This window comes from Podarcis vaucheri (genome assembly GCF_965113315.1).
Source record: "Podarcis vaucheri genome assembly, chromosome: 5".
In the NCBI taxonomy this organism is placed as follows: Eukaryota; Metazoa; Chordata; class Lepidosauria; order Squamata; family Lacertidae; genus Podarcis; species Podarcis vaucheri.
Window position 1 is genome coordinate 82,594,941 of NC_138763.1, and position 236,263 is coordinate 82,831,203.

General features: G+C 44.1%; 8 protein-coding genes and 6 long non-coding RNA genes across 26 annotated transcripts; 5 read left to right on the plus strand and 9 right to left on the minus strand.

Annotated features, from left to right (window-relative positions):
* Positions 1-4,885: 4,885 nt before the first annotated feature.
* On the plus strand, positions 4,886-41,184 carry LOC309532259 (rap1 GTPase-GDP dissociation stimulator 1-like). 2 transcript variants are annotated; one of them, XM_082222447.1, is made up of 14 exons: positions 4,886-5,014; positions 9,186-9,296; positions 17,325-17,447; positions 19,917-20,042; positions 20,807-20,935; positions 21,388-21,513; positions 25,980-26,123; positions 28,260-28,391; positions 29,146-29,280; positions 32,444-32,569; positions 37,580-37,719; positions 38,443-38,569; positions 39,263-39,391; positions 40,706-41,184. In XM_082222447.1, the coding sequence occupies exons 1-14, from the start codon at positions 5,011-5,013 to the stop codon at positions 40,846-40,848; spliced, it is 1,695 nt and encodes a 564-aa protein (XP_082078573.1). In that variant the 5' UTR covers positions 4,886-5,010; the 3' UTR covers positions 40,849-41,184. The 2 variants fall into 2 exon arrangements, with proteins under 2 accessions (XP_082078573.1, XP_082078574.1); XM_082222448.1 differs by lacking the exons at positions 4,886-5,014; positions 9,186-9,296 and adding an exon at positions 15,910-16,129.
* LOC309532329 lies at positions 6,141-14,961 on the minus strand. Of its 2 annotated transcripts, XR_014219759.1 has the most exons (5): positions 14,491-14,961; positions 13,483-13,594; positions 10,191-10,354; positions 9,175-9,287; positions 6,141-6,233 (listed from the first exon to the last, which is right to left on the minus strand). It is a non-coding gene; the product is annotated as an uncharacterized lncRNA (long non-coding RNA). The 2 variants fall into 2 exon arrangements; XR_014219760.1 differs by lacking the exons at positions 13,483-13,594; positions 14,491-14,961 and having other exon boundaries at positions 10,191-10,524.
* LOC309532304 lies at positions 36,913-38,468 on the minus strand. Its single transcript, XR_014219721.1, has 2 exons — positions 38,201-38,468; positions 36,913-37,186 (listed from the first exon to the last, which is right to left on the minus strand). It is a non-coding gene; the product is annotated as an uncharacterized lncRNA (long non-coding RNA).
* Positions 41,185-45,351: 4,167 nt separating the features above from the next.
* TSPAN14 (tetraspanin 14) lies at positions 45,352-88,961 on the minus strand. Its single transcript, XM_082222497.1, has 9 exons — positions 88,771-88,961; positions 71,104-71,201; positions 57,910-57,960; positions 53,784-53,930; positions 50,638-50,808; positions 49,394-49,519; positions 49,135-49,179; positions 46,879-46,998; positions 45,352-46,045 (listed from the first exon to the last, which is right to left on the minus strand). The coding sequence occupies exons 2-9, from the start codon at positions 71,182-71,184 to the stop codon at positions 45,974-45,976; spliced, it is 813 nt and encodes a 270-aa protein (XP_082078623.1). The 5' UTR covers positions 71,185-71,201; positions 88,771-88,961; the 3' UTR covers positions 45,352-45,973.
* Positions 88,962-93,954: 4,993 nt separating this feature from the next.
* On the plus strand, positions 93,955-99,819 carry LOC309532348. Its single transcript, XR_014219792.1, has 3 exons — positions 93,955-95,710; positions 96,652-96,884; positions 98,316-99,819. It is a non-coding gene; the product is annotated as an uncharacterized lncRNA (long non-coding RNA).
* A 137-nt stretch (positions 99,820-99,956) lies between these two features.
* PRXL2A (peroxiredoxin like 2A) lies at positions 99,957-124,047 on the minus strand. Of its 6 annotated transcripts, none has more exons than XM_082222513.1 (6): positions 123,936-124,047; positions 106,647-106,826; positions 105,380-105,474; positions 104,012-104,152; positions 101,064-101,228; positions 99,957-100,366 (listed from the first exon to the last, which is right to left on the minus strand). In XM_082222513.1, the coding sequence occupies exons 2-6, from the start codon at positions 106,822-106,824 to the stop codon at positions 100,259-100,261; spliced, it is 687 nt and encodes a 228-aa protein (XP_082078639.1). In that variant the 5' UTR covers positions 106,825-106,826; positions 123,936-124,047; the 3' UTR covers positions 99,957-100,258. The 6 variants fall into 6 exon arrangements, with proteins under 6 accessions (XP_082078639.1, XP_082078636.1, XP_082078638.1 ...); XM_082222510.1 differs by lacking the exon at positions 123,936-124,047 and adding an exon at positions 121,322-121,346; XM_082222512.1 differs by lacking the exon at positions 123,936-124,047 and adding an exon at positions 111,795-111,939.
* A 10,725-nt stretch (positions 124,048-134,772) lies between these two features.
* Positions 134,773-138,410, minus strand: EXOSC3 (exosome component 3). Its single transcript, XM_082225005.1, has 4 exons — positions 138,117-138,410; positions 136,639-136,788; positions 135,793-135,944; positions 134,773-135,079 (listed from the first exon to the last, which is right to left on the minus strand). The coding sequence occupies exons 1-4, from the start codon at positions 138,372-138,374 to the stop codon at positions 134,878-134,880; spliced, it is 762 nt and encodes a 253-aa protein (XP_082081131.1). The 5' UTR covers positions 138,375-138,410; the 3' UTR covers positions 134,773-134,877.
* A 1,136-nt stretch (positions 138,411-139,546) lies between these two features.
* On the minus strand, positions 139,547-146,011 carry LOC309533553 (uncharacterized protein). Of its 4 annotated transcripts, XM_082225006.1 has the most exons (7): positions 145,430-146,011; positions 144,603-144,674; positions 144,316-144,481; positions 144,080-144,202; positions 143,646-143,753; positions 140,803-141,203; positions 139,547-139,796 (listed from the first exon to the last, which is right to left on the minus strand). In XM_082225006.1, exons 3-6 carry the CDS (start codon positions 144,466-144,468, stop codon positions 140,838-140,840), a joined length of 750 nt encoding a protein of 249 aa, XP_082081132.1. In that variant the 5' UTR covers positions 144,469-144,481; positions 144,603-144,674; positions 145,430-146,011; the 3' UTR covers positions 139,547-139,796; positions 140,803-140,837. The 4 variants fall into 4 exon arrangements, with proteins under 4 accessions (XP_082081132.1, XP_082081135.1, XP_082081134.1 ...); XM_082225009.1 differs by lacking the exon at positions 144,603-144,674; XM_082225008.1 differs by lacking the exon at positions 144,603-144,674 and having other exon boundaries at positions 144,316-144,531; positions 145,430-146,010.
* A 1,956-nt stretch (positions 146,012-147,967) lies between these two features.
* On the plus strand, positions 147,968-152,819 carry DYDC1 (DPY30 domain containing 1). 2 transcript variants are annotated; one of them, XM_082225010.1, is made up of 6 exons: positions 147,968-148,126; positions 148,628-148,819; positions 149,439-149,561; positions 150,417-150,509; positions 151,207-151,323; positions 152,599-152,819. In XM_082225010.1, exons 2-6 carry the CDS (start codon positions 148,673-148,675, stop codon positions 152,650-152,652), a joined length of 534 nt encoding a protein of 177 aa, XP_082081136.1. In that variant the 5' UTR covers positions 147,968-148,126; positions 148,628-148,672; the 3' UTR covers positions 152,653-152,819. The 2 variants fall into 2 exon arrangements, with proteins under 2 accessions (XP_082081136.1, XP_082081137.1); XM_082225011.1 differs by having other exon boundaries at positions 147,982-148,141.
* Positions 152,820-158,254: 5,435 nt separating this feature from the next.
* Positions 158,255-160,250, plus strand: LOC309532380. The gene is made up of 2 exons (XR_014219833.1): positions 158,255-158,792; positions 160,090-160,250. It is a non-coding gene; the product is annotated as an uncharacterized lncRNA (long non-coding RNA).
* Positions 160,251-164,080: 3,830 nt separating this feature from the next.
* Positions 164,081-188,372, plus strand: MAT1A (methionine adenosyltransferase 1A). The gene is made up of 9 exons (XM_082222486.1): positions 164,081-164,450; positions 174,679-174,756; positions 176,024-176,146; positions 180,288-180,400; positions 181,175-181,318; positions 181,795-182,013; positions 182,718-182,900; positions 184,497-184,630; positions 186,555-188,372. The coding sequence occupies exons 1-9, from the start codon at positions 164,351-164,353 to the stop codon at positions 186,655-186,657; spliced, it is 1,197 nt and encodes a 398-aa protein (XP_082078612.1). The 5' UTR covers positions 164,081-164,350; the 3' UTR covers positions 186,658-188,372.
* Positions 177,150-179,455, minus strand: LOC309532381. Its single transcript, XR_014219834.1, has 2 exons — positions 179,233-179,455; positions 177,150-179,105 (listed from the first exon to the last, which is right to left on the minus strand). It is a non-coding gene; the product is annotated as an uncharacterized lncRNA (long non-coding RNA).
* On the minus strand, positions 187,809-202,263 carry LOC309532303. Of its 2 annotated transcripts, XR_014219719.1 has the most exons (4): positions 202,249-202,263; positions 201,993-202,133; positions 189,612-193,037; positions 187,809-189,252 (listed from the first exon to the last, which is right to left on the minus strand). It is a non-coding gene; the product is annotated as an uncharacterized lncRNA (long non-coding RNA). The 2 variants fall into 2 exon arrangements; XR_014219720.1 differs by lacking the exon at positions 202,249-202,263 and having other exon boundaries at positions 201,993-202,173.
* A 5,257-nt stretch (positions 202,264-207,520) lies between these two features.
* LOC309532981 (uncharacterized protein) lies at positions 207,521-227,995 on the minus strand. Its single transcript, XM_082223763.1, has 10 exons — positions 227,890-227,995; positions 227,373-227,563; positions 225,618-225,728; positions 223,909-223,986; positions 221,786-222,161; positions 219,135-219,195; positions 215,654-215,753; positions 214,881-214,964; positions 208,730-208,807; positions 207,521-208,187 (listed from the first exon to the last, which is right to left on the minus strand). The coding sequence occupies exons 2-10, from the start codon at positions 227,551-227,553 to the stop codon at positions 207,811-207,813; spliced, it is 1,446 nt and encodes a 481-aa protein (XP_082079889.1). The 5' UTR covers positions 227,554-227,563; positions 227,890-227,995; the 3' UTR covers positions 207,521-207,810.
* Positions 227,996-236,263: the final 8,268 nt, after the last annotated feature.

The window sequence follows — 236,263 nt, forward strand, 5'->3', positions numbered from 1 at the left end:
GTGGGACTGTGCTACCGGTTGGGCTTTGGAGATGTGGATTGACCCTGGACTGGGGACTTGACATACTGACTTGCTGCCAGGTAGGCCAGGGGTTCAGGACAATAGATGACTTGATTTCTCTAACCTTCATGAATAGCAGCAGAAGGTATGGCAGATGCACGGGCACAAACAAAAGTACAGGCAGAAGTGCTGGTCCATCGGGGGGGGGATCCAAGCACCCTTACCTCCCCCCCCACAATACATTGAGAAGAACTATCTAAAAGTCACAATGTGTTGAGCTAGTTTTTGAGTTTCACAGAACTCTTCCTCAGGCTGGGTATAGGTAAAGGACATGATACAAGCACCATCTAAAGATTCAGAAAGGAAAAGATCTCAAGCTTTGTCAAAGCATGCTGAGATAAAGAAGCAGTGACCCCTTTCCCTTTAAAAATCTTAAAAAAAACCAGAGTGAATTGTTTCTCACACAAAAAAGACATGTTGGAGGTGGCGTGAGATGGCATGAAAGGTCTACATGGGATGCTTTATCTGTGAAGACCTATTGATACAGGTGATTTGCAGCATGTTACTGCCACCTTGTGGTGAAAATGCAAGTGTGAACTAGCCCAGAAGTCATTGGGGGAAAGCTGGTTGTCCAGGCCATTAATGGTGACAACTCCCTGTCTCATTTTCCCTTCCCCAGTTTCCTTCCAAGACGACAGTATGTCCCTTTCCATTCTTCTGGATAACAATTTTCTGTGAAACTTGGGGTAGGTGGGCAGTCCTATGCACCACTGCTCTAAGAAATAAGATCGGGCACCATTTTGCAACATGACCCAGAACATGGCGTTGTGGTGCTGTTGCGCCATAATGACCACTCCCCACATTAAATGGGGGGCGCCCTTTGCGGGGTCGCACGAAGCCCCCTGGACCCTATGCGTCACCATTAGCTTGGCTTTGCCTTCCCCAGGTAGGATACCTGGAGGTCTCCGCCTACCTCAGCCAGTTGCCCAATCCCGTCTAGGGAGGTGTTGCCAAGGTGATCAGGCCAGGTAGGGGGAGGGACTACCTGCCCACACAATAGGGGGAGGATCTCACCTGGGAATCGTCAGCTGGCTCCAGAGCTTCTCCCACCCTGCCCTCCCTCAGTTAAGTCTTCTTTTGCAGGTTAACCTCTTCTCCACAGGTACGCGGGCGCTGCTATGTCAAGGTCGCTGTTGAAGGGCTTGAAAAGAATTCTCCTGCATTAGCAGGTTTGCCTTTCCCGTAGCAAAACATCACAACTTTGGCGGTATCAGGCCTTGGGCAGAATCCTTTAGTCTATCTTCCCTAAAGGGGGGTCGTGCAGTGATGACCCACGCCCCCTCCTCTTTGCGGCAGCGATACCAGGGTTCCCCGTTAAAGGGGTTGTTTGAGGGGAGGCTTTGGCCGTACGCCTAGAGGTTGTCATTGCTCTCCCCTGCGACGGCGGCGTAATGGGGGCGGGCTCTCTCTGCTTGAACATATGTTCTCCAGAGCCAGCCCATCCCACACACACACTGGATAACCCTGATGTTCCCCAGATCCCCGGTGGAGGACTGGGAGGAATAAACGCCCAATGCCTGAGCCAAGGTCTACCCACATCTGAAACATAATAAAGTTGTGGCCAATTTTAATCCCATAGCGCTTTGTCTTGAGTCGTTATTCCACACGCGGTTTGGGGGACTCCGCCTGTCCACGCAAAGTGCAAGTGTGTACCGTGAGGAATGGGGATTCGGTTTTAGCCCCACACCTGATGTGACATCTTTTCCTTTCAGTAACACATGTAGCAAATAGTTGTGTGAGAAGAAAGCTCAACATGCCGCTACTGAAAGGAAAAGGCTTGGGGACGGGGTGAAGAACCCTCCTCAACTTAGATATGAGCAAGACATTAATAGGACTGTCATATGAAGGTATGGACACACGCCTCCTAAAATGCATTGCATTTGATGTGATATGAGTCCATATAAAATTTCTACCAGAAGTGAACCACTTGCTCATGTGGCTCATCATCTGATGCCACAGTCATTGCTCAGTACCTGCATGTATAAACCAGCCCTCATAGGAGGGCTGCTTGTCTCTGAGCAGCTGTGGCAATGATCTTCACAACTGATTTTTGACAGTGTGTAATATTTTTATGGAGATTGTTTGCCTACCACGGCTTCGCAAAGCATCTTGAGTTTCCCATTGGTATTCACAACACTTGTCCAATGATGTATAGTACGGAAGATGAGTTTATCGCATGCACTTTACTCTGTCTTTACTCATAAACTCTGTATTTCATTCTGTTGCTTCTGCAGTCTTTTGCAAAGAGCAAATTGTTCTGTTTATACAGATTGCTTTGTACCTAACCCAGTCCTGTGTTGTCAATTCACCATAGTCAAGGGACTGTTATATTGCGTCCCCCCCCCATATGTAAGTGGTGTGCCTCTTAACACCAACTATTACTTGTTTTATGAGTACTTAGTAACTTATACAACTATAACTTGTTTATGAGTACTTAGACTTCTTTATATTGTTTTCTTATAATCTTATAAACTGATCATATAGTTTTATTATGCCTGTTGGTGTTTACACTTTATTGTGCCTAGAAGTGCTTTCATTTGGGAAGGTTTTTCTAGGGCAAGGCATAGTGATGGATTATTTTGATCTGGGCAAAGTTTTGAAGGGCAGAGAAATCAGCAAACTAACATGTAGATTATTTTTTTCAAGAGCTAGTAATCATGGTAGTTTCATGTCATTATGATTAGCTTTCCAAGAATCATCAGGCTGGCATCTATTGGAAACAAAATACTACATTAGATAGACATTTGGTTATTGACGTCATTAGTGCAGGACCTTAGATGGATGTAAAGGCACCACTCAGAAGAATGCGCAGCTCCATGGGGTTTTTACATTAGCCACCTTTTTGAAAATATTTTTTTCAAGCAATCACCCCTCCTGTTTTCTTTATATGGTGTTGTAATTAATAATTTTAAGAGTTTGAAGACTTGCCTGTCTGGCTTTCTGTTCTGAGATACAGATCAGTACAATTACCTACAAATCGATTTAGGACAATCCAATCTCCTCTCTAGTTCTTTGTAGCAGCTCCCATCTGATCTGGACAGGGCCCAATTTGGCCCAAATCAGCCTGATTCCATTTGGGATTTGGCTAAATCTGGTGGACAGCCCTAATAAACAGTAAGTCACATTATACCAGGTCAGATTATTTGTCCAAGTAACCTACTATTATCTGTCTGACAGCAGCACCCAAGGCTTTCAAGCAGAGAGAGATCTCCCACCTCCAGCTGCCCACTCCTTTTTCTAATCTGGAGATGCCAAAAATGGCCCTTGGGATTGTCTTCAGAAGAGATGACCAAGCAGATCTCCTTTAGCATAGAGTTAAACTGCTTCAGCATGGCCAGAGATGCCATCTCCCACATAATGATAAACCATGACTCCAACACTGTCTGAAAAACATTCTTTGAGTAACATAGTGAGTAGTGGCCTGGAAATTAGTTCTTCAATCAGCAGGTGGACAGCACCTCAGTGATGTTCTGCTCAGTCTGACTGAACAGCCCAGTCAGAACCAGCAGCTTTTAAGATCATATGGGATCCTTCTGTTTCCTTGTTTCATCTGAATTGTGTTGTACTGGTAGTAGCAATACTACCTTCTGGCTATCTGCAGGGCCCTGCTGCCAAATGGTAGAGCTTTGAGTCAGTAGTTCACCTGCAAGCTATCATAGTAGCACATGGGGCAAAATGGCCAAACTCACTACTAAAGTCCTCAGATCAAGACTCTGGCCACCTTTCATTCATGGACACAAACAAACCATGTAGATCATCATAAATCCTAATCATTACTGAGTGTCAAAAGTCTGTAAGGGGCTTGAATTTTCCATTCCCACTGACCTGTACCCAGTGCTATTCTCTTTAAAAAAATGTTTAGGGGTGCTCTCATTTTGACTCAAGAAAATCACCATTTTATAGTTCAAATAGGGGGAAATAATTGCAGTAAATGGACAAAAGTACAAAGAACATGCATTATACCGGGAAAGGAAATGAAGCCGCCATTGAAGGTGGTAACAGTGAAACTGACCAAACACTGTGCTAGAGTCCAACTCCTACTTCACACATTAAATGCTCGCTTCCATCTGAGACTCAGGAAACACCGTGACAGGAAGTGAGGTCGCCATCAGGGGTAGCAACGGAACTGACGATTTACCGTGCCATTCAACGGAGCTGACGATTCACTGTGCTAGAGAAGAAACTTAATTTTTTTAAAAAAAATGTTTCTTCTCCCATTAGAGTCACAAAATGTTTAGGGGTATGCGTACCCCTGCGTACCCCCAGAAAAAAGCACTGCCTGTACCTATTCCAGTGCTGTATTTTGCAATGAAGGAGGTTTACTGAATTCAACAGTTACATCACTCCCTTATGCAATCATTTTTTCATGACTGAGTTCAGCTGATATAGAGTCCTACCTGACATATCAAATGCTAGAGAACAATTCTGAAGGACATACAGCAGTGTGGTGTTTTTAATGGCCAAGCTCGAATCAGGCTGCTCCACTCCAAATGGCTCCCCTGTGCTAAGCCATGTATTAAGTTGAAGCCAAGGTGATTCTGAGCCGAACTTGAGCCACACAGAATTGAATCTGTAGTGACACTCTTAGATGCCTAGAAAACCTTGACAATCCCAGAGATGAGAATTTGACAAAATGGAATCAAAATTGCCATGAAGCCACACATTGTGGCTTTTTGTATGATAATTACTACGATGTTTCCCTTTCTCTTAATGACATCTAAAGAGGAAACAGGCAGTGCTGGAGATTAAGTAATTAAGACGTATTAGGAGCATTTGAAGTACAGGGTCATAAGGGAGAGGGAAGGGTGAGCGAAGAGGGAAGCTGTGGACTGCATGTCTGCTGGAGAGTTATAAAATATTCTCCTTGCTCACAGCTTGATAGCTGTTAAAGGGAGAGCTTCACAGACCGTGTGCTCTTTATTATCTCCAGTCTGGAAAACTGCAGCATCCATGGGTAAGTAAAACTCATGCTAAATTGAGAAAGCAAATTCGTATTTCATATATGGGAGACATATATAGATCTAATGTAGGAACTGCAACAAATGATTGTTAAGTGTGTGCATGTATTTTGAAGAGAACCATTTCTTATACATATCCTCCTATTATATACAAGGACTGCCACATAGTAAATTGTTACTAGGTGATTAATCATCCATCTTTTAATTGCTTTAACTTTTAAAAGTTAGCTTTTACTGGATCTGCTTTGCAGTTTTCTTTTTGAGAAATTGAACAAAATGCAAGATACCTTTCAACAAAAATTGCTGGAAGGAAACGCAATCTGTAACATTTTCTTGTTCATTTCTATCTATAGTAGCACAGTGGAACCAAAATAGTTTCAAGCACGTATGTCCTTAACTTTCAGCCCCACCAATGAATCAATTAAAGCTGTAGCCGATTAATCTACTGATTAAAGTGTGCACCTGTACTTATCTCTGAAAAACTGTCACCTTCAAAAAGCAGAATGCCTGGTTAAACCCATTGCATTTTACAGAAAATTGTCTGCAAGTCCGGCAAATGTAATAGATTGTGCTATTTATAGAAGGAAAGCAACCTAGATGTTACATGCAGTATGTTGGGGAAATTAAACATAGGAAGCTGTTTTATACCAAGCCAAACTATTGGTTTGTCTAGCTCAGTTATTGTCTATACCATGGGTAGCAAACATGATGTCTCCCAGATGTTGTTGGACTACAAATTCCATCATCCTTCACCTTTGACCATGCTGGCTGTGGCTAATGGGAGTTGGAGTCAAGCACCATGTTGGCTACACTGGAAACAGGTCTCCAGGATTTCAGACAGTGGGTTTCTCTTATACCTGCCTGGAGGTGCCAGGAATCAAATATGGAACCTCCTGCCACTGAGCTACAGCCTTTTATATCCATTTGGAGGAGGGTCACATCAATCACAAAGAAAAAGCTTGACTGATCTGTTGCAAGATATGTAAATACAGATGATCACAATATTCCAGACTTGGAAACCTAATGAAAGCCAACTCTAGAACACTAGATGCAAAACAGAGAGAGAGAAGAGAGCTTGCCCCAATACTCATTGTTTTGGAATGGAAAGAAACTTTATTTTTTGTTCTGCCTTCAGCACTGTTTCATTTTCATAACAGAATTCTCTCCATCGCCAAGTCTTAAAATTAGCTCCTTATTTCAAATCCAACTGTGCCGCTGAAAAAGATATGTGAAAACATTCGTTTCCAGTAATTATAAGTTTCCCTCTGCTTTGTAAGTCAGTTATGGTAGAAAGAAACAGAGAATTGTAGAGTTGGAAGCCATCCTGAAGGTCATCTAGGCCCCTGTGATGAAGGAATATCCCCTGGACACTGGACACCAGCCTTGGTTGCCAACTCCAGTTACACGTGGGTATATATTGTACATTTCCTGCGTGTAGGAGTTTTCAATATGTTGGGTAAGTATGTAAGAGGGGTTTGTGTATGTTTGGAGTTGGTGGCCAGGAATAGATGTGGCCCTTGGGGGTGAGGAAGATTACCTAACCTTGACTTAAAATATCCTGTGAAGGATTGAGCTCAATACTTCACAAGGCTTTCTTCTGAAGAATCTCCAAGCTGATGTCCTACATTGTGCATATTTTCAAGCTACTATTTTTGCACATTCCAGAATGCTTCATCCACTTCTATCAGATGAGAGGTGTGATGCTATACTGCTGAATGACAGATCGGTATGGCATGTAGTGGAGATGCAGAGAGCCAATATGGTGCAGTGGTTCAAGGGCTGAACTTAAATCTGACATTGCAGGCTTCAAATCCACAGACAGTAATGAAGTTCATTGGCTGCACTATTTACCAGCTTAGAGTACCTCATATGGTTGTTGTGAAGATCCAGGCCTTAGCTATCAATGAGCAGTAATAAAATAAACTCCACAGATGTGCTAATAATAGCTATTGATTCCTGTTCAGAAAGATCTGAAAGAGTTGAAAAGGATGCAATTTTCATATGAAGCTGGCCTTGCACTGCTTAATGATACTGTATTTGTAAGAACTGCTTAAACGGGATTCCCTTTCACAAGGGTCACTGCAAAGTCATTATTGCTATAGAAATATATTTTTACCCTCATTATACCAGATACGAGAGTCTTTTTCCCCTTATTCCTCTGTCTGCCCATCTACAGCCTTCTGCTTTCACAGTACTGCAAACTACTTCAAAGTCCCATAGGCGACATCTTCTCATTATATTCTCCCTGTTCAGTCATAGTTTTAAAGGAGGGTCGGCAGTGTGATCATCCTAGGAGAATCCACATTCCAGTTGTCTCTCATGAGCTGTTTGGTTTGCATTGCTCTGAAGACCTGACTATTGAAAGGCATTCCTTGGCTCCAACGCTTGCCCCAGTGCTTCACTTAATCCTAATTTTAGGTTAATGGTCATCCTCCTTTACCCTCTCTCTTGCCTCCAAGTGGATACGTACTGGACCAAAACCCACCTGTGCTAGTCTGAAAGCATTACTTTTGCATTCTACAAGATGCGTATGATTGCTCTTCTCTTCAACCAGGCACACATTGATTCTTTTTCATGATAGTTTCAATGCGGTGCCTGAATAATAATTTTATTATTTGTACCTCTGCCCATCTGACTGGGTAGCCTCCCCTCTATAGCATCTGAAAGCACTCAACACATGTATGGACCTTCAAGTTGCGTTGAAAGCACTCAACACATGGACCTTCAAGTTGAAATAAAATGAAATACTTTATTGTCACTTGTACAACTTGTATACAGTGAGATTACATGAGCACCCCCCTTCAGCTCTCTTAGTCTTAATTCCCCTCGTTTACTGACGCACACCCACCAAAACCAAAAGTCAGCTGACCTGTTGTTATCTTTTCATTCAGCAGCCTAACAGCCCACGGATAGAAGCTGTTCTTTACCCTGTTGGTGTGACTAATCATGCTTCTATATTTTCTGCCTGAGGGCAGGAGATCACACCGGCCAGGGTGTGAATCATCCCTTGGAATTTTCCTCACTCTCCTGAGGCAACGTTTTTCTGCAATGTCATCCAGTGGATTCACGGGACAGCCCATATCTTGTGCAGTATTCACCACCCTCTGTAGGCACTTCCTATCAGTTGATGTCAAATCAGCATACCACACCATGATGCAGTATGAAAGGACACTTTCTATTGTGGACCAGTAGAAGGAGATCATCAAATGTTGACTGACATCGTTCTTTCACAATATATGTGAACAAGAAGCATATATTGTTTGAAGTTTACCCATGGGTGCTCAGCAAATGAGGGTATTCTTAACTTGAGCTTCTTGCTAAATATAGAATTCTTAACAATGTTTTGAAGATGCATCTATATAGCATTGGCTTGAAATGAAAGATTAAACCCTACATCTCATGTAGGAGACAAATAATTTCCTATTTTATTATTGGAAATCCTACTTCCAATTTCCTACTCATAAATGTGAGCTCTGAGGGAGAAAAGTTTAAAATCTTTACATTTGGAGATATCCTCCATCAATCACCCTTCCCACCAACAATTATTATTTTCTCTCCTGTATTTTGGTTTTAAATCATAACAAGATGATCTTACATCTGGCCAACGTCTTTCAAGGACTTCGAAAGTCATTGTGCATATGGTGTTATTCCACTGAACCAATCACTAGGGAAATAACAACACCTGGAATTTTTTTCTTAAGTAAACTGTGTATAAACTGAATGATTAACCAAAGTTTCTTGCTATTATTAAAACTACAACATTTGAATGAAGAGGATGGTTGTCGTTTATTTTCATAAAGAAGAAATGTTATCTGAACCAGGTTTGGATCACAGAAGGAGCAAAAATTATGCATGTTTGCGATATTTGTATAAAGTTATCATTTGCAGAGAATACGAATTTAGTTTAGCAGAAAATTTAGACTTTTTTAAAAAAAATGCTCAACATATGTGTATATATTCATATATTCCATACATCTTTACATTATTTTGTTTATGGTGAATTAGATGTTTCTGGGAAGGAGAGCAAACATATGAGTAAAATTTGTGAGTGGTCTTTAAATGAACCCCCCCCCCAAAAAAAAACCTACACACAGTAACCTCCCATGCTTTAATATATGCATGACATCATAAACAAACAATCATCATTTATTTTTACCTTCTGAACAGAGTCTCTGAATCTACACCTGGAGCATCTCAGATTTGATGGAGGGGACTCCGAAGGTGAAGAACAGATTTTCAAAAGTCTAGATGGAGTTCTTCAAGCTCTGGCTGAAGATAGTTAAGTATAATTGAAATATGTTTTATGCTGATTGAGCCCAATCCTTAGTGCCCCTCAAATTGGGGAGGCAACACAGTAATATTTAATGACAATGTTATTAATATAAGCTTTTTCTTTTCAAATCTGTTTGTCCACACAATCCCCTTTGGTTCTTTTCCATTAAGGCACTAACATAAAGTGTACTATATTCAAATTTATCATTGGACTCTTCTAATGTAGGTTTCGAAAGCATGCATAATTAAAAAACCTATGAGCTCATACCATTCATAGATGGCGGATGGGTGGGTGGGAGCAACTACTGTTCCTGAAGGCCAACTAGATATTGCTGGGGTTCCCTGAGCTGCCCTGTGATTTGATGTCCGCAGCACGCTGCCAAGTTTAGGATAATCATTGGCATTTCTGCTCCATACTGTCTCTTCTCTGCCAGTGTTCTCTCTCATTTCTCCCCATCTCATATTCTGTTGCATCTGTGCCTTGCAGCTACCATTCTCCCCCACCCGCTATTTGCCCCCTGAGACACATGCTGAAAGCTGAAGTCCTGCAGTATCAGACAATGCCTGCCTCTGTTTGCTACTGTTGGCTGCACCTGCTTCCATGTGCACTCTTGTCTGCCTCCTTCCAATTTTCCCTCTGTTGGGCACATGCTGAAAATTTGAGCTCTTCCATCATATATGGGTTTCAGGCCAGGGCCTGCTATTCTTCTGGCCACCATCATCTCTATCAAACTATGCCCAGCTCTGACTCTGCAAGTTGTCTTGCTATTGTATCTGGGTTGCTGCCAGCATTCATCCGCTCACCCCCATCCCTGTACCAATCTTTAAGTTGTTGTGCCAAGCTGCTCTGGGGTGTATCCTTTATGTAGAAGTCATGGAATAATAACCTTGGATGCCCACCTGCCAGCTCCCCATGCCTGCTGCTTCTCTTATTGAATAAGAGAGATCCTGGTGGCCACTGTGCCCACATATGGCTGCCATCCACCACAATGAAGAGAAATAAAGGCTGTGCCCATGGGTTCCTGCTTGCCTTGGTGAGAGAGGTGCCCAAATGCTGTTGCCTGCTTGAGACAGTGAGAGAGAGACTGGTCATTGTGACATTGAGCTGATGTCACTTGCCTGCAGGAGAGGAACTGGCCATTGTGATGACTGTTATCTTCATCACTTTTCTGCCTGCCAGGCATTTCTCTGAGTGGGAGTCACTAAAGAGCTAGCAGTCCTCATTGGAGGATGAGAAAGCATTAGAAAACCAACTTAAGAAAACTTAAGAGTCGTCAACAGGCTCATCTCGGCTATCTGCCAATCTCCCATTCCCACCACCCTTCTGAGTAATACCCCTCCCCACCTTCTCACTATATAGAAGGGTCTGGCAACTTCTGTTTCAGTGCATCTAAAGAAGTGTGCATGCACTCGAAAGCTCATACCAAGAACTAACTTAGTTGGTCTTTAAGGTGCTACTGGAAGGGGGGGGGAATTATTATTTTTTTTATTAAGAAAACTTGCAACTGTTACCACTGAGAGCAAAGGGAAACTAAAATTAAATTAAACATAAAAACATTACCATTTTAATACTCCTATAACAATCTTCTCCGACCTGCCCGCCCCCTTCCAGATGCATTGGACTCTAACTCTCATCAGCCCCAGGCATCATGGCCAATGGTCAGGGATGATGGGCATTGTAGTCCAACAATACCTGGAAGGTACCAGATGGGGAAAGGCCTTGAACATCTCATCCAGAACCTTTTCTGAAATGCAGAAATTATGCAGGCAAACAGGTGTGAGGAAAATCTCCTGAAAGTAAAAAGTTTGAAAAGCACTGGCTTGTAGAAGTGTTGGGCCTTAGCTCAGTTACTTAACTCAAGAAGAAAAAGAGGCGATACAAAGGCTCTCAACTCTACTTTCAGCACACATTAGCCTCAAATAAAGCCCTTAATCATGTCAACTAATCTGAAAGACACAATAACTGAGAATTTCAGCTATCTTTTGGTATTTTGTATTTGTTCCCTGGAAAATGGAATACTATTGTATTGTATTGAATACTTCTTGGTAGTTAGGGAGGCTTAGCTGAGGCAGTTCAATTACTTATTGTTAACTGCTTCTTAACTTATGCTTCACTGAGGTGGCAGCAGCTTATTTTACTTGTCAGCCTTTGCTAAGCAGCTGTCACCTGCTCATCAGAGGAGGGAAGTGTTTTGTGTGGTTGCCATAACGACATAACCTGGACTTAAGGGTGACAAAGTGTGTGCAGCACGAGAGCTTTGACAACTTTCATGTCAGAAAGTACCACTCATAGCAGGCCACAGTGTTAGCTGTACCGCTACCATTGCAAATGTGGTGCACACGCCATTCCTACTTGCAGTGGAGCCACTGTCTCTTCCTAATGTCTAAAAATTCCTGAATGTTTTCCTGCCCCTCCTGTGGTTGGCACATGTTGATGATGCCATTCGTATGCACCCGTACTACCAGCTGGAGGCTGCTGGCAGTGCTGAATTTCGGGCATTTAGGACAGTTCAAAGTTAGTACAAAGTGGTGACATCATCACTCCAGATCAGGCTTCCTCAATCTCGGCCCTCCAGATGTTTTGAGACTACAATTCCCATCATCCCTGACCACTGGTCCTGCTAGCTAGGGATCATGGGAGTTGTAGGCCAAAAACATCTGGAGGGCCGAGGTTGAGGAAGCCTGCTCCAGATTATGTTATGCTTATGGCCTCAGGTTCAAAACCTTACCTAAATCCAGTGCCCAACAGTGGCCAGAAATGAACTATGATGTAATGGTTGAAGAATATAATTGCCACTATAAGGTATTTCTAATGTATTCATACAAATAGCACCTGCATCAGAATATTACCGCGAGGAGTGTTCTGTGTTCCAGCCAGCCAGGTGTGCCTCCTTAAAGGATACTCCATTCCATTCCACCTCCCCCTGGTTTTCCATTCATCACACACAGAGCTGTCAACTTTTCCCTTTTCTTGTGAGGAATCCTATTCGGAATAAGGGAATGTCCCTTAAAAAAGGGAAAAGTTGACAGCTATGGTCACACACCCCACCTCAACAACAGACAGACACTCAGGGTGCTTCTGGAATGTTTTGCAGGAGACTCAAAAGCATACCAGCAAATTAATATTTCCCAATTAAAGTGGATTTGGTGCCCTTTTTCAACAAACCTGCTTTCCCCCCCTCCCCCCAAAAAAATCATGCAAAGTGACGGGAAAATATACTGAAAAGTGTGTGGCAATAACTGCTTGACATTATCTTGTATTAACCACCCAGTAAATGAATCAAAATGAATACTCACTACATAGCTAGCATTGTATAACCTATTACAGTGGTACCTCGGGTTACAAATGCTTCAGGTTACAGATGCTTCAGGTTACAGACTCCGCTAACCCAGAAATAGTGCTTCAGGTTAAGAACTTTGCTTCAGAATGAGAACAGAAATCGTGCTCCGGCGGCGCGGCGGCAGCAGGAGGTCCCATTAGCTAAAGTGGTGCTTCAGGTTAAGAACAGTTTCAGGCTAAGAACAGACCTCTGGAAGGCATTAAGTACTTAACCCAAGGTACCACTGTATTATGGTTTTAGATATGCTGAAAGCCACACAGAGTAGCTAGGGAAACCCAGCGAAATGGGCAGGGTATAAATAATAACATTATTATTATTAATTATTCTCCCCTCAATTTTAGTGTGAACTGAGCATTCAATCTAATAAACAGGTTGTCTGAAATGACCACAACATTCTGTGGCCACTGATCATACTCAGTCCTCCTTGGGCTGCTTGGGGGAGGGGTTTGCCAAATATTATTTATATGTCTGCAAACCTTGGGGTTCCCCCACCAAGGCTGCTGTTTTCAACCTTTTCATCTGCAGCCCCACTTTGACTACAAGCCTAAGCAGCTGAGTTCACTATTAGAAGGGCTGAGACACGTATGTCACAGTGTTTTGGTTTTAGCTGAACACCACCAGCGCCCTAGTCATCTCAATTTACAGTTCCTTTTGAGGCACAGAGCTGCAGTGAAATGGAAAGAAAAGACAACCAGTATCCATCATGTTGATGGCCTCGCTCAATCATGATGTGATGGTTACAGAGCAGTTACCACTTTAGGTGGCATTTCTGGGGATGGATTTTTCTGTGGGATACAGTGGCTGCGGTTGTCACCCAGTTCATCAACTAAGTACACACATGCTTAACTTACATATAATCCGATTGAGTCCTCATTTCTAGCTGAGCAAGCTCATATCTGGTAGAAGCTGTTTACTGCTTAAGCAGCTGAAACTGACTGAAGGAAGCAGACGATGAGAGTAGCCCTAAGAGACAAAGGAGAGGGGAGGTTTGCTTTGTTTTTAAGGGAAAACAAGACAAGCCTTCCCTTCTAAGTCAGCCTATCCAGGTGAGCGTCCAAATTCTCTGGGGATTTCTACCATAACTGAATGCCAATTAGATTTGATGACGCAGCAGGAACCAAGTCCTAATTGGGTATATTACAAACTCTTGCTGCTAACAGCATACACTCCAGCTGTCCCTGTTTACCAAGGACAAACCCTATTTTCTTGTCCATGGTGAATCACTGTCCCTATTCTGAGGTTTAAAAATGCCTTTAAAATATTCTGCTATGGTGGGTTGCTGTTCTTTAAGTTTGCATCCCTTGATGGAGGAAGGCATATCTTGTCTCTAGTGCTTTTGCATGTAAATATACACACATGAACGAATGTTGTGCACTGCTTGTCATTTGACATGTTTCAGCAACAGAGCTGCAGTTGGGATGATTGATAACCTATCACAGAAAAATTATAGAGCTTTTCAGATGATGATGATGGGGAAGAAAGTAGAATTTCAACAGCTGGCTCCCTGATGGTCATGCATTAATATGAATATTCCTAACCCAAATTTATTCATTTGAAGGTCTGGATACAGCCAACACATATACAACTGCATTGTTACCAAGATGTTTGCTTCAGCTGGAGCTATGTGGAATTTGGTAACCAGGGAAAGTCCCTGTGGGGTTAACCAGCATGAATTTCTACACATCTGCAAGCAGCAAGTTGTGATTGCCTAATTGATCCCCTGGAACCCAGTGGTATATCGAATGCAAGCAACATGCCCCTGCGACTTGACTTTAGCCCTGTGTCATGAAACTAAATTGGCATGACTGAATGAAATTTATTATGGTCCCAGACCAGATTGGCATGGCTCAAAAACTCACCATCCATATGTTTGATATATGATACTCATGACCAAACCAGGTTTTTTTGTGGAAAGGTCCTTTCAGATTCAGACTTAGATTGTATGATAGGTGTTTACTATAACCGGGTGTACATTTTCCTCAGTTTCTTCTGCTTCTTGGAACCATTCCAGAAGGCTGTTCTCCACTGCTCTTTTTCAGGAGCTGGCTTCTCTAGATTCCTTCTTTGAGCCATGTTTGATATTTTCTTCAGGATAAGTCAGAAATTTATGTGGAGAGGCACTTTCTAAGAGATTATTTTTCTATGGTTAAACTAAGAGGGCTTGTTGTTGTTGTTTAGTCGTTTAGTCGTGTCTGACTCTTTGTGACCCCATGGACCAGAGCACGCCAGGCACTTCTGTCTTCCACTGCCTCCCGCAGTTTGGTCAAACTCATGCTGGTAGCTTCGAGAACACTATCCAACCATCTCGTCCTCTGTCGTCCCCTTCTTCTTGTGCCCTCCATGTTTCCCAACATCAGGGGCTTTTCCAGGGAGTCTTCTCTTCTCATGAGGTGGCCAAAATATTGGAGCCTCAAGCTTCATAATCTGTCCTTCCAGTGAGCACTCAGGGCTGTCTTCTTTAAGAATGGATAGGTTTGATCTTCTTGCAGTCCATGGGACTCTCAAGAGTCTCCTCCAGCACCATAATTCAAAAGCGTCAATTCTTCGGCGATCAGCCTTCTTTATGGTCCAGCTCTCACTTCCATACATCACAACTGAGAAAACCATGGCTTTAACTATACGGACCTCTGTTGGCAAGGTGATGTCTCTGCTTTTTAAGATGCTGTCTAGGTTTCTCCAAGAGCTCTTGGAAAAACCCAAAATAAAAGGCAACTAATTACAGGAAGGGATATTTGACTAGGCTGCCCAAGGTGCTGGAGGACGATTGGGTCCATAGGTAAGAAGAGACCACTGACAATTGTCTTCATCCGTTTGCAGGGACTCTGCCAGAACCAATAATGTGGCACCTAATGTATTTGTGACAGTACTTCTCTAGGTTACAGAATTACTTTGCTGTCACCAATTCCTTAAAGCAGTGGTGGCCAAACTTGGCCCTCCAGCTGTTTTGGGACTACAGTTTCCATCATCCCTGGCCGCTGGTCCTGTTAGCTAGGGATGATGGGAGTTGTAGTCCAAAAACAGCCGGAGGGCCACGTTTGGCCACCACTGCCTTAAAGCTTCACAATTGCCTATCCTGTCTCCCTCTGTTGATCTACAACTGTCTCCCCCTTACAGTTAACTGTCCAACTGACAGGAACCTCCAGCCAATCCGACTTCAGTTTACCTTGTTCTAAGCCCCACCTACTGAATCTTAAATCAGCCTGTCTGCTACAAGCTGCCACCTAGCAACCACCGCTAAACACATTTATAACATTATAACAATTTAAGGCCTAATGGTCCTGTTTTAAATCACCCCTGCAAAAATATAGTTCCTAATTTGGTCTTGACACAAGCAATAAAATTGTAAAGAGGACTGGAGAGCAGGGGTGGCAGAATTTTTCTGTGATACTTACAAAGAATTTTAAAATGCAATCAGGATAGACTCCTAACCTGACTTGCCTCAGAGGATGCAACAATGATTTCAGTGGGTCTTACTCTAAGTAGGAATGATTACAAATGGTAAGCTACATAAATGGTATTGTTTTTATTATCAGTTGTTAGTGAAAGGAGTGGCACTCCTTTCACTATGGCATTTTATGCTACGTAACAAACTGTGTGTGTGTACAACTTTTACCAAAAACAATTTCCCCAAATTCACCAATTAGTACCATTAAGCACTACTACCTTACCGACATACTGTCATCCACACAATCATAGGAGACAGGAGTACAAACAAAACAATGAATATTATTGGCTACTGTCATCACCTCAGTTCAAGATATGTTCAAGGAAATACACATTTCAGCAGCACAACATATCTGACATTGAAATGGGCTGCTCAGTTATAATGGTCTGGTTTGATAAGTTGCCGGTCAGTCTGCTATTTTTTAATGCCTAAGAAATTTGGACCGCTAAATACTGCTAACACTCACATGAAACCTGATAAGCTCACAAAGATTGTAAAAAGGGTGCAAGCCTTTCCTGTAAAAAAATTAAGGAAGTGTGTGTGGTTCCTTCCTCCATTTTTATCCTCTCGGCAATCCTGTGAGAGGTAGGCCCAAGATCACACCTAGCTGAGTGGGCTTTTGAACCCAGGCTTTCCAAAGCCATTGTTGATCTATCCACAGGTGATGAAGAGGCCAAAAAACCAACAGTATTAGCAACAGATACACACACACACCCCTTACTTACTGCACTGGTTGTGCAAAATTATTTCCTTAAAATCCAAGTCAGAAAGCGTTTTCAGTGGGTGGTGGGAGCAGCGCCAGCTACAGCTTAACCTGAACAGACTCAGGTGGCAAGACTAAATGACCAGGACCAGACAGCAGTGGCGTAGCGTGGGTTGTCAGCACCCGGGGCAAGGCAAGTAATTTGCGCCCCCTAACCTGTGGATTTGCGCCCCCTAACCCATGGATTTGCGCCCCCTAACCCGTGGATTTGCGCCCCCTAACCCTAACCCCCAGATGTTGCACCCGGTGCGGCCGGCCCCCCCTGCACCCCCCACGCTACGCCACTGCCAGACAGGGAGAAAGAGTTCATTAGCACAGATCTCCCTTAGCCAACTTGTTTCAATCCATAATCTATAATTAGATTTGCTGGGTCATAAAGTGGTCATCGTTCCTCCCGGTTATGACCTGGCAGCCCGAGTTTCATATCGTCGAGAATCCCATTTCCCCTGCCCTTTAACCTGGTCATGTTTTTTTTATCACAACAGAGCACAAGACCTCCAGCCTGATTGCTGAAAGCGATGTTTTGCCAGCTTTCGCCAGACTTCTGCAGAGCAACCCTCTTTGTGCAGTAAAGGCAGCTGAGGTGCTGGCAGAGATAGCTAAAAACGGTACATGGCATGATATTTCAGATGGATTTATCTGCTCGGGATTCCTGGACACCTACAATGTCACAGTCTGTCCATTAGCACCACAACAGCGAAACTTACAGATGCCTTTCAGAACTGCTTGCACTCCCTCATAGATGACAGACTGCCATTAAAGGGAATCAAACTGCTTCTGGCATTGTTGTTTTTCCTTTAAAAGTGTAGCTGTTTATTTGCCATTTGCTTCTGGCCAACAGCAGCTCCCAATTTGAGCATGCTTCTGGCAAAGTGCCTTCCAGGGGGAGCCCTGCTATGTGCATGACCCTCTCCAGAGTTCACTGCAGGGAAGGGGCTTATTCTGTAGCACAGAAGAAGAAGAACAGGCTGCTCTCTGCTTTTTCTTCTTTAACTGGAAGCAAAAGCAGCAGAAGCAGAAGAAGCTGCTTTTTCACCCTGAGACATGGGTGTCTGTGTACAAAAACACAGCAGGCATTATTACACCTGTACAACGCTCTGAACTGACACAGCAGCTGCAGCGTTGTGAGAAATCAAATTGAAGGCCACTAACCACTAGCCTAAGGTTACCAGATGTTTTCAATGAATCCGGGGACACTTTAATTAATTAATTAATTAATTAAAACACATTCAGGACGATGCTGCAGCGATGGAAGTGGCCAAGGGGCCGCCGCTGCCTTGACCTCAACCGCCAGGTTTCCCCTTCCTCCGAGGCTTCTATCTCCAATCTCCATGAGCCTGGGCAGCCCCTGAGTTGTTGGTTCTTCAATGGTGGTGGTGGGGAAGCGGTGAGTGGTGCGTCAGGCATGGAAGGCAGAGAAGGAGGGCCAAGAGTGGTGGCAGTGGTGAGGCTCAGGCAGTGCAATGCCTTCTCTTCCCATTGGACCAGCCCCAATCCCATTCCTACTTGCGTTCAAGTAGGAGGGGGTGGGGATCCCTCAGCTGGGAAGCGAGGCTTCACATTGCCTTTCGGAGCGGCCCCATCCCAACTCCTGTGCAAGCAGGAGGGGGCAGGGATCTGTCAGGCAGCGCAATGTCTCCCTTCCCATCGGAGCAGCCCCAATCCCATTCCTACTTGTGTGCAAGCAGGAGGGGGCGGGGATCCCTCATCTGGGAAGGGAGGCTTCCTGTTGCCTGAGAGATCCCTGCCTGCTCCTGCTTGCACGCAAGCTCTGATAGGCAGCGTGAAGCCTCCCTTCACAGCTGAGACATCCCCGCCCCACTCCTGCTTGCATGCAAGAAGGAGTTGGGAGGCTGCTCCGATAGGCAGCATGAAGCCTCCCTTCACAGCTTAGTTGCTGGGGTCAGGGAAGGTGGAGGCAGCCCGGAAGCTGCATCTTAGAGCCCCTGCACCACCATCATATGGGGACTTCCGAGCAACTCCTGAAGCTAGCCAGGGCCAACTGCTCTGGGCTGCTGAGACTGCCGCTGCTGCATTTCCTGGGGGCATTAGATTAAATCCGGGGACATTACAGGGATGGAATTTGTCCAGGGACTTATTCACAAATCCGGGGACTTCCCCAGGAAATGGAGATGTCTGGTAGCCTTACACTAGCCTTGGACTTCAGTCCTCTCTAGAAGAGGTACATGGGTAGGCAGGTATCAGTGTGGAATGCCCTACCAAGGGACTATAACTGGAATGGTGCCTGCTTAATATGGGGTCCATATAGGGCTCTGAACTGTGTCACTTAAAAAGTTGCAACCATGTTGGTTTCTTCTTAGAGATTTCCTGATTTGGAAGATGATGCCCATTTTTTGAGAGGAGGAGAGGAACCCATTTTGAATTGCAGATAAAACAGCCAATCCTTGAGAAGAGCCCCCAAAACATGAAATAGTTCAGCTCTCTTCACAAGCTTAAGAACATCAGTGGACACTCAAAGCATCATAAAGTCTTCTGGACACTCTGTGTCCCATCCCACCAATGCATTGGGTTCTCTCAACCAACTTATCAGTTCACACTATTTGAAGAGGGGGGCAGTTTAAAAAAAGAAAAGCCCAGTTTTACATCGGGGCACATGTACATTTATGCCTCTTTCAGTAGTAATTGAGTATGCTTAGGGGCCTGTCTGCTTTTTAAGTGAGACAAGAAAAAGGAGATTAATGTTAAGATGTCCAAGAAATGTCTGGGTAGTTAATCCAATTCTCTCAGATTAATTAAAAATTGCGTTCAGAGGGACACTTGTCACTTCTTAGCATCTATTAATGAGCATAACACGAGTTTCACCAAATTAATCAAATTCAAAAGTATGGACTGCTTCCCCCCTTAAAACATAATATGCTGATGTGTTAGTGGGTTTGCGTTTATCGTTCTCCAGAATTGCCATGTTAATGAGACCAAAATTAGAACATTTGTCCCAGTTTTAATGGCTTTACTGTCATTATAGTCCTAACTGAAACCTCACTTCTTTCAATTTTACAATGTTTGCTTACAATATCAGAACGCTAGGCGAACATAGCCTCTGTCTTCTGTTTGTGCAGAGGAGATGAAGACCCACTGTATAGATGCTGGCTTGGTGCCAGTCCTGATCCCATTATTGGACAGCACAGACCAAGAGATGTTGCTTCATGTTGGCAGGGCCATTGGTCGTATCTGCTACGATAACAGTAAGTAAAAAGGTGTTGAAGACGTTTATCAATAGAAGAGATGGTGGGGTGCTGTGAGATTTAAGCTCTTTATTCAAAGAAACCAAAGTAGCTCAGGCCTGGTGATCACAGCAACTCTTCCCAATGAGGCAGCTGTGAGGACTGAAGGTTCCAGAAATCTGAGCTACTTTGTCTTGTTTCTCTTTGCTCTGCCCTCTTCATTACTCTCCATGTTCTGAAAGGAGCTGGTCATAGCAGGAGGGGGAAACCCTCTGGCTTCTTCAGCAGCCTGACTCATCTCTGCCTCTTGGACCTGCTCTCCAGCAACCCTGTTGCTTCTTCAGCTTCCGACACCACCTCTTCTCCCTCTGACCACTCATCATCATACCACCACAACTCCCCTGGCTCTGAGCCTTTTTCCCATGGCCATTTGCTTGGGGCTTCCTTTGCTGGTGCCTCCCACCACTCCTTTACCATGACACATAGTCCAGCAACTCTACCTGTTGGAGCCACCTATCTTTGTGTCTTTCAAACTAGCTACATTCAATGGAAATGTTTTTCCCCCTTAAGTGTTGCCTGTTTCGTCCCTTGATTTATTTATTTTAAAATACCTGCCTCTTACTTTTTAGTCGAAAGGCCCTCGAGGCAGCTCACAACATCAGCTCAAACAGTATCATGTACACTCAGTAGTAACGAGAGAAGGTCATAAAGAGAGTGCTCAGAAGGTATTAAGCCCCCCAAAGAGGTCGCTCCTAGTTCCTAATTTTTGCACTTGTCTTTTCCAGATGACCTTCAGGAGCAGCTGGTGGGGGCAGAGGTGATCACGTCACTGGTCAGGATAATGTCAAACTATCCCGATAATGAACCTCTTGTCCGTGTCAACCTGCTGGCCTTATCCAACCTTGCAGATATAGGTGAATCTTGCACTGCAATTTGCTTATGGTTGTATTATGCTTTTGTCTCACCTGAAAAGGGCCTTGGCCTTAAGTCTCACCTAGCTCTATTGCATATGTACTCAGAAGCACAAGGGCATAACAAACAAAAATGTTTGTGGAGCCAAAGAAGGGATTCTGTTGTCAACATGGCAGCACACAATGTGATGTAGTCAGTCACCCACTGCACTCTATACAAAATGTTTTAACAGTAGCTATAGCCTCCATAAAATAACCTTTCTCCCCTTCATCTCTAAAGCTTTAAATGAGGGGTTGACCTTTTTTCTCTTGTTGACCTGGAGTCCACACAACAGGTAACATTTCAAGAAGGCACATTGCAGAATCAACACAGTGATTTCTCATTTCTAATCAGATAGAACTTTATGTTTCATACAGAGATGAAGTGATTCACAGACATTTGATCTTTTATGCAGACACTGCTAAACAGGCCCTCAGCAAGACCAGAGTTGCAGAACATTTGGTGCATCAGCTACGGGCAGCAAACCACCATGAGAAGGTAGAAATCATCCTTGAGGTTCTTCACACACTAGCAGAGAATGGTAAGCTATCTTGATGAGATACCCTGGGGTGGTTTCACATGCATTTATGCAGTTATCTAAGCTAACTGTTTGTTTATGGAATCAGAGAGAGAGGGAAAGCACTTTGATTCAAAGGCATGTTTCAAGCAGAACTGTTCAGAACCCTGTCAACTTGTGCAAAAACTTGAAAACCAACCACCAGACAGTCCAAAATGTACATTTAACTGTTTTAGGGCTAGTTCACACATTGTATCTGGAAAACATGATATGTTGGTTTTAAAACATCAATTTTATTTTACGATTTTAATGTACATAGTATTTATTTTGTGATATTTTTGTAACCTGACCGGGGAGCAGGAGATAGGTGCAGATAATAAATAAAATGATTGTAAGGAACGACTGCCAAGATGGATTTTCCCTGTGACATTTATCTGTGTTGCATACATGCCTAAACGCATGTGTTACATATTTGTACAATGTGATGCCATACTAAAAACGTAATGTGAGGTGAAGCAGCAATGACAGTGAAGATAATGGAGGGATGAAAAAGAAACAGGTACCCAAACCGCAGCGGTCCTGTATCTTTGGAAGTGTAACCCAGTGCAGGTCCTCAGTTACTCGCATTATATTTTAAAAGCTCCCAAAGCCTTTGTTTTGATGAGATCACAGTAGACATTAGCCATTGATTAATGCAGCATGGTCAACTTCAATTAACCAAATTTAGATTAATGAAATAACTTAAGGGAAATGTCACAGTTATTCATATCTGTAATTCCAAATGTTAGCCTGCCCACCAACTCCCTCTGCTTGTTCATTCATAATTAAATGGAAACTCTGTCCTGATTTCAACCAACAGTCTGCTTTTAAGTGTGTCTCCGTATTCAAAACAATCAAGATATTTTGGGGTGTTTAAAAACAAAAACAAAAAACCCAGCTACAGTAATAAGGTTGACAGTTGTCAACACAGTCAACACCTTTAGTCACACACAAGACAAATATGCAGAGGACCAAAAGGGCACTTTAGAATGTAGTCGTCTCAAATCTCAGGGTTGTGGGTTTGAGCCCCATGTTGGGAAAATATTCCTGCAGGGGGTTGGACTAGATGATCCTCGTGGTCCCTTCCCACTCTACAATTCTGTGATTCTATATACCTGCCCAGACATTGATACCACAAGAACTGGCATTCTTGAACCACCAAGATTCTGGCCAAAGGAGAGAATTGCAAGCAGACCAGCTGCACCAGCAAGGAAGCTTTCCGAATAGGTCATAGCGACCCAGGTGATAATCCCTGAAGCTTTTGGGTCAACATTGCTTATTGGTCTGAGCAACTAAGAGAATCTGCTCCTGCTGGTGACAGATCGCCTTTGCTTGTCTTCACCTACCTTTGCTTCACCTCCAGTTGAGTAGGAGCAGGGCCAGGCGGTGCCAAAACTATGCGGGCAGTGTCGGGTACAAACTCGTCATTTAATTGTCACCCAGTGGAAGGAATGGCTAGGAAAGACTCATGTAATTGATCCTGCCCACGTAGTTCCAGTTTGGACACGGGCACTGCATCACAGCACTGTAGATAGATCTGAAGGATATTGCACTGTGGGAAATCCATGCATAATAATAATAATAATAATAATAATAATAATAATAATAATAATAATTAATAATAATTTATGTGTACCCTGCCCATCTGACTGGGTTTCCCCAGTCACTCTGGGTGGCTCCCAACAGAATTAAAAGCACAATAAAACATCAAACATTAAAAACCTCCCTAAACAGGGCTGCCTTCAGGTGTCTGCTAAAAGTCATATAGTTGTTTATTTCCTTGACATCTGAAGGGAGAGGGTTCCACAGGGTGGGCACCACCACCAAGAAGGCCCTCTGCCTGGTTCCCTGCAACCTCACTTCTCACAGGGAGGGAACCGCCAGAAGGCCCTCGGAGCTGGACCTCAGTGTCCTTAGTGTCGTACATTTAAAATGCACCCAGTGAACAGCTAAAGCACATAGCTTCCCCACAAAGGATCCTGGGGGTCGTGGCTTGTTAAGAGTGCTGAGAAGTGTACTTCTGTGAGGAGGGAAGTAAACTTCCCAGGATTCTTTGGGGGAAGTCATTTAAGTGCTTTGAATGTGTGTTGAATGTGCTTTAAATGTATGGTATGGATCTGCCCTTATAAGTTGTTTGATGGTGGAGTGACAACAGGACGCGCAATAAAATTCAATATGACCATGTCTAAACCAGGGGTAGACAACATGGTGTCCTCCATATATTGTTGAGCTTCAACTCGCATTTGCCAGTGGTCAGGGATGATGGAATTCCAACATCAGGAGAGCACCATATTGACTGCCTATGGGCTAAGTGCATGACTTCACAATGCTTATCTGGCTGCTTTATTGCACAGTCTCTACCCAATGTTATTTGACAAGAGAACACAGAGATTCAAAGTTTTTATTACACAAATCACACTTGTCTGAACAGGCCTTTGAGACCACCTACTGCTCTTCTAGGGTTCCCTCTCCCTTGTTTCCACACTTGCTTGGCACATGCATCTCTGGTCTTCTGAAAGTCACGTTCAGCGAATAAGCCTTCCTGGAACATGAATGCTATGGGGAATTCAGATGCACTGTTGGTGGGATCTCTTCCCTCCGTGGCTCTGGCTCTGTTACATTGGAGGACAAGCTGCTGTCACTCAAGTACAACTGACCCCAAAATAGCACTTTCTACCAACATTCACCAGAGCACAGCATTAAACAGTGGAGTGACTGCCTAAGGGAGGGAGCAAGAGAAATGAGGTCTGGGCTTTTCCAGGAAAATGTGTTTGTACTGAGAAAGTAAAACAAAAGGCAATTTCAAGGTAAATTACTGGAGGCTTGTCCCAGAAGGAAGGGGGAGGATGAGAAATATGGAGGAGGGAAGGAGGGAGGGAGAGAAGAGTTGGGCATTGAGCAAAGAGCAACTGCATCCTGATGTTTCAGTGTTCAGAAGGCAAAGGAGGGATGTTGAAGTGGCAGGCGCTGATAAGCTGGAGAGTCGGAGAGGGAAGAAATCAAGGGGACTGTAATTGTATACCATCACTTCCTTATGATCTCTGAGAACTCTTCAAAGAGAGGGGGCGCAAGAGCTTACAACATGAGGGATTCCAAATTAAGCCAAGCTTTTCTGAATAAGGGGTGCTTGACTCAAGATGGCAGCATTTTGATGCTAATTGGAAAGATGGCATAAGAGTCCTGGGCTCTCTTCAGCAAACAAGTGCTAAGCGATGCGAAGTCTTGATTGAATTAGCAGAGAATTTGGCTTTCAAGCACCCCAAGAGCTTCTAGACTAGTTTGCAAACGACTCGGATGCTCTCTTTTCCATTTCAGTAGGTGTTCCTGGGAACTGCAAATGTACTCCTTTCTTAATAGACCTTTGTCAGCAAAGTAGAGGCAGGAGAGGCAAAATTAGTGTGGCAACAGGTTTTTAAGATGTTTATATTGACCCTTCTAACCGAAGAATCTTTTTTGGGTTGAGTAACAGACACACTACAAAAGTTATCCCAGCAGCATGGGTGCAACTTCTCTATGACTTTTTTCCTTACTATACCAGTTAAACAACATATCTATGCTACAGAATTATATTAGTTTAATAGTCATTCCCTCTTGCCAGGGAACCCTGGGTATTGTAGTTTGGGGCAGACATCACTAGGCATCTCTGATAGAGAGCATTCCGCATCCTCACCAAACTTGAGGACATTTGTGGCAGTTCTATAAAATTGATACATGTAGGTATGTCATAAGAGATCGTATGGGAAGTTCCTGTATTGGGGTCTCCTCCACATAGCATGACTTTGTCCTTCTCACACAATCTTACTTCATATTGTTATGAGTTTGTGGGTGCCAGGCCCTGCTAATCCCTGGATCCAACAAATGTTAAAAGCTAATCAAGCCAGGCCAGCTTCCTGAACCCTTGGATTTTGAAAGTCTTAAAATATAAACCAGGCTAGCTTCCTCTTGAGGTGATCACTTGGGGAGGTGAGCCATTAAGGGAAAGAAAGGAAAGGAGCTCTGTGTGAGGGGGGGGGGCCTTCTGCAATTTTATGATTCTATAATTCTTCTGGCCTATGGTTAGTGAGAAGGACAAAAACCAGAGTTTAGAGCAGAGTTTGCAGGGAAGTGACCTAGAAGTAAAGCAGCAAACTGGAAAGAGTTGGAGCACAGTGTTTGATTTCTGTTTGAATTCAAGGATGTCTTTGTGAGAAACAAAACCCTTTTGGGGTGTTAATGCTACGAACCCCTCCATTGTTGTATACATTTGTAAATAAACCATATGCCATAAAGACACCACAGTCTCTGCTGTGCCTCATTTCCAAAAGGAAACACAAACCCTGGGTAAGCTCCTGCACCAGCATGTTATTAGGATGAGATGTAAATCGTAGTGTGAGAATGAGCCCTCATTTGTCTGCGGTTACCAACACTTGGCAAGAAGCTTTAAACATGTTTGTTTATCATGACTTCCGCAGAGGCCCTAAAATCTCAGTTGGTTGAAGCTGGTATTCAGGAAGCCATAGTTGAGATCCTGCAGAGGCTGCAAGACAGTTCCAAGCCAGAAGATGTGTGCAGCTTGAAGGCTGCGTCGGATCTGATTGTGTCATTGCTACTTGGAGGTAAGACTGAGCGAGCCCAGGGAGAGCGAGTCCAGATGCACAAAACAAGAACAGCTGCAGGAGGGCCATCTGCTTCAGTGCTTCCTTTTCCTTGCTACAGACGCAGCTGCGGTCTGCCGTTTCCAGATTCCTGGGGGGAATTTTCCACCACAGATGGCTTTTTAAAAAACGGAAACAAAAAGGAATGATACCCTTGTAGTATGATTGTAATGCTAGTGTTAGCCCCTGCGTATATACAAGTTCGCCTCGGGCATTTAAGGGCTAGTCAGCTAGCTGTTGGCCAAAGGTTGCAGGAGGATGATTGAGTCAGCATCTCCGACATTCTGTGTGGCTGGGTGTAGAACCTGTGGCCCTCAAGATGCTGTTGGACCACAACTCCCATCAACCTCGACCACTGGCCTTGCTGGCTAGGGCTAATGGGAGTCAGAATACAGTAATATCTTGGACGCTGCAGGTTTCCCATCCCTCCAGGGGAGTGAGATGAAATTACTGGGGCCTTTTGTAATACCTGACCTCAAGTCTATATAAGTTTGCTTTTAGCTTATCTGCAGTAGGTTAAACTTAGCTAATCTGACAAGAGTAATTTTATCAGAAGAAGAAATTCATTTCTGCTTCTTATTGTTTCGTCTAACTAGATAAAGAGAGGAGTCTTGGCATCTGTTTCAAATATAAACACTTGGGAATTACAGTTAATTCTTTTTATGGTTACAAAATTGTAGTAATTACTACAGACAGAAAGCAATCTGTGTAAAATAAGCATCCAATTAATTATCCAGTTGTTCACTTAATATTTACTGGTGGGGATAGTGAGGACAACAAGTCCCTTATGTTAATGAATTAGGCAGGTTGGGGTTGTTTTTGTTTTTCTTATTGTTGATTTTTGGTCACTTACATTAACTCGGGAGTGAGCTGTGTCTTACCTTCAGCATATGGAGGAAGTTGAAACCAATTCTGGCTTCTCCACAGTCCACTGTAGTTGTTGTTTTCCCACCACATGTTATATTCAGTTTTATTTCTACAAAATGCCTTGAGTGAAAAGAGAAGAAAACAACTGCGAGCCCAGTCCCTTTTGCCATCTGGAGGCAAGCTGGTGATTTCGCATTCTTAGCATTATTGGCCTGCATTTTCTTCAGCCCTTGTGTTGCTTTGCAAAACGCATATTCCACAGGAACTTGGGATCAACCTTCTTCAGAGATTCATCTCTCTCTTTACTGGGTTTCTTAATGCCATTTCTGTGCCACTTGCAAGACTGGTTGTATGTGGTGTCTTGGCCATGGCTTAAACCTGGCGGAGCCACAGCTCAGACCAAAACTGGAAGAGCCACAGTCCACCGCTGTAACATGCGCAACATTGTGTTAGTCGTCCACCTGGAGAGATTATGGACTATCTTTGCTGCAGCAACTAGTGCTAACAAACACATTTCCATGTGATGAAGGAAAACGTCAGATATCATGCTGAATATTTTGGTGGCAGCATGAAGATACCTCCTCTCACATAAGGGGTGGTGGACCTGTTTTTCTCTTGAGGTCTGCTTTGTCTTGAGAATAATCTCTCAGTGGTTGGGTGGTAGTGGTAGCTGGGCCTAGCAGTGAGCATGGCCAGAGACCAAAATGGGCAGTCCACCTCTTCTCTCTTTTTTCCTCCCTCCTCTTCCTCTTCCCCCAGTGGTCTGCCAAAGAAAGGACAGTGAAGGGATCACTTGCAGAGGGTTTTCCTTCTCCTCCTTCCATCTGTTTTGTTTCTCCTCATTTCTCAGCTCCCATTCTCTCCCCCTGGGCTCCCCACCACACATAAAATTAGGGCAACCGCCACATTGCAGCTCTTAGGTGTCAACTTTCCCACCTCTGCTATGTTGAGAAGCATTGTAATTCTATTTAAATTATGTTTATCATTATTTGAATCCATACATAGAAAACAACATATGCAAATATTTGTTCTCTTTTTATTATTATGCATTTCCTTGTTTGTGGTGATGTGTTAGCCGCCACCCTAACATCACCTGACTTCCAGTAACTATTCACAAGAGACATCAGCTACCAGGCTATACAGAAAAGCCCATAGAGAGGTGCTTCTCTTCACAGCAGTAAACAAAGCTATAATAATCCAATCAGTAACTCTCTGCTTGTTGTACTACAGATGAATCCATGCAGCAGCTGTTTGCAGAAGGGAATGGTGTTATCTACCAGAGTGTTGGAACATGGCTTGCATCCAAGCACACCCAGTTACAGTTGACGGGGGCTCTGGCCATTGCTAACTTTGCCAGGAATGGTAAACATACCTTTATACTTTATTTATTGGACGCATTTTATCCTGCTGCTCAGCCCCAAAAAGTTCCCAGGATGCTTTTCTTAAGATCAATAAAAGCAATAATTCATTCGGCGATATCCACTCGTGGCAGCCTGCTCGCACAACCTTCTGCTAGCAGAAGCTTCCGTTTTTAGCATAGCGCAACAGACAAATCCATTGGGTGTTTTGTGCTTGCAAATGATGGCATGCAACTTCTCTTATTATTATATGCTGACGACATTTAAGCTACCGCTTCTGCAGCCACATCAGCTCTCCAGCTTCTTGCATGAACATTACTGAATTAAAAATCTATTGGTCAAAATTCAGGTTTAACACACACACAGAGAGAGAGAGAGAGAGCGCGCACAATAATAATATCTTCCTCTTTGCTGTTGAAATTTTGCCACAAATCATGCTTTTGGCAAAAGTTCCAGGTACCTCTGGAAGGTTTAAAAAGGAGAAAGGGTTACCAGAACTGATCTGCAGCTTTACTGCTGTCCTATATGAAGTATTGTCATTAAAATCTTATTTTGATGTTTTTGTTTTTATTATGCGTTTTGTGTTTATATATGGGGGGTGTAGTAATTTCACGTTGTGAACTGCCTTAAGATCCATGGGAATAGGGTGGTATACAAATATAATAATAATAATAATAATAATAATAATAATAATAATAATAATAATAATAAAGTCAGAAGTTTATATTATCAGCTTTCTTCCCCTCTGCTTCTTCAAGACAGCAACTGTGTGCGGATGGTGCAGCTGGGAATCGTACATCAACTTCTGGACCTTTTGGAGCAACATGTGGAAAGTGGAGATGTCTCTGTTCAACATGCTGCCCTGAGTGCTCTCCGAAACCTTGCTATACCAGGTACCACAAAAAGCCGCACCACAAATGATCTAACTGAACAACTACAAAATTAAAATTAAAGTCATGCCGTAGGGCAGAAGTGGAAGAGAGAAGTGGAATGTGTGAGAGTGGGACTCCCTATTTCCTGGACTCTGATCCTTGTAAAACTCTGTCTATCTGTTATCTTTGGTGAGAGATGTTGAGGATGCCTTGAAAAGAGTTTTCTCTGTAAACATACGTGCACTGGAGTGCTTCAGATTCAGCCACCCACCACCACCTCACTGGCATGTAGCTGATAAATCTCAGGGGTGGGTGGGTTGGCATATTGATATCAGCACACATACTGTACGTGTAAATGCACATCAATGGACACAAATGCAAATACAATACTTTCTTCCATTGAGAACTCATAACTTGCAAAGGAGGAAGACTGTAGTCCCATAGTCTATCACATATTCAATAAAAATATGGGCATCTCCAGATAAAAGAATCAGGTATCAGGTGGTGGTGGGGGAAATGCTTCCCTAGAACCCTAAAGAAACACAGCCAACTGAGAATAGACAATACCAGGTTAGATGGATGAACGGGCAGCTTCCTGTGTTTCTTTAGCTTAGATAGGGTGCATTAATTGCAGCTATTCTGTAATATATACAATGAGAACCTGAGAATCCTTTACTTTTCAACGGGATGTGATTCCTGTAGTGAAGGCAAACTAAGCAGAGAATAACTCTCAACAGTGTTCAATAGCAGCAAAAGGAGCAAAGGTGGTGATCGCTAGAATACATACAAATGTCCCCTTTAAAATGTTGGAGGGTGTGATATTTTGCTCAAGAAAATATTGGTCTAAAAATAGGCTTTTTGGGGTAACAAACTTATTTGGCACAGTGCCCATCCATTTTTCTTTAGTTACATTTGGTTTTCCTCACTGTCTGGAGGTGGCCACTTCTAAACAACCTGTTTATTGAGCATTCATCCGGAGTTTGCACAGAGTTTCTATGCTCTCCATTGTTTGTTAAGCATTAATTCCATTTTTTATTTTATTTTTTGTACAGAGGTTATACAGCTTCCCATCAATCGTTACCCCACAACTTTTAGTCCATTTCCCCACCAGTTTCCTTACTGCAACATCCTTTTATTTAAAAAATGGTTTGTTGCAGCAGAGAGCTTTTATCCACTTTAGTTGTGCGAACCCAAATTTGCTAGTATACAATTGAATCCCTCCCATAAAATAGTGACAGAGAAGAAAACCCCAACGTACCAGACATGGTTTGCTTTGATGAGAAAAACATATAAGAAAAAGCAACCCTTTTCCCACCCAGTTGGTTTCAACCCCATCCTTCCTTAAAATCATAGAATTGTAGAGTTGGAAGGGTCATCAAGCCCAACCCCTTGCAGTGTAGGAATCCTTTGCCTAATGTGGGGCTTGAACCCTAGAGATTGAGCATCTGAGCCATTCCAGTACCAAAGCAGTCTCTGTTAATACAGCGCACATCATCTGGGTCTTTCACTGAAACTGTATTCCCTGTTGATTTGCTAAAATATCATTATTATTATTATTTTAAAAAAGAAATACGCAAAAACACAGCCACAGATGAAAAAGTCAAGTTGAACATGAAATGAAATCAATTAGAAACAGTATTTTTAAAAATGTATGGGCAGGCGCAAGGGGCCTCATTAATTGATTAAACCCTCAGAGTCCTGCCCAGGGAGCTCTCTTTGAAAATCATTCCACACTCGAGGGCCTACAGTCTGAACTTTCTGCTAACGGAGCCCAAGGAAATTACAAACAAGTTAATTAGCCGTCAGATTCCCAGCACTCTAAAGTTGCCAGCAAGGGATGCCTGCCCGCTGCACTTGCCCTAGGCTAGGAAGGAAGAAAGCACGCAGACTGTCCGGAAATTGCTTGGTAGCTTGGATACTTCTCTTCCCAGGGAGGTTTGCTCTTAATGATTACCCGGAATTGCTTCACTCAAGGAGCCTGGTGTGGGGAGTTGGGGGCAGAAAAACATGTTCAAAAATGGAGGGATATGTAAATATCCTACCAGGTGCAGTGTATTTTGATCTTGAAGTAAAGTTTATGACCACTGGGATATTTCCCAATCTATCTTTCTCAATAGTCTTTAGGTACAAGTTGTCAAACCACCTGTAGGTTCTGTATCGTTAAGAGTAGTTAAACTTTTGACCAGACATCATTGTCTCTATATCTGCAGTGGCAGCTGGCGACTTTTTGCACCCTTCCCTAAACATATCAACATGCACCTGACACTCTTGCACAAGTGTTGGGAAACACATGCAAACCAAAATAATGACTGCAAAGGCTTAAAATATTGGGTTTGTTTGCTTTTTGCTTCAGGTTGCACGGAGAGCATTTGTTGTGGGGGGTTGTTTTTAATTCAAAGTCACTTAATCTATCCAAAACCAAAAACAAGTTTCCTCCTAAAATGGAAATATGTATCAGCAGATATATCTGATTTTCCAAAAGAGACAAATAGCTGCTGGGTGGAGGGTTTTCATCAGGAAAATGACATTGGAAACACAGTCAACCTCCCCTCCTTCTGTTTCATGGTCTTGATCTGAATTGGGCCCACTTGAAGCTGTAATTTGTGGCGCATGCCACAGGTCTGTCATTTGGAGCTTTATTCAGAGAATTAATCAGTTTAATTATAATTAATTGTATTTTTCTGTCCTTGCCCCCTCTTGATTAGGGAGGTCTCTGGACTTGTCCATAATAGCAGAGCTGTCACTGCAGCTCCTCCAAAATGCTGGATTCATGCTGGATTCATGCTGGATTTGTTCATTTGGTATTAGAATACTGAATTCCTATTCCCCTTTAATTTGGGCTAATAAAAAGTCAGTGTGAGGATCAAATGAAACACAATGGGTTGCTGAACAACTGTTTAGAATGTTTTCTGTTTTTGAAGTCACATGTTTTCTAAATGAAGTCCATACTACCTTGTTGATACAAATATTTTGAGATATTGGTGTTAATGTAATCTAGATATAAATAGGATGCTTTAGCAGGCAATCCAAAACATTTTGTTCAAAGAGCTGCTGTACACCTTAATTTTTGTCATGCACTGACTATACATTCTGTGGCCTTTAGTAGCTTAGCGGCAACTTGTCATTCAGATATTGAGATCCAGATCACCAATTGTAATTCTGATCATTTTGACCTATTTCCCAGTGGCTAACAAAGTTCAGATGTTGGATGAAGGGGTTGGCCAACGTATCCAGATGCTTTTGAGGTCGGAGATGCCTCCTGTTCAGTTTAAGCTTCTTGGAACACTACGAATGTTGATGGACGGTCAAGGTAGGAGAATATCAAGGGCTTTCAAGCTAGTCCCTCTTTAGGACTGCATAGCAAACATGGGAACCATTGTTATGCGATAATCAGGAAAGTGTTCTTATTGGTGTGGTTAGATCGAGTTCAGAGCATCAGACCAATGACAGAAGGGCCTTTTTGAATGCAGATTTAAAAATAGTCAATGGATGTGACATCTGTCAAGGTACTAAGTTGTATGATACACAACCAATTCAATGGAAAGGAGAGTGCAGTTTGAGGGCTACATTCTAAGGACAAGTGTTTGGAAGTAGGCTGCAAGGGGGTGGCTCCATAAAGGATCACATCTACATGTTAGTTTCTGTTTGCCACTGTGCAGTGCTTTGGAGTCACAAGACTCTGTTTTGCATTCCACACATTCCATACTGTTGGAAGTCTCACGGGAGATGAGAGACGGACGTGGCGTTATTGGTTTCCTGTTCCTTTGTTTGTTTCAGTTGCTCTCTGCCTTTCACAGAGAGAGGATGTGTTTTCTGTCTGCGTAGCTTAGTAATAAAACTCATAGTGATGTAGCCATAAATCTCATCACTTCCCTGTGTGCTTTGATTCTCTGCTGAATGGGAATGTGCCTGGAGCCTCATCAAAGGCTCAGGTTGTTAATCACGTCAGAGGGCAATTCCGGAAGATGAGCTTTATCAGCTCGGTCGTAATGCAGATTCCGCCACTACATTGTGTGTGTGTGTTCCATTATGAGCAGGCCATTTCCCTTAACCAGATGCCCTCCTACACCTCACACAGGAGAACCCAAGAGCCTATGTTCTCCCCGGATCCCACAAATAGCCCACTCACAGCTGTTGCTTAACTCCCATGAAGAGCTGCCTTCAACCTCCATCAAAACTGTGGCCAAGGACAAGCAAGAATGCTGGGTTATGGAAGTGCTTTGAAGACATCTAGAACAACCAACAGTGGCAGTATTTGGCTCTTGTCCAGGCAGAGGTTCACCCTCACCCAGAAGTATTGGTGTGCTCAGGCCAGGCAGAACCAATGGGATTCCTGAAAGGAAAGTGCTATTCTGGAAACGGAAAGGATAGACAAACCAATGCAGAAATCTTTTGCCCAACATGGGGCTTGAACGCACAACTCTGAGATTAAGAGTCTCGGACTTCCGGGTTGGTGCCTCCAGCAATGGCGGAATTCCTCTGATCGGGAGGATTTGCCCCGTGGGAATTTGGGTCTGTACCACCACGGCGAAGGCGGAGACCCGTAAAAATCACAGGCGGGAGAAGCCTGTGAACGTGGGATTCGGCGGGCACCTTTTGCGCCTCCCCTACTCGCGGGGAAACCCGGTTTCGGGGATCCGGAGCGATGTGGGGTGAGTGGCGCGGTGCTTCAAATTGTCTGCTTCTTCCATGGAGCGAAGCCACATAGCTGTTGTCGGAGAGCACTGACTTTTTCCTGTGGACAATTTGACTCTAAAGTAATTACCCGTGAGTAGAGCTGAATTGGGAAGAATTGGATTTTTAAACGTTTAATCTGGCATCGAAACGGGGAGGTTCAATACAGGAAGTCCGCCTCCCCCTTTTGTAGATAAACTGAAGCAAGGAGGCTGCAAGCTAAAGTCTTGGAAAGCCTTTTGTAAAAGACTAAATTTCCATCGGTAAAGAACTAAACCCCCCCCCCTTTTGGGAGACAGGAGAAGAGGGGGGGAGTGGTGGACTGAATGTGCCTGTAGGAGAGAGTTAAGAGAGTTAAAATACCGCCGCTCTGACCCTGGAAATGGGCTGCTAGCAGGATTGATGTTTTTTGGAACGTCCATTGACAGCATTTAGAACGTTCATTGACAGGTAGCTAAACAAGAGAATACATTGTTTCTACTGTCTCCGGTTGTTTTCAAAAAAAGGAGGAAAGTAACTGAAAATTGAAACTAACTTTGGATTATTGAAACTGTGTTTAAAAGGGGACATACTGGCCGATACAAATAGAAACTGTTTTCCCCTAATGGAAGCTTTTGAAATTGGTTACTTTGCAGGAGCTGGGCTAGGGGAATTTCCAGCTGCAAGATAAAAAAGTGTGAGACTTTGGAATTGACCTTGAATCTCTTAAGTGTTATGGCAAATGGAAAGGAAAAAACAGACAGGATGTCGACAGAAGAGGCCTTAGTGGCTGCATTATTGAAAATAAATGATTCGCTGGAACAACTTCACAAGAAAACAGACGTGATAAATGTGAAAATGGATGCTGCAAATATTGAAATTGACTTAATCGTAGAAAGTTTAAATAACTTGGGACAAAAGGTGAATACCAATTCAGAAACCACCCAGAAACTGACACAGAAATCTACTCTGATACGGCAAACTGCAGATGAAGTCAGGGAAAAAACCGTTGCTGCTGAATCTAAAGCAATACAACTGGAGAGGAGAGTCCCATCCATACAAAGACAACCTGATGAACATAAGCTGACATTCGTTATGATTGAACTTAAAGAACAGATGAATTTGAAGATCAGAGCCCTATCTGAACTGGAAAAGGAAAGCTTGACAGAGTTTCAGGAGGCGACAGGACTAACATTGGTTGAGAAAGAGAGGTATTTGGGGGTTAGTATGACCGCCAAAAATGTGAATCTGTTAAAGGATAACTGTGAAGGATGTTGGATTGAAGAGAAGGGGGATTTGGAAATATGGACAAATCAGAAGTTGTTACTGTTGGGCCGAGTTACTGTGGTGGGGATGAGGGCTGCTGTGTTGCTGGGGATGTTGCTTTTGTTTCAAACATTGCAAGCTTCGGATGGGATGGATTGTTTCAGGAGGTGGCAGAGGGATGTTTCTAGAGTTGTTTGGCAGGGCAGGAAGCCTCGAGTAAAACTTAAGATATTGATGGATGCCAAAGAAGGAGGTGGACCTGCCCTGCCAGACCTTTAAATTTCATTGTGAATCATCTGCTTTTTGCTGGTTGAAAGAATGGCTGCTTCTTGAAAGCACTGAAGTGTTGGACAATGGCAGACGAAGTTGATGGACTATATGGAATTGGCGGAAATGACTGGCAAGACCCGAGACCAGGGAGAAGAGTCGGTGGAAGAAGATTGGAAAAAGTTTAAAGACTATTTATAGAAATATTGTAAAATTAAGGAATGTTAGGAAAATGTTGGAATGAAGTTATATGGCTTTAGTAGAAATGTCATAAGGAATTAAGTATAAATAGATTAATAGAAAATTAAAGGAAAAATAAGGCAAGAATGTGTTAAGATAATTATAGGATAGAAAACAGAGTAAGATGGAAAGGAATTGCTGAAACAATTAATAGAAGTGGAACACAAAAAGGGTGGTGTGAGGAGGTCGCTGGAAATAAGTGAATGAAAGATAAGATATTGAAAATGTTTGAGGTGTTTTTAAATTGTTTTTGTTTGTTTTTGCTTTGTTTTGTTAGTCCATGTAGCGTTTTTGTATTGTATTTGTATTGTTTTTTCTCTTTTCTTATTTATTTGCAGTGTTGTGTTGAAAATGCTGAAAAAGTAATAAATATCATTTTTTAAAAAAGAGAGATTAAGAGTCTCGTGCTCTGCTGACTGTACTGTCCCACTGCAACACAACCTGAGCCTATGAAGGAGGGGTTCCCAGCATTAACACCCCAAAAGGGTCTTGTTTCTTCTTTGGATTCAAACTGAACTCAAACATTGCTCTGACTCTCCGGCTTGCTGCTTTTCTTCCAGGTCACATCACTGCCAAACTTTGCTCTCTAGCTTTCTGTTGAGGGAGGGCCCCCACCCATTTGCTGTCTTCACTGAGCCCCTTAATCCCCCATCACCTCACCAGGAAGTTATCTTGGCTATTAGAATTAGGCGGCTTGATTAGCTTTTAACACTTGCTGGCTCCTGGGATGAGAGAATTTTGGCACACAGACCCTCAAGTTCATATGTTACTGTACCTAGCAAATACAAGAAAACCCCAACTTCCTGCTAAGATGTACCCTTCCATGGCAGAGAGCTCAGAAGCCTCCCACCTTAATTGCCGACTGTTCTATTTACCCATGAGCCAACATTGACCTTAATTAACTCAGCACAATACACTACCGTGAACATGTGTCTTCTAACCAGTCCCTGCTAAATTAGTTGATTGCATTATCTAGTGTAAATTCATTACCGTGACAATCACCGGGTGTGTTGATGCCTGCAGAATTTAGAACGGCAGGTTCCCATTTTTAATTATAGATATCTGAACCCTCGGTGTTAATCGTTTTTCAGCAGCACCAACACAGAAAAGGGGTTGTTTACCAACAGCAGTTCTCATATTCGCACCTCTCCACAACTGAGCCACCCATTACATGTGCACATGAAATTTCTTTTGAGACAATTGTTACCGTATATTTCCTAAAACTAGTGCCAATTTACGCATGCAGATTTATTAGGTTAGGGGGATGTGAATGGGCTGTCAGATACAATTCCACAGACAGAAGTTGCATTTTGTCTCACACAGAATACTTTATCCAATAGAGTATTATTGTTCCTGCATTCAGCTGAGTCTTCAGGGTTTGGGTCACGTGTGTACGTTTATCCCTTAATGACTGCAATGTCAAACAATTTATTTTCATTTGTGAATATCACAGTCCAGAGATGGATCTTTGTCAAACTCCAGCACCTCTCCAACACAATACCTTGAGAAAGACAAGAGACAATTCAAGTGATCAAATTAACCTCTGTTGTATAACTATGATTGGCTTGTTAGGGTCCTAACAAAAAATCCTGCCACATCTTCCTTTCCTGAATGCACATTTCCCCCCATTAAAAAATGTTTTATTTGAGATTATATGCAAGTTCTGCCTGTTGTGCTTGAACTGTGACGGCCCACCCACAAACTCAAAACCATCACATTTGATGATGCTGGCACCAAGTGGTAAATATGTATAACTCAGAAACAAAGAAAGGCTTTATTCAGCCAGGCGTACTCCACCTGCAGTTGACAATTAAAGTAAAAGGGACAGAGGGGAGAATTGCTGGCTGCTTCACTGTAGACTTCGCACAATATTGCTCCAATCTTTGTCTTTCAGCTGAGGCAGCAGAGGAACTGGGCCAGGATCCGGTGTTGCTCAACAGACTGGTGCAATGGTGCGATTCAAACGACCACGCTGGAGTCTGCGGAGAAGCAAACCGACTGCTTGCATCACTTTTGCGTCACAGTTGTTCTCAGGTACGAAAGGCGTTGGGTTTGATCCATTTTCAAGTCTCAACAATTTGTGTTTTGTATTCCTCTTTGAAAGTGAGAGTTGCAGCACAGCTTCTATGCTGCTTTTGATGAAACAGGTTCTGGGAGCATGTTCGCACAACATATTCTCAACAACTGGCAGTGCCCCCAGAAACTCATCTGGACTAACTGCTTTTGACACTCTTCCCCCCCCCCCCCATTTTATAAGAGGACAAATTCAAAAAATTGCTTTGCAGAGTTAACTACCATAGAGTTATCAAAATTTTCAAAAGTAGGGGGTACATAGCTTGGCTTTTGAAAAATGGCGGTCCTCAGTAATTAGCTAATTGGGAACCACTGGCCAATGCTATTTTCATGCCCGCTGTTCTCAGGCAATGAAATAGATTTATATATTGTACACAAGAATCACAGCAATTATTAAGAAGAAATCAGAACAGTGCTCTCCAGTTGCGGCAAATGAACTTACATGATGTTCAGTTGAATATAGCTACTTCAGAAGAGACTTTCATCTCCAAACATTTGGTGGGGAGGGGCAACTGAGCTTCTTTCATGTACAAAGACAAAATTCTCATCAATTTGCGAGCTGCCATGGAGTCTATTATTCAAGTGTTATCCATAACCACTTCTGTTCCTAATTACCCCCCCTCCCCCAAAATAAAATCCTGGATCACCACAGACTTCAGCAATCTCTTCTTGTTTTGTAAGCAGGAAGTTGTCAAAGCCATTCAAGAGGCCCAGGCAATGAAGCACCTGGTTTCTATGGCAACCAGTGAACATGCCATAATGCAGAATGAAGCCCTGATTGCCTTGGCAATAGCTTCTGCGGTCAATTTAGGTATTCAAGCATTTATTTCCTAGATGTTGTTCTTTAAGTGGGCATTCATTCAAAAAAAATGGGCCATTCAAAAGAGCCTGGTTCACTTACCCAGGCTTTAATAGATAAAGCTGTTGGATACTTTATCCACTTCCTTTTGACACTTCTCGGAGGAGCTGATGCCGCCCAGAATTTCTGGGTGGAAATCCGAGCAAGCAGAGGATACTAGGAAGCTGATCTGGCAAGCAAGGCCAAAGAGCAGAGAAAGGCTGCGCAAGATTCAAGTTAGTGAGGTGAGCTACTTACTGTGGCCTGAGCTGTTTACAGGACATGCTTAGCTTCATTGTCAAGGTGTAATGGGAGGAAGAGGAAATTTATATGACGACAGAGAAACACAGAAATGAATCCTATAGAACAGGGGGCTGGTCCCTGTGGAGCTCAAGTGATTCTTGATTTCCCAGGGCTCGAAGAACAAAGCTCCAACAAGCATTAGTCATAAACACCTATGGATGTATCTGATGTGAAAACTTTGAAAAGGAGCAGTCTGTTTTAACAAATACAGGAAATTCAAGACTAGCCTATTTGTATATTAGGGTTTTTTTTGGGGGGGTGAGGGAATCATGTCTACAGGCAGCTAGGGATCTTTATTTGTAGAAATTGTTTGAGGGGGAAAATAATTTCAATTATTAACTTAAACATTTGTCTCCTTTGCAGAAATCATCAAAGACACATTTAAAGAGGCCAAGCTTGTTCAGAACATACATAAACTTCTCCAAGATGAAAGCACAGGCCCAGAGGTGAAATATAATTCAATAGGTCTGTTGTGTAGCCTCCTGAATTCAGGTAATTTCAGCCCAATAAGTATGAATCAGAATTTGTCAATGCATGACGCAAGAGCATTTTATACTGGGAAATTTGCAGCCACAGCACAGCATGGATGTGTGGGGTAACAATCATCTCTCTGCCCCAAGTTGGTTTTCAATATGCTCAAAATCCACACAAAGTAAATTAAGATCGTAAAATGTGTAACGATTCAGCTAAATATGGCTTCCGGTCACGCCTGCCTTAATGGACGCAGCCCCCATGACAGCGGGGAATCATTGGCAAGCAAAGATGACAGAGGGTAAATCATCCTTGCAAATTCCCCCCAGGGACAGGGGCAATGGGCTTCACTCGCAGTTCGCCTTGGTACCTGGTCTTGCTCCAGCATCGCATGCGGGAGGCAGGGAGGCGTGAGTGCAACAGCACTTCCCCTGCCAAAAACCCTCCTACGTCACCATTACGAAGCAGAGGTTCTCCGTTTAATTGCATCTTTAATTGGCTTTGGTGGGAAAGGGTTGCAACAACATACTTCAGCATATATCGACAGTGGAATTTGCTGCCAAGGAGTGTGGTGGAGTCTCCTTCTTTGGAGGTCTTTAAGCAGAGGCTTGACAACCATATGTCAGGAGTGCTCTGATGGTGTTTCCTGCTTGGCAGGGGGTTGGACTCGATGGCCCTTGTGGTCTCTTCCAATTCTATGATTCTATGATACCATCTACACGGATCAGTTTTGAATTGAGATCAGATTTTCTTCGGCGTGAGAGTCGGTTGGGGAGAGAGAAGCCCAGGGTTTGTTTATGATTCGGCAACCCTTTCCGGAATATAAGATAAAAATATACTTACAAGTGGGGAAAGGACGTTGGAGTAACATTGATATTAGCAAGCAAAAATGGAAACTGCGTGTGATCTGAAATGAAGAAAGGAGGGGGGGAGCTAAAGTAGGACTATGTTGGAAAGACAGAGTAATTCCCCTCACCTCCGTTTAAAAATAACAGACAACTGAGACAAAGTCTTAGTTGGGGGAATGCTTTACACTAGCCATGAAATAATGTAGGTATGCCTGAAACTCCCTCCCAAAATAAAGGAAAAACAAAGAACTGGCAAAAAATTGCTGTTCCCCACTAGAAGCAGTTACCTGCATTCTCTCAGAATATTACTTTAAATATTGCCTCACCCCACACAAAGAAACACGGGGAGGGGGGAGGACTGAGCCACTGTCAGGATTGCATCCAGTGCATTAGATTCGCTGTTGTGAAGCTATTATATACTACACTGCTTGCTTGCTTAGCCTTTACTTTTGCAAGCTCTTCCGCTAAAATGTTTGATCTCCTTCAGGCGACCTTCGGAAAGAGGCTGAAGAGGACAAGATGAAAGAAACCCTTGAGAAGCTCTGTGGCCACATCAATGGTAATGTAGCCAAACAGGCGCTAATGGCTGTTCAGATACTGAATGAGGAGCACCGCCTCTTTGAACCATAAATGTGGAAGGATATCTACTTAGCGCACAAAACGTGCTACTGCGGTTTAGTACTGCCTTGGCTAACAAGCAGTACAACAGGTTTGATCTGTTGTGTCCAAGCATCCAAGCAAAATATTGCTAGAGCTGGTGTGTTGTTTTTTTAAAAAAAATTATATTGAAGGGCCTTGGGTGATGGGGTTTTTTGAATAGGATGTTAAGGCAAATGATATTCACACAAGCCTTCTTTCCAAGTCCACAACATCATCACCCCAAAACACTAAATCCTGATTAAATCCTATTCTCCCTTGCATTCCAGCAGAAATGACTCCATTAAACTCACTTGTTTAACTGTGGAATGGTTATCACAGACTGCCCTCTCATCATGTGCAAATACAATATCCATCCATCATGGGGGGAAGCACATGTACAGGGCCCTGGCGAACACTATAGAACTTCAGAATATATTAATGGAGGAATTGCATCTTTGAGCATTTGGAAGTTCGGTTCCTGCCTACTTTCCCCAGACATGCTAGTTTGTAACATATAGGCCATTCTGGTTTTGTGCGTGTTTACTCAAGGAAGCAAACATGGAAACCTTGCCTTCATCAGTAAAATAAAGCCGAAAAATATGATGACAACAGTTAGCTATCATATTGTATCAGCCCTATCATCTCCCTACAGCATTTGATCAGATTCTGTTTTCCTTCCTGTAAGCGGTCTAGGGTTGCTAACTTTGTCAAATCTAATAGCCTTATGGGCAGGGGCAGAACTATGTTTGCTCAGACCTAGGAAGAGCCACTTTGTGCGCAATCATGCACGTGAGCATCGCTGTAAACCCAGAAGTGGCAGGAAATAACAGGGTTCAAAGGGAGAAGGGCAGGCAGGCGTATATGCGCTCTGCTGCCGTGCAAGATGACCCAGAACGCAACCCCTGGACACATTGGGGGTTGCCAGATGTTTCTGCCAGAGGACTATTCCGCTTTAAATGAATGAGTCACACACACACAGTGTTGGCGTTTTGTTGCTGCTGCTTATTCTACATGACGCTGATGGGCAACATCAATGCCCCGATCTCCCATCTCGTGATTCTTCAACTTTAAATTAGACTTCAGCTAGAGAAGGGTCCTTCGTATAGTAGGGCACATGGCCACCCCATTGTCTTCCCACCATGGGGTACGTGCAGACAAATGACTCTGGAAGAGTACAGTGGTACCTTGGCAGTCGAATGGCTTAGCTCCCGAATGCCGGAAGTGAGTGTTCAGGTTTGCAAACGTTTTTCAGAAGCCGAACGTCCACCGTGGCTTCCGATTGAGTGCAGGAAGCCCCTGCAGCCAATCAGAAGCCATGCGCCTTGGTTTTCGAACCGTTTCGGGAGTCAAATGGATTAAATTTGAGAACCAAGGTTACTCCTATACTTGGCTTCTCTGAGCAGATGTAGCTGCAGGATACTTTTAAAAACATTCTTTTTGTTTGAGGTTTGCCTCTAAACTGGGGGGGGGGTGTTCTCCTAATCAGAAATTTGTATAATCGCTACTGTTGCACCTTTGAGATGACAAGCTTGAAAAGAGAGAAAACAGGCCATTTGTGTGCACATGCACAACCCATTAAAAATCTTTCCTGCGCAACTCTCATTCAGCACAATGCAATTTGTTCAGGAAAAGCTTCCTAGGGATTGTGCCTTCCAGCAAGCAAAAAACGTGTCAGGGGGAGGTCTTTTTGGCTGCTAAATCCACAGTGCTACTTGATATTCATCAGTCAAGGAATTTGCCTGCTGGCTCTTTAACTCTCACAGGCTATTATAGCTTCTTCTTTGCTAGCTGGAGACAAGGAGGTTTTCCTCTATATCACTTATAAGCATTATCATTTGCAAGTCTCCTGCATCCTTTGTTCAAACTTCATGCCACCAAATGGATTGCTGTAGGGGTTTAAGTTATGCAGAGTTCACCGGTATGAGTTTATTACCTGGGGCAAACTGAAAAAGAGTCCAGCATAAGAACATAAATCGGAAAGCAGGGATCCTACTGTTTCCTAAAAACAAAATCAGCACGTAGTCATTTTTCCCAGCTACAGGAAGAGAGTATAGTAAACATAAAGCAGAGAGGCTCATCAGCACTCTCTGGAAAGGGTTTGTTATCTGAGCTATCACTGAAAAGCCTTTACACATGCCTGAGGAGGTCCTACTGCTGGATCACAAAGGTAGAAACACCTTCAGTCACCATCTCTCAGAGAACCAAAAATATCCAGGAAGCACAGCTTGTAAGATGGTTTTGCATCCCATCATCTTGTAAAAACAGCTTTTCTCCGTGTTAGCAAATTACAGTGCTACCTTGGTTCTCAAACGCCTCGGTTCCCAAATGCCGAAAACCCAGAAGTGTGTTCCGGTTTTCAAACGATTTTTGGAAGCCGAACGCCTAATGCGGCTGTTGGCTATTGTTTCCAGGGCACCTGCACCAATCAGAAGCTGTGCCTTGGTTTTCAAAAATTTTGGAAATCAAACAGGCTTCTGGGACGGATTAAGTTTAGTGCTTTTGTTTTTGCTATTTATTTTGCATTTTTGTTTTTGAGGCTTTTTCGGTTAATTTGTTTTTGTGAACCCATCTTTTGTGGAGCCCATCTCAGCTACTGATTGATTGATTGATTGATTGATTGATTGATTGATTGTGTGGCTGCGGAAATGGATAAAAGCCCCCAACAGTGAATATTATCAGTGCAGCTAAGAAAAAAAAGTAATTTTAATTTTTATCATCTACAATACTGTCTTGTTTACTTTATAGTACAGTACATTGATTATTGCTTTCATTTTATGGATCAATGGTCTCGATAGATAGCAAAATTCATGTTAAAGTGCTGTTTCAGGGGTTGTTTTAAAAAGTCTGGAACAGATTAATCCATTTTGCATTACTTTCTATGGGAAAGAGTACCTTAGTTTTGGAATGCTTTGGTTTTGGAACAGACTGGCAGACCGGATTAAGTTTGAGAACCAAGTACCATTGTACTAAGGGCAGTTTTAGATCTCTGCACATTAGCTTGGTTAGTCCATGAAAATGGGCTCATATATTTTCAAGATAATGGTTGTTTAAAATTCAGGTCTTTTTAAAAAAACAAATACAGGCCACGACCACTTTGTGTGCGATCATGCACATGAGCATCGCTGTAAAGCCAGAAGTAGCAGGAATAGCAGGTATAATGGGGTGCCAAGGCAGGCTCCGCCATCGTGCAAGATGATCCAGAATGCAACCCCTGCACAAACCAGGTGCTGCCTGATGTTTCTGCCAGAGGAATGTTCCACTTTAAATGAAGGAATCACACACAGAGTTTGCTTTTTGTTGCTGCTGCTTATTCTACATGCAGTAAAAAAAGAGAATCTTACAAAAATTACACAAATACAGACTTTATAAAAGTGTGTTAGGCAGTGTAGACAAGTCTGCAGTCCCTGAAGAAAACAAAGTTCAGTCCTTTGTCAGGAAGAATCCAAACAAGAGTTTTCTAGGGCGTCCCCAAAAAACACATCGCTGACTTCACTGTTCGGAACTGTGTTCTACACAGGCATTTATATGGAATGGCTGTGAAGGATGGTTGAAAACTCTAAAGGCACATGCCATCTATTTCAACGAGGGTCATATTAAAACAGCTTGCATAAAAGAAAGCCCATGAGGCCAAAATCCTGAAAAGAGAAATTAACACTTTTTCATTCTTGGTGACAAACCACCTCTTTATGGCAGGCTCTAGAGTAGGCTTATGCTCCACCAAGCAGAATGCAGCCCATCAGCTGTATAAAGCAACTTACATCAGCCTCTCTAGCAACTCACCTGTTTAAATCAAAGCACTGTGTTATCAGTTCAGCATCCCTATCTGGCTGATGGGCTCTTTTCAGCTTGGTGAGTCACAAGCTGTGTGCAGGCTGGTCGTGGGACCTCGCTCTGATACGGGCCGCAACCTGACAAGCGTAAGAGCATCTATTTGCCGTACATGAAGTGGAAATGACCAGTGCACACTTTTAAACAGCTTTGCATGATTCAAATACCCCTGAACATCCAATACATCCAATTATTTACACATACCTAGGAGACGTTAGCATATGCATTTTTCACTGCCACAAAAAAAGATAGAAATGTGGTCCAAAGAGGTATGGCTCCAGGTATCTAGCAAAACGAGAAACTTCAGTCCAACGGATAAATGGCTTTACGAACTACTACTATATGAAGTAACGTTAGCAAAACTGTATGCGGACACATTTCCTTGTTCAAATGTCTATAAATAACGCCATATTAAGAAGGAGACGTGGCGCGAGAAATCAGCCTTGACCTTTCCAAAGGAGGCCTGTGGTCCGATGCTGTTGAACGTACAATTGACTTTTACTTTACAAATCCTGGTAGGTAAGGAAAGTCCTTTTGAAGTATCTCCAGTGTTCTCTTCAGATCTCTAGCATCAAAAATGGACACATAAGATCTGGCCTGAATAAGAGGAAATCCCTCCCTTCTGTACAGTTGATCCCGGCACACGACAGCCCCCCCTTTTTTAAAAAAACCCCCAGGCAACACTGTACAAACATGGCTCTCATTTAAAACGCTCACACAGTGCATGCTTCAATCTCTCAACAGGCACAACATTCCCTGAACAAGTTTTCCATATTTAAAGGCATTTCATGTATCTGACCCAACCCCGCCCAAAAATGTGATCATTTGGCATCGTGGGGCGTTATTCTAGGCACTGACCAACTTTTGGAATGTAACAATTCTAACCTCTAAGGAACTACTGTAAAAGGAAAACTAAGGCAACAGTCCTTAGACAGTAGCAGCTTTCGGGTAGGAGCATGTAGAACGGTCCACTGGTGCCTGCCGTAATTTCACATCTGTGTACAGAAGGATGAAGATAAATCTTCTTTCCGAGAGATCAGCATTGTAAAACTATTCATTAGCCAGGTGAGAAGAGGAGCAGGTTCTTCAGCTCCAGCCTGAAGTAGGGTAGCATCCAACTATGTTTTTTGTTGTTGTTGTTTAAGTGATATATTATGGCTTTACGCTCTAGTTGTATCAAGACTTTTCTAGATCTCCGGTTTTGTTCCTTTTCTCCTTGTGCTCACAGCAATAGCAGGGGGTGGGGAGAGAACTGATTTGTCTTTACAGATGATCTCTTGTCTTGTCTTCAGAAATGGTAGCCTGCCTTCACAGCTTCAATGTCACAAATCAGTGTCCTGGCCAGGAAAATCCCAAATATCTAACAAAGAAGAAAAGACAGACAAAACAAGCACTATTTATAAGAAAGAAAATGTTTTAGCAGTCTGGTGCTCTTTATGAAAATAACAAAACAGTGCAAATTCTGGCTCTTTTGCTAGCCTGTTTCAAACTAGCCTGGAAATAACTGAAGTCCTCGTCAACAGTGATGGGATATTGCAGAACTATTTAGCCCTGGAAAAATAGATTAGGCCTTTAACTGGTTTGGAACCAATGAGGTTTGTGCTGCTTTCTTCCATTGAAAAGCACTGCCCACATTTCAAGTTGGAAAACTATTACAATTGCTTTGCAAGACTGAGATTTGTGAGCATAACTGCTCAGTCAACACAATACGTTCATTCCTCTATTTTCCTTTAGAAGACCATTAACAGCCGCACAAGGATATGGGGCAGGGAAGAGAACAACACTCAAACCAAACCATATGGCAATTTCCTTGATCTAAGGGGGCGGGCAGGTGGGGATGAGGAACAGAACAACACACTCAGGCTACTAACCAGCCTGGATTTTACTGGTCCAACCAGTAAAACGTTTTCTGTTAGGGAGGAAACAATCAGGCATCTGGAAAGCCAATGAAAATCTAGGTGCTGCTATGGTCTGGTCCCTGACTTGCCAAATTCTACTCAGGTTCCACTCCCAGTGAGGCTATTTTTGAAATCTGAAGCTAGCAACTCTATTCATGGGATCACCAAATGGTATCTTTTGCACAAATATTTGTCTCTAACAATTCTTCATCACCCAAACACTGTAATAGTAGACAGATCTAATCACTGGGTAAGAAATAATATGTGCTGCTTCAACAGGCCAACAGGAACTCACCTGCAATAACGAAATTGCCACAAAAATTCCTGCCACAATGTAAATATTCCGGGGCAACCAAGCTTCCAGAGCAGGGATGCAGCCCCTGGTGTAAATTCGTTCTCCCCAAGCGGATACAGGCTAGAAAGAGAAAATAGGAGGAGTCAGGAGAGAGAGAGAGAGAGAGAGAGAGAGAGAGAATATTTCACGTGCATTTTCTTTTTGTTACTTCCTCTATTTTTACGAAAAGCAAGGACAACAAAACTGGAATCTCCTTGCTATGGGCAGGACTGAACTAAAACCAATTAAAATTCTGCACCTAGAAAAGCTAGGTTCTACAACCAATATCAAATGGCAAAATCTCTTACTTTGCATAATCTATTCTGCTATTTTTGCTCTCTTGCTGTCTTCACTGTAACAGTAAAAGATAACCAATGAAAATCTTATTCAGCCACCTCTTTACCTTTGTGGCTACAGAAAGAATAAAGAAGTATGGCACAGGTAGTTTAAAAATGCTTTCTTTTGATTGTGTTCTAAAAGATATGACCAATGTAAACTCAGGAATTTATCTGTGACTTGGAGAATTGGTTTATCTAAAAGTATCAGTGAATAGAATCCACCTGCTACGATATTCATAAAGAGCTAATATGGGGATGCGTCAAAATTTTGGTAATGTTTATTGGGAGCTGTGGAAGAAATGTTTTCTGACATATGACCTGTGTCTAATGTAACGTGACCAATGTAACATGTGAAAATTAATTGCTAGACACCCACAAATAAATGCCTCCAAACAAGACCTCGTGCATACGACAGTTGACTATGCATTCATAAGTTGCAGCCCACTTCAAGTCTGTGAGGAAAGTTGTACTGCCCACAGAAATTTACACTTAGCTGTGGCATAATCGTAATTGTTTCTTTTCAGCACAACATTTATCATCATTTGCAGGGAAGACAAACATCAAAGGAGTCCCCCCTCCCACAACTTTTTAGGAAAAGGATTTCATACTAATGAATATCATATTGCATTGTCTGGTCAACCAATTTGCTATTCAAACTCAACCATAACAAAGTTTCCAACAGACACCAGTACTTCAATAGTTGTTTCCGCTTCTGCACTTTTTTTTTTTACAGGATAATCACATTTTCCACTGGGAAATTATTCCCTGTGTTTGTAGTATCCGTTGTAAATTACGCTAAAAATCCACTTACACTTTCAGACCCCCTTCAACCTTTGACAGGGTCATGCTGTTCGCTGAAGAAAAGAGACCTTCATCTCTACGGGTGAGCAACCTCTGGCCTGTGGGCCAATCTTGACTCACCAGGCTGATTTGACCTGATATCTTACAGCTAAGGGTGTAATTTGTCCAAGGCTACTTTGTATAGCTCTCAAACACTGTGATATACAGATACACCACAATGTCCGAAATAAGGATGGAGCTTTGTAGAGGCATAAGCTGGCTTCAGTTTTCCCCACATTGCAGTTTCTACAAAGCGTGCGCGCGCGCGCACACACACACACACACACACACGATTCACAATATATTGCCAGGTCAAAAACTATAAAACCAGTATCACGATATGGACTTTAAACTGGATTTGGACGACATATTGATTTATTGTCCAGTCCTAATAGGAGTGAAAGGAATTTGGAGAAGCAGGCGGCCCCTGCTCTCTCATACATTGCAAGAAAGAACTGAACATATTAGTGCACCAAAAAAAACCCCATGTCCTGTTATTTTATTGTCATTTCCAGTTTGGTAACAGCACATTGGGATGGAGACTTGGGAGACCAGAAACTCCTTCAGATTGCAAGTACACGCCAAGGGCATATAACAAAGAAGTACAGTCGTACCTTGGTTCTTGAGCGCCTTGCGATTCAAACGTCTCAAACCCAGAAGTGAGTGTTCTGGTTTGTGAACATTTTTTGGAAGCCGAACATCTGACGCGGCTTCCACAGCTTCCAGGAAGCTCCTGCAGCCAATCGAAAGCCGTGCCTTGGTTTTGGGAAGTCGAACGGACTTCCGTTTGAGAACAAAGGTACAACTGTATTGGGAAGACACTAGCCTTGGCCAACTATGGTTTCCAACATACTTCTGGAAAGGCTACTGATATGGCATGATCCTTCTTGCCTCCTATTCTAGTTTCTTGCATCAAGAATTTACCAAGTTCAATTGCCTGACGCTTCCTTTCACAGTGGCCCTAGCTCCTAATCCCTTGTGGGAAAGCAAAACTGGGGGTGGGAGGTAGGGCAGTGATATATGAAACAAACATACTCACCAGATTTCTTACATCATAGCCACACTGTGTGTTAACAACCTTTTGCTGAAGAGAGAGGAAAAATAGGGGTGTCAATATAGCTTATCAACCATGGCAAGATTTCAATGCATTTCTTATTTTAAATAAGTATGAAGGGTCCTTTGCAAAGCAGCACGCATACGAGACTTTAGACGACATTTTACGCGCTCAGTTCAGGAAACACTTCCTTTTTCCGAGCACCAGTATTAATACAGAACTAAGAAGACAGGAAATATCTCACAGCAGGATCTTGGATGCAGCAGGAAAAAGGAACGCCACATCTCTCACGGCTCTTGCTTGTGCTACTGCAGTTGAAGTATATGTTAAGGTTCCAGTCGTTCGGCTCCTGAGCCCCACAACAGTTATTCTGCAATAGATAAATCACTCTGTTAGACTAGGGATGTACCAAAGGATTTAGTACCTGTATCAGAAAAATCAAGAAAGAGATTACATGCATTGAATCACATGGGTGATGTAGATGATTTTGTTGAAATAGGGCATCCTGTTATAAAATAATTTACTGATAATCATGAAGAATGGCAACTACCAAAATCACAAATTGGACTTTGGCAAACTTAACTAGATTGATCTGCTCTGTTTTTTGTTTTTCTAAAAAATTTAGTACAGCCACTCCCTAGGGTGGCAAACCCAACTATCATACCTGCTTTATGAACAACATACACAGAAGCGTTTGGGGGGAAATTACGTAGCATTCCCATTGTCACTAAACTATGAGCACATTTTATGTTTCTGTTTATTTGATTGGGATGGCACAGCTGCTGGACAGAGAGGTCTTATGTCAAGAGATAAAGCGTACAATCAGTATGTTCATGTGAGATATGTGTTGCTGAATTCAAGACTGCAGAAAGAAGTGGTCAAATATCTGAATACCCCTTTTCCATGTAAACTGGTTTCTGCATATTCAACACATTAGGGCAAATCTTCTAAAACAGGCTTCCTCAACCTCGGCCTTCCAGATGTTTTGAGACTACAATTCCCACCATCCCTGACCACTGGTCCTGCTAGCTAAGAATCATGGTTGTAGGCCAAAAACATCTGGAGGGCCGAGGTTGAGGAAGTCTGTTTTAGAAGATCACAACTTCCATTCACCCTTCATGGTAAAAATTTTCAGGGAATCCAATACAGTAGTACCTCGGGTTAAGAACTTAATTCGTTCTGGAAGGTCTGTTCTTAACCTGAAGCTGTTCTCAACCTGAAGCACCACTTTAGCTAATGGGGCCTCCTGCTGCTGCCGCGACACCGGAGCACGATTTCTGTTCTCATCCTGAAGCAAAGTTCTTAACCTGAGGTAACATTTCTGGGTTAGCGGAGTCTGTAACCTGAAGCGTCTGTAACCCGAGGTACCACTGTACATGGTTCAGGTTAACAAGCAGTTCATTTTCTTTCTCAAGAACTTTTTAAAGACCCTAACTCACTACTGTTTTCCCAATTAGAAGGCCAAGCAGATTTCTCAAAGCAACTTACCATTTTCTGCAACGAATCAATGAGGTTCTGCAGGTCAATGTCATCTCGGTAAGACTTAATGTTGTTCTTGAAAAACGTCTCCACCCGGTCCCTCACCCAGTCTTGGAACAAGAAAGCCAGGACAGCTGCTGCCAACTCCAGAAGAAATATTAGCACAATCGTGCCACAGAACTGCAAAACAAAGAAAGGAGTGGAGGTGGTGGAAGAATGAGATTCTGCTCAAAACAGAAGCAAGCCAGTAGTTCTCCAACAGTGTTCCAGGGGACCTTGAAATCCCTCAAGAAGACAATCGGTGATCATGACCAAAAGACCACTACTGATCTTCCTCTCTAATACACAGGACTTGGGGTGGGGTTGGTTTCAACATTTAGACAGCCTTAATCTAATGTACTGAAAAATCTGCTTGCAAGGCCTTAGATCTGAGCTATCCTATAGCTCAGATTTTGTAAAGTTGTCTTAATTAACCATCTTGGCTGTGAGTCCTGGAAGACCTGCTCCCTACCCTCAGGCCTCACCCTCTCAGGCCATTTCCCACCTGGCCTGAGAGGGTGGGGCTCTGACTGACTCCAGCTACAAAAGCCAAGGCTGCTGAAGGGGCCAGAAACCATCTTGGATGTCTCTTAGTGCAGACCCAGGTCACTGAGCCTGAGCTTTCACAGTCATCATCTGCCATGAACTGCCAGGGGCAGCAACAGCAGCAGACATATTGCTTATGGCAATATTTTATTCTTTTGTTAATTATGCTGTTTTAAAATGACAGTTTATCTACAACTTCTTTTATTTTGAAATCTTTTAAGGTAATATTTTAGTTTCCTGGTTATTGTGTGGCTTTGAATGTATTACTTTATATTTGATTTTCTTCAATAATGTTTTGCTCTGGGTTGTTTTATTTGACGTTTTAATGTATTGTAAACTGCTTTGGGATTTCCCCCCTTAAAAATATAAAGTGGTATAGATATTATTATAATAATAAACTAAATTATATAAATTTATATAATCACACACATATGATTTAGTGTGTATGTATATGTATGTGTGTGTGTATACACACACACACATACACACACATATATATACACACACATATATATCCTAATTCATATAACATCATATAAATTTGGAAAGTTCACCATGTGTATCCTAGAATACACCCCTTAACCCTCTGTAATGCAAAATAGAAAGGGCTCTTGAAAGTTGAGAAATCACTGAAGGAGGCCAACAAATATTACGCCCGATAAAACTCAACTAGAAGAGACACACAAACTTCCCACAAAATAACTGCACATTGTTTGCTTGTAGCAATCTGTGAAAAGTACTAAAACACTGCACTGCAATTCACAATACTTGACAAATAAACAAGGAAAAAACAAGACAGGGAAAACTGGACTGTCCAGAATAGGTGCATTTGAAAACAGAGGTAACCCTTTTTGATAACCCACATATCGGGCTTATTTGAGCTAGGAGAGAATCTGAATATAGGTAACAGTCGCTAGCAAAGCAGAAATTTTAAATTCTTACACCAAAAACTTACTGGCTTCTTAAGCTGCTCTGATAAAAATGATGCTGAAAGTGGCAGTTACAGAATTTTGAGAATGGAATGCTCATTCACGGAAGCTAAGAGACGCTAGTACTCTCCTCTAGGTTTGAGGTCATGTAGTGTTAATGTATCCCAGCAAATACACCCAGAAGTTCTCTTTTTCTTTCTTTTTGCTAACACCTCAACAACAAATACTGGTAAGTCTGACAGGCTGTGGTTCTCAGAATTAGAGTCTGTCTCCCTCGTTGCTAACTTTCAAGAGAAACAATCCCGTTCGCCCAGGCATTTGATGGCTAAAAGACAGTGTTCCTGGCAACCCTGAAATCACCTGCTGACAATGTTTTTAAACTGTTTTTAAGGTTCTTTTAAAATGTTTTATGACTGCTGTGTCTGCCACCCTGGGATGATCCAGGAGGAAGGGCGGGGTGTAAATAAAATAAATAAATGGTAGTTCAACGTGTGTGTGTTTTTAAAAAAATATTGAAATAAAAAATTTAAGGTCATATATATATATATACACACACACACACACACACACACACACATATACATACACACACACACACACACACACACACACACACACACACACACACACATATATATATATATATATATATATATATATATATATATATATAAAATAAATGCTCATAAATGTGCCGGCCAGGCGAGCACATGGGTATGTGGACCACATGTCTGGAGCAGCACAGCAAGACCGCCCCCTGAAACCATTTTCACTCCCAAACTGACCAAATGTTTTCTCTGCAAGGAGGGAGGGGTTGGGGAAACCTCCCCGTTGTCTCAGAAAGTGGGTAATCACCATCTCAAAGGAATGGGCAGACTACCAGGAAAGGCAATCAGATAAGGCATTATCAGATAACCTGGCAGACAGGAAAAACAACAACATTCACATTTCTGTTGTAGACCACCTTTTCTGTGATGTAGGTATGATGTTTGTGGGGGGTGGTCTTGAGCTCCAGGGCAGGGAATTTAAAATGTCTATATAAGGGCAGGCACACCTTTGTTCTGGGTTCTCCTCCTTTCCTGCGTGTGAGGGGAGCACCCTGTTGCAACAGTTCAATAAAGATCAGGCTTACAAGCTACTTTGCTTCTCAATATTCTCTGGTTGGCCTCTTTTATTTTCTCTGACTGATAGAGAACCCACAAAGGACTCTGTAAGGGCTCTTGTGTTCCCCATAAGGGAATAAGGGCAGTTTTTTGTTTATTACAATATGATTGTATCTAATCTTATACAATCCTTGAGATTATAGGAGACAGCTGTTAAAGACTTCTAACAATGTTAGGAAATGTTTTTCACTACGCTACACTAAGACCCCAGAAGCAAAGCAAAGGAAAGCAAAGGAAAGCAAAGCAAAGCAAAACAAAACAAAACAAACATCCCTTAATTTACTGCACACCAAGTAATGCTGTCCTTCACTGACAAATTTTCTAAAATGTGTTGATTAACCTACTGGCTGTAATTAGGATGCTTTCACTTGACCTAGTTCTACAAGAATTGCACAGAGAAATAAACGAACCCCAAATCCTGACTGATGGGGACACATCCTGGCTAACAAAACACACACCCAAAAATCCAATTACTTACGAATTTCAGGAGGCAGATGTTCTCCCGCAGGGCTCCCACACAGCCAGCAAATCCCAGAATGAACATTACTCCGCCAACAAACAGGATAAGGACCACGGGGTCAAAGCCATGGAGGCGGGTCATTTTGGATATGTCAGAGAGCACCCCCTAAAACGAAGCAAAAACGAGAAAGAGTGAGAACCTGCTCCTTGTACTAATCAGTTATGACTTTAATGAATTAAAGCTTCCTGGCATTCTACTGTAAAGATACCATATACCTCAAAACACAATTCAAAAGCAGGCCTGCATCATAGAAGGATATGCATTGCATGCATAAAAGGCTCAGTGCAATTTAATTTCAATTAAATGTTAGGGGTGGGGGTTACGTCAATCTCCTCACAGGGTATTTAATTGCAGTAACCCTGCATACCGCAAGGAAAAATATTTGAATAAGACTTAAGGTCGTTTCACTGACTATATTTTTAATTACCTACTATATTTCACTTACTATATTTTAAAAAGCATCGAATGGCTATGTGCACAAAGGGAGCCTGGGCTGGCCTCACCTCTTTTGTCAGGTACACACTCCTGAATTTGTCATCAGGAAACATCCCTAAATATCAGGTTCTGCCAACTAATCTAAGGACCTTGCAGCCAAGAAGGCTTCCACTAGGTGGCACTAACAGAATGACAAGTTGCAAAATGATTTTTATTTCTGATTTGGACACAGCTCTCAGCCTAAGACCCCCCATGCAGTCATTTCCCTGCACCTGAGACAAAACTGCATCATTTCTGGGTGGATTAAATAACTATCAAAGTAATAACTGTTTGCTGCAACACTGGGGTATTAATTATTATTATTAATTATTATTATCATTTTTCTGACATCTGGATATTTACATTTCAAATAAGCCTTTATTTATAGGTGTTTGTGGTGCTCCCATCAGGTACATGCCCTCAGTAAAGTTTTTGGAAACTTCAGCAGGGGAAGGGGGAACACATCACAATGACTAGGAGTTTCAGAAAGAATTTAAGAAGAAATGTGAGCAGATAGTTCTCTCAAACAGTGATTCATAGCATCATTCAAATATGAGCTGCTTCACGGGAATTCCCCTTGGAATTAGCATTGTGTTTCCTTTTAAAACCAACGTCACCAGCTACCAAAACATTAGAATGGGGGCAGTTGCACGATGAAGCTGGTACCATCGAATAGATTTGGTGGGCAGAGACAGGACAAGTGTTTCATTTGTGCGACACGAAGCACTTTCGTTTTGTTAAAAACACACACACACAGATCCAAATAACAGGAAGTGGCAATGAAAAAGAAACACCCTGGAAAGCCTTGCGCAACCTTTAATACCAGGGTGGCTGCTCCATAGCGGTTTTTGTGATTCTTCTCCTTGCACAAGTGGAAAAGCAACTTTGGGTTGGGGTTCGCCTGTACCACGCCAAACTCTTTGCAATATCCAGGAGTCCTTCGGTGAGCAAAAGGGACCTTTCCCAAGCAGAAAGGCACTTTTTGATCCAGCCCACAGAGTTCTTTGGAACGCATGAGAGCATAAGGAGAGCCCTGTTGGATCAGAGGGCTGACAGCAAATCCCAATCTACCTTCTGCCCACATCTGTTCTCAAGTCTTCTTCTTTGGCGATCACTCGTAGCCAAGTAAGAATGTCTTCCATAAACACGGTTTTAACAATCAGTCCATAAGTGACTGTGGAGGCCAATTGTGGATCTGCATGTCCTTCCACAGTGGGGACATAGGTTTCCAGGTGGGAGTTGATCACAGTGTTGATTTGCCAAGCGTGCTTTCCTCTTAGCATGTTTCTCCCTTGCGTCCTGAGTTCGAGTGTCTTCAAAGCCCACCTTTGGTAAAGGCAGTTCTCCAATTGGAGCGCTCACAGGCATGCGTTTCCCAGTTGTCAGTGTTTATATTGCATTTTTAAAATTTGCCTTGAGACAGTCTTTCATTAACCACCAGCATTACGCTTTCCATTTTTAAGTTCGGAATAGAGTAGTTGCTTTGGAAGACGATAATCAGGCATCCACACAACACGACCAGCCCAATGAAGTTGATGTTGAAGAATCATTGCATACTACCTATCACAATATCACAGGTGAAAATGCCCATATTTTGGATATAGAACACCCCCACTTTCTCATTCAGAATTGCTTCTCTTCCTGTCTTCATCCCTGCCCCACTCGCCTAATCATACATTGATAAACCCACTGCCTGAATAACAGTGGTGCCTCGCAAGACGAAAAGAATCCGTTCTGTGATTCTCTTCGTCTAGCGGTTTTTTTGTCTTGCGAAGCAAGCCCATTGACGGATTAGAGGGTTAGCGCTATTAGCGCTATTAGCGGCTTATCAGCTTATCGGATCAGAAAAAGGGGGAGGGAGGGAAAAAAACCAGCAGGAACTTGCAAGACATTGTCGTCTTGCGAAGCAAGCCCATAGCAGATTTGTTTTGCGAAGCACCTCCAAAACGGTGACGAGTTTTCCGTCTTGCGAGGCATTCGTCTTGCGGGGCACCACTGTACTCCACTGGAATTTCTATGGTTGCAATGGTTCAGAAGGTGCCTTTGGAGTGGCAACGAATCGCAGCAAAGTATCCCAAGAGCAGCAGTATTTTCTCTATGAGACTATTTACCTGGGAACAGTTTGCGGGTGAGAGGAGCATAAAGCAGGCTGACTAATAAAACTTAGCAGCTGAATACAAACAGCAAAACCAGAAAACCCAAAGCCCAAAACATTAACACTCTCATTAAATGCGATAAAACATTGTCATTACTAAGCAGAAGAAAACAATTTCAGGTTCCAGGGCCCTGAAGATCAACAGCCTGCCCAATTAAAATGGCCAAATCTGGGCTGCTGATTTTTGGTGTGAGTAATAGCCATATGATGCTTCCCTCCTACAGAACTTGTGTGTGTGTGTTAAGTCAGTCCTTGGAGGACAAAGGGTACCATAGCAACTATTTTTTTTCTGGAACTCTGCCCATTTTGCGTGAAGCTTCAGAAATAGCCTATCATTTAGAAGTTAAACGTAAATGCGCCAAATATCCCCTTGCCTCCTTTTTCCCCGCCCTGACCTGCAAATCTCATCATCACCCTATGGTTAACTGCAGAACAGCCAGCATGTCTAACAAATTCAGAACCTACAATCATGTAAACGAGGGCCCCATTTAAAAGGGGATTACCTTAGCACAAGGAATTCATAAAGGATGTTGGGCAAAAGGGCTGCACTCTATCATCTTCAAACCAAGCCCCACAGAGGCAGCAGGAGTGAGGAGGGGCAGCAGGAATCTCTGCTTTTTCATTCAAACACAAAACTTGTGGTTTTCCCTTGCTGAAACTAAATTTTCATATAGACTAGCAGTGTTTCCCAACCTTTGGCCTCCAGCTGTTTTTGTACTACAACTCCCATCATCCTTAGCTAGCAAGACCAGTGGTCAGGGATGATGGGAATTGTAGTTCAAAAACAGCTGGAGGCCCAAGGTTGGGAAACACTGGACTAAAGCATTGGCTGAGGAAGAGGAGTGTGTGGGGAGCATAAGGGTGGGGTGGGGTAGAAGAGAAACCGGTGCAGAATTAGGCATGCCAGCTAACAATAAATTTAGGAAGATAGGTATCTACCCTCCCAAGCTTTGATTCAAAGCAACACGGGTGATCTGCCCCAGTAACAGCCATATGGCCAAAGTCACCCAAGAGGGAGGCAGGATATAGATATTACCTCCACCAAAATCAGCAGCCCAGGTTGAGTGTGGAAGTGATGAGATGGCATGGCTTCCCCACTTAAATGCCTAGCTGGGGCCTGACAGCCCCAGGAACTTGCTTCCAGGAATTGTATAGAGGATTCCAAACTAAGGCTTCTTCCCTAGAACCAAGCCCCAGGGAACCCTGTGGACTTTCTGAATAGATATATGCAGGATTCTGCTGCAAGGCTCTTTGCACCCCCTAGATAAGTAGCTGATTTTGCAGAACACTCATGAAAATAAGCCTGGAGGCAGAAAAGCAGTGCTAGTCGGGATTTCTGTCCTTCAACAGAAAGGCCAACGTGTAAAGGATGAGTGTGTGTGCTGTGTGAGACCCCTTGCACCTCCTCAATGAGAGGCAGCTCAATTCTCTATAGCAAAGAGTCATTTTTCTTACCTTTTCGCTCCAGGCCCAAAGACCAGCCCCAAGAAAGGCAACTCCAGCAAGCTAGGGAAGAAAAAGTAACATGCTTATTATATGCTGGAAAGCATTGTTTGGTCACGCACCCCCACCTAGAAACAATCATTATGAGGCAATATGTACATCACATTTTTTCCCCAATGGGATGGAGTGAGGGACAACATCATGAAACACCAGGTACAGGACATCTGCCACACAGGTGTGTTGAAATCTCGCTTCGGGTGAGAGTTTTACAACTGCTGCTGTTTTTCAGGTGTGGAAAGCCTCAAGGCAAGCGTAGAGTCTGGGATGTTGGCCAAGGTACCCTAACCACATAATGAGGTCTGAATTGGCTACGGCTATCTAGGGAAGACAAGCTGAGGTAGACAGTTGATATAAATCTATGGTACGGTTGAATGTGACATACCGTAAATTTCGCTCCATAACACGCAGATTTTTCCTCCTAGAAAGTAAGGGGAAATGTCTGTGCGTGTTATGGAGCGAATGCCTACAGATGGCGGGGGAATCTGCTGCAGTCGTGAGCAGTCCGTGGCTCGCTTTGCAACAGCAAAGCGGGTGTAAGCGGCTCCTGTCAGCTAGCGGAGCTGGGAAGGAGGGAGAGAAGCAGAGCGGGAGTTGGCTGCTTTAAAACAACCCCGTGCTCTCTGTCCCTGCCTGCAGTTTTTTGCTGTCCGATTTTGGATTAGGCACTGTAGGGGCTGTGTGTGTGTGTGTGTGTGTGTTTGTGCGTGTGCTTGAGCTATCGTTCTCCTCCTCCTGCTTCCCCTTCACTCTCCCTGCGCCCCTGCGACGTTAGAATCCACACTGTGTGTGTCTGTGTGTGCGTGAGGGCTGCTTCTCCTCTTGCTTCCCCTTCACTCTCCCGACGTTAGAATCCACACTCTGTGTGTGCGTGAGGGCTGCTTCTCCTCTTGCTTCCCCTTCACTCTCCCCACGTTAGAATCCACACTCTGTGTGTCTGTGTGTGCGTGAGGGCTGCTTCTCCTCTTGCTTCCCCTTCACTCTCCCCACGTTAGAATCCACACTCTGTGTGTCTGTGTGTGCGTGAGGGCTGCTTCTCCTCTTGCTTCCCCTTCACTCTCCCCACGTTAGAATCCACACTCTGTGTGTGCGTGAGGGCTGCTTCTCCTCTTGCTTCCCCTTCACTCTCCCCACGTTAGAATCCACACTCTGTGTGTCTGTGTGTGCGTGAGGGCTGCTTCTCCTCTTGCTTCCCCTTCACTCTCCCCACGTTAGAATCCACACTCTGTGTGTCTGTGTGTGCGTGAGGGCTGCTTCTCCTCTTGCTTCCCCTTCACTCTCCCCACGTTAGAATCCACACTCTGTGTGTCTGTGTGTGCGTGAGGGCTGCTTCTCCTCTTGCTTCCCCTTCACTCTCCCCACGTTAGAATCCACACTCTGTGTGTCTCTCTGTGTGTGATTTGCTTCCCATTCACTCTTCCTGCGACTTTAGAATCCACACTGTGTGTCTCTCTGTGTGTGAGGGCTCCTTTTCCTCTTGCTTCCCATTCACTCCCCTAGCGCCCCTGCGACTTTAGAATTGACACTCTGTGTGTCTGTGTGTGTGTGAGGGATCGTTCTCCTTCTCTTGCTTCCCATTCACTCCCCCAGCGCCCCTGCGACTTTAGAATTGACACTCTGTGTGTCTGTGTGTGTGTGAGGGATCGTTCTCCTTCTCTTGCTTCCCATTCACTCCCCCAGCGCCCCTGCGACTTTAGAATTGACACTCTGTGTGTCTGTGTGTGTGTGAGGGATCGTTCTCCTTCTCTTGCTTCCCATTCACTCCCCCAGCGCCCCTGCGACTTTAGAATTGACACTCTGTGTGTCTGTGTGTGTGTGAGGGATCGTTCTCCTTCTCTTGCTTCCCATTCACTCCCCCAGCGCCCCTGCGACTTCCAGCGCCCTGCAACTTTAGGGCCAGTTCTCTCTCTCTCTCTCTCTCTCTCTCTCTCTCTCTGTGTGTGTGTGTGTGTGTGTTGACCTCACTGTGCTTGTTGGGGGAGAGTGTTGGTCGCACTTTTTCTTGATTTGTCTCAGAGTGGTTACTATCGTGGTTTCCTTGCTGGGGAGGAGGGAGAGATGCAGAGCCTGCTTGTTCTAAAGGAGCAAAGCCGGAGAGGAGCCTCTCCTGCATTATTAGCAGCACCCTTCTCCACCCCCCCCACGTGTGCTCCTTGTCCCTTGAGTGCTTTTCCTTCCCTCCCCACTTAAAACGTGGTTACAAAGCACGGATCCACATGGATCCTAAGGATTTTTGCACTGGGTCACCCCAAATTCACCATCAGATCACATAGCATGTCCATGGCTACAGCCTGCACAAAAAACACACACGCACCCACTGTTTCATGGGGCCGCAATGGGGCAAAAATGTGGTTACAAAGCATGGACCCACATGGATCCTCAGGATTTTTGCATTGGGCTACCCCAAACTCACCGTCAGATCACATGTCTGTGGCCACAGCATGAACCACAAAAATCATACATCCACTGTTTTGTTTAGAATATTTTTTTCTTGTTTTCCTCCTCTAAAAACTACGTGCGTGTTATGGTCAGGTGCGTGTTATAGAGCGAAAAATACGGTATGTTTTGCACTGAGTCTCCCCCAAAATAGAAGGTGCCAAAAAAGAGAGAAAACTATGAAAATTATCAGAGGGGCTGAAGCATCTTCATTCCTGAACAGTGTTGATGTTAGCAGTCTCCCTCTTTTCAAAATGAGTCCCCTACCTGGGGAGTGGAAAAATGAGAGCCAAAATTACCACGTAATGAGATTATGCGGGGGAAACTGTGGCTTTAAAAACTACCACCACCAAACAAACTCAAAATCCTTGTGGAATGAGGGCTCTGTATGTCAGCTGACAACATAGCAGAGGCTGTAAGCATGAACAGAAAGATCCCCAAAGAGGAGGGAATTTGCATAATCTGAGCCCAGTTTCCCCCCTACACATATATGATACGCTGAGGCACAAAGATGGAATTGTGCTAACTGTCCTGCCCCACTTCTCAGTCTAGAGAGGGTAGGGGGAAAATAAATCACCCATCTGTAGTGATATTAAAACCGCAACACACAAAAGAGCACTCTCTGGAACAGATATGCCGAACCGGTCAACAGCCTAAACAGGAGCATTTCAACTAAACAGGAGCATTTCTACAGAGAAGATGAAGCTGAGAAGGTGATGAAACAGGAAGGAAGTCATGAGTGAGCGAGAGGCAACTGTTATCTTTGTAATGAATTTCCGAACTCGTTTACACAGTGTGCTCGGTCTGATCAGTTTTGCTTCCCCTCCGGCAAAAGCAGCTATAGATTTCATCGCAATTTCCGCCACACAACCCCCCCACTGCCCCAAGCAAAGGTTGTTTATTTTTGAGCTCCCAACAAGCAAACCAGCTGGGTGCCAGTTCAGCTTATTTACTGCCGCACAGCATGAGGCCAAAGTGAGAGCCATTCAAACGTTTTTTTTTTTCAGAGGAAAAAATGCTCTCGTGATCTCAAAAGCTCAAGGTGGAAAACCAGGGTGCGATATTCCAGTGCAACTGAAGTCCCATTGTGGAACTGTAATGTACGACTGGGCCCCAAGACTGGGCCATAAGAAAACAAGGCTGTCAATGGCTACTAGTCAGGAGAGCTAAAAGCTACCTCCAGGATCACAGACTGCATGTCTCTGAATACCAGCCTCTGGGGAATAACAGGAGGAGAGGGCTATTGTCTTCATGTCCTGCCTGTGGTCTTCCCATTAATAGACAATCTGGTGGGAAACAGGATGCCATAATAGATGGGTATTTGGTCTGATCCTGCAGGGCTCTTCTTTCCTTCTGAAGTACAGTGCTACCTTGGGTTACGTTACCTTCAGGTAACGTATCTTTCGGGTTGTGAATGCAGGAAACCCAGAAGTGCACATGCGCAGAAGCGGCACCTCTTGTTGCGGACTTTTCGGATTGCAGACAGACCCCCGGAACGAATTAAGTTCATATCTGGAGGGTCCACTGTAGCATTATTCATAGAATCATAGAGTTGGAAGAGACCACAAGGGCCATCGAGTCCAACCCCCTGCCAAGCAGGAAACACCATCAGAGCACTCCTGACATATGGTTGTCAAGCCTCTGCTTAAAGACCTCCAAAGAAGGAGGCTCCACCACACTCCTTGGCAGCAAATTCCACTGTCGAACAGCTCTTACTGTCAGGAAGTTCTTCCTAATGTTTAGGTGGAATCTTCTTTCTTGTAGTTTGGATCCATTCGGGTCACAGAAGATACTTCAAACTGTCCCACAAACTCCAGCGGGTGCAGAATGCTGCAGCGAGGCTCCTCACGGGGTCCCTGCCATGGGAGCATATTCACCCAGTGCTTTACCAGTTGCACTGGCTCCCGATGGAGTATAGGGTCAGGTTCAAGGTGCTGGTCTTGACCTTTAAAGCCCTTTGTGGCTTAAGGCCCTCATTTCTACGGGACCGCCCCTCCTGGTATGCCCCGCAGAGGACCTTAGGGTCCATGAATAAGCATAGTTTAGAGGTCCCGGGCCCTAAGGAAGTCAGACTATCCCACACCAGGGCCAGGGCCTTTTCAGTGATGGCTCCTACCTGGTGGAATGCTCTGTCCAATGAGACTAGGGCCCTTCAGGATTGAACCTCCTTCCATTGGGCCTGTAAGACAGAGCTATTCTGCCTGGCCTTTAATTTGAATTCAGCCTGATCTTTTATTTCCCTTCTCTTCCCTCCCCTTTTATGAAGATCACTTGCTCTGAGACCCCACAGCTAATTCTCCCCTGGCCTCCTCGCTGGCCCAAGTATTTTTTTATATATATAATATTTTATTAGGTTTTTATCAATAAGGAGATTCAAAAGAATACAAAAACAGAAAAATACAAAGTTACAAAATACAAAAATACAAACATTAAACACAAAAAAGACAGGAAAAAAGGAGAAAAAAGAAGCACATAAAAAAGAAAAGAAAACTCCCTCTTTTTAAATTTCTCTTTAGTTAATTTATTTTCCTGACTTCCTCACGCCTCCCTTTTTTGTATCCCTTTTCTTAAAATTTAGTTCAGCAAATTCATATCCAGTTTAACTTATCTATTATCAATCCCATCTTACATTTTACCTTGGTGCTAGAACCCCATCAGTTCATTTCAACGTCATCAGCATTCAAAAATTTTACAATGTTTCTGTAAATAAATTTTAAATTTCCTCCAATCTTCCTCCACGAGCTCTTCTCCCTGATCTCGGATTCTGACAGTCATTTCCCTCGCTGGCCCAAGTAGGACCAATTCAGCCAGCTAGCCCGGGGGATTATCTAATGCTTATTTCCCCTAAATTGATTTTTGATTTTTGAATTTTATTGTTATTCATGTTTTTATACTATATTTTATGCTGCTTTTATAATTAAGTGTTTTAAATTTGTTGTTAGCTGCTCTGAACCCAGTTTTTGAACTGGGAAGGGCAGGGTATAAATAAATCATCATCATCATCATCATCATCATCACCCCCCTAAAGAAACCCATGCACGAATGCATGGAGCTCACACATTAGAGCAGTGGTTCTCAAAGGTTGTGGCACACCACACTGGTGTGGCAGGAGCGGATGGCAAGGGAAGATTCAAGGGCAACTGAGCATTTGAACATTTCGCTGTTGTATTATACAGTATACTATAGTGTATACTATAGTAACAAGTCCAATTTTTTTGTTTGCTGAATAGATACATTTTCAAAATTAGATACTGAGGACAATCTCACCATATAAATGAGATTACCCAGCCAAAGCAAGCTCACGCCTCACTGAGCTTGTATAAATACGTAAGGTACTGTTATAAGAATTTTTAGGTCTTATATATATATAATAAATGTTCATAAATGTACCAAGCAAACACAAATATAAATATATAAACAACATCCAAAGCCCACAGAAAAAGTCCTAAAGCCATTTTGACTCTTTCAGTTACCTCAAATATTTCTCCACAAGGTCGAAGGAAATGCAGAAACCTCCCCATTGTCCCTGTCCTCACAAATCCTACCTTAAGGGCACATTTAAGGTGTGAATAGGGTGAGCCTGTGACCTGGCTCAGGAATTAAGTACAGTGGTGCCCCGCAAGACGAATGCCTCGCAAGACGGAAAACCCGCTAGACGAAAGGGTTTTCCGTTTTTGAGCTGCTTCGCAAGACGATTTTCCCTATGGGCTTGCTTTGCAAGACGAAAACGTCTTGCGAGTGTTCCGATTTTTTTTTGCTCCCCCCCCCTTTATCTAAGCCGCTAATAGCCTTTTAGCTGCTAATCCGCTAAGCCTTTAATAGCCGCTAAACCGCTAATAGCGCTAATCCGCTAATAGGGTTGCTTCGCAAGACGAAAAAACCGCTAGACAAAGAGACTCGCGGAACGGATTAATTTCGTCTTGCGAGGCACCACTGTATTATCATTACAAAAGAATGGCCAGGCTCCCCAGGTAATCCAGTCAAGTGACCATTAACAGGTAACCTGGCAGACAGGGTAAAAACAAGGCACTCAGATTTCTGTTGTAGACCACCTTTTCTGTGATGTAGGTATGATGTTATCTGTGGAGTGGTCTTGGGCTACATCCCTTCTGTGATGTATGTATGATGTATTGGGGGGTGGTCTTGAGCTACAGGGTGGCAATTTCAAAAGTCTATATAAGGACTTGCACCCCATTGTTCTGGGTGCCTCCTCCCTCCTGCATGGCGGGGGAGGGGTGAGCACCCTGTTGCAACAGTTAATAAAGCTTACTAGCTGCTTTGCTTCTCAATATTCTCTGATTGGTCTCTGTTATTTTCTCCTACCAATAGAGAACCTACAAAAGGAATCTACATGGGCTCTTGGATACCCCAAAAGGTCAGTTTTTTTACTTATATCAGTACATATGTAAGAGGCTAGTTTATAATTCTATTTTGGGAACGATTCACATTCCTATGTAGCTTCATTGTTTTACACTTTCTGGATGTCCCGTGATCATAATATAAAGTAGTTGTGTTCCATTTTATAAATCAAGCATGGTGAGGAGGTTTGTTTGTTTTCCCCCAATGTATTTCTTATTAATTAAAAAAAATGGTGTGGCGTGAGCATATTTTTATTCTGAAAGTGTGGCCTGGAGGGAAAAAAAGAGAGAACTACTGCATTAGAACTACGGGCCATGGACACATTATCCTCTCTGCCGCCATAGCACAACAGTCATCTCCATTTACACAGCAGAACGTGCATCTACGATCTAGCTTTAAAAGCACCTGTAAAAACAGAGGGAAGCTTACCAAGATTTAGACAGCTGTTTCAACTTCCGCTCTCTATGGGAATACAGACCCGCTGCTGGATTTTAAAACTGACCCTGGGAGCCAAGGTGAGCACTGACAAACAAGCAGAGAGAATTCTCAGGGATTCCTGTTGCAGCTTCTGAATTCTTGAGAATTCTCTCTGCACCCTTCACCTTCTTAGAACATCACCCGGGGTTGGTTCCATGTTCATGCTGGAATCCAATGGCTTGGTGTTGCCAAGGGGGAAGCCCAAACAGCTACCCAAAACTTCTAAAAGCTGATTACTTTTCTATAATTTTGTGGCAAACTTCTAACACTGCCTGACCCTCGCTGATACGGATCCTGCACCAAGCACAATATGCACACCCAAAACACACACAAAAAAAAAGGAGTGCAGCCCCCAAACCTCACCACTGGAGCATCTTCAGATCTTCTCTGTCCACAGATAACCAACAGGCCTTTGGTGAGAGTTCAGCTGAACACCAACCCCTTCAACCTCCCAAGCCTAACAAAGAGTATATGCAAGCCTCTGTATCCAATCTAGTTACATTTTCCAGGGGTATTCTGTCAGTTCTCTTTAGATTAAAACAGCCAACTATCCTGTGGGGAGAGTCATTTTAGGGGTTAAACCATGGGTAGGCAAGCTAAGGCCCGGGGGCCGGATCTGGCCCAATCGCTTTCTAAATCTGGCCCGCAGATGATCCGGGAATCAGTGTGTTTTTACATGAGTAGAATGTGTCCTTTTATTTAAAATGCATCTCTGGGTTATTTGTGGGGCATAAGAATTCGTTCATATTTTTTTCCAAAATATAGTCCGGTCCCCAACAAGGTCTGAGGGACAGTAGACCGGCCCCCTGCTGAAAAAGTTTGCTGACCCCTGGACTCAATTTTTTGCAATTTCTTCAGTAAGGGGGTCTTTAATTACTTTTGTGACTGGACAACATTTAGCTTGCTAAGTCTGTTTTTAATGAAGAAGCACATAAACTGCTTTCGGGAAATTTTTATTTTTACCTTCTGAAAATGTCAGGTAATGCTAAATAACACTATAAAATATAAATACAAGTACTTGAAAATCATTCTTTCAATTTTACAAACATTTTACTTCCCAGGCAATAATAAGTTATATTGATTTAACCCAAATATATCTTCAATTCCCAAGTCATGTTACAACCCTTTTTAGCGCTCCTCATTTTGGGAATCTGAAAGCTGGAAAATTCAACACGCCCTATGTAACACCTCAGAAAAACACCACATGCATTGTGACATGAATTTTTTAAAGCAAAAGTTAATTTCCTAGCCTGCTTTAGGATTTTTTATTTTCCTTTCCAGATCTTTGATTATTTTTTTATTTTTTTACAAAGGACAATTGACACAACTGTGTCCTAAACCTTTCTGAAAGCCAGAACTATCCATGGTCTCTGCGGACAACGCTACCTTGCTTTATCGCAACCTAAAAACCAGAAGCACAGCAGGAAATGGCTGACAAGTGTGGTATCTTTGATAAGGATGAAAGGGAAAAAGAAAAAGTAAACACAAAACACATCTGTTTGCATTAAGCCAGGAGACCCCATCTCCTGGTGAATGCATGCATTAGAACTTCACAAAGGCTGATGAGTAAGTAGCAAAGGAAGGTGAGGGGAACTCACACAGAGAGGAAACGCTTTTAACTCACACAAACAGCTCAGCTCACAGATTTTCAAATCTGATATAAAAAGACTAGCCAGACGACCGAGCTTTCAGTGTGGGTGGGTGTGCACTTCACAGAAGCTTTTTGTTCTCATTCTTATTTCTCAAACAGTAGTGGCTAACTCCCAGGGCCCAGGGGCCCGATCCAGCCCACCAAGCCATTCTTCTGCCCCCCTCTCCCCCTCTGTAAATCTTCTCCAGTTTTGATGGTGGCAGAAAAATGGGAGGGGGACCATAGACACAGAGCTGGGCAGTGAGGAAAGTTTGTGTATACACACATGTATGGGTGTGTGTGAGAGAGAGACTGTGGGTGGCGACACTCTAGTATAAAACCCCAGGGTGTATATACAGTCCTCAGGTTAATAATAATAATAATCAGTGCTTTTTCTGGAGGGACGCAGGAGTACGCATTCTCCTAAACATTTCGTGTCTCTTTGTACTTTTATCCATTTATTGTATTTATTTTTCCTGATTTGAACTATAAAATGGTGATTTTCTTGAGTCAAAATGAGAATACCCCTAAACTTTTTTTTTTTTAAAAAAGCACTGATGATGATGACTTGCCACTCCTGTTATATAGGCTGGTTTACACATTCATGCACTCCCTAAAATTTCTCTTAATGACTGGAAGCTAATTTCCTAAACAGGTTCTGCTGAAAATCATTTACATCTTTAAACATGGCAAAGGTAGTTTTTCCTCAAATAGGTTGAATCTTAAACAATTGAAAATGCAGTAAAAAAAAAAGAGTTTGCTTGTAATAGATCCAGTGGTTCAGTGCTCATTTCTTCTCTTTCCAAAATAGGTTTTTATCTTGAACAATTGAAAACACAGTAAATACTTGTGATATACCCGTAGTTCAGTGCTCAGCCCCAGAACAGGCTGCTATCCGCAAGCCTTGGGAACCCGGCGGGAACTCCCGCCAGGCTCCCCAGGCTTGCGGATATCTGCCCGAAGCCCGGGGTGCGCTGCGGAGCGTTCCCCAGGTTTTGGGCTGCAGGCTGCTGTCCACAAGCCTGGAGAGCCCGGCGGGAACTCCCGCGGGCTCCCAAGGCTTGTGGATAGCTTCCTGAAGCCTGGAGAGAAAGAAGGGTCGGTGCGAACCGACCCCTCTCGCTCTCCAGGCTTCAGTGAAAGCCTGCATTCGCCCCATAGGACGCACACACATTTCCCCTTCATTTTTGGAGGGGGAAAAGTGTGTCCTATAGGGTGACAAATACGGTACATAGGATAGCATTACAAAGAAGGAAGCAGAACTTATCCAACGCTGTCGCGCTGTCAAGAGAATATTGCAGCCTCACCTACTTCTCCTACCACAAGGATTTCCCTTCCAGGGAGGGGTTCCATTCAGAGTTTTAACTACAGTCAGCCTTGCATGGGCACAGGCACTTTCACTTACTATCTTTGTGCCAAACCAACTGTGTCACAACCCATGTTCAAAGAATCCTAGAGTTGGAAGAGTTCTTGAGGATTATCTAGTCCAACTCCCTGCAATGCAGGAATATGCAGCTTTCCCATAGGGGGATCAAACTTGAAATACCATGGCATTATCGACACCATGTTCTAACCAACTGAGCTATCCTGGCTGTTAGGAGGCTTACAAACTGTGGCATCAGAGAACTATAAATTGTAAGTTACAGCACTGGTTTGGACAATACTCAAGAGGTTTGAAGTTTTTAATGTTTGGTGTTTTATTGTGTTTTTAATATTTTGTTGGAAGTCACCCAGAGTGGCTGGAGAAACCCAGCCAGATGGGTGGGGTATAATTACTTAATTACTTAATTAATTTTTTTTTATTATTATTACTACTACTACTACTATCCAAATGTGGATTTGGTTTGCCAGCCTCACCTCTACCATCCAGGCAAAAGGATATGTCCCAATGTGGCCTACATACATGGAACCATACCATGGAGGCCAACATTATGGGGTTAATTCACCATATAAAAATCTGGGAATCAACCATATGAATTTGGCTACATATAGGGGTTGTACAGGCATAGCTACAACTGCATGGATGGTGGAGGCAGCATCAGGCTTCATTTAAAGAGCAGGATTGGGCCCTTGAAGTATCATATGAACAGGTGCATTGTTTCAGAGTGAACTGAAAGAGGGTCGGGTGAGGGAGAAAACTGCATCTTTCCCCCCAAATTGGAATCTCCACCCCAGCCCCCCTCCTCCAACCCACCTCGCCCCAAATCCCTCAAACAAGAAAAACTCTACTCTCGGCAGTGGACTTTCCCCACATTTATATTACACGCACATACTTGCAGAGGCTTAAACAGCCTTTGTTCGGAAGATTTGTTGCAGTGTTACTTGTTTCTGTTGGTAAACAAAAGGTAGTTACTAGGAAGCTGGGCTTCCGGATTCCATTATTGTACGGTTAAAGGGCAACAGAAAAGATATCCTTTAATGGATCAAAGAACTGGTTACAATGCCATAAATAGTTGAACTGTTATGGGAATCAAGTTAATGTCCACAGGACCAAGTCTTGCTGTGCTCAGAAAATGAAATGGCAAAAAAGCACACACACAACAGAATACATTCACGAAGTTGTACTTGGCTGGGCTTTGCTCAAAGTGATACTTGCAGAGAGTAGAAAGCTGGACTTCTTAAGTCAGATCTGTGCAGCTTGTGACCGGCCATTAGTTGATAAAATTCCCTGGCTTTGCTGCCTGCTTGGGACTGCAAAATCAGAGAGGTTTTCAAGATCGTGGCAAGCCTCATACATGGCTAAAAACTGTGTTTGTATTGCTGGTACTTTTATAGTTACCCACTTTCATTGGGGAGCAATTTGTAAGTGAAATGAAATAAAAAATTAAATCAAATCCCTTTGGTGGTGGAGGGAGGGAGGGAGAAAAAGAAGATCGTGCCACTCCAAAAGGTAAGTTTGGAGGCCAATTTAACCACATCATGCCAACCTCTAGGGAGACAGTGGTTATGTTGTTGTGGCAGAATCACCTTAACTGCATGGAGGAGCTTTCGAACAACATTTCCTTGTGCCCAGAGACTGGATCTGAGCTTCCAGCCCTCATTTCTTTAGGATCAACATGCCAGAATCTGTCTAGGGAATGTGTTAGTAGTTGGTCAACTTCTACCAAGTGGGTTAGAAGCTCCCAACCAAACTCTGTTAGGGTTCAAGCTTCAAGGGAACAGAAATATATCAGTGTAGACAAGATGATGTTCCTGGCAGACAGCAGGATGTTCATAACGAACGAAGGTTTACGGGGTGACCTTTTTTGAAGGAGGAACCAAGAAACTGAAAGATTCCAAGTTACCCACATTTATACGTTGCTAAGAGAGCCACTGTTCAAATGGCATCACAGTGCTGCTCCATACAGCATGTATACTCCAGGTTGCTATTTTGCTGCTGTTCTGTCTCTTCCCCTGTGTTTTGAAAACAACAGCTCAATATAAAAACCAAGCAAGTGAAATGTTTCCAAATCTGGAGATTACCGTATTTTTCGCCCCATAGGACGCACCAGCCCATAGGACGCACCTAGTTTTTTGGGGGGGAAATAAAGAAAAAAAATTTATTTCCCCCCCAGGTGTGGGGCTGGGGCGGGGGAAGACCGAGCTTCCTCCGACCCCAGCCCCCAGAACAGGCTGCTATCCGCAAGCCGTGGGAGAGCTGCGCGAAATCGCGCAGCTCTCCCACGGCTTGCAGAGGACTGCGCGAAGCCCGAAGCTTGGGGCGTGCTAAGCTCAGCGAGCCCCAAGCTTCTGGGTGCCGGGAAGCTCTCTGCTAGCCGTGGGAGAGCTGCGTCTCCCACGGATAGCTTCCTGAAGCCTGGAGAGTGAGAGGGGTTGGTGCGCACCGACCCCCCTTGCTCTCCAGACTTCAGTGAAAGCCTGCATTCGCCCCATAGGACACACACACATTTCCCCTTCATTTTTGGAGGGGAAAAGTGCATCCTATAGGGCGAAAAACATGGTTAATGGTGGAGAAAACCTCCATGATTATGTTTGGATGTGTTAGACTTCAACAAAGTTGCAACACCAGCTATCAGGTTCTAAAAATCCAAAAAACTAAGGCTTGTAGGGAGATGACAGCTGAAGTCACCCATATGCTATTTCACAGTTTGTCATATCTTGCTTCATCCCATGGTCAACGCATTTTATGTCAACATAAAATCTGTCCAATCTGAGGTACACAGCACCTGAGCATTCAAAACATGGCAGATTTGGCAAGATGACCCTTCTCTACAAAAATAGAAAAAAATAGACGACTGGATACTTACCCAGAAGATTATGTTGTAGCTGAAAAGCAGGTATTTGTACCAACAGCTGACTTCAGCAGAAGAATACCGGTAATAGTGCATCTTTTATAGAGCTGTGACTATGTAGAACCAGGAAAAAAAGAAAAGAAAGATCAGTAAGAAGGAGAAATGCAGTGGCATTCAACATACCCAAGCCACGCCAATAGTCCATAATCATTGGTTAAGTAGCGTAATTCCATATTGACTCACATGGCATTTGGGCATGTAATCTTTTTGTGTGAGCTAATATAACCACTGAGCCTCTTGGGCTTGCCAATCAGAAGGTCGGCAGTTCAAATCCCCATACCAGGGTGAGCTCCCGTTGTTCGGTCCCAGCTCCTGCCCACCTAGCAGTTCGAAGGCACGCCAAAAAGTGCAAGTAGATTAAAAGGTACTGCTCCGGCAGGAAGGTACCGTATTTTTCGCTCTATAGGACGCACTGGACCATAGGAGGGTGAGAACAAGAAAAAAAAATCTCCCCCTCTCTGTTCAGCGCCCCTTCAGCGAAGCAGCAGGAGAAACGGAGCCCCCTCCATTTCTCCTCCCGCTTCACTGAAGGGGCGCTGCGCAGAGAGGGAAAACTGTGCAGCGCCTCTCCAGCGAAGCAAAGCTTTCTGGCTTTCTGTCTTACTGCTTATTTCCCATCTCAAAAGAAAAGAAAAGAAAAGAAAAACATAACATAACATAACATAACAACATAACATAACATAACATATAAAATAATATAAAATAAAATACTGCAATGAACCTTGACTTCAGCTCAATGATCCCCAAAAGGTTTCATTCAGGTATAAACAAGTATGACAATACACCTGTAGACAAAGACGTGCAAAAACAACCCAATACTGTATTCGACAAATGATGAGCATGCATTTGTGAACCAGCCCTGAGAATCATGTTCTCCTTTCCACGCCTGCAAATAACTATCCTACATGGCCTTGGCTCTGTCTCAAATAACACAGCTTAACTAACTTTCTTCACTAAACTCAAAACGCTGTGGCTTCCAGGCTGTAAAAATAGTCAAGGAAAAGACTTTCAACTCTCTTCAAAGTTTGCAGATTAGTCAGCCAATTGCCTCATAGTACTTTCATCATGTAAAAAGACAAACGGCTAGCACAGCCTCTCCAACCCACTCCGGACTCAGATTTGTTTACACTACCTGCAACTGTAACGCTGAACAGATCAGCAGTGAGAGCCTCAAAACCAGAGACAAGTCTTCCTTTCCTCTGCCCTGAATGAGGTAGGCAGAGTTGCCACTTTCAGCAACAGCAGAGACGGATAATGGCAAAAGACAAGAGGAATGGTATTAAGACAGTGCGAAAATGTGTTCCGATATTCTCTGCTCATTACAGATTCTCTGAACATCAGCACGAAACTAATCATTTGAACAGCCCTGAATTGATCAACATCCTTGGTGTGGAAACTGGTATTCTACCACCATTTTAAAAGTTACCACCAAAAGGTGGCATATGTGGTTCCTCCGCTCCTGCATTTTATCCTCACAGCAAGATAGGTTGAGCCAAGAGATAATGAATTGTCCCTTCACCCAGTGAGGCTTCAACCCTATATCTCCCTAGTCCTTGTCCGACTCTCTGAAACCATCACACTAGCTGTAACCTTCAAAAATTCAGGCTTTATGTGCTTTCTTTCTATCAGATCCACATCAATTCATTCCTCCCATTCCTTCTAGAATCCATCTTCCATTCAGAGGACCCACACACAGCCCCTTTCTACTTATCCATCAGGTGCTACCAAGTTTCCCTGCTGCCCCATTCACATTGTCAGCAACCGTTCCGCCAACAAAGGTTTCTGCAAGAAATTTGGTTTCTGCAAGAAATTCAAACAACTGCAATTTCTCCCGCTACTGTGTTCTTTTCCGGTTTCTTGTGTCCAGTGATGGACACTGGAGGACCATAAACAAAGTTTTCTCCATCAGCCTAGTTTAAATGTAAATGGAATGAATCCTAGCTCATTAGGTGACCGAGAATTTCTGCAACGGGGTTAATAAACAGAAATTATCCCCTGCCCTTAGTTTCTCAACTGCTGAAGCAACAAAAGCCAGGCCAAAATCAGAACAAACCTTCTACATATTCTAGAAATGCCCTTGGCTGCCAAATGGAAACAACACTCGAGTGATGGATTGCTATGTTCTCTGAAGGCATCTGTGCTATCAGCCACTTGCCTCAAATGTCTGATTTTGTTGATTAAGGTTTCAGGTAGGTTTTATACAACTGCTTCTACAAAGCTGGGGGTTTTTTTCCAGCCTGATGTGAGCAGTATTAATCCAGGCAGTAGAGCTTCCCATCAGAGTTCCCTGCCCACAAAAAGAAGAAGAAAACCTCTACCACAACCACCCCAGCCTTCTACATTTTGTGCACAGTGGTACCTCGGGTTACAAACACCTTGGGTTACAAACACTTCGGGTAACAGACTCCACTAACCCACAAGTAGTACCTCAGGTTAAGAACTTTGCCCCAGGATGAGAACAGAAATCGCGTGGCAGCAGTGGGAGGCCCCATTAGCTAAAGTTGTACCTCAGGTTAAAACGGTTTCAGGTTAAGAACGGACCTCCAGAACAAATTAAGTTCGTAACCAGAGGTACCACTTTATCTGTAAAAGTCATACATGCAGTAATGTTCTGTTTCCAAACCAAGTGGAAATTGATTTCCAGAAAGGGAGTAGGCCATTTTTGTGCTGGATAGAAACTGACACATGATCAGATACCACAGAGGACAACAGAGTTGTGGTTCATGGAGAAAGGAATTGTTCCCTGTAGCCCTTCATTCTCCCTTCTGTCTCACAGAAGGGCAATGAGACATCTGACCTTATCTGCTGAGGGCACATTTGCTTGGCTACTGCTGACTGGAGAATAGCCAGCAAGACAGTCGTGTTTCTCCCCATTCTGAAACTCCCTGACCCCTGCAGTTCTTTTACTCTTCCACTTTCCTCCACCATCTCTAAACGAGTCCTTAGAAACTCAGATATATAAGCTAGGTGCCAAATGGCTCCTTAAACCAAAATTGCAGTCTATGTCTAGTTGCCATTTGGGAGCGAAAGGGCTCCAAAGTCTTATTTTTCAAATGATGGACTGTGATTGATTATCAGTTAAACATCTGGCTAGTTTAGATGACAACCTTGAGCTAGGTTGAGAACTTTGAAAACTTAAAGAAGAAAGGTTACTTGATCCAAGGACAAATTGGCCTATTCATATCTCTTTTTCTTAATGGTGATGGACCATTCATAACATAGGGATATTCTTCAGAACTGTGAGCAGGGAAGTTGGGGTGCGGTAAGTGAAGACAAGCTACAACAATGAACTATAACCATGTTCACCGCTCCTGCTTAGGTAGCACAGAAAAAGCATTTTGGTTCCTGAAATTCATTCCATTTGTACAGATAAAATATAAACCCACAGAATTCTATAGGATGTGGTAATATTGTGTGAAAACAGTCCAGATCCAATGATGCCCTGGCACATACCTCCCGATGGTGGAGATGTCAGGCGCCAGCCTGGCACCAAGGCATCTTCACTTGGTCGCAAGTGGTCGAAAGCCAGGTGCAAAATGCGCCTGGCATCTGGCTAATTTCAAACAGGGAGTCCTTGCCACCTATAGCCTATGACCCCCCATTTAGCCCTCAGATTCTACCCTTAGGAAATTGGAAAGCATACATATCAGACTGGATGATAAATCTCTCGGTTGAACAGATGTCAATTGTGGTTACTTAGTTGTGAAGGATTTGCATGAAGGATTTGCTGTACAGTGGTACCTCGGGTTACATACACTTCAGGTTACATACGCTTCAGGTTACAGACTCTGCTAACCCAGAAACAGTACCTTGGGTTAAGAACTTTGCTTCAGGATGAGAACAGAAATTGTGCTCGGGCGGCGCGGCGGCAGCAGGAGGCCCCATTAGCTAAAGTGGTGCTTCAGGTTAAGAACAGTTTCATGCTAAGAACGGACCTCCGGAACAAATTAAGTACTTAACCTGAGGTACCACTGTATTCATATTTTAAAAGCAATACTGCCTTTCATACTGTTTGGCACCTGCCAAAACACCCCCTTCCACACAACTATCTATGGCACAAGAGTCCTTCTGGACAAAGCACTGGTCAGCCATAGACTCAATATCTAGCCTTGGACAAATCCTTTTCTTTCCGTCTTAATTCCCATCGTATAGAAGGGAGTTCAAAAGTTATGGAGTAAAAGCAGTGAAGGATTCTTCTAGCAGATTAGCTATCTGGCCATGAATGGGCCACTTTTTCACAATCTCTAAGGTAGGAGATGTGTTGGAAGACCTTTGGAAGGTAAGATGTGGGTGTGTGCAAGGAGGAAAAAGAATTGGAGAAGGTGCGACAAGAACTAGATCTGAGGAACATCACATCATAATGTTCAGCTGCTAGGGCTTTACAGGGACATAATTTATGCCCCCCCCCCCAATTTCTTTTTTTGGTATCTTGAACAGTTTAATGGATTTATCCTGAAGAACAAAAAATGCACACTTTAGCAAAATTGCAGAAAATGTGACGCATGACTTGTCCGCTGTACCCGACACATACACTATGTTTACCAAACCCGTATTTCAAACAGGACCTATGTCGTGTTCCAACATTCTCCACCCAGCACCCAACCCACAAAGGCAGAAAAGGAAGCTAACATTAAAAACAGGCAAACTTTGGGCAGGCTGCATGTCAGCCAAAACAATAACAACAATAATTATGGGCTCTAAATCCTGCTTTTAAAAGAATCCAAATCTATATCATATGTAGGCTTGTGTAAAATGTAAAGTGCAACTCTTCTTGCTCCAAGGCAGTTCCTTTTTCCGAGAGATTTGCAGGACACAGTTGAAGAATACGGTCTTCCTGTAACTCGGACACTACAGTGCCTCCCCTACTGAGGAACTGCTTTACAAAAGCACAACGTCAGAAGGAATCAGATGCCAAGTGTGGAAAGTGCACTCCAAGGCAGGGGTTGCCAACCTTTTTTGGACCAGTGGGCACAATTTTAATATTTAGGGAGTGTTGGAAGCGTCAGTCCCAAGCTGGCTGAGTTCAGGGTATGTGGCATAACCATGGGGAGAGTGGCATAACACAACATTAAAGAGACAAATCACCCCCAACGACCTTATGATTACCATGGGAAATCAGTTGGGTCTTGCTGGTCCTAGTTATGGAGATTTCACACAGACAGACACTGGTGCTGTTACTGTCTAGTAACAAGGAGCAATTCTTATTACCAGTAAAAATGTACAAGGCAGCCGCACCACCCTCGTTTCACAGAATTTGTTTCGATTAGAAGTTAACAGCACATTTTGCCCCAAAATGTCTTATTTTCCCCTAGGAGGGCCAGAGACTTACTTTAAAAACGAAACAAAAAACCACAACTGAAATCTCAGAGTCTGGGCCATCTGCGCACTGGCCTTGCTGCAAAGCTTTCATGGATGCCATGAACCTTGCTCCAAAGGATTACTGAGTTAAGATAAGCTTTTCTGGGAGTTGGCGAACCATTAAGGCTCCTTTGCCCCGTTTCAGTGCATTGAAAAGCAAGTGGAGCTGTGATTATTTGAGTATTCTTGTGAGGCCCCAGTATATGGAAGAGGCTGCTTAGTAGGTTATAGCAGCTAACTTCCAGGCCACTCTAGCTTAGCCTTGCCTTCTGTATGCCTGTTAACTTTCTTATTCTACTTGATGTGCCTTCTTCCTACAATCAGACCCTTTCAACACACTTTGTCTTGCTTGCCTGCTATGGCCTTTTTCCTGACACCTCCCCTAAGGGCTTTTCATATCCTGAACCGACCCAAACTTCCTTGTTGGATCCCAAACAGTTAAAATGCTTACACTAGGGTGAATCTGTATTCCTAACAGGAGGACTTCGGAAATCAGTGTTGTTACTCACCATCCCCCACTCCTGCCTTTCTGAACTAAGAGATATATTTGTTTGCACAAAAAATTGCACACATATGTGCTAACTTACGAAGCACTACCTACAACTTTTTGCAAAACAAAAGCAGCTTTGGACATGGCAGATTTGAGGGGAGAAGTGATGGGGGGGGTGAGCTTAAAATCCATTTCCTGGTTGCTGTTCGGCCTCCCCAAATTTTGCTCCCCAAGCTGCTTCCTAACACAACCCAAGAGGCTCCAGACACATGTTTGGGAGAGTACAAGAGTTTAGATCCTGGGAGGAGGACAAATAGTTGGAGGGGTGGGGCACCATTTGAAGTTGAAAACTAAGCTTGCCAGGAAATGCTTAAGCAACCCCTCTAGACCACTTCTCTGTTCACATTCACCCCTTTTCAAAAGCAGCTTGACTCACAGGGGTCAGCAAACTTTTTCAGCAGGGGGCTGGTCCACTGTCCCTCAGACCTTGTGGGGGGCCAGACTATTATGGGGGGCAGGGAATGAGTGAATTTCTATGCCCCACAAATAACCCAGAGATGCATTTTAAATAAAAGCACACATTCTACTCATGTAAAAACATGCTGAGTCCCAGACCGTCTGTGGGTCGGATTTAGAAGGCAACTGGGCCACATCCGGCCCCCAGGCCTTAGTTTGCCTACCCATGAGCTAGAGTTTACCAAAAAAAGAGAAGAGAAATAAGTTGTTGGAAATGTGTTCTAAGCATTTTGGCTAGGGTCTGGGGAGTGGTTGTAGTGTATTCATTTAGGCAGGAAAAGAGCAAATCTTCCCGATTGTCAGGACATTAACATCTCACTTTTTTAAAAAAAAACACCATCACCACTTGGCAGGGTAATGCGGGTGGAACAACTTACCATGTGGTGGAATGCACACTGTAGTTTGGCAATTTGGTAAAAAAAGATAAAAGGGGGGGGTCTGTAATGACCCTCCAACCTTTAGCTTGTTTGTGTCCTGCTTCCCCAGCTACATTCCAGATTTCCAGAAACCAACAGACTATTCAGCGTCCTTTCGAATAAAGACTTACTTTGCATGCACATAACTCATTATTGTTTGCATATTACCATGCATGCTGGTGGCGTTTAGTAGCGTTTCAAAAGCAACCATTTGTTTCATCTATTTGTTCCATGAATGTACATTCCAAATGCCAATTCCAACTCGCACGCTGGTCTAGTTGCGTGGGTGGGTGACATTCATAAAAGGGACACTTCTTTCTTACCAAGCCCATATTTTCTCAGTGTGGCAGTTTCTCCCTTCCTCTCTGGATGAATCACACTATGTTTCTCAAGAATTCACTCCCCAGCCACCTCTAAAGCTTCATTAATAATAATAAAAATGCCTATGAAAAGACCCTGCTTTGCATATGACTGACAAAGATTGGAAGTAATTTACTGGCCAGCAAGGCAGCTTAGGGTTTCTAGATGCCTTTATTCCAACTTAAATCTGAGCTAGTCTCAGAAAACAAGACACACTTTAGAGAAACTTCAATAGTGTGTAGGAACCTACATCGGAACTGAAGAGCAGTGACGACGTGCATACTGCAAATTTCGGCCAAAAATGCAGAAAAGAATTCAAGATGTATGAAAAGTTACTGTTCTTCACTGTGTTATTTAGGGAGGGAAAGGCTTTCCAACAAACACACACACTCTCTCTCTCTCTTTTTCTCTCAACTAGGATGGGGGTCATGAGAAAGTTTCACCCATTGTGAGATGACTCCTTCACTGAGAATGTGGACAACTTCTCTCAAAACGCTTTTGTGTCGCAGGCCTCATCTAAAAAATAACAATGAATTGTTTGGCAGCTCTTGGGAGCCCTTTGAAAGACCTTACAAAAGTTACCCCCGAAATGACACGGCAAGAATGTGCTCAGAACAAAACAAAAAACAAAAAAACCCTTCAAATCTTCAAAGATGCAGCCACTCATCTGAGGCATAAATAAAGCAGCCTCTGGCTTAACCAGGAGATGCCACACCTGTTGAGAGAGGAAGCGAAACTAAGCCTGAGAGAACAGATGTGGCGGAAAGGGAGGTTTGATTCTGACACGTTTCAGTGGCCTAGAATGATACTGCCCATTTTGTTAAGGGCCTAGATGTTACTATGCAGACCTGCAAAAATCTCATTATGAGTTTTAACACCCACTTCACACGGTTAACACATCATAGGGTTTAATGCTGTGGCTGTGGCAAGACATTTTGCTACTCAAAAGCACACCCCACACTGGAAAGACCAAAAATCATATTTGCATCTTCATCTAACCCTTCCTTCCTTCTACTTCAAGGAGCCACAGTCCTATGCATGCTTACCTGCTAGTAAGTCCTGCTGAACTCAGTGGTACTTACACCCTGCATATAACCACACCACATATCCCCACAGCACACACTTTTTTCCTGTGTCCCCACCCCCACCTTGCAAAACCAGGATTGGTCCCCTGAGGCCTACCTCCTCCTTGTGTTGTTGCTATGACAGCTGCTCCTCATCAGCCACATAGTTTTGCAGGTGAGCAGACAGAGCCGCCCAGAAGACATCTTGCACCATCACCCTTCCATGCCCAATAGCCACGAGCGCACACCTTGGCTCCCCTCCAACTGATGTGGAAGGAGAGGCAGCCCAGAGAATTCCACACCTCATATTTAGTTTTGAGTTGGAGAGAAGGAAGAAGAGGAAGAGGAACAAAGCAGAACAGCTGTGATAGTGTGGTGGGGCATCAGCTCACTTTCGTTTGGCACACTATCGTTTGGTTTTTGTATGAGTAAAAAAATAATCTTCCAGTTCTGAAAGATGCCCCAAATCTGCTGCCTGAAGCAGTTCAGCTTTCTGCATAGTCAGCCCGGTCTTGACTCTTAAACCAGTTTTCCCCAACAGGGGTTTGGACTAGATGACCACTGGGTCCCCTTCTGACTCTACAATCCTATGCTCATGCAAAAGCATCCCATAAGAGATTCCACTACAACAAACCATCTGTGTGTTTTTTGATCCTGAATGGCTTCTAGTGGTGCAGCAATCAAAAGCTGCTGTCACATTTGCAAAGCTAAGCAGAGTCTGGGGTGGTTTCAAATTGGATGGGGGACCATGTGTCAAGATTCCTGCATTGCAGAGGGTTGGCTAGAAGACCCTCAGAGTCCCTTCCAATTATGAAATTCTTTATTTAAAAAACCTATACCCTGGGGGCAGTTTCCAGTAATGAAAACCAAAAACAGATACACACACTACTACAGTGCTACCTCAGGTTACATATGCTTCAGGTTACATACGCTTCAGGTTACAGACTCTGCTAACCCAGAAATAGTGCTTCAGGTTAAGAACTTTGCTTCAGGATGAGAACAGAAATCGTGCTCCGGCAGCGCGGCGGCAGCAGGAGGCCCCATTAGCTAAAGTGGTACCTCAGGTTAAGAACAGTTTCAGGTTCAGAACGGACCTCCGGAACGAATTAAATACTTAACCTGAGGTACCACTGTAATTTATCCATCACTTTTACATACTTTCTCCAAGGAGGTTGGGGACTGTGCTATTCTTTCTCACAATTACCTGTAAGAGAGATTAGGCTGAGGAATAGTGAATTGCCCCTGGACCTCCCAGAGAGCTTCAAGGTCAAAACAAAGGTTTGAACCCAGGTCTGCCTGTTCCAAATCCAACCCTCCACCCATTACATCACGTTGTCCATCATGTGACCAACAGGAGCAGCAGTTGAAAGTCAGGGTAGCTGGGAACCTTTTTTTCCCATTGTGCATTTTCCCCCCAGAGGTTCCTTTCATTCGCCTATGTCTCAGCCGTGACCTGTCTGAACTCTATTGTACTGAGTAGAATGCCCAGAGAATGCTTGGGATTATAGCTAGGAGCATTGCTGCGGCAAGGCAATCAGTCATTGATGCTACCACAGAGAAGGCTAAAGTTCAGGATCCCCTAGCACCAAGCACATAAACCAAGACGCTTTCTTATTTACGTTTGCCCTGCTCAGGCGTTTTTCAAACGGCAGATGGGAAGACAGGACCAGTTCCACCACCTCAGGCAGTTTGTTAGAGCCAAAGGACATCACTTTGGTTAAACCTGCTGCAGCCGTCGAAGACAGAAGAAATTTTCTCATTCTAGTTCTGGCTTGACAGGCGCAACATTTCTGCTCACGATCAACTGGGAGCAAAGGAAGGATGGAGGGCTGATTTTACGGAAAAGCAAAGAGTCAGGCAGCAGGGTCTACTCAAGGAAGGGGAGAATATTCCAGTCTCATGCGCCAGACACAGAAACCTGAACAGCAGCTGACTCCAAGTCTGCTACCAACCATCTTCGGCCTCTTGTCTGTCCTGATGCAAAAAACGAGCACAAGTGGTCCTTTTGTAAGCTAAAGAGAGGTGGACAATGGCACTATAGTTACAGAAACCAGTAAAAGCTCATTTCTTCTGCCAGAAATCTGGAAAGTGCTGCTTGCAACCAGCAGCGGCTGGCGTTAACTTTTCCACTTTTAGAAATGCGTTGTTTCGTAAAATTAATTAGTAACATGGTGGATGAACACAGTACAAATAAACTGGGCAACTGGAATGGTGACTAGTCAAAGCTGAAAGCCAAGCTGTACTTAACTATCCCCAGGAAGCAGATACGATATTTACATGTGCAGTTCTTCATGCATGTGAAAATGAATACACTGATAGCTTTAAGAGCTTTTCTTCTTCTTTTGTCTTAGAATCTAAACAATGTAAGAGAAATGTGCATTACTGTGTTTTTAGCAATTCTCTATTTTATATGTAAATCATATAAAAAGTCATGTTAAAGAAAAGGGCGGGGTAATACTACTACTACAAGTTTTATTATTATTATTTTTACTGTACTACTACTATTACTATTATTATATGTCATTTGAAATATTTACAAGTATTGCAATAAAAATATTTTCAAGTAAATTTTGAATTTGTTTAAGGATTCAAACATCACAGCCAGAGTAATTCTTTTTTGTTGTTTGGTGGATGGGTGGGGAGGTGAAAGCCATGGCCAAGCTATCAATGTCCTTCCCACTCACTGCAACCACACTGGAGGTTGGATGCTCCTCTCTTTCTGCCTTCCGCATTTCTTTCTCCTTCCTCTGCAGCAAACAGGAGATCCACTATATCACCTCTGGGGGTGGCGTAGCTTGAGGACTCCTTTTGGGGACATCTGGGGAAATGGGGCGAGTTAAGGTCCTGTGTGGCGCTGTGGGTTAAACCACAGAGCCTAGGACTTGCTGATCAGAAGGTCGGCGGTTCGAATCCCCGCGATGGGGTGAGCTCCCGTTGCTCGGTCCCTGCTCCTGCCAACCTAGCAGTTCGAAAGCACATCAAAGTGCAAGTAGATAAATAGGTACCGCTCCGGCGGGAAGGTAAACGGTGTTTCCGTGCGCTGCTCTGGTTTGCCAGAAGCAGCTTAGTCATGCTGGCCACATGACCCAGAAGCCGTATGCCAACTCCCTCGGCCAATAAAGCGAGATGAGCGTCACAACCCCAGAGTCGGCCACGACTGGACCTAATGGTCAGGGATCCCTTTACCTTTAAGGTCCTGTAGATTCTTGGCTGCCTCTGACACATCCCTCCCCACCCCATATGCTACTGGCAAAATGTACTGGTGGCGGCCTACCTATGCCAACCGAGTGTTCAGGTGGCTTCTGGTGGTATAAGCGCTCTCCAACTGATGGGCTTTCCTGCCTGGTGGTCCCTATATACCTACATTCTATGGCTTCCCACCTGCTCTTAAGTCATCTTTAGGACTGCAGCCAGAGTTAGCAACTCATATATATAATATAATTGCAAAATGGCACCTTAAACCTAGGTTGTGATCGCCACAATGGGATGTCTAGGTGCTTTTGTGTGGCCTTTTTTTGTAACTGAATTTATTATTATTATTATCATCATTATTTTCATTTATATACTGCTTTATATTTTAAAGTACAAATCTCAAAGTCGTTTACAACATATCAAAACATCAAGCAAGCCAATCCAGAATAAAACAGAAGCTTCAGGAAAATATGTCCTATCCTTCTCATTTTGTTTTCCCCAGGCGCTAACCTGGCATCCAGAGATCTCCATGTGGTCACAACTGGACCCGCATTAGTTGCAAAATGTGCCTGGCTAATTTCTAACACTGCCTGTATGCACTTTATTGACTTTCCTCCCCTGCAATCATATACCGGTAATTCATTTCAGCCACTTTTGCCTTCTTGAAAATCATTTCAGAAACTTATACAAATTTTAAATTAAAAAACCTACATAATTATTGTTGTTCATTTTATTTATTAAATGTGATGTCACTTGAATGCGCTAAACCAGATTTCAAGTGATTTAGGGCACTGAGAATTCTTCCAGATTCATTAAGCGATCCAAACTCTTCCAGAAAACCCACATTTCTATTTAGCAGTGTCTTTGCGTGGGATTTTACTTGAGGATTTTAGTTGTTTGTGTCTTTTTAGTACCTTTTCTATTGTCCAGCGCAAAGGACAGGATACAAATGTGACAGATGCTCTGAAGGCTCGACAGAAAAGGAAAGCTTATAAATAGCAGAAAGAAATGAAGTATAAACACAGTTTTTTGAGGTTGCTGAGGGAAAGAGGAGGACATTCTTTGTGGAAGCTATTCTCCTATTTCCTCATTCTTGTATCTTTTCATTATAGCCACAGAAGTATATCCAGCTTCCTCAGTCCCTTCCTTTGCTAGCGTCTCCCAATAAATAAGGAAACCATCTGGCCACCTTCTTTAAACTAAGCTTGCAAATTCATTATTGATCCTTAAAACCCTGAAGAAAAAGGAATATATATATATATGGGAGATTGTTCAAAAAAGAACTCTCAAAAACAGTCATTCTATAATCAAATAAAATATCCATGAAACAGTTGGGCGGGGGGGGGGGGAGTCAGTCCATTACAAACAACTAGATCCAAGCCAAAAATTTCTCAGAAGAGAGATCCCACCCCCTCACTCCAGAAAAAGTCCACTTTGCAGATTTTTTTGCTGAATATTCTCCACCATTTTGGGTGACAGCCCCTATTTTTCCTCTACGATGCCGTACAATGCTGAAGAATGCAAAATGGGGGTCCCGTTGTCCAAACTTGCTGCTAAAGCAGCTCCCCACCTCCCAAAAAATGGAAAAAAAGAAGGAGCTGTACTATTGATACTGCTGAGGAACTGTTGGATTCAACTGCTTCTCCCTGATGAAATTCAGTGTAACAGCGTCCCAAATTCTCTGGCCGCAATAAAAAGGCTAAAGAATTTCAAGAAGTGTTTTACATGCAGAACTGTAACAAAACAAAACAAAACAAAACAAAACAAAACAAAACAAAACAAAAAAAAACCCACCCTGGTTGTTTTCATAAGCATCCCCAAAGACAATGTTTGGCAGACTCCCTTCAGGAAGCTGTTTCACGAGAACGTTGCCGTGACAGAGACAGAGCAGTTCTGGGTCACCATCTTCAGTCCAATTTCCAGAAGTAACTCGTGCTGTAATAAATGTGCCAGTCTTTTAAGGAAGCCGTTAGCCTTTTTGTTTCCTCTGGAAGCAATGGCAAAGCTCCACCAGGAGATCAAGATGTTAACACTTCTTGCAGACATTCAGCAACTTTGGTGGTGGTGGTGGTGTGGTTTTAAAAAGGCTTCTCCCTCCCAACCCGCCATATTTGTTTGAAACTGAACTTCAAAGACTAGGTAGTGGGCAAATGTAAATATATGCAATCTGATCAATAGTTTGCACTGCCTACCGCTCATTCACCTGAAGAAACAAAACAATTTGTAAAGGTGGTTTCCATTTAGACATCTTTTTTGCATCTTACTAGAACTGGTCACCATATCTCTGGCCAGGAAAAGACTTGGTGTTACCAACCTCTTAACACTGGTTATGAAATAGGGGGCAGACACCCCTCCCCACCTCTTCTACAAGGCACAGATCTCCCTCTTTTTGTCCACTATAAGCCACTGTTTAGTGTTACTCTGCATCTGCACTAACCAGGGGGAATCTTGGTTAGCATTAGCCTCTTAACTCATTTAAACTCTTGGTGTTAAATCTGGATTTGCAAACCCAGTTTAGCATGAACCATAGTTAATGTCATTGCAGATCCAATGCTAAGCCACATTTAAAAGCCACTGGTGGAGAAGGTGAGGATTTGGAGAGGAATCGTGAGCAAACAGTTCACTAAGAGATCTTAAGTGGGATCATATTTAAAAGTTCTGAAGAATTATTATTTTAATATCATATGCTTTCAAGTAGCAGCTTCTGTACCAGACCTTTCGATCATACCCTTCCCAACTACACACTGCCTATCAGAAAAATATCCTTCAGTAATGCCAGTAGCTTCTTTTTCTCAAGGCCAGAACCGTAGCTAGGTGATTTTGCACCCATGGCAGAACCATCCAGATTGCACCCCCTAGCCACGGACAAATTAGCTTTTCTTTCCGCCTATCCTCTATCCCCTGCCCTCCATCCATTCGACTCACCCTCTATTTAAAACCATTTCTTATGAGGCAATAATTGATATTTATATTTATGGATATATTTTTAAGCCGATTTTGTGGAAGGCCCCCCCAATCGCCTGCGCCGCTGGTGGGGGCCCATCTCACCACCCCTTAGCTACAGCCCTGCTCAAGACACCAAGTACTTGCCTGCAGTCATTTTTGCAGTGCTGAGAAACACAAAACAAAAGCTGGTGTATCAAATGCTCACTCTGTCTCACACATTTGAATGACCCACACATTTTTATCCCAAAGTCATCAAGAAGCACACTCTCAATAAGAGGAAGCCAATACTCTTTAGCTTGGTTCAGGTGCACATATCTTGGCTGACTAACCCTCTAACTATTTGGAGTTTGTTTAAGATCCTGACTTGTTGTGATCCTAGTAACCACGGTTTCCTGGTTGGGATGTAACAACAAACAATGGTTAATCTAAGAATTCCTAGATTTAGTTGCATCACAATAGCCCCCCCCCTTGGGTGTTCTCCATGTGACACACTCTCAACAAGGCCTCCTCTGATTGTCTTAGAAGCAGAAAGACGTATGAGAGATAAGAAAATCCCAAAGGTATGCAGGTTCCAGACCATATAGACCATAAACATAATAGCCAGCAGGCTAAAAATTGTGCATGATAGCAAAATTTACAAGTACTTTCCACACAATCCCATCGTGCTGTGGAAACAGAGCTAAGAGGCATAGCCTTGAACTTTTGTCACCCAACTGAAAGCCACCATTTGCGGAACAGTGACAGATTATGGAAACCACTCTCTGCCTCTCCCCTATGGCACTATCTGTGAGGAATTGGTTACTGAACAAAAAGCAGTGTTCACTGTGTGACCATCCTATGGCACTGGGACCCCACAAATGTGCAGTCATTCGCTTGACTTCAGGTCTCAGTGTCCTCTCCACATCAACTGCTAAGAGCTTGGCGCATGGATGTAAAGATTCAGTGTAAGCGAGGAAAATGAGGATTGCTGCAGGGAACCCATCTTCAGTGGTGCTCCTGTCATTACACCAATACAGGATTTGGCCCTTGGCTAGCTTCCAGGTCTAGAACTACAACAGGTCCTCCTTCCAAGCCACCACAGATTGAAGGTGTGATCCCTGTATGGGACAGCTGCATATTCAGGTTGGACGAGATGATCCTCAGGCTCTCGTCCAACTCTGTAATTCTATGGCTCTGATAGTACCACTCCACACCTACAATGTTTCACCCCTGTTCAAGGAAATAGGCTCTGTTTTTATTCAGAAATAAATTTAGTCTGCCAACTAACAAGAGGAATTTAAAATCAGAGCTGCTAACTGTGAAGTAACTGGAATGCTTGGTGACTCAATGGGAAGTACAAGGCAGGGAGTGGTTGTGTCTGAAGCATCAGCATATCAGTACCAGATGAGACTTTGCCTTGCCTAGCAAATCCACAGGCAGGGCCACTCCCAAGAGTTGCAAGGTTTTATCATTTTGTGTCCAGGCAAAACTTTTCTGGGCAGTGCCACCTTTCTCACTTTGCACAGAGCACCCAAGAAATTCAGGTGACCAACAGTCCCATTTTCTGGTCTCCCAAGGATACCCTGTCCAGAAAGGGTACCTTTTCCGAGGACCCAGTGTATCCACAGGAACAACCAAACTGAGTGAGCACAATGTGGAAGAAGATAGCTTTCTATGTGCAAGAAGTTATTCCCTGTAAGTCTGCAAGTTTCCCTTTATAAGTCCCTAATCCCCTCAAGAGAGTTACAACTCGAAGAGTGGTTTAACACTGAATCCCTCTTCCCAGGGAGCTCTGCAAATTGTAGCTCTTTAAAGGGAATAGGGGCAACTCTCAGCACCTTTCACAAACTACACTCCCCCATTCATTGGGTGAACCCATGTCTGTTAAAGTGATATGATCCTGCTTTAAATGTAAAGTTCAGACAGGGCCCAAGAAGCTAACCAGCCTAGTAGCCAATTCTTCCTTCACCACGGACAACAGGGCAGCGTCCTCTACTGCACAAGAGGGCAGGCCACATGAAACGCACACCTTTTCTTTCCATCCTGCCAATGTAAACCACCCTGCCTAACAGTAGGGCCGGCATGCAGTTAGCTGAAAGCAGATAATAAATTCAGCAGTGGGAGTTATTCAGCTGGATGGTTTAGTTTTGAGCCTACTAAGTTTCCATCATCCTATGAACAACAACAAAAATGTTAGCACATTTGCAAAGCTAAGCAGTACGGTTTCAAACTGAGTGGAGGACCACATTTTGAGATTCCTGCTTTCTAGGGGGTTAGACTAAATGACCCTTTCCAAGTCTACAATTATATGATTCTATGAACCCCCATTTATTGGATGCAAATTGTCTCACCACTAGTATACTGTTAGTTTACTACTAGTTTTATCAGGAAAAAAATATAGTGTCGCTTATCTAAACTTTTCACCTGAAAACAAGCAACTATAAGTAGTTCAGAAAGCCAAAGGGATGAGACCGGGTGTGGCAAATAAGTCATAATTTTCCTGTCAAATGAGCTACGCAAACACTCAATGGGAAGCCAGGAAATTGCTCTCAGGAAAAGGTTCAGCAGAACTGAATTCAGTTTTCATGGGAGGAGGGGGGAATACCTCTCAAAACAAGTTAAAGCTCCTCTTTCCCTAGTCTGCCGATTTAAATATTTCAAAGGAGGAAAACTTTAAAAAACACACACACACTCATCTGCCTTCCCCAATGGAGAATGAAAGAAACAAACCTCTGATAAATAGGATAGTTTATTAATATGTCAGGGAAAAGATGTGTACGTTCAACAGGAAAAGCACTTTAAGTTCATCAACCCTCGAGTTTCAGTCTTGTTTTTAATAACAGGAGCAGCCATGTGAAACTAAGGGGCCGATTGTTTTTAGATGCTTTCGCCCGAAATCGAGTTAAATAAAGGTGGGGAAGAGAAACAACCCACCTCCCCAAACCGATACAACAATACACAAAATTCTGGTTTTGGTTGCTTTCGGAACTCGAAAGCGGAAAACTCTCTGCCCTAGCTGAACTTGCTATGGGCCTTCTGAAAGCCCTCCCCGTTTCCTGAAAGGCCCTGCAGCTCACCAAAGGGGGGATATATGTAAATATATATATTTGTCCACGTTCTGCGAGCAACTCGATCCCAGTGGGCAAGGCTCGCGCAAGAGGAGGCTTGGAGCGGAGAACAACAAAGCGAAAGACAACAGGGTCGAGAGAGAAAACCAGCAGTTAAAGTTCTAGGAACCACAACCGGGTCGGGCAGCGGAGGCGAGCGCGAAGCTCAGGAGCGCACAGGAAACCAAACTTACCAAGTAGCAGGGAGCCTGGCAAGTTTCCACCAAGTTGTGGGGGGAGAACCCCGAAGTGCCTTCGAGGGAGAGACAAATTCAGCTCCTTTCGTGCTTTAAGCGTTCCATGAGTCCGCCTAAACGCCGCCCAAGGAAAGCGAGCCTGGAGAGGAGCGAGGTGGGCGTCGGGGCTGCCCTCGTTGCGCGCTGCCTCTGTTCTTGGGCAGGACAGGAAATCTCATGCGCAAAGCTCGCCTGGCCACGCCTGTTTGACAACCCGGCGCGCCCTCCCCCACCGGCGTTTCTTTCCTTTCTTTCTCTCTCTGTCGTTCCCTCCCTTGCCTAGTAAAAGGGAAGTGCGAGGCTGGGGACAGCGAGCTCCCTCTCCCTTCCTGCGCGCGGCATAACATCCGTCGAGCCGCGCCGCGTTTCGGAGAGCCTGGTCGCAGCCTTGCGCGGAGAAGGGCCCTGAGAGCAAGGCGTCGCGCGTCCCTCGTTCTGCAGAGATGGGGGGGTCAGGGGTGCCAATTTGAATAAAATATTAAGGGGGCAGGTAAGCCCCGCCCAGCATAATCGATCACATGATGCTGCATATTCATACTATTTGATTGGCAATGTTCGTCAACTGAGGAGGGAGGAACCCCGTTAAATATTTTATGGGGGGGCAAAGACCCCTCGACCCCTAGGAGTTAGTTTCTATGGTGGGGGTGTATAAAAAAAATGCATGGCCAGGCATTATTAGATCAACCTTGGGGGGCTAGGTTTTGTAGGACTACAAGTCCCTTCATCCCTGACCACTAGTCCCCCTGCTTGCTAGGGTTCATGAGAGTTGTAGTCCCATAACATCTGGGGAGCCAAGGTTGACAAAGGTTGAGCTAAGAGTATCATCATTTGGCAGGGTCAGAGATTTCTAAGTCCTCTCTGTGCCCAGTTCATGGTGGCACAATTTAATAAGGATATTGACTAGTTGGGATGTGTGCAGAGGGGAGCGACCAAGATGATCAAGGATCTGGAAACAAAGCCTTATGAGGAATGGTTGAAGGAGCTGGGTAAATCATGCCTGGAAAAGAGTGGCTGAGAGGAGATATGACAGCTATCTTCAAATACAGTGGTACCTCGGGTTACATACACTTCGGGTTACATACACTTCAGGTTACAGACTCCGCTAACCCAGAAATAATACCTCGGGTTAAGAACTTTGCTTCAAGAGGAGAACAGAAATCGCATGGCAGCAGCGGGAGGCCCCATTAGCTAAAGTGGTGCTTCAGGTTAAGAACAGTTTCAGGTTAAGAACGGACCTCCGGAACGAATTAAGTACATAACCAGAGGTACCACTGTATCTAAAGGCCTGTCACATGGAAGATGGCGCAACCATGTTTTCTCCTGCTCTGGAGATTAGCACCCAAACCAATGGATCCAAGTTACAAGAAAGGGGATTCTGACTAAGCTTCAGGAAGAACTTTCTGACTGACTTTGAAGGTGGTGGACTCTGCCTTAATGCATCTCTATCCCACCCTCAGGGACGCGGGTGGCGCTGTGGGTAAAAACCTCAGCGCCTAGGACTTGTCGATCGCATGGTCGGCGGTTTGAATCCCCGCGGCGGGGTGCACTCCCGTCGTTCGGTCCCAGCGCCTGCCAACCTAGCAGTTCGAAAGCACCCTCGGGTGCAAGTAGATAAATAGGGACCGCTTACCAGCGGGAAGGTAAACGGCGTTTCCGTGTGCTGCACTGGCTCGCCAGATGCAGCTTGTCACGCTGGCCACGTGACCCGGAAGTCCCTCGGACAGCGCTGGCCCCCAGCCTCTTAAGTGAGATGGGCGCACAACCCTAGAGTCTGGCAAGACTGGCCCATACGGGAAGGGGGACCTTTACCTTTACCTTTATCCCACCCTCAAAGAACTCATCATTCTCCCCTTCTTTTTATCCTCACAACAACCCAGCGAGGTGGGGTTGCATGCAGAAGGTCCCAGATTCAGTTCCCAGCAACTTTAGGTGAGGCTGGGAATGTCAAGTGAGTATTGCATATGGATGCAATTAAAGACATTCCTATAGAATAACTCAATCCATAACTATGAGCCGTGGGAACTCACAAGCCCAGAGGCAGCATATGACTGAATACCTGCGTTGAGGGCAGAGAACAGGAGATAGAGCTGTCACATTAATTCCCTGTTTGCCCTTCTCAAGGGTCCAGAAGAGCCCAGGCCGCTTCCAGCTTTTGCATGCCCAGCCATGATGTAAATTTAAAAATGACAGCACACTGAAACAAAATAAGGTGCCGAAAAGAGAGCGAGTGGTTTGTTTATGATAAAATCAGCTGATCTGAGAGCATGTCTTCACCATGGTCTAATAGCTATATTTCCTCCTATATACATAAAAAGTTAAGGCTGTCACCATGCATCGGAACATTTGTCTCAGCGCAATCTTGGATTTTCATGAAGTCAGCATGGGCAAGAGAAGCAAAAGAGAAGGCAAGTTTCAAAATGGTGGCTTTAAACAAGAGCAGGGGTTTGAATAAACCAGGGGGTGGGACACAGAAGAGCTGTGAGACTATGGGGAGCTTGAAGGGGCTGTGAGTGGATAGGGATTGGGGGGAGTGGTGTGGCAAGTGGTGAATTGGTGAGCAGCACAAGCAGGGGCGGTGGCCCCTAGTTATTATTAAAGTTTTTAAGTCTGATGTGACAAAATCTATACAGGTTAACAAAAACCATGTCTTTTACCCAGTGCTTTTTTTCCAGGGGAACGCAGGGGTCCGCATACCCCTAAACATTTTGTGAATCTTTGTACTTTTGTCCATTTACTGTATTTATTTCCCCCGATTTGAACTGTAAAATGGTGATTTTCTTGAGTCAAAAGGAGAGTACCCCTAAACATTTTTTTAGAAAAAAGCACTGCTTTTACCAAATCAGTTCCTCATTTGCTTTAACTTGTGCTCTAAGCTGAGAGTATGTCACATTTTGCTCTGATAACCCAGGTGGGGACTTGGGTAATATGGCGCCCCGAGCGAGGACAACCTTTGGTGCCGCACCCCAAATACGTCTTATTTTCGCAATAATTCATTTTGGTACAGTTGCTTTTTTATCAGAAGGCACCTGTATACATATAGGTGTTGTATTATTAATGTTGTTGCTGCTGCTGTTATTTTGTTCCCCCTCAGCTCAGCACGGGGGGGGGGGGTCATTCGCACTGCCCTAAATCTGAATAAGCATAAAAAGAAGTTGTGAGACTTATCAAATGCCAAAAAATTAACAAGTGTCTAAATTCAAAGCCCCATTGGAGTTTGAGGCATCTCACTGGCCTGTCTTTGCAAGCTTTCTGGAGTCATTTATAGCTGGCTGCTGTTGCTGGCAGAATGTGGGCACCTTCGATCTGACTCAGCAGGGCCCTTCCTGTCTTCGTGACTTGCAGCTGGTCCTGACGAGAGAAGCAGGCATGTCTGGACTAGAATGAGGCAATCTTTTCCTGTCTGCTGCACCCTTTTCTGCTTATCACTTGGCTCCCACACAGCTGGTGCTGCCCCAGTTCTTATTTCATTGACCACAGGCTGGAAGCGCAAGGGCATGAACCCTGCGTTGACCTGGTGACAGAGAGCTTGTGGCTGCAGGGTGGGGTCCGCGCATTTATTTCCCCACCTCTCCCCATACTTCTCTCTTCTTTGGTGATCACTCGTAGCTGAGTAAGATTGTCTTCCATAAACACGGTTTTAACAATGAGTCCGTAAGTTACTGTGGGGGGCAATTCTAGATCCACACATCCTTCCACAGTGGGGACATTAGTTTCCGGGCAGGAGTTGATCACGGTGTGGATTTGCCAAGCGTGTCTTCAAAGCCCATGGCACCTTTGGTAAAGGCTGTTCTCCAATTGGAGCGCTCACAGGCAAGTGTTTCCCAGTTGTTGGTGTTTATACTACTTTTTTTTATATAGATCTGCCCTGAGACATTGTTTAAACCTCTTTTGTTGACCACCAGCATTACACTTTCCATTTTTAAGTTCGGAATAGAGTAGTTGCTTTGGAAGACGATAATCAGGCATCCGCACAACATGACCAGTCCAACGAAGCTGATGTTGAACAATCATTGCTTCAACACTGGTGATTTTTGCTTCTTCCAGTACACTGGTATTAGTTCGCCTGTCTTCCCAAGTGAGGTGTAAAAATTATTGGCGACACTGTTGATGGAATCTTTTGAGGAGTTGGAGATGGCATTTTTAAGTGGTCCATGTTGCACAAGCATACAGTAAGGTTGGCGGTTCAATAGCTTTGTAAAAAAGCATTTTGGTTTCCCTGTGAATATTCCGGTCCTCAAACATTCTGCGCTTCATTCATGAGAAAGCCACACTCGCAGAGCTCAAGCGGTGCTGGATTTTGGCATCAATGTCAGCCCTTGTGGAAAGATAACTGCCCAGGCAGAAGAAGTAATCAACATTTTCCAATGTGACACCATTAAGTTGGATTTCTGGCGCTGCAGAGGGGTCATTTTGTACTTGTTGGCAGCAATTTGGTTTTTTGGATATTGAGCGATAGGCCAAGCTTTTCGTGAGCTTCTGCGAAGATATTTAGGATGGTTTGGAGGTCATCCTCTGAGCATGCACACACTACGTTGCCATCAGCATACTGAAGCGCTGTGACGGAAGTTACAGTAACCTTATTCTTTGCTCTCCCCGTACACCCAGGTACTGTAGCACAGACAAATGCCACAAGCCACACTAAGAGGTTAAAACAGCATAGGAAGGTTGGGTGGAAAGGATAAAACATGGCTGTGCTCCAAAGGAAGGGCTGTAGCTCAGCAAAAGAACATTGTCCTGCATGCAGAGTCAATCCTTGGCATCTCCAAGTAGCATAGCTGTCAACTTACAGATTTGAAAATAAGGGACCAGCAGCCTTCAAAATAAGGGACCAGCAGCCAAAATAAGGGACCTGCAGCCTCACCTGTTCCAGGTACTCCAGTCTTCCTGTCCTCCTGCAGTCTGGTCAAACTCATGCTGGTAGCTTCGAGAACACTGTCCAACCAACTTTGTAACCAGAGGTTCAACTGAATAGAATCTGAATCACATGCACCACAAGGCCTATGCAGCCTCAACTTAAGATGGCTCCCCGGCCTGGCTTTGCACTGCAAAGTTTGCAGCAGCACGTGCAACAAAATGGCATCCAGCATTCAAAAACCCCCTCAGCTTGCATTAACTAGCCACACACAAGGCATGCAAGCTCCAACCCCCAGTTGTTCTTAGACTTCTTATTGGGTGAAAAACACAGCCAAGCAACACAATTGGAGCCTCCCTCCTCTGGCAGGGAGGGAGAGAGAGAAGCTGCTTCCTTTGAAATTTAAGGGACATCATTTAAGGGACATCCATCAATAAGGGACAGCAGCGGGACATGGTGCTGGAATAAGGGACTGTCCCTTCAAATAAGGGACACTTGACAGCTACGCCAAGTAGAGAGAGAAAGAGAGAGAGAATATGTATCTGAATTTTTTGAGTGAAAAATCTATATGCAACCATCCTTTCTGGAGTTTGAACATCACAAGATGTACATCTTGCAGGCTAAAAGTTTTTGATCTAAGCCTGTCTGGATATCACACTGATTTGACTCCCCATCCTTCCCCAAGCCTGGCCTGGAAGATACAATCCTTAAATCCAGGCATAACATAGGCCGATTGTGATAATTCACTGGCGCGATGTACTCTACACATGAACAGTGACAATCACGTTTTTTTCAGGACTGACTGAGCCCTGAATTGCAAGCGTGTTCTGCTAGGCTCTGATATACCCTCATTTTTGTCTATTGGTTGGAATACTTTGTGCTTTTAATTGAGAAGGGGAAGGTGTTTTTGGATAATGAAAAGTTAGATTGGTGTTTCGGGGGAGGAAAACCACATGCAACTAGAAGCAAGTGTTCCTCACATTTTATGACCTTTTTGTGTTCAAGGGTGTGTTTTTTTGGCAATTGTTGTTTATGTATAAATAGTATATGAATTCAGAAATGTATGTCATGTGGCATGGCTTAGTTTCTAAAAAGAGATAGAATCAGTCTTGTCTGAAAAGCATTTTCGGACCCTCTTACATGGAAGCTCTTTCCTGCCCATCGATGTGCACATTATAATTGATGTATTTTAGTAAGGAGACCCTGGCACTCTGCACGTGTGGAATGGCACACTTTCTTAATTAAGTGCTGTACAGCGAAGTTACAAATTGCAGCCCTACAAAATCAAAATGTCACCAGCAAGCATTAATTTCACCCTGCAGTAGCAGAAGATTGCAGATAAAAACATGTGTAGGTAGCCAGCAGAGGTCGCTGTTGTAACATAACTGCCATTACTGTAAAATATTAGGCTGCCGGTTGGTTATATTAGTTCAAAGAAGAAACAAAAAAATCGAAATGGGGCTTTTCACAATTTTACTAATCAGATCAATATTTTGACTCTTCCAATAAATGATTCAGGGAAAATAATATGTCTTCAGCTTAATATTTCCCGTCACCACTTTCATGACTTTCAGTCCTTTTTTTCTGGTTTCTTTAGTATAGCTATAGATGATTCACAGCACAATTCTAACCAGGACTACTGAGAAGTGGGGCTTTCTCCCAGGTAAGCAAGGTTAGGATTGCAGCCTTAGACTGCACTCCTATGGCAGCTGCCTGGATTTACCTCCAAGCAACAGGCACACGATTACACTGTGAATCACCGTATCCCAAAATTCCAACCTGCAAAACAGCTAAGATGTTCCCTTAACTGTGTTTATCCAAGGGGAAAAAAGGTTTATCAGATTTTGCCTTCTTGCTAATTCACATTCTTGCAATATAAGAATCAGAAACCGTTTAACACTCTTCACAGGTATTTTTGCACCAGGAGGGAAGCAGGAAAGGGGAATTATACACCTGCAATGGGAGCTTTTCTCTCTCTCTCTCTCTTCTTTTTTTAAATATCACACTAATAGGAAGATGATGCCCCATATGGAGTCTGTGCCTCAGGTAAGTGCTTCCTATTATAGTAGGGACCAGCTGTGTCATAGCAACTGTTGGGTCAGCTTGAAGAGAGTCTCCCTTGACGTCTGATTGCAGCATTTCAGAACCCGGTAATCTTGCATCCTTAGTACCATTTCCTCCTAAGCTTTCTTCCTATTGTTATTTCCTTCCAAAAGTCTCCAACATCCAATGTTGTTCCTTACACTAGTGAAGGAAAGGGGGGCGGGGGGAGCGCATTGCCCCCGGCACCATCGGGGAGGGGGGTACCATCACGGCTGCCCTCTGGACACGCGCCACGCACTCCACCACCACGCCGTGCACGACGCCCCTGCGGGACATGCGCCACACCCCCTGGCGGCATGCCGCACCCCCGTGGGCAGTGTGTCAAGCCCCCTGGGACACACGCATGCCACGCCCCTACCTGCTCTCCTCCCCCAGAGCATGCAGCTTCACCACTGGTTCCTTATAGACAGGGAAGGAATCTTCCCTTCCCTTCCCACCATGCACTTCTGCTTCTGGCAGTATCAGTCATCCTAAGGATTCTACTTTTGTGGCCAAGCGCATAATCTCTGTTCATCACTTAAACCAGACAATCTATAATCCCCTCCTTTTTCCCTGGAAAAGTCCAGAACAAGCATCAATACGCACAGACAGTCTCTAACAGCCAAGGAGGATTGCAGTCTCTGGCTGCATAATAGGCTGTTCAGGGGATACGGTTCTTAACTGAACACTGTTAAAACTATGTTGCTCCCAATAACGCATCCTGCGTGGAGTTCTGGTACTTGAGTACCTACAACAGAGGTGTAGGATCTCAACATGGCTTGGGATGGGGGTGGGGATGCTCCTGTGCTGTTGAACATAAGCACCGCATACTTGTAGCACATTCGAATTGGGAAGTTGTCTAGTTTTTCTAAATCTCGCAATCTCCTCCTCTCTCTTTCCTCCAGTGGCGTACCGTGGGTTGCCAGTGCCCGGGGCCGCTTGAAGCGGGCTGCGGAGGAACACGCACATTAAGCTATCTAATGGCATCTGTGTCACCCAGGAGATTGCTGCCGCAGAGATAAGAAGAGTGGTTCTGTTGTCTGGAGAGGTCTCTTCCTGGTTCGCATGGAGAAGCCGTTTTCAATGGAGCCCATCAACGGAAGTGTGAAACTGTATTGAGGTAGCACCAGGTGTTCAAGTTTTGAGCCCCCTAACGCTTTTGCACCGGGGGCAAATACCCTTGTGTGTCGTCCCCCCCCCCACGTTACACCACTGATTTCCACAATTTGCTGCCTGGAGATGAACAGTGAGGGGGCATGAAATTCGTGGAGGGCGTATACGTAACTCAAGCCTCTCCTCCCAAGGCCTTTTCCAATTGGATCAGTGACCTTTGCCCAAAGAAGAGAGGTTGAACCATGTCACTTCCAGAGCAAATTGTCTACTTAGCTTGAGCAAATCTGAGCTGTGGAACATAGGAAGTTATACTCAGGTCAGCTTGACGATATCTACACTGACTGGCAACAGCTCTCCAGCATTTTAGGCAGGGTCCCCCCCACCCCCAAGCCCTAGCTGGAAAAGCCAGGAATTGGAGATGGGACTTCTTGCACGCTCAGTAGAAAAGGATGCCTGTGGCTTGCCAGCTGATTATGCTGAAGTCTTACATTGGCAGCCATCTCTTGACTAGCTCTGCCCCTGCACCACAATTTTGTGACAGGCGGGCCTCACTGATTTTCAGTCGTCTCACGTGGGCCCCGAGGCTATCACATTTTCAGAACCCCCAGTTCCAAGGGAAAAGCAGGAATGTAAGAAGTTGAACACCACTGTTATGTATTGGGTTTAACACTTTTTATGTTACAAGGCAAGTTCTAACTACCGTATTTTTTGCCCTATAGGACGCACTTTCCCCCCTCCAAAAATGAAGGGGAAATGTGTGTGCGTCCTATGGGGCGAATGCAGGAATGTACGCACCGACCCCTCTCGCTCTCCAGGCTTCGCGCAGCTCTCCGCAAGCCGTGGGAGCCTGCGCCGGGCTCCTGTGGCTTGCGGAGAGTTGCCTGCATGCTGAAGCCTGGGCGAGCTGAGCTCAGCGTGTCCAGGCTTCGTGGACCTCTCCGCAAGCAGCGGGAGCCCGGCGCTGGGCTCCCACGGCTTGCAGAGAGCTGCCTGTTTGGGGGCTGGGGTCGGGGGAAGCTCGGGCTTCCCCCGCCCCAGCCCCGCGCCTGGGGGGGGAATAATTTTTCCCCTTTCTTCCCCCCCCAAAAAAAACTAGGTGCGCCTTATGGGACAGTGCGTCCTATAGGGCGAAAAATATGGTAATCGTATAAGCGTTGGTAGACGAATGTTCTAATGGCAAGTAAGAGCATGCACTTTCAACTGTCAATGTTGGGGCTTTTATTGAATAGTCCCGTGAGTTCGGGTTTTGTTTTCCTATGAGTGAGCCATTGTCACTGACAATGCTGAATAAACGTAGTTGAGGAACATATACTGCCTTGGGCTTCTGACTTTTTCTGAACATTTAATAACCGCCTTGCCAGTTCTGCAGTACAATTCATCCCATCCTAAGACTCCTTGCACCTTCAAAAAAACAGCTACCATTGGAGTCCCATTGCACATATATGCATTAAATAAGTGGACCCGAAGCCTGTTCCCATGTGGAAAGAATGTGTGAGGGGGCTGTAAGGCTGTGAGCATGCGCATCTCCCATTAATGTTTGCAACAGCCATGCCCCCTCCCCCCCCAAAAAAATGAGTATGTGGTTTAATAGATCAGTGCTGGTTTATTTTTGAAAAGGAATGCTATGTGGCAAGGAAGGGAGAAGCAGTCTAAATTATCTAAGACAAACACATCTTTCCTCAGTTGACAAACAGAGAATGTAAGTTCTCCCTGGAATCTGTATTTGTTGTGGTTGGAAGGCAGTGTATTTAATTATCTTTGGGATAAGATGCACTTTCCAACTGGTTATTGAGACTGCTGCAAAATAACAACGGGGAAAGTGACCTATGCGCTGTGGCAGAGTAAACACAAATGAGGTCCGACATGGGGGAGGTGGAGGGATGACACTCGTTTGTGTGTGTAGAGTAAAAAATAAATAGAATTTCAGCACAATTTTATACACTTGCCCTCATGTGCCAAATCCACACAAGTCCTTTTTGCCCCAAAGGTGTTGCACAGGAAATTGGGGCAACCAGTTAGGGTCATGAGGAGCGAAGAAACAAGGCATGTTCTTTTTATTATCTATTTATGGTGCAATCGGCGCAGTTGTACACAACCCGTTTCTACGCTGTTTGTGCCTGAGAACGGGCGTGCTGCTTCGTTCCCAATCGGTGTGTATCTTTTGCCTTCCTGCTGAAATCCAGTAACTGTTCATGCCACAAATAACATTTGGGGGTTGTGTGGTTGGCATCCTGGTTTTGTTGCAAGAGTTGCCCTCCTGAGGGCAATAAAAGCAGCAACACAGGGGAAGCGTGACAGAACAATGAAGCAGAATTATATGTGGACGGTGGTGTAATTCTACTATCATGATATTATTGCACCACTGACATGTTTAAGAACAACACTGCAAGAAGACACTTCTCTGGAAGAGCCCTGAGACTTCAAAAGCAGTTCTTGCTTCAAGCAGGTTTCTAAAGAGATATGCAATTACAAAGCCTGCCTTTGCCAGAATGCTCATTTGGGCATTGCAAATGCTTCACCCCTCTACACTTTATTATAATGAAAACTAAAAATAAGTTACTCTTGTAGAAAACGCCCTTTGCCCAGAGGGCTAATCGAGATGTGAGTAAGGAGATCCATTTTCAGAAGGTGCTGGGGTTTTGCATGTTTTTTTCCAAAGCTGTAGTAGCAGCCAGGGATACCGGCTGTTTTATTATATAACAAAAGTGTCTCTCACTAAATAAATGAACTATGAAAAATACTAGGCGTACCTTTCCCTCTTTGTTTTGTAACACAGAAAAACTCTAATAAAAAACAGCACATTAGGAATTTTAACGCCTCCTTCCCAGCTCTGCTATCCCAACACAATTCCCTCCCACAAGGTTGCAATTAATTTTTTTTTAAAACCCTCCAATGAAATCTTTAATTGAAATCATTTTTTTCAAAAAAAGAAACATTCGAGAAAGCCTGATGACAGATCTCAAAGATCACAGGTAGTATGACACTTGGCCCAGCGAGGGAAAAGTTCTACAGGACTGGGAGCCATGATGAAATAAGGGCTGGTTAGCAAGGTGAATTTAAAAAGCTACAAAACAAAAACCAATTGGGACTTCGGTAATTGTTTCGAATGTAGTTTTTATTAGCTTTCCGTCATCAATCCTGCATTCAGATATCCAGATACACCTAGCAGTTTTGTTCTAACTGGAAACTATCTTGGCTAGATCTTTGGATTTCAGACCAAGCCCGTCATTAATCCAGTAAGAGAAACACAGAAGGAATATCTGGAGCCAACAGTAGTACTAAACAGCTGCTATAATGGAACATTGTGTTTGCTATCTAGGAACAAGTTAGAGATATAGTTAAGAGCTTCCACCCAGACTTTGTAGCTTTTTTGTAAGTAAGAAAGGGCCATCTATATCTCTAGTTATGCTCTGAAGGTGGTGGTTGGATCTTCTCAACAGCTTCAAGGACAGCATTAAGGCTTACTTTGTCTCCAAATTCCTTCTCACGATGCTCCAGGAGAATGCCCTAAAATAAAAGGGAAAATGTGGGTCAGGTACGCAGTTCCTTTGTACAAAACTATGTTTGAGGCACTTAAACTTCTGCAAATCCTCTAAGCTCCCTATTTCTGTGCAAGTGAAGTACCGTTGGAATTGGGCAGCGTAAGCTCTTCCCCCACACGGGTGCAAAATTGAGAAAATCCCTAATTGAGAAGATCCATTTCTGGAACAGGACCAGGGTGGTGGTGGTGTCCTGCCCCCCTTCCCCAATAAATCCTGGCAACGCCCATGCCTCATTTACCGCATCCCTTACTTACTTAATCCTGCCATATCCTTAAAAAAAAGAAATGCAATACCACACCTGATCCCCCCAGTTAGGATTTCAGTATTCTGCATTTCGTTACCTTAGTAAGACTAACTTTTTCGCTCCCTGGCCTTTTGGGAAGGGAGTCAGCTGCCAGAATCAAGGCCTGGGCTTTCAATAAGATGAATACCTCTTTGCATCTTTCCCAGATGAGGATATGAAAAAAGTGGTGCCCTCCTCTGTGAAGGATGCTGACTGTTCAATGGAGCCATAGTTCTGCCTCAACGCAGGAGACCAGACAAGAGAGAGCAGTGGTCTCCAAGACCCTACGAGAGGTTGAAAACTGCAGAACATGGAACTAAAGGATGCATGGGAACAGCTTTGCACTCGCTCATTTACACACAGACATACACACAGATACCTGCTTCCCAGGACCAATAACGAAAACTCCTCCCAGGACAAAGCCTTCTCCTGCCAAGTTCCCAGTATAGCCATGCTTCCAAGCATTGAAGAAATGCCTCCAGACGCTGCAGCGAAACATGCCTAAAAGGGTCATCTTTCTTTTCTTAGGCCCATAGAAACGTCTCTGTAGAAAGGGATTAGAAACAGTGAGTCAAAACAGAGAGAGTGTGTGTTCTTCCTCGAGAAACACAACGTTTCCTGATCCGGAGCAAAACAAAAGGTAAACAAGGTTCAGACTACCACCGATGGGACTTTGTGTACATTCTCATTCTGCAGGAGTGCAGGGAAAGCAGGCTGCTTGCATGCTATAGACATTTAAAGCACATCGCTCCCTACAAAGAATCCTGGGAGCTGTAGTTTAAGGGTGCTGGAGATTGTACCTCTGAGGGGTAAACTACAGTTCCCAGCATTCTTTGGGGGCAAGGTACTTTATATGTACGGTGTGTGCATAGCCACAGAGCGTGGTAAAAAGGTAAAGGTAAAGATAAAGGACCCCTGACAGTTAAGTCCAGTTGTGAACAACTCTGGGGTTGCGGCGCTCATCTCGCTTTACTGGCAGAGGGAGCCGACGTTTGTCCACAGACAGTTTTTCCGGGACATGTGGCCAGCATGACTAAGCTGCTTCTGGCGAAACTAGAGCAGCGCACGGAAACTCTGTTTACCTTCCCACCGGAGCAGTACTTATTTATCTACTTGCACTTTGGCGTGCTTTCAAACTGCTAGATAGGCAGGAGCCGGGACCGAGCAACGGGAGCTCACGCTGTCGCTGGGATTCAAACTGCCAACCTTCCAACCGGCAAGCCCTAGGCTCAGTGGTTTACAGCACAGCGCCACCCGCGTCCCCACAGAGCGTGGTACTGGGTGCAAAAACTAAGCTTCCTCAGAATCTTGGCTCTCATGCCAAAATAACCTTCTAGCCCTTATAGCTACAAATATATGCTTGAAATGCTTTAGCTGAGATTCCTGCGTTGCAGAGGGTTGGACTAGATGACCCTTGGGCCCCTTCCAACTCTATGATTCTTTGAAAGTACTTAGGTTATGGCTGCTGCAATTTCAGGAGCTGGAAGAGCCATAAGGTCTCTAATGGCTGTGGGGAGCAGGGCTGGCCCAAGACATTTTGGCACCTAAGGCAAGCCACAAAATGGCGCCTCCCTACCACTACGGGAGAATGGGTGAGCAGGGATCTACGTCAGGAACAAGATGGGAATTAAGATGTACATCAGGGACAAGGGTGAGAGGAGACCAGCAGCGCCTCCTACTGGCCAAGAGGCCATTGTAGAGGCAGCATTAGGGTGAGGCTGCCTAGGAAATCCAGCCTCCAAGGAGCTGCCACTGCAAAGGCAGCAGGCATCACATTCCTTGGAGGCAGGATCAGCTCCCTCTGTGGACCCTGCTGCCTGAGGCGATCACCTCACCTTGTCTCATGGGTGGGCCAGCCCTGGGGCGAGGGCTTTGAATGATTTAGAGAAGTTGCTGAAACCAGGTTCTCTTGGTTGAGCAGAAATTGGGTTTCCTAGCTGCGGAATTGTAATGTTTTTAGCACCCCCTCCTGAGTAAAGAGTTGCTCCCCCTCCCTACCTTTTCATTCATTTCTTTCTCGCCTGCCTCCCCCCTTCCCTCCTCATCTGCATCCTGATTCATGTGCTGTTTGCAGCGCAGCCTCACCATTAAAAAAGGATGTGCTTTTATTCTGCCCTGAACATTTTTAAAACAGCTTACTCCCCCCTTAGTTTACCATTCGTAAACATAGTCAAATGCCATCACAGTATCTGTTCTTACTGGTGAACCACACACAACTGATTTGTTACCAACTTTCTTTTTATTTTTGGCACCTGCTAAAAGATGGGGTGCCTAATAAGACACACAGCCCAATTATGTGGGGAATAAATAGATGTCCTAATCTTTCCATTTATCTATGCATGCTAATGGGGAAATCATGCAAAGACAGGCCAGTGCTTCAGAGCTAACCTGTTTTCTGCCTATGTATATTTATGATATATAAATAGAAAAGCAAAAGCCAATTAGCCTCTTAAGTAGCAGCTTTGCTAAGATAATCTTCACGCCACTGACTTCCCTCCAGACCCCCTAGTTGCAAGAGAAGAGGCATAGCCACATCTCTTATCACAGTGGCTCTGCTGGAGGGATCTGTGTGCTCCGAAATTTTAGTAAGTGGGATCATGGACCAACATGAGCAGCTTTCATTTCTGAAGTTGGTCAAAAACCTATGTGGGAGTGTATTCTCACTGTGTGCCCCTGCAAAGAAGACAGCAAGAGAGGAATGCCATTGTAGGGGGTGGGGAGCCATCACCCAAGCTATGGGCATTTTTTTTTTTTAAAGCCCAAATCACTATGCAATGCAAAGGGTATTCAGAATGCAAATGTGCATTACAAAAAGTCTTGTGTTTCACATTTGCAAATGATCACACCTTCAGCCAAGCAGCACAGGAGGGGCTCAATGGTGAATTGTGGAGTTTTTCCACACATATATTTGAGCCACCTGTGAACCTTTTGCCAATAAAGGATCATACAGTGGTACCTCGGGTTAAGTACTTAATTCATTCTGGAGGTCCGTTCTTAACCTGAAACTGTTCTTAACCTGAAGCACTTTAGCTAATGGGGCCTCCTGCTGCTGCCGCGCCGCCGGAGCACAATTTCTGTTATCATTCTGAAGCAAGGTTCTTAACCCAAGGTACTATTTCTGAGTTAGCAGAATCTATGTAACCCGAGGTACCACTGTATAAGCTTTTTGGCCAGTGCAAACTTAACGCCTGCTTCACAAACCAGTTTAAGCAAGAATAGCCTTACGCCTCGCACCTGAATGCACATTCAGACAGAGTGGCTCAAAACTTCTAACATAATCTAGGAGACAGATGAACAACCCAAGTACAAGTCACCAATTGGATCTACCTGTGCATCCAGAAATATCTCCCCCTTGAAATACGGCTGAAATTGCTCCACCTCGGTCCCAATGTTCTCCTTCACAACAGCATACAGGGGAATGCCCAGCTGGTCAAGCTGGGGCTTCAGAGAGGACAGCTGGGCAGCTTCCTTATGAATGAGAGAAGAGATAAGTTATGTGGCTGCAGCCTACAAGCCACCCCTATGTAGGGACAACCCTCGCACTGCTCTTATCAAACATGCCCTGAAATGAAGCCTGTGGGAATGCATGTTAAGATGGCATCACATTGGGAGGGGATTTTAGAAGTGCTAATGCTCTGTGGCCTATCTAAGGAACAGGCAGAGCCTGCTGCATGGTGGTGTTGCAACTGTGGACCTCCTAGCAGAACGCCACTGGATTCTTTCCTTTCCATCTTTAGACAGCTAGAACACTTTTAACTGTGTTGTGCGACCGCTTTTCACATTTTAATTCCATCATTTGTTTCAGATTTTAGGACTGTCACCTTCTTTCAATTTCTTGTGGTATTGCAATTTAGGTGGCTGGACATAGTTCGGTTATGCAACCTAAAAATATTTAAAATAAGTAACAGTGCAATCCTAACCATTGGTGAATTCAATGGGGCTTCTTCCTAGATGAGTGGGTTAGGATTGCAGGATTAATTAAAAAAAACATTTTAATTAATACCTTGTTTTAAATTGTTGTCTCTCTCTGTGTATATGCTTTATTATTGTAATCATCTTATTATTGTAATAATCTAGTTAACATAACTGGGAGGAAAATCAGGCTTTCCTTGTGTAAATCTAAAGCCAAGCAAAACGCAAAGGTCGAAACACATGTTGTAACCTAAGGAAACCTAAGCTCAAAATTAATGGTAAGTTTAGCCGCTGAAGGATCTCTCCACCGCATCTCCACACTGCCAGGCGTCCAACACAGAACAATAGGAGGAAGGTAGACATAGGAAGAGGACTTGAGTATGAAAGAGAAAACGCAAACAGGGGTGGACCTGTAATATTCCTACCGCAGCTCATCTGAATGGAAGATTGGGAAAAGGAGATTGACCAAAAAAAAATATAAAAAAATATCAAGAAGTAAATATGATAACTCAGTTGGTACAGCATGAGACTCTTAATCTCTGGGTTGTGAGTTCAAGCCCCACTTGGGCACGAGATTCCTGCACTGCAGGGGGTTGGACTAGATGTCCCTTGTGGGCCCTTTGATTCTGTGAAACTCTTTAACATAGTACCAAAAAATTGGCAACATGGAAAATATACTAGACCCTTATCTCTGTATCCATGCAGCCCACAAGCGTCTTGAAATAGCAAGGTTAAACCCCATCATTTGCCCTTTAGAAAGAAACCACAAGGAAAACACGCTACCTCTCTGCACAAAAATCATCCAGGCCGCCGCACTGCCATGATGACGGCACCATGCTTCCTCCACAGTTCCTCTGCTTTGAATGCTCTTGGCTCTGCTGAGGGACAAACAATAGCACATGTCATTATGGTCCTTGTTGCCTCTTGTTCACTTTGGCAGCCGTGTAAGATGGACTATCTTCTCAGCTTCTTTCGATATTATTTATGAGGTTTTTGAAGACCACTTGAATTTCAAGTGTTACGCTGAATGATATAATCGAAGCCACCATGCCACGGGCTCACAAACTGTGCGTGGCAAGTACAGCCTCACTGAGTTGGGCTGGGGCCTTTCAGTGAACACATTTTCTTTCAGAAACGGGAGCAAGTGGGATCTGTAACCAAGTGTTGCAGAGTGAAGTGCTTCTGTTCAAGATTCCAAATATTCTATCTTCAACTCCTGCCACTCATTTCTGCCAAACAGTCAGCATTCTGCGTGCATTGATCATATTCGGTCCTCCCTGGGTTGTTTCTGCAGTTCCCAGAGGGCCCCCCCCCTCAAAAAAAATATTTTTTGTACTTCTGCAAACAAGCCCATTGATTATGTTCCACTTGTGAACATGTGGTGCCATTTTAACCATATAAGCCAGTGGTTTTGAACCAGTGTGCCGTGGCACCATGGGGTGCCTTGAATGATGGTCAGGGGTGCTGCACTGGCCTCTGTCCCTCTTTCCTTCCCTCCCTCCTCTGATGCCCTCTCGGGTCTGCCTTCCAAAGGCTAGCACAGCTATTTATTGCAGCAGCCCTGGCTATAAGCTCCGTAGGGAAATGTTGTCCAGGGACAGCAGCAGCAGCAGGTCAGAGGATTCCCAAGGAGATGGGAGAGGAGAGGGGGCTGAGGGAACACTCCACAAGGGAGGGTGTTCGAAAATGGGTGAGATGCTACCAGCTCTGCAGGCACGGGGTGACACAACTGGGCTCCTGAGCCTTACAGGGTGCCACAGAAAGAATGTAGTTGGTTAAAGGAGCCATAGACTCAGAAAGGTTGAAAACCTCTGATATAAGCAGTTCAGTGCCTGCTGGAAACAAAGAGAAGTGTGGTAAACTCTATGCCACATATTAGAAAGCTGCAGTTCCGATTCCACAAAGGCAGAAATGCTGCTCATGGGTCTTTTCCCCATGCCTGGAAATAAAGGTTCTTTCCCGCAACAGGCTTTCCAAAGTATTAACCGACTGCTTTTTCAGAACACTGGGTTCTCAGCCCACGGAGGACCCTACCACACATAAGCCTTACCTCCTCCCAGAGTCTTCAGATCTGCTGACCCGAGAAAATCCAAGGAAGCCTTTTCCGCTTTAGTCAGAAACAAATCTGTATTGGCAAGGATTATCCCTGTCACAGCAGCCCCAATGGCTCCGAGGCCAATGGTCCACATCGCCATGGAGAAATAGCCCAGGTCAAGCTCCGAACACATGTCTGAAAAACAAAACAAACAAAGAAAAAGGTCTCCATTACTCCACTAGCTGACAAGGTTTCAAGACAAAACAATCCTACAAAACCAATTTCACCTAGAGACCCGATGGGATTATTTTGTTTACAAGGTACTGGCTTGATGTTCAAAGAGTTCCCAACTTGGACCATTATGAATTCTCCATGAAACCATCACTGAGAGATACAGAATTGAGAGACACTGAGAGACACAGAATTGAACGGCACGTCGGCAGGAGAAGGTTGCGGGGGGCGGTCTGGTTTGTGCATCGATTAGCCAAGAACCCCCAAGTGTAAACTGCAGACTGCTTTTTCTACCGAAACAGGGGAGTCAGCAAGCAATCTTGCTTTTCAGTAGGCAGCGGTTGCCACTTTCAAAGAGTAAAATTCCAATCCTCACGGGCTCCAAGGATACTTCAAAGGGTGTGGGCAATGTCCACTGGAATCTCGGAAGGGAGGCAGAAGAAGATATCCACTAATTGACGGCGTGCCTTACATAGCTCATGCTCGCCACTGTCTGTGATAAGCTAGCTTTTGCAACCTGTCATGCTATAGGCCCTTAATTTGGACTGCCTGGACACCAACTTAACTGCCCCCCCTTTTAAAAAACCAAATATAAGGGCATACATTCACCCCTGCATTCTGGATTTTTAGATTCCATACCATTTAAGTGGATCTCCTTTAGCTATATAACTCCTTGTGAGGGATGTGTTCTAAAAGGGAGCAGATAAATACATTCCCTTTTCCAGGGTTTTTGCAGGGTTTCTCCAAAGAAGAGGGATTCTCAAGGGACTCAGAGGGAGCAGTTGGGGAAAATGGAAGATTCTCAGTTATAGAATCAGAGACTTGGAAGGGATCATCTAGTCCAACATGCAGCTGGCCCATATGGGAATCGAACCTGCAACCCTGGCATTATAAGCACCACACTCTAACCAATTGAGCTATCCAGTTCATGGGCAACATTTTTTTCTTCTTATTTAAAATATTTCTGGGTCACTTTGTTCATGGCACAATGAAAGGCACATTTTTTTATTTAAAAAAACCCACACAGGATCTACAGGCTTTTTCTTTGTTTTACAAAAAATTATATACCACTTGATTGTAACAAAACCTCTAAAGCAGTTTACAAGACTTTTTAAAAATTATCAATCAAAACAGTTTTTAAAAGCAAATACTGTAGTGAAAACTTTTCAAAAGCAAGTAAAACCAGAGGTAATCTAAAAAGAGATTAAAATATGTCAACATCTATATATCTGGGATAGACTTGCCTAAACAAAAATGTTTTATTTGCTTAGTTCACACAAGCGCATTGCATCATGGAGGAGCGAACCATGTGCATAATAAAAAGGCTAGCTGCACACTGATCTTTCCTCAGTCACAGTGATATCATTAGTGCCATCTTGGGAAAACATTTGTGCAATAAATACTGATTCATTACTCACACATTGCATACAACCAGGAATGTGCCAATCTACGTTCCCTCTAACCTAGAACACAGTTTCAAAGAGACAGAACTGAGTCAGAATCCCCCCCACATCCGACCTTGGAGGCTGCGGAGGTCTTATTTGTACAAGATTCCAAACAAGCCATCGCAGCATATGGCAAAATGCATGTTTTGAAGCAGGGATTCTACTTGGACTTAGCCACTGTGAACTCCGAATCTGTTAGCTCTGCCGGCATATGGCTGGAGATGCTACGATTTTGGTTAAAAAATGAAAAGGGGCAAGGCGGTAGGGCTCATTCATAAGCTGGAATGGCAGATGGAAAGGAGAGACCACTGCCATATATTTTTAAGAGGACATTTGATATACGATATAAGCAAATCCATTCCCATCATATAGGACTGCAGCACTCTGGAACAGAACAAGAGCGATGGGATGTGCCAATTCTAGTGTTTTAATTTGTGTGGCATGGACCTGAAGTCCCCCAAGGAAAGAACTGTAAGGAAAGCAAAAAATAAATAAATAAATAAATACCAAGTTGACCACATTGGTTCCCAGGGCAATCAAACAATATTTATTTTATTTCATAAAACGTACACACAACTCGATTGTAAAGGGGGGACGGACCCTCGAAGCAGTTTAGGTTTAGAAAGAAGATAAAACAATAAAATTATCACTAAAAAAATTATCACTGTTATTTAAAACATTCAGAAGGTTAGAACCGCAATGGAATAGACTAAAGCAAATTAAAACTCATACAATAACACAGTGATTGGGACATTGGTGGACATCAAGGCAGGTCAAGACGTGAAACATGGGTCAGCAACTGACAACCTCTGAATCAAAACAGGCCATTTAAGACTTCCCAGTTGGCCCCTTACTAACTGAACCAGAGATGGAGATACAGTGGTGCCCCGCAAGACGAATGCCTCGAAAGACGAAAAACTCGCTAGACGAAAGGGTTTTTCAGTTTTGCGTTGCTTCGCTAGACGAATTTTCCTATGGGCTTGCTTTGCAAGACGAAAACGTCTTGTGTTTTTTTCTTAAAGCCGCTTGAAGAGGCGCAGTTGTGACGGACCATGCTTCGCAAGACAAAAAACATCGTAAGACGAAAAGACTCGCGGAACGAATTATTTTCGTCTTGCGAGGCACCACTGTAGAAGAAAAAGTGGTACTTTGCTGGCAAGACACCTATGGGTGGGATGATGGTGGTAGAGAAGAGGTTTGTCCCACGGCCCACCATTTCCCTCTGTACCTGCACCTCTGCCCCACCAGGATGGTAGAGAGAGAAAAACAGGAGAGCAGATAATGGGGTTTCTGTGGGGTTCAACATATTTAAAGAGCATTGTCTTGGATTATACAAATCACTGTTCAATCCCAGAGTTTTCTCTGAAGACTTTAATCCTAGCAACCAGAACAGATATTCCCAACAGCATTTCAAGTTAACTGGTTGTTTTTTGTTTTCTTCCCTAAAAAAATAAATAAATCATAGTAATCTATTCATCCCACATCAGTGAGTATCAGTGGTGGTGATGGGGTGAGAGCGTAGGAGACCAATACCCAGATGTCATATATCTGCGTATTTACTACTGTTCTGACAGTAGTATTGATTCTAACTTAACTGCTATTATTAAACACCAGCAGCCAATGCTGTGGACAAAGGAGGAGGATTTAAGTGGCTTAACCGCTGTAAAATCTGTAGCTCGGATTGGCACTTGGAAAACATTTCGCAATGTAGGATTTAAGAGCTTGTGCCTGGAGCCAGTTCCTGGAAACCTGTTAAAAGGATGTTGAGAAGCAGAGCTGAGACAGACTTCAGCCAGGTGGCTATGAAGAAAAACCCCTAGCCAAAGAGTAGATGGCAGTGCCCTCCTGCTGTTGTGGAGTACAACTCCTGCAAATCCCAACCAGCATGACCAATGGTTAGGGACAGTGTTCAAAACTTCCACTGTTCTGGGCGCATTTTGCAGCAGGGAATTTCATTAGCAGGAGCAGTTTCTGAGCTCAGGGCACAGTGCTGCGCCTAAGATTTCAGATTGAAACTGCAGAGTGGGAGGAAAGGAGGGTCTGAAGACTGGAGAAGAGACCCTGTTAAGAATATTAGGGGGGCGGGCAGGGAAAGGACCAGACCATGTGAAAAATGAACATAGTATTTTAGCTGCGGTTCATTCATTTTCAGCTTTGTATTCTTCTTATAAAAAAGGGGGCCTAGCCATTCCGTTGTTGCGCCCATAACCTAGGTTTAAGTTGCCACTTAGCTCCTAGCTTTCCTATCTCAGTTTCTAACACTGGTTAGGGATGATAGGAGTTGTAGTCCAACAACAACTATGTCCGCTGATGCAGAGTTTAGTCAGAGCAGTCAGTTGAATAAACCGTCTGACCCTGTATAATATGGCAGCCACACAGTAAATCTGTGATTGGGTGCCACACAAATACTGAAAATAAGATAGCATTATTATTGTTTAAAAATCTGTCTTTCCCATCATGTTCCCAAATTTTAGTGCAATTGCATTCACATTTGCTTCAACTGGAGTCTACTTTTAAACTTGTCCAACTTTTAAGGGCCAAACTAGACGAGATGGCGGAAGTCCTGTAATTGCATCTCCCACTTTAAAACTTTTAAAAAGCAAATGCAACCATGGAAATGCCCTGATTCAGAGTCCGCTTGAATATGTTGCCTTGGGGTATGGGGATTAAGCCTTCCCAATGCCATTTCTCTTATCCAACCCTCGCCCCTCAAGCTTGTGGGGCATAGCATGCAGGTAGTCATAGAACTTCAAACATGAAAATAGGGTTAGGGACCTCCAGATCTGAACTGCTACATCAACATAAAGCAGCTTTTGTGTTCACCCTATTCCCTTTCTTTAAATCCATTTTAGCTGTTTCACATTTGTATTTTTACACTGTTGTAACTCATCTCAGGGTGAAAGATGGATAAGAAATCACAGATTTGGAAGGCTCATCTACTCTAACCCCCTGAAATGAACCCACAACCCTCAGGTTAAAAGTCTCACGCTCTCCTAATTGATTTTATTTCTTTTTTAAAACTTCTCATGAATAAGGCATGAGTGAAGTAAACAAAAGGGCACGAGCAGCTCGAACAACCACACAAATACCACACAACCATAAACCTATAATCCAAGTGACCTCAGGACGCTGCTAAACTAGGACTCCCAGCACCACTGGCCCCTGCAATATATACAATCATATTGTGTTTTTTATCATGTTGGTGCCATTTGGGCTCCTCATACCACAGATACACAATTTTTCATCCTGCCTGGCCACCACGTTCATTATAGCGTGACTGAAACCAATGCCCTACTAAGCCTGGAACAAAACATATATAATATCTGCACACACAACAAGTGGATGTGAGAATTTTGAAACACAACAGAACCATCTACTCCTCCTTGCAGAGAATGCACAAAGCATGAAGCAATGCAGATCTGAATGCAGATATTATATCTGTTTGGACTCTGAAAATGTGCAAGGTTTAAGAAATGAACGCACTTACCAGTGCCCGCAACAGTTAGTAAGCCGGCAGGTACGCACAGACTTGACACCCGGGCGAAAGGAAGCCAAGAGCCATCTAGCCTGGCAGAAGGGCAGATACGATGTGAAAAGGCTCCGGCGGGCAAGATGCTTTTGACTCACCCTCCTCAGTAGTGTGGGCAGGACCAGGCGTGCTGCCAGCCTGAGAAACCTTGGCGTCAGCCTGAGCACATCACTACAGAAGCCATTACACAAGATAGATCATGTCGAAATCTAGGGCTGGCTCATGACAAAGTATTGTGCCAGGGATACGATTCCTTGCAAGTTGTTTGGAAGAAGTGGTCTCGATCGTGTGATCCTGGTGTGGCAAAGAAAAATGCCACACAAATTACAATAAGCCCACAGAAATTACTTGGCAGTGGAAACCACTACTAGCCTGGCCTGACCGCGTGCAGTTCTTTTAGACGTTTGTGGCTTGAAAGGAGAATTAAGAAGGCACTTTCGCGGAGCTTCTCTGCCTCATTGCCCAGAACTGATTCTTAGGCAACCTAGGAACAAACCCTATTTGCTGATTTGCAGGTTTTGTTCGGCAAATTGGGGCGAGTGAGCTCAAGCCGGCTAAAGGTGCAGGGTCACCCCAAGCCTTGTGAAAAATGTAAGTACAAAATCTAACACAGTCATATTAATAAAAGCAATGAAACGGATCCAAGAGAGGGCTTATCCATGCCTTTGTTTGGCCTGCCACCTTCCCCCCAAGAAAACCCAATCTTTAGCTCTGAATTGGAACAAACGGCAATTGGATTTTCCAGAGGGAAGCGGTGGGGCAAAACTGCTTGAACCCGTGCTTAGAAAGCATGGGACATGCGGAAAACGACTCAGCTTTCTAGGCCCAGGACAAGCAGAAGTGTAGATGAGCCCAGAGTATTGAGATCATAGAATTGTAGAGTTGGAAGGGACCACAAGGGTCATCTAGTCCAACCCCCTGTAATGCAGGGATCTTTCACCCAACATGGGGCACAAACCCATGACCCTGAGATTAAGAATCTTGCTCTACCAACTGAGACAACTTCCAGGAACCAGTCAGCCAACAGATCCTTAAATATCAGTTGAATTACCTAAAAATTAGTATATGGACACTTTGAGAGGGAAGAGAAGTGAATTTCCCTCGGAAAGGTACCTCAGTCATTACAGCCGGTGTCAAAAAGTCCCTTTTCTCCTCTCCCACACCAGTTACCAGCGTATTGTACAAACAGTTCACAGATACGTCATAAGAGAACTTGGGCCTGTTGCAGGAAATGCTGGCAGAAGTTGGCAACTCTTATTGCTGAATTTCAGCAAGGTACTTCTTATTTTGCTCATCGTAATGCCCATCTGTCAAGGTGCTTCCCAGCCAAAGGAATGCATACAGCAGATAGTTAAGTATTTATTGTCAAAAAAAATAACACTCACGGTTTGCTTCTACAGCTCTGGGTAGCTATGCGCAGCAATCTAGCGGCTAGGCAGCTATTCCCATCTCTGCGCTTTATGGAGCAGTTGCAGCAACAAGGGACCACTCCCCCTCCACCAGTTGATGCACCTTCCCCCGGTAGCCAGAGACTATGCCTATGTGTGGAAACTGCCTCTGCCCCTCTCTTTTCAATCCCTTCTTGGTTCTGGAGACAGTTGTGCAGGAGAGGTTTGGTAAGCACGTGTCCCTTCACTTGCCTGACCTGCCTCTTAGTCCCCTTCTTCCAACCCACCCTCCAGCTCTGAATCTTCCCCTGCTGCTGCTGCTTCTTTTTAAAAAAAAGAACAAACTTTATTCAAAACATTGAAGTAATACATTAAAAGGCATTAAAAGAGAAAGCTTGTAAAATATGTACAGGATAGCAAGGAAGGAGTTGGGATGCTAATCTGGAAAAGGATTTCTTTCATGTCTATTCATGGTATTTTTCAAGCAGCATTTGCAAACATCTTACACCATAGGATGGAGTAAGACTCCTGGGCAGCTTGTTTGGTTGCTACTTTAATGCTACAGGTTCTCATCGTAAATCTTTGCCCTGAAACCAATTCTCCTTGGCAGTCTGGCTCTTTTGTTCCGAAACCTGACTTAAAGAGAAAATCTGAGAGTCCGAAGCACTTCCATCAACATTCTGCATTTGTACAGGATTTGTAGCTGAATAATTCCCCGTTGCAGACCAGGGAGTGTAAGTGCTTGATGCCATGAAGAAGTTCCCAGCTGATGGTGGAGGCTGCCTCACCATCTCTGCACCATAATATGGAACTGGGCAGTTGCTTGCCTGGGAAGTCTCACAAAGCCCAGTTCCACAAAAAGCAGCTTGCTGGTAATAAGCAGGGTTCAATTCCAGGGAGCTCTGCTGTTGCGGGGCATAGAGATGCTCTCCTGGTTGCGTGTTGTTGAGAGGTGGATCTTCCCCTGCTTCTGATTCTTGCCTCTACCACTGCTCCCCTCTCCAGAGCCAGACTCCAGCCAACCTTTCCCCTCGGTGCACACACATCAGAGACCTGTCAGTCCCTGACACAATTGTGGTGAGGGATAAAGAGCTATGCCATGGCACTCAGTGTGTATCCGCAGAGCACTAAAAAGCCTTATGAATCTACTTGCTTCCCTCTGTTTTCAAATACTTCACACAACTCCCACCATCACGGACCCATTGGCCGTATGATATGGACCTGATAGAAGCAACAGTGCAGTCCACACTTTTCCCGTCCCTGCCTGCTCATCGGGTATTCTGCCAAAACAGTACAGTGGTGCCTCGCAAGACGAAATTAATTCGTTCCGCGAGTTTTGCCGTCTAGCGAGTTTTGCCGTCTAGCGAAGCACGGTTTTAACGGTTTAACAAAGTCGCGAAAAGTTTTTGTCTTGCGAAGCAAGCCCATAGGGGAATTCGTCTTGCGATGCAAATCGAAAACGAAAAAACCTTTCGTCTAGCAAGTTTTTTGTATTGCGAGGCATTCGTCTTGCGAGGTACCACTGTATTTCTGAAATACTGAGATCAACCTTGTGAAACGACACCCACTGAAAAGATACCAGGTCAGTATCGCCACCTTGGAAATGTTTACGCTGGCTGACAAAAGCATTTTGTCCATGTCTGATCAATCACTATCTCAAATCAGCTTGCTTACTGAGCACACTTCCTTCTACCTTCTCTCCTGTGAGCTGAGAGTTCTGAAATATATTGTGGCATAGCCCCCTTAAGAGCCACACTCGATGGGAGAGTCTCTCCCCTCCCACCCTGGCGCCCATTTAAAAAAACAAAAACAACGCAGACCTGGAAGATTAATCAGAAGAAGAGCAGAGGTGGGCTGCTTACCCTTCCCTCCCACCTTTCATAAGCTGTGTTTCTCCCTGTGTGGGGAAATGCAGGCTATCCAAATCTTTTCCTTCAAGGGAAACAGCTATGGGGAGTGATTTTTAGCAGGAAGCTGCCTACCTTATAGTGTCAGACCTTTGACCTATCTTATTAAGTATTGTTATGAATCTGCAAGTGCAAGGCACCCTGGACTCAAGTAGTGTTAGAATTTAATTAAGGTTGGGATGCAAGATCCCATGTGTATTAAAGAACCCTCTGTAATCAGCATGTGTGAGGTGTTAACGAACCTAGGTATCGTAAATTGTATCTCAGACACTCCCTTTAATCTTAGGCAGGCAGGTGTAAAAAGCTATTTCCTCAGAGGTAATAAAACCCTGGGTGTGGATCGGAGCATCAAAAAACAATGTGTAAAAATGCAGATGAGTAGGGCTCCTCTTTCTGTGTTACAAAAGACCAAGGCTTAGATTAGCATGGGTAGAAAAAGAGGGGTTTTACCATTTCTGGGGAAAGGCAAGCTGCAAAACAAGGATGATGCTACGTTTGGAAGAACCTGGTGCCGGTGCCGCTACTGCTACTACTACTACGACCACCATTACCAACAACAACAACAACAACAATAGTATTTATACCCTTCCCCATCTAGACACACACACACACACACAGTGGTACCTTGGTTCTTGAACGTAGTCCATTCCAGAAGTCTGTTCGACTTCCGAAACATTCAAAACCCAAGGCACGGCTTTCCAATTGGTGCAGATGCCCCGGAAACAATAGCCGACAGTTGCATCGGACGCCCGGCTTCCAAAAAACGTTCGAAAACCGGAACACTTACTTCCTGATTTTTGGTGTTTGGGAGCCGAAATGTTCAAGTACCAAAGCATTTGAGAACCAAGATTCCTCCCTCTCTCTCTGTGTGTGTGTATGCATACACACACATAGATATGAGCATCACTTCCCAAGTTTATAAATATATATATATAAAACACAGCTTGAGCTACACAAACACAACCTAAGCTACACAAACACACACAATATATCATAAAGATGCCCCGGTCTCCACTGTGTCCCATTCCCAAAGGAAACACAGAACCTGGGTGAGTGCATGAGTCTAGCGCACTACTTGGTGGGGATTGGGGTGGCATAGTATTACCTACTATGTTGACCAGCAGTAGTTCTCTAAGATTTCAGGCAGAAATTGAACCTGGGACCTTCTGCACTCAAAGCAGATGTTCTACCACCGAGCGACAACCCTTCCCTTTAAGGAGAGAGAGAGAGAGAGAAAGTATAGCGGGGGGGGGGGGACGGACGTTAAGTAGCCCCTCCCTGTCATCACTCCCAGCTGGGAAAAACTAGCCTTCTCCTTAAGCTATTTCCCCATGAAATGCTCGGATCCAGCAAATGCTGCCCCACACAACATATCTGAATGTGTAGTCCAGCTCTCCACTGTGGGATGTGGCAAGTGATCGTGACAGGTTTCGCTGAGATAAAGAACAGAGGCAAAAATAGAACGCTCTCTCCTCAGCTGCAACTTGCTTTCCTCGTTCGAAGTTCCTGCAGGGTCTGTGTCTCCAGAAAATGTGATCCGGCAAGAAAAAGCCATAGCAAGTTTAACCTGTCTAAGCAAGGTCCTTAAATTTCAAGGATGAACACAGCATTTAAAGCAACAGCTTTAGCTGTGGCATAGGGGCGGGAATTTTATCGGGCACATCTTTTTAACACTGTCGCACAACACAAACTTTCCTGCTGAAGTTCTCCGTTCTAAACAACTACCAGAACCCTGTTGCCTCTGGCAGTGTTTATGTCAGCACGTGTTGGGGGGGGGGGAATATGTGCATGGGCACAGGCACAGAAGAATATAGGCAAACCCACCCCACAATTCTGAAATCTATACAGTGGTTACATGGTGAAGGAATTCAGGAAACGGCCAATGGCCCATCTTAGTCCAGTATCCTGTTCTTGCAGTAGCTAACCAGATACCTGTGGGAACTTCCAATGCCCACATTTTCTAGGTGTGCAATGCTGATCTAGAGTTGATTAATGGTAGCTTCAACTGAGCTGAAAGCCAGGGATATTGCAGTAATTATGCAATCCCTTTATAGTGCATGACAATGTGGTCACCACTCATTTGCATGCATTAAATACCTAGGTTTCTGTTTCTGTACTCAACTCAGATAGCATCTGTTTGCTTAATAAAAACAACTGTGTCCCAGTTTTAGGGATGTTTGGACTGTCATCACAAGTGAGGAGGGCCTATCTTAAAAGCCCTATCGGACGCAGGTGGCGCTGTGGTCTAAACCACTGAGCCTAGGGCTTGCTGATCGGAAGGTCGACGGTTCAAATCCCCACAACGGGGTCAGTTGCTCGGTCCCAGCTCCAGCCAACTTAGCAGTTCGAAAGCATGTCAAAGTGCAAGTAGATAAATAGGTATCGCTCCAATGGGAAGGTAAATGGTGTTTCCGTGCACTGCTCTGCTTTTGACAGAAGCGGCTTAGTCATGCTGGCCACATGACCCAGAAGCTGTACGCTGGCTCCCTCGGCCAGTAAAGCGAGATGAGCGCCGCAACCCCAGAGTCGGCCATGACTGGACCTAATGGTCAGGGGTCCTTTACCTTTACATGGCTAGAGATGTAAAATGTCCATAAATTTGGAAGCTAGGGGTGGGGTGACTTCCCCTCCCCCAGGGTTTCCAGGAGAGGAAAATAAAAATATATGCAATACTTTCTTATCAAACCTAAACTTATTTCACTGTTTTTACAACATATAAGGCATCATTATTAACATACAGAATGGTACTATGTTGCATTTTTATGAAATTTGACAGAGCAATTCCATGCATGTTTTACTCACAAGCAAGACGTACTTGGTTTAGTGAACTTTGCTCCCAGATAAATGCATGCAGTTTCAAATGTATTCATGCCTTAGTTCTGTTCAAGCAAAATTGTGAATATACCCAGTGCTAGAGAAAGATCCTCAAACTACTGCACTCCATGCTACCAAAGGGCATGCTATCTTGTTTCTTCCTGTTTCTCAGATGGCAAAATGTAAGAGTTGAAAAGGAAAGCACCATCAACCAGAGGAAGGCAGAAGCAGCAATTCACAAGCATGCTTCTCTCACGACAATGGTAGAACCCCAGATGCAGAAATGCATCTTGCATTTGGGTGTCCACACTATTCGTAAGTCCTATAGAGTTTTATATGAAAGACAATCTGCATACTACACAATCTGGGTGTGTAAAACCCTGTACTAAAAAAGGATTTAACTCATTCTAACAAAGCAAGTATTTCATAGGCGATCCCCCTTCTCCCGTTTCCCCCAAAGTTTCCAAACAAAACATGGGATGGAAGAAGGGGGGGGGGGTAGATCTGGTTTCTCTCCCCACCACCAGGCACAAGTCAGCAAGATGATGTCAGAAGAGGCCAAAACCTTTTGACAAAGGTATTCATTAAGCACTCCTAAGTGTAATAGCCATAGGATAAGAGGAGTAGTCTTGTGGATCAGGAAATGGTTAAGAAACAGGAAGGGAAGTCTAGGAATTAATGCCTCATTCTCCCACTAGAGGTGTGCAGAAAGTGGAGTCCTTTGAGGATCAGTATTTGGACTTTTTAACTTGTGTATGAATTACCGGTACTTAGTTTTAGGGATGAACAGTGGGGTAGCCAAGTTTGCTGAGGATGTTATATTGTTGAAATATACTCGGAGTCGAGAGTGGATTTCATGCTCTTTATCCAGCTCATAGTGGTGAGGAGGAATGAAAGTTTCCCCAAAGTATCTGCTTTATATACATTATTTACACAATGGGCTGCACGTGATTGGCTAATTCCGGAATTCTCCTGTAGGCCAATCAGGTTGTGGATTCATTTCCATCTGGAGCTGGATTGGGTGGCTCCTGCAGACCAATCATACTGCTGCATTGTTCTAGGACCAATCAGACTGCTGCATTTTGGATCCTATTCAACTCAGTACATAACGATTGCTAAAACAAAAATGGTTTCCAAGAGCTCCAAAACGTTCTGTCCAATCTGGGTGAGTGGGCAGTAAAAATGGCAGATGGAATTCAATGTAAACAAGTGTAAAGCGATGCACATCAAGGCAGGGGGGAAATCACCAAGGGCCCCTCAGTATCACCCACACTCTTTTGCTAAACCACTCCCCAAGGTTGCTGGAAGAGTGTGATGTGATAATCTCTGAACTCCTTGGGAGACAAACTGCTTTCACAGATTGCTCTCTTGGAGCTTATGGTAGCCCCAACCAGTCACTAACCAGATCTGTACCTCTTTTGCTTCCACAGTGGTACAGTGGTGGGGTGTATGGGATGTTAGAGAAGGGGGTATTACCTCTGGTGAGGGACACGTCACACTCCTTCTGCAGTAGTTTGTCTACCTTGGTCCACATCCTACATCCAATTCTCACCTGTGGCCCCTAGAAGCTGTCTGCATGTAACAGTGGCGGCACCCTGGGAATGGCTTCGACTGGCTGGCAAAATGAGGGGAGGGTGGTCGGTGGGTCTCAAACCCTCAGGGAGTTAGGGACTTCCTCTGCATGCAGAGACAGGCTGTGGCGGATTGAATGGATGAGACCATTTCTGCACATGCTGTGGAGGGAAGTGAGGGGCAGATGGGACTCGTCCACCTGGGAAGGTGGCCTATCTAGGAGAAGGAAAACTCTGATCCTAAACCTCCACACCCTTGCGGGACACCTTTGGGAGAAGAAAAGGCTAAGGAGTAAACCCTACATCAGGTATGTCCAAAGTCCATTTCGGGGGCCCGCCGGTTGGTTTAATCCAGCCCCTGTGGCAGTTTATTTCCTGGGGTAAAATCCTAAAAAACAACAACTTCAATCCTAAAAGAAGCTCAACAACTTCAATCCAAAAAAAAGGTCAACAACTTTGGCCGGCCCTTTGGTTGGCCCTCATGGCCCTTCACTTCATCAAATCTGGCCCTCTTTGAAAAACATTTGGACACCCCTGCCCTACATAAATCTGGAGTGAAGTCCCTAAGACAGTTGGATACCACTTTGTATGCCTCCTTCTGTCAACTGCTGCAACCAAGCTGGTGCCAAACGTATTCCTCTGCTTTCCTTTGGACCACATCTGTGAGGCCAAGAGGGGGGTCTTGTCATCTGGGCAGCCTAGGAACTCCATACACACTGCCTAGGCTTGCGCCCAGGGAGGTCGATTCCATGTTCCTAATGCAGCGGTTTGACTTCGCTCCCGGAGGCGCACTCTTTTGACTCTTCAGACAAGACAGATGCCAACAAGGGTAGAGGGGTGGGTGTTCCCAGACCATTCACTGCACCCAACAGATGTGGATTACTCAGTTAAGAGAGAACGCAGATGTAAGCTCTTTCACTCCTTTTGCCTTTGATCAGCCTTGCCCAGAACAATTAAGCGGCTCTTTTAATCATTAATATCTCATTTCTCTTGGATGAGTCAGTCCCGTTCGCTATACATTCAAAGGCCACTCCATTCAGCTCAGTCTGTTGCCCCCACATTCCCCGCAGCAACGTCTATGAACTGCGAAGCCAGGAGCAGATCTGGCAAACCCCTGACGATCAAAGGGCAAATCCAAAGGCACTTTTGTGCACACCCACCATTTGGCAGCAAAACAATCCACTTCGGGAGCCCCACCAATGCAGTGGCATTTAAATGTTATATTTATAGCTTATAAAGTGAAGCCCCGCCTGGTTTGCAAATCAACCTGGAGCTACAAGGAGGGGCAGAGCATACAGAAGGCCTCATTAGAGCCAGCAAGGCAGCTGGATTGGGAAAGACTTTACCTGGGGTCTTGAAGAGCAGGTGCCAGGCAGCATCACTGAATACAGTGGACGCTCGGGTTGTGAGTGCGATCCGTGTGGGAGGCACGTTTGCAACCCGCAGCGCCGCGTCTGCGCACGCGTGGGTCACGATTCGGTGCTTCCGCGCAAAGCACGATTTAGCGCTTCTGCGCGTGCGCAAGCACCGAAACCCGTTCCGGTACTTCCAGGTTCGGTGCGGTGCGCAACCCAAAAACGCGCAACCTGAAGTGTCTGTAACCCGAGGTATGGCTGTATATGAATCTGTAATGTGACTCAGTTTAAGGGGGGGGGGGCGACATTTGATCTGGCCTGTGGCCTGGATGCTCATCTCCTCTGCCTCACGAACCATGGACCATGTTTAACAGGTGAGCAGGGCCATGGGAGAGACCTCTAGTGCATAATAATAATAATAATAATAATAATAATAATAATAATAAATACCATCCTTCATCCAAAGATCACGGGGCAGTTTGCAGCATAACGCTACCACATGAAAGCACAAAATACCTATCATAATAAGAACAAAACCAAAAACCAATAACCCCCTCCCACAAACCTCACTAGTGAAGTACTGTGGACCTCATTTTTTCAAAAACGAAGCCATGGACCCCCTACTTTTGAAAATTTGCCATGTTAAATCAAGATGGCAGACTGAAACTTTCAAAACTGCAGTTGTGGGATGTTCCCCCCACTCATTTGACTTCCTGAGCAAAGCCCAGCACTTACTGCGGGCATATATAATAATAATAATATAATAATTTATTATTCGTACCCCACCCATCTGGCTGGGTTTCCCCAGCCATTCTGGGCGGCTTCCAACAAAGATTAAAAATACATTAAAATGTCGCACATTAAAAACTTCCCTAAACATATATATATGCCCCCAATCCTGTGGATTTTGTTTTGAGGAAAAATATTACACAAATAGCAAACCAGTTTCCAGAAGCTTTCAGCTATGCTGGCAGGTCTTAATCCCAGGTAAATGGATGGAGCCCAAAGATGCTATTCTTGATGTACAAGATACGAAGTTAATACTCACTTTAAAGTGAGGATTATTTCAAAACAAAGCACAAGTGTTTGATTAATGTAAAGGGTTATTTCTAAATACGCCATCTGTTACGCAATGGGTTTGCACAGCCTCCCCACAGGATTCAGGTCACAAAAGATTTACTCGATTCCCAGCTCTGTTCTCCTTACGTTCAAAGCGAAATACATACCAACTCAAGCGAACGTGTGTTTAAAACTAGGGAGGCAAGAGTAAATCAACACAGCTATCTAATCATTTCAGCTGCAATATCTGCCTTTTAAATAGGGCTGCCAACCTTTCGATCCACCACTGTAACAGTTTTAATACTGCCTTAATGTGCAGGCATCAGTGTGCTAATGTTTATCTTTGAAGTGGGGGGAAGACACCTGACAATTTATGCACATCAAACTGCTTTGAAAGACAGGAGAGTAAGCCAGGCTAGGTATTTTCTGGTCAGCTGGCAACCTTCTTAAAATAGGCTGCTTCTTTATTGAACCTCACAAATCAAAGGTTGAAATGGTGCCTGAAATCCAAGCCACAAATCCGATAAAATGGAATATTTGGATAAACTCTACTTAACTCCTCATAAGGAACATATTTATTTACATTCATTGAGGAATATTCAAACGACAAATAAAACTGCAAAACAAACAAACAAACAAACAAAACCTAAACTATTTATACATTCTAGGCTATCCAGTGCAGAAATTACCTGTAACAGTAAACAGCGTCTCCTCAGACTTCACAGACAGTAATAATCTTTCAGAATATGTTTTTTTAAAAAATATATCTGAAAGACATGACATTCATTTTCTCAAGAGTCAATACCACTGCAAGATTTCACCTAAACATTTGGGGAAGCTTCTTTAGGTTCAGAAGTGGAACAGAGTTCATCAGGGTGCTTTGCTGGAGATCTTTAAGTGATGACTGGATGGTCATGTTTTAGGGGAAGCTTTTAGTTGCAAGATTCCCAGACTGGCAAGGATCAGAGGGTCTATCTGCCCCCTTCCAGCTCTATAAAGTCTGTTGATTCTAGTACAACTTCCTAGAGCCAATATGGTAAATACTGCTCCTCTTACTTTGCAGTTAGAAATACAGAATCGCAAAGTTGGAAGGCACCCTATGGTCATCTAGCCCAACCCCCTGCAATGCAGGAATTTCAACAGTCCCCCATCCAATTTGAAACCATACTGAACCCCGCTTAGCTTTGCAAATATGCTAGCAGCTTTACTGCTGCACCATAAGCAAAGTGTCATTTTCTTAGGACCCTACCTTTTCATTTTTATGGTTGTAAGTTGCTTTTAATATAGTGCTTTGCTACTGTAAGCCGCTCTGGGTTAAGGATGAAGGATCATCAATCATTTGATAATAATTTCAGCAGAACTTCCAAATTGGGGCACTTAACTTGGGGAGGGGGCAACAAGATTATATCTAACTAGATTAACATATAATTACACTGCAACGAGATGGGGGGCGGAGGCAATTATAAATGCTTTAAAAAGAGAGGGGGGAAAGTTGTGCCTTTAAAAGAGGCGAACCTTTCTTGGTAAATTTCCTGCATCCTCTCCCCTACTCTGAGGCACTCCCAGCGGCTTCATTCAGCCAGATGGGAGGAAACCCTCCACCGACAAGCCACTCGGCTTCCAGGCAGCCCTGACTAGGCTTTTCCAAGGGACACCGCAGAGTGGATCCCGCCTGCCCGCCCCCCGCCCCGACATGGAATATTATTTCTTCTCTGGCTGCGCTTTTTCTAGCGACAACCAAGCGTAGATTTCCCCCTTTCTTTTGGCTGCAGAGAATATTGTTCTTATTCCATCCCTGCCTGCGTTTTTTTCAAGGATCAACCGAGAGTGGATTTCCCTCTTTTTATTCTTTGGCTGCTGGGAATATTGTTAGTATTCCCTGCCTGCCTGCGTTTTTTTTCAAGGATCAACCGAGAGTGGATTTCCCTTGATCTGCAGCAGGGAATATTGCTGTTTTATTCCCTCCCACGGCCGGGCTATTGCAAGGACCGAGGGATACTCACACCACAGCAGCTCCTGCAGAGAGATGCTCCTGCGGGCTCAGCGCCTCCCCTGCTGCAACTGCTGCCGCTGATCAGGCGCCTCCCCGAGCGCTACCTGCAAGCGACGCCAAGGTCTTTGCTTTGTTGCAACCTTCGAGCCTGGGAGCGGGGGGGGGGGGGCTCCTCAACGCGCTCCCAGGCTGACTAATCAATCCCCCGCACGCTGATTGATGGCAGGGGAAAGAGGCGAGCGGGCTGCAGGCTTCCCCGCTCTGCCTATGCTGCGGGCAGCGTTGCCTAAGGCGAGAACGTGCCATTATCAGCTGCTGCTGGCCAGGCCATGGGCGCCTGTGAGGTTGCGGACTCTCTTTCCTTGGAGCTTTTAAAGCAGTGTTTGGATCACAATATGTCATGGGTGCTTTAGCTGAGATTCTGTATCCAGGGCAGCTGTCTACCAGCTCCACCTGGTACGCAGGCTGAGACCCTACCTGCCCACAGACTGTCTCACCTGAGTGGTGCATGCTCTGGTCATCTCCCGCTTGGACTATTGCAATGCGCTCTACGTGGGGCTACCTTTGAAGGTGACCCGGGAACTGCAACTAATCCAGAATGTGGCAGCTAGACTGGTGACTTGGGAGTGGACGGCGAGCCGCATAACACCAGTCCTGAAAGACCTACATTGGCTCCCAGTACGTTGCTGGGCACAATTCAAAGTGCTGGTGCTGACCTTTAAAGCCCTAAACCAGGGGTCAGCAAACTTTTTCAGCAGGGGGCCGTTCCACTGTCCCTCAGACCTTGTGGGGGGCCGCACTATATATTTTTTTGGGGGGGTGGAGGGGAATGAATGAATTCCTATGCCCCACAAATAACCCAGAGATGCATTTTAAATAAAAGCACACATTCTACTCCTGTAAAAACATGCTGATTCCCAGACCATCCACGGGCCGGATTTAGAAGGCAATTGGGCCGGATCCGACCCCTGGGCCTTAGTTTGGTTACCCATGCCCTAAACAGCCTCAGCCCAGTATAGCTGAAGGAGCATCTCCACCCCCATCTTTCTGCCCGGACACTGAGGTCCAGCACTGAGGGCCGTCTGGCGCTTCCCTCACTGCGAAAAGCAAAGTTACAGGGAACCAGGCAGAGGGCCTTCTCGGTAGTGGCACCCGCCCTGTGGAACGCCCTCCCATCAGATGTCAAAGAGATAAACAACTACCTGACATTCAGAAGACATCTGAAGGCAGCCCTGTTTAGGGAAGTTTTTAGTGTTTGAAGTTTTATTCTGTTTTTAATGCTCTGTTGAAAGCGGCCCAGAGTGGCTGGGGAAACCCAGCCAGATGGGTGGGGTATAAATAATAAATTATTATAGTATCATTATTATTATTATTATTCCTGCATTGCAAGATGACCCTTGGTGTCCCTGCCTACTGCACAATCCTATGATTCCATAAATAAACCCATCTACCACTTGAAACCTGTGCTCACCCATGCTGATGCACGGAGTGCTGTGAGAAACAGCTTGACTCCCAGCTGCTTCACATCCAGCTGCACTCCCTCTTTCTAGGCAGTTGGCAACTGGTGTGCTTCGGCCAAATGCACCCTGCAAAAGAAGAGCTCCAAGTATCTCTGGGATCCTCTCAGTAACGGAGCAAAGTGCCACATGACAAGCAGCACAATGTCTGTGGGCTTTACATTCACCACCCATGCACCATTAGCTTCCACTGCGCATGCATGAGCACACAAATGCAACCACCTCCGCACTGTACGTAGAGTCATGCACATGAAGCAAGAGCACCAGAACCAGGAGATTCCTGAAAGTGACCGGCCAGAAGATGATTCTTGGTACCTTGGGAGCAGAAAAGACCATTTATGTATGCGACCACGGCTGCACGGATGTTATTAGCCCAGCGATGGAAAGAAGATAAAGTTCCTACCAGAGAAGAATGGCGGATGAAGTTGATGGACTATGCTGAAATGGCTAAAATGACAGGAAGAATCAGGAAGACCAAAATTTTAATAATGGGGGAAATTTATAACATATCTTAGACCATTGTAAACACTTAAAATCATTAGGATTGGAAGTTAAACTTTAAACTTGTAGTTTAAGGGTGAATTCTGGACACAATGGAGATGTAAAAGATTTTGATCATCAAAAAGGTGCGAGAGGAAATTATTTATAAAGCAGGGGGGGTGGAAGTCCAGGAGATTCCTTGGAATCTTGTTCTTATGATTTGTTTGATAAAGTTCTGTAAAATTTTGATTTGAAAATCCAAATATATATATATATTTAAAAGAAACAAACAGGAATGCACAGAGATGCACAGCTACATCTCTCTGATTCAAGAGGTGCGCCATCTCCAAACAGATTCAGAATGGCTCCATTTGATTTCCTACCCCGAAACTTGTGCCTTCTCCATTTCTGGTCAACGGCCAAGAGGGTAACCTTTTAAGACTTCATAGGAAGGTGTTTTTCATCTGTAGACAGTTTCCAAGATTAAGTGTCCACGGTTCTTATTTTTAACGAGATAACATTTCTCTAATTACCGTACTTCTCCACCCACAGCAGGAATGTCTCCACAACACAAAGGCTGCGCACTGACCCCTCGCGCCCTCCGGAGGTACCAATTAGAAACAGAGAGAAATGAATTATTTTTCCTTACAGCAGTAATCACGATGTGCCATACAGCAAACTTGCTTTGTGTGACTAATAACATTGCCATAAATCTTAGTTGATGCAGGTGTCAACTTTTATTCTTTAGGAACAGGAAAAAGCAAGGAGTATTTATTTATTGATTGATTGGGTTTACATGCCACATTTTCCTCCAAGGAGGTCACGGAAGCATACAAAGTTCTCCCCCTCCTCACTTAATCTCCACAACCCTGTGAGGTAGGTTGGGCTGACAGGCAGCGATTGGCCCAAGGTCACCACCTAGAGTTTCATGGCTAAGAAGGATTCGAACCTTGGTTTCCCAGCTCCTAGTCCGGTGCTCCAATCCCGACACAACACTGGCTTTTTAGAGCATAAAATTGTGATTCTTTGTTCTTGCTGTGCCTTTTTGTAACTGCCCAATCGTGCCAGGAGCCTCCATGAACAGAGCAGGCTCCTCGCTTCCAAACTCATTTGTTGTTTTATTTAGAGACATTTACAGCACACCTTTCACCATGCAGTCCCAGGACCTGTTGAATAAAAGCTCAATACAATCCAACTTTGTAATATGCTCTACCCCTCAAAGAGGCCTGTCTTAGAAGGTACATTGATCTACCTCTAAAACGTATAGTAACAGATTTCAACACCAGGCGTTTGTGGAAGGAGGCGCTTTAGACATCTGGGAGTCAAGTCAGTGATTTCAAAACAGAAGAACGTTGAATTGGGCTCAGAAGCATGCTGGCAACCAGTGCAGGTTTAAGGACCAGTGTAAATGCACCCAGTCACTAGTGCCCATCCGCACCCTGGCTTTCACATCCTGTACCAATTGCAGCTTCCAAACAGTCTCCAAGGGCAGCCTGATGAAGAGTGCATGACAATATAAAAGCTGCGCCTAAGAACTGAGCTAAGTGCATGACCCCACACGACCCTTTTCGCCGCACTTGCCCTCTTTATGTGAGTAATGCCTGAAGAAGGCTAATATGTAAGAATGTCTGGGGTTGAGCTGCTATGGCTTCTTTCTCATGCCCCTTAACAACGACAAATTAAAACAGGCACAAGGGTACAATCTAAAAATAAGTTCTGTCAGCAAGTCTAATCTAAGGTTTCCAGATTTTTTTCCAATGAATCCAGGGACACTTTTCAACTTCAATGGATTTTGTATGGGGACTGATTTGTATATCTGGGGATTGTCCCCGGGAGACGGGGACGTCTGAAAACCTTAGTCTAATCCCTGCTTCTCACTGAAGAAAACCGTAGAACAACATCATCAAGGGAGGTGTTCACAACCACCACCACCTCTAGCCAAGCTTCCTCTGGCTGCTTTTAGGAACCAGGGTGGTCAAGCGTCAACTCAACACATGGATGGCCACGAAACTCCAAGCAAACTGGTCCACAATAGGCTGAGTAACCTGAAAGCCAGCCATCAAAATAGGACAAGCAGTTGGAGAGGACATTCCTATCCATGTTCACACTGTACTGTAATATTTAACCATCTATAGATTTACTTGAAGCCCCTGTCAAACGAGGGGCCTGTCAAACTAGTTTTACAGGTCTCTAAAGCATTTCAGGCAGTACCTGGGTAGAGCCTCAACTGGATGCCAGAATCATCCTCAGCATTTTAAAAGTGTGTTTATTGCAGGCCCAGGTATTTATTGGTCACTCTTCCCCACTTCCCTGTCACAGATTCTTTAAATTCTGGTGATGTCAGTTGATAATATAAACTTACGTTTCGGTGGAGATGCAATCAGGCAACTTTCTGGGAAAATATGTGATTGTTAAATTATAGACTATAGTATTTAGATACCTTACATGCATTATTGGTTATATTAAAGATCAGCTTCAAAACTGTTGAGCAAGGAGTAAGGCAAGGAAAACAGCCTCCTCTTCAGATCAGTTTTAGATGTTCGTAACCAGCAAACCAGATATTGGGGCAAAACAAGAGAGGAGCATTTCCTTCATGCCCACCTTGCATGTTTCCCAGAGGACATCTGGCTGGCCAGCAAGACAGAAGGATGCATTAGATGAGTCTTTCGATTGGATCTAGCAAGGCAAGTCTTATCTGTTGACATACTTCCCCTTCAAGTAATTCACATGAAGCTCCAAGGTTTAACATGAACAGCACAAATAGGATTTCTAAGAGCCCCAAAGGCATTTCCAATAGGCATACATATCCTAGACAGAGCCTATCAAATCAGAAAAGGTACAAGTAGCTAGAGTATCATCAACTCAACATCATCAAGTAACTAGAGTATCAACTCTTTCAGACATTTAAACAAGATAAAAAAACGGTTTCGCCACTGAGTCCTCTAAATTGGAAAGAAAATTATTAAATAATAAAACTAAGATAATTTCAAATATGTACCAACTCCTCCTTAACTGGGAAGTCAAGGAGGAGGAGGTGAAGGGAGTGATGATTAAATGGGCGCAGGACATCGGACATACCATTCCGATGAGTGAGTGGGAAACTCTTTGGAAAACAAATATGAATTTTATAGCATGCTATACCATCAAAGAATACCTAATGCAGTTTAGATGATATCTTACTTCAAAGCTTTCGAAGATGTACAAAAATGTCTCGAACATATGCTGGTGGTGCGGGTAAAGTGAAGGAAATATGTATCATACCTGTATGTGGTGGACATGCAGGAAAATTAAAGAGTTTTGGAATCTCATTTATGGTGAGATGAAAAAGATCTTTAAATTAACATTCTTTTAAAAATCCAGAAGCTTTCCTGCTTGGAATTCTAGGTAGAGATATACTGAAAAATGTAAAAGAAATTTTCTTATATGCAATGGCCGCCGCCCGAATGTTAATTGCAATGAACTGGAAAGGGGAAAAGGTTCCAACCCTATTGGAATGGCAGAATAAATTACTAGAATACGCAGAAATGGCAAAACTGACTAACAGGCTGAGAGGTAATACAAAACAGTTATTTATTCAAAAATGGGATATGTTTAAGAGATACCGTATTTACAAAAACACAATAGCAGTATTGCATCTGTGAAAGCATTTGAATTTACCCCTGTGTAAATTAACTACAAAGAAATAAGGAAAACTGGCACGACACGTTGTAAGAAAGTATTAGAAAATATAGAAAGATTAAGGTAATAATTGTAAGTACATTCGATATTAGAAATGTTAAATACATTGGAAGATGATGGAAAGTCAATCATACTTTTATAAGAATGTAGAGTGAAAGAGACTGTATAAGATTGAATTAATTTATATTTGTAAATTTATATAACATTACTTACACAAGATTGTCTTTTTTGGTTCATTTAAGATTGTTGTTGTTATCTATGAATTTCAATAAAGTATGGGTTTAAAAGAGAGAGAGAGAGGGTACAAGTAGCAGCAACATGCATGGATACCCAAGTTCTAATTCAGGGCTGTTACACCCATTGCATAGCAGCAAATCTGAGTTTGACACACACACCCCTATCTAGTAACTGACTACCTAATTTTACTGGGGCAAGGGGGTAAGGAGCTGCAAAGGCATTTTATTATTCATTAAATTTATACACTGTCCTTCAAAGATCACATAGAATCATAGAATCATAGAGTTGGAAGAGACCACAAGGGCCATCGAGTCCAACCCCCTGCCAAGCAGGAAACACCATCAGAGCACTCCTGACATATGGTTGTCAAGCCTCTGCTTAAAGACCTCCAAAGTAGGAGACTCCACCACACTCCTTGGCAGCAAATTCCACTGTCGAACAGCTCTTACTGTCAGGAAGTTCTTCCTAATGTTTAGGTGGAATCTTCTTTCTTGTAGTTTGGATCCATTGCTCCGTGTCCGCTTCTCTGGAGCAGCAGAAAACAACCTTTCTCCCTCCTCTATGTGACATCCTTTTATATATTTGAACATGGCTATCATATCACCCCTTTACCTCCTCTTCTCCAGGCTGAACATGCCCAGCTCCCTTAGCCGTTCCTCATAAGGCATCGTTTCCAGGCCTTTGATCATTTTGGTTGCCCTCCTCTGGACACGTTCCAGTTTGTCAGTGTCCTTCTTGAACTGTGGTGCCCAGAACTGGACACAGTACTCCAGGCGAGGTCTGACCAGAGCAGAATACAGTGGCACTATTACTTCCCTTGATCTAGATGCTATACTCCTATTCATGCAGCCCAGAATTGCATTGGCTTTTTTAGCTGCCGCGTCACACTGTTGGCTCATGTCAAGTTTGTGGTCAACCAAGACTCCTAGATCCTTTTCACATCCTTTTCACAAGGCAATTCAAAACATAAAACCACAAAATACATAATTAAAAAGACAATAACAACTCCTAACACATTTAAAAGGTCATAGTTTAATGATCAACCAAAGAACTAATGTGAGTGTAATGTTTTTGCCTGGTGCCTAAAGATATGTAATGAAGGCACTGGGCAAGCCTCCCAAGGGAAAGCATGCCACAAATGGGGAGCCACCACAAAAAAGGCCTGTTATTGTGTTGCCACCCTCCAGACCACTTGCTGAGGAGGCACATGACGAAAGGCCTCAGATGATCGCAGGGTCCTGGTTGCTTCATATGGAGAAACAAGGTCTTTGAGAGTAAATCTAGTTCTTCGCACAGCACCATATCCAGTGCTATTTTTCTAGAAAAAGAGGTGCCAGAACTCACCATGAACGTCTCCCTTGTTCTCTTATAATGGCAATGGCGCCCACCTGAGAGGCGGCGGAACTGAGTTCCTGCGAGTTACAGCTGAAAAAAAGCCTGATCATGTATCAATTACAACCTAGTGCAGCACAGAAAAGCTGAATATAGAGCTATAAAGGGGTGGAGACAGATTGGAAGAAATGGGGGGTGGGGAGAGCCATCGCAAACGCTTGAGAATCCGTCTCCTCCAATGAAGTATTTTAAGTGAGATTCCAATTCCTCTAAAGGAAAAAGCACAGTGCTTTTCCTACATGATCTGAAATCTGAAAAATTACAGGGGAACATTAAATGCGCAGTCCCAGCCTTCTGATGCAGGACAATCCAGCAAGAAAGGCATCAGCAAGATTGTGCACTTCAGAAGGGAGTAATGTATTTTCGTTGCAAGAGGAAGTTGAATAGTTCTTACAACACTATAAGAAACAATTATGGGAGCCAACTTCAACATCTGATAGCTGGCAGGCAATTTCATTGTATTCTTTTCCGTGCATGCTAAATACGGCACATTCTTATTTAGATAAGCCTACCCAAACGTTTAGAAAGTTTTAATAAGTTTTAATTTGTTTTAGTCTAGTCTCTTGTGGTTTTAGGACACGGGTGGCACTGTGGGTTAAAACACTGAGCCTAGGACTTGCCGATCAGAAGGTTCGAATCCCCGCGACGGGGTGAACTCCCGTTGCTCAGTCCCTGCTCCTGCAAACCTAGAAGTTCGAAAGCACGTCAAAGTGCAAGTAGATAAATAGGTACCACTCCGGTGGGAAGGTAAACAGCGTTTCCGTACGCTGCTCTGGTTCGCCAGAAGCGGCTTAGTCATGCTGGCCACATGACCCGGAAGCTGTACGCCGGCTCCCTCGGCCAATAAAGCGAGATGAACGCCGCAACCCCAGAGTCGGTTACGACTGGACCTTTATTGTGGTTTTAACTTTCTATATGTTTTAAATTATGGTTGTATTTTTGTGTGTGTGATAATCATATTGTTTTATCTTTTTTGTAAACGCTTTGAAGGCTTTTCCTGCAATCAAACAGTATATAAAACAGTATATTTCTTCGCTGCCTCTATTGCATCTGCAGAAAACAGCAGCAGGAGACTTTTTCAGGTGGTTCACAATTTAGCAGAACCACCTGTGACATCGGGGCCCAGTATGGGCCACATGATCTCCTGCAATGATTTTGCAAAGTTTTTTGCATATAAAATCGCTCAGATTCAGGAAGTAGACTCCACCGTGGGAGCAGGGCCAGGGCGGGAGAGTGTTAAGTGTCCTGTCTAGTCAAGTTGTGTGGGATCAATTCCAATCTGTTACCTTCGAGGATGTGGACAGGCTGCTTGGACGAGTGAAGCCAACCACCTGTCTCCTGGATCCTTGCCCATCCTGGCTTATAAAAGCTAGCCGGGAAGGACTGGGCGATGGGCTTCGTGGGGTGGTGAATGCTTCCCTCCGTGAGGGAGCCTTCCCAGACCCGCTGAAAGAGGCGGTTATTAAACCGCTTCTTAAAAAACCATCCTTAGATGCGGCCACGATGGCCAATTATCGCCCAGTCTCAAATCTTCCATTCTTGGGCAAGGTGATTGAGCGAGTGGTTGCTGAACAACTCCAGGCACGCCTGGAAGAAGCGGACCATTTGGATCCCTTCCAGTCGGGATTCAGGCCTCATCATGGGACTGAAACTGCCTTGGTCGCAACTGGTTGATGATCTCCGGCGGGCTAGGGACAAAGGTGAGAGCTGTTTCCTAGTTCTGCTGGATCTCTCAGCGGCGTTTGATACCATCGACCATAACATCCTTCTGGACCGTCTTGAGGGGCTGGGAGCTGGGGGCACTGTCATACAGTGGTTCTGCTCCTTCCTCCTGGGCTGTGTTCAGAAAGTGGTGGGGAGGGGATGAGTGTTCAGACCCCTGGGCTCTCACTTGTGGGGTGCCTCAGGGTTCTGTCCTCTCCCCCATGCTTTTCAACATTTACATGCAGCCACTGGGAGAGATCATCAGGAGGTTTGGGCTGGGTGTTCATCAGTATGCGGATGATACCCAGCTCTACCTCTCTTTTAAATCAGAACCAGTGAAGGCGGTGAAGGTCCTGTGTGAGTGTCTGGAAGCGGTTGGAGGATGGATGGCGGCTAAAAGATTGAGGTTGAATCCTGACAAAACAGAAGTACTGTTTTTGGGGGACAGGAGGCGAGCAGGTGTGGAGGATCCCTGGTCCTGAATGGGGTAACTGTGCCCATGAAGGACCAGGTACGCAGCCTGGGAGTCATTTTGGACTCACAGCTGTCCATGGAGGCACAGGTCAAATCTGTATCCAGGGCAGCTGTTTACCAGCTCCATCTGGTACGTAGGCTGAGACCCTATCTGCCTGCAGACTGTCTCGCCAGAGTAGTACATGCTCTGGTTGTCTCCCGCTTGGACTACTGCAATGCACTCTACGTGGGGCTACCTTTGAAGGTGACCCGGAAACTACAACTAATCCAGAATGCGGCAGCTAGACTGGTGACTGGGAGTGGCCGCCAAGACCATATAACACCGGTCTTGAAAGACCTACATTGGCTCCCAGTAAGTTTCTGAGCACAATTCAAAGTGTTGGTGCTGACCTTTAAAGCCCTAAATGGCCTTGGTCCAGTATATCTGAAGGAACGTCTCCTCCCCCATCGCTCTGCCCGGACACTGAGGTCCAGCTCTGAGGGCCTTCTGGCGGTTCCCTCACTGCGAGAGGCCAAGTTACAGGGAACCAGGCAGAGGGCCTTCTCGGTAGTGGTGCCCGCCCTGTGGAACGCCCTCCCATCAGATGTTCAGGGAAGTTTTTAATATGTGACATTTCAGTGTATCTTTCATCTTTGTTGGAAGCTGCCCAGAGTGGCTGGGGAAACCCAGCCAGATGGGCGGGGTACAAATAATAAATTATTATTATTGTTATTGTTGTTATTATTATTACTATTATTATTATTATTATTATTATTATTATGTCCAACAGATAGATCGTGATCTACAGATAGATCACTGGACGCCTGCAGCAGATCACTGGTAGATCATTGGCTTCCCCCAAAGAAGCTGAACAACTGTGGCTCCCCTAAAAAAAAAGCTCAACAATTTTCCTCCCCCCTAAAACCCCAACATCTTTGACCTGAACCCCCAGGTTTTAATTCTGCCAGTTTTTAACTCTGTGAGTAGATCGCAGTCTCTTGGGAGTTGGCCACCCCTGGTATATAAAATTTAAAAAACGCACACATTTCTCATGGAAAGTGCAACAAAATCAGCTCTTTCTGGAAAAAGCAATCAAGGCATAAGCCACTTCTTTCATTGATACAAACCTTTTTCTTTATTTTTCACAGCTTCATCAAGTAGAGCTGGCAAAAAGTAATTCACAACTCAATCAAGCTGCAAGTCACTAAAAATACAGTGAGACTAAAATAACAGACCAAAGGGAGGCTGCCTTTGTTTTGCAAATACTACTGACTTAGTTATAAAAGTCTGAAGTATGCATACTTTTACAAAAAGTGGACTACAAGTCACAGTCTGCCACAAGCAGACATAGACTCAAGAGCAAAAGATGCAGAATAAAAAAATAAAAGTATTTGAACTGTAACATTTATTGCCTTAAATATAAAAAATATTTAAAAATGCATTTCTGGGTCATCATTTCCACATAAGAATATCTATATAAAATTCCTTCCCATCAGTTGTCTAACAACTTGGAAACGGCTTGTTTCCTCTGTTCTGCAGTCATGTGTTCACAGGCTTCTAAGACATTTGCCACAATTAAAGTCTGTTGAATTGTTTTGGCTTTCACCCAAATTCTCCCATTCATTCCTAAAACCAGTTCAAATGGATAAAGTTGTCCCAAATCTTGGATTATTTCACACTCCGGAGCTAAGAGTCTGCAATCAAAATAAAATGTGAAGGGAAGAAAAATCAATATATGGCTCTGGTAAACTGTTCATACTTCTAACGATTAAGACCTCAATTCTTACAAAGCTACATTTTTTTCTTTAGGTCCTACCCAAATCAGAGAAGGTGTTGGGATGCTTTTTTTAAAAAAGGATTTTTTAAAAAGTAACCTGCAATTTCACAGCCCCACTCATTTTGGGACTTGGAAGATGCCCATTATCAGGTTATATCTCACCAAGATGAGGTGGTATAAAACATTTTCATGGGACTGTCACTCTTTAGATTTCTGGTCAAGAGGGCTAGGGGCAGAGTGAGAAACTGCATGACTGATAAATTAACATACTATTTGTGCAACAAAAACATGCCAGGGAGAAAAGTTCTTCCTTGGCTTTCTTCCCAAACATTTTAGTTTTGTATATGCAAAGAATCTTCAAGAAAAACATAACCTCTCACATCTAAAGCACTAAAGTCCTGGAAGAGTTTGTGTCAGTTACCCTGATAGAAGTCTGTACTGATTAGTAGTATTCAGTTACTACATCCTTTTTTTTAGTTACGTCAATTTTGGCATGCAATTAAAATGCCAAAGTGATATTAATCCTAGTTCGCATATAACAGTTGCACTGCCAAGCATGTAATGTGCTTTTGCAATCTAAGCTAGAACTTCCAAGCTCAAAATACTTGGTTAGAAATCTGTCACACTTACTTTCTTATTAAGCCTAATGACACCTTGAATAAGAAACCATCTTGTCCAATGATTCCCATTCCATTTGCTCGGCCACTGCTGTCAATACAGACCATCTCAGGTTCCATATCTTTATTGGCAACAATGAACTGTCCATAAATAAGGTCTCCCACCTAAGGAAAAAAAGATACATAAATAGATGAAATGGTTCTGAATGTGTATCGTGTCCAACTTTAATACATTTATATCCAATTAGCTTCGTCACACAAGAATGTTTCTATATTAAGAAATCATTTTGCCAGGGATGTAGTTGCTTGCTGCTCTCATTAAACAGGGCAACAAAAGTCTGTGAGATGTAGTGTTGGCACGTCGGTCAACTGACATAAAATATTGTCGAACAACAAAAGACATCCAAGCTTAAGTGTCAATAGTCCAGCACTAAAAGGAAGATGTAACATCAGACTCTTAACTGTCCAACACTGATTTTAAAAGGAACCCAAAGCCTCTTCCTGTTATTCTTGGCTATCTAAGCATGACAATGAGTAATTTGTTACCACATGCATATTCCAATGATCAGTAGCTCTTGTCATAAATTGACAGATGGAGGAGCAACATGCAAAGGAATTTAAACTCTTTGCTCATGGTGTACGTGATCTCCTTCAACATGTTCACACAAGAGATGTACTGATAAAACATTGTGACTAAAGGAGAGGTACTGACTCAATATTACCATTGTGAATTAGTACAAGCTTAACAACATAATCCTGTTGCCGTAAATCACACTGAACTCAACGAGGCTCTCACGAAATTGTGTATAGAATGTAGCTTTAGGGAATCAAAGCTGTCAGTCATGTTCAGACTCCTCACCTGCACGTTTGGCCTGTTTCTTTTGGTTGCGCCTTCAAATGCCAAGTAGGATAGAGATGCTTGCTCACTTCCCCCAACATCCACTTTGAATATGTCCCCAGCTTTGGTGGTCACTATGCCAATCACATGGTCTCCCTTGACTGGAACATACTGGTCATGAAAAGAATTTGGGAGCAAGGGAGGAAAGTAATTTTAAATATGCAGATTGCTTTAGCCTTCAAAACAAGCAAAATGCTGATATTACACAGTATGCTCCTCAAACACAATCCATCATCACAATCCACTTAGCGTAGCAGCAGAATGACCAAGAATGGGCAAAGTGGACACACTGTTCTCTGTGAGAGCCCGTATGTTTGTACTAAACTATGGTTTACCTTGGTGCAGCAGCCCGTATGTTTGTGCTAAACTATGGTTTACCTTGGTGCAGCATGTGATCCAAACCATTCTGCCCATATATACACACATACAAAATCTGGGCATAAGACCTTAGTGTTGTCATAAGGTGTATGGAGATGAAGTATAGGGTATTCTTAAAAGGTTCATACTACACTTCATCCAATTTCACTCTGCATCCTGGTAGAGTACAGTTAATCGCTAAAATTGTGTTTATTATACATAGTGACTAACATAATAATGAAATAAAAACACAGCAATATGCTTGGTTTCCAACTCTCTTGGGCTACTCTGACATGAATCAAAGGACACTGTAGCCAAAGTGGGATCTTACAGAAAACCGCTTCCAGAAAGTGCTTAATATCTGTTCTAGCTGAAAAGGTGTTCAAATAAAATATTCTCCAAGTTGCGGGGGAATCAAGATTATACAGATCTCCTACCAGAGGCGTTACTGGATGAGGTTAACATTTTTAATATAAAAAAATAAAGCAAGCAGCGCTGTACAAAACAACAGCACCTTTTTTTGTAAACTGCTTTGACTGTTATTGCAGTTTTACAATTCTTATGAAACAAACAAATAACGCGGTTGTTATGAAACCAGTCCTCCTCCCCACCTTCCTTAATAATAATTGGGAATGCATTTATTAGGCATACCGTCCTTCACCCCTAGATCTCTGGGCGGTCCAAGACATTAATGACTGTCTGGATTCCTGTCTGCAGGACAGGATTTTTAATTCATTTTTTAAATTTAATTAATTAAATTTTTTAAACCCTAATTAAATAATTTTTTTAAAATTAAATTAAATTAATTTTTTTTAATTAAATTATTAATTTTTTAAAAAAACTTAAAACCTAAAAATTCCAGTACTATACAAAACACCTTTTTTTGTAACCCAGTCTGTTGTTGTTGCTTTTAAAAAAGAGAAGCCATTCTACAGAATAAATAAATGAAAACGTGGCCAGAAAAAGCTCGCCTCCCTGCCTCCTCCCTGTGAAATAACGGCGCGGAATCCCCGCAAACCGCCACCCTGCCACGCATGCGCCGTTTCCCAGTCCGCCACTTCCGCTGCCCCGCCCCGCCTTACCCGCCTCTGCTGAGAGTCCACCCAATAGGTTCCCCCGGAGCCACTTCCGCCGCCGCGGTAGCGCAGCAGCCCGCACTTGGCGACAAGCAGCCCGTCCCCGCCGCGCCTCAGCCCGGGCCCGCAAACCAGCCGCCCTTTCTGAGGGCCTCCGGTGGCCAAGCACAGCCTCTCGCTGTCCGCCTCGGCGTGGCCCGGCAGGAACAGGGCGTCCCCCGGCAGCACCACCTGCCCTACAAGCTCCTCAGCCGAGCGCGCCATGACGCCACAAAACAGCCCGCTCGTTGCGCATGCGGGGGCAAGGGCCTTCTCGCGCATGCGCAGGCGATTCCCTCCGCCCTCTCTCTGCCCTTCATCCTTTGCCAGGATCGCCGATGGACTCCTGCCACTATAGAGATAGAATGGGCTGGAGAGGCACTCGCTTCCTGGCATCCTTTCCCACGGGATCATAGAATTTTAGAGTTGGAAGAGACCCCCGCTGGTCATCCAGTCGAACCCCGTGCAATGCAGGAATCTCAACTAAAGCATTCATGGCAGGTGGCCCCCCGGTTGTCACCGAATTGTAGAGTTGGAAGGGACCCCGAAGATCATCTACAGAATTGAGCTACTGTATCTCCTTTGTTGATTAGGAAGGGACCCCCAGGGTCATCTAGTCCAACCCCGCTGCAATACAGGAATTTCAACGGAAACATCAAGGGCAGATGGTCGCTTTGCAGTGTAGGAGGAGTGAGAGTGCCATGTGACTGCATGCATGCATGCAAAAGGAGCAAAACGGGGGTGGTATTTGTGTGTGGGATGTCTGTTAAGCACAACGGTTGCCTATTTGCTATCAGGCCCCTTCAAGATGTTGCTGTTAGCATGCAAAGCCCCTAACAACTTGGGATCAGTTTATCAGTTTAGCTGCGAGTTCGTTGTACGCTCACTCAGCCGCTTCAGTCTGCAGAACTGGCACTGCTACAGGTGGTACCACATAATACCTGTTCTGCACTGGTAAGAAATCCATCTTCTTATATCGCAGCACCTATGCTATGGAACTCACTGCCTATTGACACCAGGCAGGCACTTTCACTGTACCCTTTTGGGCACCTACTAAAAACGTTTTGTTTAGACAAGCATCCCCTGTATGTAAAATATTGATGTGTGTTTTAATCTAGTTTTAATTTATCACTGATCTTGTCTCAGATATTTTAATTACCTCTGTAAATATTCCTTTCTAGCTTCAACTTTCTAATTCAACAGTGAATGAGATAAAATACCACAATGATTCATCTCTTGGTTTCCAAAGCTATGGCGACACCATCTGGTAGTTAGTGGAGACACAAAGATATGTGACAACCGCCATATGAGTTTTTAAGAATTACAGTAGCTGAGTAAGTTGTATCATGCACATCTCATGAGTAACAAAGTCTTGAAAAAGGGTAATGAAAACTGACAAATCTAGACCTAAAGTTTATTTGCAAGACTTTTCCCCTAATATGAAAATGTCAAAGTTAAAAGAAATATTGCGGTTTAGTTCTACTGAAATCAGCAACTGTAGTAGAAACACCATTATCATCCACCCCAGAACACTGCAAGTTAGAGAAAGCGAATAATCTAAACCAACTCAGAAGCTGCTGCTTTCCTTTTTTGGTCACAGTCCTATGCACAACATCTTGTTAGAAAGTCCTGCTGAACTCCGTGGGACTTACCGTAAATTTCGCTCCAAAACACGCACTTTTTTGCTCCGAGAAAGTAAGGGGAAATGCCTGTGCGTGTTAAGGAGCGAATGCACGGATCAGAGCCATGGCTGCCGTCAGTCAGGCAAAGCGGGAGCCACTTACACGCTCTACGAGGCTCTCACTTTGCTTTCTTTAAAGCGACCTGGAGCCAGGAAGGAGGGAGGGAAGGAGAGCCATAGCAGCCAAGCCGGCAGCAGCCGCTTACACGGGAGGAGGGACAGACGCTAGCAAAGGTCTGCGCGCTCTCTAAACAGAGCAATGAGGCTGCAGAGAGACGGCAGGAAAGATAAAATTTAAGCAACCAGCAGCAAAATAAAACCAACCTCGAGCTCTGAGCCAGCGCAGTGAAAACCAGGAAGTAAAAAAAAAGGCTGGGGAGGGCGTCTCAGCTGATCGGCTGGGATGGAGCAGCTTGTTTTCAGGCAGGATAGATTTGAGCATTGTCTGGGTCCTAGTGCCCCTACCGCTTTTTTGTGCTCCATTCTATTGCTGCTGGTGGCTGCTTATCATTCAGGCTGCAAGGAGGAGCAGCTAATGGCGAATCCCCTGCAATCCAAGTCGTCCTCACTTGCTCAAATCTATTCCGTCTCAAAACAAGGAGCGGAAGGAAAAGGCTGCAAACTGTTAAATGGAAAAAAAAACCCAGGCACAGGGCAAATACCTTAAGTATACCTTTAAAGCAACAGTGCTCTTTCCCTCCCTCCTCCCCGCGGAAAAGCTCCTTGTCCCTTGAGTTCTTTTCCTTCCCTCCCCACTTAAAACGTGGTTACAAAGCACGGATCCACATGGATCCTCAGGATTTTTGCATTGGGCTACCCCAAACTCACTGTCAGATCACATGTCTGTGGCCACAGCATGAACCATAAAAATCATACATCCACTGTTTCATTTAGAATATTTTTTCCTCGTTTTCCTCCTCTAAAAACTACATGCGTGTTATGGTCAGATGCGTGTTATAGAGCGAAAAATACGGTAATTCTGAGTAAACATGGTTAGGATTGCACTGTTACTCCAAATTCAGCTCTTGACTGGATTTGGATTCCTCATCTGGAGTGGCTTCTTCATCTTCCGTGTCATCTTCTGTTTCTGTATCATGTTCATTCTGATTTACTTCATCATGTTCCAGCTGGCTTTCACCTCCATCATCCATCGTCTCCTGCGGAATTCGATTAAAACCTTCATCCATGGTTATCTCTGTCAAGGCTTCCTGGAGAGTTGAGCTGGTATTCTCCTCACCAGGAGTCTCACCCAATTCAGCCTTTATAACACTGATGTAACCTTGATCCAATTTGTCTTCTAAGGTTTCTTTCTTTGACTCAGCAGTAGTTTCAAGTTCTTCTGGAATCCTCACATTCTTCTCGTCTGTTCTCTTCTGTTAATACAAATCAACATCATATACATGAGCACAGGGACATACACCACCATGAAAATTCTCCCTTTGGAGAATTTTGCATATATATATATATATATATATATATATATATATATATATATAAATATATATATGCTTTCGTAGATTTTCACGGGTACAGGAATGCAGGTTTTGGTGTCTTCGGGTGTCTTCCCGTGTAAGAGTCGGGGTGTCTGTGCGACGTTTCGACGAGGTCTCACTCGAAAGCACCAGCCTGAAGATGACGAGTGAGACCTCGTCGAAACGTCGCACAGACACCCCGACTCTTACACGGGAAGACACCCGAAGACACCAAAACCTGCATTCCTGTACCCGTGAAAATCTACGAAAGCAAGAAGCCGAAAGCACTTGCCTGAAGATGACGAGTGAGACCTCGTCGAAACGTCGCACAGACACCCCGACTCTTACACGGGAAGACACCCGAAGACACCAAAACCTGCATATATATATATATATATATATATGCATGGATCAGATAATTCACAAACTTAAAGGGGATTTTATTAAAAGCAGTATAAGTTCTCTCTTCTTCTGGAAATCAACAACAACAATAATTTATCATTTATACCCCGCCCATCTGGCTGGGTTAACCTAGCCACTCTGGGCGGCTTCCAATAAAATATTAAAAATACAATTTATTATTTTGTAACAAAAATATTTTGTAATAAAATGTTCATAATAACTCAACCTCAGCCAAGGTAGTCTTTGGCCATAAGGATCTTCACTGAGTCCTCAAGCCAGCGTGGCATATGCTGGACTGTTTGGGCAAGGAAGAATGCCCTCCCAGAGAGGCAGTACATTTTTACAACCCAATAAAGAATACTCCCTTATAAATAAAGTAAGAAAACAATGTTCTTATCTAGTGAACCTTCTGTTATTATGAATACAGGCATTCCACCAACCCACTGACTCAAATGTTCACTTCCTCTCTCCTTATATTGGTTGTTCTCCCGCTGATGATTGATTTCACACTTATAGTTTCCATTTGTTTTTGTTTTTCCTGTTTCAGGGTGATCCAACAGTGTTATTGCATTTCTGCGTATGTTGCAGATGTTTCCATTTTTAAGTTAAGTTGGAGAGTGATAGGTAGCTACTCCCACTTTACAGGAAGTGGCCTTTCAACCTTGCCTTTCAAACCCCCAGGGTCGGACCTAACCCAAAATGGAACAGCCTATCTGCAAAAACAAAAGTACACTGGATGAGAGCTTTGGTTATTTTTCCCTCCTGAACTGTACCTCTTCAGCCTGCAGTTAGTAAGACTGCATGTTTGAATGTCTCTAATAAAATTACCCTCTTTGCACGTCAAAGACTACAACATTGGGGAGAATATTCATTTTTTCTATGTGCAGGGTGCTTGGTATATACAGTGGTAAACTCCCCTTTAGGGAAGCAGCATCATCATGAGGTCACAATGGCCAGCATCTCTCCTTCAAGAAGGAAACATCATCATGAGGTCACAATGGCTAGCCTCTCTCCTTCAGGGAGGCAACATCATCATGACGTCACAATGGCTTTTTTTTCTCCCTTAGGGAGGCAAAATCATCATGAGGTCACAGTGGCCAGCCACCCTCCTTCAGGGAGGCAACATCATCATAAGGTCACAGTGGCCAGCCTCTCTCCTTCAAGGAGGCAGAATCATCATGAGGTCACAGTGGCCAGGCTCTCTCCTTCAGGGAGGCAGCATCATCATGACGTCACAGTGGCTTTTTTCTCTCCTTCAGGGTGAAGTAGAGAGGCGAGTGGTGTATAATCTGGGGAGGAGACTTTAATCTCATGACCTATATCTCTCCTCATCCAAAGCTAAAGTTATTCATTATAATATTATAAGCTTTTAGGATCTTGACACACCAATTAATTCCCTCTCTCTTTCAATTTATTTTATTCATCTGATTCCATGCACTGACTAGAGACTTAGATTTTAGACTCATACAATCTGCTCTGCTCAGCTTCTTCCCTTTGTCCTAAGGTTCCCAGATGGAAGTGAGAAATGTCCATAAAAAATAATGGAGAAATTGAGGATTTCATTAGAGCTATAACTGGCCAGTCACACACACCTGACTCTAAGCAATAGAGATAGGAAATACAGAGGAGCTCCTGTCTTAAGTGTCCATTGAGAATCCAGAAATTCATTCAACAAACAATTAGTTACTCTGTTTTCTTATCTCGGTGCCCACATTTTTGGAAGGTCACAGTTCGTGGAAGGTCATAGAGCAGTTGTTTTATTTAAAAAGAAAGCTTTTTCATTTACACACTTTTATACTTCTTGATACCTGGGTATATAGAAACTACTCCCTTATTTTTTGGTGGCCTCATTTTACTCTCAGACTGAAAACCTCAACCACCGAATTTCATTATTAAAAGGGAATTCTGAGACAATAAACCCACATACATGTTGTTACTCACTTCATTTATATGATTTTTGTCAGTTTCTTCAGTCCTCTGCAGAATTGGTGCTCCATCCTTCCCAGATAACTCCGCAATTGTCTTCTTGGATTGCTGCTCTTTAATGATCTTTGTAAAATAAAAATGTGATTTAGCTAACTAAAACAAATGATTGATGGTGTCTCAGCCACTCATCATTTAAAACCCAATAGCCATTCACTACAATGGTATTACTGGCTTATTTTGGGCCCTCTGCTGTCATTACAGATCATCTCACCTATTCATAAAGGTAAAGGTAAAGGTACCCCTGCCCGAACGGGCCAGTCTTGACAGACTGTGGGGTTTGTGCGCCCATCTCACATCTATTGGCCGGGGGCCAGCGCTGTCCGGGGACACTTCCGGGTCACGTGGCCACAGCGCCACCCGCGAATATTGCTTAGGAAAGGGTTTCAGACCTGCTGCTGTTTTTCAAATTTCTTGGCAACCAGGAGCTCTTCTGCTTTCAGCTTTTCTATCCTCTTCGCTTCTGCAAGGGCTTCTTCATGCTCACGTTCCAGCTCGGCCCTCTCTACCTTCCTCTAAAAAAACCCACAAAGTGTTGGGGAAATGCACAAAGGATTAATGGAAACCCTGTCTCCTTGATTCTACCATTCTTCAGTGTTTGCTTTTAAATTAAGAAGAGATACATTACCTTTTCTTCTTCATTTAATCTGTTCTTGTAGTTGTAAATAAAGTGTGCCAGGAAATCGATTGGGTCCACAGGCCGACGGTCCGCCGCTTCTGCAAGTCCCTCAGCCAAACATCTTCCGATGCGTTCCTTGAGGTATTTGACATCCATCCCCATCTTGTGCCAAGCTCTGCATGGATTTGGTACATTGGGTGATCTCTTGCCAGATCACATCCCTTCCTTTCAAGTTAATAAAATCAATGTTCCGGAAATAATTCCCAAGATCCTACACTCTAATCAGGTTTCTTTACCTTCCGCCTTTGCCAACGTCCTCCCTGCACTTTCATACATCTCAGCTGTATTTTCAAAGCATACTTTGCTTTCTGCAGCGAATGAAAACATTTTATATTATTTATTAAATTTGTAATATATAATATATATGGGTATAGATAGTTAGTAGGGACGCAGGTAGCGCTGTGGGTTAAACCACAGAGCCAAGGACTTGCCGATCAGAAGGTCGGCGGTTCGAATCCCCGTGACGGGGTGAACTCCCATTGCTCAGTCCCAGCTCCTGCCAACCTAGCAGTTCGAAAGCACATCAAAGTGCAAGTAGATAAATAGGTACTACTCCGGCAGGAAGGTAAACGGCGTTTCCGTGCGCTGCTCAGGTTCGCCAGAAGTGGCTTAGTCATGTTGGCCACATGACCTGGAAGCTGTACGCCGGCTCCCTCAGCCAATAAAGCGAGATGAGCGTCGCAGGGGGTTGGATTAGATGACCCTCGGGGGCCCTTCCAACTCCATGATTGAGTCTGTGATTCTATTAACACCCCTCATTCCTTTTCCAAAGACTCGGTAAGAAACAGCGATTGCTAGCCGGTGGGTGCCCCAAATATTGGGGAACGCCAAACAAAGCCTTACCTTTTATGGGACCAAAGTGAGCAGAAGTTTTAAAACTTTGCAAGGAAGCCTTTTGCAACCCAGCCAATTAAATAAACCCTTTATATTAAAAGTCTACTTAAAAATTAATTCAGAAAAAAGAAAAGAAATGTGTCCGAGGTACAGAATTTTTTAGGTAGCTTCATAAAGGACATTTATACTACTACCCCCTCCAAAGTAAATAAATAAATCTGCACCGTACCACTAGCCAGCCAAGCGCCCCCTTCGAATCCGCTTAAGTTTCGCCGGACTGCATTCGTGTCTTATGGGGCCCGATCGCGGGGGTTCGGGTTCTCCGTCGCCTAGCAACCGGGACGCCTTACTCGGCACAGCCCTGCCTACGAGGCGGCGCAGTACGTCCACAAGCGTCTCGGCTGCGTGCGCACGTGCTGCTGCTGCCGCCTCATTGGCTTAATCGCCGCACGCCTACTGTTTCCGTCTCCCGGCATCACAAGAGATAGGAAGGGGGTTAAAAAGAAGAGAAGCCCTGCTGCTATCGTCTTCAGGGTCCCGTTACGTCTCCCTACCTGCAGCAGAGAGATAGGAAAGGAGAGAGAGAGAGAGAGAGAGAATCCCTTGCTGCTCTTGTCGGGATATCCTGTTTTGTGCATTATTACCGTGGAAACAGAAAAGCACATTGGCTGGTTGTACATGAGAGGGACATAGGAGGAGATAGCAGAGCCCAATTCTCCAGGACTGGAAGGCGCTGCTGTGCCAGAAGAGTTCGAGCTTGAACCCAACTGCGCAGCACGATTTTTGAAATGGTTAATTTTTTAATAACATTTTTGCTTCTTGAAAGTATTTACGACCCGCTCTTCATTCAAAAGTGCCAGGGTGAAAATGTACACAGTGTAAACCAAAATTTGACCTTTTTATATTAAAAACACAGCCAAAAACTTAAAACAAAATATAGACTTCAGTTACAAATAAAACCAGCACCCGTAGCAGAAATTCAAATGCGCAATACACCTCACCCATTCCCAGATGCCTGGGTTGTAAGCCAGAAGGCATTGTCCGTGTACTATTTCAGTCTATAGCTTTTACGTATTAGAATCAGAATTGTAGAGTCGGAAGGGACCCTGAGGATCATCTAGTCCAACCCCCTGCTATGCACGAATATGCAGCCGTGCCATAGAAGGATCGAACCTGCAACCTCGGCGTTATCAGCACCATGCTCTAACCAGCTGAGTTACACACTGAGAACCTGGATTGAAAAGTAACTAACAACTAAATCCAGTGCTTTTTTTCTTGGGGGACACAGGGGGATGCATACCCCTAAACATTTTGTGAATCTAAGTTTGGCTTCGTTGAGGGGGAGTATTTCAATATAAGTAGGAAAATGAGAGTACCCCTAAATATTTTTTAAGGAAAAAAATCACTGACTAAATACAATATGCAGTTACCCTGAACTGAGCCCCAATGTATCCAACTGGGGCTTACTACATGGTATGTTAAACCTGCAACTGTAAGCAGCATTGGATAAAGTTGTGTTTATTGTTCAGTAACCATGCATAGGATTGGACCGTAACATTTGAGGCCAGGGACATTTAATGCAAAATAGTGATTAAAAGCATTTGGCCCAGCTCCACTTGAGAGTAATCACTATTCTAGGATTTCTAAAGAAGAGTGCAGTACAAAAGCCTGCACAAGCTTGCCTGAGAAAGAAATGTGGTGATAGAACACTCCCCACAGATTGCCTTGGAAGTCCACCAGCTATTTCTGAACATCTGTATTTGTGAACACTTGGTATGCCCAAGAGAAGTTGTATCACTTCTGTATGTGTCCCCTTCCTTCTTTGGTGTTGTTGCATGTCACTCCAATCTTCGAGCAGTGCAAGATAACAGGTGTTCCCCCGGGGTTCATGTTTCCTTTTGGAATGAAGCACAGCGGAGACTATGGTGTCTTTATGATATATGGGTTTTTCACACTGAGCCTACAATCCGAGCCTCACCACCCTTTTTTCTCCCATAACTGCAGCCTTGGACTCAAACAGACATCAAACAGTGCTCTCTGACACTTTCTCCACCTTGCTACTTTACTTCTAGGTCCTATCACTGCTCTGAATCTTTCTACTCTAAATCCTGGCTCTATCTGTTGAAGGAAGGACCCCCACCCACCTGCTGTCTCGCACCAAACCCCTTAATCCCCCTTAATGGCTTGTCACACAAGCTATCACCCTCACTAGGAGGCTAGCTTGGCTATTCCATGAATTGGAAGCCTTGATTAAATTCTAACACTTGCTGGATCCAGGGATTAGAGGGGTCTGGCACCCAGTTTAACAGCCTAAACAGTGTGTATGATTCCTATCTTTTGGTTGCAGCTGCTAATTGGCTAAGGGAAACGCTTAGCTGTATATACTGGAGGCTGAAATTAGCATTAATTTCTTGATAGATGCTTGTATAATGTGGGTCAAAACAAGTACCTGTCATTTCTTGTTGCAAGTGGAATACTGATGTGTTTACCTTAGTGGAAAGGAAAGGAATAAAAGGGTTTTTTAACCTATCTTTCAAAGGTGGTTTGTTTTTAAAAGCATTCATTTTCTGAATACAGTAATGTTCAAGCTTATAAATTACCCACATTATTACAGATATCCAAATATAAAGTAATGCAGTGTAAACATTTCAACTTCATATATTCCTTTTTCCAATTGATAACAATAAAAAACACAAAGATATACTATCTATCCAAGAAGGAAGGAGATACAGAATCTTCAGGGAGATAGCAGCAGAGGGCTAGAACACTGGTCCGTTGCTAGGATACCAAACAGCAGCATCCAGACTTAACTGTTTCCATCTTTGGATACACACAGAGCTTATTCTTCTAGACAAGAGTGAAGAAAATACCAGTAAGGGTTTGGTCACCCTTGCATCAGGAACAAAGTTCTCCTCTTCATATGAGTGTGAGTTGTCTTTTAGTAAGTATTCTTTCCATGTTCTTAAGTATTAGATATCAAATGGCAGTTTAGTACCTACTTAGTTTGAATAGGCTCTGGAATCTGCATTGAGCTAATTCAACTGAAGGTCAGTTTACACATCAATGTGGTTGGGTTACCTACCATGGGCCTGATCCATCCCAAAGTCTGGCTTCTGTTCTGTTCTGTGGCTCCTGTCCATTTTCACGGGGCTTATGCAGAAGGATTTCAGGGGTGGATAGCACTAACCTGAAACAAACTCTTAGGAATTGCAGCCTTTAAGTTCTACAGAGCAAGCCTTTAATCATAGATTTCCACCCAGGTCAAAGCTAGCTATTAATTTATTGGTTTCTTTAAATATCTCGGCAACTTTTTAAACCGGTAAAGGTTGTCAAACCAGCTTATATTTCTGTTTGTTAAATTACTGTAATGTACATCTATTATTCAAAATGTTTTCCTCCTCCTCCCACAGCTTGCCACCATTTTTAGATCCAAAAGGACTAATCGCCGTCACAGATACTTGGAGAACTGAAAATGGAGACTGCATATCTCAAAAAATGCCTAGGCAGATGCTTGGCAGAGGGCCTTGCCGAGGTGGCAGAACGTCGGCCAGCAGACCCAATCCTGTACTTGGCATGGTGGATTTATAAATATCGAAAAAATATGGATGATGCACTTCACGTGAGTCCTCTGCTTCTATACTTAATATTGTCAGGCTCTTCAAATATTAAATGCTAATGCTGGTTATTATATTAGGGGAACAGTCTTGTGTGTGTTAAGTGAAAACACAAGTATCAGCTTTGCATCATTTGATGCTTGCTGAATGGCCAGTTGATAATCCTAGAGCCATGAATGAGATAACACATACTTTCAGGGCAGGAGCTAAAATTACTTCGTTCCCATTCCCTGTCCTGGCATTCCTGTTATCAAATTAAAGGTGTTCACTACTGCCATCGTTAATAACACTTGAGCAGAGCTTTACACCATAGGGATGTCAAGGCTGAGCTATGCCCCTTTCTGCAGCTAGAGAGAGTCCTAAACAAGCAAAATTTTCAATTTTTTACATTTTAATTTATTAATATTCTTATTATTATTAGGCTAGGAACTGCACTCCTGCTTGCTCTGCTTGCATATTTGTAAGCAGACAAGATATTACTGTGAAGTCCAGATACTTTTGCTTAGCAATAGATCTGAGCCTCTCATTTTCTGTCACCTGAACCTTTTGCTGCTCAGAAATGTGAAACTTCGTATCTCCTTTTCTATTTTCTCTTATGCTGCCTTTTTAAAAAAACATTTCCAGAGGAAACTGGAAAGGGAAGATCTGGAGCAAGAGCGAGAGGAGGCCAAAAGAGAACTGGAAATGATCGAAAGAATGAAGGAAGAAGAACTTTTGTTTCAGCAGAAGCTTGAAGAAGAGAGGCAGGTAGGGCAGAGCAACCAAACAGAGAAACAGTCAAAAAGCCCAAGCTGCGTGTGAGTGCTTCCAGAAGAGGGCATTATTATAAAGATCTGATTTTTTCCCCCTTTGTGGCTAGCATCCACACATTCCTGAGGACCAGGGGGTAACCTGAGCCTTCCATTGCATGAACAGAAGAGCATTGTGCCTGCAACAAGGGATTCTTTTGAATGTTCTGAGGTTATATATTGATAATTTCTGAGAACTCATATCTCAGAGATGAATGAAAAGACACTGGCAGGGTTTGTAATGTTTGGGCAGAAATGTACTTTTGCGCTAGCTAATGCAATTTCATTTAATACACCTGTACAAGTCTGCTGAGAAGTAAATCTGGCTGAGTTCGGTAGGCTTTACTTCGAGGTACCTGTGTATAGGATTGCAGCCTTTGTGTGCCCCATGTGTGGATGGGCGGATATTTTTCCTTTGACTGATCTCTAATCCCAACCCACAATTCATAAATCAAAGCCAACTGGTCCTTTTTAAATGATATAAACTATTTATTCATACATAGGTGGGGGAGGGGGACCCTTGATTAAACATGGAACGAAGGCATAAGATGTTAAAATTTTCTGTGACCTTAAAGCAAGGAAGTGCAAAATTATATGATTTCTACTTTCATTGACCAATCTAAACTGAACACCAGAGAAGTTGGCTCAGTTTGCACACAATGCTAAGTTGGCTGGTGGGTCTCATTTTTTTTAATGCCACCCCCCCACCTGCCGTGCAAAAACTCCCTGCAAATCAAGAAGAAAGAAAAAGACTAGCACATCAAGGGAGAAATTCCTTTTCACCAACTTGCACTTTTGCATGATATGGCTGCAGGCACAAATGGAACGAGAACGGGAAGAACAAGAGAGATTAGAGAGAGAAAGAGAAGAGCTTCTATTGGAGCAGAAACTACAAGCAGAGTTGGAGGTAGGATAAAATGTCATTGATGATCATTTCTATTTTGCATGCCCACACTCATCAAATAGCCATCTCCCAAATTATGTTCCAGCACCTTTGAATGGCTTGTTTCTCCTGTGATCTGGGTCCCCCCCCCCCAAGTGTTCTTGCCTCCTGAATTTGAAGTTTGGTGAGCATCTAGGTTAGGAGAGCCAAGCAAACCATGATCAAGGATGAGTTTGCACATAAAGCCAAGCCATAGTTATTTTCCCATCCTTTAAAACAGGACATGTGCAATAACAATAAGGGCCAATAGCTGCTGGGCAGTGGAGCAGGGGGAAGTTACATGTCGCCAATTTATTTAAATTATTCCCGAAGAAGACATTTTTAGGCTTTCGTTGAAAAACAAGCAACCATCTAATCAGTCAGAATTGGCCTCTGCTGACTATGGTGGCTCCTTGTCTTAGTCACATTGCTCAGAGAATAGAGGGAGAAATTCAGTGGGTCTCAAGTGCTGCTGTGTGTCTCAAACAGGTCCCATTTGTTTCAATGAAATTTTTGTGCACAGGAGATACTGCCCATTCAGCTCAATGGTCTGAGAAAGGAGCTGGGGAATGGCTTGCACCTTGATTTTCGTGTGCTTGCATATTTACCGCTTTGTTCAGCTGAATACATCGTAAAATTGCATGGATTCGCCATGGTATTAAAAATGGAATTTGAATTGTAGGCAAAGGCAGCTGCTGAGAAAGAGACACCATCGAAAACCTTAGCTGAGCTGACCGACAAATATGGGGCTCCTCATCTGAGCAGAGTTGACGAGATAGATGAAATTGAACAATCTGACGTAAGTACGGCCAGATTCCTCTAAGAAGGCCACTAGCGGGACACGAAGGCAGGAGCCGTTTCCTGTTGCTCCTCTCCAGCAACTGGTTTTCATTGACATTTTGCCTCTGAATATAGAAATCCCATGGCGTTGTTGGTTTCATATGACCAACAGTCTTATTATCCTCCATGAATTTTCCTAATCCCCTTTTACAGCTACTTAAGTAGTGACCACCATCGCCATATCCTCTGGAAGTTAGTTCTCATTTCCAGTGCGTGATTCCATTGAGAGCGTGAGCTACTGGTGTGACACTCATGCCAGGGTTTCTGGAATATTAGAGTGTGGGCAGAAAGCAAGGAGAGTGGTGCTGCTCACCTCTGTTCTTCTTCTGGGGCAGTGATTTTCAAGCATTTTGCCTCCGGAGGACCGATACTTGCACATGGTCTGGGTGAGTGGAGGGAGGAGATAACCTCAGTCCCATCCCTCCTGAAGTGGCAAAATGCAAGGATCCAGTAATGAAAGAATACTCTCTGGTGCCTGGGTTATTATAGGGCCAAACTAGATATGATGGCAGAAAATCTGCCATAAACACAACAAAAAAGCAAGGGGTTTTATCTAGTTTTGATAATAAAGGGAGTGGCTGAATAAAATATAGAGAGAGATCTCCCCCTATCTGATGCTTAACTCCCTGAAATATACACAGAGTCCTGCAGTGGTTTCAGGCTCTTTATCGCAGCTTGTAAAACAGTGATTGAATTGCCCCCCAAACCTCAGGCTTTTATATACATTATTTTCGCAATGAGTCCCATCTGATTGGCTGATTCTGCTTCCTTCCTGGAGCCTGATTGGTCTTTTCCTGCAGGCCAATCAGTTGTTGCATTCTCCGATCCTACCAGCCTAATAGGCTGATTAACTTCCTCCTAGAGCCTGATTGGTCTTCTCTTGCAAGCCAATCAGTTGTTCCATTCTAGGATCCTACCTGCCTATTGTTCTAGGATCCAAACTTACTACATAACATTCCCTGCAACGATCTCTCTAGGCAACTTTTCCCCAGTTGAACTCATTTCTGATATTAAAATAATGGAATTGCAGAATAGTGGAACTGGGAGGGACCCCGGGTGTCATCTGATAAATTCTAAGAAACACCCCCTGAAATGTTTGGGTTGAGTTTTTGTTCACTGAGTAGTCTGACAGCCATTTAAACACTTTTTTTTTTTGCTTTTTCACAGATCATCTTAAGAGTTCCAATAAACGATAACTTTCTCTCTTTCTCCTCTCTTTTTTCTTGACTTCTAGCATGCACTGACTACAGTAGCTGAGACAGAGGAAGGAGAAGAGTCGCCTGTTTGAGAGATATCTTTCCCACCTGCAGTTGCTTATTCCAGAAACTTCAAGGGCTGCTACAGAGATGTGGATGGTTGGTATCTGTTTTAGGGCTACTGATACAATGAATTAATGCAGCTAAAGAGCAAACTCCTACCACCAAGATATAAAATAAAAGCAAGCTGTATAAGGTAGTCCCTATTTACTTACTGGATGAGGCGGTGCCTTCATGTACAATATAACCCAATCACTAGTTGGGAATAAACAGAACTAAGAGCCCAACAGCAAGACCTGGTTCAAGTGAGGGTGGTCCTCTCTGTTGTATTGGCACTGAGGTTGTGCCCAAGGTTGCCATGTCATAGACTTCAAATCACTGCCTCTCTGGGGAAGACCAGAGAGGGCAGAAGCAGAGCGGATTCTAACGGGTCAGGAGTCATGACTGGCATTGACAAAATCTACATCAGGCACCCCCAAACTCGGCCCTCCAAATGTGTTGGGACTACATTTCCCATCATCCCTGACCACTGGTCCTGTTAGCTAGGGATGATGGGAGTTGTAGTCGCAAAACATCTGGAGGGCTGAGTTGGGGATGCCTGAATTCCACATGGTCACTCATGGGTGGAACAAGACAGGTTTGTGGGTGGAATCAATAACAACAAACGTTTACTAGAGATACTCTGAAATTCATCTCTTAACACAGGCATCAGCATAAAGCCATGTTTTTATCATATTTTGTGCCATTTGGACCCCAACATTTCAGGTGTGCACATGAAGAATTTGCATTCCCTAATGGGACTCCAGTTGGCTTCCTTTGCTGTGAAATTCTGAAATAATACAAGACACATGTACACAGAAGACACCAAAAATAGAAGAGTTGCCCCTTTTATATTAGTAACAAAATACCGGTAGGTGGAGTATGGTTTTTATTTTTATTTTAGGATTATATGATTATATTGGGATGAAGCGGTGTTGCTGTTTGAAAAATATCTCCAGATATGTGGATTTCTCCCTCTCCCTCCCCCTCAAATGGTTCTTGCAGGTTTATTTAGCTAAACCTGAGACCCCTTACGCAGACACTGAAAAGAATGTGTTGATAGTATTACGCTCCTCACAGCTGTTGCCATCCTACTAGTAAGGATGAAAACAGATATGAGGCCCAAAATAAGGTCAAACTGAATTAAGCAGTGTAACTAGATGGGCTCCTCTCAAAGCTGGAATTCTTTGTGTGCGTATCCACATGCTAAATGGAAGTTACACAAAAACTTGTTCTTTATTAAGAGCCTGCATTGCAGAAGCTTATGTGTATCGAGCAAACATTAACCAATGCAGTTGTGGCTTTCTTTCCCTTGTGTTGAACACTTAGGATTTTATTTGCACCGCAGTTAAATAATAGGCCATTTTTCCTACCTTTGGCAAGTGGCTGCCATCAACGCAGAGTGGGGTAGTGAGGTTAGCCCTATGCCCAGCTCACATCCATACATTGGATACTACATGTAATACCAGGCATGGGGAATTTACCAGGTTTCATGTTATGGGCACGTGAATATTGGGCTTTATAAACCTACATGTAAGTTAGATGTTCTGTCCTACCCATGGAGGTGAGGTGAACCTAGGGAGTGAGGCAGGTATGCCCCAAAGCAAAACAGGCAGACAGGATTTGGCCGCCCCTTAGTGCCACAATTGTACCCACTTTGCAGACATGTGCAAAGAGCTACAGTACCACCACAATGAAGCGAATGGTTTGAGACTATCCAAATGCAGTTGGCTAACCTGAGCCGCCCTGAGCCCGGCCTTGGTTGGGGAGGGCAGGGTATAAATAAAATTTATTATTGTTATTGTTATTATTAACCAAATACTGCATCAACATAGATTTTAGAGATCAGAATCATTTTATGTTTATTTTGTATGGCACATTTCCATTATATTGTGCCCCAAATAGTTCACATATTCATAATCATCGTATCAGTGAGTGCAACAAAAATCTATTATAAAACATTGTGCGGAGCAATACAAGCTAACCTAATCAAAGCTGTAGATGTAGAACAAGTACTTCCTAGTTTATTTGTGCAAGGAAATGATGAAACCAACACATTTTTCGGGAACGGTGCCATTTTGAATTAAACTGCCTAGTATGTCAATATAGAGAAATCTGGATAACGTATATGGAAAAAAGATCTCGTTGCTACATCGACACAGTGGCTCCAATTGTGTATTTTTCATAATGTTTGATGGAGAGTCCGGAGTTATCAACTTTTGACTTCAAAAAATTTGGGCCTGGGGCAGAACAGGCAAAGCCAGGACAGAACCTGATGGGGCAGAGCCAATGCACGGCTGAGTCTGGCAAGTCGGATTGTGCATTGTACAGTCATAGAATTGTAGCGTTGGAAGAGACCACAAGCGCCATCTAATCCAACCCCCTGCAATGCAGGCATATTGTTACCCAATGTGGGGATCGAACCCTTGACCCTGCAATGAAGAGTCTCATGCTCTACTGACTGAGCGGAACCCAGCATAATTAGGTAAGCCATGGACCAGAGTCAGGCACACTTGTTGCAGAATCCCAGTTTACTCATTTTCCAGACTTCTCCTGTTCCAGTTAGCTGGCCCAGGACCCTTAATGGCTGGCCCAGAAAAGTGTGGACTTGCTGGCAACCCTACACACGCATACCCAGGGACTAATGATTCGCTGAGGCTCCAAGGTTTGTTTCCACCACATCGTTCCCTATGGACCTTGCCTTTTGAAACGCTTCACAGAAACTGTGGGCAACATCCTGTACAAATGCAGTGACCCATCGCTTCTTCTAAGGCGTGACGCAAATTTCCATGTGAGCATTAGTAGATTACAAGGTGTCACTTAATTTTGGGGTACTTGTTAAAGGAAGCCTGTTACCTGCTGTCAGAAAAATGAAGAAATGCACCAGTATTATTGCGCTTCCTGAGATTTGCCCAAGGCCGTATGATGTATCGGTGACGTGAATATGGCAGGACTTGAATGTGGGTTTCCTGTGCTGGGCAACCAACACTTGACAACTGGCTCATAATGATCTAAGAGCCATTGTGAGTTCATCACACAACTTCAGGGAACAGACTGGTTCATACACTGTGTCTGTAGGGTGTCCATGCACCCATGTATAGAAATAATGCCAGAGGTTTGTATGCGCTTGCCCACTGCTGCTAAAACTTTTACTGCAAGCCACACTGGTCATATGATCCATCCACCTTGTTTTGACGATGGACAAATAGCTAGGGTGGATATGTGCATCTCACAGGCATTTAAGCTCATAAACTTCAATTCACATTCAATATTTTGTAGCAGGTTCAAATCCCTGCAACAGGGTGACCTCCCGTTGCTCGGTCCCTGCTCCTGCCCACCTAGCAGTTCAAAAGCACGTCAAAGTGCAAGTAGATAAATAGGTACCACTCCAGCGGGAAGGTACACTCTGTTTCCGTGCGCTGGTTCGCCAAAAGCAGCTTAGTCATGCTGGCCACATGACCCAGAAGCTCCCTCGGCCAATAAAGCGAGATGAGCGCCGCAACCCCAGAGTCAGCCACGACAACCTAATGGTCAGGGGTCCCTTTACCTTTACAGTTCATTGACTCCCATGCCTCACTAACTATATATAGGTATATATTAGACACTGGATTTGTGCATGACCTGGGAAGCTGTTTGTACACTCCCATGATAATCTTATCCAATTGTGGGAAAAGATTTTGCTTTCTTCTCAGATAAAATGCACTTCTTCAGTCCTTCACTAGGCAATGTGTTTGTGGTTAAATGCAAGAGGCTTGATTGATAATAGGATCTGCAGGGGAAGAAACCACAGGATGAAAGTGAGAGGAGTCAAGTAGCAAACGCAGATCCAGATCACAGAAATAAATCACATTCTGTGACACCAAACAACTCCAGTTCCCTGCAGCTGTGTCTTAGATGAGTTTCTGGGTGTGTGGGAAGAAACCGACCAATCGTTCCTCTGTGTTTTCACCCCACCTCCCAAACAGGCTCTTGAACACTGGCTATTGGCTGCATTGCAGCACACCTCTTGGTTCATTATTATCTCAAACAATGTTGTTTTTGCCATTTGTACAAGGATCAGAAGGAGAGACAGAGGCAAAAAGGGGGTGGGAAGTGGACGGATTTATTTATTTAGCCGATAAGTGTAAACTTGTGAAGAAACCAGCACTGGTGACCGGTTATGAGCATAGCGTGCTTTGCAGAGCGTTCATTTGTAACAGCAAACATGGAAGTTAAATGGAAGGAATTCAATTAAATTTAACAGCACTTGGAAGTGAGTACTGATGCAGTTGGTGAAACTTGCTTTGTTAACGCTCCTTATTTTGGAATATTGAAACATTTGGAATATTGGACACCTCCCCTTCCCAGGCCAAATATTTAATAGGGCCCACAACTCATCATGGTGGGAAAGGGATACCCAAGAGAAGGAAGAAGTCTTCTTCTTCCTGCACCCCCATATCTCCCACATTTCTTGCAAAGGGGCAAAGCAATAGGATGTATCCTAACTCTTGCTCTTCCTCCCTCTCCCATCTTTTAAGAGATACAGGTGGTATGGTTTGGGGAAGGAACATCTTATGCCATCTGTGCAGAAGTAGAGGTTGGCACAGCTGGAGCTTTATCAGATCTCCAGCCCCAACAAAGTCAATCACAGGGGCTTGCATGAGGTTTAGTGGGTGAAAGCCCTGGTAGGAAACACTCTTCCCCTGAGCCCAGCTCAGCCACAGCCCCCTATGATCACTTTGGGAATGACTGTGAGCTGGACCTCCACTTTGCTGACTCCACAGTTTGAGGCTTCACTCATCCACACACAGTTGGGTTGCGCTGACAGATACAAATACAACATTTGCCCAAATGAGATAGACTTTTAAAAAATAAAGCTCTCCCTGAAGATGCTGATGTCATGGACTGGTTGGACACAGAGGAATGGTGGGAAGAACCAGCTGGGGAACCACCGAGGGAAGAATGCTCAGAGCTTGGGAAGTGCTGGTGGGACGATGATCAGAGGGAGAAGAGAGAAAAGACTTGGAGGAGGAGGTGTCAGAAGCTGAAGATGTAACAGGGCTTAGTGAGTGGGGAGAGTTGTGACAGAGGAAAGTCCAGAATCAGAGGCAGAAGCTGAAGCAGGTGGGTGGGAGGAGAGAGGCCAAGAGGCAGAGATGAGTCTGGTTGGTGAAGATCATGGGTGTCTCTGTCTCTTGCTGCGACAAGCTCCAACCCTCCCTGGTCTCCCAGAACCAGAAGAGGCACGGAAGCATTGAAGGAGATATTGACGATGCACAGATGCAGTCTCGGGTTGCTTGGGGAAAGTCCTGATGAGAAGAAGAAGAAGAAGAAGAAGAAGAAGAAGAAGAAGAAGAAGAGGAGGAGGAGGAGTTTGGATTTGATATCCCGCCTTTCACTCCCTTTAAGGAGTTTCAAAGCGGCTAACATTCTCCTTTCCCTTCCTCCCCCACAACAAGCACTCTGTGAGGTGAGTGGGGCTGAGAGACTTCACAGAAGTGTGACTGGCCCAAGGTCACCCAGCAGCTGCATGTGGAGGAGCGGAGACGCGAACCCGGTTCCCCAGATTAGGAGTCTACTGCTCTTAACCACTACACCACACTGGCTCTCGAAGGGGACTTAGATGGCCGTAAGGAGGCAGGGACTATCAGTTTCAGCAACTGATTTTCATGGAGTAAGACCACCAGGAATGAGCTGCTCTGCTCATTAGGCCAGTCACTCAGCCAAGTCTGTGGAGATTGTGTTTTTGCTAATAAAACGTTAACTCCAACTTTGAACAGTATGACTGCTGACCAGCATGCTCTCTGACAGCCGAGAATTGAACCAAGAACCTTCTGTACTCAAAGCAGAGAACCCACCAATGAGCTATGGTGGTTCCCAATACAGCAGGGCAAAGTAATACCATTATGTCACTTCTTCAAAGTCTTCCATTTTACCTCTTTCACTACTGCTGATCTTCGTGACCTGAACTTTTTCTTTTTAAGTTGCATCATACAAATGGACAAAAGTTGCTCATTTTGTTCTCTTTTTATGGTCCCTCTCTTTTCAGTATCTACCCATATCCTCAGCACTTTCGTGCAGTTCAGTGAGCAGCAGAGCTGGCACACCCATTCCACCTATGTTGATTTACGTTATATGTCACCTGGTTTTCAAGGTAACTGAACGAGGATCAAAATAAAAGATACAGTGAGGGAGAGGCACTTGGGCTATGGCTTTCCAAAAGGCTTGCAAGAAAGCATGTTTCGGGGAAACCAATGCAACCTTATCTATAGAAGAAATAATTCAAATCAGTTTCATAATAAATCATCAGTATCAAAATGTCAGAGCAGTGAACCAACAATCCCATTATCAGAAAGAATAAGGGGAAATACTCTCTGGCCCAGGTGGCAGGAGAAAAACAGGAGTGTGTGCACACTTAAAAATATTTCAGAGGAGGGCAAGGCTGTTCAGGTGTTAGTAGGAACAGAGTGAAACACCCGGCAGCTTGGATGGTAAGCAGCAAATTACCAAATTCCCTCACAGACAACCTTGGGTGTGCTGTATACCTGTGGCAGGTGGAGCCTGGAGCAAAAGTGAGTGGAGCAACATTACTGAGCACATAGGTTTCCACACACAACCACACCTCACATTTCTGTATCCTCCATCCATCCAGGCAGGCAAGAGCCAGGCAAACCCACCTGAGAGCACAGATCAGGGCCTTTGAGGGTTGTGGCCTGAGGACAGGGAATGCAGACTGGGAAGGGCATACCCTCCAATGTTTCTCCGATGAAAATAGGGATGCCCTATTCAGTAATAATAATAATGCCCCACCCACTTCTAATATATATTTAAACATAATTAAACATTAAAAAACCTCCCTATACAGGGCTGCCTTCAGATTTCTTCTAAAGGCTTAAGGGTTACATAACGCCATACCCTCCAACATTGCTCTGATGAAAACAGGGACGTCCTAAGGAAAAGCTGGAAATTCCAGGATCAAGTCAGAAACCGGGACAGCTTCTGTACATCTGGGACTGTCCTTGGAAAATAGGGACACTTGGAGGGTCTGGAAGGTGTGTGTCCTTTGGCTCTGGGGGCCAAACACCTCTGGCTTCCAGGCATGTGGTGGGATCAGAGAGCAGTGTTTTGCTTTAATGTTTGCACAGTCACTGTTGAGTTCAATGCCCCTACATTCAATTCCAAGGACTCCCTGTCAGCAACCGACATGGTCAATAATAGCAATATTATCAATATAAAAGCAACAGCGAACATCTGCCAGATGTAGGATCCTTCCTTGTTTTTACTTCATTTGCACACCAGCCCCTCTAAAGTTCATCTTGTCCAGAACAAGTTGCACAGGTCATTTGAGCAAAGTAAATGTCTAAAGTCCCTCAACTCCCATAAACTGTTTTGATCTGTTTGACAAACGGCTTTCTCCTTCTAATGTTTTAAATTTCTGGCTTTGTTACCAGGTGGTGGAATCGCTTCAAAAGAAAGCTGGAACAAGTTGGCTCCTTGGAAGTACTTACAAAATAAATCTATTTGGGTGGTGGGCGGAGGGTTGTAGTCATGCACTGTTAGGAAGAATTGCTTACAAAGATGTGTACCGTATATCAGGAGAAAGTCACACTAAGATGCTTCTCAGGTGTGTTACTGCAATTCTGCTGCTGTTAATGGCCCATATGGATATGCAGCTCTGTATGATGGCATCATCAGCTGCTCTCTTATACATCCGAAAAAGCATAGTTAGATACATGGTATCTCTGGAGGTCCTTCATGGGCTTGGGGTTCCTCCAGTGCTTAACAAGCATTCATCCCGATTTGCTTGCAAAAAGCTGACACAGGAGGTTAGACTTTATTTTTTTATTGCATATTTGTTCCAATATGTTGATGCGGAGGTTGATTGCAGAGTATTTGCTGCAACAGAGCGCTTTAATGCAAATCTAAATTTCGCATAGGTACCTGAATCCATCCCACAGAATTCTGACAATCTGGAGGTGGCCTTAGATAAGTGTCCATAGTCAGAACAGCATCCTCCATGCTATCTTACTTGGTAATGTTTCAACGGAAGTTGCAGGGTCAGCTTTTTGCATGGTCATTCAATGGACACCTGGTGCTTTTGTAATACAGGTCTGTTTACAAGTTGGGCACAGAGGAATAGGCTAGCAACCAGGCACATTGCTAATCATTAAACAGGATGAGCATGCATTAACCAAACCCTCCCAGGGTAGCTGCTTTTTGCCAGCTGTGAAGTCTTCAAGCTCTTTCAGGACAACCAAGCTGTCCTTAGCCTAACCAGACCCAAGGAGATGGAATATGAGAAATAAATGGCAGCCACCAGCCATCAATACTCATTAAGCTAAGGTTACCAGACGTCTTTGTTTCCCGGGCACAGTCCCCAGATTTACAAATCAGCCCCTGACAAAATCCATTCATTCTGACTGAAGTTGAAAAGTGTCCCCAGATCTATTGAAAAAAATTTGGTAACCTTACATTAAACAAGCACGGTCTAGCCATCTATGTTAATTACCCATCTTCAGAGGGCTCTCATTTGATAGCCACCATTTCCAACAAGCGGCATTTAGAGGGACCCATCCAAGCTACAGGTGGATCAACAGCAAAACAGAGTACCGTATTTTTTTGCACCATAACACTCACTTTTTTCCTCCTAGAAAGTAAGGGGAAATGTCTGTGCATGTTATGGAGGGAATGCCTACGGGTGGCATGCCTACGGATTTTCCTCCTCTAAAAACTACATGTGTGTTATGGTCGGGTGCGTGTTATAGAGCGAAAAATACGGTACCCTGTACACATCTCCACCCAACCAACCAACATGTGGTCACTGCAGATTCTGGAAAGGTGGAGAGTAGATCCAGAAATGCTGGATTATTCAAACAGGTTTTCAGTGTACAATCAGAATACAAGGCGTTCAATTTATAGATGACAGAATACTGAAAATCTGGATTTTGTGAATCTATGTAGATGGGGCCTTAGTTAGGCCCACCGATCTTGTTATCCCCCTACGATTCCCTGACAGGTTTGGTCTGACTGCATTCCAGAGCAGTCCAAGGCTTGACCCGCAAAGATTTCTTAGAGGCGGTCTAGGTCCTTTTTAGAAGAATGGTAACATTTCCCAGATACTTATCACACACACACACACAAAAAATTACTAGTGTCAGTTCACATCTACCCACTTTTGGGGGGAACAGTGCAGGAGGCACAGAAACTGTGAGCTCTGCTTTAATGATCAAAGACAGAGGGAAAACCTGGAGAACCTGAAAAAGTAGAATGGCAATTAGGCACACAGTTAATTAATTCTGGCTGCATTCATGTGCGTTCCTTTCAGTGCAGGCCTAAGGGCTGAGTCGCATTTACTGGCAGTAGCAGAGGAGCGTTTTGTACTCTGTAGTTTCTCTCAACGCTGCTCCAGTCATGCAGATGTGAAGGAAGAACCTGGGGGGGGGGGGAGAAGGGTAGCAGGTGCTTCCAGACGGTTGCTAATTTTGAGTGGAATTCAATCACATACTAGCAAATGTACATCACACAATTATAGTTGATCAGGACCTGCGTAACAAACCTGCTTCTGCCAAAGACTAGGCTTTTAGTGATAAGGAAAGTACAGTAATGGGAAAATGAACTTGAAAGCTTGCTTTGATGCAGCTTCACCTAACCTCCCCACAGACATGTCAGAAGAAATACTCAATAAGCAGGTCGTGTGAAATTGCCCAGGACCATAAGCATTTCAGCCACACAGCTGGTTTATCAACTACATCCTCATCTCAGAAATAGTTTTTGGCCACTTCAGTCACCTCCAGATTAGAGTTCAGAAATATACCCTGTATAGAGCTGGCTTGGGGAAATGTTCAGAAGTTGTATTCGGTGCAGAACAGTGGCCTTCCTAAACTGAAAAACAAACAAATTTCTTAACTCACATACAGTTGGGGGACATTTTCCTACCCCAAGTCAAATTCCATCATATATCTCCAGGTACTAAAAGGTCTCAAAACATATTCATTTGTGAGATATATGAGGAAGGACACTTAAACCTGTTCTCCTGTAATATTTTTTTAAAATGTGGCCCATTTTTTACCCCAACATTTTCTCCTACCTAGGGCTGCGAATTGTGCCACGCCATAACATTTGTTAGCTTTCAGGGTGCTGCAACACTCTTTGTTATCCTTGTTGCAACACACTAACATGGTTATGCAACTGAAATTCAGAGAACAAGCATAGCAGATGACTTTTCTATAGTGGAAAGTATTTTCTCTTTAATTCAAAAGCACAAAGCCACCCAACGAATGGCGAAAGGTTCGTGACAGACAAAAGGAGGTACTTATTCACAAGCGCATAGTTAAATTATGGAATTTGTTGATGGCCACCAACTTGATAAAGGAGGATACTAGACAAATTCATGGAGGATAAAGCCATCAGTGGCAACTATGTCACCTCCACTATCAGAAGCAATATGCTTCTGCAGAGCAGCCAACTTCTGGGGACTGAAATTCCTCCCCCCCCAAAAAAAAATATTTTAGGGGGTTGCCTCTCCCCACCAAGTCGAAGGGTATCGCCATTCAAATGGTGCAAGTTTGCCATATCTTGTGATCAATTTTGTGGGGAGGGGCTTACCTGCCCCCCCTCAACAACATTTTATTCAAGTTGGCCTCCTTGTGCTTCTGGATACTAGATGCTGGAGAAAAAATTGCTGTTGTGCTCATATCCAGCTCCTAAGTTATCTGGCTGAACACAGTGAGAACAGGACAGTCCTTGTGAACCAGCTCCAGAGCAATGTTTCAGTTCTTTTTCATCCACACATATTACAAGACCTGATGCCAGCATCGCAGTCCAGTGCCAGCTGCAGCCTGGGTTTGGGGCCCTAATACCACACCAGTGACACTATAGTCCGAAGTTGCCCAAAATTTCAGGGTGTCTTGAAAAAACACAAAAGGCCCCCTCTTTCTCCTCCTTTCCACTGGGGTAAAAATGCCCCCGAGACGGGAGATTATAATTTCAGGAGATAGAAGGGGAATCGTCGAAGAGGGAGAAAGGAAAGTTACATAACTGGGCACAACCGCTCCGAATATTGCATCATCTCAGAGCAATCCATCTCCCATCCATTCCTGCAAAGAGCCAAGCTAGTTTCCCCGACCGCTGCCATTTCTGTTACGCAACCGCGAAGCGCGCAAACTTCGGGAAACTTTCCTCTGCATTCCTCCCCACGAAAGAAAATGAGAGGGGGAGAGAGAGAGAGAGAGCGAGAGCGAGCGCAGCCCTTTTAGGAGCTGCTGAGATCCGCAGGGGGGCGCAGACAAAGGCATTCTCCTGATCCGTGCGAGAGATCTTCCCTGCGCGCGCACACTTTTTTCCCTCTTTTGGGAGCGTGCTTTCCCCCTCTCCCCTGCGAGGAAATGGGCTCTCCCGACCTCCTCACATGATCGCCGAGGCACTTTCGCTTTTCCATATATTGGAGGCGGGCGGAGTGACAGCTCTAGCCAGGGGGAGACCCGCCGTTTCCGTCGCGTGTGCGTCTCCGGCGCGCCCTCGGGGAGCCTGCGCTTTACGCACGGGGAGGTGTAATCCGAAGCCGCCGGTTTAAATAAAGCGCAGCCTTGCTGCCTTTTTCCAAGGGAGAGGTTGTCAACGTCAGATCTCTTGCGCTGCTCTTTTCCGAGGAGATTTCTTCTTCCCTACGCAGAGGAAAGCGTTAACAGGAAGGAGGGAGAAAAGAGAGCAAAAATGATGAATGGGACGCTGGATAGCCTGTGTGACCACACACTGAATGAAGACGAAGGGACGTTCATGTTTACATCGGAATCCGTAGGGGAAGGACACCCAGGTAAGGATTTGGCGCAGGCGATTGCAGCTCGTTTTGAAAGGTTGCAAGGAGATCCTGTAGCATTTATTTTTTTTAGCGCGCGGGGGCGGGGAGGCATACCGCGTGCGTGTGTCTATAAAGCACATTTAACGTATGTCCCCCTCACCCCCCAAAATCTGGGAACTGTAGTTCACGCCGAGCTACAGTTCTTAGCACCCGCAACAAACTACTATTCCCAGCGTTCTGTGGGGCGGAGGAAGTGCTTTAAACGTGCTTTAAATTGATGGCGTGCACGCAGACGAAGTTTCGGGCTTCTTTTCACCTGCTATTGACTCATGTGAGAGCTAAAAGCAGCCTCTCCGGGGATGCCATTGCAGACCCTGATTCATTCCCCAGGGGGCATAGCTTCGAAAACCACTGCTAGCCACTGCAGTTCTTTCTGTCTTGCGATTTGACCGTGCACCTTTCAGAACAATCCCATCAGGAATGTCCATGCCACAGCTTTGATAGCGCCAGATCTGGCACTGATGGACACGATCCAGCCAAAGTTACATGCTTCTAAAGGCTCGCTGGTGTTAATGGCACGCAGTGTATTCTGTGCAGTTTTCTAGGATGCAAACCCTGGTGAGTTCTGCCAAGCCTACTTCCAAGTAAAGGGACATAAGATTGCAGCCAGTTTGAAATCAATGGGATTTAAAATACTGAAGGTGTGCGTCTGTTGCAGTGAGACTCCCAGAGAACAAGAGTTGGGTGTGCACACACTTTTAAAAAATTGTTAAGATAGTGTATTTTATTAGGCCTGTTCCTCTTGGTTCGTGTGTACATATTTTGGAGTTATGCAGAAGAGCTTGTAAGCCAAATGATTCACCCTCCCAGTTAAAACTTCTGTGTAACTATTAAAAATAAATAGATCTGTATGTTCCTACACCGATAGAACTTGGTCTCTTTAGCTGGGGGCTGCATTAATCTGATATTTCAGTGGACCTTGTGGAATTCTCCCACATGCTTGCTATATCATTAAACTGTAAATCATTCCCCATAGCAGCTGGGCATGATGGTAGGACATATTATCCGGCCTCCTCCTCTCTCTACTCAAAGCGACCGGTTCCTCACACCTCTTTCTTAATTATTGTAAAAGCAAGGCAAATTGAAACTTTTTTTTTTTTAAAGAAAAGGGAATAGACATTATCTGTGCCAACATTCCAGCTCAAGTTTGTTTTATCTGGCAAGTCTGAGACTTGCGACGTGCTTGCAGCCGATGCAAACAGATAAATGATCTTTCGGACAAGGCCGGTGTATGTGTGTGCATGCATGCGTGCGTATTACAGCTGTTTGAGGTACTCAGAGGTGTATTTGGCACTGTATATCTTTCAGCATGATTCAGGCCTTTCTTTCTGATTATGTAACAGTCAGCGGAATTAAAACAAAACAGAAGAACTTGTTTAGTTATTAGCATTCAGTTGGATGGGGGAGAGGTCGCACCAGAGTTTGCTCCCCCTCTCGATGCATTAACTGGATATCTTGTGCCAACTTCATAGCTGGCACGTAACAACCTCTGGCGACTGCGGGAGAATTCTGCCACTCCACAACATCGAGGAGACATTTTTTTGTCCAGTTAATGGGGCTGCCAGCACCTTAGGCTTCCATCAGTTTTTTTCTTAAGTGGCAGTGATGCCAAGACGCTGGCTGATCCTGTTTCTTACATTATATTTATAGACACCAAGATTGACATTTGAACTTTTATGTTAAGGGAGGGGAACCTGTAGCCCTTCAGATCTTGGTAGACTACAGTTCCCCATCATCCCTGACTGTTGGCCATACTGACTAGAAAACTTGACAAAGGTTTCTGTGGTATCAGTGGTCTCAGATTTGTGAAGGTCCATTCACACATGTAAGTCAAAAAGTGATGACTATGAAATGTATGATAAGGGACACGGATGGCGCTGTGGGTTAAACCACAGAGCCTAGGACTTGCCGATCAGAAGGTCAGCGGTTCGAATCCCCGCAACGGGGTGAGCTCCCGTTGCTCGGTCCCTGCTCCTGCCAACCTAGCAGTTCAAAAGCACATCAAAGTGCAAGTAGATAAATAAGTACCGCTCCAGCGGAAAGGTAAATGGTGTTTCCATGCACTGCTCTGGTTCACCAGAAGCGGCTTAGTCATGCTGGCCACATGACCTGGAAGCTACACGCCGGCTTCCTTGGCCAATAAAGCAAGATGAGCGCCGCAACCCCAGAGTCGGCCACAACTGGACCTATTCTTCTATTTGAAATGCCAGGTTTTTGTTCCCTTTTGCCAGAGTGCACTGGTCTGTTTTGAGATCCAGTTCCCTCTCTAGAATCCCCAAGCTGTCTTTCTCTGCTTAATGGTACGTCCAACCCTTGAACTCTCAAATTAAAGCATGTTTAGTTAGGGAAGTTAAACATATGCCCAGTTCTCTCCCACTGAAATAAACAGGATTATTTAAAGTTTACAGCTTAGGCTGAGTTTGTTTTTTTTAAAAGAAGAAGCTTCGTCTAGATTCGTGGAGGCTTCCAAGATTGTCAGTGGATCTTCTGATAACTGGAGTTCAATGGGATTATTTGGCCTTCTGGTCACAACCCCATTTCAGATCCTGAGTGATGTGTTCATGAAAGACTGTAATGCTCTAGGGAGAACATTGATGCTCCAGAAAGCCAAAGAAGGTATACTGTAATTTGGCTGTAAGAGTAGGTTTAGGACAGGGTTTCCCAAACCTGGGTCTCCAGCTGTTGCTGGACTACAACTCCCATCATCCCTAGCTAGCAGGACCAGTGGTTGGGGATGATGGGGATTGTAGTCCAACAACAGCTGGGTAACACTGGTTTGGGATATGCAAGAGCTACAAGTTTATTTGATATTTGTATGCTGCTTTTCCCAACAACAAAGCTGAGCTCTGTGTGATTCACAACAATAACAAAGCATAAAAAGACGCAAACCACAGTTCCATCAATATAATCAAAATAACACAGTAGAGTTTGTTATCTGTTTGGTGTTCCCCACATGCACTAATTCCCCTGTACAGTCTATGTGTCTGGATAGCCACAGTTTTGCAAGGTCCATGACTACCCTCCTTTAACCTGTCACACATGTCTCCTGTATCTGGACCAGCTTGTACACCTCAGAGGGCAGGATTTGGCCCTGGGGCCCCCTGTCACTGATCCGTGGTGTGTGTGTGTGAGTCAAGTAGAGTTGTGCAAAATCTACAGTATTTTCCTTAACGAGAAATGAGCAAACAGCAGTCAACAGAAGGAATGTGCAATTGTATATTTTTCCTCTAGTGGTTATCTGCCTTCCTTAAGGGAAGGGAGGGTTGATAGTGAGTGACCAGGTGAATGATGCAAACCAAAGACAGGCATCCCACTGGATAGTCCAGTTTCTCCTGGGTAAGACTGAAAAATGTCTACCACTTGCTTCTTCCAGATATATAAACTGACCCATTCTGCAAGCAAACCAGATGAAAGTTCCTAGAAGTGAAGACATGCCTGGGGTGGGGGTGGGGGTGGGGAATACATTTAGGTCGTCTGTGCAATTGGGGAACAATATTATATAGCGAAAAAGCGAAACTGGATGAAACAAACTGCAACCCAGCATAGCGTGATCCACAATTAAGACTGCAGTTCTTAAATGCATGTCTGGGATTAAGTCCAACTGAACTCTGGGAGTTCTGAGAAGACATGCTTAGGAATGTGCTGTTAAATCCTCTTGATTAATTACTTGCTAAATTGTGGCCTTGTCTTTACATATCACTTTCCCCAGGCAAGTAAGTATGTTTTACCCACGCTTGGGACCAGGGTACAGCTTCGTTACGCAAAATTTCACAGCTGTCAGATGAGGTAAATAATCACCCAGGTTTGGGGTTTTAGTTATTGCAACAGATTTCTGAGAAGTGCAGTGTCAACCTTGGAAGGCCCTTTTTGTAGCAGTGTAGCGCATGTGTCCCAGTGACGCAACATCAGAGAAAAGCACACAGCAAGTTTGGACAAACATGGCAGCTAGGGCAAATGACTAGTCGGTGTCATCTCAGTTGGCTCTGACAATATCAGGTTGTCACATTAAAAAAAATAAAAATCGGCGCTGTTAATGTTTCAGTGTAAACACACCGCCCCTCCTTCCAGAGTTTAACGTCTGTTTGAATTTCATCCGAAATATTCCAAGTTTCCTTTCCTAATCTAGAACAAAAATACGATGCCATGCATTTCAGTCCATTTAACTGAAACTGTAGAATAGTTTCCATGACAAATGTTATGAACCCCCAAAATGATCAGTGTGAAATACAGTGGCAGAATCAGAAAACAGTTGCCGCAAACACACACTTAGAATAAGAATGTCTTTGCTGACCTCCCCTAAGGTAGGCAAAGGAGAGAGATGCCAGGTGGGTTTCTATAGGGGTGGACTTCCATTCTCTGGGGCCACCACCGAGAAGGTGGCGTCCCTTGTCCTGAAGGAGTTGGGTAAGGAGAAGAAACAAAGAACAAGAGCCTTTCTCATGATTTAAGGATGGAACAGTTCAACACAATGATTTTGTCTACTGTCGGGGATCTCAGAATTGCTTTTAAGGGGGGAGGGTCAAGGGGGTCCAATATTAAAGATGGATCTTTTGAAAAGGCACAGTGCTTAAGTATTACAGAATAGCAGAGAAACTAAAAGTTCTCTCAATCTCAACTCGGTCTCCCCCTCTCCATGCTATTGATCACCGTCTCTCTCCACACCTAAACTCTGTTCCCAAGACACAGCTAGTATGGCACTGCAGGGTCCTGAAATTGCACCCCTCCCTGTCCATTATCAATTAGCCTTGGTGATATCAGCTGGGTGTTTTGTGTTTTGTTTGGTTTCTTTTGGCCATCCCTGGAGATGGGGTGGCTTGCCCTCCCAGCCAATCAGAAGTTGGCCTCTAACCCCTCCTCCTCTTCCCCCACCCCACTTGGTAGCCATTCCAGAATCCCTGCCTACCGTACAAACACTGGTTAATCATTAATCCTGTGAGGAAGTGGTACATGGCTTTGGGAAGTTCATTATCGCCACGGACCCGTTTAGAAGCTGAAAGGCCGAGCGTTCACGTCCACCCAAATAAAGCCTGATGCAATCATCACTCAAATCGCTTCTAGATCAAATGGGCCAATGTGATGGAAGGTCACTTAGACATAAGGTTGCCAACTGGCCAGGAGGAACAACTGCAAAGCCAGCTTGGTTTGTTCCTGTGCCTTTAGGAGAGCTTAGGCATAACCCACACATGGACTTCTTCATGGCATGGAGCTGAACATGATCACCTCTTTAGCTGATGCAGATCTCGTTGCTGTTAAAGGCAAAGTTGACAGGGCCAGTTTGTAAGCTGACTACCCTAGTTGAACTCGGGCCGAGGAAAGTAGAGTTCAGAGCCAAATTGGGCTTTTTAAAATTAACATTAAAAGCAGCTGCTGGCAAATTGAAGGAGGATGTGGATATAGTCTAGCATCTTGTAGGGGGAGTGATTTTTAACTGGGGAAGGAATTTACTCCTCTCCCCATATCCCCTATCCTAGTCAGCCGTCCATTGCTGAATTCAAGAAGTTTTAAAAGGGAAATAAAAGGCTGAAGGTCTAATCACAGTTCTCCCGGATCCCAAGTGCTTTGGTCTTTAGCCACAAAGCACACTGGGTGCCATCTGCTACGCAAGTCACTTTCTCCCTAATCTACTTGTAGGGCTTTTAGGTTAAAATAGGGTCATCCCCCTCTATTTTTGGGTGAGGACAGTCAGGATACTGGTACGAAAAGGGGGAAGGAGAAGTATTTCAGACTTACCGTTGCGGGAAACATCTAAGGGTTCAAGCTTTAAGCAGTGCTTGCTTTGAACGCTTCACATTATTATTATTATTATTATTATTATTATTATTATTATCATCATCATTATTATTAACTGTCCCTCAACCAAAGTTAACAGGGAACGGGACAATTGATAATAATACAAAGTAAAAACTTCGGCAATAAAACTACAAAATAGCCACAATCATAATATGCACGGTGTATAATCCCAAAACAATGCACAGTGTTTGTTTACCCTCATGTGCTGAATGGAACGGATGTTTTTTCCTTAGGTGACAAAAAATGATGTCAACAAGCATCAATAAGCATATATCCAACAGGAGGGAGCCATGATTGAGAAAGCCCCACCTCAAGTCGCCATGGCACATACTTTGGTTAAGGAAATACACTGCCAGTAGGGCCTTTTCCTTAGATATTGGAGCATGGCCGGCACATACCAGGAGGGGAACTTCATCATGCATACCTGAACAGCAAAAAGTACTAGCTGGACCGGCCAGAAGGCTCATGTGCATTACAAAAGCGTCCTCACCACACTGATGTTAACCAGACATGGGCACAAAATGTCTGAAAGGCTATGTAAAGTGCAGTCCTAAACCACGTCTGCTCAGAAACAACTCCTGTTTAATTCACTGGGGCTTCCTCCCAGATTAGCAGGGTTAAGATCACAGCCTTTGTCTTTGTGTACAGAACTGATCCGAGAAACACACACAAAGAGTTTTACCTGCACCACCAACACCACCAAGGACTTTGATGCTACTGATGGGGCAGAGGATAGAGATCACTCAGGGTCCAAGAATCTTTGTACCTACCCCTCTGCCAGCTTGCCTGCCAGCCTGCTTGCCCAAACACTGCTGAGTGTCTCTTTTCAACATGATCCAATCTGGCTTTTTTCTGAACCACATGGATTTGCTGTTATCAAAATATCAAATTCCGCTTCTGTTCCCCCCCTCCCCGGCAAGTCTAGAGCTTCTTCTCCAGTGGAAGTTTACATCCTACCTTCTAGCCAGCTTCCTTTCTGGTCTCCTTAGCAGGTCTGTTGATTTTGTAGATCAGGCATGTCCAACAGGTTGATCGCGACCCACTGGTCGATCGTGGGGTGTTCCTGTTGATCCTTGGACCCTGAGTGATCTCTATCCCCGCCCCCAAAAAACTCAACAACACTGGCTCCCTAAAAAAACCTCAACAACTCTGGTCCATTCTCCAGTGACAATGGGTAAATCACTGCCAGTTTTTTTAATACTGTGAGTAGATCGCAATCTTGGGAGTTGGATGTGCCTGTTGTAGATCATGTCACTGCTTCCAACCCGGACCCTGAGGCCCTTCTTCATGTGCCTTCTCCATGAGAGGTCTGGAGGGCGCCTACACGAGAATGAGCCTTTTCTGGGGTGGCTCCTCACTTCTGGAATGCTCTCCCCTGAGAGACTCACCTGGTACCTTCATTACATATCTTTTGGTGCCAGGCAAAAACATTCCTCTTTTCCTAGGCCTTTGCCTTATTGAACAATCTATGGCCTTTTAAGGAAGGGATGCGGGTGGCGCCTGTGGTCTAAACCACAGAGCCTAGGGCTTGCCGATCAGAAGGTCGACGGTTCGAATCCCCGTGACAGGGTGAGCTCCCGTTGTTTGGTCCCTGCTTCTGCCCACCTAGCAGTTCGAAAGCACGTCAAAGTGCAAGTAGATAAATAGGTACCAGTCTGGCGGGAAGGTAAACGGTGTTTCCATGCACTGCTCTGGTTTGCCAGAAGCAGCTTAGTCATGGTGGCCACATGACCTGGAAGCTGTTTGTGGACAAATGCTGGCTTCCCCGGCGTATAGCGCGAGATGAGCGCCGCAACCCCAGAGTCGTTCGTGACTGGACTTAACGGTCAGGGATCCCTTTACCTTATGGCCTTTTAAACTGTGTGTGCAAGGAGAATGGTATTTGTTTGTTACAATAGTATTTACAGTGGTACCTCGGTTTACAAACTATTCGGTTTACAAACTCCGCAAAACCAGAAGTAGTGTCCCAGTTTGTGAACTTTACCTCAGTCTGCAAACAGAAACTGAATGGTGGAAGGGCACTGGCGGCGGGAGGCCTCATTAGGGAAAGCGTGCCTCTGTTTAAGAATGGATTCAGTATAAGAATGGACTTCAGGAACGGATTAAGTTCATAAACCGAATTACCATTGTATTCTTGTGTTTTTATATTGTAAACCACCCTGTGATCCTCAGATGAAGGGCAGTATAGAAATTTAATTAATTAACAACAATAATAAAAAAATATTAAAGCATTGTGTTAGCCCAAGTTAAATAAGATATTGTCATGCTTGGAATTAATCAGTCCAGTATCAAGCAGCATGCTGGTACTGTGATCCAAGCTGGGATATCATGCAGTAAGTGTTCCCTGTTTCCAGCTATGAAGTCAGGATTCTGAGAAGTTGCTAGTCAGTTAATATTGGCCAACCCTCTCAAGTAACACCATCTACAATATGTTGATGAATATCTGGTGTCCCAGGTTGGCGACAGGACAGAAAGAGGAGGCACTTCTCTATTTTATTTTATTTTATTTATCTATGCTTTTCATATTCATACATTTCACTAATTTCACAATCATTTTAACATTTCAACACTTGACTTCCTTTCCCCATCTTTCTGCGGTTCCTTAAATTTATTTTTAATATCTTCTGCATTTCCAGATTAACTTAATTGCTAATTTATTCATCTACTTTAAAGATATAAAACTGCAGGTTATTGCAATAATCCTGCCAATGTTCTTATCTGTTTACAATTTTTCTGCAAATATTCCATAAACCATTTCCATTCTTTTATAAAATGTTTGTTATCTTGATTTCTTATTCTTCCGGTAAGTTTTGCCATTTCTGCATATTCCATAAGTTTTTGTATCCATTCTTCCTTTGCTTGGACTTCGGCTTCTTTCCACTTTGGGGCAAGTAACATTCTTGCTGCTGTAGCATACATGAATAAGTTTCTATACAGTTTAGGTAGTTCTATCCCTATAATCCCCCCCCCCCAAGGCTTCTGTTTTTTTGTGTGTTTATGTGTGTGTGTTTTTAATTACAAATGTTAGTTTAAACATCCTTTTCAATTCATTATATAGCATTACTGGGAAAGATGGGGCACTTCTTGAGCCTTTGTGACTAGCAGTTGTTTTAAGAAACTTAAAAGTCCTATATGTGTGAGGGTCTTGCTTTATACCAAGCCAGACCACTGGCAGAGGCTCTGCAGAGAACCAGGCAGAGGTCCTTCCTAGGCCTCCCTGGAGATTGAGCATGGGACCGTTCGTATGCGCTCCACCGCTGATCTATGGGCCCTTCCTGCTGTTGTTTAAGCCTGTTAAGCTGCACATAGCTCAGCTGCAAGACAAATGCTCCACACACCAAGCTTGGCTGTCCACCACTACAATGGATGTCTTCCCATTTAGGGTCCAGAGAAATGAAGCAGAAGACCTGTTGGCCTCTGTTTCTGAGAGGCAAGGGGCCGGCTTTCTCGAGCCACATTTCCTTCTGCTTTGCTGGGCTGAGGTTCCTGAGACTTCTTGGTGCAACCTCAGAAACAGGTCCCTTAGGGCAGCATTTCCCAACCTTGGGCCTCCAGCTGTTTTTGGACTACAACTCCCATAATCCTCAGCTAGCAAGACCAGTGGTCAGGGATGATGGGAATTGTAGTTCGAAAAAAGCTGGAGGCCCAAGGTTACGAAACACTGCTTTAGGGTAAGTGAGCTCTGCCCCAAGAATGGGGAATCTGGCCCTCCAGATGTTCTTGGACTCCTACTGCCACCAGCCCCAGGTAACATGACCCAACGGTCAGGGAGTCCAGCAACACCTGGAAGGCCAGAGGTTTCCCATCCCTGCTCACTTTACTCTTCCCCTGCATACTTCAGATGACTTCCCACTGTGAATTGGGAGGACTAGAGGATCTCAATCTGGGGTGGTGGTGGTGGAATTCATTTGAGACTTGCTCTGCCAGCAGCTGTGGCCTTAGCAGTATCTGATCTTTGCAGGCATATTCACTCTATATCTTGTTTCTTTTTTTCTCTCGACCGCGCTGGTCTGGTCACCAGTGGAACTGAATTCTACTCTGATCTGTCTTTGCTCCTTCAAAGCCTTAGAGCTGGGACAATCTCATGGGCAGGGTAGCTCGTCCCAATATTATGAAAAGATGCAAAATGAGAATTGGGTTGTTCACCATCTCTGTATGCTCTATAACAGACATATGATTAGTAGCTTTTGGGGGGCAAATGGTAGCGCACAGTGTGGCTTTTTAATGGATTCAATTTGTTGAATTTTTCTTAGTTGGAGGCAAGCAGCATGCATATGATAGAGCTATAAAATGCAGAGTATCTGAACAAAACTTTCCGCTTGTCAATCCCATGTGTCAAAAGTAGCGCATGTTTCTGGTTTCTTCTCTCAATTGCCCAACTGATCTCTTTCAGATAAGATATGTGATCAGATCAGCGATGCCGTGCTCGATGCCCACCTGAGGCAAGATCCAAACGCCAAGGTTGCTTGTGGTAAGAGACCGTGTCTGAAATGATGGCTGCTCTGCACTTACCAGCCAAACATAATTGTGATAGGTAGTGGGTGGTGTGGGGAACCCATACAGTGCAAGGACCACTAGCAGAAGTGTCAAAAGCAGGGGGAAAGTTTTGCATAGCCCCTCCAAACTGTTTCCCAGATTGTATCTGTCTCCCTGTTGTCCCAACAGAACACAAGGATGCCTGCAAAATCCATACCCTGCATTCCATTCCTTGGTCACGCCAGAGTGTGACAAAGATGGAATCCAGGAACTGGCAAAAATGCATATAAAAGTAGATCTCTACAAAGAAATCATTTTGGGGTGGGGCCAGAAAATGAGGTTCCTCACACCCAGTTTTGCTTTCATTTCTACCCCTATGACTTTAAGTTCTCACTTTGGTTTTTGTTGTTTAATTTATGCCAATAAAGGCTGAATGATGAACAACGAGGTTCTCACTTGAGAGGCTTTGTCTACCCCCTTGGGTAGATAGAAAGTTTGGGGAGCATATCTGTTGCTTTGTTTTTTTTTCTGGGTGACACTGGTCTAATTACTATTGAATGAGTTGTACAGTGGTACCTTGGGTGTTGAACACAATCCATTCTGGAAGACCGTTCGACTTCCGAAATGTTTGACAACTGAGGCGCAAAGGGTGGTTGGCAAAGTCAATGGAGAAAACGGAAAAACATGCAGCGGAAGCTGTTTGACTTCCAAGGTGCGTTTGAAAATGAAAGCACTTGCTTATGGGTTTTCGGCATCCAAAAACCAAAATGTTTGGCTTCTGAGGTGTTCAAAAACCGAGGTACCACTGTATACCTATCTGCCTTCAGTCCCTGAAACAATCTCATGAGAGGGGCAAGTCACTGCAGTATGATGAGCAGGCACAACATGGGAAGTGAGTTATTCTCAGTGTGTATACAGCCTTGGTTCTCAAACGGAATTCGTTCCAGAAGTCGTTTGACTTCTGAAAATGTTGGAAAACCAAGGTGTGGCTTCTGATTGGCTGCAGGAGCTTCCTGCCCTCAATCAGAAGCCGCATTGACGTTTGGCTTCCCAAAAATGTTTGCAAACCGGAACACTCACTTCTGGGTTTGCGGCGTTTGGGAGCCAAAATTTTCAAGTTTCAAGGTGTTCGTGAATCAAGGTATCACTGTATATACATGCTAGATAGTGATAGGTACCCAAGAGCAAATAACATGCTTACTGTAAATGAATATTCGAGCCAACCTAACAGAGTTTCCCCCTTGTTTTTCCTTCCCCCGTAGAGAGTGTGTGCAAAACAGGGATGGTGCTGCTCTGCGGGGAGATCACATCCAGAGCGGTGGTGGATTACCAGCAGATTGTCCGAGACACAATTATGAACATAGGCTATGATGATTCAGCTAAAGGTTGGTGATAAAACAATGGAATGATGCTGGGTCACTGCTTGGCCAAAAAGCTGTAGAACTAGTCCCTCTCTGCTTGCCTGCTTACCCAGGACAAGGAAGAGCCTGATGCAATTGGTGCTGTGGATTGCTTAGCTGCCACCAGGAGACAGGTTCCCAGCTCCTTTAATAAGGAACAGGAAAAACTATTTACTGGGAGGTTAAAGGTTATCTCAGGGTTGAAGTCGTGGATGTCCTTTGCACTGGGCCACTTTGTAGCATTCCTGCTATTCATGGCATACTTGACTTCTTGAGCCCACAAAGTTGTCAGGCCTTAAACAGGCTTTAAGACTTTTTACTGAGGCCAAGATTATATTTTTACATCAACTCATGCGGTGCAATTCATCAGGAGGTGTGCTAGCTGGTGGCAGCTGGTAATATTATTCTCAATTTTTACCTGTTGCTTAAATATAGCTGATGTGGAGGATTGCCATAGTTCACTTGGAAGTGAGTTCCATGTGTGAAGTGTGGACACTTAAAAGTTATTATGGAGAGGAGGGGGGGAAAATAAATGCACAGTTGGCAGTTTTGGTACCAACCACACATTTAGCATTGCATGTCATTTTGCCCATGGCTTGTTCCCAGTGCATCAGAATGCATTGCAGTCAATTTACGCATGCAAACAAAGCAAAGACGAAACAATGTAAATCTGAAATGAACCAATAGAGCAGCAAAGCCCAGAATACACAGGCACCTATAGGAAAGTAGACTTCCTTAAGCCAAAAAATGTAGACCTCTAGTTTGTTTGTTTTTAGCATAGGAGTATGTTTGAACTAGCCATTACCCTGGATTGAGCTGGTAGGGTTCACATCCAGAAATTATTTATTATAGTAATTCATTTAAACCACTAGCATCTGTTTTATATGGTCAGTTTGGTGCTTTGGTCACATGCAAGAGAGTAGCTTCTTAAGGAAACAAATCAGACTCCCACTGAAACTGAAGTGGGAAGGATGAAATACTGTATGAGTAAGGCATTCATTTATTTATTGCAGTTATTTCCCACCTTTTTCTCCAAGGAGCTCAGGGTGGCATACAAGGTTCTCCCTCTCCTCCTTTAATCCCCACAACAACTTTGTGGAGTAGATTAAGCTGAGAGGCAGCGACTGGCCCAAGGTCACCCAGCGAGATTTGGAGTCATGGAAATTTAAACTGTGGTCTCCCAGATATCTGTCCAACACACTAACCACTAAACCACACTGGCTGGGATGGCTCAGTTGGTAGAGGATGAGACTCTTAATCTCAGGGTCGTGGGTTTGAATCCCACATTGGACAAAAGATTCCCTGCATTGCAGGGGGTTGGACTAAATGACACTTGGTGCTGGAGGAGACTCTTGAGTGTCCGATGGACTGCAAGATCAAACCTCTCCATTCTTAAGGAAATCTGCCCTGAGTGTTCACTGGAAGGACAAATCCTGAAGCTGAGGCTCCAATACTTTGGCCACCTCATGAGAAGAGAAGACTCCCTGGAAAAGACCCTGATGTTGGGAAAGATGGAGGGCACAAGGAGAAGGGGACGACAGAGGACAAGATGGTTGGACAGTGTTCTCGAAGCTACCAGCATGAGTTTGACCAAACTGCGGGAAGCAGTGGAAGACAGGAGTGCCTGGCATGCTCTGGTCCATGGGGTCACGAAGAGTCGGACACGACTAAACGACTAAACAACAACTCTTCAATTCTGTGATGAAGGGAGAGCTTGCTTCCCTGGGATGTTGGCTGCAATGTACAAGTCGGCAGCAGTATCCCTTACAGGGTGTGCGGGGAATGATGGGCCTCCCAGGCCGAAGATCTGCTTTTGAGCATTCCCCACAGATGTAGCCAATCAGCTGCCTTGGAAAGGCTCCATTCCCCAAGCAGCTGGCCGGTGCAGCTCTCTGCCCCACGAAGGGGTGCAGTAGTGTGGCTGGGGACACGGCTGAGTTTCAAGTGTCCAAAGGGGACGTGTTGCAGCCAGATCTTCTCTTGACTGAAGAACCTGGGCCTGTCAGCTCATCTGGCACGCTGGGTTACTTACTCATGGACGGCTCTGCTGCCGTTCTACATGCCAGGAACGAAGACGGTCAGTTTCTCATTCCTGGAAAAGAACGCATGGGCACACATTAAACCTTAGTAGCCTTGCGCTTAGTAAAAGAACATTTATTCTAAGAGGAAAAACTATACCTTGTAGGGGGATGGCTGATGAGAAAGCAGCTAATAAAAAGGGAGACTTGACTGTTTGTTCCCCGGCTGGAGTTTCAGAACAAATTGGGGAGGGGACTCCCCTTTTGTACTTCGTACAATATCCTTGCTGCACCCATTGGTATAATTTTTGAAACGCTCCTCTCTTTGGTCCCACTAATGAAGGGAAAGCAAGCTTCAGAGTTTTTAACAGCGCTGCAGGTCCCTTTAATGATAAAAACATCCAACATTTTAATATACGAAGAGGGTTTCTGCAATCTGCACGGCTGCTCTCATGTAGTAGAACTTGCTCCTTAAGGATCAAATTATCTCTTATCCAGTGGATTTGTGATTGATTTCCCAAGTTTTTTTGTTTTTTTTTTTACTGATATCCAAAGAAGGCTGCTGTTTAGTTTTGAGCTGATGAGATGGGGAGAAGAAGCTGCCCTGTGATGTTGCTGCTACTCAGTTCAGTACTGAGCTAGACAGGACCAACGATTTGACTTAGTATAAGACAGCCTCCTACACTGGTCGGTGTTAAGTGCCACTGCCACAACTTCTGCTGCTCTTAATGAGTTGGCAGTTCCCCAAGGCTGAATTTGGGGGTGTGGTTCTTTTGCTTTTTGTTTAAAGCCAGGAGAGCAATTGTGGAGGTCCCATGAAATTTGTAGCAGAGATTTGGCCTCAATGTATTCTGCAAGAGCTAAATGAAATGTGATGGGGGCATCATATTTCTGCCCCACCCACAAGTAAAGTAGACCTTGGGGGCCTAAATCTTTTACAGCAAATTGGCTGTGCCGGTGAGAGGACCAGAACTCTCTCTGCTGTCTTCCTTCACCTCTCTCCTCAGACCCTAGTCTCCAGTATATGCTGTCTGCAGTACTACATAAAATGACTCTGATGTTTTCGATCCAGCTCAGTCTTAGAGATCTCAAGGCATGGGACTTTGATGATTCTCCTTGGCTGGGTAATCCCCCAATTAGCAAACCTTTTAAACAACCTCTCTGCGTTTGGCAAACCTAGTTGATGGACTATGCCAAGATGGCAAAACTGACTAGAAAACTCAGAAACCAAGAGGATAAAAACTTTGTAAAAGAATGAGGGAAATGTATAAGTTATTTAAAGGTAAAGGTAAAGGACCCCTGACAGTTAAGTCCAGTCTCGGACGACTCTGGGGTTGTGCACTCATCTGGCTCTGTAGGCCGAGGGAGCCGGTGTTTGTCTGCAGACAGCTTCTGGGTCATGTGGCCAGCATGACTAAGCCATTTCTGGCAAACCAGAGCAGCGCACGGAAACGCTGTTTACCTTCCTGCCTATTTATCTACTTGCACTTTGATGTGCTTTTGAACTGCTAGGTTGGCAGGAGCTGGGACCGAGCAACGGGAGCTCACCCCGTCGTGGGGATTCGAACTGCCGACCTTCTGATCGGCAAGCCCTAGGCTCTGTGGTTTAGACCACAGTCCCACCCGCGTCCCTTATAAGTTATTTAGGGGACCACTGTAAGCAGATGGAAACAAAAGCAGGGTTTTGATTTCATTTGTAGTGTAAAAATTACCTTGGATAATATGGTTCGATATAAAAATTGGATTATGGATGAATATGCAGTAGTAGATATTTAAAGGACCCCATGAAGGGGATGGGGGGAAGTCCTGAGATTTGGAGGTATTTCTTCTTCTTCTTTGTTTATTTGTACTTTGTTTTTGTAAAACCAATAAAAAGGTTTTTTTTAAAAAAATGGAATGAAATACCACCATTTTTAACACTGCTCCTTCTGAGCATTCTTTAGTCTTCCCTTCCTGGAAGGCCACACCCTCCGTAGAACTAGAACCTGTCAGCCCTGCTAGGGAAGGATGTTTGCAACCTAGTAAAAACATTTCCAGCGGTCTTGTGGGACATGGCTTCGAAGGATGGAAAAGAAAGGCAATTCACGGCTTCCATTTTTCCTCCGCAGGCTTTGACTACAAGACTTGTAACGTTCTTGTTGCATTGGAACAACAGTCGCCCGATATTGCCCAGGGCGTGCATTTGCACAGGTCAGAAGAAGAAGTTGGCGCTGGGGACCAGGTAATCATTGCAAGAACATTAAAAAAATAATAATCCATCTTTATATTTGCCAGAAGTATTCATCTTGGTGAAAAGTGCCAGTAAGCAGCTGGGGGTTGATTTGCACCTTGCATTTCAGGATTCAGTCACCAGGATTATGAAAGCAATTATTGCAGGCATCAGCACGTACAAGACCCAAGGTCAAATCGGCCCCCACTTAATGCCACCACCTCTTAAGTCCGATGCAAGAATTAGGAGCACAGAACTGGTGATGAAAGTATTGAGCTAGGGCTGGGAAGATGGAGGTCGGGTCCTCACTTAGCCACGAACGGGGGTTGATCATGTTGCCCCGAGCAACAAACCTTGGCTAATACTGGCTAATTACTAATTATAACTAATAATTTCTAATTACAGTGGAACCTTGGTTCCCGAACGCCTCCGTTGTCATATGTTTCAGTTCTCGAATGCCAAAAACCTGGAAGTAAATGCTCCAGTTTTTTAGAACGTTTTTCGGAAGCCAAACGTCTAACGCAGCTTCTCTCTCCTCACAAGGAAAGAGAACATGTAGAATTCTTCCTCAGGACTCCGTACCACTCGAGGGAATACAAAATAGCATTTATAAAAATGAAACACTAAAGGGAGGAGCTGTATCAAGGAGGAAAGAGGAAGCTGATTCTAGAATGAAAAAGGAGAAAGAATTTTGTGAAGCGAATTCTAAGGATGCTAATTCATGAAAAGTAGTCGTTGTTGTCTTCTTTTTGCTAATGGAAAATAATGGCTCCTTTCCCACTGCAGGGCCTGATGTTTGGCTATGCCACCGACGAAACAGAAGAATGTATGCCCCTGACCATCATGCTCGCTCACAAACTGAATGCCAAAATGGCTGAGCTGAGGCGCAACGGGGTCCTCCCTTGGCTTAGGCCGGACTCCAAAACCCAGGTACTTTCATGGGTTTAGCCCAGATTATTTCTCTTCCGCTCATAACTAGGGCCTATCCATTGGACCATTCTTTGGCATTGGGAGGCCTGTGCATGTTATGTTTTTGGAAGTGATTCTTGCTGTTCTGTGAGAACCATGGGTTGGAGGAACGCGAGATCTGTAAATGGAATAAAGTTCCCTCCTTTATCCAGCAGACTTCTCTAAAAGCCTCTCTGGAGGACTTGGGGACCTTCTTGAATGGTATGGGCTGGGCTATGGGGGTGCTGCCATGGGAAGAGGATGTTGCCCCCCAGTGGGCAGAGACCCCTTGGTGCAAGCAGAGTTGTCCATTTTTTTTTGTAGGGAAGCCATTCAGAGTTGGGCCAAGCCCCAAATGGGGGCACAGTTGTTGTTTTGGGGTTGGTTTGCCAGTTTTGGGGTGTGCTTTTTCTCTCGCCACCCACCCTACAGTTCACAATTGCTTCCTTCGTTCCCAGATCACAGTTCAGTACGTCCAGAAAGATGGCGTCGTCATCCCAGTGCGTGTCCATACCATTGTCATCTCAGTGCAGCACGACGAGAGCATCTCTCTGGATGCCATGCGCAAGGCCCTCCAGGAGCATGTCATCAAGGCTGTGGTGCCACCCAGATACTTAGATGACAATACAGTCTACCATCTTCAGCCCAGTGGCCGGTTTGTTATTGGAGGACCGCAGGTCAGTATGTGTTCACTGATATGTGGGTAAATATGAGGAAATCTATTATTGCTCCTCTTAGGTTCTCCTGAAATGCATATTTATGTTATGACTGGTACTCCCCCCCCCAATCAAATCTGGAGGCATACTCTCAAAAGGTACATGCCCCAAAGAAAACAAATAAAAATTTCCCTCTATCACAGCGGTTTTCAAGGTTTCTAATTTCAGGGTACCGTTTCACATTGCCTTAGCCATTGAGAAAAACTTGCATGTCTGCCATCGGACCCTTGTGTGTTGCAGAGATTTCTGAGGGTGCTTTTAAGGATATAATATACAGTGTAAACTTGCAATTATTTTATATCATTTATTTTCACGTATATTTACTTAGGGCTACACATAGTTCACTGTAATAGGCAGGATCTTAATCCCTAAGATGAAGTGTTTCTCAAACTTGGGTTCCCCTGCTGTTGTTGAACTACAACTCCCATCATCCCTAGCTAGCAGGACCAGTGGTCAAGGATGATGGGAATTGTTGTCCAACAACAGCTGGGGACCCGAGTTTGAGAAACACAGGGCTAAAGAGAGGAAATACGTGGCAGTTTTCTGGGACATCTTCTTCCGAGGCTTCTTGATAGGTTGTTGTTGTTGTTTTCCGTTTTGTAGCATTTGCCACTTTTCCATCTCATTAAGATTTAGAAGTGACGCTTGCCATTGCAATATTGCAGGGGGACGCTGGAGTTACTGGACGGAAGATCATTGTGGATACTTACGGCGGATGGGGAGCCCATGGGGGTGGGGCTTTTTCGGGCAAAGACTACACAAAGGTGGATCGGTCAGCAGCATACGCAGCCCGGTGGGTTGCCAAATCCTTGGTGAAAGCTGGGCTTTGCCGCCGTGTCTTGGTCCAGGTAGGTTCTAGTTTTGTCCTCTTCCACCCTTTTCTCACCTAGCAGCCGTCAGCGGAAATGAAGCGTTGTGGCAGATTCGTGGCTGCCTGCTGCTGAAGCCATCAAGCCCACATCTCCTCCTCCTCCTCCTCCCCCCTCTGTTCCTCCTGCTGCAGGGTCTGAAGTACAAACTGCACTGTATCACGGCGAAAGGTTACCAGGCAGAGAGTGGAAGCAAAGTGTGTGGCTGCTATTTCTGGGGGTAGTTGAAGCCCTGCAACAGCTACTTCCTGCTTGAGAGACGTGGCTTCCTGTGGGGAACTGCTATATTAAGGATATCATTGGGGCAGTTGTATCCGATAGGTTCAGTATATAAGAAGCGGCTGTATACAGAGGCAGGTCGGTAGCCCCTCTAGCCCTCTACTTACTGAATTCCTTTTCTTACCTGAATTCTTTTAAGCATAGAGAATGTAACAGTTATCTTAGCAGTCTTTGAAACAATTCTACAGTGGTACCTCGGGATGCGAACGGGATTCGTTCCAGAGCCCCATTCGCATCCCGAAGCGAACGTAACCCGTGTTGGCGCTTTTGCACATGCGCGTGATGTCATTTTGACGGTCTGCGCATGCGTGCACGGCGAAACCCAGAAGTAACGAGCTCTGTTACTTCCGGGTCGCCACGGAGCGCAACCTGAATTTGCCTAACCCGAAGCGTATTCATCCCGAGGTATGACTGTATAGGGAAGTTCAGCACTGCATTCTTGAGGTTCAGCTCCCCTCCAATTTGGGTCTCCAGCTGTTGCTGGACTACAAAGCCCATCATCCCTAGCTAGCAGGACCAGTGCTCAGGGATGATGGGAGTTGTAGTCCAACAATAGCCAGGGACCCAGGTTGGAGAACTACCATTAAGAGTCTGGACTTAATGGAACGTGGGAAGTTGCCTTACACCAAGTCAAGCAATTAGTCCGTCTAGCTTAGTAGCATCTACACTGACTGGCAGTGACTCTCCGGGAATTTTAGGTAGGAATCTTTCCCGGCCCTACCTAGAGATGCTGGTGATTAAACCCAGGAGCCTCTGCCTGTTTAGCAGATGCTCTGCTGTTGACTTGTAGCCTTTCTTCCAGTGCCCTTAGGGTGGGCTTGCTCTGGGCTTAACGCTCTCATAGGCAATCCACTCATCAGATGGCAATGTGCTCTACAGTGTGGTCCTGCGGTCCTGCTGCATTTCTCCACCAAAGCCCGTCTGTGACAGCACCACTGGAGGCCTTGCTTTGCTTCAGCTTTTAAAACCAGACGCATGCGCCCTGCACACCAGTGTTTCTCAAACGTGGCTCCTTGGCTGTTGTTGTTTTACTACAGCTCTCATTATTCCTAGCTAGCAGGACCGGTGGTCTGGGATGATGGAGGTTGTAGCCCATCAACAGCTGGGGCCCAACAGCTGGAAAATACTGCTCTACACAACTGATGCAGTTTTATGTTTTATATGCACAAGTCTGTCACCACCAAATGTTGTGCCTTCGCGAGAATGGATTTCTCCAAGCAAGTCTTCGCCCATTGCTTCAGCAATCAATTGCCACGTACACACAGAGGTCTAATTGTTGTTTCTTTTCATCTATAGGTTGCCTACGCCATTGGCGTGGCTGAGCCACTCTCCATCTCGCTGTTCACGTATGGTACCTCCACAAAGCCCGAACAAGAGCTGCTAAACATCGTACACCAGAATTTCGACCTCCGGCCAGGCGCTATCGTGAAGTAAGCACTTTTACAAGGGGCTTTCCCTGTCGAAGGAACAAATTTACTGCAGCGCCCTCGCAACCAGAAGTATTGACTACTGAATTTCAAATGCTGAGAAAGCAAAATAGCAAATGCACTTTCGTAGGTGTATCAGCTTTCTTCACTCTGGTTGCTTCCAACTAAATCCTGTTCCAGGATGGTGCAACATTCCAGTAGAGATCTAGTTCTCCTTATTTATGAGGGTTCAGCTGCAGTTCTTAATGGGCTCAGAGTTGCACACCCAAAGAACAGCAGCAAGGCAACAAACGAGTTATGCAGTCCAAGGCAGTATCATAACATTTTAAGCAGTCATGGCTTCTCCAAAGCACCTTGGTAACTGTAGTTTGCTAAGGATGCTGAGAGTTGTTACTTGCAGTGCTACAATTCCCAGAGTTCCCTGGGAACAAGGCTTGACTGTCAAACCATGCTGAGAATTTTTTATTTTGTTTATATATGGCCATCATCACAAAATCTCAGGGCGGTTCGTGGGATGAACTGTAGTTCTGGGAGGAGAACAGGGGTCTCCTTACAACTCAGAGCACCCTTAACAAACTACAGTTCTCAAGATTCCTTGGGGGAAGCCATGGCTGTTTAAAGTGGTATGATACCTGCTTTAAATGTATGATGCAAATCGGACCTTAGATTTGCTGCCTGAGAAGGCTCTAGCTCCGTGTTTCCCAAATTTGGGTCTCCAGCTGTTTTTGGACTACAATTCCCATCATCCCTGACCACGGGTCCTGCTAGCTAGGGATGATGGGAGTTGTAGTCCAAAAACAGCTGGAGACCCAAGTTTGGGAAGCACTGCTATAGGCTCTTCCTTTGCTGAAAGGTTTGCTGTGGGCTGTGCAGTTCCTTCAGCCAGGGAAGGGAGACCTGGCTTCAGATGTTAGAGAATCCCAGTATTGTCATTGCTGACTGGCAGGGCTTTCAGGTGCTTCGGGCAGGAGTCCTTTTCATCCCTAGATGGAAATGCAGGGAACTGAACATAAGGTATGTTATCTACCACTCGGCTACTGTCATAGACTGGCTGAATGTAGAGGAGTGAAGGTAGGCACCATCTGCGGGGCCCTCAAGGGAAGAAGGCTCAGAGTCCAGGAATTGGTGATGGGTGGTCAGAGGGAGAAGACTGGGAGGAGAAGGAGGAGGAGGTGTCAGAAGCTGAAGAGGTAACAGGGCTTAGTGCACTGAGTCTGGCTGGTGAAGAGGCATGGATGTCCCCCCCTTCTGCTGTGACAAGCTCCCCTCCCTGCTGGTGTCCCAGGACCAGGAGGGGTGTGAAGTGGGAGGAGCAAAGGCAGGCATGCCAGCACAGTCTCAGATTGCTTGGGGAAAGAACTTAAGACAGGTGTGGGAAGGCAGGGACCTTCAGTCTCAGCCGCTGCTTCACAGGGGCGAGACTTACCAGAGATGAGTTGCTGTGCTAATTAGGCCTGGACACTTCTGTGCGGATGCTGTTTTTTCTAGACTTAAGTCCATTTAGTGTGATTTGCTGCTGGCCCGCTCCTGTCAGCTACGGCTCCTCTTTAAAGAGGCCCAGTTCCTTCAACAAAGCCAGAATGGGCCATGAAGTGAATGACACTAGGTGTTTCTAGGATACATCACAGAAAGTAAACAGATGCTAATGTAACCAGAGAGAAAGGGGGGAACTGTGTGTGTGTGTGTGTGAACGGGCACACACAAATGCACGCCATATCCATGGCAGCTGCTCTGCCCAACACATATGTGGCCAGTAGCTCACTAAATAGGCATCCTAGGCTTTTAAAACAGCTGTTCTTTGCAGCTGCTATTACCTATTACGCGTCTCTGATATTTTGGGCAGCCGCCGTTCTATGCGGGGGAAATTAGCGTGCCCGTTATCCAGCTGTACTTAATGACTTCCTCTTTCTCTCTTTGAATAAACCAGGGATCTGGATTTGAAGAAGCCCATCTATCAGAGGACCGCCTGTTACGGCCACTTTGGGAGAGGCGAATTCTCTTGGGAAGTACCTAAGAAACTGGCCTTTTAACAACCACGGTCCCAACCCCTGAGCTTAAGGGGAGAGGACTCTATTATGAAAGGTGCTTCCACTGACCATCCTCGAAAATAGAAAAAAGTTGTTTTCATGGAAATCGACGCTGTTTGTACTCTCGACATCTCACCACACGCACATACAAAAGATGTTTCCTATTGCTGCTATTTTTGTTTCGTTCCACTTAGAAAAGGCGCAACATAGGACTTTGACCCACAATCAAAACGATGGAATACCAACCTTCAGCCCAACTTCTCTCCGTTCTTCTGTTCAAATGGGAAGAAAAGATTCCCTCAGGTTCCATAAGCTTCCTTACTACAAATGGACAATTAGAAATTATGGGGTCTAATTTCCTTTCTGCAAATATTTGGTACCTCAAATATTCCCTGGACTCTTGGTGTGGAAGAGGATTTTGGGGCCTATATTCGACACATATTACCCAAAAGGGTTCTGTCAGCTTTTCTTTCATCTCTCTGCTATTCTCTTTCTTTTTCTTCTTCGTTTTTAAAAAAGGAAACTCTTTTCTCTTTTATAACAGCCTCGTGACAAAACATTTTAGATGGGTACATGGCCAATGCTGTTTATCTATGAGCTTACATATTGGTAAAGTTGCCTCAGCCCATTCTAGGCAGGGCTGTTTTATATGCAAAATGTTAGGCGATTGCTTACAAGCCCCATGCCTCACCCCATTGGCTGAGCTGCTGTGATTTCAGGGAATGCTTTAGCAGGTCAGGGGAGGAACATTTGGCTGAGATGGGATGCAAAACCCAAGCGGGAAGGAGTTCCAGATGGGAGATAGCTGACCAAAATAAGGAATACTAGGTCAGCAAGCCTTTTTCAAAAACCCTCCAACTGCTAGAAGGATGTTATGAGGATGAAAGCAAGCCTTTAGCAGCAAGAGAGTACCCTAGACCAAAAAGGAAGGGGAACAGGGCCGGCCCCGTGTTTCGACGGGGAAGTGTCATCCTTCACTGTGTGGAAAGGTGTAAATGAAGACAAGAGTCGTTGGCCAGGCAGTATAGATTTAGGATCCTCTTCAGGCAGGAAAATGTCTAGCACTGAATGGAAGATGGAGTAAGACCTCAGTTGAGGAAGTGCAACAGATAAGCAAGAATGCTTTGGGTTTTAGAAAGCTACGTATCGAGTGAGGTGGGCGGGCAAGTGGTGGGGCTGAATTTAGCATTGATAAGAACCAATCATCCAGGCTGGATGCCCATAGTTTTGCCTTTCATGGTGCCATTGAAAGAAGGGGGGTCAGAAGTGCGTCCCCCCCCCCCCCCCGCATCTCAGCATTATCCAATTGTACTAGAATAGCCTTCTGTCCGGATTCTTGACGGAAAAGCAGCCCTCTCTGGAATGGGATCTGGCACCTCATGCATCAGCAGTTCAGGATCTTAATCTCAGTATTTCACTGTGTAAAGCATCATGTACACTGATGGTGCTATATAAAATTAATTATAACTGTAATTTAATAATAATTAATGGCTGGCACTTAACCCGATCTCAGCATCCTCATGTGCACAGTTTTCTAGAAATGCTGTTTTTGTCAACATTGGAAAAACTTGATATCCTATCTGTGCCTTTGTACAGGCCTCTCTTTACATCCAATTTGAGTTGTTCTTCCCCCCAATATATACACTTTCCCTCTCCCAAGCGATAGCCGCAACAATTTGTATGTCAAAATGAAAGGCATTAAAGCATTCTGCCCCTTACCACTGTAGGCTTGAAGAACATTTGAGCGCAATAAGAGGCACTGGGTCATCATAGTTTGGATACGAAACAGGCAGACAGACTTAATCCTATTTTTTTCAAAGTGTTTTGAGAAGTTCTGAGGAGAAACTGCAACCCCAGTGTGGAGGCAATGGTTGAGACACCCACTAGATGGCATTGTAACCCATATTAGATGCATCACATTCTACAGAACAACCCAGTTCAATGGTGGATTGTTTCCTCTTCATAATTGGCAATGTTAAGAAACACCAGCAGCTTAAAATGACAACAAGGCAGCAGGTTTTGCAAAAGGCGGATTCTTTAGTCTGTCAGCAATAGCAGAATAATGAGCCTTAAGTAGAACGCTGCTTTTAAAGAAAAGATAGAGGTTTTCCAGCTGAGGTAAATTTATCACCATGCGCCTCACTATTTTTCACACACCTCAACTGGCAGAAATTGCTATTCTTTCCTAGAAGAAGGAAAAGCTTTAGTTTTCAGATCTGACAACAAGATTTTGAAAAGCTTATTCGGGCCCCACAGGGCAACCCTCTTGTCAACAGAGAAAGAGGAAAGCGTACCTTCAGGCTACAGCTTGAAATTGGTTTCATTGTGATCTCTTCTCCTGGGGGAAATGTACTTTAGACCACAAAGGAGCAAGCAATCTCTTAAGCAAAATTGTTGGCACCCTCAGCAAGGCTTCTTGGAGGTGGGAGTTGAGGAAGCTGCCATGGCAATTAAACAAACAAAAGCAGTTTTGGCCCAACCAACTCTCCACACCTCGGTTCTGTGCTCCTTTAGCCATCATTGCATGTCTCCACAAAGAATTGTAGTTTAGTTGAACCTAGGAAGCCGCCCTTACAGTCAGGTGTTTGGTTCACTTAGCTCAGTACTGGGAATAGCAAGGTAAAGGGACCCCTGACCATTAGGTCCAGTTGTGGCCGACTCTGGGGTTGTGGCGCTCATCTCGCTTTATTGGCCGAGGGAGCCGGCGTACAGCTTCCGGGTCATGTGGCCAGCATGACTAAGCTGCTTCTGGCAAACCAGAGCAGAGCTCGGAAACGCCGTTTATCTTCCCGCCGGAGTGGTACCTATTTATCTACTTGCACTTTGTCATGCTTTCGAACTGCTAGGTTGGCAGGAGCAGGGACCGAGCAACGGGAGCTCACCCCGTTGCGGGGATTCGAACCGCCGACCTTCTGATTGGCAAGTCCTAGGCTCTGTGGTTTAACCCACAGCGCCACCCACGTCCTGGAAATACTCCATTGCAAATCCCTAGTCCCTTCTTCCCATCCACAAGCCATTTTCCCGGTTCACTAGAAGACAGTCTTAAGACTGCTATCCTCAGCCCACATACCTGGGAGCAACCTCCCCAAACACGGTGGGACTTTTGAGTAAACATTCATGGGACTACAACCCTACTCACAGTATACACCATTGTTTTCAGGAGGGTTTGCTTCTGAGTAGATAGGCCTTGTATTGCATTGCAGACCTGCAGTGTGGATACGGTCCTCAAGATTCATTCTAGGAGGCTAGTGCTTGCATACATGCCAACGCATTTAAGACACATTTTTCTTTCATTTCCGCATATTTCATTTCCAGCCACTTGCTGATCCAAATATAATCTTCCCTATACCCACGAGGATCGTCCTCGGGGAGAAAGCAAAACAAATGTTGAATCCTCAGAAGTGTTTGTACTTAATGCCTCTTCTGTGTTTTATGCAATGTGCTGAATGCAAGGGGATCCAGGGAGGGGGTGGTAAGAGAAAGAACTCAGGAGGAAATATCAAACAGCCGCTTTCCAGAACTGTGAAGTATCATGATTCTGCCAAAGCTCAGCAACTCAAAAAACCGATAAACACTGCAAACGTTTAGGCAGAATCTTGCTAACATCACTGCTTGGTTTAAGAAATTATCACCTTGTTCTAAGAAAGTATATTCACTTCCCTTTGCAAACTGCATAGGGAGCTTGTGCCTTTCAAAAAGGGGGAGGAAACTAAAAGTCCTCTTAACTCCTCTACATATATTCTTTTGGTTCCCCCCCACCCAAAGCTTCTACCCGCTCTGCTCATACTCCATTCATAGAAGTCCCTGCTACCAGCCATGTGAGCTAAATAGAACACCTGTGGTCAAAGGCAGTATATCTTTGAATGCTGGTTGATGCGGACAAACAAGGAATCTGTTAATCTCATGCCCTACTTTGAAGCTTTGCAGAGGCACTTGGTTGAGCACAATTGAAAACCAAATGCTCTGAGAGACAAGTGACTTGCCCAAAGGTAAATACAAAAGATGGGTGGGGCCTGAGCCCCCAAACCCGAGCCACCCCTTTCCCCCTAGTATTTGTTACTGCACTGTAACATCCGTTTTGCAAATGACAAATTGGCAGCTTACCAGAGACCACAAACTGGATTCAAAAAACAGGTGAGGTGTTAGGTCCCTCCATAATTCCTCATTCACTTAATTTTCCCCCAAAGCATCCAAATCCCATTCATCCTACAACATAAAGTTTCAAACCAGACCCAAGAAATCTATATTTTCAACCCTTATTTTCTATCTGCACCCTTCCAAAGGATTTCTCTCTCCAAAAATTAATCCTTAATTGCCCCCTGTTTTCCCTTCTCCAGATACAAAAGTTATCCACCAGCCCTGTTTCTGTTCACTAATCTTCCTTAGATTCACGCGGTCTGCTTCATTTTTCCTTCCATTTTCTTCTCTGTTCAGGAGGACCTCTCCTTTTCCCACCAGTCCCCCCCCCATTGCGGCACCTGTGATGTGCTCAACAAATAGGAACACATGCTATGTCAAAATGAACATAAGGAGAGATCTGCTGGATCAAACCAGTGGCCAATCTAGTCCAGCATCAGATTCTCACGGGGGTTGACCAGATCCCTATGTGAAGCCTGCAAGCGGGGGAACACAAACTTCCCTCCTCCTGAACCGAATAAGGCAGGAATACAAGCACTGGATAAGGGGTTGCAACTGTCAATCAAGTTTTGCAGCTCAGATCTGGCTAAAGCTTGAGAACCTTCCCAGCCTTGCAGCTCCCAGAGTAAATAAAGGCATTTTGGGCGGGATGTTCGACTGTCAGACCGACACATTGCGCCAGCGGCAATGTGGCCAAACCTTTCTTTAAAAAACAAATTCTATACCCTATTTGTTTGCATCACCAGTCTTTCCTTTCTGAAGTCTTTCTGGAGCGTATCCCTAGTTAAATACACTGTTTGCCAGACCACACGTCAGGTAGAAAGCCAACTGTGTGCTTTACGCTTCTGTTAGCTTATATCAAGCAGATGCTGATAAAATCAATTATATTTCTTTCACAGCATTGAAATAGTGGAGGCTGAGCAAATACAGCCACAGAAACTGCCACTCAGTTATTTGGTGTTCTGTCAGTTTTGGTTTCTCAGTTTACCTGTTTAAGTTCCGTTCACAATCATTCATCAGTTTGCATTTTTTTAAAAAAAAAAGTCCTCACAAAAATTGGTCAGCGCTTCAGCATGCATTTTCCCCAGACACATTTTTGTATGCGATATTCCTCGATACACATTTTCTCTCTCTCTTTTTATATGTAATTTCCTGTCAAATTTGAGCTAATACGAACACGTACACACTGCAGTAGCAAGAGGGGACAGGCAGCTGACTAGAGCCATCTTGTGAAAGTCAACCCAGCAAAATCAACATTAATGCTTTGCATTCACCTGCTTTCCAAATTGAAGTTAATAGCATGATGTTAGCTGCATATGCACAAGGACCAGTAGGTGGCGGTGTGAAAGAGGGTTAGAAGTTGCAAGTAGGGAAATGAAGTTTTGCCTCTCCCAACACGATGTCCCATGTCTCTCTTTGAATCCTATGTGGTGTCAGAATGGAGATTAACTGCAGGAGAACACCTGGTTTCATTTTCTGGGAAGTGAAAATCTATGCTGCATTCTGTAAGAGTATCACAGAAGACTGACATTCAAAGTTAGAAAACGTAACAAAACTAGAAACTAGCAAATATTGAATAAATAATTAAGAAAATAAGATTGGCCATTGGCTTCATTGAACTGTCAAACATTGACTCATATTCCAAATGCACATTTGTATGACATGAATACAAGAACTATGAATATCTGATTTCAGTTTAGTGCCTCGCCACCATTAATAAGTTAAATGTAACAATTCTCTTTTTCAATACTGTTTGCAAGCAAAGTACCACGAGCAATAAAGGCATTATATGTGCAGAGTTAACAGGGACCATATGCCTTTTCTTTTCCTCTGTATCTTTTCATCCACTGATATTCTCAAAGAGAAAATGGAACAAAGCAGAGAGGATAGTTAATTGGGCATCAAAAGTCTCAGATGTTTTATATCCAGGATCCTGAATATCAGCATCCGTTGTTTTGCATATATCAGAGGAGGCAAAGCCTGCTCCACATTTACGATGGCGCTTCTCAAGCATCGTCAAGTCCCCGTGCTCACGCAGTCATCTTCAACGAGGCCGGCTAAACAGCTCCCTCCAAAGAGATCTGCGACAAGGACTTCCTCCTGCAGATCAACACGACAGCCGGAGGGAGGAACATCAGGAAGCTCATCACGAACACTGTGGCAAAGATGACCAAGACAATTGTCCAAGGTGCCAAGATGGTTTCCACCATGGCTTTCTACTCAGCCGTCTTGGCTCAAACACGTACCTAAGGAAGCGGGGAAAAAACAAAACAACCACACACCTCACATGAGTTTTCAAGACAGCTCCAGCAGCAATACCGGCTAACACCTCCAAAAATGACGTGAAAAAGAAATAAGTCTGAATTGAGCGTTTTCAAAAGGTTGCCTGTTGACCTGCCAATTCGCCTATGGCGTGATCTATAAAGGAAGTCCTAGTCAGCCCACAACAGGAGGAATTTGCAGATCTGGGGAGCAGAGGAAGGAGTAGATCACTATCCATGCACCAGCCTCACGTTGTGAATAGTAGTTTCTGTGACCTGTGCTTGCCTGAGGACAGGGATGAGGAGCCTTGTGCAACCCGAGGGCCGCAACCAAATGTGGGTGGAGCAGAGACAATGTACATTTTGCCTTTCTGCACACACTCACACACCCTCCTCTTATCCTCCATTCAGTCGAGCGAAAGGCATGATCAGAATCCAAGGGCAACATTCCAGCCAGGCAAAATTATTCAAGGAGGGTGTTGTTTAAGCAAGGCCAGTGAGGGCTGTCAGCTGGGAAGGTGTGTGGCTAGGGAAGCAGTCTAGCTTGGGGAGAGTCCCATGGGTCAGACTAGGACCAGCCCACGCATGAGGCAGGGTGAAGCAGCCAAGTCGGCACCCTTGTGGGCTCCCTGCCCACCCCACTGCCAAGATCTCACCAGAGATCTTCTGGCAAGATCTCACCAGAAATGGGCGCTGATGCCTGAGCCACTTCTCCATGGATGCCGTGGAGCTGGGGGGGCACTTTGTGTTTCACTTCAAGCAACAAAATGTGACAAGCTGGCCCTGGATCAGACAGAGAGGCCTGGAGAGGCCTTTGGTCTCTGCGTGTGAGGTTTCTCACTCCTGCCTAATGGTCTGCTGACCAGGAGAAAGGATGAAAGAAGGGGACTCTGTTGAAAGCTGTATCCCTCCCATGTTTTTTGTGGACTGCAAGAAGATCAAACCTATTAATTCTTAAGGAAATCAGCCCTGAGTGCTCACTGGAAGGACAGATCCTGAGGCTGAGACTCCAATGCTTTGGCCACCTCATGAGAAGAGAAGACTCCCTGGAAAAGACCCTGATGTTGGGAAAGATGGAGGGCACAAGGAAAAGGGGATGACAGGGGACGAGATGGTTGGACAGTGTTCTCGAAGCTACTAACATGAGTTTGACCAAGCTGTTGGAGGCAGTGGAAGACAGGAGTGCCTGGTGTGCTCTGGTCCATGGGGTCACAAAGAGTCGGACACGACTAAACAACTAAACAACAACAACCCTGGAATAAGCATGAGGAAGTGTCCTTGGATGGAGATTTTTAAAACAATGAGGCATGACAACCAAAGCCAAAGAGAACTATATAGTGGAAGAAAACAAGTTCATTCTTCTGTCAACTAAAATGGTGGCTCAACACAAAAAGTTGGGGTGATATGTGAAGGAAAGAGAACACCAGAACATTAAGAAAACAATCTCTTGGCTTTTTTTTTTTAAAGCAACTTTCTTGGTTACCTAAGAAACATTGACAGGATTTGGGGAGCAGGGCAACTTAGATGCTCTCTCAGAGCTTTCAGCCAGAAAACAAGAAGCAAGAGAATTGTTTTCAAAATGGACAAACTCTGAATCTTGCTCAATGTGTAAGTACTTAGAATGATCCATTCCTTCTCATTAATGACTTTTGTCAGAATTCTGGTCCATAAAAACAGATCTTGTTTGCTTTCCACTTGAAGATCTGTTTCTTTGTGCACATTGCCCTCGGAAACCCCTCCTTCCTTATTGTTTAACCTGCTGAGTGTCCCCACTGGCAAATTGTGCAAGACTACGCTTGAGAAGGGGAAAAGTCCTTCCTGGAGATCAATTTGCACTTGGAACATACATGCAAATGATACATTGCTAAGTATGCAGGCATAATTAATTCTATGGCTTTGGAATGCTGCTAGTCAATGTGGGTTTTCTTTTTCTGCACCACACCATCGTTATATAACTTTTAAATCACATGAAATCTTTTAATTGTGTAGCTCAGTGGTTGAGACTGCTGGCCTAATCTGTACGACCTGCTACGATGGTGGCACCATTTTTCTTCCCAGGGCCTTAATCTTTCAGAGTGTAGTCACATGAATGATGCCAGTCAATTGGTGAGCGTGTCATGATTGAGATGATGTCACAACAGTACATAGCCAATTAGAGTCGGACATGACTAAACAACAACAACAACAACAATGTGCTGGTGTAACTGTGGACAAGGAAATGTCACGTTCTTCACTTAGATAGGAAGCAGCAGCTGTACAAATATAAGACAGGGGACAACTGCCTTGTCAGTAGTACACGTGAAAAAGATATAGGGGTCTTAGTGGACCACAAACTCAACAGTGTGACGCAGCAGCAAAAAATGGTAATGCTATTCTAGGCTGCATCAAAGAAGTATCATGTTCTGATCAAGAGAAGTCATAGTACCGCTCTATTCTGCCTTGGTCAGACCACACCTGGAGTACTGTGTCCAGTTCTGGGCACCAAAATATAAGGAGGATATTGACAAGCTGGAATGTGTGCAGAGGAGGGCAACCAGGATGATGAAGGGTCTGCAACCCAAGCCCTATGAGGAACTGTTGAGGGCAGGGACGCGGACTTATAAAAAATATTGGGGGGGCCCGGGAAAGCTCGTGAAATGTAAATAAGCTCATGAATATGCAAATAAGCGCATGAATATGCAAATAAAGTGGCGCCGCCCCCTCGTGAGCGAATAGGGGAGAGCGTGCTGCTGCCTATTAATCAGCTCCGGAACAGCTGATAGGCGGGAAACCTGGGGCTAGAGGCAGGAGCCCCCGCCCCCGGGGATTCCCTAATCTCGCGGGGGACGGCCGGGGCTCTCCGGCTAGGGCGCGCGGCTGGCTGGCTGGCTGGCGAGGGAGCAGGTGGGGAGGAGGCGGGGGACGGCGGCGGCGCCCGAGATTATTGGGGGGGCTGAGCCCCCCCAAAAATTTTTTTGAGGGGGCTCAAGCCCCCTCAAGCCCCATGGAGTCGGCGCCTATGGTTGAGGGAGTTGGGTATGTTTATCCTGGAAAGAGGAGACTGAGAGGAGAAATGCTAGCAATCTCCAAATATCTGAAGAGCTGTCACATGGAAGGTGAAGCAAGCTCGTTTCTCGTGCTCTGGAGGCTAGAACTCAAACCAATGGATCCAAGTTACAAGAAAGGAGAATCCGACTGAACATCAGGAAGAACTTTCTGACAGTTAGAGCTGTTTGACAGTGGAACAGACTCCCTCAGAAGGTGGTGGACTCTCCTTCCTGAGAGGTTTGTAAGCAGAGCTTGGATGGCCATCTGTCTTGAATGCTTTAGTTGAGATTCCTGCACTGCAAGGGGCTGGGCTAGATGACTCTCAGGATCCCTTCCAGATCTGCAATGATATATTCCATTCTATTTCATTCTCCCACCCCCTAACAATCTCATCCCACTGATAATGCTTAGTTCTCACTGAGCTGTTTTGGGTTTCCTCCCCTTTAGGGATATAGATATAGATAAGATACATGTATATCTAAAACCTCCTTCTGGTGCTTGGAAGTACCATTCACAGAATCAGATTGCTGTAGAAGTGTTGGGCGCAGATGAAATTTGGTTGCCCCCATTGTGCAAAGGGAGCAGACACCATGCAACATCATGTGGACTCTGAGAAAACTGAGGCTTTTGCCGTTCAGTTTCCAGCATAGAAAAATATATATCCCTAAACTGGTTTTCTAAAAGAGGCTGTAATATTCTATAAATGTATGCTTTTGCCCAATCACTCCATATTTATGCAACTTGTTTCATAATCCATTGTTAAACTTCAAAGGACTATTTTGGGAGTCGTCTAAAGGTCACTTGGTTCATTTTGCTATTGACTATGATAGCCTCGAGCTGGGCACAAGGCAGAAGGCTCTCATGGATCCTCTTGTAAAATATGTTTGATGAACCGATGATTTTCATGATCATATTATATTATAATCATAAATATGTATGACTTACAGAATCGGTTTTAGGAAAAAAAGGCTTTTGTAAGATCACTCTCTTGGACATCCTTATTAGCAAACTAAATATGTAGTGTTTAACGATAGTTGAAAAGCTGAGCTTAAGAGTCAACCGTCTGTAAAACACAACACAGTTCTTTCTTACTCTCAGAGCAAACAGTGAGTTTCAGCTCCTTGTTTAAGTTTTCTGGTTGTTGTTATTGCTGGAGCACAATTGCTTTATCTTTGAAGGATTCCAGACTCCAATGGAAATATTTTTCAGGTAACAGCTGATGGGGGGGAGAGAAAGAGCTAAGCATCTCCCTTCTGTCTGCTACTTCTCTGCTGAGAATTCCCCCGATTTCCGAAGTGGCTTGTCAGCTAAGGGCCAAAGACTATGACAGTGAGAGCCCTGAATGGATCTCCCGATATCTTTCTATTTCACTAAAAACAGCTGTTGGGGTCGTGGGCTGATTTGGTTTATGGCCTTTGCATGATCTTCAATTGCCCTGAAAATGCCGGGACCGTCACAAAAACCATTAAGCCATCACGGCTTCTCCCTATGTCATGCGGAGTCCTAAATTCCCATCTTTGTTGAGGTATGCTAACTGGAAGTGGCTTCACACTGGGGGAAGCAGTAGGAAGAGAGGATTGCCAACTGAGGCCTTCCCCTCCACCACTATCACCTCCTTTGCCACCACTCCTGGGAGTCGGAGAAGGTGAGGTGGGGAGAGACTTTTGCTGGATCCGAGAGAGGGACCAGGTTGGCCTGTGGAATAGCAGCAGTAGAAGGAAGGGGAGCAGGAAGGAAGCACAAGGCAATAGGGATTCTGCCACCTTCCCCTTCTGTGGGAGGCTACAACACCCCAGCCTGGCAGGCCCCATAACCACCCATAAAGGTAAAGGCAAAGGGACCCCTGACCATTAGGTCCAGTCGTGACTGACTCCGGGGTTGCGGTGCTCATCTCGCTCTACTGGCCGAGGGAGCCGGCATGCAGCTTCTGGGTCATGTGGCCAGCATGACTAAGCCGCTTCTGGCGAACCAGAGCAGCGCACGGAAACACAGTTTACCTTCCCGCCAGAGTGGTACCTATTTATCTACTTGCACTTTGATGTGCTTCCGAACTGCTAGGTTGGCAGGAGCTGGGACCCAGCGACGGGGGCTCGCCCCATCATGGGGATTCGAACCACCGACCTTCTGATCGGCAAGTCCTAGGCTCTGTGGTTTACCCACAGCACCACCCACGTCCCGTAACCACCCATACAGCTGGCCAAATAAAAAGGAGAAAGAGAGCCAGGTCAGGCCTGAAAAGAAGGTGGTGGCTGGAGGAGACCTTGGGCAGCAGCAGGTCGTGGGGTGATGGGGAAGGTTCTGGTGGGTGGGGTGCAGGCAAGCCTGTGGGGGACTGGAGTTTGAGGGGTGTGGGGAGGCAATTGGGTTATAGGGGCCAAGAATGGGGGCAGGAGCTAGCTGGGCTTCAGGTGGTGGTGGTTTGTATCATGGAAAACTTTAATAAAGATATTAACATGCAAAAAAATGAATAAATCAGAAAATTAAAATTAAAAGCTTCCCTCAGCAGTGATAATGATGTAGAATAGAATGCACCAACTTTCATATGAGGAATGTTGGAGGGTATGCCATTGTACGTGGGGTGGGGTTAAGTCAGTTGTTTTGCTGATTTAACTAGCTCCTTCTGTTAATTTCGCGGCAATGGGGAAGGGTACATTCCAGACAGATTGCACAAACCATGTGAAGCTTGGCCCCACACATTTCTGTTAAATAAATCCCTGCAGCACTTAAGTTAGACCAGATGTAGCTAAGATGGTCCCTCCAGCCAGAAGCTGTTGGACTACAACTCCTATCATTCCCCCAGTCATTGAACATTCTGACTCGGGATGATGGGAGCTGGCATCCAACTACACCGAGAAAGTGACCATTTGCTTTCCCTGAGCTAGACCCTTCCTTGGGAGTAATCCCCACTGAAATGAGAGCAACTTCCACCTAGGCAGGTAGGACTGAAGTGCAGAAGCACTGACTTCTGCCCAGAATAATTGTGCCCATTGTCTACATGGCAGGCTGGTTTCCAGAATGCATTTGTTCATTGCTCTTTTGAGGGGGCCTTGCAGAACACTGTTATCTATTTCAATCAGAAACCATTTTGTGTGCTACGCTTTCTTTTCCTCTTTTCGTTTGAATAGCTATTCATCTCGGCAAGGAGAAACAATGCCTCGTCTATATTTCCTTTGTGAATGTGATAAGATAAAAATGGTACAAAGAAGCAGAAAACCCCCTCTGTATTTCCATGGTTAATGTGCTTAGATAAAAATAGTACAAAGAGGCAGAAATACAGATTGAGTACCCAAGAATACTCATGGGTTTAACATATTCATTAACAATTATTATAGCTGTGCGAAGAAAAACATTAGCCTGAGAATCTACCTCGCTGTCTCAAATAGGACATTGCCTCAGCTTAGCTGCTCAGATCGACCTCACATTTCACCTCATATCCATGGCATATGATTCATTGTCTTGCTTTCCAAAGTCTGAAACTGACTACAATGGATATATATATATATATATAGATGCCTATAACCAATGCCATTTTTCTAGAAAAAGAGGTGCTGGAACTCACCATGAACACCTCCCTTGCAAAAAAGCCCTGCCTATAAACTTTAATTTATTTTTTTTTGCATAAGTGGGTGAAGTTTTCTGTCAAAGTAACCTCTTCTGAGAGGTTAGAAATGTTGCGTTTCAGTGCAAATAGGCTCAGGGGTCCTTGGCTGCACACAGTTAAAAGACTTTTTTTCAATAAAAAGGTTTAAGGACCTTCCCTGTGGTTCATGCTTTCAGTAAGGAGGGTAGGTGCAAGGGTTAAGAAGCCATAGACAAAATAAATAAATAGAACAGGATTCAGTACTTAAAAAAACAAAACAAAACAAAACAAAACAAAACAAAACAAAACAAAACAAAACAAAGCACCACTCATTTTGTTCCAAAGTCACAGTCTTTCTGCATCTCTCCCCAAACCACTGTGACAGGAAGTAAAAAGGTAAAGGAATTCACAGATTGAAATATAATATTGTCAGTCAAATACCTACATCAATGTAGATGCCTGATAAGCATCTCAGAGGAGGGCATTCTGGTGGGGAAAGGCCAACGCAGAAAGGTTCTCTCATTGGTTGAGACCTTCCAAATTTTAGGAAGCAGGTGTTGGACAATTATTTTAGTGAACGGTGGGTCATAGGCAGATTTAGGGCAGTGTGTGGTGTGCAGGGGTGCTACAGGGCATTTTAAGCAATGGCGAATTTCAAATACAGTGGTACCTTGGTTTGCAACTGTTTTGGATTACAAACACGTCAAACCCTGAAGTGTGTGCCCCCTTTTTTGGATTACAACCCATTTTTTATTTTAATTACAACCAATTTTTTTTGGGAGGCCCTATTGGCGAAAGCACAACTTGGGTTACAACCTGTTTTGGTTTACAACTGGACGTCCGAAAGGGATTATGGATGTAAACCAAGGTATCACTATATTCAAAACCACTTCATACTTACCATTCCACTGCAACAAAGTACTTTGCCCTATCCTTAGAACAGCCCTATGAGGTAGGTACACACATTTATCCAAATGTTGCAGACAAAGGCTGAGAAAACTCCAGGTCTCATGAGGAAATTCTGTTGCGTGGATGGGAAAGCAAAATGCATACCAGAGATGATAATCTTCCTGGCTCATTTCTCACTCGGTTAGCCACTCCATTGCGCTAAATTAATCGTTTTATGATGCTGCATTAGGAAATGCACTAGGTTTGTTTTTATGTGTGTGTGTGTTTTGCTTCATAGACATAATCAATACCATAACCATCCTGCAAGAATGACAGATGGGAGGATAATTTTGGCAGGTTGACTATTAATGATACTATTTAAAACCGTGAATTGTTCATGTGCCATTAAGATGACCAGATTCAAAGGAGAAGACAGATCCAGTTCTTTTAACAGGTGTGCAGACAGAACAATGCTGGTCAGCTTTGCATGCAAAGTTGAACCTACCCAAACTGCATATTCTGCACCACTGTTAATAACATTGGAATCCTACCTTGAGCTGTGCTGATCATTTTTCTTTGGGGCCATTTGTTGTGTAGAATTAAAACCAAGCTCTCCTGAAGCGTGGGATGTGGGTGGCGCTGTGGGTTAAACCACAGAGCCTAGCACTTGCCGATCAGAAGGTCGGCGGTTCGAATCCCCACAACGGGGTGAGCTCCTGTTGTTTCGGTCCCTGCTCCTGCCAACCTAGCAGTTCGAAGGCACATCAAAGTGCAAGTAGATAGTAGGTACCGCTCTGGTGGGAAGGTAAATGACATTTCCGTGCACTGCTCTGGTTCGTCAGAAGCGGCTTAGTCATGCTAGCCACGTGACCCAGAAGCTGTATGCAGACTCCCTCGGCCAGTAAAGCGAGATGAGCTCCACAACCCCAGAGTCGTCTGTGACTGGACCTAACGGTCAGGGGTCCCTTTACCCTTTACCTCCTGAAGAGTATTTTTTTGTGGGTAGACGTTTCTCTGAAATTGCCTTGAGAGCAACACTGCATCATGTCACATCCCTCCCAAGGCATTCTGGGAAGTGTGGCCAAAAGAAGCAGGGTCTTTTCACAAGGGTCTTTCCACAGCTTCCCACTAGGCATATTTTGGTCAGAAGCCCACTCTGGTTAGGCAACAATTCCCTCCTCAAAATTTCAGATGATTCTCTTCAAGAAAAAACACCAGAAATATCAGCCCCTGTTTTCTCAGGATAATAATATTTTCAGGCAAACGTGAGGAGGATTCTATCAGAATAGGTCACCAAACATTTATTTTAAACCTAACCTTTTAGGAAAAGCAAGGCTTCCATCACAGTATCACACTAGGCTGCATTTATTGTAGTCAAGAGAGACAGTTTACCACACACAACGCACACACAGTATAATTTAGAGGTCTGGTCTTTCCAGTCTTACCTGCTTTTATAAAATATTTTTGCCTCCACGTGCCTTTGATCTCGACTCAAGTTGCTCTTTGTTGTAGGTTTTTATTCAGGGTTGCCAAACTGAAGTAAAGAACATTTTCTTCCCGCAAAAGCTTCCAGCTGTTTAATGAAGCTGTCAAAAAGCAAGGGAGACTAGCAATCTCTAGGACACCAGGGATCAGGCAATAGCTGGTATTACAGTAGAAATAGACAACTATTTGGAGTAGGGTGCCTGTATCACCTCCCACCTGCTTGCTCTTAAAGCAACACCGTCCATTTAGGGAAATTTCCATGCAGCTTTCCATCTGCTCCTGCTCTGTTTGCTTCCCACAGTTTGGGCGAAATACAAACTGGACAAGGTGGCTTTGCACCCCTCAGAGGTTTTACGAGAAGGACAAATGAGTCATTGGTACATTCTCGTTAAAGCCATTTACATTGGAGGTGGCGGGGATGCTGCTATAATTGATGTCGTGCTGTGTACGCCGAGCCAATTACTTTTCAGGAGCTCTAAAGACAACTGCTGAATTTGCTGGACTTTGCCTGTGATTCGGTTTCAGATTTCTAACTGAAAATTGCATGCATCTTTAGCGTTGCCAACTTTCCAACTGATTACTGTTTTATTGATTTCCAGTATTACAAAAGGAGGGAGATACAAAAACAAAATCCCAGTTTACTCCCCTACTCCCTCTGGCACGGATCAGTCTATTTAAGCTTGCCAAAGTCCAGTCTATAACTGCATCTTGAAATGTAGACATTTAGCTGGTGATCATGTTTATTATTGTGTTGGGAAAAGCTTCGCCTGTACACCATACTGCTCCTAAGGGTATGAGAGCAAGCACTAGTCGTTCAGTTAATCTGTATATTAATTTGGCTGATGTAGAAATTCAATCTATTCACTGCTTTGAGGGACATATTTAGGAGAAAAAAAGGCTAAGGAGCAAACCCTACCCAAATTTGGAGTAGAGTCCCTAAGATGGTTGGATGGTGCTTTGCATGCCTCCTTCTGGCAACTCCTGCAGCCAGGCTGGTGCCAAACGTATTGCTCTGTTTTCCTTTGGACCACATCAGCGAGGCCAAGAGTGGGGTCTTCTTGTCTGTGCAGCCGAGGACCTCCATACATACTGCCCAGGCTTGTACCCCGGGGAAGTCACTTCAGTGCAGCTAACGCAGCAAAAACAATGCAGGGGGCAGCAGTTATGAGTTGCCAGTCTCTACAGCCACAGCAGGCGCTGTGATTCTCCAGGAGTTTGGCTTCACCCCCAGTGTGGCCATGTCTTTGGAGGAGCCCACATAAAAGCACTCCCCACCCTGCTGCTGTCATACCTAATGGGCTCTTTGGTAATCCTAGGATTTGACGGGATACTTTTATATGTGTGAAAGTAGTTTTCCACATAGTTCTAAAGGACTTAACTGCCTGATAAGCCTGCTTCAGATGGAATTCCTAGAATGAGGCAGGGAGGGAAGGAAAACCTCCTTTGTAGGGTTGTTATTGTCTGACTCAGAGGAGGTGCCTATGTATTTAAGATTCTAGTTCTGTTACAGAGATGCACTGCACCAAACCCTGCCGTATTATAATAAACAATAATAGACGTTTTTAAATAGTATCATTAATAGTCAACCTGCCTAAATTATCCTCCCATCTGTCGCCCTTACTGGATGGTTACGGTATTGATTATGTCTATGAAGCAAAAAAAACCCCCACCCTTCCACATTTCCTAATTTAGCAATGTAGTGTAGCCGATGTGGACAGATTCCTCCAAGCTGGAAAGCCCACCACCTGTCCTCTTGACCCGTGCCCGTCATGGCTGATTAGAGCGTGTCCAGACGAGGTGCGGGGCCCCCTGGGGGATATCATCAATTTGTCCCTTGGCACCGGGATATTCCCAGGGGAACTGAAGGAGGCGGTGGTGCGTCCGCTCTTAAAGAAAACATCATTAGATCCCTCAGATCTATCCAATTACCGCCCGGTCTCGAATCTTCCATTCCTGGGTAAGGTGATTGAGAGAGCGGTTGCTGAACAGCTTGGTAGGTTTCTGGATGAAACATCTGCTCTGGATCCATTCCAGTCCGGCTTCCGTGCTGGTCATGGGACCGAGACGGCTCTGGTCACCCTAACAGATGATCTCCGCAGGCAGCTGGATCGAGGCGGGTCGGGGCTGCTGATTCTTCTAGATCTGTCAGCAGCCTTTGACATGGTCGATCACGAACTCCTGGACCACCGCCTTGCCGACGTGGGGATCCAGGGCACAGTCCTTCAATGGCTGCGCTCGTTTCTCTCAGGTCGGGGACAGAGGGTGGCGCTTGGGGGGGAATTGTCATCGCGCCACTCCTTGGTGTGTGGAGTGCCTCAGGGTGCAATTCTCTCCCCGATGCTTTTTAACATCTTTATGCGCCCCCTCGCCCAGCTTGTCCGGAGTTTTGGGCTGGGTTGCCATCAGTATGCTGATGACACCCAACTCTATCTGTTGATGGATGGCCATCCTGACTCGGCCCCAGACACACTGACCAGATGTCTGGAAGCTGTGGCTGGATGGTTACGTGGGAGCCGGTTGAAGTTAAATCCTTCGAAGACAGAGGTCCTCTGGCTGGGGCGGGACGATATGGGATCGAGGGGGCAACTCCCATCTCTTGCGGGGGTGCAATTAGTGCCAGCACCGGCCATTAAGAGTTTGGGTGTAATCTTCGATACCTCCCTCTCTATGGAGGCGCAGATTACAGCTATAACAAAGGCGGCATTTTTTCATCTCCGCCAAGCTAAGCAGTTGGCCCCTTATCTCTCTCGTCCTGACCTAGCCACTGTGATCCATGCGACGGTCACCTCCAGACTGGATTATTGTAACTCGCTCTACGTGGGGCTGCCCTTGAGACTGACCCAGAAACTCCAGCGGGTGCAGAATGCCGTGGCGAGACTCCTTATGGGGTCTTCGCTGCGAGATCACATTCACCCGGTACTATACCAGCTGCACTGGCTCCCGGTGGAGTACAGGATCAGGTTTAAAGGTGCTGGTTTTAACCTTTAAAGCCCTATACGGCCTAGGACCCTCGTACCTACGGGACCGCCTCTCCTGGTATGCCCCACAGAGAAACCTACGGTCTGCAAATAATAACATCCTCAAGGTCCCAGGCCTCAGAGAGGTTAGGCTGGCCTCAACTAGAGCCAGGGCCTTCTCGGCTGCGGCTCCAAACTGGTGCAATGCTCTGTCACAAGAGACTAGGGCCCTGCGGGACCTGACATCTTTCCGCAGGGCCTGCAAGACAGAGTTGTTCCGCCAGGCCTTTGGTCAGGGCGCAGCCTGACTCCCTCCTCTGGCAACCTGCACAGAATTTTGCTTAATTGGTTGCCATCAATTTGATTTAATTAATTTTTATAATGAAATATTTTTAGATTTTGTGATCATTTGACTGATTATTTGATTGTTGTTAGCCGCCCTGAGCCCGGCTTCGGCTGGGGAGGGCGGGATATAAATAAAATTTATTATTATATTATTATAGTGGCTAATGCTGTGAGAAATAAGCTAGGAAGATGATGATGAATCGTTTATACCCCACCTGACTAGGTTGCCCAAGCCCTCTGGGTCGCTTCCATCATATATAGAAACTCAATAAAACTATAGAGGGCTGCTTTCAGATGTCCTCTAAAAGGAATGGTTTTGATAACATATATGGACACGACATCCTATTTTTAACATTTGTAATGTGTTATTAAAATGCAGCATAGCAACCACCAGCAGGGAAACAGTATTTTGACGGGGAAAAACCTAAAGTAAACAAGTTTTAATTAACGAGTATGTGACATTTTAGAACGACATATCTAATATTGTTCTAATAATGTTAAACAGGTCAGTGTAGATCCAGCCTTGGAAGGTCTGTAAGAGTCTGGTTGTCTTCTTGGCCTTTGCAGGAATCAATGTCCTTGGTGCCCATTCTTAGTTACATAGAATGTAAAACAATTTTGTAGAGGCAAGAAAAAGGGGGATATATGCACAGCGTTGCCAAAATTAATAATCTGAATATCTGTGCAAATACCAACACAGGTGCCAGCGTGTCCAGTCGGGGAAGTGTGCTATTCAATAACACAGCAACTACCTTGAACAAACAGTTGTAAATCCCAGGCTGAGTAAACAATTCAGGCATCAACAAAATGGAAGGGGAAGGATGATTTATGTGCCACGAAATTAAAGCAGTATTGAATCACCCATAACAGAAATGCTTTGCCCTGGCACAGACTGAACTGGTGGAAAACACCTGCTATTTGGCTTGTAGAGAAACAAATGATATTAAGATAATGTTTTCCATCACGTCCTCTTTCCCCTCACCTTGACTCACCTGTAGCTCTGATGTATTACCGTTGAAGCGCGCTTCTACCCTGCAAAGCTGTTTCACTATTTTTAAAATGTTCATTTTGAAGTAGGTTTGCCAACTGAACAAAAATATATATAGTCAGGCTTGTGCTTTTAGCAGGCATGAACTTCATGAACCCTGCAAAGCATTGCGGGGACAGGCAGAGTCCCCCCAACCCAGGATACCCCGAGTGGAATAATGACTCAAGACAACATGCTATGGGATTAAAATTGCCCACAACTTTATTAAGTTTCAGATGTAGGGAGACCTTGGCTCAGGCATTGGGCGTTTATCCTTCCCAGTCCCCAGCCGGGGATCTGGGAGACATCAGGGTTATCCAGAATGTGTGGGGATTGGGCTGGCTCTGGAGAACATATGTTCAAGCAGAGAGCCTGCCCCCTGTTTCGCCGTCGTCGCAGGGGAGAGCAATGACAACCTCTCGGTGTGTGGCCAATGCCTGCCATCAAGACCCCTTTAATGGGGAACCCTAGGATCACTCCTGCAAGGGGGGCATGGATCACTGCTTCACGCCTCCCCCCATTTAGGAAGTTAGACTAAAGGATTCCGCCCAAGGCCTGAAACTGCCAAAGTTGTGACATTTTGCTACAGGAAAGGCAAAACCTGCCAATGCAGGAAAATTCCTTTCCGGCCCTTCAACAGCGACCATGACACAGCAGTGCCTGCATACCTGTGGAGAAGAGGTTAACCTGCAAAAGAAGGCTTAACTGAGGGAGGGCAGGGTGGGAGAAGCTCTGGAGCCAAGTGATGCTTCACAGGTAAGATTCACCTTCCATTGTGTGGGCAGGGTGGTCCTTCCCCCTACCTGGCTGATCCCCTGGCAACGCCTCCCCAGGCGGGATTCGGCGATTGGCTGAGGTAGGCAGAGACCTCCAGGTATCCAGCCTGGGGAGGATGAAGCCAGTCCGAACTACCAGGAGCCGCACTGGGATCCGGGGGGCTGCAGGCGACCACGCAAAAGGCACCCCCCCATTTGATGTGGGGAATGGTCATTGCCACCATTTTTATAATGTTCATTTTGAAGTAGGTTTGCGAATTGAACAAAAAAGGAACCTCACCACAGCATTAGCATCTGCTCAGATCTCCCCCTGCATACCCCATGGACATACATTTATGTCTTAGTCAGATTTCCCCCCTCAGTAACGACATTAGCAACAAATACTAATTCTTAACTGATCATCCTATTTATTATCACGTTTTCAGCCATGTCTCAGACATTCCAATTCCTCATCTAAACAAAGCTGACATTGACCCAGTTAGTTTAGCTCATCCTTTGCACTCAGAAAACATAAAGGAAAGCAATGCATTGTGCTTTTATTGATTTCCCTTTCTGAACACAGAAAAATCACAACTTATCAAGTTACATATCTGATTAGTTGCTATAACCCACAATTACATAGAACCTAAAAAGAACACCCAACACCTTTTATTAAGATCTGTGACAGTTCAGTTTAAAACTCACAGACGGTGAGGCGGTACACATCGCACCGTTTATCATTCCAGGTGCCATCACTGTACATTTCAACACATTTTTCTGCCCCTTTCCCTGTGGGCTCATTTTCATACCAGTTTGTATAATTCAGGGACTCCCCGTTCAGGTACTGAAATTCCCCAGGAACATGCCCCTCAGTAATGCCCAGGTAAACATATGTGTTAAAGGATTTAACAAAGCTCATAATAGCATCATTTTCCTTCTTGTTCGTCGGAGAAGCAATGGTGCCATGGGCTGCTTTGCAGATTCTTACTGAATTGTTAAAATCAGCCGTTTTTTCAGTGCTGGCAAACACTTTACTGCCAACTGTTACAATCTTTCCACTCAAAGCCAAGGCTGAAAAACAAAATGGAAGACCCGATTAGTCCTATTAGATGACAGGAGTGATCCAGTAGCAAATCACACTGTGCGTGTTGAAGTTAACTCTTTATTACCAAGAACAGGATCTGCACAGGCTTGGTGGAGAGTCTGGTTTAACGAGCACAGGAACTGATTCTCAGTAGGTCTTGCCCCATGTATCAGTTACTAAGACTAAAGATTCCAACCTCCCAAAGCTGTCTTTCTCTCCAGAGTCCACCCCACCCTCCCAGCAATCAGAGACTGCATCTGCGTGCTTGTCTTTGCTCCTCCTGCTTCATGCCTCTTCTGGTTCTGGGAGACCAGGGAGAGAAGAGTTGGCTGCAGCAAGAGGAGATGATGCCCATGACTGTTCACCAGCCTGACTCATCTTTGCCTCTTGGCCTCCCTCCTCCCATTCTCCTGCTTCAGTTTCTGCCTCTCATTCTGGACTCGCCTCTGCCACAGACTCTCCCAGTTCACTAAGCCCTGTTCACCCTCACCTTATGGAAGGAAGCAATTATGTAAATAAAAAAAGGTACCTCTTTCTATTATGGTGATTCTGTATTTGATTTCCTTAAGGTCATCTTGCAGTTTAGGATCCTCCGATGCAGACAGACCTGCGAACAAAAGTGACAATTATTAATTTATTTTGTTTTATCCGTTTGTGTGGTACCTTGAAATTCATAAGACGGGATAACAGTTTTTCTTAACAGCTGCCTTGAATAGGAATGGATTATATAAAAGTGGTGTTAAAACATTTTAAAAAAAGTGCACCAAGCATATTGGTTTTGTTTTTCATCTGAAATAAATGCATTTTGTTGCAGTAAATGGACTTGAGATATATTTGTTATCCAGATTATGAACTGGTGAGAAATGTTTCTTATACATTGGAAAGAAAATGTTGGTTTTGTCTGACTATTTATTCAGGCAGCATTCCTATGCATGTTTACCTAGGAGTAAGCCCTAATATACTGGAATTTACAGTTCTGAGTAAACATGCCTAGTTTGCACTTGCCAATAAAACCCAGGAGTTTTCAGACTGCACACCTAGTATCTTTATCAGATCTTTTTAACACCAATGATGACAGAGCAGCTTCTTTAAAAGACAGATTGCCCAACATAACTGTGATGTGTATTGCAGAGGGTTCTAGTATGGACTGCTGCATTCATTCAGTTAATGTGGGGCCACACAGAGACCTCAGAAGTCCGCTGCATGCCTTGCACACTCTGTGTAAGATGTCTGTCCTAGGATGTTCTCCAGAATCATTATGTAAGCACATCTTTGTTGTTGGCATCCGACTGTCTCAGGAGACAATGGAAGAGTGTGTCTTCAGGGGCAAAGTCTAATAATTGGAGAGTTACAGTGCCTGCTGTGGCTGTAGAGTCTGGTAGGGGAGAGATATGTTTTATTGCTGGTGGGCCAAATGAAGGCGTCCATTTTTGCTGCTACTGGTAAACTATGGTGTTTCTTAAGTCTCTGTGCTCCTCCTAGAATATATACTAATTTTGTACTCAAGGGCTGGGTTAGGGCAGCTATGGCAGCCGAAACAGGTTTACAGAGAACCAAGAGGGAATCATCAGTATATTTGGGCGTATCCAAAAGTTTGCAGATGTAGAAAAAAATATTTTTTTTGGGGGGGGGGGGATGCCTGAGAGGTAACCCAGCCCCATAGCCTGATGTGGACTGAGCATGCTCAGTGGGCACAGAATGCCTCATGGCTCATGGATGGGGGGAACTGGGGAGTGTGGGGTTGGTGGGAGGGAATATCCTGAAATAAGGCATGGCTGACATTGCATACTGAACATAGAATCATAGAATTGTCGAGGTGGAAGGGACCACAAGGGTCATCTAGTCCAACCCTGCAATGCAGGAATCTTTTGTCCAACGTGGGGCTTGAACCCACAGCTCTGAATTTTAGAGTCTCATGCTCTAGCGACTGAGGAGCATTCAACACTGCACCATCATCACTGATGATATTGATGATAATATCAATATCAACTTGTTCTCTGCAAATCCTCAGGGGTTCCTGAGAAGACAAATCAATCTGGAAAAAGAGGATTCCTTGGTGGATAGTTTGAAAACTATTCTTCTTCTCTATCAGTTTACTGATAAAGAGGAAGCCTGGAGGGAATAGCAGCTGGCTGATGGACTGAGATTTTAAAACCAAAGAGGTGTTGTGTCTGGAGTGTTGACCTGATTCGGGCAGAAAAATTCATTTTGTTCAATTATTGTCAGCTTTGAACCCTGAATATTCTTGCGGAACAATTTTTGCAGAATGGATTTTGCAAGAGGATAGTTTTAAAGCTTATGCTTCCCTCTAGTGGCCTGGCTATATATTATCGAGTCCAGTGGGAATTTGATGCTGAGAATATGCATTTGCACAGAACTAACGAACGGAGTTGGAATTACTTTTCTAGTTCACCAGGATTCTTGTGGGGCAATGAAAAGAATAATTAATATTTGGTGCTTTTAGACTGATTGATGACCTTGTGTTTCACAGCAGGTTTATGGTTTCGCATTTTTTATGGCCTTATTCATTGGGATTATATGTGCTTTCCCCCTGTAACTTTCCCATAAACTCATTTAGCTTGGCTGTGATTCTCAAACTCTCTCTGGAAACATTCGTTACATTTTCAGAGCACTAAACAGCTGAGCTGGAGGACGTGACGGTGCCCGTCAGCCCTGCCCACTCCCTGCTGGTGAGGAACACCCCAGGTCAGCCCTGAAACAAGCATTTGGGGGCAGGGAATGTAGCAACAGACCCAATCTGGGCATCTTCCCTGCTCCTCCTGCCCTGGTTGATGGCTGTGGATGTGGCGGTGCCTATGCCACTCCCTTAAGCCCTGCCACTTCCAGCCAGGGGTTTGGACCATAGCCTAAGGAACATTGTGTAGCTTAAGTGCGCTGAAGCCAAGGGCAATTAAAAATTTTTTAATTTTATAAACATCAACAGTACTGAAAGGAGTTGAAAGATTAAGGAGTGCATCCACCAGAAGGTGAGAAAATGGGGAGCGGGTTTTGTGAGTGCATAAAATAACAAATGAATAAAAGTGAAGGGGGGGGGAACCCACATGTCAGTTCACACTAGGCCACAGTTTAGTGCTATGTTTGCAAGCTAGAAGAAGCACAAGTATTTATTTTATTTTATTTTTATCAAATTGATATGCCATCCTACACTCACGGGTCTCATGTTCCTTGCTCTTTTATCTTTCCATGTGGCTGGGAGAAAGACTTCTGCAGCACTTAGGGCAGGGGTCAGCAAGGTTTATCTTGCCTGGGCCAGATCGGTCCCGCAGAGATCCCTCCATGGGCTGGATCGCACACGGGATTTTCGGCGTCTGCGTACACACAATTTTTGACCCCACAGAAGCGACTCCCTGTGCCACACTGCGCCGTTTAGCGTAGCATGAGAGCAGGAGGCTCAGTTTGGGGGCAGCTTGTGGGCTGGTCAAACAACCTCCGCAGGCCGTTTTTGGCCCATGGGCCTTAGGTTGCTGACCCCTGACTTAGGGTGTATACAAAGCCACATATTTAAAGCACCCACCCACCCAGGTACAGTGCTTTTTTTCTAAAAAAGTGTTTAGGGGTACTCTCATTTTCCTACCTATATTGAAATACTGCCCCTCAATGAGGCCAAACTTAGATTCGCGAAATGTTTTGGGGTGTTCGTATCCCTGCATCCCCCCAGAAAAATGCACTGCCCAGGTATCCCGGGAATGGTAGTTTGTTAAGAGTGCTTTGAGTTGTAGCTCTGTGAGGGCCAAGCAACATTTCCCAGGGTCCTTTAGGGAGGGGAGATGTGCTTTGAATGTCCAGCAGCTGCCTCAGCGATTTGTAAAGTTAAGCACGTGATGTCTCCCCCTTGAAATTGATGATCTCATAATAATGTGCTGGTGGTCTGTGCCCACCTTATTATTGAGACTGATCACCTATCACTGGATTTAGTTAAGGGGCAAAGTGCTTAGTGAAAACCAGAGAAGGTGGCCATCCCCACTAGGCATGGGGTTTGATGTTCTGTCATTTCATCATTTTATTCTAACTCAGACTCAGTCGGCTGTGGTTTGCATTTTGTTAAATTTGTACGATCTTGGCCTGACCTGGTGTTTTGCGAAAATAACATTATTGTTTCCAGCTCTCCTGACAGTGTTGTGAGCGTTGCTTATGTAATGGGTATCACTATTTACTGTACTGCTTCTGTTATTCATTGCCCATCAACAAGTAACCAGGTGGATGCCCCAGGAGTATTGTGATTTGTTTGTCTTGCAGTGTCCCATTGATTCTGACATACCTCTTTCTATATTTTTGGAATCTAATGGAGTTTGTGTTTGCAACTGAACAAAACACTTTGTTTTACTATTTGCCAGTTTTAAAGTTTGCTCAGTCTTCAATTGTGTTGTTGTGCCCTATGTAGTTTTACTTTAAGCCACGGGTCAGCAAACTTCTTAAGCAGGGGGCCAGTCCACTGGCCCCCAGACCTTGTGGGGGGCAGGACTATATTTTGAGGGGGGAAATGAATGAATTCCTTTGCCCCACAAATAACCCAGAGACGCATTTTAAATACAGTGGTGCCTCGCAAGACGAAATTAATCCGTTCTGCGAGTCTCTTCATCTTGCAGTTTTTTCGTCTTGCGAAGCACGGCTATTAGCGGCTTAGCGGCTATTAATGGCTTAGCGGCTTAGCGGCTATTAACGGCTTAGTGGCTTTAAGAAAAAGGAAACAGACTCGCAAGAACTCGCAAGACGTTTCGTCTTGCGAAGCAAGCCCATAGGGAAATTCGTCTTGCGGAACGACTCAAAAAACGGAAAACTCTTTCGTTTTGCGCGTTTTTCATCTTGCGAGGCATTCGTCTTGCAAGGTACCACTGTAAAAGGACAGGCCCCACAAATAACCCAGAGACGCATTTTAAATAAAAGGACACATTCTACTCATGTAAAAACATGCTGATTCACGGACCATCCACAGGCTGGATTTAGAAGGCGATTGGGCTGGATCCAGCCCCTGGGCCTTAGTTTGCCTACCCATGCTTTAAGCCTTGTAGTGCTGTGCTCTCTTCTCCCGTACTTATAATACGTCCTTATCGTAACTTCATATTGTGACTGTGAACTATGCTGGATGCAAAACCCAGTGTAGTAATTTACAGTATAGGCCATATTTTTGCTTCCATCCACTGTCATCTCTCCTCCAGGCTCCTCCGTCTGGTTATGATACTTTTGTTCCTCGGGGCATTAATGTTTAAGCAATTATGATTTTGCAGATTAGCGACCCATTTCATTGGTAGGATTACCTCAGCTACTTCTGGGAAATTATCAGAGTACCATTATTTCTTTAAAAAACCACACACACACAAACAAATTTCTTTATGTACTAGTGCCAGTGGTTTTTAAAGGAGGTACTCAGGGGTACTCAGTACCTGCACCTCTTTTGTTGTTGTAAAGTGTGTCACTTACTGTAACAACTCCATGGTTTTTCTAGGAAAAAAGCACAGACTAGTACTATTAAGCTTGACTACCTTATCCCCTCATCCCAATCATATAATATATGCAGAGAGACAGAATATTAATATGAATATTAATGGCTACCATCAAACCTCAATAACACAGAGTTCAATGGAATATACATTTCATCACATCAGCTCGGACAGTAACTCCAAACACCAAACAGAGCACCATTAGCATAATAGCCAGGGTTCAAAATCATTGTCGTTAAATTCATGATTATTATTATTTTTTAAAATCTAGTACCATAAAATATTGTTAGCACTTGCATGAAACCTGAGTGGCTTGGACAACTGGCAAAGAAGAGAAGAGTTTGGATTTGATATCCCACTTAATCACTACCCTAAGGAGCCTCAAAGCGGCTAACAATCTGCTTTCCCTTCCTCCCCCACAACAAACACTCTGTGAGGTGAGTGGGGCTGAGAGACTTCAGAGAAGTGTGACTGGCATGTGGAGGAGCGGAGACGCGAACCCGGTTCCCCAGATTACGAGACTACCACTCTTAACCACTATACCACACTGGCAAAGAGTGAACATGGCAAAACTCACATTCAAGTTCAATTACTATGAAATTTTCCAACATCTCTAATCTCAACCTTAGACAAGCACAAAGATCCGAATCAGACTTTTGCCTCCATGCACATAGCAAATTTATTTTTATTTTCTTTCAGTTATATCCTGCCTTTATTCCACCATCACTGAAACCATTGTGGCATCCTTGAGGTTGCCAAGTGGTCACCCATCCAAGCAGTGAGCAGACCTTGGCCTGCTTAGCTTCAGCAAGGTGGCAGCTCCAAGTATCTCCAAGCCTTATCCTAGGACTGGAAGAAGCACATGCTAGGGAGAGTAGGACTATGTTTGTTGGCTCCACCCCGATTCCATACAGCTCGTCACTTCCACTCCAACATCCGAGCATTTAGTGTGACCTCTGAAAAAGGGAGCCTACAAACATAAATTTGTGTGACTAGGATTTCCAGTCATACGAGAGACCAAGTGCGTACAGTTTGTAGGTTTATCTTTTTAGACGTTGCACTAAATGTGCATATGTTGTGGAAAGAGCTAGTATGACATACGATGCAAGAGACAGGGCCAAGTGGCACACAGTTCCTTGTTCAACCTCCACGCATGTAAAATCTACCTGAAGGCAAACACTTGGACTAAAATGCTATTTTAAAGATGATACCCATAGTCACCTGGTATCCCATGATCTCCCTTCTCGCCTTGTCTGCCCTTTAACCCTTGTGGTCCAGGGTGTCCAGGAGGACCTGGAGGACCTGCTGAAGTGAAAAATAGAAGGATGAAAACCTGGCACACACATTAAAGACCGTCTGCTTTTATTTCACATTCATCTTTAGAACTACTTAAACGTTCCCCACAAATTAGAACTGACCAAAATGCAACAAAGAAGGAATTCTCTTTTGAGGGGTTTCAAACATTTGCATTACAAGCACAACACCTTAAAGGTGGTCTGCAGAAGCACACTAGAATCTTATCCCTCTGTATAATGTCAATTGCCTTTTAGTTAAAAAGAAAGCTTGTACATTTTGGAGAAATGCTGGGAAAGGATAAGCAGGTTACTTGTCTGTAGTATTTGGTTTGGCTCCACATCCATAATAGATGTGGATTAGTTTGTCCTGCAGGCAAACTCTAACTACAAGAATAGGATGCAGAAGCAATCTAGGGAAGCTGTTACCAGGGGAGCAGGGAGGGAATCCAAAAAAGCACAGGTCCAAATGGTACAGACCATGAGCTTTCCACATGGTCCAGATTCATGTGTCTTTTGATATGACCATGTAATCAATCAGTAACCTTCCAGTTTTACTCCATATAAAGCATGTATTTGGATTTTAAGAATGTGGAAATCATTTTCTCTTGAACATATTCCTGTTAAATTCAGTTGTGAAACGCAGGCACTTCACATCCTCCTGCTCACATCTCCCAGGCCCTTGATTATATCCAAGCTTACCTATAAGTTGTGGACATGTTTCCTGAGCATCACTGGTTACAAGCAGAGCAGCCACTGCCACGAGGATATGAACCAACTGGGATGAAGGCATCCTTTTCAATCAGCTAAATGAAGTGGGGTGGGGGTGGGGAGAGAGATTTATCAGGTGTAGGTGCATCACAATAATTTTATTCTGTTATTTCCTTTTTCACCGTTTTGCTTCTGGATAGTGTGAATTGGGTAGGTTTGCCTTTAAACTGAATTGTATTTCCCCCCATCCCTAGTTACAACAATATAAAATGACAATATTAAAATCGATGGGAAAAAATTACAATTAAAAGAATAACATGGAACCATATCTATCTCTATCTATCATCTATCTATCTATCTATCTATATCTATCTATCTATCTATCTATCTATCATCTATCTATCATCTATCTATATCTCTATCTATCTATCTATCTATCTATCTATCTATCTATCCATCTATCTATCATCTATCATCTATTTATCTATATCTATCTATATTTCTATCTATCTATCATCTATCTATCATCTATCTATCATCTATCTACTATCTATCTATCATCTATCTATCTATCTATCTATCTATCTATCTATCTATCTATCTATGGCCAGGGAAGCTAAACAATGATGATGCTAGCCACAACTTTGTATTGAATTACTTTAGTGCCTTGAGAAGCCAGCCCAGCTTTGCTTGCTCCCACCCTTCATCTCCGACTCATTCCATTGAGTGTTATTGGCTGCTAGGTGACATGGAGTTCGTAAAAGGCAAACCTAGCCACTGCCCCCAATGGAGTATGCACTTGTTATATGCTCTTGGTTCTGCTCATCTTTGTAAAATTTACATTAATAAACTAACTTCCTTGTGAGAATATGGTGGCACAACTCAGAAGTAAGTGCCCGTAAGGATCCATTTATTATGGTATTTTTCTTGAAGATGAATTGATGCCCTTCCCGCCTGCAGCTGTCTTCTTTATATAGGATTTCTCTACTGATTGTTGTTATGATGCTCATAGAGCTTTTAAAAACATTATATATAAATGCTTTCAAAAATAAATAGATATTCTCAATAAAATTTGATTGGAATGAATTGAAAGAAGAGGGAAAATCTAAAAGAGCACTCTAATTTTATTCATCTTTACCCAGAAGTAAATTTAACTGAGTCCAATGACCTTACTCCAAAGTAAGCATGCAACCTGAGAAATGTTAATGCTACACTAACAACACAATCCACATATATAAGAAATTTCATGAAGTTAAATGGGGCTTATATAGGATTTCAGCCTAAAACAGAGCAGTTTGACTTACCTTCTTCTTCCAACACCGAATACTGCAGAAGCGCTAAAAGGGTCCATTTATAGTATGTGTTATTTGATATATATGTTCATGTTAGATAGCGGTTGGCTTAACTTGATTTATCCCCCTCCATTTTATTTGCATAGTTGCTTCATTACATAAAAGACGGAATGGTCAACAGCCCATATTGATTCCCTAACTTTTTGAAATAAGATCTAACATAATGAGCAGGACAATGAACCTTTGAAAAATATTTCTGCTGAGGATTGTTTGCAAAATATAGGGTTTCCATACAACTTAATATAATTAATAAATAATGATATATCCAGTGCTATTTTCGGAGAGGGGGGAGGACAAATCATGACATAGTGCACATAAGCTACAAGCTGTTCTCAGTAGATCTGTATAAAAACACACAACCTTTGTATATATTATTTCCCCACATGATGTAGAATCTACACCTATGAAAAGGTTTTTAGTAATCTGACACACCTGACCTAGAACATTCAACACAGGGAGACATACAGCTCCTCTAGGTCAAACGCTCTGTTTTCCACCTTGACATTCAGACAATGTCAACCAATAACCCACCACCGTTATGTTCTTCTCTGGAATTAAGGGGTATTATACTATGTCCAACCGGGTTTTAGTTCAGACATGGAACAGACCTCGCCCCTAGACACACACACAAGCCATAACAAAAAAACTGACTTGGGAGATTTGCCACTCTTCCCAGTCAAAAACAAAAAAGTGTGTGTATAGGGGTAAGATTACAGAAACAGAAACATTTACAGTGGTACCTCGGGTTAAGTACTGAATTCGTTCCAGAGGTCCGTTCTTAACCTGAAACTGTTCTTAACCAGAAGCACCACTTTAGCTAATGGGGCCTCCTGCTGCCGCCACGCCGCCGGAACCCAATTTCTGTTCTTATCCTGAAGCAAAGTTCTTAACCTGAAGCACTGTTTCTGGGTTAGCAGAGTGTGTAACCTGAAGCGTATGTAACCTGAAGCGTATGTAACCCGAGGTACCACTGTATATGAAGACCCTTTATCATATGTTAACGTTATCTGAAGGGAAGGTTCTTCCCTGTTTCCTGACTATGGCTGGGTAAGACCGGATACACGAGAGAAAGAGCCAGCTCTGTGGCTGCATGCAGAAACAACAGTGGTACCTTGGGTTACAGACGCTTCAGGTTACAGACACTTCAGGTTACAGACTCCGCTAACCCAGAAATAGTACCTTGGGTTAAGAACTTTGCTTCAAGTTGAGAACAGAAATCGTGCGACGGCAGCACAGCTGCAACGGGAGGCCCCATTAGCTAAAGTGGTACCTCAGGTTAAGAACAGTTTCAGGTTAAGAACGGACCTCCGGAACAAATTAAGTTCTTAACCCGAGGTACCACTGTATGGGATTTTCTTCCAGTGGATGCCCAATTGACTCTCTCTCTGCCTGTCTTCTGCCATCTTTGCATTTAAAGCAAGCTTTGAGTTTACCTGCTTTGAAATGGTAGGTGTTGATCCTATAGATTTTAGCGGTTTTAAATGACTAAGACAATCTCTAGCATCTTTTAAATTGCTTTGTTAAGACAATGTACCTATATTTCAAATATTGATGTGAGCTGCTGCGTATAGATAGTGCCACCACAGCCTCCCACCATATAAAGAACAGTGGGATACAAATGTTGTTCACACACACACACACACACACACACACACACTAACACAAGCAAAAATATTTGTTATTTTAGGGCAGAGGGAAGGGGCTGCACCTCTCTTCTGAAATACTGCTTGATATAGTATTTTATGACCCCAGCATTTTAATTTTGTACATGTTTGCAGAAGAGTTGTACTGAGCGGAGGAGTGCCAGTAAGATTCATTTAGATTTAGAAAGGGGGAGCAGATTCAGAAGTTTGGAGAAACTCCAAGTTATAAGAACTTACTATTGCTTTAAGAAACACTGGGAACCCCCAGAGAAAGCAAAACAGCAACTGCCCCAAAGGATCAAAGAGTCAAAGCACAATCTTTGCATGTTTACTCAGGGGTAAGTTTCACTGAGTTCAGTGGCACTTGTGTCCAAAGACAGGATCCCACTGTGAGACTAAGACAGGACTCTGCTATGAGGTGGCTCAAAACACAAGAGCCATCTTTGTGCGCCCTGGGGGCAGATGATTTGTATTAACAATTTTTTGGCCAAAATGGTAAAGATCGACATCAGAACCAAGTTCAATGTCCGCATTCAGGCTGCGGAATAAGCCAGCACTGGATGAGCAGTTCAGTGTGGTCATGGACCAAGCAACCATGACAAAGCCACAAAAGCAGACTGAGAAAAGCAATTAACCCCATCCCTACTCCCAGGTAAACCGTATATAGGATTGCAGCCTCCACTTCTTAGCCCGTATCTGTTGGGATCTGGTTTCAGAAACAATTTTAGATTACTCAATTGAGTCATATGTGGCTAGGCAGAAAGTCCTCATATATAAGTTCTCCAAGTACAGAGCTCTCTGCATTGAGGCACCTTGTAAACAAAGCTCTGCTCTCTCTGCAGTGTGGAATTAAGCCTTTTACAAATAATGTCTCATAATAGAATTCCTCTCATTAAAAGCAACAGTACTTGGACAAGTTCCCAAGCACTCTTCAATGCAGCGAACATCCTGTTTCTCAAACATTCCACTGGAAATTATTCCTCTCGGCAAATACTGTTTACCGATTATACATGTAATATTTAATTAGCTTTTTCTAATGCGCAGACTTTGGAGGAGGGCCAGTAGGTTGGCTCAGTTTTGTGGGTGGAAACAGCAGGCGTGCTCTCTCTCCTCCATCATATGTTCACTATTCATGTGTTCACTGAGTAGGGTCATGGGAGTCATGCATGCAGGAATTGTGATGCCCTTTAAAACCTCTGGCTGCCCACCTATGTCTCTGTTGTTCCTGAAGAGCCAAAAGGTCACTAATGCCCTGTTTACACGTCACCTAGAGTGGTTATGGTTAACACATCTCCATAGCTGCTGCAACAGAACTCCAGGTAGGTGCACAGGGCTTTTTCTTAACCGGACCTCTCCAGAACACTCCAGAACTCCGTTCCAGCATCTCTCAGGTGGGCACTATTGCCATTCTAAGAGAACAAGGAAGGCGTTCATCATGAGTTTGGGCACCTCTTCTTCTAGTAAAATAGCACTGCAGGTACAGCAATAACATATCTTCAGCACAACTATTTACAATTGCTGAGACAGATGTATAGAACACTTCATTTTTAAAATCCAAATTTTCCTGTCAATTTTTGTCTGTCTGTCTTCCTTCCGTCCTTCCTCTCTTTCTCCTAAAGATGAAATGGAAACTTTCTGGCCTGTAAAAGGCTCCTTAAAAAAAAAGTAAAAAAGAAAGCAGCATATCTTCCCAAGGTAACGGGAAATCAAAATCTATTGCTGTTTTAGGTCGATACTAAAACAAGTGTCCCTGAAGAAATAGTGAACTCAGATTGCTGGCTATGCAAGAAATATCCTGGTAGCATAAGCTGCTGCTTTGACTTTGCCAGGCAAGAATTCACATCAGCTCTTGGGGGTGTTCTTCCTTTGGTCTGTTTCTTTTAATTTTAATTTTGAGTTGAAATAGTGTAAATAGAAAAAAAAGGAGACTCATAATCATCATCAAAAGCACAGCATTATTTGATATATCAGGATGCAACATTCAACATTCTGAAGGAGCGAGCCCTTCAACATTTGCAGGCTTTTTAAAGGTTGTGCAGTGTAGTATAGTAGTCTCATCCTTGCTACTTCAATACATTTTATTAATGATTGACAGGCAAGTCCTCCAAGTACACCCTTCCTTCAGGCTAAGCTGTCCATTAACTGGCCATTGTAAACATAATGAAATAACATATTGGGTCACACATCTGCTGTTATCAGCTGCTGCTCTAGACACTCATATGCGCAAGTGCTAAAGAAGTGTGTTTAAAACCCTGTTCCCAATAGGCTCAGGGCTGGTTTAATCCAAAAAGCAGAATCACAGGAAAACAAGCTTTTCCTGGACTGCACCATTTCAGAATATTGGGGGTGGGGAGTCACATGACTACTGCCCTTGTCCTTCCTCGCAATGGTGTAAGGTACTATTTCCTGATTGAGGGCTATTGTGACTGGAATTGGGAATCACTGTCATCACTCTCATAGTAGAATCAGAAAATTGTAGAGTTGGAAAGGACACTGAGCATCACCTAGTCCAACCCCCTGCAATGCAGGAAGCTCAACAAATGGTACCCCATTCAATTTGAAACCATACAGACCCTGCTTAGCTTTGCAAATGTGATAGCAGTTTTATCCCTGCACCTCTAGGATATTGACTAACTGAGAAGCATCAGAATCGCACATGAGGAGAATTGTGGTTCATGTTCCATTATTCATTTGTCTAGTTGGGATAAATATACCACGTCTTATATTTACTAAATACCAATTAGATGTTTTATGAAATTCTAGGAAATTATGCTGAGATCTATTTATTTGTGACTGATGGTGGAGTATTGCCAGTTACACCTGTGCCTTGAAAGCCAAAAATCCATGCAAAAATCACGAAAGACAACACATAACTTCACACGCATTTTCAATATATTTGAATATGCATTTGAACATCAATGATTCTGCTTTGCTTTAGATCTAACAGATAAATCTTAAAAAAAGAAAATCTTTGTAAATGTTCCTAAGCATGGAAATCCTAATTTTCTTGATTCTATGTGGCACATGTGGGTAAAAAAAAATTTTTTTTTTATCTGCAGAACCACAATTCCCAGAAGCCAAGGCTGTTTTGTTGGTTTAGGATTGCAATGTAGGTGGAGGAATCTGACTAGAATTCACAGACAGTGAGACGATACTGGTTGCATTTTTTGTCATTCCAGGATCCATCCGTTTGCATCTCAACACAGTTTTCAGCTCCCTTGCCATTTGGTTCATATCGACGCCAGTTTGTATAATTGACAGCCATTCCATCTAAATATTCAAATTCTCTTGGAATAGGGCTCTCCTTAATTCCCAGGTAGGCATATTGGTTTTTCTCTTTCACAATTTCCAAAATAGCATCATTCTCCTTTTCATTCATGGGTTTGGCAACAGAACCCCCAGAATTCTGACATGTTTGAAGTATGGTTTCGAAATCAACTACCTTTGCATTGGTGGCAAATATTTTATCTCCTGCTTTGTTTATCATTCCTTTGAGAAGAAGCACTGCAACAGAGAAGAAAAATCATGGTGATCCATTTTGTACTATATTGCAACAAAAATTGATGCGTGCAAGCCACTGCTACATTTTATAGCATCAAGTGAAGAACATGCAGGTATAAACTAGGAATGGGTGAATCAATCTTTCTCCAGGCCATATTACTTTTTTTTTGTGTGGTCTCAATCTCACATCATCCACATTACTGTGCATTTCCATTTTTTCTAAAAAACATATAAATGCACAAAATGTGCATTTAAATACATTTTAAAATCTATATTTAAAAATGCTTTCTTTCTCTAAATGCAAATTGAGGGAGGATGTCCTGAAGCCCCGTAGAAAGCACCAGATCTCCCTTTGTAAAGATGGACCGAGCTCCAACCTCAAAGAGCGAGGTTCGATGTCCGATTCCTCATTTCTGCTACTGCAGAAACTCCCATGGCCCTTACTCTATGAACATCAGAGCACCAATATCAATAGAGCCAGAAGGGGCCCAAAAGAAGACTTGGATCTGAGGAACCAAATGCTTTCTCAGTCGCCTGACTCGCCCCCAAACTAGAAAGAAAGCTACACCAACCCAGGCAATGGTGTCGCGACGGGGTGGGTGGGGGGCAAGGGGAGGGACTTGGAGAAGGGAGAAGAAGTGCAAGATCACTCCTGGCTCAGTGAGAGCCCAATTGGCATTGAATGTTGCAGATCAACCCCCTTCAGTGCTCCACCCCTCCCCAGTGACTTAAGTTTGCAGCCTAGATGTATTTTAACTCAAAATGGACATTAAAAACAAACAAACTGATTTTCGTATGATTATTTTTGACATATTATGGAAGTGCAAAAGCAGATGGGCAGCTAGGTTTTAATCTGCATGTTAATCCGAAAAGTGTGGCTCAGGCCACTTCCTAAAACCAGCTCTCATATTATTGCAGGAGTTTTTTTGAGGGGGGGGGTATAACAATCTTCAGCTTTAACAACAACAACAACAAAAATTTGGCTGGGTTTCCCCATCTGGCTGGGTATCCCCAGCCACTCTGGGCGACTTCCAACAAAAGATTAAAAGTACATTAAAACATCAGTCATTAAAAACTTCCCTAAACAGGGCTGCCTTCAGATGTCTTCTAAACGTCAGATAGTTGTTTATTTCTTTGACATCTGATGGGAAGGCGTTCCACAGAGTGGGCGCCACTACCGAGAAAGCCCTCTGCCTAGTTCCCTGTAACTTTGCTTCTCGCAGGGAGGGAACCACCAGAAGGCCCTCAGCGCTGGATCTCAGTGACCAGGCTGAACAAATGGAGTGGAGATGCTCCTTCAGGTATACTGGGCTGAGGCCATTTAGGGCTTTAAAGCTCAGCACCAACACTTTGAATTGTGCTCAGAAACGTACTGGGAGCCAATGTAGGTTTTTCAAGAGTGGTGTTATGTTAAATTTTGATTGGTGATAGGCAATAGAATTTCTCTCTCCCTACCCCCTTGCCAAGATAGTTTGAAAGAGGGATTGCTCCTTCTGGTGTGGACGCTCACCTTATGTTCACATTTGGTAAACAGGGTAGGGGTTGTTTGTTTGTTTGTTCTTTTAGAGGCAGCAGAGAGAAAAAAATAAATGTGTGAATGCAATAGGGAAGTGAGCTTTTCTCAAACCTCTTTTAACTCTCTTGAAGCTTTCGCTTGAAGTTACACAAAAGAAAATAAGTCAGGATCTCCCGTGTTATTCTTAACATTGGTTTTCAGCAGTCTTGGGAAGGGTAAAAACAAAGAGATTACCTCCTTCAAGCCTCAATATTTTTCGATTCAGACTTCTGAGGACTTCCTGTACTTCTGGATCAAGAGAAGCAGGACGGCCTGTCAATTAAAATAAGAAGAAAAAACTGAGTTGAACTGTGCTTCATTGACTACAGCAAATCCAGTGTTCTTGCTGTAAATCATTTTTGAAGGACACGTGTTTCATTTTCAGTGAGGAATAATTCAGCCCATTTGTTGATCTTGAATTTATCAACGACCACCGAAAAAATCCCTTCTGGAGTAAGATTTATTCCTAGCATATCAAAGACAGAAATCTCCCTTTCACCATTTAGTTTTAAGCTAGAGAATAAAAACCTATAAAACAGTTAATGCATTTTATTTTGTCCAACGTTAGATGAGTCAATGAATTGAACACAAATGGGAGTGTAATATCTGTAGCAGGTATCCTGCATGAATTCTAATCCACTTTCAAAGTCATTGATTCTGAACAAGCCTAATCTAATTGTGGTGCATCCTCATTTTCCCCCTTTCTTTTAAGTCCTAAATTAGCTGCCTATTGATAATATATACACGAGGGTGGAGCTAACTCAATCAAAAGTAATTCCAAGCAAAGCATGAACCTTTCAAAAGGACGTTGGGGTAAATCTTATACAGTGGTACCTCAGGTTAATTCGTTCTGGAGGTCAGTTCTTAACCTGAAACTGTTCTTAACCTGAAGCACCACTTTAGCTAATGGGACCTCCTGCTGCCACTGCTGCCAAATCGCTGGAGCACGATTTCTGTTCTCATCCTGAAGCAAAGTTCTTAACCCAAGGTACTATTTCTGGGTTAGCAGAGACTGTAACCTGAGGCGTATGTAACCTGAGGTACCACTGTATGATCAATCAAACAGTTTGGTATCATTTTGAAAATCAGTCTCTGAAGCATGATGCATAAGGCATATGCTTAACCTCAAGAGACATTGTACCAAAGTGTAATTGACAAATTAATCTGTGTCTGTGCAGTGAGCCAGATATTTCACCAACAGATTGAAAGCCCTTGTCTGCACTGTGTTTACTTGATCTTGTAGCTGTCCTAGGCACAGACCAGTCTTTGTAGAAGGCCAAACAGGGATGAAGAGGCGTGGTCCCTTACCTTTATAATAGCATGAATTGTGTTTTATTATGCTTGGGGTATTCATTTATCTGAGTCGATTCAACATTAGCTTTGAGGCAATTAGGGATGGTTTCAATTTTGGTTCCTTTCAGTTTCTGATTTTTCCAAAATCAATTTCAGTTCTGCACATTTTTTTACATCAGTTTGTAATTTATTTATCTTTAAAAAAAAAATCCTCACGAAAATGCACCAGGATTTTGGTGCAAATTTATCCTAAGATACGTATTTTGTCTGTATATGGATTGCCTAATATACACATCTTTGTGAAGCAGTGTCTAATATAATGTATATTTGCAAGCATATTCATGAATATATACATCTTTATATACACTTTACCCTAGTATATGCATTTTGTACACAGTACATTACTTGGCTAGACTTATATTACAAAATTCGGGGAAGAGTGAATGTCAAAAGATGACTGTGTTTCAGTTCACATGTTGTAATGTGAAATGGATCAAATTTATTCCTCATCCCCAAAAGTAATTAATAATAGTATCGCCTAAGTGTACAGGGAAGCTTGTCACAACAGTTTTCCTGGCTATTATATTATAGGTTATGCAATTCCTTTTTACCTTCTGGGCCTCTCTCTCCCTTTTCTCCTTGTTCACCTCTTGGCCCTGGTGGACCAGGAAGTCCATCTCTTCCAGTAGCACCTGGCAGACCATTAGGAGGGCCCATTGGACCTAGAAGGAAACACAAGAACAAAGATATACAAGGCACTCCTCAATGGTACACTATAGAAGTGGAGACTAAAGAATAATTTCAAGGCTGCAGGTGCCCTTCAAGGAAGCAGATTGCATTACAGTCTGTGTAACTCAATACCATAGTCCAATCTCCTTGGAATGATGACTCAGAAACCAAAATCTTACTATAGTATCTCTTGTCCCTGAAGATATAAAAACCTTATTTCATGGGCAATGAAATATGATGACACATCAGCTAACCTTTTTAGTGCATGCACACAAATCACTGAATACCTCTTAGCTGCTCACTGAATATTTTGATCACATAAAAAAGGAACAATTTAGTTATTCTTTCTTTCCCAAAGTATTTTTTTGGAAAGATTCAGGAAATCATCCTTCCAGTACAAAAGTAGAACCAAACTAAGAAATCTCCTTTCTTGAATGCATTGCCTGATAATTCACATAGTTAACATTTTTTTTCAAAAAAAAAAATATTTTTATTACCTTTTTCAGGTACAGATATAAAGTCAGGTATATGAAAGAAATAACAGAAAGAAGAAAAAAGAAGAAAGAAATCCATCTTTCCAAGACATTTTTTCATAACCAACTGGACTTCCCCACATCTCCCTCACCCTGCATTCTTTACAATAAAAATATCAGCAAATTGTTACCTTGTTTCAAGCATTCCTTTGTACTTTCAAATATTATATTTTGGGTTTAAGATACTTATTATCAATTTACTTTTACCTTAAAATAAATATAGTATTACTTTAGCCTTTAGCTCTTTCATAATTGTAACTTAATTTCCCGTATCACTGAATCTTGTTGCTGAAGCTAGATTTTCCAAATCATAGTTAACATTTTTTATTTGCTTGATAAATTGAATTACCCAATCCAATTTTATTTGTGACCAAGCATAAGGAGAGACATGAAGACAGTCTTCAAATATCAGAAGGGCTACCACACAGAAGATGGGGTAGGCTTATTCTCTGTCCTAAAGCATTAGGAGAAATGAAATACTAGGAGGCACTTCCAAACGGCATGGCAACAATCTGCCTTGGGATGTAGTGGGTCTTCTTCACTGAATGTATTTGAGCAGCGGGTGCTGGACAGCCATCGGTCAGAGATGTTGTAGTTGTGTCCTGCAAACCTCTGGTGAGTCAGTTTTCAATTCTTTTTGGTGGGTCACAAGTTATGCAGACCTAATCTGAACATTACTAGAGACCAGTGGGACCATAGTTTCTTGAAAACACCATGACTTTAGTTTTCTTGTAATTCACAGCCAGCTGTTCTCTTTGGCAGTATCCTGAGAATGCCCTCATCAATCTTTTTAGGCCCACTTTATGTGGAAAGGAGCTCTCATGATCAAATTGATGAATGTGTGTGTGTGTTTGTGGGATCCTTAATGGTCCCTGATCCCCACCCCAGTTTTACCCAAATCATGTTCCCTCCCCATAGCTCTCTGAAAACTGTAATTAAGGGGGATATCACAAAAAGTAAAGGAGCTGGGCCTTTTTTGACACTCTGTTCTTTGAACACTGATATGAATTGGTCTACAATCAGGTGTCTGTAAGATGCAATACTAGTTCATTACCAGCAATTTTTAATACTAGGCTTTGTATTATAATAACAACAAGTTGATACCTGGTGGTCCTGGGTCGCCTTTCATCCCATCACGCCCATCTCTCCCAGGGACCCCACTTGACCCCGGAGTCCCCGGGATGCCTGGAACTCCTGCACATTTTTCTCCTGCCTGTCCAAGACAGGGAAGAGTAAAAACGGCGACTACTACTGCAGCATGAAGGAAGTGGGACAAGACTTTCATTTCTGACCAGCTGTAAAAAAAGAGAGCATACATTTAAAATAGCACAGCATTTCTCTCAGAATGAGCTCAGTCATATTATTCATTAAAAAATAGTGAAAGCCGTTAGTTCTAAACTGTGAAACTTCAAATGTTAAATAATTTTTGTTTCAGTCATTCGAGGTGTCTCTCCCCCCCATACTGCTCATCTCGAACAAAGACAGACGAAGGTCAATATTACAAAAGAAAATAATGACGATAAAAGATGTTGCGATGAAATATTTCCAAATGATGATGATGATGATGAAGGTGTTTCAGCCGGTAATCTTGACCGCTAAATGTTAACTGAAGTCAACTTACCCTTGTGTTTCACCTGAATAGGAAAGAAGGTTTCAGACCATGCAATTTATACAGTGCAGCTGCACAGCTGGCTTCATACTCAAGTAGAAATTTGATATACACTTGTATGGAAGTTTGGTAAGCGTGGGTTTGAAGGAGTCCTTGTTTTATTAATGCACTCCATTTGCTTGGTAAATACTTCAGATATTATGAAGGACAAAGTGATGACATTTCCCTTGAAAATAGGAGTGGGAAACATCTAAAGATTTGTTTAGCAAAACGTGGAGGAAAATCTGCAGGAATAAAGAGGATGCTTCCAAAGAACCAAAACCTCAATAAAAAGATATAAAGATTTACGCATTGAGGGAGGGTGAACACCATTCAAAAAACTGAAGGACTTACATGAAACTCAGTCCCTTTACAATTAACACATCATGTTTTTCATCCTTTGGAATTATTTTCCTGCAACACACTGCAAGAACATGGAGTGAAGGACCCTGTTCTGACATTCCACAGGGGAGGTAACCTTAACATAAGGGTTTGTCAAACATATAGAATTGATTCCACAAAAGAGATTCCAAAGAACCAGCTCCTTATTCAAAGGATACAAGTGGTTTAAAAGAGACAAAAGAAGAAAGTTAAAGTTTCATTGACAAATTAGAAATTAACAACTCACTGGGTCTAGGTGGAGTCCACCAAAAGCATTTTATGGAACTCAAATGCGACATTTCCAATCATCTAACAAAAATATGGAACATATCCCTCATGTTGGCCTTTGTACCTGAGGACTTGAAAGTGGCCAATGTACTGATTTAAAAAGGGAGGAAGGGGAGAGCCAGGAAATTTCAGGCCACTTAGCTTAATATCAGTTCTAAGTAAATTGGTGGAAAATATTATTAGAGATAAAATTATCAATCATATAGAAGAACAAGTCCCGCTGATAAGAAATCAGCATGGCTTCTGCAAAGGTTCCCCTTGCCTCGCTAAAGGTTGAGATTGTCAGCAAGTGTACAGATAACAATGATCCAGATGTTTTTCAGAACATGACTTTTCAGAAAGCTTTTAACATGGTTTCCCCCCAAAAGCTACTGAGTAAATGTGGTAGCTATGGGATAAAAGAAAGGGTCCCCTTATGGCTGACAAATGGTTGAAAATAAATGGACGGGTGTCACAGTGAGCTAGCTCCTTCAAGGATCTTTCCTGGGATTAATGCTTTTTTAATTGTTCATTAATGACCTAGAGTTGGGGTGAGGAATGAGGTGGCAAGTTTTGCCCCTCTCCCCACCTGCCATTTTTCTTGTATGGAAAGCTTGGTAGTAAAATGCAACCAATTTTAACAGATATTTGGAGACTTGTTGGCATTTACTGACTACCTTGGGAAGTAGGCTTTGGTGGTCACCTAATTCACTTTGGGTGACTTTGGAGAAATCTTGCACCACCTTGGGCAAAATCTGAATTGCCCCAGAGCAATACTCTTTGATTCTGACTTCCTCTTGCCTACTAGTTATTTATTTGAAATATTTAGTGTAAGCAATCTCAAGGTGGCCTTTGGTCTGATCTGGTAGGGCAGCGGTTCTCAACCTGTGGGTGGGTCCCCAGATGTTGTTGGACTACAACTCCCATCATCCCTGAGCTCTGGCCTTGCTAGCTAGGGGTGATGGGAGTTGTAGTTCAACAACATCTGGGGACCCACAGGTTGAGAAAGGCTGCGGTAGGGATCTTCTGATACACTTTAGCAGCTCCCATAATGCTCCATTCAGAACTAAATCGGGCCATTTGTGGTCCTCAGGAAAACTGGGTTAACATGATGGTTATGGGAATCCAAAGGGGTCAGTTTTGTACTGACTTCTGTATCTACACATCTTTTCCTGTGCTAATTAGTGTAACCATGTGCCACAAAGGGCAATTAACATTTAAAAATGTCTCACATAGGGAGAAGACATAAAGTTCAAGTGTGCCATCAGTTTTCTGGGAAACAATACTCTCAACTTGAGTGTGAACAAAAAGGACACAGTGTTCACTGTGTACTGCTCTTGATGATTCAAGCAGAAAGAGGACACTGCTGGCTGACCTTTAGCTATTGAGGCTGTGGAAGCTCACGTTCTCCTAGCAGAGAAGGTTGAATGGAACGCAGAAAATGCATTTATATCTCAGAATCCTCCCCTGCTGTGTTCTTCTGAAACCACTTTGTGAGTTGCAAAATGGGAATATATTTATAAAAGGGAAGAGAGCAGCAGAAGAAACTCAAGTGTCCTTGTTAGAAGTACTCATGCGTCCCAAGACCATAGAAGAGCCAAACAGTTAGAAACAAATAAAAACCTGCTTTGTACACAACATGGGAAAGATCTTGAGATGCAGCTACATCTCATTCTTATTTCTCTCAACAAACAGTGAAAGCAGAATCGCCTCTCTGGAGAGATGGAGCTGCTCTGGAAGCAGCCACACTGCTGTTCAGTTCAAGCTACCTGTTCCTCTTCCGCAATGCTGTTTCATGGATAGCGCTAACTGGCTGGGTCCTGTGATACTATGATATCTCCTTTTGCCTCTGAATCCCTGGAATGTGAACTGCTGATAAAATGCTGGGCATTCTCATCAGCTGTGGCAGAAGCAGATTTAGGGCAGTGAGAGTGATGCAGCCACACTGGGCATGCAGCTGAGGAGGGCACTTTCTCAAAGCCCAGTAAGTGCTTGGCTTGCCCGAAGGAGGCATGAGAGCTCTGACAGGTTCCTAGAGTCCTCTTGTCTCCTTCTCCAAACCGGGAAAACACTTACCAGGTTTGGAGGAGGGGGGCTCTAGGACTCTCCCAGAGCCTGAATCTTCCTTCCCAAAGCCCAGTTTGAGCCAGGCAGAAGGCTAGCTAGGGTGGGGTCTTTCTGAGAGAAGGGAAAGCATAGCTTTCACACTAGATAACTACCCAAGGTGAAGTCTGAACATTTTCTACATGTCCTGTTGTTTGCTTCAGCAGGGGGTGAGGGCAAGCTCTGTGAACCCCTTTCTTTTCTGCAGCACAGCTGACCCACTCCATGAGGTGAATAGGGAATACTCTGTAGATGAGATATCCATGTTAAAATAAATATCATTCTGCTCTACCTGTTCATGTAACAAAAAAATCTAAAAGATACATATTATACCAATATGTTATATAAGATATCCTTTTCCATTTAACAATGGTGCTCAATTTCTTCACTATGCCTTTTCTTCCATTATCAGATCATTTTTGAATAATAATCCATCTTTTTGACTATCTGGCTATTATTAGTTGCCTTGTTCTAACGCCTGGGGGTCCCTATAATGGATATGTTCTTGCAGTCTGTGTAATTCATAATTCTGCCTTCCAGGCTTTAATATAATCTGCTAATTGAAAGAAAGTTTTTCACAGAAGAAGGATATTAGTCCATTGGTGCAAACCAGCTTTGTTTTTAGGCTTGTTTTTTATGGATGAGAATTTTTAGGAACTTTGAAGGTGGGTGGTTTTAGATAGAGTCATCCCCTCTATTTCCAAAGTTCAGAGGATGGTCCTGAGGGAGATATTAGCAGGCTCAGAGTACTCAATGGTCACTGAAGTGCAGAAAATATTTAGGGGGGAAACCCGTAAAGGGCTGGGGGGGGACTCTCAAAACAGCCCACTTAGAGAACTGAGCATGCCAACTGATTGCTGTTGGGGGAATGGAAGACTTTGGAGAGGAGAGATGTTGTACAGGATATGTGAAATAGTGTAGTGAAGAACACCATCTAAAAAGCCTGTAAACACCCTCTAAACCTCTGGAAACCCTTGAAAAACCCTTTAAAAAACCCAACCAGCAGCACTTACCAGATTGGCATGAATGGTGGCAATGGTGGCTCTCAGTCTTCCTCATTGCTTGGGGACAGTGTGGAAACGACAAGAGGATGATGCAAAGGCTCGTGGGATTGCAGTTGCAAAGGCTCCTGGGATTGCTAGCCATTTGGGTTTTTGTGCCATTTTTGCAGTTTTCCTGCTCTTTGGGGCTATTTTTTTTTGGCACTTTTTGCACTTTATATTGATTTGTTTAATTATTTCATGGCACCATGTGTAGACAGCTGTGTGCGAGTCAAATGCATGTAAGTGGAGAGGTGCCTGTATTGTGAAAGAGGGTGTGGGCTGAATGACTCGAACACACAGACAGCAAAAGGAGCATTCCACCCTGTAACATTATGTTTCAGGTCCTCCTTGTCCTGTCCAATGGCAGAGCAAGCCGATCAGGCGCCTGGGGCGGCGCGCGTGCCCTGCGCCCAGGGGAGGGGCCAGCTGCCTGCAGGGGCAGAGCCATCCGGGGCAGGATGCTCCACAGGGCCTCTGAGGAGTCTGACTGCCTCCTCCCACTCAGGCACCCTACAGTTGAGGGGGAGGCGGTGGGTGGACTGTTTGGGGCAGCATGGAGCCTGCTGGCACCCAAGCCACCTTGTCACTCCCAGGAAGGATGCGTGGCTCGGGCGCACTGCAGGCCCTGCGGTGAGTGCTTCCTGGCATTTTGTCACTCCCCTCAGTGGTGACACCCAGGACGACCCGACCCCACCGCCCCCCTTCCTCTGCCCCTGGTCCTGTCTCTGTGTCCCATATGCTTTTCAGGACTGATGCATTTGCTGTAAGACAGTGGTGGTTTTTGTTGTGCACTTTGTAAGTTTTAGATAGCATAAGCCTGGAAGAATGAATCTTTCCAATGGATATAGAGTGAGGGTACTATGGTGCTTGCCAAACATCAAATCTCATCTCATAAGCAGTGGGTTTTGCTGACTGGTGTTCAGGCAAGCAACTGTCTGTCAGCACATAAGAGGCCTATGACATACATCAAACAGGCGCCACCTCTCCAGGATCGCCGACTTGAGGAGCACTATGGCTCTAGCCCCACCTGGGTGTCTGAACAGAAGCACCTTTTCCTGGATTCTTTTAACAAAGAGCATAATACAGATTTGATGGATTGTTTGGGCAAATCCTTAAACCATACTGTGAGGATTATGGCAATTTCCCATTACCTGGTTGTAACTAGCAATATAGAAAAAACGGCTTTTTGAATTTTCATAATCACTCAAGAAATGACAGCTCTTCAAGCTTGCCTATGGCTCTTTGCTCATCTTTATCTGAGTCACACACTGAAGCTCCTTACACACACACACACACACACACACACACACACAACCCTTTTGAAAAACTAACTAATCGGAACTCCTGCAAGAGTTCCATTAGCACCATATGAACAGGCTCAGATTAGTGCTATTACAACAAATGTATAATTAAATGCGAAATTTAATGACCAGCAGGGACTTTCCAGAAAGCCTAACAGCTTGGAAGAGTAAGCAACATCCAGCCTTTGTGTTATTTAAGTTGCATTTAAAGAAAAGAAAAGAACAAGAGCTGTTCGTTCAGGCAGCAAAGTGTTCAGTACACATCTGAGTCATGCTGATAGCATTTTCCGAGAAGTAGCACATCATGAAGCGAATCAGGTGCCCTCTATTATCCTCTCCCCGAGATGCTTTGGCACCTTCTGAAAAGAACAGCTTGCCAACAATGAGCAATTAGCAGTTTTGCCACTTTGATTATATTTCTCTTTATAAAGAAACCAGACAACTTACAGGAAGTTGCTGTAAGGCACCTGAAGTTTGATGTGCACCCCCCCCACCAGACACCTTTGCAGCACGTGGTCCATGCTCATTATGTCGCTCGCCTTCTGGATTGCAAAATTCAGGAAGGTGATGTTTAGAAGGGAGGGGGCTGTGTGGGAGGCAGGCAAGAGTGGGTTTTTCTCAGGGTGTGAGGCAGAGGAAAGAGGGAAACTTCCAAGATGGGAGCTGGGGAGATTCACTTCTTTGTGTGTGGACAGAAGATTACGGTATAATTAGAATTTCTCCTTCATTCTTTCTTTTTTATTTCATTTGTTCTAGATATAATTGTATTGTATTGTGAAAATTTTAATAAAAAAATTATGCGATGGATTGCAAAATTCACAAGAAAAGACAAAATTACGCTCACATGTTCCCCATGTGAGCTGTTCACTGGGGAAGCAACCTATGAAATGATATAATGCATTATAAAGTTTAATGACTGTGATGTTCTTTATATAAATGGAGCTTGCCATCAAAAACCATGAAAGCAAAAGCAAGCAAATAAAAACAAAACTGATTTAACAAGGAACAACAAAAGCAGGGTCACCGTGGGGGGGCGGTGGGGGGGGCGGGAAGGCTAGTGAGGTTAATCACAACTACCCCAGGTCATCTGATCATATAGAGATCAGGCTTCTATCCCTTGCTAAATAGAGGATTTCAGATAGAAACGAAGAGTGTGTGAACTTGAATGTGTGAACTTCACCCTTCCCTGCCCAACGGGCAGGGATCAGCATGTACAGTATATCTATTTTAACAACGGTGAAATCCAGCCAATCAGTGCTTCTGGAAGTGACACAGGGTGCAGGATTAACCCCCCTCCCCAGCTTCCCCATCAAACAACCTCTTTTTTTCAGGGACTATGCTTACATAGCTATGGCTGCCTTGCAGGGGTCAGCAAACTTTTTCAGCAGAGGGCCGGTCCACTGTCCCTTAGACGTTGTGGGGGGCCGGACTATATTTTGGAGAGAAAAAATGAATGAATTCCTATGCCCCACAAATAACCCAGAGATGCATTTTAAATAAAAGGACACATTCTACTCATGTAAAAACATGCTGATTCCTGGACCATCCGCGGGCTGGATTTAGAAGGCGGTTGGGCTGGATCTGGCCCCCAGGCCTTAGTTTGCCCACCCATGCTCTACTGCATCAGAGAATGTTCAGACTGTCCTCACAGAAAGAACATGGACATGGACACAAAGATGTTCTGCATAAGCATGCAATGTGTCCTTTAAAAATAAAGAAATAGTAGTTCACCACAATGTTGTTCAAATGTATTTATTTAGCACAGCTTGTCTTTAGACAGCTTTGTAGATGGCTGCCTGGAAGAATGCTGAAAACAACCCAGCCACATGGACAATGCCTGAACGCATGAGTCTTTTCCTATACAATCAACTTCACTGCTCCCAGCACAGTGACAATTTTGTGAGGATCAGTCAACCCTGGACCATTTGGTTGTGCCATTCAAACATTCTCCCAGGCATGTAGGAGCTGCCCACATATAAAGATTTTCACACAGTGCTGGGAGTATGTTCAAGGGGCATTGAGTGTTAAGAAGAAATTGGCTTAATCTGAGCAGAAATATCTTCTCATGCTAATGTAGTAATAAAACAGGCTGATGAGAATTGGCCTACAGGGATTATGGGTAGATATGATTATGAGACAGAGGTATTGAAATAAATTGAAGATAGGACTTCCGATATTTCTAGAGCAGTCCACCAAAATGAATAGGGTTTGAATTCACACACTTACACATTTAAGTCAAACTGTGACAGGCTACAAATTACCCTACTTTGAATTTTCTCCTTGTTAACAATTCTTGAGTTAATCTGTTCTTTTAAGTTCTGTACAAGTTCCTTCATCACATTATTATGAATGCTGGGCAAGTGGTGAGAGTTATGCAGGCCATACCTTTTGTCAGGCAAATTGTTTAGATGTGCAGTGAACATCTCTTTATGGGAACGAATTGTTGGAAGATTGTCCAAATTGTGAAACTCATTCACATTTGATCTAGGCAATTTCCATTCTAGACAATTCCAGAACTGAGGCGGGGAAATGACTCATCTGCCCCTCCAGCTGAAGGAGGGACCAAATTAGATTTGCTTATGAAGAGAACTATAGGAATGATTTGGAAACAGAGAGTGAGAGACACAGAGAGGAGCCAGGAGCTGCAAGCTGAAAGACCTCTTTGGTTTATAGGTATTCCACCCCCCTCAGTTTGATGTGAGGCAGTGGATTTGCTAAAGACTTACTTTACAATGTTTGTCTCGGCCTTTGTTCTACTTGTATATTTGTTAATAGCCTCTAAATGCCAAATGTGTCTAAGGTTCCCCATTCCTGTGAAAAACCAACCACTTTGGTGCCAAACCTGGGCAACATGCATGGGCAACTAGAGAGATATAATCCTTCCCCCAAATTGAGAAAATGTGCCAATCTCAAAGGAATTCTGTAGAGAATGCCTGTAGGGATTTTCTACTCTAGGACCCACTAAATTAGTTTCAGACTTGGATTTGCTAAAATCAAATTGACTTATAGAGTCCTACATAGCTTGAGACCTCTTTCATATATACCTAAGCCCCTAGAACATATATGGAGGCCCACCTCTATGTGACCTTTCTGTCTGAACTACAGGAGATGGCCAAAAGGGAGCGAGAGGGTTGTTGCCTAGGGAGGCTTGCCTGCTAGGTATGCTAATTTCCTTGTGATCTGAGCCTTAAAAAACCATCACCTGAAATATGTCAGTCTCTGCTTTTATGGTGGTTGTGTTTTGCCCTATGA

Coding starts and splice junctions, on each gene's coding strand:
- LOC309532981 (XM_082223763.1), bottom strand. CDS start 227,553: ATGAAAGTCTTGTCCCACTTCCTTCATGCTGCAGTAGTAGTCGCCGTT. Junction 219,196..221,785: donor CTCACTGTCTGTGAATTCTA/GTCAGATTCCTC, acceptor CTTATTCCGCAG/CCTGAATGCGGACATTGAAC. Junction 215,754..219,134: donor ACCATTTTGGCCAAAAAATT/GTTAATACAAAT, acceptor TCATTTAGCTGA/TTGAAAAGGATGCCTTCATC.
- TSPAN14 (XM_082222497.1), bottom strand. CDS start 71,184: ATGCACTATTACCGGTATTCTTCTGCTGAAGTCAGCTGTTGGTACAAA. Junction 50,809..53,783: donor ACATCTGCCTCCTGAAATTC/GTAAGTAATTGG, acceptor TTTGTTTTGCAG/TTCTGTGGCACGATTGTGCT. Junction 49,520..50,637: donor TTGATTCGTTGCAGAAAATG/GTAAGTTGCTTT, acceptor TATCTATTGCAG/AATAACTGTTGTGGGGCTCA.
- EXOSC3 (XM_082225005.1), bottom strand. CDS start 138,374: ATGGCGCGCTCGGCTGAGGAGCTTGTAGGGCAGGTGGTGCTGCCGGGG. Junction 136,789..138,116: donor TGGACTCTCAGCAGAGGCGG/GTAAGGCGGGGC, acceptor TTTCATGACCAG/TATGTTCCAGTCAAGGGAGA. Junction 135,945..136,638: donor GAAACAGGCCAAACGTGCAG/GTGAGGAGTCTG, acceptor TTTTTTCCTTAG/GTGGGAGACCTTATTTATGG.
- DYDC1 (XM_082225010.1), top strand. CDS start 148,673: ATGGAGACTGCATATCTCAAAAAATGCCTAGGCAGATGCTTGGCAGAG. Junction 149,562..150,416: donor AGCTTGAAGAAGAGAGGCAG/GTAGGGCAGAGC, acceptor ATATGGCTGCAG/GCACAAATGGAACGAGAACG. Junction 150,510..151,206: donor AACTACAAGCAGAGTTGGAG/GTAGGATAAAAT, acceptor TTTGAATTGTAG/GCAAAGGCAGCTGCTGAGAA.
- LOC309532259 (XM_082222447.1), top strand. Junction 21,514..25,979: donor TCACACACTAGCAGAGAATG/GTAAGCTATCTT, acceptor TGACTTCCGCAG/AGGCCCTAAAATCTCAGTTG. Junction 38,570..39,262: donor AGCTTCTGCGGTCAATTTAG/GTATTCAAGCAT, acceptor TCTCCTTTGCAG/AAATCATCAAAGACACATTT.
- LOC309533553 (XM_082225009.1), bottom strand. CDS start 144,468: ATGGGGATGGATGTCAAATACCTCAAGGAACGCATCGGAAGATGTTTG. Junction 144,203..144,315: donor GATTAAATGAAGAAGAAAAG/GTAATGTATCTC, acceptor GGGTTTTTTTAG/AGGAAGGTAGAGAGGGCCGA. Junction 143,754..144,079: donor AATTTGAAAAACAGCAGCAG/GTCTGAAACCCT, acceptor TATTTTACAAAG/ATCATTAAAGAGCAGCAATC.
- MAT1A (XM_082222486.1), top strand. CDS start 164,351: ATGATGAATGGGACGCTGGATAGCCTGTGTGACCACACACTGAATGAA. Junction 182,014..182,717: donor TTGTTATTGGAGGACCGCAG/GTCAGTATGTGT, acceptor GCAATATTGCAG/GGGGACGCTGGAGTTACTGG. Junction 182,901..184,496: donor GCCGCCGTGTCTTGGTCCAG/GTAGGTTCTAGT, acceptor TTTCATCTATAG/GTTGCCTACGCCATTGGCGT.